Genomic DNA, 288,358 nt, shown 5'->3' with positions numbered 1-288,358 from the left:
GATATTAGGGTAATCCCTTCCACACTGAAGGTTTATTTCACTATATCTGTCCCCAGCTGTACCTAAAATTCAGCCTCGGAGGAAGTCAAAATCTGAAAAGGAAAAGCTGAGCTCTGAAATGAGCCAGACTCATGCATTGTCATGGCTTGAGGACACAGACCTGGGTCAATAGTGGTGAGAAAATGAGGGATGGGCTTTTCACAGCTGTACCTTGCTCCTACCCTGTGCAAGCCAAATAGCTAGCGGATATTTTTTCATATAGTAACATCTCTCAAGAGAGAAAAGGAAATGTGGAGCAAATACATTTGGTAGGAAATTGTAGAGCAGGTGACAGGGCAGAAAAATGATACAAGATCAGATGAACGAGCATCACCCACACTTCCCTCTAATAACAGCATTGTTCTTTTTCCAATATTTTTCTGCTGCCTAGCGCCGCATGAAAAACTCACACACCTAATGGAAACTGATAACCGACAGCAGAGGGGCAGGAGCGGAAGCTTTGCAAAATGCTTGTGCATGTGACTGATTTTAAGCACATGAATAATTCCACTGAAGTTCGAAAACTAATGCCTTATTTAAGATGAAGTTCATACTTAAATAATGTGCTGGATTAAGGTCAGGGAATTCTGTGAATTACAGACAGTCGATACTCTGATATAACTGAGATACATTATTGAATTTAAACCTTTTACTTCCAGTAAACCGAAGATTTTCTTTTAGGTGCAGTTTTGAAAAAAATGCATTGACTGGTGTACTTTAAAAGTACTTACATGTTAAATCAGTTTGGTGCCCATTTCATGCTGTCTTTTGTGGGTTTTCATAAAAATACTTCTTTTATTCCATATACATTCAGTGGACTTTTAAAGACTAACTTATGATGTCCTTTTATATGCTTTTAAAAATGTAATAGATATAGCAGATAGGACAAGATGCTGCTGTGGGACTCTGCTACTGGAGAGGAAATGCAATGAAATGGGCCACATTGATTCCTCAGATGGTTAAATCTGGCCATAGTTCAGCTCCTCACTGGATTAAAGTGGACAACTTGTAAAATTGTATTACCTTTATACTCCTCCACATGAACCTGCTGGAAGCCCTGTGAGGATGAGACGGGCGGTTTGGTGGTAGTTTGTGAACTGAATCCTTGAAGCGCACTTGGCTGGTGCTTAAGGAACTGCTGAAATTGGACACAGCATTGGTGTAGGGGTTCAGAAAGAGGTCAAGGGGCAGAGATAAAAAGGAAAAAAAAATGTCTTGGGGGATGAAGAGCTGAGTGTCCAAGAGAAGCCTGGGGAAAGCTTGTACATCTGTTGAGCAGAGGCTGCCTGTGTCCAAAATCTGCTCACTTGCCTTAAAGCAGTTGACTCATCTGGTTGCTGTCCATCTCAGGTCTGGAACCTCCTGATGACCTTGACTCCTTCACAAACAAAAGCTTAGAAATTTTCCCTGTGGCTTTAATACATCTGTTGGGATGCTGAAGGTACCTTAGGTAATTGTCTTCTTGGTATTTTTTTCTACGCTATTAAACAGTTATACCCTGAACTCCTCTGTGCAGATTGCCTTCTGAATAGGCAACAGTCAGCAACATCTATACTCAAAAAAAAATAGAAGCTTCTCTTTTCATTTACGAGTCTTAAGCCTTGAATAGCTGGGAATAAAACATCAAGGTTGAAAAGGAGGAGGAATGAATAAAATCCAACATATTAAAAGTTATAATTAGAACTGTGATCAACTTTGATACTGTCAGGCCTTCTCAACTGTAATAACTGTGTAGCTCTGAATAAAAAGCCTAACCATATTTGCAGTGAAACATGAATCTTGTTCTTCGAGAACGTTTTGGCTTATTACACAGTGGCAGTGTGCATGAATTAGCGTGTGCTGTACTGAGATCCTGTGGGTGGGTTTATCTAGTGTCCATATGCACACAATGTTTGCTTAAGACGTAGTGTATAGTTGATGTTTGTGAATAATAAGCACTAAAATTTACTTTCCTAAGAACAAAAGTTGGTTTGTCTGTATGGGAGTGACCTTGTACTAACTGTTCTTTGCTGATGTCTCTGGATGCTGCTCTGTTAGTGTGGTAGAGAGTAGGCAAGGGGCACCTGGCCAGCTGGGGACCGTCCATCCTGATGGCACCATGGCACAGGGGCTGTGCCTGAGCACCTGGCGTCTAGGAGCACTTTGGGGAATGTCTTTCACCATTACCTAAGCTTTCCTTGCCGTAGGGAAGACGAATGAGTGTCATCATGTTGGTGGTATTGGAAGGCCCTTCAGTAGTCAGCATGGACACCACCTGCAGCTCTTGGATAAAGTGGGATGTGGAAACTCCCCGCAAATGTGGCAAGTGGAGTCAATGTGTCATTGTTCGCTCTGCAAAGCTGCTTATTTGCTTTGTGCTCTGACTGTTGAACACCAAACAACAAAACATGGTGATTTAGTGAGTTTTCTTCTTTATAGTTTTGTAGGTAGAAATTTGTGACAGTGGAGGAGGGAAAATACTATCAGATCAAAAGCTCGAGTCACTACACCTCTCTTTACCTTTTTTTACTGATATAAAAGACTGGATGAGGGATAGATTCCCGGTAGTTAACAAAGCAAGTACTTAAGCTATGGATAGGATGCTTAAATATTTATAGTTAAAAAGCTGTAGCACGTTAATTCTACTTTTGATGGGTCTGCATGGGATCGTGAATATTGGCATTAAACCTGACATTTTTTCCTTAATCCTAACATCTCTGTTAATGTTTGATCTTTCAAGCTAATTGACTTCAGTATTGCAGGTTTAAGCCCTGAGAGCCTACTTCAGCAAGGTGTTTAAGGGATTCGTCTTTTTGGGTTGAGGTAAAGCTGTGCCCAGTACCACTGTGACCATGTTCTCCACCACAAACTTGCACATGCAGTGACCTGAAAACCTCTTGTCGAAAACTAGAACAAGTGAAAAATAAAAGTTATTTTTAAATACTTTTATTGAGTATTGAAATAGGGCTTCCTGCTTTGGAAGAGATAAAATCAGGAAAAGGCATTATCGTTGAAAAGGCTGAAAATAGTGGGATCCCATAACTCCTGGAAAAGCTGATTTCTTGCTGTGTGGAAGCAAGGTGATATGAGGCAGTGGGGTGAGTATTTGTAGGTTAGTGTAAAATAGTCACAAATATGCTGCCACAGATAATGGAAGTATCACTGAAGAAGTTTAGCCATGTAGCAAGTTGTGTGTGTTTTTATTAAACTTAAAATATTGTTACATGTACATTTAAATGCTTGTAGCAAGTGAGACTCTTAGAAAAATAAAATAAAAAAAACCCACAAAAAAACAACCCTTCACGGATAACCCTTAAATTTTAAGATTTTGTCATGAATAATAAAGAACAGTTGTCATGTATAGATTTGTAGTAATAAAAGTAATTCTCAGTTTGACAAACTATATTTATTTGGCTGTAAATATAAGAGGAAAATTATAAAAACTCATAGAAAGATCACTGCAGTTAGTGGAAAAAATATTCACTTTATGGAACTGGATTAAACCTGTCCAAAGATTACTGCTGGGTGACTAAAAGACTGGATAACTCTACAGTATTAGGACAACGAAGATAAATAGATTTATAAACATCCTTTACCACTATGTTCTTCACTTCAATTTTCTCTTTGACTGTTTTTGTCAGAAAATGTAGGAGATCACTGAAAAAAAAGAAGATTTCCTGATCACCCTTGTCTAAAATATTTTTGAGAAACAGTAGAGATTTACAAGTGATTTTGTTAGGTTTTGAGACTGAAGGGTTAAAAACCCCACAACCCAAACCCTGAATTTCTGGGTTGGTTCATCAGAAATGTCCTCCTGTTTTCCGGGAGAGCCTGACAGTCTGGAGGGTCATCTGGGTCGAAGCAGGGAATTCTGCACCTTTCTGCTGACAATTGCCTTGATTTAAATCTTAATTTCTGTATCAGACCTTTAAGTCTCTGTTACAGGCTGCATAGAAAACCTGAGTGTCATAGGAGAGAAACACTGAGGAGCAGGGAAGTCTTGTGTCCTCCATCCAAGCCGTGAAGCCCGTCTGTGTGGATGCGTCTCACCACAGCACTTTCTTATGTAGGCTGGACCCGGGTGTGAACATGGATGTGATGCCATGTTCACACTTGCCCTCTTTCTGGGCTCTGTTGTAACTTGCTAGTGGGAACTCTGAAGCTTTATACAGCGCGGTTCTTCAGGACGGTCTTATGTTTCATTACCTCGTTCAGCAGTCTCACATTTCTCCTGCTCTTGTGAGAAAGGGACGTGATGGCTGGGGTGAGGAAAGGGGAGTGATGTGATAACAGGAGTCATTCGGATTTTTGCTTTGGTTGTGGAGTTAACTTCAGCCTGTGTAAATGACACTGAAGAACTCCCTGAGAGGAAAGACTGGTCAGTCGAGGTGAAACCACAATGTTATGGGGTAATTAAGGTGTGAAGCAAGCTTTCAAAGCAGCATTTGAAAGGGTCAGCCACTTCTGCCTGTTCAGAATCTGACAATCAGGTTTTCTGTTAAAGAAAACCCCAGTCTGAATTAACCTGTGCAAACAGCATGTTTGTTTAGAATATGAGTGTTGAGCTTCTTTCCCTGTGTGAAATGGAGTGGGATTCATCTCTCTGAGCAGTGTGTCTCCAGTGGGCAACAGTGCCACATCTCCAACCTGCGTCTCACCCTATCCCGTACTAACTCTACCCTTGATGACCACACAAGAAGTCCCACCATGTAGATGGCTGAAGTGGATGAGATGGATCCACCCCTCTTCTGCCAGCATTCTTCCAGCAATGAGGGTGGACAGCAGCAGAGTTAGAGAGCTGGGAAGGTTGTGTCTTGGCGGTGTCTAAGGGGTGTGATGTGCAGGCACTGTGTGAATGCATTCAAGAGCATGCTTTGACTCCTGGAACGCTGAAACTGAAACTTGGTGCGGTGTGAATGAAGATGAAGCTTGCGCTCTGGCTCTGTCCTCTCACTGGGTGGTGCACCGAGTTGCCATCCCATGTTGAAGGGTTTAATATTTGCTTTCCAAGAGCCCTGGTGGCAGGGGCTTTCACTGACACACTCCTGGGAAGATAGTGGAGAAGTGAGAGGAACTTAGTCACAGTGAATTCATTTTCACAGAGGGTAATTTTCAAGAGGGAAGGCTCTGAACTCTCCTTTGGGCTCTCTTAATATTTGTAGAGCTTTATGAGGATGAAAGGCTGTGTAAGTGCTCAGTGTAACAGTTCAGAGAGACAGCGGATGACATGCCGTTACCCTGCAGTAAGCCAATGTGCCACTGACAAGTCTATTACAAGTAAGGTCTGACTGTAGCTTATTGCATTCAGCATCTTCTTACAAAGGGTAAAGTGTTTTAAAGAGTTTTCTGGGAGAGCTGTGAAAAAATGATCGCACTGATTTCTTTGCTCCACACCAAAGACAATGCTAGTGTCAAAGTAGCTGACCGCCTCCAAAGCAGTTGTTGTTTAAGGCCAGAAATGGTAAAATCTGACCTTACAATCAAATCCAGTGTGGTATTTAGACTACAAAACCCTCTGAGAAAGGTCCTCTGGATCAGGAAGAACAAGACCCCAAGTGGTTTAAGCATTATACTTGGGTGAATGTGTATCAGAAATACATAGGGTTGGTGCTGGGAATCCTGGAAGGCAAATTGACACATCTCAGGTTAGCAAAGGTTAGAAAAATATTAGATGTATTCCAGGGACTGGAAAGAACAATAAGTAAATGATGTGGTGAAACACTGACAGTTGAGAACTGGGTGCATCATGTCCTGGCAGGAGCAGGGGCTGTAGAGAAGGAGGAGGTGGGGATGGGTAACGCAGACCCTCGCAGCATTTGAACTGCCCTGGTCCTGCAGGCTGCCTGGCTGGAGGTTGGCTGGGCTAGTCTTTGTGCCAAAATTATACAAGATTATATTATAATCTAAATTTATTATATTATATAATATGTTCTCCTAATTAGGCAGTGCATTATGTTTTCCTGCTCGTAAAGTTTCTCTGTATTAATCAAATGCATGTTGCTGGATTTCAAGGCACTAGTTATTTATTGTAGAAAGGGTTGTGACAAGCTTGAGGCTTGCTAGCTGCAGCTGTACTGGCTGGAAGGGGCATCTCCATCTCTGCCAACCCCTCTACAGGCTGAGTTTAAAAATGTATGAAAACTGTGTTGGCTCACTTTCAGTGATGCAGGTGAAGGACGGATTACATGAGCTGGTCATCCTGTGGGTGGGAGAGGGGAGGAAGCGGAGGGAGCTGGTGTGAGTAGTAGGTGTGGAGAGTCTAACCCTGTACATTTACCACAGTAACATCCAAAACAGTGTGTGATTGCACTGTGTTTAGGAGCAGAAAGTCTCTGTCATTTCTGCAAAAAAGAGGGTCCATATTATTGCTGCTGACCAATATTCATTGAGTTGCAATCAAAATTAAATAAAATAATCAATGAATTTTGATGCTACCAGAGAAAAACCCAAAATTATTGTAGACTATGTCTACAGTTCTTGACTGTCTGTGGTATATACACCGGTACCCCATCCTGTAATACCTCACAGTAAGCTATAGATACTCTCTTGCAGTGGCTCTATAGCAGAGCTGCTATCTTCTAGCCTTATTTCACAGATGAAAATTAATGGCAGATATGACTGGTTTATGTGTATCCAGCTGTAGTTCAGAGAGGATTGTTCCCATTTGGTTCTGAAAAATGGCCAGTTGATCCCTCTGCATAATGCCGCCATGCTGCTGGGCCAAGCTGGTGGTAAGTGTTAGTACAGGGTTCCTGCTTGCAGCTGGGATCCCTGCCCGTGCAGCGGGGAGTGATACCAGCCGGGGCCCCTCTCCTGCTCCAGCCTGCAAAGCTACATCTTCTCAGCACATTGTCAGAACAAGGTTCAGAGTTTCCTCAGAACCTTTTATTTGGCTTGATTCTGGTAGATTTCTTAATGATGGAAAAAAATGATGTCTTGAGTCCTGGGGAGATGAAAGGGGAAAGGCGCACTCTGGGCCCTGGTGGATGGCATCTCCTCACTGCTCCCACCACCACCCTGGGTGCTGTGCCATGTTTTTTGCCTGTTCAGAGTTGTGTTGTGCCCCAGGTACCCTTGTCACCTCTGAGCTGTGGAGGAGCAGTTTTGAGCCGGTCCTGCTTGGTCCCCGAGGTTTAGGCAACCCCATCACCGCATGGGGGTGGTTAAGCAAAGCACGTGAGGGTTTGTGTGCTTCGGGGCTACCGAGATACCTTGCTTGGGTGGAAAGATGTTTGGAAAATCTACCATAAAATAATCCTAGTGTTCCCTGAGCCCTCCAGCTAAGGGGATGGGTAGTAACTTTGTACTTCGCACCTCCTCATTAGGGGATTGATTAGCTGTGCTTTTAAAGATTTGTTGACAGTCTTGAGGTCTTTGTCTCAAACTATGATGACCTCACTGTTTTATCTCAATTGTTTCACCTTTAGAATTGGACAGCATTTTCCTGCCTTTGGGCAATTTCAGTGTCAAAGCTGTTATTTTGACTCAATGTAATGGCCTGATATAATTTCTTGCTCTAATTCTACAAAAGAGGAAAACTGACATCTCAATTTATCAGCCTCCTACGCAGGGTAACACAGTATTTGCCTTTTATTCCCAGAGTAGCAGAGTTAGTTAGCAGTGGTAAAATCTGGTCCTGTTCTCTGTTACTGGAGAAATAATAAAAATAAAATGATAGAGGAAATTGTTTCCTCGTTTGTTGTTATTTTGCCTTTAGGATTAAATGATGTGCTACTGAAGCTGGAGACTTAACAATGGCTCATTCTCTTTCTGTTATTGGATGTTGCCTTTTGAAACAATCTCTAGGTCTTTGAGCTTATTATTTTGAGGAGATATGATGGTGCATAAGTGTTCCCTCCCTTCTCCCATGCTGGCATGGCCTATGAGGAGGGAAAGGACTTACACAACGTCCAACATAAATGCTGACCCTCTCTGAGTAAGTTAAGAAGGAGCTGGAATTGCTGATGGGAGTGTTGGGCTTCATAATCTGAAGAAGAATGAACATTCAAATAAGTGCTTTGGATACATAGGTGAATCCATAGTGAAATTTTATTTATGCCCTTTTGTGACTAAGCCTAAATTGCTGCCTTAACATCTTTCCAATCAGTAAGGCTAGATGAAATGATGTTAAATATTGTTAGCGTTTTATCACTAACATTTCTCAGGAGCAAGGCTACTCTGTTAATTTTCCATGAGAAGCACAATGTGTGGTTTTCTGCTTTGTGCCTGCCCCCTCTGATGCTGTCGTGAAGGTGCTCGCCCACTGGATCAGGAGCTGAATCTGCCGTGGGCAGGTGGCTGCAGCCGTGGTGGGCACATGAGCTGCTGTCGTGATTTCAAGAGTAGCAGGGTTGATGCGGACCATCGGATGTCCAGGGGAACCCACGTTCCCAACGCTGTCGGGAGAATTGGGCTCTGCATCTGAATTTTCTGATTATAGGTGCATGGTTTAGGTTTTGCAGCTATTTGTCTTCTCTGACTATATGGATGGGGATGAAACCCATCTGTCTAGAAGTTAAGCAGCCTATAAATAATTGTGCCTTGCTTCTGAGTTTTCCTCGTTTCCAACAGTGAGGCATAACACAATATGCTGCAGCCCTTAACCATTGGCATATTAGGACATTAACAAACCTATTTGTGCACATATTCTTGTACTACCTGTGTCCTGTGAAAAAGGGCTTTAAAGAGTGTGCTTTTAAGGTATTAGGGATGCAGAGATTTAAGTGGGAGGCCCAGTGGTTCTCTCAAAGCCACACAGTAGCTCAAGCTGGTGGCAGAAGAAGGATCAGGAGCTGTAAGCCCTATTCCCAGTGCTTGCTCTAAAGTCTAATGAACATGCCTTTTCCTAATGCAAAGCCAAAGTCTAAAGTCTGTGTTGTGAAATATCCAAGAGAGTAAAACTCCGGATAAGCCAGTTATCTTCAACCCTTCCAGACATTTAATACAGAGACACAGTCCTGACTCACTCTTCTATACTGTTATGAAATGATGGAACTATCTCTGATTACTTATAGCACTTTCTTGTGTTCAGGGAAAAACATTCAACTAATGCACAACTTAAGGTGACTACCAAAACTACCTACAGCCCAAAGAGCAACAGCATTCATTTTTAGATGTACATTTTCATCATACTTACTCATCACAGGACTCATCAGGAAGAAAAAGAAAACTACAATTTATTAGACGGAGTACTGGAGAAAAATGGGTGGAAAATGAGTCATTGTCTCTCTAGTTGTTACAGCACCCAGATGTGCATGTTGTGAACAGGTCTAGTATTTTTGTTTGGATACATACTCATGAGTAATTCCCTATTCCCTTCTGCCATGCGGAAAAGAGCATCTGCACTCTCATTTATTATTTATCTATGAGCAACATTTTCATTTAATTAGAAATGTCAAGGTAAAATGATCTTTTCTGGGAATAGAAATGGCTTTTGTACGTAAAGGGTAACGTGTGCTTGGAAAACATTAATACATTTTAATTAGTGAAGATCATGTCAAAACTGTACTGTACTGCACCACACTGTAGAATTAATGTTTTGGAGGAGATGATAGAATTTGATAAAAAACCCTGTTATTTTTGGTCAACTTCTTAAGCGATCATTTCTTGGTAATTAAAACTCATTCTTTTTGTGTTGTCTAATATCCTCCCTGTATGTTAGAAAGCTCTTTGATTGTGGATGCACATAAAGTGTAACACGTAGGAAGAGATGCACTGCTATATCATGCCTATGCTTTGCACTTACCCCTGTTTCACATTTGGTCACTTCTTAGTTTGATGCGCTGATTGCTATCCATAATTAAATTTTCAGCAGCAAATTCAATTTCTGAATGGGTGTGGGGTTGAACATGTTCCTCCTGCGTCTTCTTGGATGGTATTCCAGAGAAAAGCAAGGCAGCATGCAAAAAATGTCAAGTGTCTTTAGTAGGTTAGGAGGAGTCGAGGAGGGAAGCATGGAGTGGGTAAGGATTAGTCATGCCAGTCCTATAGACCTTAAGAAAAACACTCCTGAATGAATGGAAGACATCTGTCTTTTTGGGGATATGGTCTCCATTCCCTTTCTCCACACAGCGTGGCTCTGGGAGAGTGGTTGCTGCGGATGCCAAATCTTTAGTTCCATGACAGAAGTACTGGAGTAAGGCACTAACAAAAAGGATGGTATTTTTAGCGTTAAATGTCATCTGGGGACCATATCCCTTAAGTAAGGATCTGCCCATTCATATTAACTTGGGGATGCTCAGACCCACCTGTGTTATAGACAGACCTTACTATGTGGCTTCCCATTCTTTTACGTGGCCAAAGTGGGGGTCCACAGCCTTTAGGTTGTCAATCTTTGCTAGGTAATCCAGTTTCACCAGCAGTAAATCTCTTAACAATTTTTAAAAAGGAGCAGCTGTAGTAAGATTAATATGTTTGAAAGCATCAGTTGATGAGAAATGGTGTTTTTTGGCAACTCTGGCTCACATGGGTAATTTCTCTGAAGTCAGTGGGATGACTTGCTTGAGCAGAGGCCATTAGTCATTGTGCCTGGCTCTGTACATCCTTAATGAAGCGTGTGTCACTAAGGGAAGGTTGCTGCTTCTAAGAGGAAGGCACAGATTCAGACTTACTGAGTACATGGTTTTGTGAGCAATCATTGCTGCTGAGTAGTTTCATCATTTTTGGAAACATGACTCAAGAAATTGTTTCTGTCAAAAATTCCCATTATATTTTTGTTTGGATTAGCTTAAATGCTATTGGGTTGGTGGGAAGAGAGTCTCCATTAGCCCAGAAGGTATGTTTATTCTTACCATAAATAATCATCTCTGCCATTTTCGTTTGTAAGCCAGTAACCAGGTCTTTAATAGATTTGATAGCCTAATTCCACTGATTTCAGTAGTCATAATCTCTTCAGCAGGTTAAAATAATGCAGACAGGCTGGGATACAGTGAAACTCTTACCTAGAGGTGTCTAAAAAGAAAATCAGGGCTAAGAAAGCCACCCAGTTCAAGTAATATTAATGTTTTCAAATTTTCCCAGACTTGAAATGCATTTTCCATGGTGAGGTATAGGGTGGGAATGGCTGGAAAACAGCCTGCAGCCCAACTTGTGCTGCTTTTATCATTTAGCATTTTTTTCCTCTGGTGATCTAATTCAATGGACTTTTTGATATGGAGTGTTGTGACATGCAGTTGTTAGCACCAAAAGGATGCTTTCATACAAGCTCTGTATGCAGCAAGACTTGGAAATTCTTCTTAAAACAAAAATAGAAAAAGATTGACCAGAGCAAAACTGGACTGCAGAACCAGATCCACTGATGATCCTGGCCATGATTTGGTGGTACCTGAGCAAAGCCAGAGTCCTTTGCAGGGCTGGTAACAGTGCCCAGAGGTAGAGCATCAGGGATTTCTCTACAGCATGCCTGTGCTCTTATGGGGACTGAGATTACTGGGGAGAAGCTGAAAAAATACAGTGGTCGTAAAGGACGACAGGTTTTTCTTAACATATTATGGACCAATTAACCTGAGCTCTTCAGAGAAAGAAATAAAAGTGGTGGTATTATCAAAACAGTGAGGATAAAAATATCTGCACTGAGAGAGGTAAACAACCAGATGAAGATATAAAGAGGCATCTCTGACTAATATGGGAAAAATACCAAACAAAAATGAGGAATTATATGTATTATATAAAATAGGTGACGTTGGCTGGTGATGTTGGGCAAATATATCAAGGAAATGGAGAAAGCTTTTAGACTCCTAGAGAAGAGAGAATAATGTTTACTTTACACTAACTCTATTACTGATAATGTCTTAAGTATTTTATGATGAACAGATACTCATCTGTGAGATACTTTTATGAAAAATAATTAGAAAGTGGTGAAGAGCTTGTACAGCATTTGGAAGGATGATTTTAATCTAGAAAACAAATACTCAGTTAATGTATATAAAGAGTTTGGTACGATAATGAGTAATAGAAAATTCTGAGAAATAGAAAAAAATAATGCTGTACTGTTTTTCAAAAAAAAGGCAATCTTGGCTATCACTGGCTCATAAACCTGACTAAAACAGTGTAACAAATAATGGAGGAGAGAAAATCATTACGTAGCAAATAGCAAAATCATGGTTTTCACTGGAACAAATGATGTTAGACAAATTTCATTGTTTTTTTCTGATAGAGACAAATCAGTAGATGAAGGTGACTACACCTTATGTTATTTATGTTTGTCCTGTGATAAAGCACTTGCTATTGTATTGCATTGAAACCTTCTGAGAAAATAAATTCAGCCTGTGCTTTGAATCGTATCTCATAGATTGATAAGTGGATGAGGAGCTATAAACAAAGCAATGACATGTCCAGACAGAGATTCATAGCAGGGTAACTAGTTCACAGAAAAAGCACTTCTATTTGACATTTCCTCTGATAAGGGCAACTTTCAACTACCCTCAGAAACTGTGTAGGTGGTACTAAACTGGTAGGTACAGGAAATACTGAGGAAAAAGGAGTAATTCATGGCATGGAGATATTTGATTGCTAAATGTATAACTTAGTGACAGAGCATCCAATAAATAGTTTTTATATCCTCAGTGTTTGCTTTATTTTTTATTTAGGATTTTAGATGTACACAAAGGAAAACAACATGAAGCTCTCCCTTGTTTCTATGCAAGAGAAAGTGTTGGCCATATGCAGTGAGTTGACTGGATGTGTCTTAACAGCAGAATTGCATTGCTTTACTCAGAAGGAGACTGAGCCAATGTTGGCCAAATTTGCAATGGAAATCCAATTCTTTCTTACACCCCTTTCAAAGACTGTTCCTGGACATTTAGACAGCTTTTTGTCCACATGCATATTTGAGAATTTTAATTTTAAAAGCTCCATCTTTCCTATAAAGGAGCTGATACAAGACGTACGAGGGAATGCAAGTGGTAAGAGAGTATACAGATCCTAGCCCCTGATCCATCAGCGTCCTGCAGATACATGCTTAGTTCTGAGGTTGGTCTGGAGACTAGAAGAATACTCTATATTTTGAGTTTAAATGGGGGATATGGAAATGTCAACACATGCTGGAGTGCTCTACCATGTAACTGCAAGTGAGAACGCTCTCCCAAATGACTCAGCTCCTGCACACTAGCTAATACCTACTACTAATAAAATATGACTTTCTGATGACTTCTTAGAGAAGGGAGGATTATATTAACCAGGAAAAATTATTTCCAGTGAATTCAAATATCTGTAGTAAAAATAATCTAAAAGACATGTTCAGGAGAAAGCAGAAACCTGGAAATAAGGAATGTCTAAAGAGATCCAGGGATACAGGGTGGCAATATAACAGACTCAGTTTGTCAAGCAGCATAGTGAAAAAGAGTTTGGTGACAGAAAGTGCCAGTCTGTCTCCTGGTGGCTTTCCCTGAAGAAATAATAAAACCTACCAGTGATGAAGGGTGTAAATAAATAGCTCAGGGAGAAATTAAATTCAAATTCAAATTTGATTCAAACTCAATTCAAATTAAATTCAAAAATTCAATTCAAATTAAAATAGATTATAAGTGGTTGTAATGGAGAGGGAAAATGCACCATCAGTTTTATTCTGCTCTTTATGGCCCACTGAGCAGAGTTGAAGCTGAACTGCCTGAAATAACAACGGTATGTGAAGAGGACATCTCACTTCTAACAGGGTGACCGATTGGAGATGACCAGGGTGACTGGGACTGATTCCTGCACTCCTGGGTCCACCTCTGCATCCTGTGGTGGCAATGACAGATGCTTTCCAAGGCTCTTCTTTTTCCCTGGGGAGCAAAGGTGTGGCATAGAAATATTTTCTTGGGAAGCTGGCGGGGATTTAGACTTTCTACATCAAATACAAGTGTCCTGAGGATCACTGCTGATGGAACTGCTCTCTTTAGAAAACCCTTCCAAATGCAGGTGAGACAATTACCAAAACAGTGTTGACACAGCGTTTAACTCTTTTTCACATTGGCTTATCAAAGCCCCTGTATGTGCTGTGGTGGATCCAGGGAGCTGGCAGCCTGTTGTGGCTGGCATGAAGTGTGCATCCATTTAGGTCCAGCTCTGACGACACCCCATGTTGCTAAGGCTGCTTGAGGGCTGAAAGCTTTATCCCCTCCTGACATACAGCTTCTGCCAGTGTCTGAAGCTAAAAAGACTTTAATGAGTCTGCCTCTCACAACAGTGGAGATGACGGGCCAATTATAGGCGGTGTTTAGGTTTCAGGATCATTAAATTCATCAGGAAAATGCACCGTAGTTCCTGTGAGGATGTTGTGTTTTGCTGCCTTTGTCCACTGCCCATAAACAGCGAGAAAAGCTGAAAAAAGAAAAAAATCCTATTGAAGCAAAACCAACTCAATGCAGAAGCCAGTATTGTAAGATGAGGCCAGCCATGGATGGGGTCTGTTCTGTTGACTTCATATAACCATGCTGCGACATTATCTGCCTGTACCTAGTTTACTCTGTCAACGTATAACATGATAGCTAATATATTTCTCTCTAATGTATTCCTTACAGTTAAAACAACCCCCCTACCTCCTCTCTGGCAGCAATGACCTTGCCTTCTGCCTCCATCTTAGTTCTTATTTCTTCCTTCTCCTTATAATCCTTCCATTTATCTCCTTTCTCTACTAGCCTTGTACTTCTTCCCTGCTATAGCACAGTCTGGTTTAAAAATGATTTCATGAACTTCACAGAGATAAAGAACCGGCTCCTGCAAGTCATCTGTACATAAAAGACCAATTAACCTTGAGAATCAATCCTGAAGGAAGCTGGGAAAGATTTCTGCTATTCATAAGCCTGTGCATTTTTTTTTTTTTCTTCTTTTCTTTGAAAAGTTCATTGGATCAAGCTGTAAGGAAACTCCATTGACTTTAGTTGTGCAAATGAAATTTCGTTTTGATACTGAATTTGACTCAATAGTTTTCTCTGAAGAATGCCTGTGCCAGGAAAAAAGCACTGTGACAAGTTGTAGCTTCGGTAAAGATGTCGCAGGGTGACTTTGGACCAAAGAAATTTCTTTTCATCAAGAGAGTTGTAGACATCTTTGTGATTTAACATTTTTAACTGCCTGCTTTTTGGAGCAGAAATTTAGTTTTGTGAAGTTGGATGTAAATGTACCAGGGGTCATTTTACAGACCATTACTGTAGATAGGAGCTATCAAAATAGAGCAAGCCATTTGTTTAAAGAACAAGAACACAGGCAACAAAGATAGAGACAAATATTGGCAACCAGATTCTGTTCTGTTGAAGGATAGCTTGGTGATAATGGCAAAGATTTAAATGAAAAGTGGTTTCTAGGGGTAGGGTGAAAGCTTTACATATATACCCAAGCTGTGAATACATTGAAAGCTCTCATTGCTTTCTTAGAGCATTACATTTACAGAGCATTAAAATTTTTGTAATGTACAAATGTGCTATATACGCCCTTAATTTCAGTAAAGAGTTGAGTCTTGGTTTAGAGAACACTTTCACTGGTATAAGTAAGATTTCAAGTCTAACATGCTACAAGTTGGGAATTATATTGAATTTATAATTTTCTCTCTCTTTTACAAGATTTTATTAAAGTCAAGCTATAGGAACAGAATTATCCTTTACTTATTGAATCATACTTTGGAGTTAAAAAAAAAAATCACATTAGGGAAATCCAAGGAAGGAAACTCTTACTACCAACAGGAAACTGATAAGAAACCACAAATGAAGCCAAGTTGGACCAGGAGCCTGAAAATTCATAGATATTTGCAAATTGCAGTGTGGCAGTCCTGAAAATCATTGAAGTCCTTGGAATCGATAAGAAATGAGAAAGCTTCTCTCCTCAGCTGAACTCCAGGACAGTTTTGAGCTCTGAAGCAAGTATTTTTAGGTTTTTATTTTAAAGAAGTCTGAAATGCAAATCTCCCTCCACTTACACTGAAGGAGGATGGATTCAAGTGTGCTGAAGGCAGGGGAGGTTTTTGCACTGAATTCAGGGGTTTCTTGTACTGTGCTGCGTCCTCCCCTCCCTCCATCTCTCAATCTCCCACTTACAGCCTGTGCTCTCATTTCTGTAGCTGTGTCGTAGCTTTTTCATAAAGAAAACACAGAGCTGCTCTTTTTATAGCTGGCTTTGCAACAGTGTCATAAGATGCTGTAAGACTGAAACACATTAAAATTATAAGGATATATGAGCAGTTCCAGGCTATAACAAACTTTATCTTCAGTCTGTCCTTGTATGTCTAGTCATACTGTGTACTCCCAGCTAAACAAAGGAGTAAGGGTGGGTGATAGACCTGAAGACTTTACTGATTTGGATAGCATAAAAATACTGTGAAATCGATGAAGATCATGTTGCTATTAAACCTTTTCATCAGGGCATTTCAGGAACGGTGAATGGGGACAGAGCTTTCTGTCCTCTTCACCCTTCTCGCCCCAGTTGTGTGATTCCCCTTGGAGCTGGTTCCTACCCCAGAGGGATTTTTTTCTCCCAGGGGGTGAGGTGGGGAGAAATGGATCCCACTGGTCCCTTTTCTCTTGCCCTCCAGGGGTGTGGACACTGGTGTCCCAGAAACTCTAATAATAATTTCTTGGGGCTCATGTTTTTCTTGACCCTTACTAATGCCACATACACAAAGTCTTTGCTCTGTGTTGCAGTGAGAAGGAGGTTGCTGTGGGCTGTGGGAAGGAAAGGAGCCTGTGGCATGGCAGGACTTCTGGTGTCTTGGTGGGTGCAGGGCATGCTCAGCATTTCAGTTACAGGTGATGCAGCCCTTTCCCTTTCGCACTTGAAGATGGCTCCCTGTGGATGCTAGTGCTGAGGGGTTGCTATAAATATTTGGACAACCTTCCCCATACTTGTCACTTTACAGCTGATGATTGTTACAGCTACATCTTGATCCCCATATGTTCACATAAACTCCCGTTGACATTAATGGCAATATATGCCAAGGAAGGGGTTGGTAAGGAATGACATCCTCATGGTGTGTGAGTGGGCACAGTAGGTTTGAGCCCCTCCGGTGATGGGATGCTGTAACCTTCCTCTCTGGTCTGGGTTGCTGGGATACAGAGCACCAAAGTGGCAGATACAGGCAGCTGTTAATTACTGATTTCTCTCAGCAGACAGTGACTGCCACTTTTCCAGGCAATCTACTCTGCTTTCCTTCGTGGCTCCAGCTCTGTCAAAAGCCCAACTGAAATCTGGGCTGGGTGGTTTCTTCACTTCAGATCTACTTTTAAATATTTTTTCTGCATGGAGAACTTTCCTTTTAAAAGAGATTTTTTCCTTTTCTCATTTAATTTATTTGTTTGCACTAGATTTGTATGTTCACAGAGCTTGGGTACTGCTGTCAGCTTTGCTCTGCTCCCTTTGGTTTACTTAGGACTCCAGAAATGTGGCAAATGCAGTCAGAGAAAAAATAGCAAAACTGCTTCTCCAGCAAAGCAGAGGACTCTTCCAGCCACTTGAGTAACAAATAACACACGTTTTATCAAACACTTTTTTTCTGTTGAGATATTACATTTTTTTTTCTTACTAATTAATGGGAGTGCCCAAATCCCCAGTGTCAGGAGGACCCATGGAACAAACCCTAGATGCCCTTTCAGAGCTTCATCTTTTAAAGCATGCACCTTTCTTACACTGTGAAACTGAAGAGGTTAGTCTATTGTATAGTTGGTCCTGAATGAATTTTTTTTGTTGGCCTGCTTGAAATTGGTTGAAAGATAGTTACTGACTTTGTGGATTTGGATGGTGGCCCTTTTCTGAGTCAGTTAAAAGCTGAACTTCTCTGGAACCAGCTGCTTCCCTGCTCAGCAAAAGCACTGGAAGCTCAGAAGAAGTATGCTCCAGTTCAAGTCAAGCTTCATTTTTTTAACGAAAAAGTGGAAAAAAAAGTCTGGAAAAGACAAGACTAAATGTTAAGAACTTGTCTACTTGGACGTTAAAGTATTCTGTACTATTTGAGTGAAAAAGTGGATAATCTATATATAAAAAGACTAGTGAGGACATGTGAATAGTACAGATTTTCTAAAATGTTTCAGTTTGAAAAGTTTAAAAAAATGTGGTCACTTCCCACAAAATATCTCCGGGAATTTACGCTTTTCCAAACAACAATTTTTCAACCAGAAACTCCCAGCCAATTTCTGTCCATATGTACTGACCTTTTTGAGGCAGAGCTTCTGTCATAGTGTAAGGCCAGATGAGGTCCTCCTGGATAATAAACTTGCCCTGCTGTGGTCTGGAGCATCCTGGCAGCAGCAGGAGCCCTGGGGGAGCATCTTCCTGAGTCCTGCCATCACTGTATTCCTCGTTTTGGTAGGAGGACAGGAGAGGATCTGTGTATCCTGGATGTGTTTATGGAGTAAGAAGATGTTCTTTGAGGGGTGATTGTTGTCTCTGGTAAATACTAAGCACCTCCTCTCCTAAGTTTAAAACCAGTTATTTTTCATATAGTTCTCCCCCTGCTCCTATTCTCAGAACAATTTATTTTTTGCTTTTTCATGTGTAGCCTCTTAACATTAAGCTTACAAATGTGCTGTGTTTGTGCTGAATATAATCTATTTAATAGAAAATGATTGCCTGAGGCTACAGATCTTAACCAAGCGTTAGGCAGACGTAATTTAGCCATGGTGCCTATTGGCCTGCAAAAGCCAGTTGGTTTTTTTTCATTTCCTCTTTCCTGACTGCATAAATCTTCAGAGGATCCTTAGTCGTGTGTTAAACCTTGTTTGGCCTGAAGAATTAATCCTTTTTAAGACAAGTCTTTTCTTTCTCACATGCATGGGTATTCATGAAAGCACAGTCTAAACCCAGGAGAGTTTTCTTTAGAAACTCATGGTCTTCTGCTAAGGAAAGTACATTATTCACCTAAAGAAGAGACCGCCAAAGCTGCTGTCTTTAACATTTTCCTCATATATCATAACCTTAATTTAGACCCATCCCTGTCTTTGCTTTGGAAAATTAAATTGTTTAATTGCTGGAAATTTGATTCTCTCTCTAAAACAGGGAGTACAGACTCCCCTGCTTAATCTTCCTGCATCTACCCCCAACCTGAGCTCCACTAATATGCATTCCCTGACTTTTAGTGGGGTTTGATATGCCAATAAATCTGTGCCTCCCTCTCTTTGCTGCCTAAATTTCTGCTCATGAAAAATAATTTTTTAGCTGTATGGGCTCACAGTCATTTCCATGAATTCACTCTGGTTCATCAGGACTTCAAGGGGAGGCTGTGACTGAACATGCTTATAAAAGAGCACTTTTTTTTTCCTTGGGATAAAAGGATTATGGTTATGTGAACTGCAGTATTGAATAATGAGACCATTTGTAACAGGAGGAATTATATGTGAGATCCTTCTAGGTAAAAGGACAAACTTTGCTTGTGTGCAAGTACTAAAAAACCTTTGTACTTTTATGATTACCCAATTACATCAGCCATTACAGCCACCCAGTCAGGGTTCTATTAAATCCATGAGCTCCAGACACAAGTAATTACATGGCAAACACCTAAATTGTGGGAGCAAATGTGTGAGCACCCTTCTTCTAGAGAGCCTGTATAGCCCCTACAGTCCTCTTCGTGACCCCAAATCCATCTCTTTGGGCAACTTCTTCTCTTTCATCTCCACGTACAGCCTCATGGTTCACCTTCCCCAGCCCCATGTGTGTCTACCTCCAAGCCTTCAAACCATCCTACACTGATGCACAACCCACAGTATCAGTTATGTCTTTTTCCCAAGCATGTTGCTCTCTGCTTGTCGCCAAATGGCAGCAGAGATTTAGATGTTCAGCTGTTAATTCACATTCTGCACTACACGGTGTGTCTTCAGGTGGTTTATCCCTGTGGGACCCTGCTAGGCAATGACTTTCCCATGGGCAAGGAAAGACACCAAAACACTGCTTGCTGCTTCTGTCTGCCATCATCTAATATGCTACAGTTTATGATTTGGGTAGCATGTGGTTGAAGGAGAAAAAATCATTAGAACTTGATTATGCGCCTAGTAGCATCATTCACATCATATTTCCTTCCTTAAAAAACATGCTGAGTATGTAAGTGCAGTGGCCCTGTACAAACAGCTGTTAGTCATCTGTGTTATTACTATTTCAAAATATAGAGGCTTGTTCTCTGTGAGGGATGTGGGAGTGGCATTTCATGGTCCAGTTACACTCACCTCGGCCTATAAAATTTGGGTCCAGGCTCTTCAGAGTGTTTCTCCATTTGGGATTGCTTACGGTGGGAGCCAGTGTGCAGGTGAGCAGCTCCTGGCAGCCGAGGCAGGACTGAGCCACTGACACGTACAAATTGGTTCTGGGATTATGAGGATGGGGGTTGGCTCTCTGTCCGTGGTGCGCTGAGTGTCACTGCACAGCTGCGGTGAATGGAGGAGAAGAGTTGGCAGGGTGTGCACCGTTATCTGCCAGTGTGTGCTTTTCACCACCCTCAGGCAATGAAGAACATTTTCTCTGTCCTTTCTGTGAGTGTGCTGAGGACATCTCCCACTTCCCTGCAATGGTAAGGGTTGGTGAGGCACCTCCCAAACCCATGAGAGAGGTGGTTTGGTTGCACTTCCATGATGTCAGGACATGCTTCTTCACCAGGTACCTTCTGCAATATGCTTCCCTGCTTTAGACCTAAAGATAATCCTGGGATTACACCTTTTTACTTGTCTCTACAGGGCATCCATCACCCACCATTGCTATCACGTTGGTCCATGGTCTCCACAAGGAGGATGTGGCCCTTGCCATGGACAGGACCAGGCAGTTCCCAGGGGATGCTCATGCTTTACCATGCCTGAACCTATCTGCATCCCCCACTGACTCTGCTTCCTGGCCATGATTTTCACACTGAGCAAACAGCTGTGTTGCTCTACCAGTGTGGGGAAAAACATCTTAACTCCTCCTCTGCACTCTGCTGGCCTGACTTCTGCATGTGCTGTTGCTTGCTGATGGCCCTGCCATTCCTCATATGTGTTTTTATCCGTAAGGATCAATTAAATCACTAATGCCATCATCTGTCTGCCCAGAATGACTCCCAAGCACCGAACGTTTTGCTGCGTAATAACACAGAGGCACTTATTTCTCTGAGGCTGTCTGTGTGAATCACTGTAACGTATTTGCACCGTGAAAGGGATTTGGAATTAATGTGGCCCAAATCATGGCTATTGATTTAGCCCTCCTTTCTGTTTGACACTGTTTATGTTTTTTAACAGGGACACATCAGCCGTGCAGTTCATGTTGTGCTGAATCATTGTTCATAAATCACTGGGTCAGGATGGTTTTTTATTTTAATCTCCCCGTCTGGCAGAGTGGGGTTAGCAGTGCTTCATGGGCAGCTCAGTCCCAAAGGGATTGGTCACTCCTGGGTTTAATTTTGTTGTGATTTACTGCAGCATCACACAGTAAAAAAAAAACAAAAAAAACCCAACCAAAAAACAGTAAAGCCAACCCCCAAGCTCGGGCAAATGGCCAGTGCTGGTAATCCTTCCTCATAATGGCTCCTGACAGAGCAGCTGTGGTTCACTGCTAGTCAGGGTCTTCCATCAGAGACAACAGTTTTCCTGGGATATGAAACTTGGCTGTAGCAGTTTGCTTCACTTGAACATCTCTCATACAAAAGAACAACACAGAAGAGAGAATAACTCCTTTGGAAAGGGAAGATAATCTGCTGGCACATGACTTTTGCTCTCTGCCTGTGGTTATGTATTTTAAAAAGAAGTCTCAGCCTTTAAATTATGGTATTGGAAAACTTGTAGAGGCTGGAGGTGAAAGCCTACAAAAGCACAACAGCTTCAAATGGTCACAGATCTTCATGAGAGACCAAGGTGGAGGCAATGGTGAATTAAGGAGTCTGGGGTTGCTAATGGAGGATTTGATTTAGCCCTTTATTTCTTCTCTCTGTGAATCTCATGGAGGTAAAGCAGGAACCCCCCAGGAGCTTCACTGACTTTTTTATCTCTTGTGTTGGATTTTCCAGGCCTGCCTGAGGTGTAAGGCAGATAGAAAGGCTGTAATTGAGACTTGCTGCCTTCAGTTCATATGTGTGCAAAATACTCAGCCAGTGGCAGAGAATCCATAATTATTTCTCTATCTCTGTGCCGAGTGGTGCACAGTTGTATATTGATTTGCTGTCGTCAAGATGAGCAGACTAATTATTATGTTTCATTACGAACACTGAATTATGGCATTGGGCAGACAGTTTGGTGTGTGACAAATTGTGAATCAATAGGATAGGGCGTTGCACAGAGAAGGACACGTGGAAGGTAGCAGGCTGGAAAGGCATGGAGTGGCTTTGGCTGACTTGGCAGGACTGCTCCATCCCTGGAGTCTTCCTGAGTGCTGCAGGAGACCCTTAAGTCATGTGGACTGGAGTTATCTCTGCATTGGGTGTTACAATGACTTAGTGCTGACGGTGTCTCCATCTGACACAATAAAGCTTTGGCTGGGTTCTTTCTGGCTCATGTGGAAGTGGAACTGCCATATGGGTTGTACTGTGGTCATATTCTCAGTTCTGACAATATTTTCAGTCTGCAGTATTTTACATGAGTGAAATGAGAGAAAAATGTCCACTGGGTTGTTTTTGTGGTTTTTTTTTAGTTTGTTTTGTTTTGTTTTGTTTTTTTGTTTTTTGTTTTTCTTTTTCCTTAGAAGAAAATGTTTTGGTGGGTGAGATTTGAAGTCTTCCACATTAAAAGGAATGTTTCCTAACTGCATTTTGACAAGCCTGCTTTTATCTGAAAAGCAAGCCATCTCCTGTTGAATTGATGTTTCAGAATGAAATATCCTTTGCTTTTCAATTGAGAGAACCCCACAACTCAAACAATCTTCCCTCCTTCCTTCCAGCCTTCAGACTGAATGACTTTGACATCCCAAGTGGTTTCATCTTAAAGACCGTCAGGTGGCAGAGACTCCTCTGAGATGACATGTACCATCCTCTGGAGGCCCTACCTCTCTCCTTGGACAGTGAAGGGAGACATTTAGACTCATTTAAATGAGGACAGCAAACGTCCAGACTCCCAAGTTGAGGCAGATTTGATACTGTTGAAATAGGTACAGTTTTCTAGAGAAAAATGGAAATATAATCATTCTATGCATGTGCTTAAATATGATTTTCAAAGCCAATTAAGAATGCATTTGGTTGCCCACTGCAAGGTAGAAACATGTGATGCCCATATGACATCTCTTCATTTCTATGTGTCACTCCTTGAATCTTGCTTAGAACTTCAATACTTGCAAAGAGCACTATGGGCAGTGGTGGGAAGATGCTGTGGAAACCCATGCCAACGTTACTCTGAGAAATTCAGAGTTAACAGTATTTGGAAATCAGCTGCTTTATATGCACGTTGCCTTTCAGTGTAGGTTTGGGTTGGTTTTTTTTCACACCTAGACTACATTAACCTTGTGCTGGCTTCATCACACTGGCTGACATAAGATGGATGATGTCGGTGGCCTGGTATAATCGCCTGCATACCAAGTGCCTTTAAATGACACCCACTGCCTTCCAGGGGGGAAGCCTGTTTGCTCAGTGAAAGCACATTTAGCAGTGCTATCTGCCTATTGGCTGGAGAAGCCCATACCCCTGATTTTATGTGATGAGCTTTCCTTGGCAAGAAAACGGATTATCAGGAAAGCTTTGCAGAGTGACAGAAATGGGGCCAAATGCTCCTGTTTTGCTGCTTCTTGGAGCCCTGCTGAGGTGCTAGTCGGGATTACCATGATGTGGGCTGCTCCAAGGAGGTTTCCCCTGCGGTGAAAGTACCTCGCTTCCACCAGTCCCTCAGGCAGGATCAACACTCCAGATTTAGGATGCGCTTAAGGAGGAGATTAATCCAGACTTTAGACCCTCAGGAGGCCTGCATTCAATTTTCTTGTGTGCCACGTTGCCACAGTGCTTGGGGCACTCCTAAACTAGTCAGGAACCCAGCTGCTCTAGCAATAGGTGCCTGCACAGGGACAAGGCTCTTAAATATGGACCTAAATATCCTGGACCTGAGCTCCTGTGCAGAATTAAATGGGGGATAACAACATTCATCTTCTATAGAAAGGTGCTATGAGGATAAAGACACCAGATTGCCCAAGGTGTGCTTCGATGTTCTGTGTGGTAAGGAAGCAGATGTAAGCTGAACACTGAATTATAAGATTTTTCATCGACTCTCATTTCAAATCTCAGATCTAGAAGCTGGGAAGAGCAAACCCAACCAGGTATTGACATCAGAACTGTTCTCACCCATTTCGGATATTTGGGCATGATTCAACCACTACCTCAGAATTTTACATTATCCATTTAGAGTGGGAACACGAACCCCTGCAGACGGATCCTGTTTCGGACAGGAAATTGCAGCAAGCTGGGTGAATGTCAATGTGTGTGTTGTGAGCTGGTCAAGAGCTCAGATGCTGAACTTCCAACATGCTCAGAAAACTTTTACTTAATGGAGACTGAGTTAAGCATGTACTGTGGTCTCTCCTTGTCCCTGCGCCTCAGGTGATACTCCAGTTTTGGGGAGAGGCGTAGGTTTGCTCTTTTCTTTTAATTTCAGATTTGCTTTGAATTTTGCCTGTGGTGCTTTTTTGGGTTGATTTCTGTATGGTTTAGTGTTAACTGCAACTCCTTCCCCAGCTGCGTGGCAAAGACATGGAGCCTGACTGTTACTGGTAAGACAGCGAGCCTGGGCCTTCAGTTCTATAAATTCCTGTTTAATGAGGAGTTTTTTCTGCTTTTGGCTCAGAAATAATAATGCTTATTTACTTCCTTACACAGGGAAAACGCCTGATAAACTCAGAGGGAGTCGTATGCAAATTCTGCAGCCCCAGGAATAAATATTACGCCTCTTTTAGCTCTGCATGCAATCAAGCCCGTGCAGCTCTTTTTGTGCTCTGTTGTGTCAGGGCAGTCTTGTTTCTATTTCAAGCCCTGACTGATTGAACTTTTGTTTGCTGTGTTTTGGCTCAGTTCCTCCATACTACCTGAAGAGGAACTGAGGGAACGAACAGCTTTCCTGAGCTATTGTTACTGCCTGGGGCAGATCCGAGCAGCTTGGCCACCCCACACAGGCATAACCTGTGATCCTGAGGGGTGGCCAAGGGGACAAGGACGAGATGGGGCGTCTGGCGTCTGCTTTTTGTTGGTGCGATGAGGCTGGTCTTGCTTGGCAAGGATGTGAGGCTAGGAAAAGTCATCGGCATCTCCAGTGTCAAGAGGGAGGGAAGAAGGTTGTCACTGCCCCAGAAAAAAGGGTTGTAAACTGTTTTTTCTGCTCTGCTTGCTGAAGACTATCTCTGTCCAAGTCTTCTGTGACCTTTTCCCATGGGAGCTTTGCATAGAAATAGGAAATAGAAGTAATGAAAGGGGGAAAAGCGATTACGTGAAGCTTGTGGAGAAGTATTACTGCAGCTGTTTCAGCTGGAGCTTTAGGTCAAAGTCCTTAAAGGAAAGGGAAGAGCCTTTGGTCGCTCCTGGTTTACCATGTGGGTCTGAATGCCTTTCTGCTTTGTCCTGACTTATAGTTCTGCTTCCTGAATTTTTGGGGCACCTATATCCCTTTCAGATTTCCAAAGACCTGCACTTGTCTCAAGCCAGGTTAATGTGGTCTGCTGGCAACCATCTGACTTCAGAGCAACATGTGCTTCACTTGAAGCATGATTTTTTATCTTACTAGAGTCACAGGTTTGTCTCCATGTAGCTGAGGTGAAGCACACACTGAAGCAGTCAGGGTGCTACGGATGGGCAGTTGCATTGCCCCTGTGATGTGTTCCCTCTCAGTGTCCATCAGGATATTTTCCATCTGACTTTGCAGACCTTTGGAGCTCAGATACTTGTTTCCTAGCTATTGGCAATCCTTTGTCCTGCTGATCTGAATCTCTGCGTAGAGGAAATTAGAGTCAAATCTGTGTATGTGCGTGTTTGTTGGGATGTCACAGAGGCAGAGGCTCCAGGAGAAATCACAAGGCTGGAGTAGCACAGGGTGAGGAGAATAGATTTGTAATCAGCAGAAAGGAACAGTTGGCTTTGGTTGTAATGCCTATATTTATATTTAATGTTAATATCCCTCCCGGAGCACCAGCACTTCAGTGATCTGTGACACAACATAAAAGCATCTGAGGAGAGAGGGCATAAGAGAAATGGGTTGGTTGTATCCCAGGAGGAAATCCAGCCATGGACTTTGTCACGGGGTTTCAGTGGGTATTAGCAAGCAAAAAAGGCAGAAGTTTGCTACAACCCTCCTTCAGAGCACTGTGGGCATTGCCTTGACGTGCCCATACCATAGATCCTGAGGAACCGTGATGGGACCCTGGAAGGGAGCAGCGTTGTGCCCAGTGCCCCAGCAGCAGTGAGACTTTGCATTGTGAAAGGAGTGCTTTCTCAGAGCATTTGTTTTTTTTATTCCAAGATAGGGACAGACGTCAAGCTCCTGCTCTGTGGTCCTTGCTGTCCATGTCCTGGCAAGGTCATTCCCATCCTGTCTAGCTCCTTATAGAGTCTCCTCATGCTGGTCCATGGTGGGATTTACTGGCATGCTTGGAACTGCTTTCTGGTTTGTTCCGTGAATGCAATTAGTCACCACTGGCACACAGGTGGAAGATGGAAGTTAATTCTGTGGAACCTAATTAGCTGTCATTGCTGGAAGGGTTTGAAAGCAGAGACAAAAAACTGCAGTTCTGGCTGCACGATCGGGTGGTCTCATGGAGCAGCAGTGAGATATACCAGATTTCACCGGAGACCTATGTGTTACCTTTAATGACATTTTGTCTTCCCGTTAAAAGATAAACAAGAAGCTTCAGTCTCTGTGAGTGTAAATCAGTGTAGCTCTGCTGCAGACAGTGGAGCTGGACCAAATTTTATCAGCCAAGGAGAGATGGAGCCTGTGGATTAAATGATGACAGAATTATCCTTGTGTGAGTTTTTGTGTGTGCATATGAAAATGCACATGCATACCTGCCTGCACACCAGTTAAAGGTGACTGCTTTTTTTATTTGTTTGTATTTAGTGCACCTTGGAGGCCCTAACTAGACAACAGTCAGAAATGAAATGTCGGCAGATCATTAACGCATCCCCGAGTTGTTAACAAAATAATCACATGATTTGTAGTGAAAAAAAACAACTGAAAGATTCGCCGAGTAATATTCCTTCCAGTCCCCTGACATGTACATATATTAGAAATCCATCTGATACAAAGCACAGGACAAAAATGATCGATACCAGGTTATAGTGCTCTTTATTACAACAAATTAATTGATCATGTCTAGCAGATTTTCCTCCCAGCGGAAACTGAGTATTGAACATGTGTCTCTCATTTCTCTTCTATCCTTGCTGTTGGAAACATGCCAGACAGTTTCATACCATCATTTAAATTTATCTGTGACCTGAGAAAGTTGTGTCACCCTTGAGACAGTTAACTTTCAGCTGAAAAGTTTGGTGACATTGTAGGAGATACAGGGATAGATATTACTGAAAGTTTTCTGATGAGAAGGTGGAACTCCTCAATCCAGTCCTGCATCAGCAGGTCCCACCTGAGAACTGTGTTGAATATTTTCCCCCATCCTTGAACGACTCTTATTTGGCTGGCACCCTGTTCTAAAATCAACATACTCCAAAGGTATTAACCAGCGCTGTTTTTCATAGTCCTGGGCAGTGGACCCCAGAAGTAAATGATTGCAGGAGTATTCCTTCAGCCTAGACCGGAGAGTTCTGATATCAGATGATGACAGGGATGTGTTGGTGGAGAAAAAGAGTGGAAAATTTCTGCTGCTTGCTCTGACATACTGTTTGACATTATGCCCTCTTTCTGGTAGGTGTTTGGTGGCTCATATGTGGAATGACCTGCCAGACACAGCAGCAAGTTATTAACCTGCTGTTTTTACAAGCTCTGTCCTGACAGAAATGTCCTCTTTGAGGCTCCTGTCACTGGCCTATTACAGAGTCTTAAATGTAAAGAACATAAATGCTCCAAGCCTTTCATTCTTCTGAAGCTATGCAGACAGTGGGTGAAATGCTGTGGAATTACATTAGTTAGTTTAGATCTGTTTTGTGGTTTTGCTCTTCGTCTGCAGAGTAAGAAGTATTATCTGTTTAAGGACTCAGCTTCTGGATTCCACTCCTGACTTGTCTCATAATTTGACATTAGGTAAAACACTCAAAAATAGTCTGGCTCCCAAAATAATCTGCAGAGAAGTGTATCATCTCCAGGTGTGCAAAATGAGATTATACTTTTAGGGTAGGTGAGTGAAGATTTCTTTGAGACTCCACAGCGAGCCAGCAGTTGATGAAGGAGGAGAATTTATGCCTCTGGTCCATCCTAACCTGCCTATCTGTTATAAAAGAGCCCTAATCCTTCTGTTTGCTGAAGGATTTGGGGTCTACTTCCATTTTTATAAGGTACCATTTACTCCTTCCATCTCGTGTGCTTTATTTGAGATGTGTCTACAGCCTTCACTCTCACATTTCTAAATTACCCGAATCAAGCTTGGGTGGGGGGGGGGGAGGGGGCCAATGGAGCAGGGTGCAAGGATTTAACTGTACTCTCTCCTTCAGGAAAAAAGTATTTTAGGGCTTAAGGTATCATACAAGCATGTCTGAATTTCTTGCTGATGGCTTTCCTGTGAGTTGCTTTATGTAAAGAGGGGGAGTATTAAAAGAGGAGTCAGCATTTCACCAAAGATGCAGTGAAAACACAAAGTTTATTCTTTAACTCTCTAGTTTTTATGTCCTGATTGGCATTATAAAGTCTCTCTTTGATGAAGATTTGTAAGGCTTTGTTGCTATGAATGAGAATATGCATTTGGAAATTCTGTTGAGTGGCTGTGAGATGTGTATCCCTAGAGACTGTTTTAATTTCCATATTCATTATACTGTTCTGTGGTGCCTGAGAGAGACCCAAACCCTTGAATAACACAGCTGTGGAAGCTGGGAGAGGAGACATCAGGATCAAGTCACACTTTCACCTTCAGTTTAACCCAGTCTTAAGTCTGCATGGCCATTAGGTCAGTCCTGTTCCCTGCTATTCTCCCCCTCACCATCTTCCACCTCAGCCACCCGTTGCTACTTTCTCCTCTGTGTCCACAGCAGCACTTATGCAGTGTGTGATGAACCGGATCAGCGAGCTGTTCTGGCTGAAATCTAGTGAAAAACAAATTACTTTAGGATGGATCAGGTTCTTATAAGCTGTAGTGCTGACACAAGGGAAGAAATAAAACATGGTTTGGGGCAGGCAAACTGCCCAATATCCCTTATTAACTTATTAAGCCATCACTGGAGACATGTCCACACATATAGTTTGTCTGGCTGAAAATAATAATTTTGAGGGCCATTTTGCACCATCCCTTAGAATTCTGTATTTGATATCTCCACCCATGAAATTCAATGGGATGATCTTAAAAGGTAGAAAGGTCTTTGCTTTCTTTACAGTTTTACTCACAAGGATAGCAATGCCCATTGCCTGTTATTTAATATTTAGGGTGATGAGTACATGAGCTGGTTGACTGTGGTTCATGCTGTTGTCCTTTGAAGTCGATGGATATCTTTTATTGACTTAGCTGGGCAACAGATGACGCCCTGGATGAAAGAGCCACTGTTTTACTAAAGACTACTTGTCTCTATATGTTGCAAAAAAAAATAATCCCAGACACTTTCAAAGATGGCTGGGGTAGGGCTGCACATAGCTTGCTTGTGAAGTTTTATTTAAAAAAAAAAAAATTTCTCACAGTCAAAGGGCTGCTGGCTGACCTGACCTTTTCAGGCTGAAAATGGTCAATGAAAGAATAAATAAGATAATGATAATAAAAACTCTCCTACTCGTTACTGGACTGCTGCTGAAAGGGATTTGGCAAAGGCTGAAGAGATTTCAGAGTGAAAAAGCGCACCACCTCTGCTGAAAGATGACTGTGTCTGACCCCGTCCGGTGCCCAGTGAGGCTGGTGATATCTCCACTGATTTCAGCCAGAGTGAGGGTGGCTGAAGGCCAAGAGGAGACTGCTCAGAGCACAGCCCTGAAGTTTCATGCAAGTGATGTTGTGTTACATGGGAATGCAACTGTCCTTAGCAAACCATACAGTAAATTTATAGTAAATGCTGTTTCTTGGAAGGATGCAACCAGCCTTTGGTGCCAGCCAGGCTCTCTGAATCTGTTTCTATGTGGAAATGGTACCTTTTGAGTGGTGCTTTTCAACAAATAAACCCTTCACCCTCATGTATTTCTCCTAGCTCATTTGCTCAGCTTCCTCGATGATCATAACTGCTTCATTAGCTGCCTGATGAATAGTCTGTGCACATTAGCATCATTTTATCTAGTCAATAACTATGAGCTTGTAACATCCATCGCTGGGGGTATTCTAAGAGGCTAAGCAAACTTCTGTCAAGAATAGTTTAGGTGTAGGGGGCTAGAAGATGGAATTTTGAAGTACCCTTCTAGCCCTGCTATCTCTTACTTTAAAATAACACATTATTTCCATGACAAGCATCTCTGTGAGGCTCAGTTAAGAGGTGGGTACCTCTTGGACTAGGAGCTGTTCAGAGGCTGCACCAATGCTCAAAACTGAAATGGCAGCCCAGCGTGTCACGGCTGGGTGAAGATGCACAAAGGGAAGTACTTGTCCCACGTAACCTCAGATACTTGTTTGGAAACGTGTGTACAAGCTAGCCTAGCTAGCTCCTCCAGCTCTAGAGGGAGAAATGAATAGAGTTCATGTGCCCTGCTCTGAACATCTGAGATGCGCTGGAAGCATCTCTTCTCTCTGCTGACCATCATCTGCTGAAGTATGCTAACCACGGGCAAAGTCCTTTGACCTGGTTGATATGAGAGCTTAGTACCTTTCTCATTTCCACTGGGATGCAATATTAATCCAAACACTTTTCTATCAGCTGTTTGTTTCTAAACATTGATAAGGGTTGTCTCTGTCCTCCTCCTGCTGACAGAGTTGCTCATGGCTCTCTGAGCTTACCCCATCATTCTGCAGAGATCTGTCCACTGCAGGTCACTCCTCTCACTGGCCTAGGACTAGACATTTATTTTAACACCTTTGGGTTAGAATTCTGGGAATTATGTTTAAACAAGTTATATAAAAACTTACCTAAAATGTCATTCTGATTTCTCACAAATATTGATGATATATTTTTGCTGAATTTTGGCTTTCATTCAGTAAACCTCTTCAGTTCATCTTTAATTTGCAGATGGCTTTGGCAGTGTTTCAACCTCAGCTTCTGGTGATTGAAACCTGGTGCTGGAATTAGGCTCAAGATGCAAAAAGCCTGATTTCAGAAAGTCTGAATGTATGCAGCTGCTTTGTGGAGTTCTAAGTAATGCAATTAGGGCTGGGTTTCTCACTGCCAAAAAAGCCACAAATGAATTAGGAGTCCAGAAAGAGAAATGCAACAGAATACACATAAACATCTTCAGGAATTTGGGGATTTAGGAATATGGCTGGAAATAATTGAAAGCCTGGCTCAAGTTTTCAGCTGAAAAGTGCTAATATAAGTAATTTCAAAGGAGATCAAAGAGGAACGTGATCACATTTAGGAGAAATGTTGAGCTGGGCATTAGCTCTAAATGAGTGATGTGACAGAGCCCTGCTGATGGACAGGTCTGCTGCTCACTCATGGGCTGAGGATGATAGGAGCACAGAGGGGAAACAGGAGTATTTAATAAAGGGTATAATTAGAAATAATGAGTCTTATAATAATAAGAGGATGGGCTAGAAACCTGAAACTACTAAGAAGTGGGAACTTGCATCTCCTCTTTCAAAGCCTAAATTAGGAGAAGTGACTGATAGGCAGCTCTTGAAAACACTGGAGTAGTCTCAAAGTGTTGAATGCGAAGTCCCTGAGTGTGCTAATGCTACAGAGGCCAGACATGGGGAAACGTGCTGTGTTTCTACACCTGCTGGCTTTTGGGATATCACGTCTTGGTGTATCAGGGAAGTGAAAATGCTGTGGGGGGATCACAAGAGTGCTCAGTGGGGTTGGACTCCCTTCTTAGCTCTTCCTGTATTAATTCTTTCCTTAAAGACACTTTTATTTGTGTGGGGGTCTATTTTTTTTTTTCCAATAAATCACAGCTAATCCATGTTGCACATGTAAATACAGATAGCACGTGGGTCTGCAAAGATTATGGATGCCCCTTTCGGCAAGCAATATCTTTTAATAGCATTGTGTGTAGTTAATCAGGTTAAGCAAAAGTATCAGTGGAACTATCAGTGCAATTTCAGGGAAGGAATAAGTGACAGAACCCTCAAAAGTTGTTGTTTAGCAATATTGTGGCAGGTAAGGGTAGAAGCTTTTTTTCTTTTTTCTTTTTTTTTTTTTTTTTTGGCTCAGTGATGTCTGTGGTTGGAAAACAACACGAGCAAAGCAAGCTGTTAAATTGCAAGAGATTCTTGCTGTTATATTTCATAACAGATATGGTAAATGTTTATTGCTCCTTGGTTTCATCCAGTGTTTTGTGCCCGTATCAAATGTTCAGTGTATTGGGAACTGGTTGTGAGGGCTGTGCCCTCTCTGCCCCTCAGTTCTAGTTAAGTGGAAAGGGCTAACAGGTCATCTCCCATCCAGGTGAAATGAGGGAGTCAAAAGATAGGTGCAGAAAAATAGGAAAGGCATTGAAGTGGGTGTTGCTCTTTGTCATGGAGAAAGCTCAGTTCTACAGGCGGTCATTTGGGAGAAAGCTCTCCTGTCAATGGAGAGTTTCAGAAATGCCCTGAAATAGTGAGAGGACCTGTGCCCTGGAAACGCCTGTGTCTGTCAACTCGTGTGAAGGACCGTGAGGTGACTAGCTCAGATGTAGAGGTTTGCACTGGAGACATCTAACACTACGTGCACTGGGCCTGGGGACCTGGGCAAGGAGGAGCACTCGCTGCTGCTTAGAGTCAAACCAGGGACTGTATGAAAAGAGGGGCAGTGAAGTTAGAGGACACACCTCGAGGGGACATACCTTGCTGAAGTGTTGCTCAGCCAGCTCCTGGTGGGCGGGGAGCTGGAGAAGGGCTGCAGGTGCAGGTACCCCCAGGGAGCCAGGAGATGTCTGCTGGAGTTTTGCACAGGACATGTGCGAGAGTGACAGGCATTGATCCCATATCGATGCTTTTTGAACATAGGATGCTGGATAAATTCTGTTTTTCTTTCTTCCCCTGGCAGAACAGTGACGAGTGCACTATCTCTTTGGTGTCATGTGCATGCATGAGGGCTGAGCATATGTATGTCAGAGTTTCTTATAACAGCTTTGCATGGTAGTGCAGGTGTGATTTCACTAGTTATCCAAGAACAATGAAGCAAAATTCAGCACAGGGTAAAACAAAGACGCTTGACTATTTTTGGTGGCATTTTTCAGGTTACTATTAACCTTTCATTTGAAATGTAATGCTGAGGACCACACACTGATTCTGAGCAGCTTCTTGTAAGAGCATCAATTTTTCATTTAGAAAGTTGCTTTTTTTTTAAAGCTTAACCCTATATGGGGTGTTGTTCATTTTCTCCCGAGAGACACTTTCCTATGGAAACCTACTCTTTGGGTCTGAAATTCAAACCAGTTTTGCCAAAGCCTAGGATTTATGAGCAATAAAATAGGAAATGTTATAGGAAACAACAGCTGAACAGGGGGAGGGACATGTTTAAAACATTAAGGCCAAGCCCAGAAAAGTAATAAAACAGAGTCAGAATTACAGTTAAAATTAAAGCAGGCCCATGGCCAAATTTAAAGATACTATATGTCTGGTTGATAGTGGGGAAAAAACATTGAAAGCATAAACAGAGTAATAGCTGGCAACAGATAACATCTGGCAATGAATTTGCTGTGAAGTTCATTTCAGAGAACTGGTGGGTGAAGAAATTTCTCTGTCAGGAAGGAGAATAAATCCCAACATAATGCAACGGCATTTTTCAGTGAGAGGCAAAGGTGTTGTAAGTGTCCCACGGTGCTGAGAAGGCTCCTCTGTCAGCCTTCTATATTTGGAAGTTCAGATTGCTGAGGCAGATTAGAAGCCCTGAGCCTAGTAAGCCAGTGTTCCTGGGTGATTTCCAGTGCCTGCATACATCACGTGTGCTCTGAAGCTGTCGATGCTGCGGTCAAGGCTGCTTCCAGCTCATAGGGATGGGCCTGAGCTACACCAGGTGCTGAGGACAGTGTTACCATGGCTGCTAAACCACCCTGATATGCTGGATCATTTAGTTGAACCAGAGCTCTGTGCAGTTACCATCACCCACTGTAAGTAGCCAGACTGGTTAATTTAAAGCTGGCCAGTGATGCAGCCAAAGTTGAGAGCTGCTGTCATGCCTGTGATGCAGCATGGATATATTCTGATTATAAAGGAGACGGCTGGGGCCTCGGTGATTGTTTCTAAGTAAAACTGTAGTATAGGGGAGAAGAACTATAGAATAGAATAGAATAGAATAGAATAGAATAGATATTAGAATAAATATTAGAATAGAATAGATAATATAATAGAATAGAATAGAACCGTATAGCATATAGGATAGCATATAGCATAGTATAGTATAGTATAGTAAATCCAAGGCACAGCTGACGCTCAGCTTGGCTAGGGATGTAAGAAATCACAAGAAGGGTTTCTTCAAGTATATAGGACAACAAAGGAAAATGAAGGAAACTGTACCCCGACAATGAATGAAGTGGGAGACCTGAGTACCGCTGACATGGAAAAGGCTGAGGTATTCAACAAATTTTTTGCCTTAGTTTCATTGGCAAGTGAACTATCCATGCTGCCCAATTCACAGAATCCAAAGGCAGGGACTGGGAGAATGAGTAACCTCCCACTGTAGGAGAAGATCTGTTTTGAGACCATCAGAGGAACCTGAACGTGCACAAATCCATGGGACCTGATGAGATTCATCTGCGAGCCCTTAGAGAACTGGAAGATGAAGTTGCTAAGCCACCATCCATCATATTTGTAAAGATCTGGCAGCCTGGTGAAGTACCTAGTGACTGGAAAAGCGGAAACATAACCCCCATTTTTAAAAAGGGAAAAAAAGACCTGGTGAACTAGAGGCCAGTCAGTCTCATGCCTGACAAGATCATGGAGCAGATTGTCCTGGAAACTATGCTAAGGCACATGGAAAAGAGGTGATTTGTGACAGCAAATGACATGGCTTCACTAAGGACAAAATGAGCCTGCCAAATTTGGTGACCTTCTACAATCATGGATAAGGGAAGAGTAACTGATGTCATCTACCTGGACTTGTGCAAAGCTTTAGTCACTGTTCCACATAACATCATTGTCTCTAAAATAGAGAGATGTGGATCTGATGGATGGACCACTCAGTGGCTAAGGAATTGGATGGATGATCGCACTCAAAGAGTTGAGGTCAGTGGCTCGATGTCCAAGTGGAGACCAGTGACAAGTGGCATTTCTCAGGGGTCCATACTGGGATCAGTATTATTTAACATCTCTGTTAAGGATGTGGACAGTGGGATTGAGTGCACCCTCAGCAAGTCTGCAGAGGACACTGTGGAGGTTTGAACTCAGCCAGCAGCCAGACGCCATGTGGCTGGCTGTTCACCTCCCCCTCTGGTAAGATAGGGGAGCGACAAAAGAAGAGAATTTGTGGGTTGAATAAAAAGAAAAAAAATTACTAAATATAACAAGAGAACAAGAGTAACAATAGTGAGTTCAAAAGAAAATGGGTAAATGCAACAGTGACGTACTGAATGCAGCAACCACCCCCCACAGCAACAATACCCCCCCCCCCCCCCCCGCAACAATACCTCTCCCCAGCAACAATACCACTTGGCAAGCAGGCTGCTTGTCCGGAGAGCGAGAGCCCCAGAGTGAGACCACCCACCTTGGCACGACATCACATGGTATGAGAAATACTCTAATGAAAATTAATTCCATCCTGGTCAAAACCAGGACAGACACCAAGCTGTGTGGTGCGGTCAACATTCTAGAGGGAAGGGATGTGCCATCCAGAGGGACCTTGACTGGCTTGAGACGTGGGCCAGTGCAAACCTCATGAAGTTCAACAAGGCCAAGTGCAAGGTTCTGCACCAGGGTCGGGGCAATCTCAAATAAGGATAGAGGCTGAGCTGTGAGTGGATTGAGGGCAGCCCTGCAGAGAAGGACTTGAGGATACTGGTGCATGAAAAACTGACTATGAGCCAGTGATGTGTGTTTGCAGCCCAGAAAGCCAACGGTATCCTGGGCTGCATCAAGAGAAGTGTGACCAGCAGGGCGAGGAGGTGACTCTGCCCCTCTACTCCACTCTGGTGAGATTCCCCTTGCAGTGCTGTGTCCAGCTCTGGGGTCCCCAGCATAAGAAGGACCTAGACCTGTTGGAGTGGGTCCAGAGGAGGCCACAAGGATGATCAGGGTCTGGAGCACCTCCCCTGTGAGGACAGGCTGAGAGAGTTGGGGGTGTTCAGCCTGGAGAAGAGAAGGCTCCGGGGAGACCTTATAGTGGCCTTCTGGTACTTAAAGGGGCTACAGGAAAGATGGGGAGGGACTCTTGATCAGGGAGTGTAGTGGTAGGAAAAGGGCAAGGGTTTTAAACTGAGAGAGTGTAGATTTGGATTAGATACAAAGAAGTCCTTTACTGTGAGGGTGGTGAGGCCCTGGCACAGGTTGCCCAGAGCAGCTGTGGCTGCCCCCTCCCTGGCAATGTTCAAGGCCAGGTTGGACGGGGCTTTAAGCAACCTGGGCTAGTGGAAGGTGTTCCTGCCATGGCTAGGGGGTTGGAACTAGGTGATCTTTAAGGTCTCTTCCAAGCTAAACCATTCTATGATTTTATGCATCTTTGATTCTCAGATGGTAGCACTGGTAGCTGGCAGAGATTTTTGGAGCTGTATGTGTGTTGACCAAGGGCAGAAATTAATTTGAAAATTCTTCACTGCAGTCAATTATCAGAGGAACAACCAGGTCCATGGAGTGGTTTTCAGTCATAAAGTTGAGTTGAAAGTCAGTTAGAAGACAAACAAAATATTCCACTCTTCCATAAGGGAATTGAGCACACCAGAGGAAAAATTGTTGGAAAGAGACCATGTAAGCTCGAGCTGTAGTTGTACTGTACAACCTTCCTTGTGAGTCTTGGGACTTCTCTGTGGACACAGCTAGCTGTACATGAGGATGAGGTGGTCAGAGGGAAGGACATCTGTCTCTTCAGAAACCTCATCTGACTGGTTAAAGCTGGAGAGATTTCCATGGAGAGATGGAAGAGGAGACACGGAGACCTGACTCTTCTGCCTTATCTCAGAAGGAGAGGAGAAATCCTTTTTTCTTTGTATTTAGTTACTGTCCTGAGTTCTGAATCTCTGATGATACTTCACAGTCAAATAACCGTTAGAAGGGATGTTTCTGCACTGCATGGTGTGTCCCTTGCAGCTGCATCACTTCTGAGACCCACTCTGGCTGACGAAGGATTGCGTACTGGCTAAACATCCCTGAAGTGTATTTTGAGAGGATGGTTATGAGAGCAACCTGGATTGTTGACACCAAACTTCTCTCTTTTTGACCTGATAAGAAATAGAAAAGAAATCTGAATATGAGTCAGAGTCAAAGCATTTAAATGCCCTTTACTTTGCTTCACTCCAGTTGTGCATATTTAATTTTACAGATAATTTTTTTCTTATGTGATATGAAGTATGAGATGTATCTATTACTGATATGTTATTTATGTATTCTGGTTGCCTTATAGGCAGATTTCATACCAAGATGATTAAGGACTGTTTTTTCCATTCCTTCAAGATTGTATAATGAGATGAAAGGGAAAAAATGCATATTTTAATTGAGTATATTTGTTGAGTTGAGAGTATGGTATATCATATTTCATGTTTGGCTCTGGGTTTGATAGTATCTTCTTATGCCTTGATTTATTTTTGAGACAAATAGTTTTGCTTTCTGCTATGCCGTTAGTTAGGTTTCTAAACCATAAGTTGAGCCACAAAGACATTTATGGAACTATGAAAATATTAATTCCAGAGAAATATGAATATTATTTTCACTTGGACGCAAAATAGCAAAGGCTTTAATGATGTTTAAGTAGAACTTTATTAACATTTGAATATCTCTGGAGAGCTATGGTAAGAGTAAGAGAAGTATTAAACTCAGTATTGTTTGTTTTTCTGTAAGTAAATGAGGAAAATTGCAAATTTTCTCCTTGTGAGTCAGCTGAATATTTGCAGAGATTAACTAATCTATACTAGAGCCAGCATGGACCCACCCTTATCCACCTGATTCCCCTTCTTCTGCTCCATCATGTGGGATGTCAGCATTGCAAGGGGTCAGAGAAGGAACCAGAAAAGATTGGCCCCAAAATAATACTTGTGTGCACAGAGTACCTCCTCCTAGGGTATCGTATTTTAGGGACCGATCTCTGCAGTCATGGTGACACAGACCTTTAGGAAGGCAGTGTTTATGCTGCCTCATGGGTGGGTTTCGTCATAGTGAGGGTGAGTTATGTCAGCTAAGGAGCTCTTCAGCTTGTGCCTTGGGCTGCAGACATGACCACTGCCTTCCCCCTACTTGGCTCATGGACAGTCCTGCCAGGAGAAGCCGGCTAAATTGAAAGGAACCAACCAAACTTTATGGATCCACCACACCAGTCTGCCCTAAAGCTGCACAAACCTCAAGCCCGTCACTAAAACTCCGATTGTGTTTTCCTCACTCCCACAATTTTGTGTTTTATTTTTATGGGCCATGCAGTGCTACAAAGACAAAACTAAAATTGTAACTGGATGTGAGTCTAGATTGTATGTGGGATCTGATTCAATATCACTAATAAGATTAATAGCTAATATTCTTTTCTAGCTAGTGTTAGGAAGTTTCTTACTGCTTTTTGCTTAGACTGCTCAGGGCTTATCTCAGTCACAGAGACCATGGGGCTGATCTCCCCTCACACCATCATTCTGCCTTGAGGCACTCCTCAGAGCTGACCCTGGATGGTATTTTCAGAGGTATCCCAATACAGGGTTTATCTCCCCTAATTTGCCTGGGTTTCCTCTGGAATCAATGAAGAGGAAAATGCACTGGCAGGTGGTGATTTATCCCATCCATCTTAGACATCCAATCTAACATGGGATGTAGGTATAGTAGGTGCTGTAGGTATGGCTTGCTCTGTTGACCAAAGAGGAAGCCTGCTTAGCTGCTGTAGAACAGATACATGATGGCCAGAGTTTTGGGATCAATCCCACTCTAAGAGACGGGGAAAAAAATTCTAGTGGCATCTGTGTCCCATCTCTCAAGTGATTTTGCAAATCCCACCCTCTGCGTTAGCATTCGTGCTGCACAGCATCTGATGTGCTTTGTGCTTGCTCTGTGATGATACACAGTGATCATCAAAGCAGCGAGAGTGCTGCACAGTATGTTCCACGCCAGCTACTTCCTTTCTGGTTTAATTACAACTGAGTTTGCTAATCCCAGTCTTGATTAATGAGCTTAATATGCAAATGTTATGATGAAACTGAAACTCTTTGTAATTGCTTGCAGACAGATTACCACTTCGAGTACACAGAGTGTGACAGCAGTGGCTCCAGATGGAGGGTGGCTGTCCCGAATCCGTCGGTGGAGTGTTCTGGACTACCCGACCCGGTGAAAGGGAAGGAATGCAGTATGTTAGCACTTTTCATTTTACAGACCGTTACTAGCTGTTTGTGCTATTTACCCTTGTATGGCTTCTTAGCTCTGTCACTGATATCCTGAGTGTCTCTGAGTTAGTCCTTCCCCTCCCATCCTTCTTCTTGTCTCTTGGAGCTGTGGAGCAGGGATTGTCTTTGCATCATATTTGCATAGCTCAGTATCTGCTACAGGTACCCTTGGATACTAATTCACAGACAAGGCACGTCTTTTACAACACCCCTTGAGGAGACGTGGTTGCTTGTCTTGAGCTGCCATACTCTTAAATTCTGCAGCTCTCCAGTTCATTTGGCTCTATTGGCCAAAAAGGTGACCAGGAGTGGACCGATTATATTTGCATAGTGTCCACGTTCTCATTACCTGCATTATTTAGCTAATTAATAAGCTGAATGCGTAAGTAATGGTAAATATCTTATTTGCCTGAGTTATTTTCATGATGAAGCTTTTGCATTTTATTTATTTTTGTATTTACTTTTAGCAACTTGGAGTGTTCTCATATCACTTGGTCCTGTGGTTTTTTAAACGTTAAAACACTTGTTTGAGTCTGGGATGTGAACTGCTCTGCAAACATGTTTGAACTGTTTCCTCACTGTGTTGTAGCTTCCCATGCTGAATATTTTTTCTCGTAACACACTTCCTTGCTCTAGCAATTCTCTCCTCAAAAGATCCTAGCAGTGTTGTTTTTTCTCAGTAATTTGTATCAGGGAGTATAAATTATTGTGTCCGACAAACAGGATGAACAACGGTGACATGGTTTCAGTTCTACTGTAGGAGAGGTGAGATTTACTCACTTCTGACTCTCCTCCCGTAAAGGTTTATTGTTCATTTCTTTACGACATATGTGCGAGTGTGAGACACGTAAAAGTTTTCTGCAGCAGTGTTGACCTCTGGAAGATTGCTGACTGACTTCTTGTAAGCATCATTTGAGAAGCTGCCTGTGTCATTCCTAGTATTTAGGTTTAGTTTCTGGGGTTTTAAATGTGGAATGTCTGTATATCCTTAGGGTGTGTTTTTCAATTACAGAAATAGAGAGCTTGAAAGCACCTCAGTTGGTCCCGTATTTCATACCACAGTCCAAACAGCTACAGTAGCAATGACTTTGTCGTTCATGGCTGATGTTCAGCTGGACTGTTGTCAGGAACCTCTGGTGATGAAGAGCCCACAAGCTCTCCATTTATTTGCTCATCTATTTTGTTCTTTTCATTTTCCTTCCTATTACAGCTTTTTCTGTTGGTGAGTGTCCCTCGTTATACTTCAAGCCTGTTACTTTTTGCTGCCTGCACTATCAAGAAGCACATAGTGTTATCCCTTCTGCTGTAGACCCACCTTTGGTGTACTCTGGAGTACATAGGTGTAACTCCTTTTTTCTCACATACACTATTTCTTCTTAAATCTTGTGATAAATGGTTTAAGGTCCAGGAACATTACACTCTCCTTGACTTTCTGCTACAGATTTCGACAAATGGTGCACTTCCCTCTTCACCTCCTCTTATTTGTGTGTCTTTCTGGTCTTAAATCAGTTCCAATGAAAATTAAACTGTTTTATAACAATAGATGAATCTCTGGCTTCTCCATATCTGGCCCCCTGATAGACAGGGGGAAAACTTTGCCCAGTAGATTGGCTGTGATATTAGACACTAAAGTACAGGATTCTGTTAAATACACTTGAAAATTCATCTCAGTAGAGGCCTTTCCTCCTCGTAGTGTTGCTGTTAAGTCCCATGGAAATTCAGATGCTTTGAGAAACAATTGGATATTCAACTTTTTTTACTGAACCCTTCAGAACTCATCTCTTCTTTGGGCTCTTGGGAGTGCAGTGGTGTTAATGTAGTTCTGTCTTATTTTGTGTCTGTAGTAGATTATCTGGCTTCAGGAGATGTCTGGCTGTATGCTGGTGGCAAAAGTAATTTTAGGTTTCTCATTTCTTAGTCTTTCACCTTTTGCTTTAAGAACAACCAATCTTTCAGGCTGAAAACATGAATCTGTCGACAGTAGTCAATCACTGCAGGAATGTGTAGGGAACTCCCCTCCCACTTGGCTAACGTGATGGTTTTTACTGCAACGTTATCTGAACCAGCATAGAGTTTGGCTGACAGTCCATTCTTCAATGGGTGGGATATATTGGGAGAGGCAGCTTCTAAAAATTATGTGCCCTCCAGCCCCTTAGAGTTTTCACATGTGTGTCTGTTGTTGATGATGAGTTGTATGGAAAATACTGACAGATAGACACCTCCTCACTGACTTGTCATGTTCTCTGAACGGGTGGCTTCTGTCTCATCTGACAACACAGTGGCTGGACCAAGGATGTCTTATATTAAAAGCCTAAATTTATTTCTGTAGCCTGAGGAAAATATTCTGTATTTGGGGCTGCTACAACGCATGTTCTTGATGGATTGTGTACACAGTGAGATTTGTGGGCCAGGGGTTGCATATGCATACACCTCTCACCAAGTAATAAATGGCTCTTTGAGATGCCTTCCTTTTCCCCTAGGTCTAGTGTTATTTTATCCTGAGGCCTATCAAGAAATACCATAACTATGCCATTATCCTTTGAGATGAGTCTTTCTAGACATTCTACAGATTTAGTCAGAATCTCCTACATCTTGTAGGAGATCCTACCCTATGCCAGAGCATACTGACACTGGGACTCATGACATTTGGTAGAGTCTTGCACTCCCTTAGATATCTCTTTCAGTCCTTCAGCCTGCAGAACCAGGGACCACAGCACAATTACCCCAGGTTAAGATGATTTCCAGTTTTGGAGATCAGTTATCTTCAGAAGTTTTGCTTGGTATCTACTAGTCATAAGATATAGCTTAGCCAACTACGTTCTATAAAGGGTTGCAGTTGTATTAGCAGCATGAGCTCTTGGGGCTTTTTTTGTCTGGTTGGGGTTGGCAGAGCCCTCAGTGGTCCTTGGTGGCAGTTAGGTCACAATGGATATGGACGAGAGTGAGAAGGTGAGCTTTTTTGGGAACACATCTGCCACTGTTGCTGACTGCACAATGTACAGTTTGCAGTTGTTTTCATCTATTCATTAATGTCTGCCTCTTGAGAATATCTGTTATCGATCTTTACTGCTCCCTGAAAACAGAAGTGACTTGCAGGCTGTCATTAATTTTGGATCCTGAGAATACTGCGCCAACCTCTCCCGCTTCCAAATGCTCAACAGTCATTCTCTTTAAATTGTGCCTGAACTAGGAATTCAAAAGATGGTATAGCAATATGTTAAATGTCTCCAATCATCTCTGTAAATATGTCTAGACTGTGGTCTCCAGTGGAGTGGAAAGACACTTGAGATTGCTAAAAATGTATTAGCTCAGGTGCTTCACATATCTGGAGCAATCCAGCTGTGGCACCAGAGCTCAGTCGGTGTCTTGAGATGTGCTCATTTTCAGGATGTTGTGTTTTACTGCTTTTCATTCGAATGAACCCATTTAAAATTAGGTTGGGTACCTCTGTGCTCTGCTGCATTTTGAAGTGCACGCCGACCTGCAAAGCACAGCTGACTGTGACCCACTGAGAGTAACTGTCAGCATTCCCTGAAATGGCTGTAGTCTCAAAAACATGTCAGAATTCAGCTTTTTTTTTTTTTTTTTAGTCTTCAAAAACTTAATCAGCAAAGTTTACCTGCAGAGAAGATGCGGTCCTCTTGAGAAATAGTCATGGGGTTCGGTAGAAAGGACTGTTGTATTTTGACTGCTTTAAGCCCTGGTTATTAGAAAAAGGGGTTTTTTTGCCTTTATCTTGCCATTAGCGCAGAGCAGTGGGATTACCCATGTTCCCCTTCTGCTACCCTCCCCTCCACGTCTCTCTCTCCCATCCAGGTGGGAGGTGGGAAGAAAGAAGGACCCTCACATGACACATGTTTGTGATGCTGTAGGAGGTCGTGCTCTGCAGTGACCCCAGCTACAGGAGGGAAGGTGCAGGAGCAGCTCTGCGGCACAGTAGCTCACTTGCAATGCACTGGGATAACATGCCCCTTTCTATACTTCACTTCCCTCTTTTTTTCTGATCCCCTTGCCCTCTGGAGCTATGGCCATCACCAGTTTCAGACCCCACAACAGGGTGTCAGCTGCATTTTGTCATTCAGTGTAGTACATCAATGCCCCATGGGGCTGGGCTGCCTCTGGACAGGCCATGGTACAGCCACGCCAGACTGCTGGGCCACCTCTCTCAGGCTGGTGTTTGTTCAGAGATGAGTCATATTTGTGATGCCACCACATTACTGTTTCAAGGGATCCTGCAAAGAGATGCCTTAGAAGTGCAGCAAAGATCTTGGCTAGCAAAAAGACAATATTTATTATACTTAAAGCTACTCTGTGTGGCTCTCCTCTGCTTTCCATTTAAAATGTCCCTTCCAGGCATCTTCCCCTTACCGTTCTGGATGCAGGGTACATACATGGAGGCAAGGAGCATTGCACTGGGGGCTGGCAGACAGACAGCCTCCCTCAGTGAAATCCAGACCTCGGAATCACTCCATTACTTCTTGACAGTCGGGAATGAGTTTAACTAATTTGGTATCGTTCATTTTTAATTACCACAGATCTCACTCTGATCTCCTCATGAGTCTGGTAGCAGGAAGGGAATTTAGCTGATAAGGATCACAGCCATCAGGGCAGTTGCTTGGCTTTTCGAAAGGAAAATATTTATGGCAGTCAATGGGGACAGTTTTCTTTCAGGGCTAAGCCCTTGCCTGCACCCTGCTGTGGCTGGTACCTCTGAAAACCCTTTGCTTTGGTGTGGGGGCTGTATGCAGTGTCTAATGGGGACCTTTTGGGGCCTGGCAGCAGGAGCAGGACTTGGCATTGTGCTCCCACTGACATTACTCTGCAGTCAGTTGGCCACAGTCAGGCTTTTCTGCCAGCCTGACCCTATGCTGCATGTTTTACACTAAAAAGTCTGAATTTGGAGCCTTCCTTCCTTCCTTCCATGTCTCCTTCCTCTCCTCTTTGTCTCCCTTCACTCAAGTACAACCCAAATATCTGGTTCAGAGCGTGCCCTTGTTGTGACCAGGTGCACTGATATGCTCCTCTCAGCAGTTTGTCACCAAAAAGGGCTTAACAAGTTCACATTTTGACCTCAAATTCTTTTCCAATATTATCTCTTATTCCACAGAATATGAGTTATTTTTTGCCATCCTAAATAAGAATAAGTTGCACCTTATCTCATAAATATCTGTTAGTTTTAGTGTTGCTATGCGCATAATAAAGAAACTATAGTGAGAATAACAGAGCAGTTTCAAAAAGTTTTGTATTTGCCGTTGTTCAAGGCAAGAAGTGCTGGTAGAGTCACTGTTATAATCAGCATCCTGAAACGAAGAAATTAGCTCAACAGTCAGAACCCAAGATAACCGTTCAGCAGGAATTCTTTATTAGCAGCACTGGGGTTGCCCTGGGGATTCTCCACCATAAGGGCTCCCAAGAACTAGCAAGGGACATCAGTTTACATACACACAAATCATACATATTAATTAGATTTCCTGGAAAGGGGTGTCTTGTGATAATGAGTTCCCAGAATTCATTTACATAGTCCAAGCATGCTTAGTAAAAATAGAGTGAGGGTCTTCTGGGATCGAGGGAAGAAGTAGGTGGTCTTCTTCACCATGTTCGCTCTTTCCAGAGCATGGCTGTGAGGTAAAGCCCAGGTGTCTTCTTCCTAAATCGGCAAGATCATCCTCCCTAGATTGTACCTCTGTGTCCTTTTGTTCAAGTTCCCCCTTTTCTTAGTTTATCCAAGTGCCCACTGAAGGCTGATATCAGTGAGTTATATATGAAGTGTTCTATTTTTGTCTAGACAGACTCTATTTTTGTCTAGACAGACAAAGAGGCCTGGGGAAAACAGTTGAGGAGTCCTTGGGAAACAAGCAAAACTTTCATGTATCACAGATTAGTCTTAATCAGAAATTCATTGGTTTGAGCCCTTTCAATCCAATGCCAGTTATAATCAACAAGATTTCTTAAGAAAGGAGGCACAAAAATTATTGATAACATGGAAGAACTTGATCGCGTATGGTGCTGTGGAGTTATTAATGGCTCTGCTTAGCAAACTCCACCTTTACCTGGTGCCACTAAGGCAGGAGGAACTTCTTTGAAATCAGAAATGTGCTTCAGTTTTGAGGTGAGGTGTGTGAGCCAGATTGTCAGCATGTGAAAAGGTCCACTGACTTCAGAAAATATAACGGACTTTACTGGGGCCCGAGAGCAAAATTTGTCCTGATTTATTGCTACTGAACTGTGGTTGTTGAGTTTATTCTAACCCATGTAATCTGCTCCTAGGATACCACAGGAGGAGATATGGATCTTCCTAGTAATTGCAGTGCACTTCAGACACAATTAGGGCAAATGACCTTTTTAAGGCTTGTAGGTTTTATAACACTTTAAGGCAATTTAAGTGATCTGCAGGAGTTTTAACATTCTGCTTTCCTAACAGAAAACTTAAATAGAAGGGTTTGAATTTGATGTTCTCTCTGTCTCTGGTAAGATTGGATATCCCAAGCAGGTTAGAAGTAGGTCTGCTCCTAAGTCCCTTGAAGTAGGTGGTCATCTGTAAATTTTATTATATGCAGTGTATACACATACACATCTGTGTAGATGGATAATATAATATAAATGTTATATGTCTGTCAAAACCTGTGTGCTTGTGTTACAACTTTCTGTCAACTAGATATGTATTCAGGCAAATTCCATGTAGTCTTTGTGCTGAAGAATAGGTTCTGCTGAAGTTTTAAATAACAATGATAAGTTTTAGTAGTTTCTTTAATGTTTACATTATTGCAAATGTGGATGCGAACATATGTACAAATACTCCCATGAGAACGGTGCTATTTATTACCCAGTCATATTTATTTATGTTATCTCAAGATAGTTTCTTCTGTAATCAAAAAATTTTATTATCACCACAGTGTCATTGCCTTCACATGTGAATGCACATAAGAACAATTTTTCATAGGGCTTTTCTTCTGTATATGAGCAATACACTGTCTTTGAAGAAAATGTCCCATTGTTGGCTTTTTGAAGCAGATTCTTCTAGGTAAATAGTTAAAAAAGCAGAAGAGTTACAGCCTCTTGAAGTAAACATGTGAATCCTAACAAATCCTCAGGGGGATTTTTTTCCTTTTTTTACTTGACATTCATTGAGGATTATTTTGTGGTCTCATTAATGGCCTTTGAAATGATTGGGATTTCTTTGTTTCAGCTGAAGAGAGGAAATATGGTGACATCAGCCTAGCTCTGAGGCATGTATCCATTTCCACTTTTTCTCACGGCTTAAAAGCACTGGATCTTGTCTTCATTAACCTTGATGTACTAATATTTTTTCCATTGTCAGTGTCATTCAGACATTGCTTCTTTGGGTATTCACCTTGGAAGAAACAATGAGGTCAAGTTATTAATGGCTGCTGGTGTTTAACCATGACATATGCACATAGATATATAAGATGACAGATTCTGTTAGGTATCCTGAGATGTAGGAAAGTACTATTTTGAGACAATGTTCAAAACATGTATTTAGAAGATCTCCCTTTCATTCCTCCAACCTTGACATTGCTCACTCGAATGGTATATGCTGATCTCCTCCCTCATTTTGACTAACACCTTCCCTTCTCCCTTCTCTTTTGAACAGTTACGTGGCTCCCATGAAGCTGCCTGTCAACATATAAGAGTCACATATGAAAGGTTACTCTCTCACACTAAAGTACCAAAAAAGTGGATTCTTAGTGGGCATGGATTCCAGCGAAACCGAGAATTTCTTGACATGCTATACATTTGGCCCCTGGCCTGTCATGTATTATGTAGCAATAAAAGATGTCTGACGGAGAAAAACATACAGCTTTGTCTCTGGAGCCATTTCTGACATGAACAGCAAGATGTGCAAGAATTAGAGTTCACAGTCATGATCTTTATAGGGGTACTTTTGTGCGTATGACCTGCAGGACTGGACAACCCAATTTTACCTGAGTCTCTTTTGTATCCCTAGGATATAGGAAAATTTTTCTTTTCTGAAAGGGAAAGTAAAGGCTTTCCCTCTAGAGCACACTGGGGAGGGGACCAGCACACAGCAGCAGAGGCTGCTCTGAGGAGCACTGAAGCTGAGGACTTAATGCAAGGCTGTCATGCAGCAAAGATGTTTAGCCAGCAGTGGTGTGCATGGCAGTTTGAGAGTTGCTGCTAAAATGCTGTGATTTAGCAAAGCACTCAAGCAGATATTCATTCCTATTGCTCTCAGAGCATCCCTGCTAATGCATGTTCCTAACTCAAGTCATGTAGGTGAGTCCTTCTGATGACATTAAGTTTCTCACCTGGACAGAGGCTAGAGGCTACATTTTATCATGGCATTTCCATCTGATTATTTTCCTAATGTGTACTGTTACCCTGAGAGATATTGCAGTTTTACAGATATTTTTTCCGGATGTTTTCTTCTGTGTATGAGTAATACACTGTCTTTGAAGAAAATGTCCCATTGTTGTCTTTTTGAAGCAAATTCTTCTAGGTAAATAGTTTAAAAAGCAGAAGAGTTTGCACTGAAATCACAGGGTTTAATTCCTGGAGAAGAGTTACCGGAAGAGCATGCTGATGTCTGTATTGAGGCTTCCAAGGGAAAGATTGGCCTTAGTGTCTTTTGATGATTTCTTCACCATATTTGTGTACACGGTATAATTAAATAAGTTAAACACAGCTTCCTCTTGAGTCACTGATTTCTTTTTCAACAGACCTTGAGATTTGTTATGGCTTGGTAGAGGGATGAGAGGCAAGCACTGTGTGAGTGCAGAGGACATCTTAAATGGTACTGCAGCCATTTGTACCAACCACTTTTGTTGATGAGCAATCAAATAAGCCTGATGGAGTCAGTGGGACTTGGAGAGCTACTCACTCACCTCGAGATATAGATATGTTTCCTGCCATCTCCAGTGTTGAGTCACTAGGATGGTTGTTGTAACCCTGGCAGCAAATGTGTTTGCTAACCTCTTTGTGATGACTGCCTTCCTCCACATTATGCCACACTTTCATGTATTTATTCCTATTCCAAAACCACACCTTTCAGTGTCCAAATGATGAAATAAAAGTGATAATAAAACTGTGCTATTTGCCAGGCCAGCTGGGGAAAATTATAGAATCATAGAATGGTTTGGGTTGGAAGAGACATAAAGACCATCTAGTTCCAACCCCCCCTTCCATGGGCAGGGACACCTTCCACTAGCCCAGGTTGCTCAAAGCCCCGTCCAACCTGGCCTTGAGCACTGCCAGGGAGGGGGCAGCCACAGCTGCTCTGGGCAACCTGTGCCAGGGCCTCACCACCCTCACAGGAAAGGACTTCTTCCTAATCTCTAATCTAAGTCTACCCTCTCTCAGTTTAAAACTGTTACCCCTCAATACAGTCCTTTATAAAGAGTCCCTCCTCATCTTTCCTGTAGCCCCTTTAAGTACTGGAAGGCTGCTATAAGGTCTCCCCAGAGCCTTCTTTTCTCTAGGTGAAACACCCCCAACTCTCTCAGCCTGTCCTCACAGGGGAGGTGCTCCAGACCCTGATCATCCTTGTGGCCTCCTCTGGCCCCACTCCAACAGGTCCCTGTCCTTCTTATGCTGGGGATCCCAGAGCTGGACACAGCACTGCAGGGGGGGTCTTACTAGAGCAGAGCAGAGGGGGAGAATCCCCTCCCTCACCCTGCTGGCCACACTTCTCTTGATGCAGCCCAGGATACCGTTGGCTTTCTGGGCTGCAAACACACATCTCTAGCTCATAGTCAGTTTTTCATCCACCAATACCTTCAAGTCCTTCTCTGCAGGGCTGCTCTCAATCCACTCACAGCTCAGCCTCTATCCTTATTTGAGATTGCCCCGACTCTGGTGCAGGATTGCACTTGGCCTTGTTGAACTTCATGAGGTTTGCACTGGCCCACGTCTCAAGCCAGTCAAGGTCCCTCTGGATGGCACATCCCTTCCCTCTAGAATGTTGACCGCACCACACAGCTTGGTCTCCTCTGCAGACTTGCTGAGGATGCACTCAATCCCACTGTCTCAATCCCACTGTCCATGTCACCAACAAAGATGTTAAACAGTGCTGGTCCCAGTACTGACCCCTGAGGAATGCCAGTTGTCACTGGTTTCCACTTGGACATCGAGGCGTTGAACAAAACTCTGAGTGTGTCCATTCCACCAATTCTTTATCCACTGAGGGGTCCATTCATCGAATCCATGTCTCTCCAGTTTAAAGACAAGGATGTCGTGAGGGAAAAAAATGGTACTGTTCCTGTCAAAGAGGTGTAATCGAAAAAGCATTGCTCTATATTATAATTTCTTGGGTAAAAGGAAAAAAATATTTACTCTTAAAAGGAAGGGTCTCTTCCACAGAAGGTGCTCTTCCTGAAGTTACATCAGCTTTCAGTGTGATCACATTTCAAGCCTAAACAGCCTTGACAGACTTTTTTTCTTAAATTAGGATTCAGTCTAGTTCCTGGTAACACATTGAGATATAATGACTGAAGAAAACGAGCATCAATTATTCATGGTCTATTGGAGAAGCCTCATATAAATTATTCACAGAAGACATTCTGAAGCTGGCTGAGATTATAGGAAACATTAATAATGAAGCAATGATTTCCTCTTGTCCTTTGGCTTGCTATTTTTCTCCTCATCCTGTATTTTTGTTGGTCCTTGGTTCCATGTTGTGTGGACCCTGATGTCCCAGGGTATCACAGAACAGATGCTTCTATGTACTTGTCCTTGCCCACATCTTCCCCTCCAGGTCTATGGCATGTGTCTGCTGAAACCAGCAGCTGTTCAGAGGGACAACTGTGTGACGCTGCCAAACTCATCTTTCCTTTTAAGCTACAGTTTTCACCTCTGTCCATGGGAGGCTGAGATAATTCAGCCCAGACTGCCTGCAGGAGATAGTAGTATCTCACCCAAATCCCAGGCAGTGGGGTTTTGGATGAATAAAATAGGAATAGAGGGGGAAGAGATGGAAAGCCAGTGTTTGAGATTATTTTTCCTCTGTATTTTCACTGGTTTGGGTAGAATTACTCCATTGCATGTTGTTATAATCTGTCAAAATCCAGTCCTGTGTCTTTTTAAAAATTGTAATGTATTGAGAGTCGGGGGGACACAGAAGGATACACATGAATGTGCACATGCTTAGTGGCAACAGAATAAAGAGAAGAGCTGAAATAGTTTTAGGTATCATAAGTAAGAAAAGTCTGGAGGAAAATGTCTGCTGAGAAGAGTAATAGAGGTAGAAGTAGTGGGTCCAAGTGGTGTGGGGTATGAAGCCAGCCAAGGGAAGGTGTAAAACTAAGTGGCCAGGGCGACATAAAGGAGGAAAGCAATATATTATAGGTCTGGTGTTGGAGGATGCAGGGCACTGAGGCAGCTTCGATTAATCTTTTAGTGAAATCACAAATATTCTGATCCCTCTCACAGTGTGGCAATATCTGGGAGATAGTCGACATGAGAAAACACTCCAGAGGAAAGTTTCAGACCTCAGAAGAAGTTGAGTGGTCATATACATGTGAGGATCTACTCTGTTAGTGCAGGTGTGTTCATGATAAGCCTGTCCTGATCCCCAGCATCAGAAAGTTAAGCAACATGGGATTGTTAGGGTCAGTTACTAGAAGAGAAACGTGCCATCTAACATTGATCCTCGTCCACCAAAATCACTGGGAGGGCCACAGCTGTACTAAAAGGCAGAACGTGACCCTGGTGCCTTGCAGTCAAAGGGCAAATGAGGTAAGCTTGTTTATGGTCTGTTTTGCCCTCTGGGGAGCCATCTTGATGTCTGCAAAGTGATTGTAAAGTGCTATCAGATCTGCAAAGTAAACTATTGCAAGCACCCCTTGGAAGTGGTTACACAGTGGTCAGAGCTCCTGCTTCAAGATGCTCCACTTCTGTGGTGTGTCCCAGGAGGGAGGTAAGGTACCATCACTCTTGACTCACAGAGTTTTTAAGAGGAAGGGGATTAATTAGATTTGCTAGTTTGATCTCACAGGCCATTAAAATGCATCCAGTTAGGCTGATGCTGAGGCTGATAATTTGTATTTGGCGTGAGTTTTTCTTCCATATGGTGTCCGGATATGGTACGAAGGACTTGAGAGACAAAGGGTCCATCGCATGCCGTGACACATTGTTCCAGCAGTCAGTCATTCTTCCCATTAAAAATGTGTGCGTTATTTCCAGTTAGAGTTTGTCTGGGTTCAGCTTCCAGAAGGTAGTTCTTTTGCAGTTCTCTGCTTGATTACAGAGTTCAGTGGGATCCTGTGTTTTCTCCCCTTCTTTTGATAAAATAAATAGACTAAGCACTTCATATCTCTCACTGCAAGACACTACCCCTAATTTTAAAAGCATTTAAAGTCCTTTTGTTTTGCACTGACCTCTTAAAAATGCCAAATCACAACTATATTCAGTATTAGAATGATCTTCTTGCCTGTAATACACACGTTTCATCCTACACTTCTCTACCTCCACCTCTAAATATATGCAGAGATCTCACTATTGCCTTTTTGCACGTCTTGACAGTGGAAGCTCTTGATGAATTCCAAGTCCACTCTGACCCTCAGGCGTGCTGCTCTCTGGGATACATTTCAGCCTTCTGAAGGCAGGGCCAGCACTCCTTGCCTTCGTGGTTTGTCTGTACCTTTGACTCTGTTAAAGCACACTGAATTCGGGTGGGCTCAAGCTTGACAACAGTCTCTCACCCACCAATTTTAATATTGTTCCCTTTCTATTAGCCTGCAGATCATTGATAAAACTGTGGACAGTCATCAGACTCAGTCCTGGGGCAGGCAGAGCTGCCCCCTTCCTCCCTGCTCAGTGATGGTTTCCTACCGACAGTCCTGTCTGAGATCTGTTACTCAGGCTGTTCTTAATCCATTTAAAATGTGCCTTACTGGTATTGTGTGGTACTACCTTCTTCATCAGAATGACATGCAAAACTAAGTTAAGTGTATTAGAAACCCTAAGTCTATTACACCCACTCAGTCACCTTTATCAAGTGACTTGTAATCCTTTTAAAAAATGAAATGGGATCTGTTTGACAAGACTTATACAATGGTTTCGGTGGGTATTAGTACTATAGCACTTGTTAATTATTTATGAAGTGAATCCAGTTTCAGCTTTATTGCATGCATGTATGAATGTGTGTGGCTGCCTGTGGCAGTGTCTATCTAACAGTACTTTACAGCGTATTTGTTTGTATGGGCAACCAAGACTGGTTGCCTGTACAAACCACAACATTTTTTTTCTTCTTTTTTTTTTTTTTTTTTTTTTAATTTTAAGAAAGCTACAGCCACAATCCACCAATAATTGTATCAGCTTCACTGGAACTACTGAAGGCATCAGTGTATCCAGTACCACAGTATGTTGTGCTGTTCCTAACTGCCTCTGAAAATGTTCTCCCAGTTTTAAAAATGCCCATGATGGGGCAAGTCATGAAAACTTCTAATGCATTTCACAGGTTTTTTTAACAGAAAGAAATAAGCTCAAATTCAGTCTTCACAATGTGCGTTGCTCTGTGTAAGTTGGTGTGTAGCACCTAAACTGATATTTCAAAGGTGTGATAGGAAAGTTTGCAGTCAGAGAGGGAGGGGGAATACTGATGTCTAAACAATAGGATCAATAGTGTCGATTCTGGAATAGATTTTCAGAATTGCCTACGTGATTTAGTAGCCTTAATTCAGTTTTCTGAAACAGGGTAGACGTGTAAGAAGTTATCCAATAGAGATACTTTCTCCAAAAATTAAGTATCGAATGTTTAAACAAATGGGCTCTGGGGTATAAGCTACGTCTTAGTGAGTTGGATCAGCCACGAGCAAAGTGAAGTGCCAGTGCCCTGGGACAGATCATCTGTCTGTGCCCTGTCCCCCTGCAAGTGCCTCCTGTCCCATCGTGGGGGACATCTGCTCTGCAGGGTCCCTCTGGGCATGGCCCCAACCTGCCCATCTCCAGCTGGGACCAACTCCTGGATTGATGCTGCTTAGATTGAAGAAGGTTTGGCCTGACTTTTGGTCTCCCCCCTTGCTGGAGGAACAAATTGTGCCACACTAGGAGAGGAGACCATCTCCATGTTCGTCATACGCTGTGCTTCCTCCCCAGCCCCCTCCAGCTGCTCCCAACCGCCTGGAATGAGACCAAACGATGCATCTGTTCCAATGTCAAAAGTGGTTCATGTTGCCATTAGCCACATTCAGCCCCAAATTGAACCTGGCAAGCAGCTGGCATACTCAGAGCTAGTTTGCTTGCAGGCGTATGTGTTTTGACGGGAAATGCTGCTGCTTTTGAAATACGATTCTTAGAAATGAAGGCAATTCCCCACCTAAATAAGAAAAAGGCTCATCTGTCTCCTGGAAGGTGGGCGATGGATGGAGGTGTTCTGTGTGGCAGCCTGCCTGATCTCTTTTACCCTTTTTTTAACCTGAAATGATCAGGCTGCAAGGAGTTAAAAGATATTAGTTCAGTTAAAGCAATAATCTCTGCTCAACCTCACTGCAATCAAAGAGGAGGCTCTGCTGCCTTCTGCGTCTTCATTATGGCAGCGAATCGCTCACGGTTACTGACTCCTTATTTGAAATTCACAAATCTGGAACATGTGGTTAAGCAGCTCTCTCCATTTCTTGCTATTTAATGTTCTTAAAAAAAAAGTGTTGAAACTGTTAAAGGATTCGAATATGTCAGAGAGAGCTCTCTTTGTTACTTCCCCTCCTGATGGCTTCTCTTTGCACCCTTCAAAAGAAAAAAATAAAGTAGGATTTATTAATAATGCTAAAACAGTGAGTCAGAACACCTTTATGAGTTTCAGGTGAAGAGCTGTACAAGGTGTGGTCTCGGTTCAGACACAGTGGGAATTGCTCGATACTTTTCTCCAGGTCTCTGAAGAAAGCTGAGTTTCTGACCCCAACTGCAGGTCCAACTTACGACTTGAGCTGAGGTCACAGAGGTAGTCAGGTGGGATGTTAGCTGTACTGCTGTGTCATGTGCCACTGCCTACAGAAAACTGCTTGCCTCCACTGAGGGTAGATTTTTTGCCTGTCTATCAGTCTTTTACAGAAATCCACTGTGGCAGGATTTCCTTGTATACACCCACCCCAAACCCATCCTTGCTAGGCTTTCCTTCTTGGTCCATCACCAGTGAGCGATGAGATTAGAAAAACAGGTTTCTTGACTTGAAGTCCACTGGTTCAAATTCAGAATATGCTGATATGACCAAGAGGGAAAAATGACCCTTTACCATATACTTCCATCAAAACAGACCTTTTTGTCTGCATTTCAGTGCTGCCCGTCAAGGACAATTACACAAAGAAACACTGCAGGATCCAGCACAGAAATGGGAACCTGAACTGCAGTTGGATTCAGATGGAAATTGGTGTTACACGGCCACGTCTTTATCAAAGTACTCACAGTCAAACAAGTTTTTCTGCAATTAGATAAACATCAGCACATCTATAAAACTGCATATGCTGGAACTTCAACTGGCATCAGTTGTTTTTTGGCCAGTTTCATCACTTTGGTTAGCAGTCTGGCCTTGTCCTACAATTTCTCAGACTATTGAGTTATGTCTCTCGAAGTGAGCGTATGAAATACCTGTCATTGCACAACATGGCATGCATGAAACAGTAAAAAATCCCGCCATTTCTTGGAATTGTGTGCATTGCGCTGAATCCTGCTCTGGCTAGACTGACACAGTTAAGTTTAAAAATCGAGCAACGTAGAAAATGTTGTATGTTCTGCAGAAAGTGCTCATTTGTTTTTCATCCAGAATGTTCAGTTTCAGAGAGGATATGGTGCAGCATGGAGCTGGGGGAAAGTGGGATGGACTGCCACTGAAATGAGCATCTGGACAGGAGTTAATGATTCCTGGCACAGACATGGGGCTCTGTGGTCATATACAAGTTCAGCTGCTGTCTGCATTTCCTCTATCTGATGGGAATATTCTTTCCTTAGCAGATAGAGATGTGATCAGACTGGAACAAGGGACATATAGCTACTTGGAGTAAGCCATTTTGGAGACATGAGTGTAAAAAGCACTTTGTGAACATTCCTTCTAAATTATACTTACCCTAGTTACATATGTTTTAAGTACAGTCTTTGCTGTGCTGGCAACCAGTGTTTATTCTCTCAACATGCTAATATCATACCATCAAAGATCCTCATTTACAAGACACAAGCCCACTAGTGATCTTTTCCAAGACCACCTGGTTTGTCAGGCAAGACATTCAGGGCTTTGTAGGCAGCCCATGTGAGGAAAAATGTGGAGAGAGCCTTGAATTAGTTCTTCAACTCTCAGCTAAGGTTTGTAGTGTTATATTACAGTCAGCATGCTGCTGTGCTCTCTTCTTACCTACCATATGGGTGGGTGATACGAGTCTACTCTGGCTCTCAGGTGCTGGTGATTTTAATTGAGTTCAAGGTGTAACAGATGGGTGAGCAAAGGTGAGGAGTACTGTATTACAAGTTCTCATTTTTCAAATTGCTTTTGGACACAGTCTGTGGGTAGAGATTTCATTTCTAAATCTTGTTTTGCCAACGGAGACAAGCTGCAAATCAGGAACTGTCATCTGAGATTTGGTTTCAGTACTGACATGTTGGTAAAAGGCGGCACTGGTGAACATCTCAATTTTGCAACCAATGTTGGTACTTCAGCTGTTGTGTTCCTGGGGCTGGGACATTCTTGTTTGGTTCCCTTTAGTAACTGTTCACTCTTAGTTAATTAAGTGGAAAAAACCCAAAGGAAATTAGTTGGGATTAATTTCTCCATTCATATGTTGGAAACAATTGTCTCCCCAGCTTTCTCCTGTGCCTCTGGTGAGTACCTAGAGATGAAGAACCAGGTGTGCAGCAAATGTGCAGAGGGGACGTACTCTCTGGGCAGCGGGATCAAGTTTGACGAGTGGGATGAGCTGCCAGCAGGATTCTCCAACGTGGCAACTTTCATGGACACGGCAGTTGGCTCGGCAGAGAATAAAGCCGACAGCTGCAACAAGTAAGAATTTCTGTTTGCATCTGGCTTATGCAGCCATGGGTGAACCTGAGACAGAAGCACAATGCCAGCTTAATGACTTACCTAAGCTCTCCAGAGGGTAACCAGACCTACTAATGGCAAAGAAGAGTGGCTGGGAAGTGAAATTTGTAGCCATCTCTTTGGTGTCATTTTGGTCTTCTCAGGCTCATCAGCAGCTTGTTGGTCTAAGAACACCATGGAGCTGCTCTTATTTGTAGCTGGAAAGCTCCAGAGTCATGGTATAGTAAAAGAGGCCCAAAGGTGCTTTCACAGCCTATTTAGAGACCCATGGTCATTGCAGAGGGCTGTTTCTCAGTATAATTGAAAGCATACTAAACCTATAGAGAATAAACCTTTCCTGTGTAGGCTCAGTCCTAAATTTCTACCACTGAATCCCTTCCCATGCATGGTTTTAATGAAAAATATTATATTCACATGAAAAGTAAATGGAAATCCAGTAATAAAGTTATAAATTCACTGCAGTCAGCTATTGTGGGATTCTGGGTTCTTAATTAAGTAACATGTTTTTGCATAGTCGTGTAAGAAAAATCTGTGTCTGTGATCTCAGCTGAGTCTTGTTTCGTTTGTGTTCATTAGCTCTTCGTGGACTCCTCGAGGGAATTATATAGAGTCGAACAGGGATGATTGTACAGTTTCTCTCATCTACGCTGTGCACCTGAAGAAATCTGGTTCTGTCTTCTTCGAATACCAGTATATTGACAACAACATCTTCTTTGAATTTTTTGTAAGGCCTTTCATATGGTGACTCCAACCTTGTATTGTAAGAATTCAATCCAGATAAAGATCATTAGAAACAGCTTTTTCCTCCCTTTACATTCCCTATATGTCCATATCTTGTTATTGCTGAATAAGATTAAAAAAAAAAAAAATCTTCTCTTTCTGCCACTTATGCTGCCTTTTGGCATTTATTCAGCTTCAAAACTCAGACTAAACTGATCCTATCTACCATGCACTGGGATTTTTCCATTAGGGGTCATGACTGCCGGTTATGAGACAGCTATTGGTGGTAGATGCTTCAGTTTGGGGGTGTTTGACTTGAGATGCCTTTGAAAGGATGTTTCAAAAGACTTCTTCCAAGGTAGGCATCCAGAACCTGAGGTGCTCTAAGGCATTAGCATGTGGAAACCTTAGCTCTGGTAGGAATTAGGCTCTGAGGATGTCTGGACTGCCAAATGGAGGGACTGGGGATCATTGGCTCTGAAATGGGAGCAGTCTGGCTGGGCTTGCACCATGCTGTACCCAGATTACTAAAACAATCTGATCAGCAGTGACCAGAATGGGAAAGGCAATCCTGCTCTGCCCATGTAGATGGACTGATTGGGGTCCAGGGAGCCAGAGGGTTCCCAGCACCAGGCTCTGAAATGTGGTGTAGATGCCCCACGTCACTGAGATGCTTTGGAAGGTTCCACCAACACCTGCATCGCTTTCCTTGGCCTGTTGTATCTGCCATTTGGGACAGAAAAAAACATAATGAGGGGGAAACTCAGAGCAGGAGATGACTGGAAATTTTTGGTCTCCACTGTTACTGCCTCTGTATCAGTCTGTGGAGCTCTGGTTTTCATCCCAAACACACAGCTCATGGTATATCACAGGAGTGAGAAGCCTTAGCTAGTGTTGGTTAATGTTTCTTGAAGCTTAGACAAAAGTGCAAAGTATCCTTTATCCCTAGTAGAGGTGGGAAAGGAAGACAAAACCTGTTGGGGGCACCCTCTTGCTGCTACATCAGTGAAATAGATTACTATTGCACTTGGATAACAGACAGTGCAGGCAATATTATTTAGACATTTCAGGTTTCTATTAGAGTATTATGTCTCCTTCATGGGGAGAAAGCAGCAAATATGCTTTCTGGTGTCAGATGAATGTACCAGGATTATGAATCCTAGCTCCAGTTGCTTGACTGACGGACTGTTCTGTACCTGCAATGGAGCAAATACATAGTTTCTCTGAGCACTGACTTTGAAAATGGCTTTTTGATCATTACTTTTGTCCCACTCATTCCTCACCTTAAATTTATCATTCCCTGTTCAAGAAGCAGTGAGAGGTGCAGTCCTTTACAGAAATGCCCATGTAAATAATTCCTAGTCAGCTTCCGTATTTCAGGGAAACCATATTTAACACTTGTCTAAAAGTTTGACTTTTTTTCTCCAGCATGTCTTTGTGCTTATATTTATTTAATGATGACACTAGCTCTGGACAGTGCCATTTCAGTGGCAGCAGCTTGCAGGTTGCTGGGTAATGGTGAAGTTTTGGGGCTCTCCAGGTGCATGTGGCTTCACTGCCAGTTTGAGGATAAGCAAGGAGATGTCCTCAAATGTGGGAAGCAAGCATGGACATGTCTTGTTAGATACTTAGTGCTTCTGCAGCCTGCCCTTCCCAGGCTCTTTTTACATATTGAAGCCCTTTACACCTTGTGAGAAGAGACTATATACTCTTATCTCTTTTTTGCAGATGGGAACTGAGTCACAAAGATGCTGTAGCTCAGATTGTGCAAGATAATTAGGGATCCACCTTCTACTTAGGTGCTTCTTCTCACCTCTTTTCCTCAGTGCTGTTGATCTAGGTGGGAATTAAGTGCAGATATACTTTGGAGGATGTGGGGTTATGCAATTTATTTCAGACTTGACATGGAACAACCTTGAGGAGGATGCTTGACCCCAGGTCTTCTGAAAGTGTTAGACTGGCCTTTCTCCCTGGTGGAATAAAAGCTGAGTAGTTGTTGTGCCTCAAAAGGACTAGATACTTCTTCAGAGAAGACGGTTATGAGAAGAAAGTTGACCGCTGTGAGGCCACGCAGCAATCCCTGCTGCAAGGAAAGGCTGCTGAGCTGTGCTGGACCTGGGCAACGGACCATCAAGCTCACCCATCTGCCAGGGCACGCTTTCCATCTCAAGTTGCCTTTCCTTTGATAATGTTACTCTCATCCCTAGGGAGGTTGGGTGGCAGGGAGCCAAAGACATAGCAGATACTGGCTTCAGAGAGAGCAGCTTGTCTTCTAGCTTTGGCCTGTTAGAGAACTGGGTCTTAGTGGGCTCAGGAGAAGGAGGAGGCACCAAGCCAAGATGCTCAGCATATGAGTCTGACCAGACAGTGAAAGGGCAAGGATGAGATCTTCTCTTCCTGCTCTTTTTTCTGTCTGCATCAGGGGTATTCATTGGAGGCACTGTTAAGCTGCTAGCAGGTTTTGAAAGTTAGGTTTGGTTTGGTTTTTTTTTTTCCACAAACAAGGCAGCTTCTATCAGAAATATTTAGACAAGAGGAATAAAGCTGAATCTTATCAGCAGTCAATCTGCTGACAGAGAGATGAATCTGATTGTGGTCACTGTTCTTGTGTTTTTATTAACAGATACAGAATGACCAGTGCAAAGAGATGGAGTCCACAGCAGACAAGTGGGTGAAGCTAACAGACAATGGGGAATGGGGCTCTCATTCTGTAAGTATGCAAAAAATTTCCTCATGAAGCTTTTTTCCATTTATGCATGTCTGTGATTTCCTCTGAGCAGACAGAAAACAAGGGCCAGATCCTGTGAATGAATCTGAGGAAGCACAGCTTTCTTAGCACTGAGGGAAAAGCCACCAAGATCTCCAAGGGTCTGATCTCAAAGCAAATGATATAGATGCAAGACTTTGTATTGATTTCTCTGGGCTTTGAATCAAGTGCTTTAGGAGGTTAAATAGATTTATGCATATCTGCACACCACAGTCACTCTGCATGATTCTAATTGAATTCTACAACAGTCTTGAGAACAGAAGATCGTTCCTTCTTGCTCAGCAGAGTCGTGGGAGCAGTGTGTGTATGTGGAGGCAGGCAGGACAGGCATTTTATTCTCAAGTGTGTGCAGAAGATCTGGACTGCACCCAGCTTGTGCTCTGTGGTGACTTACCCTGTTGAAAAGCAAGCTGGCAGCACCAGGGTGGCTCCTGCAGCACTGATACAATCATGTCCACGTTGGGAGCCGCAGCCATTTGGCTGGCCTGTGGCCCAGCTGGACGAGTTTGCTTGATGCACAGACCACATGTAGATCAACTCATTAGCTCATGGTGATGTCTGGCTTCCCCTATACCATCTTACCGTAATTCCCAGAGCCATACCAGCAAAGGCCCAACATAGGTGATACTATGCCAGAAGGAAAAGGCTTTTTATGGACATATAGAGCAGCCTGGTCTCTGTTTTGCATGTTCTGCTTATCATTCTGGAGAAGAAACTGTATTCTCGAGCCAGCTCTGGTTGGCAGTGCCTGTTAGCTCAGGTGCAAGCCCCGCGCGAGTCACATTGGGAGTCAGGAGAAATGGGTAAGGAGGAGCTAAATCTAGGAGCTAAGGCCAGGACATTGACTTGGGTGAACTGAGAGATGTAGACAGTGTCTGCATGGGAGATGATGCCATCTGAGCTCATCATCTGGGATGTACAAGCGTCTCCACTGATTACGAAGGTTGCTTGGATGCCTGGCTGAAATGTAGACACATGAGCTAGGTGAGATGCCTATTCTGGTTCTTCTCAAGGCTTTTGTCTGAACTGCAAATTCTGTCGTGGTGGCTTCTCTGAGCCCAGTTTCTGCAGCCTTTGCTTTCAGCACGCTTGTCCTGCTGCACCGAAGCTGATGTTTGGTATCTCTGCACCACACAACGTGATGTTTGGTTCAATATGGTCCCAGCTCTGCTGTTACCTGTGGTATCTCAGCTCTCCTCTGCCCCCCTGGATAGTAGCTGGGAAGTGGGAGATAGAATATTTCCACTTTGCTGAATTTTGGGACTCTATCCTCGGTGAACAAAAGCTGTGGTCCTGCCAGGCCTGTACAGTATTGCTGTAAATCTCATTATCCTGAACCCTTATGCTGGTGGGTTTTATCCCTCTTTTTGTGTGAAAATATAGCACCTTCAGTTCAGTATCACCGTGTTGGCAGTAGGCATATTGTACTGGGATAGTAGATATCGTACAGCTTTGCAGGCCTGGCAGGGTCTTGGTAAACTTTCTGCTTTTAGTGAGTAGAATGATACTGTAGTTACACAGGTGAGTTGAAGGCAGCAGGCACCAACACTGCTGCTGAAATAAGTGGTCCTTCCTTCCTTCTGCCCCTTGTCCCAGCCATGGTGCCACCAACCTTGCCTGTGCCAGCACAGGAGTTTGTACAGCCGCTTGCTGAACCATACTGTGAAGACAAGTAGGTCAAGGCAGTTGGAAACCAGGTTGTTTTCTGCATCTCATCTGCTGTTCAGGGTCAGAAATGATCAGGAGAGGTGGGACTGCTGCTGGGGACATTCATGGTTTGTGCCTGGCTTACTGATCATGATGCTGTAGTGTTAGATGCTGCCAGAGCTTGATTTTTAAAGCCTATAAATAAAACTCACTTGTGAGCCTAGATTTTTGAACTCTGTGTTGTGTTGGATTTTTTATAAAAGTGCATCTCAAGGCTTTAAGAACAAACTGATCGACTATATCTGAACACAGAGCTAGAGATAAAAGCTCCTGAGTGCCAGGGGTAGCTGGATAAAGGCAGGAACAGCTTTTTCCCAGTTCTGCTTACAAGGTCAGAAACAGCTCTTGGTGGTTTTCCATAAATCTGGGGTGTTGAGAAGCTTTTTTATAAAGCACACTTTGGCTCTCCTCAGAGATGTCTCTACAGCATCTGCCTAGCTATCTCCCCATTACTTCTTGACTCATGAAACAGCTTAGGAAACGCCGGGATTGCTGCTAAGCTGAAAGAAATCTGAGTAACGGAAGTAAAAAATAAAACAATTTATTGGTGAGGGGATGTATGCTAACTGTCATGCATGTTCTTGCAGGTAACTCTGAAATCAGGTAGCAATATATTATACTGGAGAACAACAGGGATTCTCATGGGGTCCAAAGTAGTAAAACCAGTTCTGGTGAAAAATATCACAATTGAAGGTAAGTGATATTTGCCTTTTAGGTCTTATCTCACTCTGTTGTCACAGTGTTTGCCAAGTGCCATTTCTACGGGTGTGCCTACAGCACCGAGGTGGCTTTTTTTAGCCTCCGTTGTCCCCTGTCTCCTCCTCTGAAGTGTAGAAGCAGAACAGCAAAACTTCACACTGTCAGGGAAAGGCTGAAAAAATAATTTAGCTGGTAAATGATGCCGTCTACTGGAGAAGACTGGCTTAGCAAATAAAGAGAGAAAAAGGAATAAACAGGTTTTCTTTAATGTAGTACAGAAAGATCATGCTTATTGGTAAACCTCTCAAAAGTGATAAATGGAGATATATATCATAACACTGTCAGTTAAATTGCTATTCAAATAATTTAATTAATCTGGGATTACCCTTTTGGTCCTGTTCTAAGTGTAATCAAACTTGGAGTGTCGTATAAGGTTCTTACATGGGTCAGACTTGCATTGAGGAGCAAAGATTAAAGACCTAAATTAAGAGTCAGCAAGGCCAAAGTGTCTAAAGTGAGTGGTGGAAGTCTGTGATTTTTAAGCTGTTACGCATCTGGCTTTCTTTCCTCCATAAGCAGGTAGGCAGTAGTTACAGAGCATACCTCTCTGTATTTCAGTGCTTTACCTGTAGTTTATCTTACAGGAGTTGCATATACGTCTGAATGCTTCGCATGCAAGCCTGGTACCTTCAGTGACAAGCCAGGTTCATCTGGCTGCCAGGTGTGTCCAAGAAATACTTATTCTGAGAAAGGAGCTAAAGAGTGCACCAAGTGTAAAGAAGAAATGTATTATTCAGGTACGTAAATCAAATGGGTTAAGCCAAATCAACAGAGTCTGAGTACATAAAGTCATAAGATGTTGCTGTGTGCAGATGTGAGAATGATTTTATCCGACAATGAGGTTTAGTCTCCAGCTGATATGCAAAGGGGAAATGAAGATGGGACTTCCCGCAAGCTGCACAGGGCACGTATATACATAATGGGTGACAGTCTTGGCTAAGGTCATCTATGCTAACATGAAGGAATGGAGATCTTTATGATCCCGAAGTGAAGTTCTTCTGAAGGATAATAACAGTCATGCTGTGCCCTCTCGTGGTAATTTGTGTTATCGGTTGGCAATGACCTGAATTCGCTTCATCACTGACTTCAGACTTGTCATGTTTCAAGGAATCTCCTTGCCAAATGCTCTCCTGACCTGTCCCTGCCTCCTGTGTGGTTGGAAGATGTGGTGACCTAGTTGCAAACCCTAGTTCACAAAGACCTTTGCATTTCCAGCTGTGGTTAGTTGGTGAACATCAGTTAACATGGGCGCAATACATTCTTCATGGACAAAATGCCTTCCGTTTTCTTCCTTGTAGTTGTATTCTAAGAAAGTTTTTAAAGAATCAGTTACCAACCATAGCACCTGATATCACAGACTATGGCAGATGCATAGGGACCTGTGCCTGTGCTAGTGATGGGAATGGAAATTTCGCAAAAATATCAGGGGAGAGGAAAAATTGGGCCAGTGTTGCAAGGAAGTTTCTAATGGGTTAGAGTGTTTTCGTTCTTTATCAAGTGACAACATATTCCCATGCCTGGCAAACTACACAAATTACTGCTTGAAGGTGAAGGGGTGGGGTGAGGGTTTGAGTGACCCCTTGATTATACTGAATCAATGAATTTCAGTGTGACAGTACAAGCATAGCTGATATTTTCCTGCTTCAGTTCAGAGGAAGGTTCATGTAGACTCCACTAAGAGTTTGTTTTTCATTCTTGTTTTGTATTTTTCTGCTGACTCAGTTTAATGTCCAGATTTTAAACTTGTTATGGTTGTTTCCAGGGACCCTTTGGTAGTTTAACATCCTGTTCCTCACCCTTTCTTTTTAGATGAGGGATCAAGTGTGTGTATAGAGCGTCCTCCATGTACAAACAAAGACTTTTTCCAGATCCATACCCCATGTGATAAGGAAGGAAAGGTAAGTAGAAGGCATGATATTATTTTTAAGCTCATTGAGTTTACTGTGATCTCTTGATTTGAAAACAACGTAGGGTTTCTAGGAATCTCTTTTCCAATTGCTTTCTCAATTTTACTTACAGCACTGAATCTCTCTGAGGCTTTAGGTGTGTCCTTTAGCTGCCTTCTCTCCAGCATTTATCCATTTGTAAGAATCTGCCTGTCATGGGTCTGCTTAAGGGATCTGTCATTGTGAAATGCTAAGCTCCTTGCACTTGTGATTAGTCTGACTGGGTCACTGGTGCTACCTCCTTGCTCATATAAAAACAGGGTTGGAGCACAGGGTGAAGTACTGTCCCAGAAGAAGCCCTACTGTTTAGCTGTTAGCAATCGTTCCTGACATACTTTTGGCTTGTGACAACTTGCCCTGTCCCAGCAATGCCCAGGTCATGATTGTACCTATTTCAGGTGGGAAGAGTGTTTGGTTGCATAGATATGATGTGTATCATAGCCCTTAGTTTTAGCATCAAAGAATAGCCTGTGATCTGTTGAAGTAGTGATATATACATAGCCTGGGAATATTCATGTGCAGCAGCAGAGCTTAGCTGCTGGTAATGTGCTTGCCTCATGGGATGCCTAGAAACACCTGAACTCTTTCATTGTGAGATCTGCTGGGTCTCTCACAGAGGGACCTGCTGGTGGAGCAGTCTAGCTTTGGAGCTCTCATGCTCTTTGTCCTAGCAGTCAGGTGGGGATTTTGATGGGATTCAGAGAAGAAACTCCTGTTTACTGGGATATGGAGCCCACAGAGGTGTGGACACATGGTCAGGCCTGTTTTGTCTCTTTTCTTCCCTTTCCCATCTCTCTTAGATCTCGATGGGATTGCAGGTAGTCAAAATCCATAGCTCTTGTAGGTTTCTGCCCTAGTATTTGCTGGCACGATGGAGTGTTTTGGTTAGCCAGTTCCAAAATGTAGCGGAGAGTAGGTGTGTTTTAATAATGAAGCAGCAGTGAGTTTAACCCCAGATCTGGCAGGATCTACAATGTGGTCTTGATTCACTGATTGTTGCTCTGTTAACTGCCTGTAATGACTCGAGGAATTAGCAGCAGTGTTCATTGCTACACCCCCAGGTACTGCTTTAATTGCAGCCTCCTGTGGATTACCCTGTCACTGCTCTGTGCAGTTCAAGGCTCCCTGGCACTGAATAGGCTCCTACTGTTGACCCTCTTCCTGCCTCCTCAACAGCCTTCTCCTGCACTGATGGACATCATTAGAATACAAAGAGGGTCTTTCTGCAGACACCCTTCATCTTCCAGTTGCAACAACAAGATGTGCCATAGACGCACAGATACTGACTGGGTTTTCAGGACTGCTTTCACCATTTAGTGCTCTGCATCTCTGGAAACGGGTCCAGGTTTGCTGTACTCCCCAGCCATCTATGTGATGCAGCTCAGTGAGAGGGCCTGACGCTGCAGCCCATATTCAGGTGAACAGTGGCTGTAAAGCACCAGCCGAAATGCCTATTGATCCACAGCTCACGAAAAGCAGCCAGGTTTTTCACTGGGCATTATATTGTTGTCTCCCTCCTGTGTAGAAGGGGCCTCAGGAGATTTAGGCACTTGACTCCTATTGACTTTTTACCTACCTGCTGCTTTGAAAATGCCAGTCTGGTTGCTTCAGCCCCGGTCTTAGAAATCCTCATCTGCATGTCTGTGGGCACTCTCTGACCCTTCTCTCTGTGCTCAGGAGCAGTAGGACTGCTTTAGTGTGTACAGTGTGTCTGGGATCTGGGCAACCACGCCGGTACTTCGCCAGCTCCTGAGACTTTTTATTTTAAATGCTGTGCACTTTGATGCTGCTGAAGCATTTCTGGAGCTATACTCCAGAAAGTCATCTAAGTGTTCAGGAGCAGCAAGGGCAAGGCTGATCCATAAGGGACAGATGCTGCTCTGACAGCAGGAGCAGTCCCACAGTACCTGAGCAAAGTGAACAAAGCAGCAGCCAGATTCAGCCAAGGTTGCCAGACAAGTCCATAGTGATGAGGCACGACCAGTGTCAATCTGGGACATCCAGTCCACGGGTCAGTCAGGAGGTGGATCAGCCAGGGTACATGACCTGGCACAGGCATGGCTGCAACACGGTGCAGGGAGGGACAAAGGGTGAGAGCCTCAGCTTAATTGCAGCTCACAGGAGCTGGGGCCTAAGCCTGCACTGAGGCTTCTCCCAGCTTTTTTTCAAATAGTTTCAAAGATAATCAATACTCCCTGAAGAGCTCTGTGTTGCCAGGGGGCTAACCTTGAGTGCCAGAAGCTCAACGCCCAGGATGGCAGGGGCACATGCTCAGGACCCTGGATCAAATTCATAAGGTGAAACGTCCCCTGCCAAGCTCTGTACCTGTGCCTCTGGCCTCAAGGATCCCTGATGGCACTGCTGGGACCAAAGGGTGGAATTATCCACAGGGGGAGCTGTGGCTAGGTTAAAGTCTTGCCAGTTGGGTTTCTCAGCTCTGGAACTCAGCTAATTTCCATCTTGAGATACTGAACCCTTTCAGGAGTAGACCCAAAGTCAGATGAAATTTGAAACCCAGCTTCATGGGTGATGCATCTCACCTTAAGCCTTTTCCTGAAGACAGAAAACTTGTCTCCTCAAAGAGAGGTGATGACGGGGAGGTGATACTGTTGTATATGGTATGCCAAGGACTGACTCATGTTAGTGTTCATAAGCTGCTCCTTACGTGATGTGGAGAGAGGTTGAGAGAGCTCCTGTGTGGTTTTGGCATGTGCTCAGTAAGTGAAAATGGCTGGAGAGAAATTGAGGACTTTTCAAAGAACAAGACAGTATGGCAAAAAAATGAAAAACTTGTTGGTGTTCTCTGTTAACAAATACTTTCCCAATAAAGGGATTTTATAATGCAGAAGTTATGCTTTGGGTTACTGTTGTTAAAATACAGAGATTGCTTATGCAGTTGTTACCATTATCTGACAATCCTCAGAAACATTTTCATGGCAAAATTCACTAGATAAATGTGAATGAACAGTAGTAATTGTTTTAAGCTTCACATATTTGCTTTGCTCTTATCTGATATCTTGGAATTGCCTCTGAACAAGATCTCTTCTCTTTCCCTTCTCTACCTTTTACTAAATTGTCCTGGATGTGCAAGGTCCGTTTTTGGCCTAAGGCATTGGGAATACCCTAATTGCATTTACAAGGGGTACCTTGATTGTTGCAACTAGTCCTAAAGCTTCATAACACACCAGGTGAGCCCAGTGTCTTCTTCTTCCAGACTCAGATCATGTACAAATGGATTGAACCCAAGATTTGCAGAGAGGATCTCCCCGATGCATTGACCTTACCTCCTTCTGGAGAGAGGAAGGATTGTCCACCCTGCAATCCTGGCTTTTACAACAACGCCTCATCTTCCTGTACTCCTTGCCCACCAGGCACATTTTCAGATGGGACACAGGGTAGGAGTCCACAAAAAATCGCTTGTGTCCCCAAAAGCATTTGTCTGCTTGCATGTGACTTAGTTTAATAACACTTCATCATAAGCCAGAGTTCCTTTTGCATAAAATACTTATTAAATAACATTGGAGACCTGGATATCTATTTTCACTGTGAAGTCTTTTCTTATCAGGGATTGCTGCTCTAAGTTGATCTCCTGTGTTCTGGATGCATTTATTGGCTGATATAAACATCCTGGAGGTTATTTTATGGGATTCTGAGAAGGAAATCAAATCTACAGTCAGTAATTCCTCCTCACGCATTCTCCTGTCCATGCCAAGTTCTTCCCTGTGAAAATCTCATTTTTAGCAGTGTTAGATGAGTGCCCTGCCAACATTGTCTAACCTATACTCTGGCTTGTTGATTCTGAGATGTATTGGCCCAGTGGTCACCTGCAGCATTTTGTAGGAACTCACGTTTAGTGGTATGATCAAACCTTCAGCTGAAGCCACTAAAAAAGAAGTGTGGTGTGGGGGATCAGCTGCAGATAACTTACCGTGGGGTCATGATCTGCAGTTTATAAAATTCTGGTCTTGTTTCCACTCTTCTGGTCCTGATAAGTCTTTGACTGTTTAATTATAAAGAAATAAATTATTTTCTTTGCTCATTACTTGCCTCAGAGAGTAGAAAAGTAATATCTGTGTTCTTTAAAACACTTTTTGAGATGTGCTTTGACCTTGTGATTTCCTTTTCTCGCCCTGTAGAGTGTAGAGCCTGCCCTGCTGGGACTGAGCCAGCTCTTGGGTTTGAGTACAAGTGGTGGAACATCCTGCCAGGCAACATGAAGACATCTTGCTTTAATGTCGGGAACTCAAAGTGCGATGGGATGAACGGTGAGCCAAACTCCCTGTGCTATGTGCCTGTCTCCTTCACTGATCACTGTTGTAATGGAGCACCCATCATAATAAGCATGCTCTTTGCTATGTGAGTCGCAGCACAGTTTCCCTCCTCTTCTTTAATTGCACCGGGCTTGAAATTTCCTGTAGGAAGCAATGTCACAATATCACAAAGAAATAAAAAATCTCTTGTACACCAGAAGAGGGCAGGAGTTGCAGCATATGTGAAGGTCCCCTCAGCCAAGGGCCTATCTCACCATAGACTGATGCATCTCAACATCCCCATTGGAAAAAACCAATTTGACTTCTCTCTAGTTTTCCTCCTTACACGTTTTGTGATAACTATGCCCATCAAGGTCACACATAATTATTCTTGAAAACTTAATTAAAGCCTGTGATTTTGTTCCTTTAGCCCTCAGATCTTTCTCTCTGCACATGTGCTAAAATTGCAGCAGAGAGCAGTCACAACTCACTGGTGAAAATGATCCTGTTCAGGACATCTCCCACCTCCAGCTTTCTCAGGAAGATTTTCCTCAGCCTAAATCGCCCTGTCAGGCAGTTGTAACTCAAGCTTTGAATTATCCGTCTCGAGCAGAGGGGCACTGAAGTATGTTTAACACATAGATTCATTGATTCATCTGTTTTAAGGCTGGAAGAGATCAGATGGATCATCCCCCTTGAGCTGCACAGCACAGGTCAGGGAATTTCAATTGCTTTGCTGATTTCAAGGTGACATTTGCCTGTAAAATCAGCAGTTCATACAACTACTAGAATTTTTCATTCAAAAGCATTATTATACTGCTCTATACAAGGCATCATTAAAATGTACTAAAGTACTGAACTGCTTAAAAACGTATGGTAACATCGAAAATTTTTTTTGCCATATGACCCAGAAATCATTCATATCTTGATTTTTTTTTTTTCTTTTTTTTTGTCCTGTGAAGGTTGGGAGGTGGCTGGTGATCACATTCAGAGTGGGGCAGGAGGCTCTGACAATGATTATCTTATCTTGAACCTGCACATCCCAGGATTTAAGTAAGGAACAGGATTTTTTGTCATCTATTTCTCACTTATCTCTGTTTCTTACACCTATTTCACTTTACCCCTGGAATGAACCCAGTTTTCCTTTCTCAAGTGCAATAATGTCAGGAAGGAGAGACAAGAGGAAACTTGAATTTTATTCCTGTGTCCTTAGTCAGCCCGTTGCAGCAGACCATTCTATAAGGCCTTGTTTTCTAGCAGTGTTTGCTTTGGTCTGGGATGCCAGCTGGTTGGCTGTGTGGAAACTGAAAAAAGATTTTCCTATCCCTCTGTTTCTAAACTATCCTGAAGTAACCAGCTAAACCTGCCATAGGGTGGATGCTGGTGCCTGTCCTGAAGGTGTTTTGCAGAAACCCAAGTTACTTTGTGATGTGGCTCCAGGCAGCCTGCACAGTCTGTGCTTCCCCTGGGGCCAGCGGAGAGGCACTGAGGACAACAGGCCATCCCACCTCTCATGGACCCTCAGACAAGATGAGATAGCTCCTTGAGGTGCTTGTGTCTCTTTGTCAAAAGAGTGAGCTTAGCCTCCTAGCCCAGACCAGGTGTCAAATATTCAGACAGGTAAGGTATGGCAAAATGAGCTTCACCCTCCCTTTGTTGTATTTCAGCTGACAAGGGATTGTGACTTCTTACACCCCATGAGCAAACCCTGATTTTTATTTTACAGTATGGGTAAAGAGCAATTAAAATAAACCGAGAAGCAAGAAACATATCTGTGGAAAAGCCTGGTGTGCACCAGCTTGCTCTTTGCTGTTTAGTACTTTGCAGGGAAGCACCCTGAATAATTCTCATTTGCGTGAAACTCCTGAAAGCATCCCCCACCAGTGGAGGGTAGAGGCCATTAAATCGGTGTAAATCACTTAAAACATGTAATGCATTTAAGTCATAAGATTCCCTTCCAATATGGTCAAATTCAGGTGTTGATTATAAGGAGGGAACTCTACCATAAAGAAGTCAGACAGTTAAAAAATAACCCTACTGCGCCCGATATCTGAGGCAGAGCTGCTGTGCATACCTGGCCTCGGCAGTTCTGCAAGGGCAGGTTTTATGTGACAGGACTTTGACGGTTTCCTCGCTGTGCAAAAAGCAATTTGAGGGATTGATTGCTGCCTGTCTGGAAAGCACCTTGTAAATGTTTTGTTCCTTCTCTGTTAAACAGACCTCCGACATCGGTGACAGGAGTGACTGGGTCAGAACTAGGACGGATTACTTTTATTTTTGAGACCATCTGTTCAGCAGATTGTGTGCTGTACTTTATGGCGGTAAGTGAGACCTCTCTCTCCATGACTGAGGACTGAACCTGGTATTCCACATGTCACTTTAATACCTCTACATAGGTGTGATTAGTTGCACTTGGTTTATTATGACTAAGATTAAGTATGACATTAGTTTAATATCTGCGGTGCCCTTGCAGGAAGGATTTAATGAACGACCTAGCAGAATTCCTCCACCACACAAGTTGCAAACCATTCCTGGTTATCTGTTTATTTTAAAAGGAATCATTGTACACCAAAGAGCCAAATTTTCCTTTGTTAAGCTGACTGATAAAATTCTCAGTGTCTCTCCTTCAGCCTCTGTCTAATAGAGTCATGAATCAAAATACGGGACAGAGGGATGTGAAACAGAAAATTAGGGAATTTAGACTTGATTCTGTCAGTGATCTGGGGGATCAGTAGGGCTGCAGACCAATGTTTGTTTGTGAAAGCAAAGTGTTTTTTACTTTCCTTATCTGCTTATTGAAAGTCCATGAGCTGAGGAAGGTAACTGAATCTACGACTGCTCCCTTGCTCCTTCCATTGCAAAGGGATGCTGGTCCTTCTTTTTATTTAGTGGTACTTTAAAGGAATCTGCTCTTATTTTAAAGAGAATGAAGTGAAATTAGGTGGTAATTTAAAGGAATCTGCCTTTAGTGGTAATTTAAAGGAATCTGTTTTAAAAGAAAAGCATCTTTCTCTGGAACATTTACAGATGATGGAGAATAAGAAACACAAATATAGATTGAAGATGTTTTTCTTATGTAAACTTTGATGCTGTCTTATTGTTTCCAGTTCTGTTTCAGTAGACACCAACAAAGTGGGTATCCAAAGACTGTGGAAACTACAACTTTTCTTTGAATTTTGGCCTTCCCCTTTCTGTGCTCTGCCACCCACAAGTTTTATGCATAAACAGAATTTCAGTTCTGAAAGAACCACTGTGCGAGTCTGTCCTCATGACATTTATAACCTGCTATAGGACTTTGAATTTAAGAGTTGTGTGTACTAGAGCATATTTTGGAATAGACACCCATTCTCAATTAAAAAATTAACAGTGGTGGAAAACTGAATAAATATGTTTGCTCTCCTTTATTAAATATTAAATACAATGGTAAAGTGCTTTATATATACTAATCTCTATATTATAAAACAATGGTGTTTAGTGTAGTGTGACCACACTCTTAATCTTTAAAAAAAAAAATTCATGTCCATTTTATAGGATGTTAATCGAAAAAACACCAATGTGGTGGAATCATGGGAAAGAAGTAAAGAGAAACAATCCTACACTCACATCATCTCCAAAAACGCTTCCTTCACATTCACCTGGGCCTTTCAGAGAATAAACGAGGGCCAAGATGTAAGTACTTCTTCATGTAAAGGGCTTCACAGCACAGCTTTCCTTGGACACTCATGGCCAGAGCTCTTGCCCTCCATTAAAGTTGACAGTCTTCTTGTAAGGGGCAAGTGTCTGTCACCGTATAGCAGCCCTTGGGAGGCAGCTGTGGATAAATCATCCATGTGAAAGACAGATGCATGCATAAGTCGATCCGTGAATCAGTGCACTGGTGCACAGAGTTGTGATTAGTGCCCAAGTGCAATGGTGTGATGACACCAGGGTGGTTCCTTGGCTCTCGTTCCAGAGCAGACAGTTCATCAATGACATGGCAAAGATCTACTCCATCACGGTGACCAACGCAGTGGATGGAGTCGCCTCTTCTTGCCGGGCCTGTGCGCTGGGTTCTGAGCAGTCTGGCTCATCCTGTGTGCCCTGCCCGACAGGACACTACATTGAGAAGGAGACCAGCCAGTGCCAGGAGTGTCCAGTCAACACCTTCCTGTCCATCCACCAGGTCTATGGCAGGGAGGCCTGCATCCCGTGTGGGCCTGGCAGCAAGAGCACCAAGGTACAGAAACCAAGTGTCTCTGAGTGATGAGCAGACAGGGTTTATTGGGATACAGGCATTCAAAGGGCCAGTTTTAGTGCTTTCCTACAGGTATGTGCCTTGTGAGCATCGAGGTATAATTATAACCAGTGATCCCACTCTTCTAAATATGTCCCTAATCTAATTTCTGTTTGTAAATATGCAATAAGAAGATAAAATTGGCCACACTGTCAAAATCGGTTCATTTCAAGAAGTTGTACTAGGGACAGTGGCAAACGTGTATGTTACTTCCACTTAAAACTGTCTCAGCCTCCTGCTGCTTTAAACTCAAGAGACTTCCTCAGCTGGATGATGTTTCTGTGTCTTTAGAAACCTGTAACAAGTTCGTCTTTTATAAATTGCCCTTAAACCTAGATAAACATTTAGCATGTGCAGCATCCTTTGGCAAGGAGCTGCACAGGGACTTGAACTGCTCCAATTTGTTTGAATTCTGCCTGTCTTCAGCTGGGTTCATATCCTGTCCCTGTTTCTTGTGTTTCCTTTGCAAGATGAAAGTGTAACTGAGGCCATGCTCTCGTCTATCTACAGGGCTTTAAGCTGGGACATTTGGATCCTAAAAGCACCCACAACAAAACAAAGCAAGAAACTGCATTTTCTTGGCTAAAGCAGCAGACAGCAGAAAGGCCAGGTGTAGGGAACATTAGAGCCCTGATATGGGATTACAAGGGACTGAAACAGGAGTGCGAATTCTCCTAAGGGAAAGGTGAATTCCAGAACAGGACAAAGTTGCCCTCCATCCTTAACAAAGAAAGCAGTCCTGTCTGCACCTGCTTGCTTTAACTCCCAGGTGAATAGTTTGCTGCTGGTCCTTAACTGCTCTTTAACGGATGCCTTTTCTTCTCTGAAGGACCACTCTGCCTGCTTCAGCGACTGCTTGGTGTCATACATCAAGGATAACCAGACCCTAAATTATGATTTTAGCAACCTCAGCCAGGTGGGCTCATTGATGAGTGGACCCAGCTTCACCTCGCGAGGAACCAAGTTCTTCCACTTCTTTAACATCAGCCTGTGTGGGAATGAGGTAAGATCAGCTGGTGTTGAGGCTCAGGGGGACTGACCAATTTGCTGCCCATGTTGATGCTCTGTGGGGTCACAGAGACAAGATGAGGACAGCTGAGCTGTCACTGACACCGGGCAAACACTTCTCTCTGGATCTTGCTCAGCAGTGCAAGAGGACTTTTGAGCAGCCAAGTGATTTTCCAGAGCAGAGATGACAGTGTTTTAGGTATAAGAAACACTCAGAAGAAACTCCCTGTCACAGCCCTACCTGTTCTTAGTTCTTGTGCCTTCAACTCACTTCACAACCCTGACCTTTTTGAGCTGTCACCAAGGAACTCAAGTAAGAGTCAGAGCCTTTCAATGGCCAACTTCTTTCCGTATGTTTCGCTTGTGACTTGGCTGGAAATGTTGCAGTCAGCAGAGCCCCTGGTCACTGCTCTCTGCCAGTGGCTGAGGTGCTCACTGCTGACTTTCACTGCAGCCTTTGAAAGTGGTGGAAAAATGTGTTTAGTCCATGAGTGCAGTCTCTGCCCCAGAGTCGAGATTTTTCTGTCTGCAGCTTGGACATACATAAATTGAAGTGTCAGAGCAGTACCAGTGATGTGTATTGTCCCATGAATGCCAATGCATGTAGTTTATATTAATGTTCAGCCCTGTGAAGTTCTGAAGTCTCTTTCCCATATCCCAAAGGGTTTGCATGAGTTGAGGCAAATGTTTAGTCATATTTCTTTGCAGTGTTTTGCATACTTTTAGGCTTAAATGTGTGTTTAAGTACCACCTGGCTAGAACTGCTGGCAACTGGATCCGCAGCGGTACAGATATGCTCACTCCCCCATGGAACTGGTCTTCATTTTCCCAGAGTATTACGATGGTAATACAGTACCACCGACCAAATGATTAGGTCATGAGTGCTTGGCATTTTATCAGGACAACTGAGTCTGGTGATTTGTCTTGTATTGCTGTTGCTCTGGGATTCTAGCACCGGTCTTGACACATGACATTAATGCAGCCTTGAAGGCTGTATATCTGTTTAGGGATTTCATGTATTTGTGCTTTGAAAATATTTTATCTGTACTAAATCTCAAATAAAGAGGTATTCTACAGTATATCATTTAAGGGCAAGGGAAATAGTTTTCCTTTGCAAGCCATTTTATTATGCTCTGCAAGTAAACACTGTGCTGTCAAGATAAACAAAGAAGAGTGCTTCATAACACAGGTTTCTGATAAGACATACCAGAGGTGACATAATGTTTCTGGGTCTGTACAAGGCTTTAATCGTACCTTTCATAGTTTGTTATTGCAATTTGACCCTCTCATGACAGAAATATCAAGTTGTTACTAAGGTGCAGTAATCAAACTCATCCAGTTTGCCGTCTCTCCTTTCTCAGGCTTTTCCACATCTTATCAACAACCAACATCTTCCTCATTTTTTCTTGATTGTCCACAGGGGAAGAAGATGGCTATTTGCACTGACAATATCACAGATGTCACGCTGAAGGACATGGTTGCAGAATCAGAAGATTTTTCTAATTTTGTGGGAGCTTTCGTCTGTCAGTCCACCATCATTCCGTCGGACAGCAAGGGTTTCCGAACAGCCCTGGCTCTGCAGTCCAACAGCCTTGCTGACAGGTTCTTAGGTACATGGTTTGTCTTCTGCTTGTTGTTATCATAGATGTACCCTTGTGTATTTGGGGCTGCAGAGTATATCCTTCTCAGCTCAGCAGTACTGCATTACCTTGGGGGAAGAGTGGAAGGGCAGCCCGAGATTCAGTCTCGCTTTGTTCCGAGCTGTGAAGCAGATCTGGACAGACACCATTGGTTTTTGCTGCTGTTTCAGTTCAGCTGATGGCTGAAGGAGAAGAGTAAGGGCTGCCCCCATTCTTTGTTTTCCATGTCCATGTTACTCACTCTACCCTGTGTTTGGTCTGGTGGGTCCCATGGTGCACAGAATTTCGGGACAAAAATCTGGAGAATGTAATTAAAAAGCACTGGTTTTCTTTCATGTTTCCTACCCACCTCATGCAGGGCAAGACCAATCACTGTAGTAGTCCCATTTGTCCAAGTGTTTCTGTCCATGCCAAGTCCCCACTTGGGCAATTTCAGAAGAAGAAGCTGGTGCTGGGACATAATTAGGCGAGGAAGGAGAAGGCTTAGGGCAGCATGGGGCCGTGCACATCATTAAGTCTTGCATTGCTCTGACTCACAAGTTCCCAGAGTCTGAGGCCAGATTAGACAATATAGTCATTTAGTCTGCTCACCTATCCATTACAGGCACTGAGTGTTTGTACTTTCTCCCTGGCGCTGAGCCCAGAAACTTATGTTTGACAAAAGCACGTCTTTGGAAGAGCATTCAACCTGGACTTTTAAGACTGCCAGAAATAAAAGCTTTGCCACAGTCATTGGTATTTTTTTCCACTGGTCAAACACTGTCTCTGTATTTTGCTTTAAAGCAGACTCATTTCTTGTTTGAATTTGCCTGACTTCAGCTTTCATCTCTTGCTTCTTGTTATTCTTTATCCATTTCACACACACAATTTCCTCTTTGGAGAAATATATTGTGTGTACTGGAATCATCACATCCTCCCCAGTCTGCTCTTCTGATAAACTAACTAGACCAAGTTCTTCTAATTCACTTGTTATCATGTATTTCTCTCAAGCATCTGAATAATTTTTGGAGTTCTTTCTGAAGCATCTGTAACTTGTTATTATATTTTCTTAAAGCATAGGTTTCAGAATGGAATAGGATTCCAGTATTTAATTCACTATAATGGCAATAAAAATCACTTCTGTATTTGTACTTACATGCAAGGATGGAATCCCTGAGTCCTTCTTTCTCCAGACTCCTGGAATTTCATGATGGCTTCTTGGATCTGATGTCCATGCTACATCTTGTTTCAGAGTTAGTTTCCAAGGGGAAATCTCTCTTCCTCAGGACTGGCCTTCATCTCTTGCTGCACTTCTCTGCACTAAAATATGTTTAATACGATTGGGACCAGCTTACCAAGTGAACCAAGTTTCTCTGTATTTTATTCCTGTTCCTCTTAATCTTTGTCTCATTTATACACTTTACCAGCAGCTATTATATAGTTACTTGCAGATCCCTGATGATAATCTTCCATTTTTGGACTCCAATATCAATGCCTTGAGAAGCCTGGAGACATACCACATTTGATGACAATTTCCCATGGCCAGATAATTTTATAATTAGTTAGTGAAATAATATTTAATGCAGAGTGTCCGTTTAATTGATACTATACTGCTAACTTTTAAATCAGAATCTCATGTGGTAATTAGTGAAATTCTTGATAAATTTACATAATTCTCTTTAGCAACCAAATTCATAAGCACTCAAGGAATGAAATCAGATTGTTCAACAGGAGATGTTCCCCATAAATTCATGTTGACTATCACTCATTATGTATCTATTCATTAAGTGAAACCCATCTTCCACTTACCATTCTTGATATTTTGCCTCATTGTGTTAGCTACATTGTAATTTGGCTTACCATATCCCCTCTCCATCAGTCTTTTGACATTTTACTATCATTAAAAGCTCTGTTAAAGGTCACTCTTAAGTATGGGTTTGCTAGTTTATAAGTGTGCATGCCAAGTAGATGCCAATATTCTCTCCTGCCGCTGAAGCAATGAGGTGTTCAGTCATTGTCTTGGAAAACAAGTAGGCCTGATTTTTTCCTAATAGAGAGAATAGATATCAAGCTCTTCTGCTAACTTTTCTTTATCACAATTTTTACGTTTTAAAATGGTTGAAATTTGCCTTTCCTATCCATAAGATGTACTTTTATTTCTAGTATTTCTAAAAAATCTCCAAACTTACAATTTTTCTATTACTGCCAAACATAGGCTTTTCCCTGAAGTCTTTAGCATCCATTATCATCTTTCTGTAACTCATAACTTTTGATTTTGTTTGATTCTCTATTCTCCCTCCATTAAGCTTGTACCAATATTTTTATTTGAATTGCTCTTTTACCGCTGTTCTGATCCAATGTGGACTCTTAGTAAAAGCTATTGTCATTCTTGAGAAAGTCGTTGTGGCTTTTTAGCCTTATAATTAATATCCTCTGAAGAATTACTTTTTTTTTTTTTTTTTCCCCACACTTGGTTTTGCTTCCAGTGTTCTTATTTTTGAGAAATTGCACTTTGAGATGCCATCTGTATGGTACTGCATATTGGTGGGGAATATTCTTTCATTGCCTCTTGAATATAATAAGGTCCTAAGGAGCTATCATTTTCCAGTCTAGTGAGTAACTAACTCTGTTGCAATCCCAATTTTAGTTACCCTGTGTTTGATGCAATGTCTTTGATGAGAGGAAATGATCATCCTTGCTGACATCAGCGTATGTTCTCAGAACAGAGGCCCCTCCACAATAACCCAACACCTTTCTGCACTTGCCCTGATGGTTGCTGCACCACAGCTCATTTTGTTCTGCCTGTTGATGTGATGCTCTGTAGCTGTACCTCACCTGCAAGCCCTCCTGAGCGATGTTACTGAGCACATTGATCCGTGTGCTTTCACAGTCCCTGGCTCTGACTCGTCCTACACCAGGTTGTGGTGTCTAGTGCATACTGTCACCTTTGTCATCTACCATATGTACCTAAAAGGGTTATAACCAGACATGGATTTTCCAGCTGTGTGAATTGTCCTCTCAAATGTAATGACAGTTAATCAAAGTCAAGTCAAAGTCCTAAGAATTCAGCTAGACTGAACTGTTGCAAAACCAAGTGGAAAACTTATTTTCTTCAGTCTTTCCCATCTTCCTGCCAGTTGCTGGCTACTACCACTTTTTCTTGTTCTAGCAATTTTTCACCTCACTAGAAGAATGCAGCCTATCCCATTTGTACAGCTCCCTTTTCTTCTGAAATGTTGCAGTGCAGCAACCAATATTTTCTGTGTTCTTTGGTTCACGGGGTTGGAAGGATCTCCAAGAACTTTGCTTACTTGAATTTTCCTCTTTTTCAACTCTTCTCCAAAATCCATGCAGATCTGTGTAACCTGTGTTGTTCCATTTTTTCCAAAATGTGACATTAGGCTTGACTACGACTCCATAATCCATCTGAATATTGTCATTGCATCTTCCAGTTTTTCTCCCACAGCACTGCAGTTTTCTCAGAGTGTTGCACCGTTATGATGTGTTAGGGTTATACATTCAAGGCATATGCTTTGAACAGCTGATTGAATCAGATATCTTCAGCAATCCTTTCCCAACCAATTATTTTATGATTCTGTAATACCCTGTGATCGCTTTAAATTCATACAAAAGAGCAAAACTTACTTACACTGGTGTTGTTTTATTCATTTTTCGTTATGTCTGTATGAGGAAATCAGACTGTACGAGGAATGTTCAAATCTGCAAATTGTAGTTAGAAGAAAAGTGTATAATGTATAGTAATGCCATTAAATGCTATTGAGACCCATATATTTCAGACTGAGAAAATGTTATATGTGATCCCTTCAGAAATCCATTCTTAGCTTGTTCCTTTTTTTTTTTTTTTTTTCCCCTTCTCAAATTTTAGGAGCTACTGTTGAAACAATGCTGGAAAATATCAGTATCAAGACAGATATGTTTCCTCCCTCTCCAATCAAAATACCTGATGTGCATTTCTTTTACAAGTAGGTAAAAATTTCTTCATTTGTTTAAAGGGAAGTAAAACTGTGAGGGGAGATCTTTAATCCACCTTTAATCTTTATCATCTTAATCAGTATCTGGCTGATGTTGATTGGCATGTTGAAGAACATCTTATGAAGTCAACAAACACTGTTTACTCAAATCTAAATTACACTTGATCTGTAGAGAGTGGTACCAGAGCTTTGATTCATCCAGGTGCCACTTCCAGTGTCATGTTCCTTTCCATAATTTCTCATATATGGCTTTGATATGTCCACCTCCCATTGCATATTTTCTTTCACATGTATTTGTGTTTAATTTGATGTTACAAAACTGAACTAACAGAGGTTAAAAATAATTGTTCCAATCTGTACAGTTACTAGTGTGCTTCTCCTATTCTCCACTTTCCTCCATAAAAAGAATACCTCAGCCTGGGTAAGAATCAGCTCAAAGATCACCTCTTTTAAGAAGTTTACATGCTGGTGTCTTCATGTGAATGGGGTTTCTAAGCTTGGAATCTGGACCCTGTGGGGCTATTCAGCTTATTTTAAGGCACATACCTGTATTTGTTCTACTGATTGGCTCTCTAGTTTCTCTTGGCTTTAGTGATAGATCTTAACTGGCTATATATAGCACTTGAGATATTAGCACTTTATGCGTATGTGAATACTTAAATTACATGTTTGATTCTGCAAACTGAACCCCACACCACTGACCCTATTTTGAGGATATCATCAACTTGGCTTATAATGTTTCTCATGGAATTAGGTCCATTTTTTGAATCCCCTTTGCCTTGTGCTGTTTCAGGACAGTGTGATTCTCAGACTACTAGGCAAGGAGTGAGCCATCATAAACTCTCAGCAGACTAATACAACAACCACAACACCTGTGATTCTCTTATTTAATCATTGTATTCTGTTTTGTGGACAGGGTTTTTTCTTGACTCAGCAGAATTCAAACTAGCTAGAAAAACAGAGCAGTTCCTTGAGTAGCATCTCTGAGCACTTTGAGATTTATATGAAGGGGTGAAACTTACCCTGCTTTTGTTGCTGCTTTTTTTATTTCCATCTGACAAAGGCAAAAGTGCTGTGGTAATGGGTATTTCTTTAGCATTGCAGTTGCATGAATGGACAAAGACCTATGAAAGAGCAACAGGTATTTGCAGTAGTGGGAACATAGTACATTTCTCCTCCTGTTTGACGTTAGGTCTTCAACAGTGACAACCTCCTGTGAAAATGGCCGCGCAACTGTTGTGACAATGAGATGCAACCCCAACAAACCAGACCAAGGAGAGCTTTCTGTGCCCAGGTATACATGTATTTGTATTCTAGTAGTGACAAAAAGCCTTTTATCCTCAGGTAATCTTTACAAAACTCATTAGTAATTTTAGACAAGAGCAATGAGAAACTCTGTCTCCCTCATTAGCCACCCAGTAGGTCTCACTCCTTTTTCCCAGATGAAGTATATGTGTGTCCATCACCTCCCAGCAGACCAACTGGTGTGTATTTAGACTGTGTGGTGAGAGATGTTAGAGGTCAGGCAGGTTGTTCCAAGCTTAAAGCCAAAAGAAAATGTAGTGATGTTTTCTTGTCTCCACTTCTTTATTTCAGTTCCTTGTTTTAATCTTGGGCTTCCTGATCAAAACAGCCTAGTTATGGCTTTGAGAGGTAGTTTTTCTTCCTTGATCTATAGTGGTGGCTGTGGACAAAGTGATTTTTTTGAAAAAGAGCAATCTGTCCTAGTAACTATAAAATCTGCTATTGCAATGCTTATGTGAGCCCTGACTCTGTCTAATTCAAATTCTGTATGTATTTATTTATGTGTCTCATCACCCCAGTTTGTATCCTGGACCCCTTGTACAAGTTGTGTTTAATTTGCCTGACCTTTTCTCCCCTTCACTCTGATTCAAGTGACTTCAAAAAGCATCTTTCTTCCAAAGTCCTGTTTATGGCTGCACCTGACAAGTTGCAGGGGAAAAAAAAAAAAAAAAAAAGAAAGTAAAAGAATTCTATTACTCTGCAGCAACACCATGTGATTCTTCAGAAGTTCCCTTCAACCCTTATAACCCTCCTCTTTGCCCGTCAAGGCCCATCTTAGTCTGTTTGGACCTTGCTATAAATCTGCTGGTGACCCTTTCACTCATGCTCCTTCCCAAAAGCTAAGTCCTTTTCCCAAAAGCTAACACTGTGAGAAGTGTGGGATCCTCTTTGGTCCCTGTCCCTTGGGACAGGTGAGCCATGCTCACTTGAATGAAGGCAAAGAGACATCTTCACAGGTGATGGATGAGCAATTGACGTTTGAACAACTTTGGAGAAGCTTACCCCAGTTTCTTAGGGACCTGACACACTAGTTATGCTGGGAAAAAAAACATTATCAGCTGCTGTGTAAAAACCCTCCAGGTGTCCTCCTAGTGTTGTAGGTTAAACATGATGTGAGCTGTGTTAACTGACCAGTGGTGAGGGAGGAGAAACCGACCTTGCTTTTAAAAGTGTGAGCATGGGCAGAAATGGCACACGGCTGACGTGATGTACCTTATCTCAGTTCTTTTTGATCTCTCCCTTCCTAGCTCCCTTTGGTTAGCTCAGCAGTCAGACAGCTATTTTCAAACAGTGAGATATCTGATACATGTCAAATAATACTGCATGTAACTCCTTGATCCTCCAGACATGGTGTTTATTATCACATGAAGGGACAGTATCAAATGAAAGAGGTTGAGGAGAAAGGTCTGTCAATGCTTTTGCCATGTACATTGAAAAAATGTTCCATAATCCATAGAGGACAGTTGTCAGTTATTCAATTCAGGATATTAGGGCTGTGGATTTTTCATTCCTTCAGATCAGGATGACAGTTTTCCAGATGATATAGAAAAAAAAAATAATCAATTTTTCTCAATGGATATATTTCACATTTACATGACCTAGCTTCTTGTGTGGACTTTTGGCCACTGCTGCTATTAGACCTGATGTAATTGTCAGTAACAAAAGCTGCGTGAATGTCCTGCCATAGCCAGTACAACTTTCTTCTGCAGACTGAATGCAAAATAGGGTTATTAGTCTCTCTTAGACTAAGAAAAGCTGTTACCTCTTCATTAACTGGTGAACATCCGTCTAGTAATTAACCATGACAGGACAAGTCTATTCCATATGGATGAAATCACCCAGACAGCATTAGAACAATAGCAGGGACCAGATAGCAGCAGTCATGTGGAACAGTCACCCAGTGCAGGAGACAGTGATAGAGGTGCTTGCTGGGCTAGCCCATGCTGGGGGAATGCTGGAGTAGTTCTTTTGGTCTCCAAGGCTTAGTTCTTTCTCTCCTCTTCATCGTAGGTGCATGAGTAGCACTCACTGCCAGGAACTAAACTGTTATTTCAGACCTTTGACAGCCTAGCATCTGTTTTCACTTGAGAAAGCGTTTTATGAACTGGGAAAAATTCTTCCCCCAGATTTTTCCATCTGCTGACTTGATGGATATTTACCCATTTGTTTTATGCACCAATCTCCAGCAGCAGAATGTGGAGCGAGGATGCGAACCCTGGAGTGTTTAATAAGCAATAACTAAGCTTTGCTCTCCTCCTAGCTCATGCCCTGCAGGGACCTGCGATGGATGCACTTTCTACTTTGTATGGGAAAGTGCAGAAGCCTGCCCTCTCTGCACGGAGCAAGACTACCACGAGATTGAGGGAGCCTGCAAAAAAGGATTTCAGGTACAGGATCCATGTCTCCAAGTCAGATGGGTTCATTTGGGTACAACTTGGACTCTGTTGAACTTTGGTGTCCAACTCAATATTTAAATGCAGGTAGAGTTGGGAAATCTCAGACCAGGCTCTGAGCTGGGTGGGTGCAAGTCTTATTGGTGAGGGGCTGTGTTGAAACACAGAGATATTTGTGCCAATGGCAGTGTGGTTCCTCGAGGGGAGCTGGCTTGTGCTGACTAGCTCTGTGGATGGGGATGTGAAGTCCATATGCATTCATACATGCTAGCAAGGTATTTGTGAAGGATAGAGTGCCCAAAGGGCTTCAGTTCTTTAACAGCCGTAAACATCAGGGGCAGGCTAGGACAGGATTCCGAATTTCAGTTCAGAAATTCATCCTCCTTGCTTCCAGATTTTTTGCTGATGCCTTCTCTAGGCAAATATTAGAAAGTCCTTTCACAGGTTCAGAACTGTCCTGTTGATCAACAGCTCCAATGCAGGCACAACACATTCACAATTGCTGTCCAACCCACACTGTGCCAGGTGAAAAGCAGTGTGGGAGAGGAAATCCTTTTGCTGTGCCTGAACCCACAGGCACTGTCAAGGGGACAACTGAGTAAACAGTATAACTCCACCTAGAGTCTGAAGACATGAGGTACATGTTTTGGTTTGCCTTCATTGAAAAGATGTCTAACCTTTCTACCTCAAAACAGCTTGTTTTCTTCAACTCCAGATAGTTCTCTCTTTTCCTACAAGCGGCTCACTTTCTGGTGCTTTCGATTTTCTGTTTGAAAGGAAACCTTGTATGTATGGAATGAGCCAAAGCATTGCATTAAAGGGGTTCCCTTGCCAGAAAAAAGAACCAGCACTTGTGAAACAGTGGATTTTTGGCTAAAAGTTGGAGCTGGGGTTGGTGCTTTCACTGCTGTTCTGCTCATAGCCTTGACCTGCTATTTTTGGAAGAAGAATCAGAAGTAAGTACTGAAAATTTTTTCCTTATATAAGTAAGTCAAAAGCTTGATGTAGCGGACAGAAAGACATTTCATGGACCTGACCTTATGACAGTGTAATCCACCAAGCTGAGGTTTCTTCTGCAAGCAGTGGCTCTCAAAAATGCTAGTGAGGAAAATGTAGAAAATCCACAGTAATTTGTTATGGCTTAATTTCCCAGCAGGAACTGTCTTTTTAACCACTGAGAGTTTGAAGTTGACCTTAGGTCCTGAAGCAACATGGCTCTCTCAAGGTCTGTAGACCAAAAGGATATCTCTGCAATCTAATTAGTCCCTTTCAGCTGGGTTAAAATAGGGTTCTTGCTTAGGTCTATTTTGTCAGGACATGTCCGGTACACACCCAGAAGATCCCTGCTTCTCAGACTGAACATACAGACTCTTTCCCATCCCCATTGTCCTCTGCTTCCCAGATCTCATGCCATAAGCTTTCAAAACATGATTCCACCTTCGTGGGATTTCATCACCCTGTAGCACAGCCAGCTTCACCAAATCCAGACTCCAGTATCACGGTCCCCACCTCTTGCTGCCTCCTACCACACACTGTTACACATCTCTCTTCTTCCCCATAACCTCCTTGGACAGAAGTGTGATGCAGATTCTGATACAGGCTGAACCTGCTGTTGCCCCAACCAGCACACAGTTTGCACTTCTTCATGCAGGAAATCTTCTCGACATACTTGCGGTCTTTTTGGAAAACATGGCTCTTTTATAAGGATAGAGGACTAATCTGGAGAGCAGGAGCTCGATGTATGGTTAATACTATTTTGGTTACACATTTTTAATGATTGAAAAGTACCTAATTTCCAGTAAATACATCTGAAGTAACTATGTGGAAGGACTGCAGATAATCTAAATTGCAAACGCTTTGAATATGGACATTTATAAAAAAAATCTATGCCTGTCTGGCTTTATATCTTCAGGCTGGAGTATAAATATTCCAAATTAGTGATGACAGCAAACTCAAAAGAGTGTGAGCTACCAGCTGCTGACAGCTGTGCTATAATGGAAGGAGAAGATAATGAAGAAGAAGTAGTATATTCAAATAAGCAGTCACTGCTGGGGAAGCTCAAGTCCTTAGCAACGAAGGTGAGTAGTAACTGCTGCTATTAATACTAGAAATAATTATTACCTTTATTTATTGCTGGATGTGATGAGGCTTTGATGCCAATTTGCACAGTGCTTTGCGCAGCCTCCCATGCACGCTTCACCCGGTCCACAGTCAATCTGCTGAAATCCACAGGATGGATAATGATAAAAAATGTTGCAGGGTATTGGGTAAATGCTCTCTTTTGCAGAGAAATTTCAGTAGCATTCTTTATTGTATGGTTGATTCCTAAAAAGACCAGTTAATGGTGAGGGGAACCTATCTGCCTGGATTCCTACCAGACACCTCCATTGCTGAGGCAAACACAGTGATTATAGATACAGAAAATTAACACTGGGAACACAGCCACCAGTTGGCTGCTTGCAACTCACCTGGGCTGGCTTCATGGCTGACTTGAGAACCATAATTTTGAGGGCTATAGGATTCAGTTGTAGAGGAGGCATCAGCCACAGTCTGTTACCCAACACAACAACCTCCTCCATTTCAGCGTGAAGCAACAGCAAAAAACATTTTTTTCTGCAGCACACGTGATGTAGGCTGGTGCACGTCTGAGTTCATAGTACAAAGGTCTTTGGTGTCCTTTGAACATTTCTGAGAGGAGCAACAGAGGATCATCATGGTAGATCCGGCAAGCACTTTGGTCCTTATTCCAAATGTCTTGAAGACATTGGGAAGGGTAGTGTTGTCTTTAAGGGAGTCCAGGTGGGGCATCTATTATGATCAGGATAAAGGTGGATGACATTTTCTCTTTCAAACAGCTTTGCTGAAGTGGATTATTTGAAAATAGGAGGGTTTCTTAAAAGGTCTAATAAGAAATTATTTTAAAAAGTCACTCTCTTGTTTCTTGTCCAAATAAGATTTCAGAATGTTGAATTTTGACATTTTATTCTTGTATTCCTTTTTTGCCTTTCTGTGATTGAGTCCAGTGTAATTAAAACCCATGTGTCTTCTTTTCCCTTATTTTGCTCTTCTCTTTGTTCTTTCACTTTTTTTATTAGACTGGTCTCCTCTTTACATGCTACCTCCTCCCCAGATCTCCCTCTTAGGAGAAGTTACCATTACACAGCTAATATGCGGAACTTCCCCTTGACCCCAGCCTGACTATTTGTCTTGCAAAATCAATATTGTTCCTTGTGGAAAGGGGCAGAAACTCAATATTAATTCTTAATTCAATATTGAGAATATTGAAAATGTAAATAAAATCAAATCACATCAAATTTTGTGGTGGTGTTGCAAAAATGGAAGTTGATTCCATTTTGAATCCTATAGGGAAGGACTTCGAAATACTGCTGATTTTTTTTTTATTTTTGTCCATGAAATGGCTTGGCTGGGTGTGGCTGAGCGTGATGACCAGCGCTGCTGGTGAGAGTCATTTTTTGCTATATGAATGATAAGTGTAAAAGCTTTGCTGACTCCATTTGCAGCACAAACAACTGGCTCCTTCCTGATTAGAAGTATAGAGACGAGAGTGTGGGAGAAGTGTTTTTGGTTTTTTTTTTTTTCTTTTTTTTTTCTTTTTAAAGTAAGCTTTAGTACTTCAGTATTCAGACCACTTGAATTTGGACTCAAAAAGAGGGGTTTTTTTTGAGCAGGCTCCCTGAGTATTCTCTCCTTTTAAAACAAGCCTGTCAGATATTTCTAAGCTGGTTCCTTTTTTCCTGTTAGATAATCATAGCTGGCAAACTCAGCTTCCAGTACCTCATTAACTTACTGAAATCTGTGTCCTGTATCCTTGCAGACAAATGGAATTTAATATATATTTCTCCAAACAACTGTTATAGGCTTCGGTTTTCATTTATGCAAAAGATGAGGAAACTCATCTCCTGCTGCACATGCATATAAAATATGGAAGAAATATATGGAGAAAAACAGGGGAGAAAAAGAGAAATGTAAACTAAGAGAGAAAGAAAAATCTGAAGTATCCTAACTCTATGTTCAAGCTCCAGGCAATGGCATTTCTATGAAGCAAAACATCTCAAGCTATTAGTGGTTTTGAGTACCCAAGGAATTAAGGGCTAGGCCTGTAATACAGAAAGAAATTATTGTTATTTTTAATGAGAATATAGGAGTTGAAGAATTATGAAACTACTTCACATTAAGGCTATTCTAGTTCCATCTGTTGTCTCCAGCATAACAATGCCAGGTCTATCAGAACAAGAAATATATAGTCTGCAGCAGAGTAGTGTAGGACAATTTTCTCCTCTGCTCTTTCTCACATCTGCACTAGGCTGTCCTGATCTGAGTGAGACGGCTTTACAGATCAGATCATGAGGTTAGTTTAACATATTTTCCAAACTGTTTGGGTACATCAACAAGTATAAAAGGTAGGTACATGAAGCAAGAACCAGCATTTTCTGGTGAGTAGTTTTATTAGGGCTCCTTTATTCATTGGCTCTGCATGGACCATTGGGTTGTTCACACACGCAGTAATGCGTGTGTCCACACTTCTCACCCTGATGCCTTCTGGCCAGATGGCCTAGGCTGCCACCCAGCAAATAAAAACAGAAAGCAAACTCAATCCTCCAGCCCTGATTTTTAAGATGGCAAAGGATTTGTAGACTGCTTTTGTCCTGTGGGTCTTCCACAGGAGGAGATGGGATGGGAATCCAGCAACAAGGCAGTGGCGCTCACGTTCATACACTTTGCTCCAAACATTTTATTTGTTGTAGAAAACACATTAATAAGTAATAATAACCATAGATACGATTACCTTGCAATTCCCCAGCTCTAATCACCTGTCCTATACTATGAGTATGAAATGCAGACTTTCCCTGTGCCCTCTAATGTACCATGAACAATATATATGGCATAATTTTATCGATTTTGCAAATTTTTGCAGAATTAGTATTGTTATTAAATAATAAAGGGTCAAACCATGCACTTGATGAATGTGGTAGAAATAATGCAAAGTGTTTGACAAAGGCTGCTCTGGAGATATTAAGAGAAGAAGTGACTGTAATAATTGTTTGGAGTGGATTTGATGAATCCCAGTTGATGGGAACCTGTCTTTTCCATTGCAGGAGAAGGAAGATCATTTTGAATCTGTTCAGCTGAAATCTTCAAGATCCCAGAATATATGAAGAATTAATGCTGCCTTCAAAGAAACAAACCTAATTTCTATTTTTACAGGACCATATTTTAAACATATTCTGGCACACATTGTAGTGGTGATCTTGGTGAGAAATGGTTGGCCATTTAGGAGAAAAGAAGACAGGAAGCAAACCAGAAAATTGGATTGCCTTACCATGTGATTGAGTACCTTGCCAAAAAAGAAAGCAGAGGCTTGGATTCCATATCGGGAGTGAAATTCAACTCAGGAAGAGATATACATACTGCAAATAACATGACTTTTTTTCATTCACCTGGGAATTGCTTAGGCATGCCATATGATTTCTAGGTACCTTTCATTTCCTATCACTCCTTCTACACATATTCATAAGAAATGATTTTCAGAGAGGCTCGAAACCTGCAAAGGTTGTGTATTGTCCTTTAGTAGCGTAACAATGAGTCTCTTAAAATCGGAATGTGATTGGTACTCAGAATGAGCCTCAGGTGAGTTTTGAACTTTGTAAAATCCTTTTGATTTTAATGCTTTGAAGGGCTGGATGATCTGTGTTGGCCTCTAATACAAGAGGCGTGGTGTTGCACCTGCAAGTCGAACCCATTCTGATGCCTAAGTCATGGTCATCAGTGTTGGGGTAAAACCTGTTGCAGTTAAATTTAAATGTGTTAACTGTTGTTGTATGAATTGTAGGTCTGGGCACATGAGTTTATAGGCAATAGCAGACCCAAACTATATAAGGAGAAGGAAAGTGATACCTACAGTGCAAGTTGCACTTGTCCCTCTCTGTGGAAGCTTGTTCTTTCAAGAGAGGTCATTGGCAGTTTCAGTACCCTCCATTTGGCTGCCAATATGTCGCCTTTCCCTTGGGTTGCAGACCAACAAAGCCTGAACTCTGGAGGTAAAGCAAGAATCTCTACTTCTGGAAATCGCGGATCAGCTTTGTCAGTTGAGGGGCTTATTAGAAATACTTGGCCACCTTGATTCCTGAACCCACATGAGGAATGAAGATGGATGCCCAGCAGAGCTGCACATGGGTTATGTACTTGCACAGCTCAGTATCTAAATGCTCTCTGCTGTCAGTGCAGGTATCTGCTTTGGAAGAAAGGCACAAAATTGTGCCTTGAAAACTGGAGGATAGGTGCACTTTTTCATAAAATCAGTCACATTATAAGCATGTGATCTTCATAATAACCACTGTAATAATTTCCTGAAATTCCCATTGAGGTCAAACTCAAAGGAATCTGAAACTTAGGCAAAAAATATTTCAGTAAAATTATGCAAGACTTTTCTAGAGCCAGGAAAAAATGAGGAACGATTCTTGTATTGACCTCTGGTCAGACTCATATTTCCATTATAGCAAAATTATGTGAATTGTAGAATGCATTAAAACCAGAACAGACACATGAGCAGAAATGGTCTTTTTGCTGTAAGTAATATAGATTTTTGATTTTATATGACTGAGCTAGATCTATCAATAAAAGAGGGCCCACTTTTAAGTAAAATTTAAATTAAATGAATTTTCTGCATTCTAAATATTTTATTATACTACATATGTGGACAAAAATTTTATGAAGTTTAGATTTTTTTTTTCTTTAGGAAAAATTCAGCTCAGTTATTTTATATCTCCAGTCAAAGAACACAGGCTTTACTCTTTTGATGGGAGATACATCAGGCATCTTAACTGAAGTGGTGTACATTTTTTGTTGTTCTTGAAAAGGCACTTCACTTTCCCAACAAAGATTTTTATGGGGTATTGTTGAATGTATATTAAATACACATTCCTTTTTGTATATTTTGTACCATTGCACACTTACTGTACATTGTATTTGTTGTCATGATGTCATTTATATATGGTTGTCAAAGATGATATATGCTCACAAAGTAATTGGTTATGGCTTTGGGATTTCACTTCTTGGATCTTTTATGAAGAGGGTTTTTATGTTGTTGATTTTTATTCAACTAGTGTGCTGTAACATCAAAGATATATATCTGATGGACATTCATAAAATAAAGTCAAAATATATTTGAAATTTTGGACTTCAGATGTTTGGTGTAACTGCAGCCTTTCCTAAACATTGCAGGTCTGCAATGGCGGCCAGAGCTTTTCACTGCCATCAAATTGCACCTGTCTACATCTCCTTTAACTTTTTCTCTTCTCTCTCCATATGTTTTCCATAATTACAGTTCATTCTTCAGAACATTGTTTCTTCTTTCATCATTGGACCCATATCGCTGCAGCATCAAAATGTCTTAATTTTTATTAACTATATTTAATTTGACTTAATACCACAGAGAGTTTGTTTGATTCCCATCTCTTTCCCTTTTAATTTCCAAATAAAGTAGAGAGTGGAATTTTTTTGTCAGCTCTGACAGACTTTGCTGTATGACCCTTCTCATCTCTGCTTCCAAATGGTTTGTCATGATATCGTTGAAAATTCTTCCAGGAAATCTAATAGCATATCTGGTGCAATGCTGACATAGTGGGATACAAACCAATAGTGTAGACTTTATTTACCTTAAAACAAGAAAATTGTATTTGCCAACAATTAAGCAAGTTAAAACTGGCATATGCTAGCTAACTTCTGCTATTCTTTCTGTTAAAGAAATAGTAGAGAGGGGAAGTTTCCATTTTCCCATAAGAGGCAAATTTTGGAAGCCTTTAACACTTCATTAAGAGATCAGTTGTCTGTGACCTCTTCTAGTACTCTGCCAAAATATACTTGCAACAACCTCTCCCTTTTCTCCCACAAGGAATCACATCAGAAACTTATTTGATGCCATAAACCAATGTGAATCAGTCTGTTATGTGTTCACTTGTTTAAATGGAATGCATTTTATTGCTGCATTTGCATGCTTTTCTTTGAAATCTGGAGTCAAGCAACAAAATATCTTTGAGGATTAAGCACATTTTAGTGTTGTTTGTATAAATTATTGGCAAATTAGCACAATGTTATTGTCTCAGCTTTTGAGAGTGCTTGCTAGTGGGGAAATGTGCAAAGAATGTATTCTATCTTGGCTCTGATTATCCTGGTTGACGTTTGTAATGCGTAATATGATTGATTAAGAGTCTAGGTTTTGAAAATTAAGTGTCTTAGACCCACCATGGGAAGTTACTGGGTGGCTTCAAGGAGCTGTCATCTTTGTTCAAAGGAAGGATTTAACTATTTGCTCTTGAAAAAGAGGTTCTGGGACTCTTCATTAGTAAAGGGGAAAGTTTGCAGTTTTTGTCTTCTCAGTCCTACCAGAGCCAGTAGTACCCATAAAATCAAGATACTTGATTATAATCAGACAAGATAGCAACAGATGTTGTCATTTAGAAGCCAGTGGTCGTTGACTCATCTCCAGCAGTGGCCAACACAAATTCTTCAGTGTAAGAGTAAAAGCAGCTACAAGTGGTGCTGACACACCAATACAGATAGCATTTCTTCCTAAGCAAGGAATGCTGCTGGTTGCTCCATATCATGAAGCATGGAGGCCCTAAATATCTACTCTAGGCAATGTAACAGAATGATAACCTCAGGGGAAATCTTAGGAAATTCTGCTTATCTTTGGTGGTGTTCTCTCTTAGTGTTTCCCCTTGTATACTTCTTTCACTGAATCCCCTTGTTTTTATTTCTGGCTGCTTTTGAGTGCTTGTGAACTGTGTGTCTTTGGCAAGCACATAAGGAGATATGAACAGAAATAATAAGAGGTCAGGCTTATTCTAAAATATAAAGTGTGTGTCACAGTGTGTGGTGACACCCCCAGTCACGTGGTTGGATGTGTCCACCCCAAATGCAGCAAGAATGAGGGAGACATAAGAATTGTATTGACCATAAACTGCTACAGTGTTTTGGTTATTTCTCTGTATATATAGAGGTGGACCTCATGAGGAAGAAAACTCTAAGGTCCCATGTGCTGTGAGGCTGTTCTAACAGCACCTAAAAGCCAAAGTGAGGTTGTATGGATGTGTGTTTGCTTGAATAAAAGACATGCAAGAGTGACTTCTGAGAGTTTTGGTGTTATATGCAGCCCATTCCTGTCCTTGTCTCCTTCCATGTTTAAAATGGCAATGTACTAGAAAGTCATTCTCTTTAGGGGAAACTTTATCTGTTTTCCAGCTGGTTGTAGGCAGTGGTGAGGTTGTGATCTGGCTTGTTGTTGCCTCTAAAGGAGGGGTAGGTTTGTGTAGGAAGTGGCACTGCTAGGGAGAGAGAAACCCCTTCCTGACCCTGCCATTTCCTTAGATGTAGGAGAAGCAAGAAGACTGGCACTCCAGGTCTCTCCCCAGCCTTTGCTTTCTACCCATCCCCTTCCTCTTGCAGAAATAACCCAGCCTGGCCTTGGCCTCTTCTTGCGGTGACAAAACTCAGCTTTTCGTATGTTGCTGAGAAGCTTTGAGGTGGCTCTGGATAAACATTTTCTGCCTTTCATCTTGCAGACGGCAAGCATAGATGAATAGGCAATGACTTCATGGACATCAGACTGTGTTTGGTGGTGACTTAAAGGTTTGTTTGGGTCTCCCTTACTCTCAGTGTACTAATTGGTTGAAAGATTGCAGTGGAAACCTCTTTAACCAGAGCTGAGATTTCTGGGTGGAGCCAGGATATTTTGGACATTTTTTGCTGATTTGGGGGATTTGTTTTATTCAGGTAGAACATGGTATTTTTAAATAGGTTTTGATCATTTTTCAATTTGAAAAGACAATTCCTTTTGAAATTTCTTTGGCTATGACTGAAACCAGTTGTGTTCAATTAATTCAGGAAAAATGATTACTTGAAGACAAAATAAAATGTTTTGTTTTACCACACTAAATTTTGGTTTGGCTTTCAGACTTCACTCGAGACTTAAAAACGAAACACCTCTCCTACAAAAAAAAACAAAAACCAAAACACCATAAAGCAAGAACAAGGAACAAAAACCTCCCAAATCTTATTTAGATTGACCTGTGATGCTTTTTGAGTCTTACTCTTCTGCTCAGCAAATAAATAAAAAGTGATCAGTTTTTCAGAAACTTTTCTGCACTCTTGATTTATAGCAGAGAGCTAAGATACTCTGAAATTATGACCTCTGAATGAAAAAATAAACTTTTCTGCAGTCTCCCGTAAGGCACCATAGATGCTGCATTAAGCCTTGCTCTAGCCCCCATCATTTTCCCCTGGTTGCCTGCTTGTAGGGCTCAGAGCAGTGTGATGACTCTTCAAGCTCACAACCAAGGTACCTGGGGCTTCCCTCCACCCTGTAAGGAACCATGACAGGATCCACTGTGCTTTGAGGTGCATTACTCAAATCTTTATATATGATGGGAGCAATAAAGACACCAGAAGAGGTTTATACTCTAAAGTCAAGTTTGACACAAATGGCAACAAAAAGTATAAACTGTTTTAATTAGAGAAACCAAAATGATGATGTGAGACAACAGCAAAAAGAAAAATAAAATCCTTTTCTCAAGTGATTTTAATGCCAATATGATGTGCAAAGCCTCTGACAGACTTTGACATTTTCCTTTTTTGTTTAGCTGTGTTTTGAAACTAGATTACTTGAATCACCAGTCAATACCAGATAATCTGCATCCCTGGACACCCAACCGAAAGTTGTGAAAAGCTTTCAAGACATGCTGGGAACATTCAGTGGGGCTGGAATGCCATAGCTCCATGTGCTGGTGGTTTTTTTGTGTGAAAAACCGACATGCAAGCGGCTTTCAAGCCACCTAAGTATTCAAAGTGTGTTCAGACACAGATGTTGGGTCATTTTCTCAATAGTGCTATTGAAATGAATGAAAACTGTGGGACAGTAAGATCCTCACCTGCTATAAATTAGCTTCAGTGATGCCAATTTAGATTTAGGGTTGGAATTCATCTGACACAATGCCTTTATTTTCAGTGCAGACTTTGTGATCTGAGCAAGCTGTGCTAGCCTTTATTTGGAGAGATTCATTTTAGCCTAAATTAACAGTCTGAGATAAGCCAGGGGAATTGTGCCTACTTCCCTCCACTGAGTACAAAGGGAGAAGGGGTTGACAGTCTTATATGTAGCTATTTATACCATAGACTATGAATGTTAGGTGAGGTGGATTTGACCCTGATTGTTGCTTTCCATAGAAACTGAGAAGAAATTCTCATTGGCTTAGACATTTTTAAGAGCTGCTTAAAGATAATGTAGATGCAGGGACATAAGCATTATAGTTAGATATTCTGACATTTTGCCATACTGTGAACAGCCTCTTAATCCACACGAGAGCATACAAAAGTCACATGAATGTAGCTGCCCAACTTGAGATGCTTGAAGCTGTCTTCATTTATAAAGTAAGATTCTCAACCTGTCAAAACTTGGCCCCTTTGTTGTGCATCAAGGTCAGAACCAAGCCTGAAACATTAGGTGGTACAGAGCTTGTAGAAAGAAAGAAGCTGAATGCAGAGCTCTGCACGTAATGAAGGCTGAGCAATGCCTACTTTGGGGAAAGTCACAGGAATTTCTGTGCGAGACAGCTCCATGATGCAGAGGCTTAAATGGCTGCCAGTGGAGCCAGTCACAGAAGTGCTGACATCAAGAGGTCTTTGCTGGTGGACATGTCGCTGTCCAGAAAAATTACTCATCTCTCTGTGAGTAGGAATTTTAAGAACCTGCATCTTTAGTTTTTGTATTCAAAATAACAGCTACTTCCCCCGTCAGTTCAGCCCTAAGGACTTGCACCTTTCCAGAAATGTGTAAAAACTTCTGCAAGTGCAGAACTGGGCTCCACAGAACTTGTACATCCAAGAGTATGTATCTCTAGTGTCTGCCTTTCAAGCCTCAGTGGTGTTACCTTTGAAGTCAATGAGAATTTTGCTACTGACCTCAGCTGAGATGAGATCAACGGGAACAAGCCCTTAGGTAAATTTGCCCAGACACATTAATCAAAGGTGTGTTTGTTTCCTTAATGACTTTTTGGACCTGGCAGAAGGGAGGATTTCAGGTTGTTTCAATAGAGTGAGGGCAGCTTTAAGAGTGCAGTTATAAAAGCCAGACTTTAAAAGTATTTTGCAATTGTCTAGTAGCTGGTATGTGTGTTCTGAATCGTTTGATTTGAATGCAAAGGTCACCCCAGAGACGTGTAAATGTCTCCTGGATTTCTCTTTTTTTGGCTTTTTTTTTTTTGTCTCCATTTCTGTGGTGCTCCAATTACCTTTCACAGCGCTGTTGATGCAGGTAAACTGAACCAGCTTTGTTTTGGCTGGAGGTATAAGACAGTTTTAGCTAATTTTCTGACAGATTTTATTCCATCTCTTTGCCAACCTAATCTAAAATCTCTTTGGTTTTTATATGCTACCAATCTATTGTGTGCATGACAGCATTAAATCATGCCAAATGAGTGAACCAGCGATCAAAACTTTTTTCCAATATCTCATTGAGATGCAATTAGACATTTTCACTTTTGAAAATTACCCTACATTTTAATAAAAAGAATATTTGAGGTGCCTTAATAATATGCTTTTTTTTTTTTTTTTTTTTAAAGTAGAGGGAATTTATACTTGACCCTGACAAAGCATTCATTGTAAGCACTTATTATGTGATATGGATTTTGTAACGCAGGCACAGACCCATACACAGATATGTGTTTGTACATACTAGTACTGCAGACTTTTTATCTTTTTTTAACCTATCCTCCTGACTAGAGAGATGTAATGACCTTGAGGGAGGAAGAAACAAAAATGAAACCATGCTGAAAAACTTTTATCTTTTTATTATTGGTGCCTTTACATTAATACTGTTGTTTTGTGCTGAGAAAACCAAGCTGTTACACGTAAGGTAACTGTAATATACAACATAGAAATGCAGTCTAAGTTAATTACAACAAGGAGCTACAAAAAAATTTTGTAGGAAAGAAGTCACCTAACATTGCAACTCTGCTTGCAACAAATCACTCCCTTACTGCAGGACTATGCACATTGTGAACCATGGTTATTTACATGTCCCTTATGACCATTAACAACAGAAGGGCTAAAATCAGTCTAAAAAGTTCCAGAACATCACTATATACTGTACAATCCTCAAAAATAATTTATTACACTGTTTCTAAAAAAGGTACTAATTTTGTTGTGATTTCTTTTGCTTTCTGGTGTTTTCTGGAGTGCACAACATGTGCAAAATTTTGCCTAACAGTCTAAAAACTCAAGAACTGAACTGCAAGTCACAATCACAGAGATGAAGTGGTGGAGTCCAGAACTTCCCTTCCATTGCAGACAGTTGGTACATACATGCTAGCAGATGCTGAAAGAGAAAGAGAGGGGAAAATCAACTGACTTCAGGGTGGCAAAAAATCACAACACACAGGATTAGAATTTATGTTGATTTGGATCATCTCAACTAATTTAACCAAGATGCCCAATTAAAATCTCCTTCTACAACAGGGTGACCTGCTTATTGGATGAGGGAAAGGCTGTGGATGTTGTTTACCTTGACTTTAGTAAGGCCTTTGACACCGTTTCCCACAGCATTCTCCTGCTGAAACTGGCCGCTCGAGGCTTGGATGGGCACACGCTTTGCTGGGTAAAAAACTGTCTGGATGGCCGGGCCCAGAGAGTTGTGGTGAACGGAGTTAAATCCAGCTGGCGGCCGGTCACGAGTGGTGTCCCCCATGGCTCGGTTTTGGGGCCACTCCTGTTTAACATCTTTATTGATGATCTAGACGAGGGGATCGAGTTCCGCCTCAGTCAGTTTGCAGCTGACACCCAGTTGGGTGGGAGTGTTGATCTGCTCGAGGGTAGGGAGGCTCTGCAGAGAGACCTGGACAGGCTGGAGCCATGGGCTGAGGCCAACTGGGGGAGTTTCAATAAGGGCAAATGCCGGGGGCTGCCCTTGGGCCACAACAACCCCCAGCAGCGCTACGGGCTTGGGGAGGAGTGGCTGGAGAGCTGCCAGTCAGAGAGGGACCTGGGGGGGTTGATTGACAGCGGCTGGACAGGAGCCAGCAGTGTGCCCAGGTGGCCAAGAAAGCCAATGGCATCCTGGCTTGTGTCAGCAATAGCGTGGCCAGCAGGGACAGGGAAGGGATCTGACCCCTGGACTCGGCACTGGTGAGGCCGCCCCTCGATTCCTGTGTTCAGTTTTGGGCCCCTCACTACAAAAAGGCCATTGAATGACTCGAGCGTGTCCAGAGAAGGGCAACGGAGCTGGTGCAGGGTCTGGAGCACAGGTCGTACGAGGAGCGGCTGAGGGAACTGGGGGTGTTTAGTCTGGAGAAGAGGAGGCTGAGGGGAGACCTCATCGCCCTCTACAGCTCCCTGACAGGAGGGTGCAGAGAGCTGGGTTTGAGCCTTTTTAGCCTAGAAACAAACGAAAGGACAAGAGGGAATGGCCTCAAGTTGCACCAGGGAAGGTTTAGACTGGATATTAGGAAGCATTTCTTTCCAGAAGGGGTTGTTGGGCGTTGGAATGGGCTGCCCAGGGAGGTGGTGGAGTGCCCATCCCTGGAGGGGTTTAAGAGTCGAGTTGACATAATGCTGAGGGATCTGGTGTAGTTGGGAACTGTCAGTATTGGGTTGATGGTTGGACTGGATGATCTTCAAGGTCTTTCCCAACCTAGATGATTCTGTGAAAAGTCACTGTATGTGACACGTACTGTGTCAGCAGTGGATCTGATGGAGGTACTGCTTGCACCTCTACAAGGTGCAAGATCTGAGACTGAAGAATCTGCTGGAGGAACCTGATTTCTCTTTGCTGACTACTGAACACTTCTTCAAGAAGTGCCTGAATAATTAAATTCTTTTTGATTATTCTGTGCCACTGGGTCTCACTTTATAACACTTTGCATGGTAGTGTGAATTAATATAACTAGAGTGGTGTTAAGATATCCCCGTAGAATAAAAAGTGAATCTTTGGATTTTTCATGTTTTATTGGCAAGAAATGCTAAGGTCTGATCCTTTGAGCTTTCACATAATTGAAATGAACATTCCTGAAATATAATATATGCATTTTTAAATCTGGGAGAGAATCCACCTCTGCATATTAGGGCCTTGCGTTGATCTACTTTTTAATTAAAAAAAAAAAAAAATAATTCTAAGTACATGCTGGATGAAGAATTTTTTAAGTAACTCAATTTGAAAGCAAGATTATTTCTTGTTAGTCCCAGATTATGTTCTGGCCATAATACCCTTAATTTCTAGGAGCTCTGGATCAGGATTCAGTATGCATCCAGAGGTGAGTGGCAGATTCTGATACCTTTGTCTACATTGCCTAATATTTTATACAACAGGTTTGCATTGCTTCAGTGATACAAGATGACAATTGAATCGGAGTATCAGAATCTATGTCTAAATGTATTTGTATTTTGACTGTAGGGTATATTACTATTCTGCTAAAGACTACTGGATTTTAATTTAAAAGCAAGCTGGTTTGTCCATCTTTGTTAAAATTATCCACTGGGCATTAGGAATGTTTTTTCAGATACTTTGTGACATCTCTGCTTATGGCACCACAAAGCTGTTTTTTGAAAGATGCATTAGGTTAATGATAACAGTGACCCAGAGAAATGTGATGCCTTCATCAAAGAAAACACACTGCAAGCAATGACTTAGTAAACTCAATCATCCAGTATAAAAAGCAATTTATGCAGCTGACAAGGGCATGCTCAAACTTCCAAAACTGGTGCTGGCTACACTCTCAGTTGCAGACTAGTTCTTTAAGGATGGTCAGCATTATTTTCAGAATAAATAATTTTTTCTTCAAATCGGCTACTCTTTCTAATTCTTTCATTGACTGAATAAATATTTCATTGAAAACAGAACTGCTTTAACAAGAGAAATTTAGAGGTACCCATTGGACTGACCTAATACTTAGAGGGCAGGACATATTCCTGATTGATAAATAAGAGAGCCAAGAATGAGCCCCTGCTCTGAATTAGGAAGATGGAGTTTGATCTCTCACAACCTGGATATGTGTTCTGAGTCACATACATGAAAGCAGTCACTGTAGATAAAAGGTCATAGGGCATCATGTCTATGATTTTGTAAAAATTACCAGGTATTGTATTCAGTTTTTAACTGGATATAATATAACAGCACACTGACCTGAAATTTTCATTATTGTTGTTATTTTTATGTCTACTTATAGTTGGCAAATAGAAAAATCAGTACTGTTTGTGAGACCTGTTTCTAAACCCTGTTCTACTGCAGTATGACTACAGGCAAAAGCATTTTTAATTTTTTTTTTTTTCTGTCAACATCAGTCACCCACCCAGAACTTTTTTTAGCTTTAGGGTTTTTTTGAAGTCCAACACATTGAAGAGCATGAATAGCTCAAATACTACGGTAACTGGGTCAGGAGGATGTCAAAGTTGGACAGAGAAATACGGTGGTAGGTGAGAAATGAGTGGCCTTGCCTTTTGAGTTCTCAGGCTTCCTCCACAGCACTTACCTCTCTTGTAGTGCTGGGAGGCAGTTATTAACTCTGTTGGGTGGAGTAAAGTACTCACGCTAAGTATCCAGCTCTCTCTGAGACAGAACAAAAGATCTTGCTTTTTCTTACAGACCTCAGCAATGTTAATCGCTGGCCCTGCAGGGTTCTGAATTTCATGTTGTATCTCATAGCAGCAGCCAAGGGGTTTCCTGAAGTATTGCTGGATATGCTAGAGATACTTCACCTCAATTTTGCCTTGTATTGAGGTCAAAGACAAATGTGTGACATGACCAGAAGCCTTGATTTGGCTGCAATTCATGCTTTTGATCTCCTCTTTCCTGGCCATCCCTAATTTTGCTTAGATAATCCAAGGAAAAGAACCAGAGGTAAAGTGCAAGGGCCCAGCACTGCCATGGGCACCTTGCAGCACGCCTACATAGTCACGAACAGGCAGATTCAAACTTGCTGTCTGCATCCCACTTCCTCTACTTGTGCTCACAGCTGAACAACTGTGAGTTAATCATGTATAAAAAACATATATCAGGGATAGTTTGGAGTAAGGGCTGGGAAAATAAATTCCAAGAGAGAAAATTTAAGTCTGGCTATAAAGAGTAGCTTCACTTCTTTTTCTTACCCTTTTGAGGGACACATGGAAGAACTCAAGTCTGTGTGCAGCTGTGTGTAAAAGCTCAGCCTGAATCATGTAGGAGCTTAAATCAGACCTGAGCTCTCTGGGAAGTTTTCTAAGTGCTGACCTCCTACCTTATGGGGATACCTCTGCCAAACCAATAAAAAAGGCCACAGGAACCATGGGGAACACCTTGGTGGCAGAAACACTGAAGGCGAAGCAGAACTTACAGCATTCTGAAAAAATGTGAATTTTCAGATTCAAATAAATATGTATGGATATATAAGTTTCAAAACATGCCGTATGCCTAGGTACATATATATCCTGACTCTCTTCAGCTTAAATCTATATTCTTTTGTAGTCCAGACCTCAGCTGTCAAAATGATCAAAGCTTGGTGCCACTAAAACAAGTTTCCTTGCTTAGAAGTCAAATATTCACCTCTACTTGTTTTCTGCAGAGCATATATTAAAGACAAGTTGGTGTATTCAGATGCCTACACGAGGAGCTCTCATGACCACTACTACACTGCAGCTTATGCGGTTGACCATTGACTCAGGTGCCCCCTCCACTGTTCAGTTTAAGGATGTAGTTGAGATACAACTTTGGAACTAACACTTAACACTACCCAAGAGCACCATAATGTCCCTTACCTTTTCTCATAGTGTTTAGCCAGATTTCATAGTTCAAGGAACTCTGTTAAAAACTGTCTGTGAGTCACTTGCTGCTCATGACCATGACCATACTCATGGCATTAATGACTGATGGAGTGAAGAGCTGGTGGCAGTCCTGAGACGTAATGGAGGTGGGAATCCATGGAGAGGAAAACACTGCCCATTTGAGCAATTTGGGCAATCCTGTTCTCTAAAGCTCTGATAATGAGCAAGAAATGAATTTTTGGATGTTGCTGTTACTAGAATGCCCTGGAGCTAATTTTGATCAGTGTCATATCAAGCAGTTTCTGACTGATGAAAACACCATCAGACCAAAATAAAAACAAGATGACAGCCCCAGGATTGATGAAAGGAATATTTTAGACATGGATTACTGAATCACAGAATCATCTAGGTTGGAAAAGACCTTGAAGATCATCTACTCCAACCATTAACCTAACACTGGCCGTTGGAGACTTATAGAGAACTAAACAGTTAAAAAAAAAAAAAAAGAGAGAGAGAGAAAATTTATTTAAAATCATTTACAAATAAATGGAAGGGAGTAAGGGAAAATTTTCCTTCTTAGAAATATTGGCACTATGATAGACAGTGAATTCTCAGTATATTTTCCCAAATAATTGTCCTGGATGGAAACTGTAGGGATTTTTCCACTGTATGTGATGGACCTTTTAGTCCTACTTGCAGGTCCATGTTATGCCATGGTCTGAAAAGACCAACAAAGATAAGCAGCCCTTATTCATCTAGGTGTAAGCAGGAAAAGCAAATGACCGCAACCACCTTTCTAAAGAAAGAAGTAGCAAAAGATTGTAAGTCTGGATTTATATGCTTTCCTTAACGCCATAAAGCTATTCACAAACCTGAAGAAGTAGACTTTTAATGGAAGGATCTGCATGGAGGATGTCTTTCAGTTGCATACATGCTTGTGCACACACACATGTATTATCCAGCCATTGTAATAAAATTACCAAATTCCAAAATGCAATCCTGTACAAAAGTCTCCATGAATCAAAATGGTTTCTGACTCATTTTATTCCATAGCATGAGAGCATTAAAAAACTTAGAAAAACCACTTACATGAAATTCATAAAGGATCAAAATAATCTTATAGGACTTACCATTTCATCAAGGGGCCAAACCTCTAAAGGTTATTAGGAATCCATTGGTCTTGCAAATCCAGCCCTTTTGAGAGTGCTCACCACTTTGGTCACTTAGGGCCATCTCATCTCTCTTGGTTTAAATTTTCCAAACAGCAAGGAAATTTTGGGTTTTGGTGCCAAAGCTGGATGCAGTCCTGACTCTGATGAGATGGGGGATGAGTAGAGCCACATGCCTACTCTCTTGTTAAGGGACCCTTGACATTCATGACCCAATATGGTTTGGGGTGGGAGAACCAGAGACGGCTGGGACCCCCTCACCTCCTAATCCCCACCACAGCAGGGTCCCAAGCTGCATCTGTGTTCTGTCTGAAATCTGAAGTGCCAAAGGTTTCTAACCAATTTTGAAATTTAGGTGATACTCAAAAACCTGAGTCTAGGTTAGCGTGAACTTTCTGGCAAGCTTTGCTCTGCGTCCCTCCTTTCCTCTGTGTCGTATTCCTTGCCTCTTTACAGTCGTAGCGTGCTTTTCCAATTAGCTTTCCAGGTTAGACATGCTGTCCACATTGATCTGTGAACAAGGTGCTGTGTGCTCCTATTCTTGACTAGTTAAGCTCAACAAGGGAAAAAATCCCAACAAACATATAGGTGACCTAGTATTTTTTATTTTAAACCCAAAACAATCTTTGTGCAACTCTCCCAGAAAAGGAGCAAAAGCCTCAAAACAAAAATTACAGACATGATTCTGCTTGGGATGAAGAAACTGAAGATGAAGGACAGGAGAGAGGCAGAGCATATGAGCTGTTCTTGCAACAGAGCACTGATTGTTTCTCCTGTCTGTGGCACTTACAAAGGGTACTGCTCACACTCTGCATACAGATACAGTTTATGGCATCCCTTGTATGTGTTTGCTGCAGACTTGGAGCCTTTCCTTATAATGCAGGCGATAAGAGCCGTTGAGAGCATGCTGCAGTTTGGCCCCGGTCCTGTCGGTGTGTCATTTTGACAGGAATACTCCAGGGCAATCTGTTCCTGTCGTTGCTGCGAGAGTGACAGCGAGCGACAGGTTTCACTTGCTTTGTGCAGCAGGCTGGAGTCAGAGCCCGCTGAAAGCTTTCTGCTGACTTCAGTGAGCTTCAGAGCAGGCTCTGAGCTGATTCCCATGGGAGGGGGATGAGTTTTTCTCTCCAAACACAAATGAAGTGATGCTTCCACTGGGTACAAAGCCCAGACTATAAAGCACTTTTTGTTGCTGGTAAAAAACCTGTTTTGTCTTTACCCAAACTCACCACAACCCCACATCCTTATAAAAACATGGCGGTTTTGTTACTTACACTGGGAGTAAGTGGTCCCGGTCCCACTGACACTGAACCTGTTGAGATGGAGTCTGTGAGTGACCACGTTCTTCTGGGGCTGGAAGAGGATGATGTGCACCTTGGGCGCGAACAAGCAGCCCAGCACAACAAAGCCGCTCAGACTCACAGAGATGCACATGGTGGTGGTTTGCACCTAGGAGAGAGTGGGCGCAAAGCGCCGTGTTTCAGTATGGAAAGCTCTGAAATGCAGAATATTAGAAGCATTATCATACAACAGCAGGAACCACGGTCCTGGGAGTTTGCATTGGTACAGGCTGGTTTGAACATCTGTCGCATCCTTATCTTCCACAATCCTAGGATCATACGAGTGAGGGGCATGGTGCTCATGGTGCCCTGTGTCGCTGAGTATCAGGGAGAGGTTGACTGTGTTCTCCCTCAGTTTAGTACAGTTCTGCTTTCTTTCTCTCATCTCTCATGCCCTTGTTTTCTAAACTTATCAGGAAATCCTCTGTAATGCCTGTCATGCAATATCTAAGCAAAGCTGGCTACAGTAGGAACCAGCTTGCCCATACTTTGTGTGGGTTTACATTAGATGCCTCATGCAAAACATCCATTTGAAAATAATTTTAGTCTCCAGCCTCAATACTAATCAGAGAATTTGAACAATCCCTTGCAGTAATATAGGTGTGATTTGGAATAAACATGAAAGCTGGTGACATTTGTCAAACCGGGCCTGAAAGGTGCCCTGACTTTGAGACATAAGTTTTGGGGGTCAGAAATTAACTGTTTGTAAGACTGCAGGATTTTAGAGTAATTGCCTTGGGGATTTGTTAGTGTAACTTTGTTGGCACCTTTCTTTCTTTCCTTCTCTTTCCTTTCCCTTTCTTTCTTTCTTTCTTTCTTTCTTTCTTTCTTTCTTTCTTTCTTTCTTTCTTTCTTTCTTTCTTTCTTTCTTTCTTTCTTTCTTTCTTTCTTTCTTTCTTTCTTTCTTTCTCTCTTTCTCTCTTTCTCTCTTTCTCTCTTTCTCTCTTTCTCTCTTTCTCTCTTTCTCTCTTTCTCTCTTTCTCTCTTTCTCTCTTTCTCTCTTTCTCTCTTTCTCTCTTTCTCTCTTTCTCTCTTTCTCTCTTTCTCTCTTTCTCTCTTTCTCTCTTTCTCTCTTTCTCTCTTTTTTTGTTCAATGGTATAACTAGGTGGCGGTTTACTGCCTCATTTTCAGTTTACATTCTTTTCCTCTAAGCAGATTCCTTAATTAAGATGGTGAATTAAACTGCTTTAAACTCTACTGCTTAATTTGAATGATTATACATCCACAACTCATTTTTTCTTAGTTTCACTCCTGCAGACCTTGGAGATTAGCCTTCCATGGGAATGTTTCTTATATCTTCTTGTCAGAAATAACTGGTACAAAATGAAAAATATAATAAACTATATATATAAAACTTTGTTGTTTTATCTATCTATCTATCTATCTATCTATCTATCTATCTATCTATCTATATCAAGCAACAAGAGCTTTGTTAGCAGTGAGTATAGTTAATGTGATCATATAATAATCATTCTTTACCCAAGGTAGATATGGCAAGCACCATGAAAAGGTGCTCAGTGTTCACAGGGTGAATGAACAGGGAAGATCCTACCAGGGCAGCATGAGAAAGGGATAGATGCACTTTCTCCTTCGCTTCTCTGCGTTTCATCCACAGGACTCTGCAGTCAGTTCAGGGTGGGTATTGAACTGGGCACTGTACAGGTAAAACAGGACTAGGAGTTTTCTTATAAAAAGAATAATTTGAGGTAGTAGTTTCAAGGTAAGTTTTCTTCACTAACAAAGCCCTCCTCCCCACCCTGCTTTGCTAGGGTTTGTGCCTCCCAGAGCAGCTCAGCTGTGCTGAGATAATTGTACACTCAATCAATGAAATGATTTGGGTTAAAAATAGCCCCATCCCACAAGATTCCTTTTAACCCAGGTCACTTCAGTGGTTCGATATATAACCGGACTCAGAGATACTGGTGTGTGGGCAGAACGGAGGCAATCCTGCTACACCAGGCGGGAAAAAGTGGCAGGGAGGGCAAGCTCCCTGAAACAGAATTACCACTAAAGAAAATGAAGGGAGAAACTCTATACAGTAGGAGCTTTTGACACCTGATTTTGTGATAACCAGTTTAACACACACACTTCTCCTTTCCTGTGTTATTGCTGCATTTCTTAAGCTTTTGTCTAAGGTGATAAGGTCGAAAATTCCCTTAAATGTACTACATATTGGGGCTGCTGTGAATTTGTTATGTATGATTATTTAATCATATCAGGTGTCATTGTATCTTTCATTCTGAAATCAGTGTGGATCTCTGCATGAAAAACAGCGGCATCAGACAAATCTGTCTTTTCCAGGAGCTCTCCTTTAAATTTTTGAGAGTGCAGCTAACAGCCACCAGATGCAGCAGTTTGCAGAGAAGTTTCCAGCCTCTGCTTTGGGATCTTCTAGACCTTCTGGGAACAACCTCTGAAATCACTGGAGGACTCTTGGGACCACTTCAAGAAATGTCAGGGTGCCTTACTACTGCTGGGAGAGGACTGTTGCAGGACGCTGTGACTTCTAGCAACCTCCATCAGCTCCTAAGGATCTCTGCCAGCTGTCCTTGACCAGCTTGGAGCTTTTGTCTGAGCTGACTCTTGGTTAGGCAAGGTTAGGTGCTTTTGTTGCAGGTGTTGGGAGGAGCCCTCTGGAGGTGCTGAACCACTAACAGGTTCAGCATCATGCATGAATGTGCACAGAAGAGGGCTAAAAACTTTGCTGAAGGCTGTATTTTTGTACAGAGCAAGGGGGATGCCACAGGGCATGGTCCCCAGTGCCCGCAGGGGCAACCATCCCAGGCATGTCAGGACTGACCCAGACTGAGCTCCTGAGGGAGCTTTGGGGTTGTAGGGATGCCTGAGGCTTCTCATGGGGTCTGGGAGAGTTCTTTTCTGCAGGAGATGTGGAGGATTTCTATTGTCAAGATAAGGAGCTATGGGAGGAGGACAGCAGATTTTGCAGCATCAGATATGATTTAAAAAAGGTGGATTGGATCTTCTTTGACACTCTGCGGGTACAAGAACCTGGTCTGTACTAGAGAAGAACTAGGCAGCCTACGTTTGTTGAGTTGGGAAATGGAGACTCCCATGATGATGAAAGCTGTGACTTGTGGCTCCTGCTATACTTACAGATCTGCAATGACAACATAAATCAGTACCCTGGTAGCAGGGTGAGGAGAAGGAATTGCACTCTGTGTGAGAGAGCAATGGGAGTGAATGGAGCTCTGCTGGGCAATGGGTCTTGAGCCAGCTGATAGATTATGGGTCAGGATTAGCAGGCAGACCAAAGTGGACAACATTATGGTGAGTGTTTCCTATAGACCACATAATCAAGAAGAAGTAGAAGAGGTATTTTTCAGACAACTGGAAGAAGTCTCATGTTTGCAGGCCCTGGTCTTCTTGGGGCAGTTAACCACCCTGATACCCACTGGAGGAACAACACAGCAGGGCAGAGGCAACGCAAGAACTTGTCAGGAATGTGACAGGCAGGGAAAGCTTTGGTTGCTGCAACCAGCAAATGGTGGAATTCAGGTTTCCAAGGAAGCAAGGAAAAAAGTATGATGTCCATCCTGAAGAGCAGGTTGACTTGTTCAGGTATCTTCTTGGAAGACTACCATGGCATATGGCACTGGAGAGAAGAGGGGTCCAGGAGACTTGGTTATTTTTCAAGAATCACCTCATCCAAGCTTAAGAGTGGCCCATCCCAATGGGCAGGAAATCAAGTAAATGTGGCAGGAGGCCAATAGTCAGTGTGGATTTACACGGGAATTTAGGCTTAATCAACTGATAGACTTCTGCAGTGAAATGGCTGGCTTGGTGGATGATGGGAGAGTGGGTGATATTATTTATTTTATCTTTAGTAAGGCTTTTAACACCATCTCCTATAATATCCTCATTGACAATCTGATGAAGTGCAGGCTAGATAAATGGACAGTGAGTTGGACTAAAAGCTGGCTGGACTGCTGGTCTCAGAGTATTGAGATCAGAGACACAAAGTCCAGCCAGAGGTGAGTCACTAACTGTTCCAGGGGTTGATAATCACGACCAGTGCAGCTTAACACCTTAACAACCTGAATGCTAAGACAGAGTGAACTCTCAATAAGTTTGAAGATGATACAGATTTGGGAGGAGTTGTTGATATACTAGATAGCTGTGCTGCCATCCAGAGGTACCTCGAGAAGCTGGAGAAGTGGAATCACAGGAACCTCATGAGGTTCAACAAAGGTAAAAGCAGAGTTCTGCACCTTGGGAGGAACAATTCCAGACACTGGTACATGCTGGGAGCCACCCAGATGGAAAGCAGGTTTGCAGAGGAGATCCTAAGGTCCTGGTGGGACAAGCAGATCATGAGCTGGCAATGTGTCCTTGCAGCAAAGGTCAGTGGCCTCCTGAGCGTTGTGCAGCGTCTCCAGAAGGTAAAGGTTAGTGATCCTTCCCCTCTGCTCAGCACAGGTGAGACCCATGTTGGGTGCTGTGCCCAGCTCTGGGCTCACCATTACAAGACAGACATGAACATACTGGAGGAAGTGTGGCAAAGGGCCATGGAGATGATTAAGGGACTGGGACAACTGTCATATGAGCAGAGGCTGAGAGCTGGGACTATTTGGTCTGGACAAGAAAAGACTCAGGAGGATCTTATCAGTGTGTATAAGTACCTTACTGGGGGAGAAAAGAAAAAGGAGCCAGAATCTTCCTAGTGGTGCCCAGTGACAGGACAAGAGGCCATGGGCACAAACCAAAATTCAGGAAAAACATAAGAAAAATATGAAGATGGACAAACACTGGTACAGGTTGCCCAAAGAGGCTGTGGAGTCTCTATCCCTGTAGATATTCAAAACCTGACTGGACACAGCCCTGAGTGACCTGCTGTAGGTGACCCTGACTGGAGCAGGGGAGGCTGGACAAGACAATCCCTAGAGGTCCCTTGCCACCTTGGTGATTATGTGAAGACATGTTGTGTGTGGAAAAGACCCACATCTGAAGTCATGATGGAATCACCCTACCATAAATCCTTCCCCCAGAATTCCTTTTGCTGTTAAAATTTATTTGTTTCAGGGAGAAGAGAGTGACCATGCCAATAAAAACAAGCTTAGTCTAACAGAAAAAAAACATGTATGTACTGGAGGCATAGCTATACATTAAACCCTTCTCACAGCAAAGGCCTTAACCGAATAGCAGGGTTATTTGGTGGGTGACTCTGTAAGACATACAGTAATATGCCATCCCAGCATATCTAACATGCTGTCTGGCACCTGTCAGGGTTCATACAGGGACATTTCTGTTTCAGTATTTTTACGGATGTATACTATGTTGATCTACTTGTTGTTGTTGTTGTTTAACTACTACAGTGAGGTCAACATCAAATCTCTAATAAATTTCCAGGAGCTCTCCCTTTTTTTTTTTCAGTAGGGTGAGTCCTAAGTGATGTTTGTGTTTAATGATAAAATCTCAAGCCAGTCAACATTCATTTTTTTCATTGCTACTATTATGTTTCTAGGTTTGTTTATTGATGGTGCCACCACTATTGGTCTACATGAGGATGACACAGGTTGATTCAGAATAAACATGTAACTCTGCATGGAAATTAAATATGAGCTTTTCAAAAGAACCCTGGAAGTGTAGACATCTAGAATGGGATTTTCAAAAAGCTCCTGACATGTCATGAAAGCATCAAAAAAGGTGTTAAAAGCATTTTGTGTCAATTTGGTAGGACTAGAATTGGCTTATTTGGAACATTGTATTTAGATTAAATGCCTATGGGTGGTTTTGAAAAGCCCACTCAGGAGATAAGGCTGAAAAATGCTGCTTGAGCAATCAAGTCCTGTTTCTTTTGACCATTTAGTGTCTGTGCTGCCCACTCGTGTGACTGTCTGCACTGATATTACCCTCCTCCTCTGTCTATCCTCCTGATTACTTTGGGTGTCTGGATGTGTACCCCCGTGCCTTCCTTTACTTTCCCTTCATTAGGGTCAATTGATTACTCGCCATTCTAACTTCTCCTGAGACTAAATAATCCCTTTCTTTCTTTTTTATTTTTTTTTTCCTTGAAATTATTTATAGTCTGTGATCACGTCTCCCTGGGTTTACTCTTGTCTAGACTAAATATATTTAGCTTTTTTACTGTCACCGCGTGTCTTACTGCGTCATTTGTTATCTAGCCTTGTTTTCTTGATGTTTTCAGTACCTTTCCTAAGCTGAGAAAAATAGTACTAAATACACTGTTCCAGGGTGGTCACACCAAAAGTATGTTGAGTGAAATTATTAGCTCCACAGTTTTACAGGTTATTTCATGTACATACTACTGGTAATTATAGCACCCTAAAGTAATCTACCTTTCTTCTGGGCAGAAAGTTGAATTAATTCACCAGAGACTACTCCAAGGGCCAGCTCCAGCAGTCACTTCTCACATCATAATAACTGTGAGATTTCCAGCGGAGCAGATCTGAATCTTTTTCAGAGACAATTTCCTTCCATCCAAAAATACGATTATATTGAACTTGAAGCTTTGCAACTCTCCCGTGACAATTTAAACAGTTTAGTGTTTTTTAAGTTTGTTGGTGAAAGCTGACCAATATTTTCTGCTCAGTAACGTATGTGTTTTATCCCCTACAAAGCGGAGAAATAAAAATTTCTATATTAGAGCATAACATTTGTTGGATTCTTTTTTAAAATAATCCTGTTTCATAGCAAATTTTGAAATTCTTTCCTTATCTTTTTTCTGTGGAAGAAAATACAATGTTTGAATGGCAGATTCTTTTGCAGAAGGAGACTAGTTAGTTCAGTTTTTAATTTAAGGTCCACCTCCACCAAATATCTCATTATGACTCATTCTAGCTCATGGTCTACTAGGCTTTTCTGTTAGGACTATGATTTCACATACTGATGTACCAGTATGAAAACTTAATCTATATGCTATGTCTCTATCACAATCAGACTGATGGTACTAATCCCTTCCACCTCTAACTGCACATGCTCAGTCTGAAATGAGACCATCTTTCTTAGAAATAAGCTAAAATTTGGTAATATGTTTAGATGGACATTAACATTGAAACAGAGCTTGTTTGCAAGTGATCCGGTGGACAAAAGAAGTGAAAGAGCTTTTAGTGAATGCCAACATGGTCCCCTAAAGTGATGCACATGATTTATGGAAACAGATATCCAAAGACTTACTCTGTAGTCACTAGATGTCACATAAAATATGGGGAGAAAGGCCAGCCAAATGATGCACGTTGTGTACATTGTGAAACCGATAAACTTGGCTTCGTTGAAGTTCTCTGGACATTTCCTTGTTTTGAAGGCATATACAGTGCATAAGACTACGAGGATTACATCATATGTTAAGGAGATTAACATACTGGAATCTTTGACATTGCATTTCAATATGACAGTCTCTCTCTTCTCAGGAAGAGTGTACCGCCTGGTGCCAGGGGCCTCCAAGATAAGCCACACGGACACCATTACAATCTGTACCAAAATGAGACTCAGGCAGATGAAGACCTGAGAGCTGGGGCTGATGAATTTAGGCCTTTGAGCACCGTTCTTTACACCATCAAATATTCTGGCTATGCAGTTCGTTTTTGTCAGAAGGGCAGAGTAGCAGACAGCAAAGGAGCTTCCTAGCCCCAACCGGCGCAGGGTGCAGATAGCTGGAGAAGGCTTGGCTATGAAGAAGAAAGTCATGCTGTAAGACAGGAAGACCCCGAAGAGCAATATGTAGCACAGTTCACGGCCAGAAGCTTTGACCAGGGGGGTATTGTTGTGCTTGATGAACACTGCAATGACCATAAAAGTACAAATAAAGCCCAGGCATGCAATGGTAACAGGACCTATTGCCCAAGCATCTTCCCACTTGATGTAGTCTTCTGGTAGATCGTAACAGCCAGTCAGGTCAGCTGTGGGCCATTTTCCAGGGCCGCAGTCTGCACAAGTGAATTCATCAGCCAGATACTCATAGGTTTCACAGGGAATACAAATCCAACAGCAGACATCTCCTGGTTGCATATTCTTCATCTCGTTAGGAGCACAGGGGTCACTGCACTGGGAGACAGGGACAGAGTTCCTGGACCAGTGGATAGAGTCTACCTCAAGTGACAAGGTTTCTGCCCAGTGACCAACCTTCACATAGGAGTATCTGCCTCCAGTGTACTGGAAATTGAACACGTTGTATCGTCCTATCCCATCTCCATAGGCATCAAATTTGACCATACTATCTGCAGCATTGGGAGGGTTGAATGGAGCTGTGAAAAAAAAAAAAAAAAAGAAACAGAGAATATTATTATCAAAGCTGCAGATGACATTTTTCATTCCTTTGGCAAGCACAGACACCTGACAGCTTACAGAATCCAATTCAAGTGACAACAGGTAAGTTGAGAGGTCTGTTATCTGTCTCATTTTTGAACCTGGAAGAAGAAAAGAAGTCAGATAATAGAACATTATTTCACTTTACTGCATGAGATATATTTGTAAATGTTAGATTACCAATGTCCTTACTTTTTTTACCCTGTATACAAATGAATTCTCCAATTATTTCCCCCAGTATGCACAACTGCTACATTTCACATTTCTTCTTGAAAGAAAGAGATCTGATTCTAACTGAGAATCAGCATTATTTGGTAAAATTCAGCTGTCATGACATAAGGAAAATTAAATAGTCAGATTAATAAACACCCGTTTTGAGGCAAACAGTCTGGGATGCAGCTGAACAGAGTATTCATTCTGAAGATAATGGAGAAGTAACTATGAAATCCTCAACAATTTCTTACTATGTTTTTTCCACTTCTCCCCATGTTGTAGGAAGTTTTGAAACCCTTCTGTTTTGCTTCAGTTTTACCAGTTTCTGATATTTCTTGTCTGGTCCAAGGTTCCCAGCATGTGCTGCTTTGGTCCTATATCTTATTTGGGGATTAGATGAAAAAAACCACAAACTTGATCTGTGACCTTCTGTGAAATCAATATTGTAACACTTCCAACTGGTAAACTCTGGAGAGTTTTTGTTTTTCTTCCAGCTGAGGCTCATGCAGGGAATGAAGAAATATTAAAAATGTAGGAGGAAATTGCATTTACCATGTGATTTATTGGTCATTTGCTTTAGCATCAAAGGTGAACAGCTTTATAGGCAGGAAGCAAGTTTTGGGGTTTTTTTTGCCATTGATGAGCAATAAAGGTGATTTCATTCCCCAGTGTCTTTGGTTACAGAAGTGTTTCCACTATCATTGCTGGAATAAATCTCTTTCCTTGCATCTGCGCTCATGCTGTGTTTGAGCATGAGCAATATCATATAAGGATGTAATATCTTCCTCCACTTCAACCTCCAGATACTTTAGATTTCTTGCAGTAGATTTATTTAGCTTCTATAAAGCACTGAGGCTAAATTCTTTCACCTTTATTCCTGCAGATTGTTACCTTATTTTGCAGTAATCCCACTAAAAGCAGTAAAAGGGACAGTGGTTTTTGGCACAGAAGCCCCAGTTGGAGTGTTGATGCATAACCTGTATCCCCTCAGCTGCTAGACTTGGAGTGCATTTCTTTCCCAACTTTCTTCTTATTTTAGGGCAATGTTGGAAGATAATTTACATCCACCTACAGTCTCTTCTGGGCTTGAGCCAAGACTCAGCCTGTTCTTATCCCTTCCCTCTCCTGCACTTTACTGCCTCACTTGCATCAACCACAGTGGTAGACAGCCTTGATTTACAGGATTACAAACTAGGTCTGGGTAACCCAGGAATGCGTAAGAGGGTTATTTTCTCTTTTCCTTCCCTGTTGGCATCTAGTTGCACGGCATGTAGCCCAACAAGATGGCTGAGTGCACAAAAATTAAGGGCAGCATATTACTCCCCCAAATGGCCAGTCCTCCTGGAAATAACATGCTCTAAATTAAACAGGTATCTGAATTCAAAATATAGGTCAATAAGAAGAATGTTAAGCATCTTCCCTTCTCTCTCTCCTCCTCTTCACGCACAGGCATGTAAGCTCTCTCATCCAGGAGCAGCATCAAAACGAAATCATAACGCAGCACTTAACAGCTCTTCAATAATGTGTTGTCATTGACAGTGTCTTATTTCATTATTCATAACACTTATATAGATTGTAGAAGCTGTTAACACAGCAGCCCAGTTTTAAGAGCCAATTTATTCACTTCAGTGTTATATAGGCCAGCTCCTGAGGTGTGCTGAGCCTGTGACTTCTACTGGCACCACTGGAGCTGCAGGTAAGGGAGACAAACTGCAAACTGTTTGCATGGCTTATCTTCTGTCAAGTGCACGAGTACCCCAGCGCAAGTTATGCGAGGGTCAGAAATATCAGTGCTTTTCAGGAAAGTGTAACATGTTAAAAAACTTCCTAGTTCTAATAAAATATTTATCATTTAAATAGAACAAAGTATTTGCCTTGGACTTTGCAGGTAGGTCGAGAAGGAAAAGCAGGTAATCTCACGTACAGTTAGTTCGAAGCTTATGTGTATGTTGCCTTCCATGGGTCTGGTCCCACACTACAGATATGAAGAAAAATATTTGTAGGACAATATGTTTTAAGTCAACCACAGCTTGTAGCTTGAAACACTATTTTTTAGTGTCTGCTGATAGAGGAAAATAAATCACACTCCTTCAGATGGAGAGGATGAAATCATTTAACCAAATAATGATGTATTAAATTATAGTATAGTGAGCCAAAGACTACAAATGAGCCCACTGGGTGGCAGCAATTAATATACTGACTGATTACACATAAAATCACTAAGGCACTTTAACTGGTATTTATCAACATATTCTAGATCCTGTAGAACCACTTTCAAAAAGTCACGTTTTCAGAAAATATGATGTCATAATAATAATAAAAATGAGATGCTTATAGGCATGAATGCAATATCATAAGAAGCCAGGAGTTTATATTTTAGAGTAAAAAGAATAATTTTTGCGTATTAATAGATGTCAGGTCACATCATAAGTCACTCCGAATTTTTTTGCAGTTACATTTTAGTTTCAAGAGTAAATCTACAATATTTATAACAGGTATTTTTGGCAGATATTTTTCAAGGTTGTAGCTAAGCTGTTTTGGATCTGATCCTTTGGATATGAGAGACAAGACTCTGGGTCTACCCATGCTGTTAGTTAGAAGCCTGTTTGAATGACAATATAAGCTTTGTTTCCTTTGAGCAGTATCTTTGAATCTTCTCCTCCCCTTGCACTTCATGAAATGAATTATCCTTATGCAAAGCAGTTATCCAAGAGAAATTCTATAAAATAAGTTATTAAGGAGAATAAAGGATAATTAAAAGTGACTTAAAGATAAACCAGGGATGCTTTGTGCTCCAGCTTGCAGCAGTTCATCAATGAAGATGCAACACCAGTCGCATTAATGAGGAGAAACCCTCAGGTATATGAAGTGCAGAGAGAGAAACATATGGAGCCATGGTGCAGGCAACCCACCTCTGCCAGCTCACTGAAGAAATCCTATCGGAGGAGAGGATGCCATTGTGTAAGTGGAGCACAAACTCCTTCAGCTTCAGATAAGAAAGTCTGTAGTTTCACAGCAGTTTTTAGTGGCAGGTATGGATAAGAACGTAAAATAACATCATAGCTTCTATACAGTGAATTATGTCACTTTGTTTCTATCTTTCTACAGTGGTATCCCCTCTTCTAAGAATCACATAGTTAGCAAGTATGTGCTTATGTGCTGTTAGAAGAAGATGAGCCGCTTTCATTTGGAAATCTTTTTTTTTTTTTTTTTTTTGGTGTCAGTGGTATGTAACTCTTGGTGACATGGAAGATTTCAGAAAGTTCTGAAGGTGGGATTTATTTTCTTATTGGGCAAAAACATTGTTTTAAGAGGTGGTATCGGAAATATTCCTTAAAATGCTTCTGATTCCACACATTGGCTCAGTTGGGTGAAAAATACTCCAGGATTTTTTAACCAGGGATGAGTAGATGAGGAAAACAAAGCAGCTTTAATCCTAATTAGGCACTGGGAAACTTTCAAGAAACAGAGCAGCCTAGGAAAAGATGAGCGTCATCTGAACTGGCTTGGAATCAGACAGAATTTTGTTTGCCAGCAACATCTTTGGGCCAGGAAGGATATTTTGCATACAGTCTTGCATATGTCTGGCACAGAGCTGAGCGAGTGTATAGATGTTGCCTTATAGAAAATATAATCAGTAACACTTCCTGCTAGGAATGATGACAGGTATGCCTACATCCTTCACATCCAGTAAAACATGCATCTGTTCTTTACTTGCAGAGTGTATTCTTTCAAAACAAGGTACAGATCAGAGGCTCAGCTCACTAGCTAGGAGACCATTAATAACAAGGCTTGATGAAAGCTCTGCAGTTTTCCAGCTCGGCAGTTTGCAAAGCTGTGGTATTTCATGTAGTTCAGAAAGAAATGTAAAAAGGACTATTATGTGCACCAAAGGCAGCTTCTTCAACAGCTTGTTGGCCCCAAAGACTTTCAGCCGATAGACTATAAGGATATCGTGATTAAAAAGAAATGCAAACGTAAAGAGGAAACAGGTAGGAGTTGCTGAGAAATTGAGTAAACCCTCTTTAGTCTCACTAGATGGTGCTGCAAAAACTCTGAACTTGTGATTTAAGACTCAAAAACAAGACATTTGTTTATGTACTGGAAAAAGATAGGGTTTTTTTTAATACCCCCTACTCCTTCCCGTGCAATGCCTTTTTAAAGCACTGTAAGGAAGAGCCTTGACAATAATATAACAGGATATGGTGTGTTTGTCCAATGGACTTGACTGCATGTATGATGCCTTATCTTGAAAAGTATCGCAAAGGACCCTGAGAATGCATACGTCTTTTAATTTTATTTTATTTTTAGCTAGATATAGTTTGTTGAGGTCAAAGTGACTTATTTCTGCTTGGCCGAACGTTCAGACTGAGTAATGGAGACCTGATGCACCCACTGTTGTTTCTCAGCATAACACAACTGCTTTCACATCTGATTGACAGAAGGGAGGTTGAAATTTGGTAATTTAAAAGTCATTATGGGGAAAGATCAGAGTGAAGTGTCACTAGATTATAGTTCTTCACAATTAATAAATACCAAATAGTCTTAAAATATCAGTTTTCATAGAGACAAGTAGTCATTTTTAACCTCTGCACCATCGTTTCTGCATGCGTTTGGGTCATATGCAGTATTGCTTTTTCTCCTTCAAGAAATGAATGAGTCCAATTAGTTCTCTACAAATGTAATTTTCCTATCTATGTCTACAGATTTTCTATTCAGCTCTATGGTTTCTTTCTCAGGTTAGAAACTTGTTTATTGTAAGGAATTTTAACATGTCATAGACCACCACAGTGTTCGCGGTAGTCAAGAGACAGAAATGTTTCCCCAAGCCTAGCTGCAAAGATCTATCACACGGGTATTTGCATACGAGTTACTTATCCCAAATTTCTGCCATACAAAAGAAAATGGGCATTTCTAGGGTTCACCTTAGAGTAGGCTCATCTGAATTGTACATGGTTTTTTTCTGCTGACCATAATGAGAGTGACTAGCTAAAATACACCTACAATATATGTAACTGAAGTTAGGTGAGATGAATATCACCGATATTTGGAACAGAAAGGCTCGCAGCTGGAGTGCCAAGTGGTATCACCTTGCAGAAGCTCTCTGCAAGGTACCTGCAAAGGAAGGGGTGTCCCTTGCAAGACGCCTGCTGTCACGGCTGCAGAGGAAATCTGAGAGAAAAGTAATGTGGATGCTGGCAAAACAAACTAAGAGGGATCTCAAAGTTTAGAGGAATTAATTCAGCTTGTCATTATCCTCAGCCTGGCTGAGCACAGAACTCCCCAGCTACCTTTCTTGTGAAACGCCTTAAGCATAATGTTTTAATTTTCAGGTGTGTGGTGTCCTCTTACTTGTGTGGCCTTTGGGTACGTGTGGTCTTTAGGACTTGGGATAATGAACTAGACACTAAGTTACAAACCTTCAACAAGGAACTTATGAAATCACTCTTAAAGAAAATTTAAGAAATTAAAAGGGAATTTTTGATTTCTGAAAGGATTTGGATTTTGAGACATGAAAGGCAGAAAGCATGTAAATGTTTTGCAGTCTTTATATTTCTCCTTAAAAATAGAAAACCTTATCCCTAGAAATTAAGAAAACTTCTTGAAGTTTTTTGGTTAAGGTTGCATTAGACCAATTTTAAAATAAACCAAACATCCATGAAAAAGCATCAGAGGTGTTTTCCTTTTTTTTAATGAGTCTGCTAGGTTGATAATTGATAGGAATGATTTGTGAGATTCTAACATAGCAATGCCTTTCAATTGATACTGTTCTTTTAATTTAAGATTATTCACTTTAGGAAATGGCTGGCACAAGAGGCAAAATACATGCAGAGTAATTTATACTAGCAATCAACTTGCAATTACAAAGGAAATTAAACCATGGTTTAAACTGCCTAACTCCTCCCTCAGGCCAACTAGTTATTTTGTAAACAGAAGCAGGGGAACCCATTCCCATTATGAAGAATTATGTCCACTCTTAGGGTGACAACACAAAAGCTTGGGAGCTGGAACTGTAAATTCTATGCTGACCTTTGGTATCTCTTGAAATGTTTTGGTCTGAGGAAAAAATGAGTTGGCTGGTGAGTTATGTTATAGTTGCTGAACACGAGCATTGCTTTCAGAGCCTGAGATTTTGTTTGGGACTTTCTGCCAATCCCAAGGTTATGAGTTCTCTGGGTCTGACTTGGACTGCTGGCTGAGGGATATTCTCATTTAACCTCAGTGCTGGCACTGGTGTCATGCCTTACCACTCTCTTCTCAATACATCCGGGGTGCAGCTCAAGGAGACGGAAGCTGTGTGTTAATTTTGCTAAAATTAACTTTTGGACTAAGAGAGGGACTCAGTTATGTCACAATGACACGAATCTTTCTCTTTTTGGAGGTACCATTCCATGATGTGCTAATTCCACCTCAAGATTGTATATAGTAACTGGTGGCTAAGGAAGTGTTGAATACCTAATAATATTTTTTGTTCTCTTTGTCAGCCTGAAGGAAATATGAATACATTCGGTAATTAAGATATCGAAGGAAGGTTGTTAAAACATTTACTCCTCTGTGAGGACTTGAGGATTAGAGAGGTGTTTCCAGATACTGATGTGAAAAATTTAGATAATTTGTCCTTAGAGATCAGAACCAAATGAACCATGAAATAGACCCTCTGGCTGTTATTTCCTAATTGACTTGATATGGAGACACTCCTAAATCCGGCAGGCTGATGGAGATTTAATTACTTATAATGCAATACTATTATTTAGTATTTTATTATTAAATTATATTTAGTAAGAAAACTGTAGCTGTGGTGGTCTAAGATTCAAGAAATTTTAAGCTCCTAAGAAAAGCAGTATTTTTTATTAGTCTATAGAAGGAGGAAGTGCACAAGCTTTCAGGCACAAGGTGACTTCATTAGGTCATCAGAGAAATTGCTCAATAAATTTGACCTTCAATTATTTTGAAGAAACAGCTCTGCTTGGAGTTCAGTATATCAGGTTTTTATTTCCTCCTGGAAACACAATTTCACTTTGCAAACCAGCCTCATTATTATCCATTTTCAGAGTGATTGCTGGGAGGTTTTCATTCGCTTCTTTAAAAGTATATAGTTTAGAAACACAGGGTCTGATCAAGATGTAAGACAAGATACAGCAGAGAGATGTTGTGCCAAAAGCTTTTCTGTCCTTTCCAGATACGTGGGCTGTCTAATAAAGGTATTGCCTCTTCCTACAATTCTTATGACTCTATGCTATTATTTTTGTTAAAAAGCTACTGAAAACTCTCAGCAATCACCCTACAAATTGCTAATAATGAGATAATTTGCAAAATTAAATTGTATTTCCAGTAGGAAAATAAAACCATAAGTAGTGAATTCTAAGGAGAGCATCTTTTAGAGATAACTGAAGCTCAACTTTATTAAACATTTTGTGGAAAAAAAGGAGTTGTAGGATGCTTCATAACTAGAATAAAGAAACAATGCTGCAGTGAAACACACAGAGGAACCTTTATGCTCAGACATATTATGCAGCTCAGTTATGATACTTGGCACATCTGACATAATGTTGGTGGAAGACAAAGAACACTTGGAGTTCAGCTGGAAATATAAATATTTCACACATCTTATGGTGTAAGATTCTGGAGCGGATTAGTTTTCTCTGTAAATATAATACATGCATAAAAAAGTGACCTATATTTTTTAACCTAAACTTAATTAGAGTGTCTGTATCGGGAATGTAGTATTCTTACAGAGCTCCTATAGCCAGTGGAGAAAATCAGACATCACCAAAGTTGGGCTCTGGCTAGACTGAGTTGCCATCAGGAAGGTGGGTATCTTCCTCCATCAATAGTTCTCCAGTTATTAGACTACCAAGTGAGTTGTGTCAAAGAAAATATGAAATCTGGCTGGCTTGAATTTTGGCCACTGATGGAGAAATCATCAAACCAATGTTTTCAGTAAGGTCCACCACACACATTAAATGTGACTCATCTTCCTTTGTAAAGGTTTGAGCCTGGATTTTCTTTTTACTCCTTTCCATACAGTAATGTGATGGCTAGAAATGCACATATACTAAAATGACTGGTTAAGTGAGTATTCAATAGAGTATATCTCATATATGACCAAATGCTGAGTCAGCCAATCAAGAGGTGAAAGTGGGCTACTCGCAACAATGAATTCCAGTAAAAAGATAGTGACATGAAGGATAAGAACTTCCAGCTTTTACTGTTATTCATGTCTATCACACACCAGCTGCAATGGTAGCACATCACCTCTCCCAGCATCATCAGTGTTCACTGACGTGCATTATCCTACAACATGCAAGCTGCATGTCCTATTAGTACTTGCAAATTCTTCTGCTCTCAGGAAGAAAAGATAAACCTGAGAGCACAGAATCATTTTTGCTAATGTTTTGCTCCACTGAATCAGTTCAGCAACAGCAACAGCAATCACTGGACCTCAGGGGAAATGTAAAAAGAAAATGTTGATATATTTGCCTGTTTAATGGTGGAAGCAGAGACATATTGATAGACTTAGACTGATAGTGTTTCAGAGATCTAGAAAGGACATTAACAACACGGCCTCAAACCTTCATCTGACATGAGATATTTTCTTATCTAAAGAACCTTTAAAGATGGACTTTTTATTCTTTTAGTTACTGGACCATTAACTCGCCATTAGCTATTTATAAAAATAGATGTGCAAATGTAATAGAGGAAGTTAACAAACTTTTTCAGCACATTTTTGTCGGTTCCCAATACCAGTTTCATTGAGTGACTTATTTGCCACTGTCTGGTGGAGATCTCTCCTGACGCAGCAAGATAATCTCTGCTAGCAAGCTGGCATCAAGATCTCGGATCAGCGACCAGCTTCTCCATCCATCAGGGCCATAGATAAATATCATGGAAATGTTCTACTTTTGGAGAAACTATAGGTAAAATTTATTTATAGGGCTAGTGTATAGTTATTTATGGCAAGGGAAGGGACCACAAGAGCACAACTTTCTGCTGTTAGAGGCAACTATGTCACTGCTGCTTAGATTAGAAGAGTCAAGCAAACCCAGCCCATACACTTCTGCATATGATCAAGCATTTCCTAGTGTTTTGTAGCAAATTTAAGACCTACTGTAAAAGGTAAAGACCCAAAGAAAAAGTGTTCCTACAGTAAGAATGTGGGAGAGTTCTGTACAGAGACTCAGGAAGATGCTTGATGCTCCAGAGCTACACACAAACAGTCAGCTACTGATCACTACAGAAATTTGACCTTGGCAACAATAGATGATTCCTTTTAGGGTGTAATCAATACAAGGAAAAGCATGTATACAGCATATACAAAACATCCTGTGTATGGTGAAAAGACAGAAGAGATGACAAGAAGTTACAAGAGCGGTAACGGCTTCTGCAAGAAAAGGAAAACTGAGAAAAGAATCACTCTGGGACTGTCCTCTGGTTATGGATTGTGCAACTCATCAGTGCTACTACCGAAACACCAGGAGGTTCTTCCTCCTTTCTGGTAGAAAAAGATGTCTGTTTTTTGTTTTGCTGTTCAATTTTTGACAGTACAAACTCAACAATTGTACATCAAGTGTTATCTTCTAATGTAGAACTGGGTTGAGTAAATCTGAATTGTAAAGAACAGTGAGTGAGTGCTCTTGTGAGCGTGTGTGCGTGCATGTGTGTTCATGCAAGCCTGTGGGTGTGTTTTCTGATCTAAATCTTCCATATGACACTGTGGTTGATGCCGAGTCATGGAGTCAAAGTAACGTCAGATGCAGCCATTAGGGATCACAGTCCACCCTGAAAAACCATGTGCTCTCAGCTACAGAGTTACACGGGATTTCTGTGGCACATACTCCGTGTGAGGACTTTGTTCAAGGCTGTGCTTTGCTCATCTTTCTCACACTAGTAGTTTCCCTGTTTCCACTGAGCATGGTGCAATTCCTTCCCTGGCTAAAACTAAGGTGTTTTCTCAGCTGCGCCTTGCATTTCAGCCACAGAAGTGGTAAACACTTCATCTGTATAAAGGAATTGCTGCATCAGCTTGCTCTGTTGTCCATCAAATTGTCTGGAATCTGTGTATTCCATTGAGGAGCAATTGCACATACACATTTAGAAAGTTAATATCTCTCAGTCTTCAGAAGTACTCTTGAATTTCTTCTGTAGGAAAAGTGCTAGATATATGTGTGTCATTAGTCGAGAAGAGATGAGATGATTCACATACTGGCAAGTAGGAAGATGGGCTTGTAACAAGAAAAGCAAAACCGTAGGAGCTGAAAAGTGGATGCAAGACTGAGGGGGCTGGGGCCTTCAGAGTGTGAGGTACATTAACCTCTGCTTTCTATTTATTGGCTGTTTGCAACTGCCATTCACACCGCCACCGTTTTTGGCTCTGTGCTGTTCTTCCTATGCACTAGGGTGATAGTGAGTTTTAGCGTTGAGATCCTACAAACCAACTTAATGATCCTAGTAATTATTTTGATTTACATGCCTCAAGTTTAAGGACTTATGTTTGGAGATAGTGTCATTTCTGGCTTAGGGATGAACCCCTTTGCATCCCAATAGTGAACAGGTGAGTCGATGCTGATTTACTGCTCCATGACTGGAGCAGGGGGTGACAAAGCAAATCAAAGGATCAGTCCTGTTCCTGAGCCATGCCACAGTTAGAATTTGATGGACATTTCTATTAAAAATTTCCCTGCTTCTGATACCCCTCTGCATGAATATGCGTGTTGTTCCCTCTGTCTTGAAGAATTTTATTATTCTTTGTATTCACTTGTTATATCTTTAGACAAAATACACTTTCATGGCAGGAAGAAGGAAACAAAAGGAAATGACTCACCCAGATAAAGGCAACGAAATATCTTCTTACATTATAGTCTGTGTCTGCTATCAAAATAGCCATAAATATTGCAGTGATGCCAAAGCAGACATTCTCTGAGATGCTTTTAGAGGTGTTTAGAAACATGGCTCTAACAGATGAGTAAGTGAAAGAAACCCACCCTTTGGTGGGACAAACACATTTGTTTGCCAGGTCCATCCAGTTTGTAGATGATGTGAGTTGTATACAAGGTCAGATTGTGAAGAGTACTCATACATAAAAGGAGTTTCTGCTCCATGAAAATGCAGATCTAGTTGCTTTTTGAATTTTCTTTTAGAAGGTGTGATCTACTGGCCTGAGTAATTTCTTTGATAAAAATACTCACAAACATTTGCATGAATACGAAAGGTAAATTTGTGATATCATTTCAATCATTTCTCTGAAACTTTTGCCCTAAGTAGTTCTTTTGATTCATGAGACCATTTACACAAAGGTTGTAAATATTTGGGGAAAATGTGTCTTAGTGCAAAAAATTCACACAAGGGATGTTTTGAGGTTGGGTTGAACTTTCTTCCTTTGAGATAGAGAAGAATGACTGTCACTGAGCTCGCTTGTTCTGCACTGAATGTCAGAAACTGGCAGAGATAAGCTGGAAGGGAGTAGTTTAGTTTTTGCAGAAAGCTGAAATAAATTCACGTGCTCATCTGGGCTGCAGTTCAACAAATACAAGTACAGCAGTCAACTTGTGGCAGGTTTGCGTGGAAATATGCTGTGTGGAAGTGATGCAGGATTCAGACCAAGATCCACATCTAGATTGCAGCACCAGGCTAGGCAGAAGGTTAGGGTCACATTAATGCAGCTTTATTGGTTTGGTACCTTTGCACTGTGCTCAACTGGGTGAAACAAAAGTGTCTCTCAGAAATGTACTGATATTAAGGTCATTTCAGGAGAAAAGATTGTTTTCTACAGATTATATTTTCAGTTCCACCTTTCTAGTATAATTATTAACTGACAACAAAAATACAGCTTATAAAAGATAACATTTAGCTATCCTTGGGGCTATATGCCTGGGTTTGTGACTTTCCATAGTTTTCCTCATCACCTTTTGAAAAGACTAATTTTCTTGGGGAGTTAATGAAAGTCCAGGACACACCTGGATTACTCAAGAGAGTAATTTATTTTCCCAATGTGTCATGCTGTCTCAGTGTGTCCCTATGGAATCCTTGTCCTCATCCTCATTAACACTGCTGTGATCATGTTCTGAGGGCAACCTCTGCCTTTTCTAGCCCCTAAATAGCACCTCAGCATGCAGAGGAGACTGAGATTATTCTGAAAGTGGCAGGTAACAGAGCAGAATCTAGTCTTCCCATTGGCTTTTCAGAGACAAATTAGTGGTTAAAATGTAAGGGGTAGAAATCCTGAACTAAACTCTTTTCTCATATATCTTCTTCCAGGTCACAAGGAGAAAGAAGCAGACCTGAGCTGTCCCTCTGTTGCAGAGACCAGTTGGATTGGAAGAGAGAGCACGCATTGTTAGGGGATGAAAAGGCTGTACAAATTTTCCTGCTCCTCCAAGCGCTTTTTGCAGACCCTCAGTGTTTGGGATTCACATGATATTTGCCAGTGAAACAAAAGATGAAACAATAACTATTATAAAACAAGCAGCAGGCAAACACAGAAATCTGTGATTTAGAGAAATTAGGTTACCAAGCCTTCTGTCTCTCAAATATGTGATCCGAAAGCAAGTAATTGCTCAGTTTTTCAGTCATGTGTTTCTTCATAAACGCAAAGTGTCTAATCTCATCCTCATTTACACACTCGCATGGGCACTGCGCAATCTAGAGATTTATGAGATGCATAAAGGCCACATTATAAATATGACAAAGCAGCTGACTTTGTTACATACAAGACACAGACTATATAACTTCTTATTCAGTTTTTCATAGCTCTGATGAAGTGGTGAGTTGTATAAATATTCAAGTAGAGGAAACTGAGATGGAGAGCTATTTGCTCTTTTAGGGATGTCAAAGCAACTTCCCCCAAATATGCTGCTACAAGTTTGAGGCCATTGCTGGCCTGTGGTTTCTGCAGACTTTCCAGGAATGGCACCCAGCTGGGTAAAGGCCAAAGGCAACAGAGCCTTTCTGAGGACTATGAGAAAAGTTGTTGCTCTGTGTTTTGCTAATGCCGCATTTCCCATCATTTTGCCTATGGGAGCTCTGTGCTCAGGTCAGGCAGAGGAGCAGTGGCAGCAGGCAGTGGTGGCAGTGGTGGCAACAAGCAGAAGTGCTTTGCTCCCTAGTTAGATGGGAAGCAATGGTCCAGCACACCTTGGCTTTTGCTGCTGGATCTTATCTCAAGAGGCAGGAACATAATTTAATCTCTGCTCCTGCTCACTCAGGCCAATTACTGTTAATTAGTACCAAATGAACACATGAAGAGGCAGCATTTTATGAAAATCTCTGGCTAGATAACAGACACTATTAATAGGTAGGTCACTGACCTGCCATGCTGGCAAGAAAAGTTCTATTGAAAATTTTATTTGGAAGTTGTGCCCTAGAGATGACAATGCCTGTGTCAGGCTGCCGGCAAGTACCCATCTTACAAGGTGCAGTGTGTGACACACAATGCACCCAGGGTGCAGACTGGATTGTTTGCCATCACAATCCCTCAAACCTGAATTAGAGGATGAAAAGATTCCACAGTATTTTAGGTTCAGCCAGTTTACATCTATAAAGCCCTGAGCACCTTGGTCTGATCTTGCAGCTGACCCTGCTTTTAGCAGGAGGTTGGACTAGAGACCTTTTCAGGGCCCTTCTAACCTGATTTATTCTATAACTTATAAATCTGTATTACACAACTATATATATGAAAATATGCATGTATTTTTAAAAAGTACAAAAAAAAAAAAAAAGAATATACACACACATATTAAAAGCTTCAGGAAGGACTAAGCAGAAGGGGTAAATTTGCCCAAAGGAAAGCTGCAGATCCCCATCAGCAGCTAGGTCTGCAAAGAGGCAGCTGAAGGAAGGAGAAAGTAGAAAGGGTCATCAGGAACACCAGGCTGTCAAAATCCTGCTACAGCTCTGTGTGTATATATACCAGTGTAACTCTAATATAGAGAGAAATATGGGAAAATAGTGTGCAGGTTCCTCTGCTCTGAAATAGCAAGTCTCAAGTGTGCTTTCAGAGACTGTCCCTTAGCTGCTTTCAAGGTTTTAAATGCTATGACACATTTTTGGTCCCAGGAAAAAAACAGTAATTTTTCCTATAAATCCTAGACATCTTTTTCATGTATATTTTTAATGAATATCTTGGGGAATTTGCTCTGTATTTTCCTTGGTTTTAATGGCCACAAATCCATCATGAATTACACTTTTAAAACATTTATGATTAACAAGGTTAGATGCCTTCTGCCCATGAAAGTTTTACCTTCAGCTGAAAGCAGTGTTCTGATTTATTTTACAAATAAGCATCACAAGGAAGGCCAGCAGAATCTTACAGCTGACTCTCTGAGTGCTGGAGGCGAAGGGGATCTGACCTGATAAACAGGAGCTCATCAGGTGAGGTGTCAGAGTAGCAGGGCCATCCGCTGCAGAGCCTGGGATATGAACTCTAGCTTTAGTCTCCACATGCCCTGCCAGGGCCTTTGAAGTTTCTGCACTCATAATCTGCTTGTGATAGCAGACACATGATTTGTTGGTCTGTGCTTCATGCAAGCTTGGCAGGACAGTGAGCTTCGATGTGGACATTTATGGCTAAATCCCAGAGCAGGGACCAGGCAGTGCTGCTGTGCTCAGAAGTGAGGTGACATCAGCCTGTTGCAGAACATGGCTTTTAAGCTTTTTCCTACTTGGGTGGAAAAGCTGCTAAGGAAATGGTCCATGAATGTATATTCCCACCATGGAAGTCACCAGTGTTCAAGAGCAAGTGAGAAGGTGAGTTTGTGTTTCTGCTTCATATTATTTGTGTGTTGACTGGGGCAGAGTGGGAGGAAGAAAAGAAAGAAAATAAACCACACAGAAACTTAGGATGAGGCAGGAAAAATGTTTTGTCGTGGGTGAAAGAGGACAAATCAGATCTGACTTACAACCCTTTTTCATTCTGCGTAGTCATTCTGGTTAGCCACCTGAGAGGATTTAGCCCAGTATAAGCTAGGTTTGATGATATAGGCTTTACTGTAGAAGAGCTGGATTTCTGAATGTAATACAGGGATGGACATGACAGTGAGTCTTGTAGCTGTGGAGGAAGAAAGGGGTAAGAAAAGGCAATACTGTAAATATATGTATTATTTAAAATTTGTAATGATCTATTTTCCAGAGTTACTACTTTAACCAGAGTTCTCCTATCATTTACTGTGGAGATTCAGGAAGCTGCAGAAGACAGGTGGACATGCATACACCCCTAAGTCCAACCTCCCTCTGCCTGTACGTTCCCACACCAGACTCACGGCAGAGTTAGACCTGCGATACCACCAGCCCTGATAACTGTGCAGTGGGAAAAGCTGGAGCCCCGTCCCACGCCCTTGGGTGACAAGGCTGTTATCCTGCACAGCCAGCCCAGCAACCCTGGGCCAGATGGAGCTACTGGTGGTTCTTGAACGTCATTGCTGTCCTTCCTCAGCCCTGGCCAACCTGGAGCCCGATGCCCCAGAGGAGCAGTTACACCACGTAGCAACACGTGGGGTGCAGCTGTGCAGGACCCTGCCTCTTTATCCCAAATGATGGACACCCTTTTCATACTGCCTGTGCTAACGTTTACTGTCCTGGCACATGTCAAATAGTGCTGTGGGCAAGGATAACACTGCTTTTCTGTTTCATCCTGGTGGCCTAAAGGAGCTAAAACAGCAGAGCTGGTTGCTGCACTGGTCCCTCCACCCCTTTGAGGGAGGGACCCCCTTAGACCCGATGTTTCTGGATATGTGGAGCTCTGCCTCATGTTGGGGTTCATCTCTGGATTCACAGCCCTCCTAAGAGTCCCTCCACATACTACTCTGCACCAAGAAATGTTTGGGAGATAGTGAGAAGTTTTTACTCTGTGCTCTCTCCCATGGAGCCCTTTCCTTTTTTTCAGCACTTTGTTGTTCTGATAATACAAGCTAACAGCCTCTTGAACCAACATCTCTTTATCAGCAGAAGAGCATCACAATTCAGAACATCAAGTGCTGCACTTGTGCCCTCAGGAGGGAACACAGAGGGTGGGAAGATCAAGAAGATGAACCAGCCTATATCTCTTTGAAAGACCAAACAAGCACTGAGATGGAGTGAGTGTGTTTATCTAGGGGATGGGCTTTGCATTCTCCGATCCTGCTGCTGGAAGTGGGAATCAGGCACAGGCAACTCTTCTCTCTTACTGAAAAGATTGAGGACATCATGACATTTGTCATACATGTCTTACTGACTTGCAACAAAATTATGTGCTCAGTGTATTGCACAGACACTAAGGAATAAAATCTCACCCTGCCTTTGTGCCACACTGCAGTTCTATGGAATGATTTCAATTTAATGAAAAAGGAGAAATAAGTAGGACCGCAGAGATATTAATGAAATACTGGCCACGCAACATGTCAACATCAGTGGCAGCATGAGAGTGCACAAATCCTGGCCAGTCCTCTGCTCCAAACCTGCTGTTAGCTGGTCCCTGAGTATTTCCCTACAGATTCCATTACTGCTGTGCCTGAGTCTCACTTCAGGCTTTCAGCTAAATGGCAAGTGAGAATCTTAGTTGTTCTATGCTCTATCTGCAGTCAATAGCAAGAGATGTAGGGCCAAATCATATCTCACATGGGCTACTTCACATGGGCTGAACCACGCTCTGTAAGTGCTGATCTGCTCCATTAACTCTAATCAGATATCAGCCAAAACTAATCCAAGTGTGTAGGGTAAATGTCTAAAATTGCACAGTCCCACACCAGCCTTATCAATGCACCCTATCATTTACTCAGGCTGGTGTGTTTGAAATGCGCCATTACCTGCTCCTGGAAACTGGGAGAATACACTCAGGCCCATGTGTCAGATTTCTGTCATGGCAAACTGCAGGTTTATGCATGCAGGGATCTGTTCTGTTTCTCACCTGCATCCTTTTGGTGGGTGTGGATCACTACCTAAGCTAAAGAGAGAAAATTCACAACCTTACTTAGTTGAAGTGTACCTGATGGGCTGGTACCTTCCACACCATCCTCTCTCTGCATCTATTCTCAGATTTGGAGCTGGAAATATGAGAGCCTCACTGATCAAATGTATCATGCAGCAGGGTCCTGACATTAACAACACACCCAGAGAATTTCTTCAACCAGAAAAGAGCAAAGACAAATTCTTGGTCCCATGGAAATCAATGACAAGACTTGCATGTATTACAATTTCACACCTTTCTGAAAGGAAGAAGGCATAGGAGATTTGCTGATTCTCTCCCTACGTAAAAATCACTCATCTGTTTAAAATATCACTGACATTAAAACAGGGATTCACATTTTAATAGAAGAACTGATAACAAAGAAACAGATGAGTAAAGCATGCTGTAAGCTAGTAATAATATATACAGAACGAAACCATTGGAAAAGAACTTGACAGGTTTTTTAATGTTTTAAATTGGAAATGAAAATTAACTGAAACTAAAGCTCTTCAAAGTTTCAAAGATTTCCATGTTGATTTTAAAGTAAATTAAATTGGTTCTTAAAAGAGACTTCTGTTTTCAAAAGTTCAAAGTGATGGGCTTTGATTTTTTTTTTTTTTTTTCAACTTGAACAGTTTCAACTTCGAATTCATAAAAAGTATAAAAGATATTTCAGTCAAAATGAAAATGAAGTTTTCTGGCTGTATTTAAATTAAATTTTTCCTGGAGTTTTGGTCAAAGAAAGTTGTGGCTATTTTGACTTTCTGTCTAAATACTGAGTGAGAAAACACTTGGGTGCTTAAAAAAATCTTTTTACAGTAGAAAAATTATTAGGAATCATGTACTGGAACCAAGATTGTTTAGTGACAGACTAAAGCTGGACTCTATTAAGAGTGTATGCATTTAAGCCCATAAAAATACCTAGAGTGTCAGAAAAAGTTTCAAAATAATTGAAGTTATTGCAGTGACTACTCATTTAGGTGCCTCACTTGTTGTTACTGTCCTCAAGTGTCTCCTTGGCAGGGGCAGAAGCACATTGCACACCACTGCCATCCCTTGCCATCAGGATGCCAGGACCCAGCTTCTGCCAGAGCTCCTAAAACCTTTTGATTTCAACAGTTTGAAGGCATTCAAGTATCTCTGAGGAAAAGTGCAGGCAAATGAGAAAATAGTTTCTATGTGTTAAGTGTTGTGTGGAGGGGGAGGAGAAATGATGATTATTTTCTATAGGTCTAAAACCGAGAAGGTTGTTTCATTTTGTCTTGTGCTGCTTGTGAAATTAATAAATAAATCAAATGCAATTACAGCATGACATGTATACATTGCCTATGCACCTGTATATGTCATGGTATCTGACTATTCTTACTGATGCAGCAGTCTTTAGGAAGGAGACCAAACAGCACGATGCACACAAGCATCGTGTTGCTCAGGCCGGGCACGTGGCTTCAGCTGCATTGCATGCAACACTCAGATGCGGGTTTATGAAGCATCTCAACTTCCATCTTTCTCACATTATTTTTCCTTTGTGACTGAATCTATATTACCAGAGCATGTCCAAGATCCTGGGTCCTCCTGAATCCCCTCCTGAGAGATAAGATGCAGCAAATGACCAATTCTATCTGTCCCTTATTGATTTCCATGGTAAAGAAATCCAGGCATATGGGATGCAGGAATCCCTGATATGCTCTGAACAATTCAGCTAGTCAGCTAGCAGGATTCTGGATGACCAGGGGCCCTAAGGAGCTATGCAGTATGTGCTGGCAGGTATGCCTACAAGCACCCAAGAAAATGGAGTACTTGGCTACATCAGCCATAACCCACTGAGAGTGAGAGAAGCACTAGGGATGTGGTTGGTAATATCTAGAGATGGGAGGGAAAAGTTCAATCTCCAATTAGACAGTTTCACATAGTTTCCAGTGTTATTGAGGGTCCCTTGGGACTAAGCATGTTGTATCATACACGTATTTATCCTTCAATACCTCTTGGAGCTAGTTCCCATACACAGCACAGCATGATGTTTCCTTAAATCAACTCGGTCAGCTGAGAATATCAGTTTAATAATACATAGAAATGCAAGCTCAACCTAGATGCTTCAAAAGAAAGTTAGACACGTAACAACAAAAAGACATGATGCTCTACACTTGGTTCTTCTGTAGCTCTATTTAGTTTTGCTATGGTGTAATATTATTAAAAAACCTAAGCTCAGGCATATGTGATGGCAAAACCACAGAGAAGCCATGTGCTGTGCAGCCAGTCCCCATGAAATTTGCTCATATCATTGCCAGATCATTCACTTTCTCTCCACAAGTCTCCTTCATGTGTTTAACCTAGCTTTTTATACTTTGTCATCAAGACTAATGGCACTATCCTACATATTTAAATATTTTATATTGATCTGGTTCTAGGGCAGGAATCATTGCTTTACCATTGCAAGGACATTGGCCATTGACCATGCTCCAGATATTATGTAAATTCATAATAAAACAAGGAAGGGAAGGCCAGGTCTTGGCGTAGGCATAGCAGGCAGTTGCCGAGTGTAGCAGGTGGTGAAAAGATCATTGGCCTCCAGACATGTCCAGCTGAAGCCAAACTGTCTGTGAATGAAATGCAAGTGGTTGTGTGGAAGTTTAGAGGATGGAGGGTAACATTTCCAAAACTAGCTGTTGTCACCTCCACCTCTTGCTTCTGCTGGAAACAGGAGGAGCATTGAGTTGTTTTTTTAGAGTTCTGAACAATCTCCCTGTCCTTATTCTTTCTGCCTTCTTGTGGCAGGAGTGGCCTTGCCTGGGTACCACCCTGGTCTGAACTGTAATAATAGGTGCTACTCGGAATTCAGCTGGTTCTTACTGTGACCGATGAACATTTCATTAATTACAGTGACATTCTGTATGTACCAAGAGAGAAGTTATTACCTGTAAAGTTTACTTTCAGGAGATAATCTTTGTACAGCTTCCTGCCATCCAGATGCTTCATGGCATCACAGAGTTTCGTGGTGTTAGGACAAAGAGTCCTCTGCATTTTATGCAAGGCATGGGCCATCGCATATACGGCATTCACAACAAACATGATTTTGGATTCTTGCTCGTAGTTGGAACTGTTGATGGTGAAGTGCTTGTCACAAGCCTTTTTATGTGGTTTTCGGTTCTGGAGATTACACTGGAATTTTTGCTCCCAGAAGTCCTTGAACCAGGGGTTGCGTCTGTTACTGTAAGGGCTGAGGCTTTGGAAATACTTGTCAAACTCTTTAACTGGATGGGAAGCCAGTTCCAAGGTTATTGCCCCAGAAGCTATGTGCTCATTGCCCTTGACAATACTCTCTTGTGCTCCCCATCCATCGCTGGCAATCCAGGTAAAGGAAACATTGAAGCGGTTGGCAGCTGCAATGAGCTCCCGAGAGTCATCGCCTCGCATGAAGAGCACCACCACTCTGGCATTGGGTTTCTGGAGCAGCTCTTTGATCACGCCATCATAGGACTTCCTGATGTTGGACCGGCCTACTTTCTCGGAGGTGGCGATGCAGATGTTGCGGAGGCGAGCTTCCTGCTCAAAGGCTTCGATCCCTGTCTCCCCGTAGTCTCCTTCTGAAGCAACTGTTGACACGTAAGTCCAGTTGAAGTACCGTAAGATTTCAGCCATGGCTTTTGCTTGGTAGAAGTCAGGGGGCACTGTCCGTGCGAAATAGTCGTAGCGGGACTTGTCGCTCAGCTTGGCACTGGTGGAGGCATAGCTGATCTGGGGGATCTGGAAGAGTCTGAGCAAATTCGCCACCTAGAGATAAGGGGAGAACACAGGTTTTTCAAAGGGTGTTATTTTTAAAACTGAACAGAAAGATATAGGGAGAGGCATAAACCATGTTTTTTAATAAGAGATGTTCTGACAATCCCAGATTAAGGGTGTTGATAGAGCACGCTGATAACATACTCTGGGGAGAGCAGCACACTGTGCATATGCAGAATAGATGTTGTGTTGCCCAGTTAATTCCCAGGGTCCTACTGGGACTGTAATGGACCTTTTATTTCTGTCAAATGAGTCTGTTTATACCACCAGAGAATTTGACACAAATGGACAATGTACTTCAGTCTCAGCCTGAGCTCTTTACTACAGTCTAGGGATTTGCATGCCTTTCCTGTCCATAGCATGTTTCATCTTCTCCAAAACTCGTTGTATTTGATAACCAAAAGTACTAATAAGACATATATTTCTCTTTTATGCAAATATCACAGAAATACATGTACAAGGCGTTCACGGGACTTTCTGACTGCTCTTATGCAAGTTCTGAATCCTCACTTCTACTTTTTTCTCTTTTAACGTTTCTTCTAAACTCTTCTGACTGCAGTCCTCTTGAGATGGCATATTTGTGGCATGTTAGTACTCCTCAAGTGTTGCACAATATCATGTTGACCTACAGTTTTTCATAAATATTAAAAACTTTTAATAATATCTAATAGCCTTTTTGTATGATTTATTTTGTCCAAAGTCCTGTCTTTTGTGGTATTTTTCCTATGTTGCTATCTCCCTTGAGTAATTATTCCCAAATCTACTCTCTTACTCCCATACAAGTATAGATCCTGATAATATCTGGAAAGAAATGAAGAAAGGTTATGGAAGCTTTTTCCTGTGATTGCTTCTTACATGACAAAGGGAAGACTTCAAATTTCTGCTCTTGATGACTGGAATTTGTGTCCAGTAGATTAAATTTAAAGCTGATCTTGGAGTACAGCCTGACAAAACCATTTGAAAAGCAATAGCTGTGTAGTTGAGATTCCGAAGGGAAACATTAAAAACAGCCCAATCAATTAATTTTTCACATTTTCCCCAAATGTTTCTCTGACCACAGACTATGTCTGTGAGAATTCAAAGGCAAAGGACTGTTTTGAAAAAAATGTTGTGGAATAAGGCAAATTTTAAAGGCTCAGATGCCAATAGCAAAATAGACAGTCTTGTAAAAGCAGACTAATTTTATTTCTTTTTGGCAACCCTTATCTCTTGGGATTTTATAGATGTACATTCTCTTTTTTCTTTAATGCAGACACTGGACCAGTGTCTCTCTGTGGCTTGTCTCCCATTGTAAACTGGTGTAATTTCTTGTCTGGGCCAGACTGCTGCCTAACCATATGTCCACAGTGCCTTTCACAACCAGCTGGGCCATCTGAAACAGGGGACTTACGGAGACTCATGTCTTACTGACCTTCTGAGGCACGAGGGCTGAGCAGGCGGGATGCCCTGGCATCTCAGGGCTCTAGGTGCTTGTATCTGGGGAGCTGAAGCATGTCTTTATTAAATAAATCACTCACAGTATTTTATTTTCATTTAAACAAAAGTAAAACCTCTTCTACACTGTTTGGAAGGAGTATCCTGACAGGGAGCTTTCGCTAACGCCTTTTGGTTTTGCCTATGGGTGTAGGCACGTGGCTGGGAAGTGCTGTGGCTGAACAAGTCTCTCGGGAAACAGCTGATGCATCCTTAACCATCCTGCTAGGTGGTAACATGCATTAAAGTGCCTTATACTGGAAATGTGGAATTTAATTTCCACTGTGGTGATTTAAATGAACAGCTTTAAATAATGGAGTTGGCTGAGGGGCTTGTTTTGTCACCGAGGTGCAATGGATGCTCTGAGCATTGTTAAGACTCCGCGGCTTGGTAACTTTTGATTACATACCCACATGGTTTGGTTCACATATCCTCACTCAAAAAGAGCACTTTGGTTTGGTAATAAGAATGTCCTCCCTGTAGTTATTCTGGAACATTTCTTGCAGAACCATGTGGGCTGGAATAGCTATTCTTGTCTCGGTTTATTCTAGCATGAATTATTTTATTTGAGCTAAACCATAATGAGGATATGCACACATATCATTCTGTATTCCCCCCCCCCCCCCCAATTTGCTAAAAAAGAAGTCCATTTTCTAGCTAAAGCAGTGCTACTCAGTCAGTAGTTAAGCCTTTAGCTCACAGAAGGAAACTGTAACAAATATAGCAGCTTTTCTATTGCTTTTTATTTATTTCAGTCAGCTGCTTGGCAGGGAAACAGAACTACACCCCCATTTTACAAGGAGTCTCTGAGCCTTGGAGGTCACTGTACTTCCAGGGTCCCTACAAACTGCCTGCAGTTTTGCTTCTTGTGCTACGGGGAGAAGAAAGCTTTGCTGTGGCAGTGCTCTGTGCTGTAATGCTCTTCACTGCAAAGCTATCTATATGGTAGGTTTTTCATAGACCAAAAATTAAAAAATATTATATAAGAATGTCTGATTAATCATAGAGGATAGTGACCCAATCATCCCCGAGAACTGTGACTGATCATGGAGCTCAGTGGAGTTATTAATTCAGATCAGGACATTCTTCTGGAAATTCTGAAGTTTCTGGAATATTGTAACATCTTGATTTTAGGGACTAATTTTTTGAAAGAGCTCAGGTCTCAGGCACTTTGCTGATGCAGCCAGTTTCAGAACAGTCCCTTTTTCTGTCCATTTCCATACTGATTTGAACATATGGTTCTGAAAATCAGATCCTGATTAAACGAGTAACCAGATAAGGGCACAAGTAATAGGTTCTGGAAAGGAGCTGATATCTAAGGCTATGTCTCTTCTGCAGTATCTCAGTGTAGCAGAGGACAGTGCAATGTGAACCAGAGTTATGTGCACGGAGGCTGAACCACCTGAGATATACCTACACCATAGCTCCATGCTGCCTTGGGATGTGCACTACAGCTTCAAAACGGCAGCGTAGATCCAGCTTTTGCTAAGTGAAAGAATCTATCTTGGCAAAGCTCCAGGCAGCAATTTAGTCAAGCCATGGTGCATGCAATTAAGAGCCTGAAATCCATATGTTGGCACTTAAGTAGCAGTAGTAGCCTGTTTTTTTTGCTGTCAAACCCAGAAGATTTTGCAGATACATAGCACCTTTGAAAATAAGTCTGGATGTTCTGTATTGCATCCTAAAACAACAGCTTTGCACCACAGCTTGCTGTGAACAAAGCGTGTCGATATAGTCAACTTCCAGTGTGATGGGAAACCTTTCTTTGCCCTCACACTGCAGGGTTTATTAGTGTAGCCACTGTCCTGTCCTAGTGTCCATGTCCCAGGTAAACATGGCTCTCACCCAGCTGCTAGGATGGCGGGTGACTCCTAAGGAGCTGCCCAACATGAGCTCGGCAGGAGGTCCGGCATTAGCCCTGTCTCTCTGTAGGCACAGACTGCATGAGCAAATCCTGGAAATGGAGTGTTCAGGGCAGTGCCAGAGGACACTGAGGTCCATCTCACAACATGGGAGCCACATCTGTCACTTCTACCTCTCTGTGCATTGTGGACAGTACAAATACTTGTGGGAGATTGCCAGTCTAGTTTATAACACTGAAAATGTCTTCCTAATACTTTTCTGCAAGGAGTAGTGGATTAGGTACAGCTATCAAACATGTGAATCTGCTTTCAGAGTATATTTCTGGCTGTTCAGGAGTCCTGATGATAGATAGAGTCAGGTAAGTGACACCTATATATATCATAAACTCATATATGGATTTATTAAATCCCGTCAAGCATTTTGCCTATCCTCCATAGGACTTTCTTTGCTGGCGGTAGGATTTATTCTCATGTTTTTAGTTAAAATTTCCCTTCTTAACAGCCCAGAGGCTCTTGTATGGGTTGTTTCAATGTGTGCATGGCTGGGGAGCACAGAAAACACTCTCAAATAGAAATAAATCTCGAAAGTCCTAGAACAGATAGGGTTTCTTCAACACAATACACAAGTGTGTATCACACATCTGTTGGAGAGAGGAGGCTCCTTGTTAGGATGACAGTGCTCTCTGCACTTCTAAAATTTTACTACGCAAGAATCTCATGGCACTTAACATGGCTTAATGAATCTGATTTCATAGAGCTCCTTTGAGACAGGGAAGAACTCCCGTGGCTGTTTTGAACAGACAGTAAATCAGGCTGCTGAGCAGAACAGGATTGAGGTAAGGGAGGATTGTCTCTATTGAGAAACTGGAGAAATCCCTGTCTGTCTGAACTGCAATCTGTCCTAACAAAAATTCAGTTGCTGCCTTTGGTCACTTGAAAAAGTCTTCTTAATCATGAGGATAGATTCCTACAGTGAGACCATGGCAAAGCCATGTCCCAAGGATTTTCTAATGTCTGATGTCATTGTTATAGCACAGGAGCTGAGCTTTGACTTTGAAGAAATGTGTGCTGCCGCCAGTGTATAGTGTATCTAATTTCTAAATGATGATAATCTACAGCATGAGTTTTTTGTTATTATTTGGCCGGCTGCAGGTCAAACTGCAGCTAAAGCATTTGCTCCAATGGTGTTTTTTTGTTGTTTTCTTTTTGTTTGTTTGTTTTTGGGTTTTGGTTTTATTTGACTTTTTTTTTTTTTTTTTTCTTATTTGACTTTTTTTTTTTTTTTCTTAAATCTAAAAATATTTTAACCAAATTTTAGCAGAAAGTGTCATTTTAAAAAAGCAGGAAAGAAACAGTTCTGAATGGGCTGGAGTGTGGGTATGTGATAGGTGGTGGGCATAAAGTTAATGTAAAGAATAAATTAGGTACCTGTTTCCAGTCAACTGCCTACACTGGCTTGTATACCCTCCCCATGCTCCCAGCTCCTGGTTTGTACATTTTATGTCAAGTTAGAACCTTCCTTCAATGTATAGCCATTTTTTTCCATCCTTTTGTCATGCATCTCAGTAAAGACTTGCTCTATCTTCTTGAGAACCAACCCATACATACTGAAAAGCTGACATTCGGTTCCCACTAAACTTTCTCTCCTCCAGGCTAAACACACCCAGTTCCCTCCATCTCTTCTTGTAGGGTGTGTTCTTCAGGCTATTCTCCTCGCAATCATCTCTATATTTATTAAATCTTTCTTTTATTGGGGTGTCTAAAGCTGGACATAGCATTCCAGATGTGGTCCACTGAGAGCAGAATAAATAGAAATAAATAGAATAAATAGAAATAATAATTTCCACCTAGCTACTGGCTATATTTCTGTAGATAATGCCCAGCATGTTGTGAGCCTACAGTGCTGCCAGATTGCATCACTGGCAATAAATATGAACAATACTGAACAGACAGGCTCCACTATAATTTTCCCTGTCCTTCTGGGACTCAGTAGGCTCAAAGGCATGGCTCTCACCTTGGGGACAGTGTGACCCAGTGTGAATCAGCTTGAGCACTTCTGACATACTCACATGGTTTGGGAATATTTGGGAGGTGTAGATGCCAGTAATGTAAATGCAGCTGCTCATCTTGGACCCAAGAAAATAATGCACTCCAAACTGTGGCTTGTTTTCAAAGCAAAATTAGAAGCCCAAGTTGCTTCCTGCTTCCAGAATTGAAATGCCTCTATCAGTCTGGAATGTCCCCTCTCCATAGCCCATTTTAAAACTGTAGGTGTTTTTTCTGGGATATTGTAAAAAGCACTATGTAAGACAGTCTCTACATGGGGACTATGTCACCACCTGCAACAGAAAATGCCCATTTGGCTTCAGTTGCACTTCAAGTTCTGACCCCAGGAATGCATCAGCAATGCCAACATCCTAGTCCTTTTAATCATTAAAGATCACTTGCAAGGAACTAAGCCAGAAGCAGTGAAGTTATTTAGAAGTCCCAGCTGATCTTGTACTCCTATGTAATCTGGCACATTGCAGGACTGAAGTAGTGATTTCCATCAGCTTTCTCTCTCTTTGGTACTAAGAGGGCTGTTTACTAGTTAGTGAGTGCTGTTCCTTAACAAAATTCCTTTCAAAAGGGTAACTCAGGTAAAAACAATACCTTACCAATCAAATAAAAATGTCTGGCATTTTTTGTTAGCAGGTGGAGGGGAGAAGACAAGATTGGTTTTAGTCTTGCTCTTCTCCTGAAAATTTTGGCAATGAAGCTGGAAAAATATATTTAAACATCTGCAGAGGACTCAATAGCTGTCACATCCAGAGAAAGCAGTGTTTGAACAGTGTAATAATTGCATCTGTGAAATGAACATCAGAAAGGGGGAATACTGTCAAAATAACACCTAGGAATTCTGTGGAGGACCTGGGAATTGTTTTTTATATGTGTAATAAAAAATAAACCAAGAAGGACATGCAGAGAAACCTTGTACTCGGAGAGAATAATTTGAAAATATTTTTTTCTTTTTTCCTGCAGGGGATAATGCAGTGAGCTGGTGCATATGTACTCTGACTCCATATAGCATTAACTGTTGAAGTGAAGTAAGCTAAGCACTAAGCTGAGATCTGTGCAGAAGACTTTGCTTTGCACAAAGAATGCAACTCTTCCCTGAAACTTGATAAACCTGACTGTGAGTGACACATGATGAGAAAAGGGACTAAGACTGGGGTTGATAGTTTTAAAAGCATGAAATGGCTTCTGGAGTTAAAAGACCTATCATTGATAAATGTGGTTATTTGAGACTCATTAACTGATGCATAACTCCTAGTCAGAAGGGACAGAATGAGTGTAGGGAATGTCCAGATTTCCCTAACTAGTTCCTATTTTTGGCCACTTTCTCTTGTAGTTACATCCTTTCCCACTTACAACATGGTAGGGCTCCTTCCTTCTTACCTGTGATCTCGTGGGTTACTTACAGATCCCTGTAAAATTGTATCATTTCCCGTTGGCAAAACGAGAAAATGCTCACACCAAAGGAAAAATTTAATCCCAAATCCAATTCAAAAAGACTGCAAAGGAATAAATTACCTTGGGATTTTCAAAGAAGCCAGCAAGAGGGAGGTACTCACATGCCTTTGAAATCTCTAGGAAAGTAGTCCAGTGCTCTTTGAGTACTTTAAAAATCTCAACCTTGTGGCAATTCACTTTCTGATTGTGAACAGAAACAAAGAGAGGAACAAACAGCAAGGATCTGGCTGAGAGGTAGTGGAGAGAGAGCAAGAATAGAGATGAAAGAGGGGAAGAGTTTAAAGGAGGCACCAGGAAGTCAGCAAGTGCATGTGTAGTTTAAATGCTAGTGGTAGGTGGCCCGTCTCACAGAACAAATCTTTTTAAAAGGATCTGATTTAGTTTTACAAGCACAAAACCGCCAAAGGCTGTTGTTGCACAGCTGAATGCAAAGCTCCTCTATAAGCTTGGCACAAATGGCATATGTGGGCTGTAGTCCCTGGTGAATGCCTGAAGCCCCCTGCACATTTCTCCTGCCCATATTCTTGTTGAGTCCATGCACAGGGAGACAGAGCTCCATATGTTATGGGGAGGGGGGTTTGCATGTAGTTCTTCGAAGGATTTTGCACTATTTTCAGTGGTTATGGAAATTAAAAACTATTGTTAAGACTCTGGTTGGAAGATGGTTTATCCTTGGAGGAAGGAAATGGAGGTGATTAGCTTTCAGGCTCCATGAGCCCTTGGCAGACTTCTGTGGCTAAGGAGAAAGGAAAAGTTTGCTAGTAAATGAGTACATGTTCTGAATTTCATACCAGATGGTCACTCACTTAGAAGAAAGGCCTTAGCTTTTCTGATAACAGTAATGCACCTTTAAGCCTTCTCCAGTGGCTTTGCTACAGTTTACTTGAGACACAACAAGGAATTCAAGAGAAGACAGCTGGGTACTGGTTTCTATTCTGCCTTTTTTTCTGGATGAGGCTCTAACTTGGGAATAACTTTCACGACTGGGATCTGGAGGTCTTGTGAGTTGGCAGCATAAAGGAAACTTTACACAGGGCTAAAGCCCTCCATCAACATGAATATAGTGGATATGCAAATGCAAAGCCCAGTTTGTCTAAGGGAATGTCTTTATGTTTCTAAGAGTTGACTGCAGGGAATGGAATCCAATCTTCATTTTCAGAAGATGGGTCCAGTTTTCAGAAACAGAAGAACAAATCCAGCACTTGAATAACCATATTCCTGCTTACACATGCATATACCTGACAGAGCTGATCTAATCTAAGTGTTTTAAACATGGCATTTGAATTAGCTATGCAGGTACTTCTCTGTGTAAATGAACAGTGCTTTTTTTCTTATCCTTTTTACAATGTCATTTAACATCTCCAAGAAAAATATGTTTGCAATTTCTGTTGTTAACTAGGAGAGAGTGGACAATCTAGCTCAAATGAAAAGACATGAACCTAAAATTAAGTCCTCCAAACTTTGGAGATTTCACCTTCTGATCCAAGATTCAGCTGAGGTCAGACTTTTATTTCGAGATAACAGGGTTTTTTACATGAGCTTTTCGGTTGACTGAGAATCCTGGCTTGGGTTTTGAGGTATCAAATGTTGTGCAGATTGGGCTCACTGCTAATTTAAACACAACATCTAAAAACTAATTACCCAGATCATCATTAACGATAATAGCCTAGTCTGACCAAAAAATAATTAAGCATTCTGCATTCTCTTCTTGTTTTTAGTCTCTGCAAAAAGTGCCTATCGTGCATACTGACTCAGTGGGGAAGGTGTTCGTTGCTGATTTACCAGCAAATTCTTTTTTCCTTGGTGGAAGGATAATGAAACAAGCAGAAATCTGACAGTAGGAGCATCATGAAATAATTTGGTAGACAGCTGTCCAGACAAAAATCTGTAGAGGGAGGGTGAAAGGAGGGGAAAAAAAAGTATTGAAATACAACAGCAAATTCACAGGGGGAAGAAAAAAAATGCAGAAATAATTTCTTGTCTGAAGAGCTCAGCATGGTTTATTTTAAGTTTAAGAAACTGCATTGTGGACTTTATGATGTTTACAGCTCTCAGGTAAAAGAGGAATGTTTGACAGAGCTACATCTGGAAGCATCCAGCACCCTGGGTGCCGTTTGAAAGCAGGGGGAATGGGGATGCTCAGGCTTGGACATGCGCCTGCTGAAGTGGTTTGACGTTCAGCACTGGTGCGATTCCAGTTGATACTGGAGCTACTCTGTGCAGGTGACTATCTCTGAAATTTGGTAGTCTCTTCTGGTGTGGCACCAAATTGAGCTGCTTTAATGCTTTGAAGTCTTTACCTCTTCAGGCCTGAATCTGCTATTTCTATTATTCTTGACAAGGACTTTCTTTCAAAAAAGAACTCATGATGAGCTATCTTAACAAGATGAGTGAAAGAAGTGAATGGCTTAATTACATATGTTCTAAGTAATGTGAAATCCAGAGGAAAGCTAGAAAAGAAAGACTGAAGGAAGGCCAATCCCATCTATGTCAAGGGAAAATAATCAACTGAATACTTCTTTTCTAGATGGAAAATGCTCAATGACACACTGATTTGTGAACCTGTTTTGTTTTTTTTTTTTTGAAGAACTGTGTAAGAAAGATCTTATATTTGAACAACTATTGACAACTATAGGGAAACTGTATAGATCATAGGGTAATATTAGATATAACTATTGTTTCATCATCCCTCATAAATTGTGAAAATTAGACTACATACACATATGCATACAGCTTTATTGACATTTTTCCAATGTACTGAATGAAAAAGTCTCTTATCAGGACTTCCGATTTGTGTCTGACAGCTTCTCCAAACCTAAGATTTTGGAATATGAAGCATCTGTATATACTGCATCGAATCTACTGCTTCAGATATGGATTTAGTCTTATGTCAGTGATCACAAGAGACTAGCTTCAAAGGGACAGATTGACAGATGGTGTGCAAGACTCCCTAGGCCATTTTAGGAGTGTGGTGTGACTGTCTCAGGGTTTCTGGGAGGGAAAGAAAATATCTGTACCATTTCCTTAACTGTAACTACTGTTCTGGATGTGCCTTTTAGGCTACTTCATGTCTTAATGTCCTTTGGACACACTTGAATTTAGGGTGGACTGAGAAACAGACTGACCACAAATGACTAGACCAAAGGTAGAGAAAAATCTCTGACACCTCTCCACCAGTGGAACAAAGCAAGTATATGACTTTTCAAAATATTTTACCAGCCTTGAGATACTTGCAGATATGGGATTTGCTGAGCCAGAGACAGTATCTGTAGAGAATTTCCTGATTTTTTCCAGTCACTTCTTGAACTCATTTAGTTGTTATCATGCATAACAATCTGACATTTGCTGGTTTCATTTGATGTACCCTTTGTCTGACTGGAAGAGACAATGAATAATGATTTCCTTAATAGTTCATGTTGCCCAGAGTTTTGTAGCTATTGATTCTCCTCTTCAGACATCTCTTTTCCAGCCCTGCAACTTGCTCTTTGTGCTGCAAGTGATCAGACCTATGGAACTGGTGAAGGATACATCCTTGCCATGTTAGCTTGTCCACAGTGGGACAAACCCACCCCTGGTGTGAGAGATGGCCGAGGTTCTGCTCTGCAGAAGCTAGTCTCCTGTGGTATGGGTAACTGTTTGCCCATGTATTCCCTACTATGGATACACAGACAAGCCATACACTGGAACACAAAAGGGAATACAATGTAATTTGTTGGAATGCTTTTTCTGTGCTCATGCACGTCTGATGGAAATTGGCCATGCTCCCAAACTGATGGGATTTAATGCCTTGACAGGAGTAGTAACCAGTTCCTCAATGCAATTCTGACTGAAATGAGCATTGGATGAACTCTTGGCCTGTTTACAAAAGAGGTAAATGAAGCTCTATGGGCTTACTGTCCCTGCTGGGATGGGCTGTATGTAGTGCAGAAGAACTTTTTTCTCCTTTGACACTGATGCAGTAATTAAGGCCTGTACTAAATCTGGAAAAACATATTCCTCATAGTGGTCCAGCACTGTCCAGGGTTTGGTGTCTTTGGAAACCTACAGCTGACCATTAGGAAATACTGGATGCAGGGTTTTAGCCTACTTGAATCTGGGCTTAAGGCATCACTCACTTGTGGTTGTGAGTGATGTGGACTAGTTTATTTAATTTAACCAAAAATAATGAGATATATGTAGATTTGGCAGCTTCAGTGAAGCTAGGGACATTTTTGTTTGTGGACACTGACAGTGGCAGGGAAATTTAGAACACCTGAGGCTGCACTGCCATGGGAATACTTGGTCTGGAGAGGAGAAATAGAGGATTTTTGCTAAAAAAGAGGATATAGATGTTCTTCATGTTCATTTAATGGGAAAAAAATGCCAAGGACTTAAAGTTTTATCATGAATTTATAAAAAATGGGAAGCCAAGACCGGAAGGAATCAACATTATGTTTAGTCTCTTGTAGTTGAAACCAAGCATGGTGCACCCTAGCTGGAGATGGAGCATTTAACTCACTTCCAACTTTGCACATTTGCAAGCCATGAAATACTCTCCAGCACCCTACTGAGACCCTATTTGGGACCAATATTGTAAAACCAAAAGCTGCAGTTACAATGTACCAAAAGGAGGGAGCAAGAAATACTGAGGACATCTGAACTTAGAGTTGTAAAAGTTTCATGAAATACAGAGTTCAAAATCAATTCTTTTGGAAACTTCAGATGCCTTCAGGATACATGAAAACTAGCAGAAGTAGACAGGTGCCAGAGGTTTAAACTACAGGATGTGTTTTAAAGAGTGAATCAAACTACTATAAGTTCAGTAAAAATTGTGTATTAGATTGACCCCTAGGGTAAAGTGATTGAGCTAAGACTTGCTTTATTGACAAACTTAGGTAAGCAGTGGTTCTCTCACAGGAAATGCAGACATATTCTCACCTGATGGGCCTCCTGTGACTTACCTGTATGGAGACACTGCTATAGGAACCGCCTATGACTCCTGCAATGAGTAATGGTAAATTCTCTTGAATGGCATATGAGCCATCAGGGCACATATACTCTGTTTCATCCACTTTAGTCAAAGATGCCCTGACGAACTCCAAAGACTGTTCTAAGGCATATGTATCCCTGGAACATGTGTCCAAGATGTGAACTCCAAGTTTAATTCCTGGCAGCAAATAGTTGTCTCTGTTGATTTCATCAATGGCAAACAACATGGCCTCCAAGCGTTGGATGCCTCGATCTTCATTGATTCTCCCACATTCTTCTATCCCTGTGCCTTTTTCGTTGATTGGGAATAAGCCTCCTAAGACCAGGTCTCCTTCTATCTTAATTTCCTTCCTTACAAAGCTGTGGTCACTTAGGGAAAGGAAAACTCCTTTGGAAAACAAAGCTAGCGCAAGGACTTGGAGTCTGGTGAACATCTTCATTGGTCCTGTTTTAGCAGCTCTAAGAAACATTGGTGGGAGCAAGAGTGCTCTTCAGTCCTTCTGATCCATTGTCAAATTTCAAATGCTGTCCCACAAGCCAGTGAAGAACAAGCCAACAAGTCTTTCCACTGGACCTCTAAAGAAGAGATGGAAGGAATTAGAAAAGGCAAAAGGAGATGTGAGCTGTACAAAACTTTAATGAATAAAATATTCAAGAGCACTCTTAAGGGATCTCTGGATAGCATGGAAAGTAAGAAATACATTTATCTTGCAATCTCACAGAACACCTTATTAAATTTGCTCCATAACTTATTATGGACTAAGCATCCACTATGACAGCTATGCACAAAGACCACAGACATATGGGGTGATATATTTAATGCTGACCACTGCTCAACAATGTTTTACATTTTGCAAGAAAAGAGACCACTTTTGACATTTTTTTGTACCATCCTCTCTTATTGAATCTTCCCTCTTTTCTGGATTTGGAGTCTTATAGACTCATAAGATTCATAAGAATCTCATTCACTGTGTGTCCAGCTGCTTCCAACCTTCCCTTAACAAATTTTTTTGCTGTTAATTTTTGCTGAACTCAGCATTTGGCCTTCAGATTCAAAGCTTCTTGCTGTAGTCCACCTGCCTTGCCTTCCTTTACCAGCCTGCTCACCTGGTGCAGTCAGTGAGAGGATGGGAGAAACCACTTGGTGCTTTACCTCTATTTTTGGGCTGTGACAAATGTTTGAAACATAGGAGAAGCCCGTTTTGCTAGGTGGGAACTGGAGGCTGTGTCTGTAATAGAAAAGCAATCAAGTCCATGTCATACCATTTAACTGTTAGAAAGCTCCCTGGGACGGCTTTGACTCAGGTCAAAGAGACCATTCCCAATAAAGACTGGTCACAGTGGTCACAGTGTTTCAGCCATTTCATGTTGGTAGGCATCACCAACAGAGAGTGGTCCTTGGTCCATTTAGTTATTAGCATTGCAGTTCTGCAAGGCACTTTACTAAGTGATCTACCAGGGGTAGTTATTATGTGAAAGGCCTGGAAGTTGAACCTGGCTCTCCATCAAATGCCTCAATCACTAAGCCGTCCTTCCTTCACAAAACCATCCCTTCTTCAGGCACAAAAGATTGTCTTGCAAGCAAATTAAGTAAAAAAAAAAAAAAAAAAAAGAGAGATGAAAGAGAAAAAGAAGAGACATGACAAGGATGAGTCTTGTACTTGATGTTTGCTTAGGGCATGAAAATGCTTACGGCTGGACTTGCTCTCTTTAATGTTAATCGCAGTTCAGTGCTCAGATCAAGGGGAGAACAGAGCAGTGATGTATGTACTTAGGATATGATTTTACTCTCACTAAGGTCAAGGCAGTTTACCAATGACCTTAAAAGAAGAAAAATCAAGCCTTAGAATGAAGATACTGTTGTAACAATTCTGGAACTAAATGCACATACACAAAGTCTGTATACGCAATATAGATGCATGATTTGTCTATTGACTCCTTGTCAATATCTCTTCAAATATAACAAACTGGCTGCCTTGATCTCCAAATCCTCAGATAAATCAAGTGTGGTAATATTTAAATAAATCACTTCAACAATTCCTCTCTGTACTTACCTTTTACTTAACAGAGTATATGTTATTATTAAAGTTTCAGTGTTATTTACAATTTAGAAACACTTAACACAAATAAATTGGAATAAGCAACAATTAATATTTAACACTGAATGATGGGTGAGCATGTTTATTGCAAGGCAGTTGTTGACCCTGGTACAATTTAAATGTTGCTGTACCAAATTGTGTGAAAAGATAGTATTTTATTCATATTTTGTCCAACATTGTTCTCTCATAAATCAGCAATGTGTCAGACGCACTGTTCAAGTTCTTTCTCTGCAATCTTAGTAAACGTGTGTATAGTCTGAGCTGCAGGCTCTCTCCGCAGAATTTTCTATTCTGAAATAAGTGATATGTCAATGGAAATCAAGCTTCATCATCCCTCAGTGATCTATAAGTAAGAGAGTTTGCTGATCACAGGTGATTTATTATGCAGGCCCAGAAAATATATTTTCTGGCAATGTTAGGAAGAGTAACGAAGTAGCTGTATTCAGCAGTACTATAATTTACCAAATATTATTCAAGCATATACAGGAATATAAAATGGTGATACTCTCCCATTGCAAATAATTATCAGACAAAAATGTGGCATTTGTCACATATATGGTTTTGTGGTTAATAATTCAGTCAGACCAACTTCCATTGTTCTTATCACTGATCGACTGTTTGAATAAAAACAGGATTTGGAAATTTTTTAAAAGGCAATATCCATTTTATTTAATTCTGTAGCTTCTGTCACCACTGTATCTCAGCAAATATTCATACATTTATCCTTACAACACTGGTAAAATATTTATTTTCTCTGTCTTACACTTGGGAGAAAAGAGGCACAGAAAGATGGATTGAGATTCTCAGGAGTCTAAATTCAGTTTTTTATTTGCTTGGTACTCACAATCACTATCAAACTTTGAAAAGGTCTCTGCATACCTTCAGGAATTGAAGAACATGCTTCAGCTGTGCCCTGCATCCCCTGGTTCCCACTGAGGCACTGACTGAAAAACTTCCTAAGCAAGCTGGTCTCTCTTCCAAGCCTGTTCCTGAAAGATTTACCTAAGGTCATCAGTACAGCCAAGAATCAAACTTTGATCTTTTCCAGTGCTCCTCTGATACCTTAATGATAAACCTCCTTTGTTTCCCATTGCTCCTTCTGGCTTTTATGTGAGTCTTTTATAAGGTCATATTAAAACCAGGCTGGTTTCAACAGCCCTTCAACACTGCAAAGAACAACTAACTTTGCCAAAGAAAAGGCTTGTAAAGCGGGTCCTCTATGAGGTTTTCTAAAGCCTACCTGAGACATGTCTAGAGCTACAGTGGATTTACCCCGAACAGCAAGGAGGCCGTTCTCATCCCCCTGACTCCTTCATAGGTGCTGTGTTCTGCAAACGGCATCACACTCCACCTTGCATCACATCTGTGTACCAGAGATCTACGTGTCCGGTACGTCAGCAATAAAGGGTAGGAAGGTACTGAAAATAATTTCACCATTGCACATAAAAAGTGTATATGTAAAATGAATGATGCTACAGAGAGAACTGATTTTCCCTGCAAAGAGTGCAAAGGTTTTCGATATTTTGTCACTTAAGATGGTCACAGTGGCCCTGCTGAGGGAAACTGAAATCAGTGATGAAATCAGCAGAGGATCAGTGCCAGCAGAAGCCAAGGAATGACTGGAGAAGGTGAGGACTGGGAATAGGTATGACCATTTCTCTGTTTGTTCTGTGCCACTTTGCATTGAGGGCACCGGTCTGAAGGTGTCCAGGGATAGGAAGGGAGGAGATGGTGGGAACACAGATGACTCGACCCTGTGATCTCGCTCTATCTGGGGATGAGCTGCTTGATAAGGGGTGACCATGGGTGGGAGCCACCCACCCACATCTCTCACCTTAGCCTCCCCACTTGGCAATCCCTGTGAGGCTCTGAGCTTTGCACAGACGCTTTGACACTGCAGGGAGACACCACCCGTGCAGAGTCCTGCTTTCCAGGAAAACATGATAATTCTGTTTTAGGTCTAATCCTTTGTTATGAGAGACAGTTACCAGAAACACAGCTTTGGGTATCAAAAGTGCGTCTCTCCTTCTGTGGACTCAGTAGCCTGTGCACTGCTATCCATGTACCAGCATCCCAGTGTCCTGCCAAGGACCAAAGGTGCTGTTCACAGGTTGGTGAGCAGAGGCATTAATTCGTAGGCTGGTTTGTCATGGGAGGTTTCCCCTTCGGGCTGTGAGGGAGGGATGCTTTCAGGAGCAACGGCTTCTGGGTGGTGGGACTCCTGAAGGAAGCTGCGAGGCAGATTTGGGTGGCTGGTGAGCAGCGTCACTATGGTGACACTGAACAGACTGCTTGATGTGAAGAAGGGAGGTTATTTTAAAGCAGCTCGCAAAGATGGGCTAGCAACTCAGTTTCTCTCCTGTTCCCTCTGGCATGCACCTCCCACATGCTTTCGGTGCAGCTTGCATAACTCATGACTACATATACAAACATTTTATACCTGTTCCAGGCTGATACAGCCCATATTCCTCCCCTTAACCATGGTGAAGGTAACACCCCAGAGTCGAGACTTGCCATTTCCTACCAGAAGTGATTTTACTATGCTGACCATGGCAATTTGGCTTTGCAGTACCCTCTTCTACTAAAAACATATTTCTGGGACATTTCAGAAAGTAGTACCTGTTGATCAAGCTGCAATTCTTTCATTTTTCATTTGTATTTAATGCTTTAACTCCAGCTATGGGCAGGGTTGTATTGTTCTAGGTGTTCTGTTAGTATTAAAAATATGTACACTCCAGCCCTATAGGCTTTGGATTCCTGGTGGAAATAGATGTAGAGCCTAGCTACAGAAGTGATCCAAATATTGAAATTAAAATTAAACAGAAACATGCCGAAGGAAGAAAGGTTTCCATGTCTGCATCAGAAGGTTTCTGCCAGCACTTCCCTACGTGAACTTCATCCGGCAGCACACGGCTTGTGAAACACCTTCACTTGGCACTCTGGAGACCCTTCTCTCCACCAGCACAGATCCACAGGGGAGAGCTACATCTGCTCTTAGGAGACACTGTCAGCACTTCTTTCAGTGAAAGCAACTCACTTGTGTTAAATGGCAGCTGTGCTGCTCTTGTTGAAAATACCCTTGCCTCTTGGTCTGAATAATCAGTTTTGGCAGACTATTTCTGTGCCTGTAAAAAGTTGATTGCACAAACCCTGTATTTCTTGGTGCAAGTTTGTTTATTTACTAAGGATTGTGCACATTCTTGTTTCCGTGAAAGTAACTAGATTGAGAAAGAAAATGTCTGGGTTTTCTACGTTCAGTATCCCACCGATATCATCTCCAAACCTAAATTTGTCTTTCATGGCTTCCTTCCAGGGCTACATTCACATGACAGCTCTGGTCTTCTACAGGGTTTCTGTTTGCAGCTCACAGAGTAGCTCCACCTGAAACTGTTTCAGGGGTGAATTCTTATTAGACTAAGTGTCTTCAGTCTATTTTTCTAGGTGTCAAACTCCAAAAAGAAGTGCAGTTGAATCTTTCATTTAGCCAGATGACTTGTAAATTGAGTATGATTGTTCATACATCAATGACATTTTTGCTGATACCTTCCAGCATATCAGCACCAATGGTTGGCACTGGCAGTCTATCCAACAGCTGTAGAATTTCCAATTTTCCACTTATAAGGATGGAATGGAAAAACTTATCGAGAGCTGAGGCACCTCAGATCTCCTGGCTGTTTTTCAACACAATTAACTAGTAAATGGGACAATCTACATGACTGGGCTAAAATTCTTCAGGGTTTTCCTCTCATCCTTACCATGTGCTGTATCCTAAATTCCCCCCACATTTGTTCCCATTTGCAGTGTTTTTCAGGGCTGGTCTGTTTACCCAGCTTCCTGAGAAAAGATGCAACAAGAGCTGACGTGGGTGCTAGAGAAGATTATGTTTAGCTTTATTGTGGGTGGCTCCCTCTTGGCAGTCATGGAATTTTAGTGCATTATTCAGGACTGTAATGTGATATTGTGGTGCCTGGAGCCATATGTCAACTTGGTATCACCAACCACCCTTGGTGAACTTTCCTCGGAGGAGGACTTTTCTTAGTGGTAGGTCACAGGGGAGGTTCCCCACACCTGTGCTCTTGTGGCATGTTGCAACATTGAAGTTAATAACATCAATACACCCATTCTCCAAGGAGATCCTATCAGAGAGATACCTTTCCCTGAGCCCTTGCTGTGCCCTACAGATCTCATCCTAGGGAAGCGGATTTCTGAAACAATGCCAATTTTGGCTGAAAATTCTGGCGTATCTTTCAAGACTGACACAACAAATTAAATACCATGGTTTCTTTCTTTCAGAGATCATGGATAACTTTCACAACAGCATTGCTCATCTAACACATTTGGCACATTTATACGTGTTCTGCCACAACTTGAACTTAGTGTCTGGTGAGAACCGCTCTGAAAGATAAGATGTCTTACTTTGTCGGAAGGAAGTGATGGACAAGCTTGAGTCTTCTTATCAATTATAATTAGAGATGCCATCACCTCTGGAAGGCAAATATTTGTAAAGGAACTCAAGCCTTACGGTGACAGATATGTGCCAGGTACACAAATTGCTCACATCCTGATTCTGGCTGACTGCAATCTGATAGCTTAAATCAGGAAATAAAAGGAAGAGGAAAAAGTTGCAGAAAACATGGTGAGGAGGAGAAAACAAGTACATTTCTTCCATGTAAATGAAGAAATTTCTTTTATGAAATGTTAATCATGTGCTGACACATAAAGTTGCTGAAAATGAATCAAAGGGCTTTAAATTTCAATTGCTGGCTGTTATATCTCAGAGGGTTTTTTTTTTTAATTCCTTGTGAAAAATGACAAAAATGGCTTTACAGCTACGTGATTTTCTGCCTTTCATTTCAGCTTGGAAATCCATATATGAAAAACATTAATTAATACAATTACCACTGCCAGCAGTATAAGAGTACAAGCCAATCAAGTTCATCCCATGCCTAGCATATTGTAGAAGAGTTTGAAAAACCCTGAATGTTTAAATGGCACTTTCAATATAAAGAATGAAATATAAAGCAAGAGATAATATGTTATGTAGAATGAGAACATTCCTCTTAAAACAAAAACTTATGTTCTGTTACTTTAGAATGAGAAGAAGAAACATCAGAACACTGCATTACTGTTTGTATTTTGTTAGCATCAACAAGTGATGCTTTATATTTTTACAATGTCAACATACAACAGATGTCCAGCCCTTTCCTCAGAGATCTACGATATATTCATCCTGTTTCAAAAAGAGAATTTAAAATATTAATCAGACAGGAAAACAGATGTCTCTGACATGATACTCTTGAAGTTTCTAGATATTAAAGGACTCTACAGATTAGAACAAGACCTATTAATTTACCCTGGGGAGGAACAAGGAGCCTCTGGAGATTACCGGACAGTAGTGTGATGTGGAAATATGGCTCTTTGCTACTTGTTAAATTACATGAGTGCATTTGGCACTGTCTGAGTCCTTCTAAAGTGAGTTTGTTCTCAGGAGAAGAAGCTACAATGAGCAGACCACCAGAGTTAGAGATCTGGGTCAGGTCATGCAGTCTCCTAACTCGTTAGAGTTTCTTCCGTACTTTGATAATAAGTATATTCAAGTGTATTGAGAAGTCCAGCCATGAGCCTGAGGCTTTGTACCATCTGGACAATTTGTGGTGTAATGATCTTGATGTAATGCAGGGTTAGACCTTTGAAAGTCCCACCATCTTCCCGTCTGTCTTTTTTGGATTGAGCTGAATCCTACTGCTTTTGATCCATCTGCTTATTTCTTCCAGGCATTGGCGACAGCTGAAAGCACACCAGCAGAGACAGCACCGAACAGACAAGTGCTGTCTGCTTATTGATTGTGTGTTAGTCGACTTTAGTCTCAGTCTCCCTGTGTGGTCCCAGAAAGACATGGAAGAGGAAAAGGGATAGCATAAAGATTTTGGGTACAAAGGAGCAGCTGCCTTCTGTGACCTGTGGATGCCATAGCAATTATTCCTGCTAGGTGGTGCAGGGATGACACTGCCATTCTAAGGTCAGCAATGTCAAAGGCTGGGTGAGAGAGGTAATGGCATAAATGTAGAGTAGTCCTGCAAAAAGTGAACCATGATGTTTTCAGCATCATGTCCTGGAATGAAACTTTTTGCTAAGAGGAGCTTTAACACTTGTGCTTATTACAAGTGAAGCTTAACTAAGTGAAGTTAACATCAACCTAAGTATAGCTCCCCAGGGAGTATCTGTGCATTTAGTCTTTGGACAAGTATTTAGCCTTTCCCTCTTACTTGGTTCTTAAGCATCTATTTTTTTCTGCCCTTACAGATCTCATTTCTGTCTTGTACTCATAATCACTTTTGAGCTCTGCAACATCTGCAGAGTTTTTCTTGGGCCCAGATTTCTCCATGAGTTTCTGCCCGTGCTCCAGCCAAGGTGCTCTGTGTGTGTATTCTTGGCTCCCTCCAAATAGCATCAGTGTGAGCTGCCAGATTTAACTTTCATCACTCCTCTGCCAAGACATTGCATTTCCCTCACATTGTGGCAACACGGCCAAAGTATGGCTGAGCCTTTGCATATGTGGAGGGCAGTGAGTCCTTTCTCACTATTGTTTCTGTTGATATTCGGTCTGTTTGCCAGCACAGTCACCCTTAGAATCACACAGGCCTTACAAAGCAGCTAAGTGTGCACCCTTTCCTTTCTCTGTCTCTATGTGGGATGACTTCTGCTGCCACCCAGTCTGCTATAATGGGATCCAATCCTTGCCTGGACCCCCAGGTAGTGGCATTCAAACCTGGCCTGGTGTCCTCTGCATCACTGGTCAGGATAGAAGAAACTGCAATAGCAAAGGTGATGGACAACAGTGGGCCAAGCCCCCTCCATGGCTCCTTCCTCCATGACAGTCATAAAAACCTTCCCAGGTTGGTGCTCCCATCCCCGTCTGGGCTGAGCTGTATGTCCCAGTTTGCCGTGGCAGTACCAAACACTCAGCTGGGAATTTTCCGAGCTAAAATGATTCTTCCCATTTGTCAAATGAGGCAATATTTCTCCCTCTGACATATACACTGGAAGTGCTTCAGAGAAGGAGCTGTTGTTGCCTTGCCCTTGGCTGTTCAGTGCTGAACTCTTGTCTCATCACCACTGACCATTTACTGATGAGATTCAATCTGCCTAACTTGCATACTTAACATATGCTCACATTTTAGGCACCTTTGACCTCCCCCAAGAGAATGTCTTGCCTATTCTGACTTAAGACAGACACAAGGTGTCTCTGGAGACCTCCAAAGGCTCAAAAATCTTTCTAATGAACCCTTAGGCACTTGCTTTAGGCGAACTAGTTCACCTAGGTGCCTGATTACACAAACAGGGTCTCACCTACTGGTCCCATGTGTTATTGAGTTCTTGACAATAGCACAAAGGGATGAAAACAGGGAAAGGCTGTTCAGGTTTTTAAAGAAAGGAAAGAATTGTTTAGCAATGGATTGTAGCTTTTTGCTGCTAAGTTGTTGGGTTTGTGTTTTTTTTTTTTTTTTTTTTTTTTAACATAAAACGATTAAAAATTTAACAACAGTTACCTCTCCTGAAATGATCCTTTCCTCCCCACCAGAGCCCAGACTGATAACTCTTCCATCACATGAATGTTACCTCCAGGCTACAGCATTCAGTGGAGTGTGAAATCACAATTAACAGAGCAAGTGTTTTTTAAGTTAGCAGAGACAGCTGCAAATTACATCCTGCTATTAGCTGATTTTAGAACAACGCTGTTGAACAGCTTCATGATTACTGGGCTGTGGCGTATATCAAAAAAACATTAATAAAACATAATTGATTGTGAATTGTGCTTACTGCCTTTATAGTTCTAATCACAAATGTCACAGAAGTTTATTGGAAACAAAAGCTGCCCTCAGCTATCTACAGGAACTGTGTTTTTCTAAAAATTTTACTGAATTTGATTTGCAGCTGTTGTAAATCAGTAAACTACTGAAACCTGTGGATTTTGCTGACTTAGAGATCGTCTTTGCTTTTTTCATTTCCAGTTGGCAAAGAAGGGTGTGATACTGCCTTGCCTCTGCCAGAAAGTACAACTGGAAGCTTGATGGAAACAATATCCTCAATCTCTCAGACCTGCCATTCACTCTGCTTGCCCTTAGAAGCAGGTAATGTCACTGGTGGGGAACAGGAACTGGTGGTTTCTATTTGCTGAGAAATAACAAAACAGAGATATACTTAGAAAATACTTACATTTATTTAACTCTTTGGGGCCTAAAATTATTGTCAAACCTTAAATCATGTCCTCTTACAGGAATCTGGTAATGTTTAATTCTGATCCATGACACTGTCTGAGCTTACGGATGGAGAAAGTATGCCATAGTAAGTTTATGGCTATGTTTTTCAAATTTGGATGCCCTGCTATGAATTTATGGACTTTAAAAAAACCATTCACAACCAGTCTAATCTGGGACTTTGACAGAATTGGGGTCCCAGGCAGTGATGCAAACTGCCTGCTCTTTTCATTAGTTAGTGCTACAGGGATCTAAAACTCACTCTCAGGCTGAGAATTCCCAAAGCACTTAACTTCAGGCACTGCCTGCTTTTGCTGATCAAGATGACACCTAACTCCACTTATTAGCCAAATTTAGTCAGAGGAAGACTAAAGTCTGCCAAAGCCCTCAGGGACATGCACTCAGGTATGTCAGGAGGATGTTGCTCTAGCTGTAGGTATTTAGGCTCATACAGTTTAATCACCCTACAGAGAGGTGGCATAAAGTGAGGAATAAAACCCATAAAAATAAAGCCCTGAATCTGTCTTGCTGTGGCCATCAGAAATGCTAGTGCTGGAAATGCAGAAAAAAATCTTAGAAGTGGACCTAAAATGAGGTAAAACAATACCTGTATTATTTATTGACTTTTTGGCAGCCTGTGCCCTGGCAAATAAGCTAGTATAAACGCTGGGAGTAAATTTCTGAAAAGCATTTCCTGTTAAAGAGCTAGCAGCAAGGATTATTTTTAATAACAATAAACATGTGAAAGCAAATTTCTCCTGTTTCTGCAACGACATGTCCTACAAAGGCAGTAACAAACATGCCTTGTCCCGACGAAGGGAGTGACTTCTACTGGTATGAAATGAAATATAGGTCAGTCACCACTCAGGCTCATTTCTATTTCAGACTCAGCTCTTTGTAGGTGAAGGTGCATCCTGGAACAAACCCCTCCAACCTGCAGCAAGCTGCTCCTTTTTCCATATGATCTGTCTGTCCCTCAGATCTGGTGTAAACTGTTTATTTGGCTTCTTTCGTGCAGCTCCACAACAGTGTATGTACATGCACATATATATTTTTATGTGATGAGCCAGAACCTCACATCCCCAACATGCTCGCTGCCTTCTCTCACTCTAAATGGCCATTGCTATGGCAACAACTGCTTAACTCAAAATTTAGAGAGCACTTAGCACAAATTATGAAAGAAGAGATGCAACAGTGTGCTATGTAAAGCCATGGTTTGATGGCCTGCCTTGGCTCCAGTCGCCGATTGCTCCAGGACACCCCGAGGACCTTGCCACCTGTGGTCTGGCACCTTCTGCTCAGTGTGGTTCAGGAAACAGCTTTCTCTAATGCTGGCTTTGTCTTTATTCTTCTCTCTGCTGACAGTAAATGGCATTTCAGCCATCTGATCAGCCACAGAACAGTATTCACAGCCTGCCCAGTCTGGTCTTCAATACATCTGCCAAAATACTTTATGGTCTGATAGTGCAAGGGGGGAATTCCTTGCTAACGAAGGCAAGGAAAGACACAGGCCCTATTAAGAGTCTCTTGAACGGTACCAGTGTTTTGTATCAGCATGCCTGGCAGCAGATGAAGGACCCAGCTGAGTCGTAGAACAAAGCACACCGCATGCCTGTGACACTTCTTGCGAGAAGTTGCTCTGTGGTGCCAAATCTCAGACATGAAGAGATTCATGTCTTCCTAAACCTGTGCTAACCTTGTCCTCCATCCTCACATATGGCCACGTCTTATATAAGGAAAGACAAAGTTGTTCCTATTTGTTCTTTAATTTTTAGATGAAGCATGCTAATTGGTAAAAAATATTGAGAGAAAGATATTTTTGCCACCAAGTTCCTTCTTCATAGCAAGTCCTTGGGAAATCCTTTCCCAAAGTCCAGTCAGACAATTAAAGCACAAGGATGCCAAACCTACTAGGACCTGAAACAGGCTGGAAGAATGGGCACTTATGGACAGAAAAATAGGTTCTTTTTTTGCAGCTGAGCATCCCCGGAGTGTTTTTATTCTTGGGAAGGTGGGGGTTATATATATTTTGGATCCTGTTAGTTGTATGAGAAGATGCAATCTGCAGATGAATAAAGTAAACATGCTTCTAGAGGAAAATCAGTGAGTTGGTTCCCTAATTTAGTGTAAAAACTAGAATGACAAGGAGGCAGGCACGCAGATGTGAACCATTTATTGCTGGCTGGCAAGAGCTGTTCTGATCTGTCGATAATCTTATTTTCATAGTTGACATAAGCAGGGCATGGGTGGTGGCCATTTTCTGCCTCCTCTGCTACAGGAGGGAGGGAGCACATGGGTAGGCAGCAGGTTCCATGCTCAGAACTGATGAAAGCAGGGGGTTCTCCTGCCAAGATACTGCTGAGCTGCTCAACAGCTGCTTAACACTTGATGCTGGTCAGCGTGGATGTTAATGTCTACATAGACTCAGGGTCATTTGAAAAGTTCACGGGGGAGAAATCCACCCTGGACTAGTAAGCATGAGGACCACATGTCTTCCCAAGGTATTTCCTGCCTAGGAAAGACAGGCTGTGAATTTACTCTTGGCATAGGCTGCACTGCAGGCTTGCTCTAGCCCTATGGACTGCTGCAGGATGTGGGCAGCAATTTAAGCTCTCTGTACCTCATAGTCAGTGTTTACAAAGCACAGGGCTTGAGACTTTACTGAATTAAGACTTGCTTTGCAGTTTGTGGAAACTGGCGTCTCTTGATTGACTTCAGTGGGAAGACATGAATACATAAATTCGTGAGGCTGGCAGTTCACCTTCCTTATGTCCTCCTCTGGCAGTGGTTAAAGCTGGTGCCTACAAAAATGAGCAAAAATTGAACAAGTGCATTGTGCTACTTCCTATGATCATGCTTCCAATCTCCAACAGCTTAGAGCTCAGAGGCTTCCTACACTGGATATGATTCCTCTGAATTTATTAAACAGAAATAGATTTATCTTGTACAAACTTGTACTTTTTGCCTTTGAACCCATGAAAATGTTAGCATCCAGCAAATGAACTTCAGAGCTTTGAAATGCAGTTCTAGTACTTATCTGGGAAAAGTACTTTTTTTTAATTGTAAAAACACACCTCCCTGTTTGATCCTGCCTCCCTACAGCTTTGTCTGATGTTCTTTCATTCTTGTACTGGAAAGGTAATATACCTGAATAAAAATTAATAAAGTTCTTCACTAAAGATAAATGTTCATATCTAATTTCAGAAATCTAAAATGAGATTTCATATCTTGGGTTCCTTTACAATGTATGGATGGAGATAGGAACCTCCAAATGGCAATTCCTATACTGGGTGGGATGAAATACCCTCTGCAGGTGCTGCCTGTACTGTGGAAAGCAGGAGCTTATTGTGAAAACAACCCTAAGTTCACTGCCTCAATCAGAAACCTAAATCATGAAATAATAGAGTTCTTTATTCTTAGAGAGGCCAGGAGAGGGGGAAGCAGAACTGACATCCTGAACTTCCAAAGGGCTGACTTTGTCTGGTGTGAGCACCTGCTTGACAGAATCCCTTGGGAGATGGTCCTGAAGGCTATAGGGGTCCAGGAAGGCTGGGCACTCTTTAAGAAGGAAGTGTTAATGGCTCAGGAGCAGGCAGTCCCCAGGTGCTGTAAGAGAAGCCGGCGACAGAGAAGACCATCCCGGCTAAAGGGGGAGCTCTGGCTGCAACTCGGGGAGAAAAAGAGAGTTTACAGCCTTTGGAAGAAGAGGCTTAGCCACTCACGGTGATTACAGAGATGCTGTGAGGCTATGCAGGGTGGAAAGCCCATCTGGAAATTAATCTGGTTTCAGCAATCAAGGACAACAAGAAATGTTTCTATAAGTATGTCAGTAGTAAAAGAAAGACCAGAGAGCACCTCCGTCCCCTCATAGATGCAGGAGGGAACATGGTAACACGTGATGAGGAGAAGGCTGAGGTGCTTAATGCCTTCTTTGCCTCAGTCTCTAATAACAAGACTAGTTGTACTGAGGGAATCCAGCCTCCTCAGCCAGGAGACAAGAGACTGGGAGAACGACCCCCCTGCAATCCAGGAGGAGACAGTCAGTGACCTGCTGCATCACACGGACACACACAAGTCTATGGGACCGGATGGGATACACCTGAGGGTGCTGAAGCAGCTGGCTGGGGTGCTCGCTGAGCCGCTTTCCATCATTTCCCAGCAGTCCTGGCTGACCGGGGAGGTCCCGACAGATTGGAAATTGGCCAACGTGACGCCCATCTATAAGAAGGGTCGGAAGGATGATCCGGGAAATTATTGGCCTGTCAGCTTGACTTCGGTGCCCGGGAAGCTGATGGAGCAGCTCATCCTGAGTGCCATCACACAACACGTGCGGGACAACCAGATGCTCAGGCCCAGTCAGCATGGGTTTATGAAAGGCAGGTCCTGCCTGACAAACCTGATCTCCTTCTACGACAGGGTGACCTGCTTATTGGATGAGGGAAAGGCTGTGGATGTTGTTTACCTTGACTTTAGTAAGGCCTTTGACACCATTTCCCACAGCATTCTCCTGGTGAAACTGGCTGCCCGAGGCTTGGATGGGCACACGCTTTGCTGGGTAAAAAACTGTCTGGATGGCCGGGCCCAGAGAGCTGTGGTGAACGAAGTTAAATCCAGCTGGCGGCCGGTCACGAGTGGTGTCCCCCAGGGCTCAGTGTTGGGGCCAATCGTGTTTAACATCTTTATTGATGATCTAGACGAGAGGATCGAGGGCACCCTCAGTCAGTTTGCAGCTGACACCCAGTTGGGTGGGAGTGTTGATCTGCTCGAGGGTAGGGAGGCTCTGCAGAGAGACCTGGACAGGCTGGAGCCATGGGCTGAGCCCAACTGGGGGAGTTTCAATAAGGCCAAATGCCGGGGGCTGCCCTTGGGCCACAACAACCCCCAGCAGCGCTACAGGCCTGGGGAGGAGTGGCTGGAGAGCTGCCAGTCAGAGAGGGACCTGGGGGGGTTGATTGACAGCGGCTGAACAGGAGCCAGCAGTGTGCCCAGGTGGCCAAGAAAGCCAATGGCATCCTGGCTTGTGTCAGCAATAGCGTGGCCAGCAGGGACAGGGAAGGGATCTGACCCCTGTACTCAGCACTGGTGAGGCCGCCCCTCGATTCCTGTGTTCAGTTTTGGGCCCCTCACTACAAAAAGGACATTGAATGACTCGAGCGTGTCCAGAGAAGGGCAACGGAGCTGGTGCAGGGTCTGGAGCACAGGTCGTACGAGGAGCGGCTGAGGGAACTGGGGGGGTTTAGTCTGGAGAAGAGGAGGCTGAGGGGAGACCTCATCGCCCTCTACAGCTCCCTGAAAGGAGGGTGCAGAGAGCTGGGGACGAGTCTCTTTAACCAAGTAACAAGCGATAGAACAAGAGGGAATGGCCTCAAGTGGCACCAGGGAAGGTTTAGGCTGGATATTAGGAAGCATTTCTTTCCAGAAGGGGTTGTTGGGCGTTGGAATGGGCTGCCTAGGGAGGTGGTGGAGTCCCCATCCCTGGAGCTGTTTAAGAGTCGGGTCGACATAGCGCTGAGGGATCTGGTATAGTTGGGAACTGTTAATGTTGTGTTGATGGTTGGACTGGATGATCTTCAAGGTCTTTTCCTAGAAAATTCTGTGATTGTGTGAAAACTAGGCAGGCTGAATCTAATTCCTTTCATCCCTCACTGGAGCCAGACAAAGTTTTGGTTAAGGAAGAGTTAAAACTTTTTTGCACAGCTGTTTGTATAGAGGTTTATTATTTCTTGGAAGGTAGAGTCCACATTAGGGGTGTACTCCTTTTTCACTCCAGGAGGAGGAAGATAGATCTGATTTATTTTGGGAGGGCCAGAGCTGAATATTCTTTCTGTGTGGCCTGTGTGCCTTGTAATAACAAGCTTTCTTGTTATTACATTTCTCTTCGCAATTTAAGATTAATACTTGCATCCTAAATTTCACTGAGGCCAGCATGAATGAATAATAATCCCATTAAAGAATTCAGGAACTGGCCAAGAGTCACTACTTGTATTTGTTAACAAAACTGAACCAGAGGTGGGGATTTCATTGCTTTGCTTGCACTTTCTGGCTTTGATCAGGGAGAAGCTCCATGTCTGCCAACATTTCTGCTGACCACAGGAATGCCAGCAGAACCATCCACGCAGCAGTGGGTGTTCAACGAATGCTATTCTCTGATAATTGCCCCAAATTCTCCCGATGAACAGTGATTGAAAAACGTGAGCTGAGAAACCACAAGACCAGGTGTATGCAAAGAAAGTAGGTTAGGCATTGTACATGCCAGATTGTGATACACGCTACATTCCCCTCAGAGGCATATTCTTCCAGATTCACAGGTTGTTTCACGAGGCAGGAAGATGATGGAGCAGAGCGATCTCTGCAGATCGTCTTTTCTTCCCATCGTGAAGGTGTGTGAGGAGCGAATGGGCGGGAGGAGGCTCAGCCTGTGGTGTTACTGCTGTGCCAGGCACATGCCTCTAAGAGGAGAAGGACCCTACATCGGAGGTGATGAACTGTGGAAGTGTCTTCTGTCAAAGAGAAGGAAACACAAGACCTAGAAGTGGCTCTGTTCCAGCAGTAACTCAGTGGCAGGTCAGGCCACTGCTGAGCCTGGGGACAAACTCTGGGGGTTTGACTGATAGCGCCTGGGCAGAGGGGAATTGTGGAAGGAGAACAAGCCCATGAATGTGAAAAAATTGAAGGGAAATTTTAAAATTAATTTTCTAGGGCAGAATGGTAGCTTTAACAAAAGCTACATGATGGTTTGCAGAGGAAAAGAATGGCAGTTCACAGAGATTTAAATTAAATGACCTTATGTGCTTTTAGGACCATCACACTCAAATTGGCAACAAGTATTGAAATACCCTCCCTTTAGAGCTGAGTCCCAGCTGCCGGGCCACAGAGGGTGCTGGCACACTTTTTCTCAGAAAGGCAAAATCAGTGCGGCCAAAGTCCTCTGTCTATACACAGGAATGAAAAACATACATGCAAAGCGGTGAAGTCTTGTCAAAGCAGGTGACAATACTTAAAATGGTAAATGCTATGGTGTCTCTCCAACATAAAATTAAGACAATACTTGAGTAACAGTCTACTTTTGCTTTATCACAGGCTGTATGTTTTCAGTACATCGCAGAACAGACACCTTCATCTGCAATATGATGGTATCTCACGTAAAAGTAACAGGTGGCAGAGATGGTCAGTCATCCTGACTTATGGATTTCTTGCTGTCTTAAATAAGCTACTGAATGCTTTCAGTGTGCCCTACCTGCAGCTTTCCTCTCTAAAACAAGGCTGAAAGGTGTGAAATTTGGGTTTACTGAATTTAAAGCTGAATTTCCACTGATTTCACTGAAACCCAGCCTGTTCACAGATGACACCTGCTCAGCTTGTATATTTTCTTTCTGACATTGTATAAAGCCATGACTTTTTTTTTTTTTTTTTTTTTCCAGGGCAGATACATTGTCTAGTGGTTTCCAGCTGATGCAAGATAAGTTACAAACAGTGATATAGCCTATCTGAACAAGTGAGTTTATTGAAACTCTATTTTCCTGTGGCTATCTCCAGGGAGGATTCTCCAGTATCCTCTATTGTGGCTGAGCTCACACTTGAGCCTTTAATTTCTCAGTGGGATTTTAATCTTACTCTCCATTCTTTTGCTCAGCCAGCTTCCTCTCCTCAAAAGGAAACCTGTAACAAATTAATGTCTTTGAGGTCTGTGTTTTGTCCAGTTTTGTTGAAACTGGCTAGGATTCAAACTTTATTGGGATTGTCAGTTAATGTAACTATATAAGCCCTGTTTCCTTAGGAAACCAGCCTACAAAAGACTAGTGCATGCTATGAGCACTTCTCTATCCTTGAAATGTCCCAAGGTCTGAGGTTTAAACATTCCCTATTGTTAAGTAAGCCAACAGAACAGTTTTACTCCTGGAATTAGTCAATTACAGGATGTGATTCATCTAATATATTTTAGATATTGGGATAGGATGAAATAAATTGCACTCAACTGTATCTGTTTCCACTGACAGCAAAGAGGGCCTGCGGAGATGGACAATGGACTCTTCTGCATTGAGTGAACTCTTCAGACTCCCATTTAGTCAATGAGGTCAGCGTAGCCAAAAGAGATCTGCATGCAATAAATTTCACCAACGGAGGCATCTATTTTAGACTGAATCACACCCTATGCTCTATTGACTGTATTGATGAAATCCACATTAAGTCAGTTAGTTCACATGCAGACATCTACAACAAAGATGTCTAGATAAGAGTCATTCCCCTTCATGTACTTGTAGCTTTTGATATAGCTAAAGACCAGTTCCTCTGTCACATTACTATCAGACTCCTGTGTGCCTTAGTACCAAAAAGCCCCCCTCCGTGACTAGAAGAAATACCATATGAAATAGGAAGAACTCACATTTTTCAAATCCATTCTCTCTCTGGGTAGTGTTTCAGTTTCATTCTGGAATCATTGATTTGCTGGCTTCGAGTTGTTTTATTCATCAAGCCCAGAGGATAAGCTTTTTCTTGCACTGCATCTTTCTCTCTTCTGTGGCTAATGCTAGCTTACTCTCCTTCAAATCTTATGTAAAGCTTTTACAGGAGAATATATCTGTGATATGCTCTTTGGCTTGTGTTTTTTTTTTTTTTTTTTTTTTTTTTAAATATGAATAAACCAGAATAAACTGGAATATTGTCAGGTTTTTTTGCAGATTATCTGTGTTCCAACTCTACTCACAGGGAAATGCAAAGTTGATTAAAACCCACCAAGTGTAATAAATATGTTTTTTGATTCTGCCAGTATGGCTAAAGATGAAAGCTAATGGCAAATACATAATACAGTCATACAGATCAAATGATCTATTAATCTATAAGCTTGAATTCATGACAGATAAATATTCTTATTATCTTTACAGCATGGCCCAGTTAGTCCAGCTTGAACTTGGTGAGTTAACTTGGTACTTTGCAGTTAGGATGCTTGCATGTAGGCATTTTTTTTTTTTACAATAGGATGGCAAATGCTGAAAGTTCCATTTTTTCAGCCTGTGAACTGTTCCTTTCACAGATTACTGCTCAGCTCAGTCCCTCAGCATCTCTCAGACATATCCCACTCCTTATTCCCAGTTGCAATCTTCTTGTGTTCCTCCTCTAAGCCTTCTCCCTCTTCGTGCCAGCAGCCTCCTTCTGCCAAGTTATTTGTACACTGCAAGACATTTTGGATGGCTGTAGCATTTCAGTGGCATGGGTTTTTTTCCTTCATTCTACCTGACTGTGCTGAGAATGGAGAGGAGACTTCTGGTGGACAGCCTTACCATGGCTGGCTGCTAAGAACAGCAATTGTAATAAAATCCTGGTTTTGCCTCTGTGCTTTTGTCATTCTTTGCATGGATAAGCTGGTCCCAAGTCGACACAATGAAGTAATGCAGCCTCCTTAGCTACTGTGCTGGATTTTTCTGGATGGCACTAGAAGCACTGAGAGGCTCAAGTACCTTCAGCAAGGACAGACTCTTTAAAAGCTTCAGCTGCTGGTCTCTTAAGAAGGTTTTCCTGAGTATGTGTAAGCGGTGATTATGTTGAAGGGCTGGTAACAGCCCAGCTTCAAGTTATCCCAAGTGGTTTAGTAAAAGTCTCGACCAAATGACTCTTGTGCTCGGTCTCAGTGGACTGCTTCAAATTCAATTTCTATTGCTTTTTAAATGAATCTTTTAAATAGAATCTTTTAAATGTAATCTTTTTCAATGGCAAAGTAGCAGTGCTTCCATCTTTGTACCTCTTACACAATTCCTGGCTGAAACTTTCTCACCCTCAGCACTCTCTCAGCTCACCTTAAACTGAGGCTCAGGCAGGCCACACCCTATGTTTCCATTCAACTAGGGCTCAAGAAAGCCACATGATGGAAAATTACAGCTTTAGCAACAGGCACCAGCGAAAGGGTCTCTTCTGCTGAGAGAAAACACCAACATTTTTCCAGCTGAATTCAAGAATTTGTGTCTGCTGCTGAAATCAACACCTGTTAGAGTCAACATGAGACCTTTGACTGGCTTCACTGGTTCATTAAGTCAGGAGCATTGTAGGTTTGAACTATGAGCTCTTGTGTACCAACAGACTGTTTTGAGCTAGGACTGTAATCATGGGGAATAAAACACTGTGCAGTGTAATGGCCACATTAAGTGTTGGTGAAAGAGACTCCATTTGTGTCATCATGGTTTTCTCGCTGATGGATCTGGACCACTGTTAACATTAAAACATTTTTGTTCTCTTGTTCCAGCTGTTCAGAATTATTCATTCATCCTGAATGAATATTTGATACTTAAACAGAATTAAATATGAGTGTAATGCGGGAAAGCATAGAAATGTAACACAAAGGACCATAATTTTTCAAGTGGAAAAATTAAATTTCTCCCTTCTCTCTACTTGATGAATCAAGTATAAAATATATTGAATTTAAACAGGTGTAGTAAGAAAGTCAGAGAACTTGAAAAGATATCTGCATGTGATGTAGATCTTGACCTCAGGTATGTGGACACCCTTGCATTACCTGTCTGAACAGCAGTTTATCTGACACATATGTAAGTGCACTAATCAGTTTTGCCAGGTGCATGTTGGTGCCCCTGAGTGACTATTGCAGGTGTGGGTAGGTCCTCATCATAAACATATTGAGTAAAGGAGCTAACAGGTCTGCAAAATAAGCACAAGGACCTTATTACCATTAGTATTAAAAGTCCATATAAGTACACCAAATGATTATTTTAATTTCTGATAGAAGGTGCAAACTTTCTCCATTGATACTTAAAGGTCAACAGGACTAACTTATGAATTTGTTATTTCATCTCAGGAGCCACAGAAAAGAAACTGAAAACTCATCAGCTGGCTAGCATGAAGGCTTGGAGCTTTGATACCTTCAGCTGTTAAGCCTGCTGTTTCACAGAACCATTTCCAACTCCTAGTTTTGCTGCTCAAATCAATGCTCTGTTATTTGGTTGGAAGCAATACAGTTCCAGACAGGGTAAGCAATTTATAAAATTTCCATCAGCCTAAGGGTAGTAGTGAGCATATATATGTATGACTGCATGTGAGTTTTCTGGCTGCTTTCAACATTCAGAAAACAATTATAAGAGGGCATTAGCTGTGCTTCAGTGCATACCGTGAGTCTGAAGCAATGGCATGATCATCACTCGGGGACTGTTAGTATCCTGGATGGATCAACAAGGCAACAGGGAAGTAAACCTGCAACAGACCTCTGTTTCCTTTGGTTACTTCTCCATTTTGAACACCTAATCCTTACACTCAGAAATATTTTTTCATGGACTTGTGAACAGGTCTCTCCTTTTCACTAGCTAAACTAATAAACAAGAATATTTAGTATTTCTCCACCACATACAAATCCCTTTATTACTGGGGAATAAGTGCCACCCCTTTATTCTATCAATGAAAAGCTGTGGAGAAAACAAATTGTGTCATGAAACAATTACAGAAGAAACAAATATCACTTCTTTCCCAGTTCTAGAATCTAATTTTCAGAGATCATCCGTGTCAAAGAGCTATGAAGAGAACAAGAAGCTAGAGGCATTGGAGTATGACCTTCAATACAGCCCAGTCCACATACAAGTGGTTCCTGTTATAGGACTGAGATGGATGCAAAAAGTAGACATCATTTAGGGTACCAAAATTCTTTTTCAGGTCTTCATTATCCAAAGCTTATTTGTTTCTCCTCAAAAACTTTAATTGAATTCCTATTTCTCTTCACAAATATTGCCTGACTTAAACAAGACCACTATGGCCACAGCACTAACCCTTTACAAAGTTATCTGTCCAGAAAGGTGATGAATTTCAGCGGTGAAGTGACTGCATAGCCAGTAGCAGTATCAAGAGAAAAGAATCCTACAACATTAGATCAGAACCACTCAAAGTTCCCTGAATATTCTTTTTTTTTTTTTTGTTTATGAGAAGGAGAAAATCAGGGCATTTTTTTATGCAGGTGTCCTTCAGCACCTTTTGACTGTATGATAATCTCTAATTTAAAGACTGACTTCCCCAAATCTCTTAAGAAAACTCGAGTACATGCCATATTACCTGCAGTCAACTCATTAAAACTCATGAGAATTTTTTTATTGGCTTTGAGCTTACAGTATAATATACAAAATCCCCTTCCATTTGTTAGAAGGGCTCCAGTCTAGTAAGCAAAACAGTGCACTGAAACTTGGTTCCAGTCTCATCTCTGTCTTTGGCTCACCTCTTTGTGCCTGTATAAAATAGGGGTAATATTACTTTCTGACCTTGTGACGGCATCCTAAGAATTAATGCATGTAATGTGCTATACACTCCTCCAGTGAATGGCAGTCTAGTCAGTGAGTACACTCTGTTCTTCTCTGCACGGAGGTAAATTAAGTATGCTTCTCCTGGCAGCAGAAATTTGGCCCCATTGGATAGCAACATTAATCCCATCTTCTCCAGGCTTCAGCCAGATTTCATTCAGCTGGTGACATGCCTCAGACCAAACTTCAACATTCTGACATATCCACAGGAAAGATTTTTTTTCTGGGTTGTGAGGGGGTATGTTGGTAGGTTGAGCAAAAACTGGGAGCACACACCCTGATAAAACAGGAGATAGTCCTCAGAGAATTACGTGAAGAAGATATTAGAATATTAGAAGAACAATTAAACAAGGCATGTAGGGTCATCTCTGCTTCTAGCACGTAGAGAAAAAAACCATAAACTAGAAATTTTTCCAGGGCTCCCTCTTCTTTCTGGGCACATGCAAGATCCTTAAGAAAATTCCATGAGATTTTCAGAACACCTGCGTCTGGCTCCTGCTCTAAAGTTCTTTTTGGAGAGCCCTTCTAATGACCGTGGGGGAGGGTAGCATGGCCAGCTGAAATATGAGGGTGTCAATAACCTCTACTGAGTTGAGTCTAAATTACCCTGGGATAGAGCCACTGGCATAGATGGACAGTGTGTAGGCAGTGGCGCTTGTCAGGCTGACACTGCTTTCTGTAGCCAGCCTTCATCTTGAGCTGTAAGCAGGATGTTGCTGGGAAGTCCTCCCTGCTGTACTGAAAATAGCCAGCCTATAGATCAGGGTGTAGCCCACAATGTGCTGGGGGATCTGGACACTGAGGAAACCCTCCCCCTAGACAACTCTTAGTCTGTGGCCCCATATCATGACAGGCATCAGCTAAAACCTCAGCACACACCATTTAGACAAGCACAAGTTATTATTGATACTAGTTATTTAAATATTTCAATTTTATTTAATACTTGACTTACATCTATGTTCATTTTACTGTCCCCTTACTCCAACACTTACACACACTTAAAGGGCATACTGTAATTACGTTTAATACTTCCACAAATGCAAATGCTTTTGTTTGTTTTTCAATGTTTACTTGCTTGACTGGAGCATTCCACTTGAGCCTCATACCCCAGTTAGTTACAACAGATTGCAAAGTGGGATTCATGCCTGGGTAAAGATAGTTTGCTTGCTTTACAATACCAAGATAAATGCCGGTCTAAAGCACCGTCATGAGGTCAATCAGGTCTAAGATTTTAAATGCTGACAGATTTACAATTCCATTTTGACATCCCCTTCGCTTTTCCTCCCCTTTCCCCCAGCAGTAAGACTCATTTAAAGCTTTAAAATATGGGAAGCAGAAAAAGAGTCATTAATTTTACTTACACAACAGCATTCGCACTTGTGAGGTTTTGACAGCTTCACTAAACCCAAAGGAATTCAGATAGCTAGAGCAAATGAATGCGTACGAATACTTGTATTAAAAGAAGGTAGTTTTCAAGGCTGAACACATATTTTCTTCCTGCAGGAACCTGACAGTGATGAGAGTATGTAGGATGTTTTACTACCGCATTCACGTGATGCTACTTAATGTTGGTTGTTTTTTTTTTTTTTTTTTCCTCCTGTTCAGCATATTCTCTTTTGTGTTTCTGAAATCAATAGAACTGCAGCAAGTCAACAAATTATTTCAATATTTCTTAAGATGCTCTGCCCTTACCACTGTACTTAGTACCTATTGTTTTTGGCAAGGCATATAGACTCCTTAAATGTTATATTTGCTACTTAGAAAGTTCAGCCTCTGTCCTTTTGGGGATGAGAAATCCAATTGCAGAAAGCTAAACATATATGCGTGGAGCTGAATGCTTTTGGAAACAAATATTGTGGGATTTTATTTTTTTTATCACTGTCATGATTTTGGATGGAAAACAGAAAACTTGCAATGAATTCATAATTGGCCATTGCATTTCCATCTGAGACACAAGAAACATCCTTACTTCTTCAGAAGGGAAGACAGATGAAAGCAGGCAAGCTGCTGAATAAAAAAGAATTAAGTGGTAGCCACTTGCTGATCACTGTTCTGCTATCTGTCCATTATCTGTCTTGGTGTAGGTAGTAAATACCACATGAATTTAAATAAAAACAATTACTCACACTCACTTACAGACGTGACGATAGGAGTTGCTTGACAGATCTAACACAGGAAGGTCCGATGTAACTGAGCCCGATGCTCTGTTGATTCTCCTCCAGCAAAATCCTCTACCTGTGCAGGAATATTTTAAGACCTCACTAAATTTGAAATGATGACAGAGTATTAGGCTTTTTCACTTATTTGGGTTTTTTTGTATCATTATTGGGTCCCTACAATAACAGATGGTGAAATCTCTCCTGAGTAAGCCAAATGTCAGTGCTTTTTCTTACAGGATGTCATGCAAAAGCACTAATAGCTCTGCTCTTATTAGTACTAGAAACTGATGGGCCTGCTCCACTGCCTGTTAAAGTTCCTGGGTGTCTCTGGATCAGCTCCTTGTCACATCTGAATGAGGCAGGCATCTGCTTTAAACACTTTATTATTCCCAGAGTTTCTGTTGGACATGCTCTGAAACAAGTTAATAATATCTTTTTAAGCAACACTTTCTTTTTTTAATACACAGGCTCCTTTCTACATGAGTAGAGGGTCAGGAAAGTTTGCGGGTATGTTTAAAACACCCATGTACCTTTCCTTCTTGAATGAGGGACTGCTTCTTTATGAGATGGCCAGTGCTGGTGGTTTGCGTTTGCTGGCAGCAAACACCTACAGTGTCACAGCTGACAGAGTTTAGATGAGTGGCAATCCTCTTGACCAGGCTTGTCTTTCCCTGGTCCTTTCCCTGTGTCTCTTGTGCCATTTTGAAGGAACATGGTTTAATAGCTATAAAGGGATATTTAGAGCTATTTCATGCTCCTGGAGCTGTCCTAATTGACTATTTTCTCTCATCATGATTAACTTATGAGCTGATGATCAGGAAATCTCAACTGAATTCACAGTTTTATGTCAAGTGTGACTGTAGGCACATTTCTCCATTGCTAATAGTCCCATATTCCCCATTGGTGATATGAGACAAGTTGGAGTCCTTTCATCACACTGATGGGCTGTGAGAGTAAGTTTGGGTTTATTTATAAAGACTATAAATTCAGACTTTCTTCTATTTATATCTATCTGCATGTTAAACTTCTTATTTTCAAGAATATATATCTATTTATGATCACTTGTTTCTTTAGATAACTTTTTGATTTATGGATCAAATGGTTTTGGAAGATACATAGCTTAGAACACAACTGTGAAATGAATGAATTGAGGAATATATAGATATCTAAAATTGTAGAAATTAGTGGCATTTGGATGCTACTTGGGGTGGAGGGAAGGAAATGAGTGGATAAAGATGTTTCAGAAGCATCTGTAACAAAAGTCTTAAGCCACTGGCTTTTGGTTCACAGTGCTCAATGCATCACTGCACATGGATAGAGCAAAAATCAGGAGCCCTAGGAAAGAAGGCAGACTGGTGGCATACTGAGCAGGGGGGCCTGCAGCTGGTGGGGAGGGACAAGATGCTGGCTGGGTTAGGCCTGAGATGCCTTCCTCAGAACTATAGGGAAGTGAATGGAGGTGCCTCTGCATCCTTGTAGTCCATGGCATTGGTTCCTCCCTGTGTGTATTCTCTCCTGTCCAAAAAGCTTGCATGTACTTAACTTGCTTCTTCTCAGACACCATCAGAAGAGAAAGAACTGGGGGTGGTCCCCAGACAGAGAGGGTTTTACACTGCTGGACCTCTGGTCTGAACATGAGGCAAACTGGGGACCAGGTTTGAGCCTTTCCGTTGCACTTAAAGAAAAAGGCAGATAAGTGCTTCTCATTCCCTTCCTGGCTCCTCAGATGAGATAACTGAATTTGTGACTAATACTGTAGTTTAAGCATTGTGTAACTATAACTAGGAGTCCTGTTAGGGCAGAACACTCACTGCAGTAGGCTTTATACTCTTGCCAAGAGGGAGTCCTTCCCTCTTTATCTCTGGGTCTGTGTTGGAAAACAGTCAATAGCTGGCAATGGACACTGAGTGACACAGTAATGATCGGGACTAGATATTTGCAAACCTGATACGATCCAGTTATGTAGAGACGTTTGTGGGTTTGGGCTTTCATTACTCTAGGCTCCTTTGTTTTTCAGAGGGGTAAGCCCTGAATTTATACACTTTGGCATTTTTCTTGAGAGAGAAGACAGATAACAGAGTAACAGAGGGAAGAAGGGGATTCATATGAAATGTCTTAAAGGAGAGTGAATGAATATCTTTTGACAGCTGCCTGTGGAGTTTTCATATTTATTGGGAAGAAAATCATGCTCAGCAATTGTCATTGCCTCCCAGAGAAGTGCTGCATCCGTTTGGAGGTACATACTGTGTCAAAGCTCACTGTCTCTCAGACATGACATGTGACAGCTGAAATAATTTGGGATGTTCCAGTTAAAGGAATTGAGGACCAAATTTCTAGGAGCTGTGGACAGTTTCTGTACATAAAACTCCAAGTATAAAACGGATTTAAAAAAAGCGTTCAAAATCTATTTTACCTGCTGTCATAGCGTTAATTCTTCATTCTCTTGATCAGCCAAATAACCCTTTGCTACATCTGAATCAGTTTGGCTGCAAGTATTTTAACAAATATGATGGGTCATGGGCCACTCTCTGGTCCGGATACCATCTGGCTCAGCTGTGCTGTGTCCTTACAGATAAAATGTCTGGCACTCCAGAACTGGACAGTCACATCCCAGGGGTCTGTAGTGAATGCTGCTGGGGCTAAGACAGTCTCCAGCCTCTTCCCAGAAGTTGTCTTGGGAGAGTTATCTTGGTGAAAACTCAAGGGCCAGGGGCTGTGTTAGCAATTAAGTGATATGGATGATCATATTCTGGTGTCTGTCACTGTTTAAGAGCTGTAGTTGCAGCCTTTGAGTTCCTCTGTCACGAATACGGATGATCAGAACCGTGCACAGTCCTTCAGACAAGGAGATGTACGCTAGTGTCGATAGCTATGTGGGACTGTTCTCATGCAACGAGATCGTTAGGCCCACAGTGGTGTGCGCCCATATGGCTAACCTCTCTCAGCCTTTAAAACAGGGTGCCCACATTGAAAATAAATACGGTGAATGGTCCCCAATATGTGCTAAGTCCCAAGTCCGGCCTAGGAATTATTTGGGTCATGTCCCAAAAGAACTACAAGACTCAGGTCGGAACTATGTCAGGGACTGTTCCAGCAATTTCTCTGTATGGGCAATCAGATTATATTGTCTAAGACTTTTCACTGGCACTGTTTAGCTTATCAGCAATACACAAAGACAGTCCTCACTACTGCTAGAGAAACCTTGCCTGATGCATCCTAGCACTGAATTTGATTTGCTAATAGTTGCATCAAGATGGTTCCTGGGCATCCTCTCCTGGATGAGAAATCTCATGTGTCTCTTCCTAAGAGGTCTCCAGTATAAGCTTACAGGTGCTATCAGAAACTCCTCATACTTTCCTAAAGCTGAAAGCTTCTTTGCTGAAAACAACAGAGGAGACTGCTTAGGTGCATGTAGCACCCAACCAGTGAATACTGCTTTCAGGGTACAGACAAAAGGGTGTCTTCTGTAGATGCAAGTTGGTACTAGTGCCATTGCACAGGATACCATTTAAAACTTGTGTATAACCCATGTATTATTGTCAAAATAATAATTGAAATAGGAATGAATAGGTGTGTAAAAGGACTACTACAATAACCAAGGCACTCATGAGTCTGTTTTAAAAAAGAAGAGAAATGTAGCATCACTTACTTTGCTGAATAAAAGGAAAGCTGAAGTTTTTGACAGCTATCCGTAGACACCTCAGAGGGCTGAGTACTCGGGAGGAAGGAGACTAAAAGACATTTCTGGCATACGAACAAATTGCTATCGCCTGGTCCTGAATAGACAGACATTGGAAATTATAAAGAGGTTTCTAAACAGCAGAAGAATGAAGTTTTGGAAAAGCCTTCCACAGCAGGAATAACAGCCAAAAAATCAAAATTGAAGACAAAGCTTAAAAAAATCCACGGAAGGGATGATATGACCTGATGACTCATGACAGCAGGAACTGAACTCAGTGACCAGAGAGGTCCCTTCAAGTCCTATCTCTGAAGATCTGAAAAGAATCTACGGAGACCATGTCCCATTGATCTGCAATGACAGAGAAGGTGGAGACTAAGTCTCAGTCTCTCCAGAGCTAAATGCAGGATGATGTCCTTGAGCAACAGCCCTGCTGTACCATATAATAACAAAAGAGCCCAGGAATAGCTTCTGCAGAGACATACACAGTAACTTGATATAACACAGCTGAGGAAGAATGGACTGAAAGAACTATTTATCCTAATTTGTGTTTGTAGTATCTTTTTGTCCTGGGTATGCTATAAGCATGATAAATAAATAGGCAGATATCTAGATACAAATTTTAAAACAATCAGATCTTAAATGCAAGAGCTTTTGTATCCAAATGGCTGCTTTGTGCCCTAAATTCTCTGAGTTGTGCTTAATTCTTGCAGCACATAAGGCATGTAAAAACCACCCACCCACTATTTCAGAGCCATTTTTCTTCATCTAAATGAAATTTCTTTAGTTCCATTCATCTTTACAGCTCATTCAACAGGTCCCTCTGCAGCAGTGAAGGAAAGCATGTTTCAATGTGCTAATCCAGCTCGGAGATGGATTAATTGACTCACAGGCCCCTCTGATCACTAGCCAGATGTCTCTCCCCAGCTGGCAAGCATTACTAATTTTCTTGTTGTTGTTGTTGTTAATTCTAGGTTTCCAGCCAACAGGGGCCCTATTCCACTCAATCAAGGGCAACATGCCCTCTGCCGACATTTTGTATTCTTTGGCCTGCTTTCCCTTGGGCAAAGATATTCAGCTATAAACCTCCTCTCCTGGCTCTTTGTCATTTGGCCTGTGGCCCCTGGAGAGAGGTCTCCTGGTGCGGTTGCACTTACATGTCTGGCATGTTGGGCTACCACGGGGCGGTGCTGTGCATGCGCAGGTGGGTGATGGAGGCATACGGGCCTGCAGTGCCAGTTTCAGGAAGTGGTCCAAAATTTCAGGTCTGTGCATTGAACTTCTGGGAGAAAAAGAGGCTCATAACAAAAAGTTAGAAGCATCTCCTTCACTGAGCTGGGTGCTATGAAATGACATGGGAGCAAACTCTCAAGAGTGCTTAGAGGGACTGAGCAAGAATAGACCAGTTAGGACACTAAATCAGGAAGCGATGTAACGGAAGGGATGGTTTGAAGATGGGATGTGTGGGTGCTCCAGCCTCCACTCCTGATCCTGTCATGGATCTGATCATCATTGGCCCTGATGTCTTGAGTAAGACACTTCTTTAGTACTTCTATTTTCTCATGCCTAACAGAGGTGTAATAAAACTTTTTTTTTTAAAAAAAGATATCTGCTAATGAGCAAGTCACTGTGTGAATTAAGTATCATTTGCCTCACTGAACATACCACCATGTATTTTCAGTGTGAAGGATTCTGCAGTGACTTACAGTGATTTGGCTAAAACTGGGTTGTTGTTGAATGGAAAAGTGTCAATTCTGGCCAGACTGTGGAACACTGTTTGCTCTTTACCAATGTCTTAGTTCATTACTGTAATTGCACTGAGTAGAAACTTAATCTACATGAATTCATCTGGATGGCGCAGCCTTTATTCACCTCATCAGTGACTTCCTTACACAAGTTATGGGGGTAAGTTGTCACTGAGGGAGGACAGCTGAGCGTACTGGCAGCAGTAGGAATATTTGAAGACTTGCATAATTCAACACTAAGACCCCGAAGTCCAGCTATGCATATAACTGAACCATCCTTATGGTTACTGAATTATAAAGGTGGAATTCTGGTTTTCTAATTTCTCATTAATGGGAGTCATTTATCCCAATCTGTAAAAAAATGAATTCCTGGATTATATGAATCCTTTTCCTTTCCCTTTCCTTTCCTTTTCCCCATAATGAGCTGAGAAAGCAGTTCCCCAGAATAGAAAAAAGAAACAACAAATGCCAAACACTTCTTCTTGACTGCACAGTTGTTTTTTTTTCATTAGAGGAGAAGTTGCAAAATATTTTTCCATGACAAGATCAAGAAGAGCACAGTTTGAGGAGAGAGAAGTAAAGAAGTTCATCTATGGTGTGAACATAAGAGTTCAACTGCATTTGCAATGGACCAAACACTTCCTACTCCAACTAAAAATGGAGAGAAGGTAATTTCTTCATCATCAAAGCAATTGCTTACAATTCATAGGGATGTAAATAAGAAAATCTGACTCTTGTAATTTAGCATTTTTGGTCTTTTTTACCTTAGATACGTGCCTTGTATAAATCTCACACTAATTTCTTCTCACATTGGGCACAGCCCCAGGGAAGTTGTTTTACAGGCAACTTAAGGCTTCGACCTTTGATCACTGTAACCTGGCTTCTCACAACCCTGAAAACAAGTGTCTAAAAAAATGAAATGTGAACAACATGCACCATCAATATCAATTACTGCGTTGCTATGTGGTAAATTTTCCCCACAGGGGGTGAGCAATTCACTTGACGTGTTTGGCAAAGGGCTTGATTCTCCTCCCCACTCGCAGCATTGTGGTGCCGACATCTCTCTATACACTTTGGTGGGGTGCAGAGCAGAGTAAGGGAGTGCAGAGTCAGACCCAAAGCCTCTGCGAGCGCAGAGGAAAGCAGTCTCTGTCACGAGAGGGTTTATGCAGTCTGAACAGAGAGCTGCAATCTTTGAAGAAAAGACTTCAAAGAAAAAGGAGAAAAGAAACAATGTCTAATCTTCATACAAATGTGCTCAGGGGTCTCTGAAACTCAGAAGCTTCCACGATTTAAGAATTAATTATCACTTGCCAGAAGCAAGCTTTATTCACAGGTAATGGTTATAGCAATCTGAGTCCTTTAGGTGTAAAATTCATGGAATTATATTGAACTGATTAAAGCTCAGTAAATCACCATATTTTCCCTTTGGTGTATTTGCACACTTTCCAAATGTTTGATGATATCCTTCACATTGTTTACGCAGGTTATACGACATCAGCTGCTAAAATTGCATCTTTCAAAGGAGATACACTTGGAAATATTTCGGTACAAGAATTGTGACTTTCAGGTTTGCATTAAAACATGCAACAAAGTGGTCCAGCTTCTCAGTTCCTGTAGACCAAAGTAGACCTGTTGGGTTCTATTTACTGCAGCAATAGACAAGATTCTAAATCATTTGTCAGATCCACAGCTGTATGAATAGCGAGGAGCAGTGCGAATGACTAAGAGCAAAGCACTGCTGTTCCGATTCCTCTTAGCAGAACAGTGTGTGTAAAATGTCCCTCGGGCCAGCTGAGGTATTCAGGGTATCTCAACACCTCACAGGCTTTATTGTATTTATCCTTACAATACTCTTTTAAGTAAGCACTCCTGTTATATCCATTTTGCACTTGAAGTTTGAAACCTAAGGAGGTGATATGACCCATGGTTGCAGGGCAAGTTAGTGGTGAAATCGAGAATTAAACATTTAAGTATCTGGAGGACTCACTTATGTGATAGTTATTGTGCTCAAGAAAGTGAATGATTTATTGTGAATATCTGACCAGAGACATACTCAGGCCATGGTAACATGTAGTTTAAATCCTGCATTTACCGCAAGCTGAAGGTATGAACCCAGCTGGCTGGTGTGGCTTGGCTGCTGCACAGAAACACATTAAACTGCAATAACTTGACTGTACATCCCAACCCTCTCTTCTATAAAGCATTACCTGTCTTTCATCTTTAAGGCTTCAGTGAAAACAGGTGCTGCAGAAGCTCATGAGAGAGACGCACCACTTCAGGGAACCAGTTCCCTGACACGAGCAAGGGTCTTCAGACCCAGAGCAACTATATCTGATACAAAATTTAAAAAAAAGCCTTTCTTAAAATGTCAGTGAGCAAAGGCACCTGTACAGAAGAGAAAGGGAATGAAAGACAGAGACCAGGTCAAATGCAGCCACTTTGAAAGAATGAATTTCTCTGTCAGGATTGCAATTGCTTCATTTTGTGTTTATAGCCATATGGCTTTTGAGGTTAGACAGAATTGGTCTTGATATTTGCCCACCAGCAGTCAGGAAGCATCTGTGACTGTTGTCTCCCCATACATACGAATACTTTGCGTCCTGGTAATAAGCAGACCCAACCGCTGTGCACCACCACTCTTGCCAAAGAACTGTCAAGCATAGATTTGCTCCTGCTTGAGAGTCACTGGCCATCACAGAGGATCTGATTAACACAGTGGCATCGCATTATCCCATGTTAGCCTCCAGAAGGATGCAAAGGACAGAGCTTGACCCTGGTATTGCATTACAGTCAGGACTGTGGGCGTTTGTTTTCAATGGAAATTTTCTTCTATGAACATTCAGAAAACTCCCAGGCAGTCTCCTCCTGCTGACTATTGCAGCTCCCGAGGCAACAAAACCAAAGGTAACTGGTGCTGCCTCTCCCTCCAAATGGGAAATGTTGATATTTCAAGTATTTGTTTAACTGTGGATAGTTGACACAGCTTGTGAGAAATTATTCTGGGAGGAAAGGAAACCTCCCAAACTCCTCCGCTTCCTTTGCCCCCGGCTCCTCTCGGCTCCCACTGGGCGCTCTGAATCACGCCACCAGGAATGTCCCTGCCCCAGAGCGGAGTCCTCCACCTCTTCTGTGAGGTTAACGTTTTCCTGCAGCCATCCCCTCCTGCCAGAGCTGGGGATCCAGGGGTGCTCACTGAGTGGACTCTCGGTGGCTATAAAGGGGTTCAGCTATCCTGGCATCAGTGGGGCCAAGCTGTGACACCTCAGCCCAGATGGGGTAAATCAACGAGGCTCTGGCTCTGAGTGGCTTGGTACCAAACCAGGCAATCTGGTACTGAGTTATTTTTACCTGGTGGGGGATATTTTCTGTGTTTGTTGTAAGATTTTGGTGTCACTTATCACACGCCTGTTGCAATGCATTGCCTGAGGCATAATTAAATTCAAAGGGCATGTCTGTTTTGAAAGGCAGGGTTGCAATTTGTTGGTGTTTGGATTTTTCATTAAGAATCAAGCAGTTTTTTGGACTGGCAGGAACAATGGTTACAGAACAAAAATGCTATTAAAAAAAAGAAAAAAAAGAGAAGTCAAAGGCTTTTCTCTCTCTCTCTCTTTTTTTTTTTAACAACTACCTGCCTGACATTCCCACGCTGACTTGGAATAAAGCCCAGCATTTAAAAATAGCGGGATTGTAACAGAAAGACAAAGGAAAGAGAAGAGCCTTGATGTTGAGAAAGGTCTGGCAGGTGGTAGGTATGACTTTCATATCTACATCTATATCTGTATCTCTATGCACACAAATATCTATATCTATACAGGTGTGTGTATGTGTGTTTCACCTCCAGATGAGAAATTTGACTTTGCTGCTGAAGTTTCCCTGAAAGCTCAGCTAATTAGTTCTCATAACACCCATGGAGGCAGACATTAGTATCATCCTTATCTGCAGATGGGGAGATAAGAAAGAGCACAGAGAAGGAAACACAGAGAGATTAAAGGATTTCTACTACAGTAAATTCAGTGTAGAACTGGGAATTCAGTCCAGCAGACAAAATCCTAACCTTATTAAAAGCAATGGGAGACTAAATTAAGAGATGTCTGGATTTAGCAATTTTGCCTGCTTTGTTCAAACCTGTCATCTGATTTGTTCACAGTTACATCTGTCCTGATGATGCTTTCAGAAGGATATTGCACCTCTGACTGTCTACAGCTGTCAAATCTCAGCTGAGTCCCTCAGCCCCAAAGCTTCAAAAGAGGGGCTGAATCTTTCTTTGAGGGACTCTGTAGCATACATTTGCATATCCAGAAAAATAGCCTGATGTGATAAGTATTTTAAAATATTCTTAAATTGAATACTATATTCTTCCAGGCCACCAGGGTCATAGGAACTGAAATTTTACATGTTGAGTTACTATATTCCACAGCACAGTACTGTCAAGAAATGGCTGGAGGGCTTCAGCTAAACAGATGAGCTAAATTTAAAATAGATTGGGCAAAGACAGCTCATTAAAGAAAAAAAAAAAAAAAAAAAGAGTCCTCATTTTATAATGGCTTTCTTGCCTTTTTTCTTATATACTTGTTCCAGGGCAATATTTTCATGTTATTAGGGTGTTTTCAGCTTTTATTTTTAAGCTCACTTCATTAATGTTGCTAGAACACTTTGAAGTAGAAAAATGTAAGTGCTAAGTGGTATCACTGACACACTTTCAAGGCATTGCTTTTGCCTTCCCAGAGGTCATGTGAAGCAAAATGTGTCACACCTGCAAATGTGCATAAATTGCTGCTGGCAGCAGAGGGCCAGATTTCCCTCAAAACTGTTGCAGCAGCTGTATGTGGCTGCAAGTGCCTGGAAGACGATTCCTCCTTTCAGCAGGGAGCTGCTCTGCTGAGCACAAGTCTGCCAGGTAGAGACTGAGTCCCCAGCCTTGCTGTGAGGAGCCTGTCAGGGAAGCAGCTCCACTGTCTGCTGCTTCTTATTTGCTCGATAAAAATCCCCTAAACTCATCTGAAAGCCACTCCTTCAGTGTTTGGTACCAAATCTCCCAAGTTTCTTATTTCTCAGCTAGAGTGTAATGGTCTGAGGAGTACTGGGAGGAGTGCAAGGCAGTTTGGGCTGCGTGGGAGAGGAAAGTCTGGTGGGGTGGGTAGCAAATGCACCTGCTCTAACATCTTTGAACATAGGGACTGTTTCATGGGTCTTGTCTACTGCTGCAGTGCAGTGCTGTTGAACACTGGGCTTTACTGATCTCTTGCGTTCAGCCGGGAGGATCACAGGGCAGGGGACACGTTACCAACACCTGAGACAAGGACTTGTCTGTGGAGAGTGGTACCTCTAGAGTCCTATGGCCTGTTTGAGAAGTCTGTGGCATCCAGGTTAATTTTGAAAAATCTGTTAGTGCAACTGTGGCCCAGGTACTTGTATCCCTTCCCTATCACCCCCTGGGGTGTGGGTACACAGGAGGGATCCTGTCTGTTGGCCGCAGGGTATGGTTTGGACATACACACTGCTGCTTGTAGAGAGCAAAGCGGGAAGCTGTCACCGTACTTAATGGCAGCCTTCCTGCTAAACTGCAATAACACAGCCACCCTCCTCACCCACAGCTGTGATTTATTACCTTGTTATATTTCAAAAGCTAAAGCAGTTTGAGCTTGGTCAGTGCTTAGATGGAGAGGTCTCCAAGGAAAAGACAAGAGCTAGAGGAAATGTTCCCTGAGTCAGAGCCGGGGCAATAATCCAGCATGGTGTTAAAGATGTTGCTTTTGGACTGATTGTAAAATCAATGTATTGGCCACTGGTGGTCTGTGGGGAGGGAATGTAATACCTAACGTGACTGGACAATAGCTGCCAGGTATTTCTTTTCCTACAAGGGTCAGCTCTACAGCAGGTGTAAATTGGATGAACTGAAGATGATGAATCTAGCTGATTGCTTCCTCTGCCTGTGTCTTGTAATACGGATTTAGAGGCTTGGTTGTTTTTCTTTGTCCTCTTCCTTTGTATGTTACACAATTCCTTAAATGGCATGGAAGCACACAAAATACAAGAACAGGAAAGCATTTAGTGTTTTGTTTTGGTTTTTTTTTTTTGTTTTGTTTTGTTTGTTTTCTAATAAATTTCCCAGCTTCTGGAAATCCACCGTTTAAGGATCCCCTTAAAGTTTTTTTCTGCTTAAGACTATTATGCGAATTTGATTTTTCCCTCATCATTCCCACAGAACTATCTCAAAACTTAGGCTGCTCACCACTGTTTGCAAGGTTGGATCCATTATCTACCAGATTCTTATATAGGGCAGCAGCTCTATGGCTGGCTCTCAAAGATAACTGGCCACATCTGTTCCCACCAGCTCTTTAGATGTTGTGGTTCAGAACCTGGATTCTGCCTGCCAGAGCCCTGGGACAATGCATTTTTTCACAATAAAGTGTGCTTGCTGGTTTTTCGTTACACAGTTTGCTTGAAACTGTGCCAGTGAAAGAACATAGACATTTCCCTTTAGCAAAGCAAGATACATGCATGTAATAAAAGACATGATCCCTTTTGTAATTACAAAAAATATATTAAAAGAATATTGATCCAAATTTAAAGAGATAACGAAAATGAACAGTCTCACCCACACACCAATCTGGCCCATCTGGTTTCTACACAAGTACCTTTTCTTCATCTATCCTCCATTTGTAGCACAAAAAGAAGCATTTTTCTATGGGATGATGGAATTCAGATTCAAAGGCTGTGTTTTCATCTCCTGTTTCTGTGTTTCTGCTTTAACAAACTTCATATTTGAAGTAGAAAATGTGATAAATGATCCCATACTAAAATCTACAAAGCAACTGGAGCATCTCTACCCACTCTGTTATTTTAGGTGGTCATTTCAAGAATGAGTGAACCAGACACCTTTGAGGACAGCTGGGTGTTTAAGAACCACCGCTTCAAACACTCTGTGAGTGTAGTAATTAACTGTGGCTCTCCACTGGGAAAGCAAAGCCCTGATAAGCACATTACAAAACCATTGTCAGGAGTACAAGTGCTTTGAAGAGAGCATTGAAAGGAATTTTGCTTCAGAATATAAGAAAGTATGTAATGTGAGATTTTTTGAAGGAGAAGATTATACTTTATTTGGGCTTTTCTATACAGGTTGAGAAGCAGAATGGGAGAATACTTCACAACTTATTTAGGAACACAGATATTTGCAGTCTGGACTGCACCCAAGTCCAGTCTAGTCCAGCATCTTGTGTCAGAGAGTGGCCAGCACCAGATGCTGCAGGGGAAGGTACAAGAGAATTTGTAGAGGTTGTGTTTCAACAAGTTGGGGAAACTTCCTAATTTCCAGTTATTGTTGTTGCCTTGATTACATGTAGATTTAATTTCTATCTACACAACAAAAATTAAACAGAGGTACCTATTTCAGACTTTAGATATCATTGTTCAAAGCATAAAATGCTTCCTCCTAGTCATACACTGAATGATTACAATCGAGCCAACAAAACTGGCTTCCACACATGCAGTTAGTTATACCAGTGCATCTTTCCAGTATAGACACCCACAATGTGTCTCACCTCCCTGGCACAGAAATGACCACTTTCCTTTGGTCACACAGCAGTCAAGGCAAAAGGGAATTTACCCTGTGGTTTTGAATAAGGTGCTGGACTTTTTCTGTTGTACCAGCAGATCAACACCAAAGCCCCCCAGCCCTCTCAGAGGGGACACAGGGGAGGTATGGGCCAGACTGGGACCCTGCTGACGAGGTCCTTACTGATACTGGCTGCCGATGGGCAAGTTGTTTCCCATCTCTGTGCTGCCTCTACAGAGCAGTGATACTGACATGTGTCTTCTTTGAAAAGCAGTGTGATTGATAGCTGTGGCTAAAAAATAATCACAGAACATAATCAAAGAGATTGTTTTTTAGGATTATCAGCTCCACCACTGAAATTGCTTGAAACCACCCACAAATCTCTTCCTTAGAGAAGAACACATTCACCTCCATGCAAAGCTTTTCCTTATATTCTTCCTGCAGAATTAAGCTAAGCCTTTGACTTTTATTTCTTGGCATTGACTTTTTTTGTTATTATTATAATTTAAAAACCACAACTGTGGTCAGATCCCTCATTGAGCTGCAGTGAAGTGCATTTGCACTGGAAATTAATATGACTGGCATGTCTGCCTTGGTTTTAAGGATAGTGTTTTCATGTTCTTTCCTTTCTTCCCCAGCTTTCTTCTCTTTTGTATCTGTCTGCCTCTTTCCTGTTTCTTTCACAGTCGCTATTTTTGCTCCTAGCAAAGAACTCAGTCATGCTCTCACCCTCTCATGGGCTCTGTGTACGCTGGAGGTCAGGCTAGCAAACCTGACTTCTATGTAGCCAAATGTTGCACCCTTCCCTTGCCCTTTTCATACCCTCTGCCTCATTACAGCTTTCTGTCTCCCATTTCCTGGGTTTTCCCCTGTCTCTCTGCTGGCACATCTAGCTGGGGCAAGCCTGAGTGCTGTCAGTGGCTCTGATGCAGAGCTCCTGTTGGACACTGAGCCAGTCACTCATCTCCCCTTTGACGTATTTTATCCATTTCAGCCACATGATTATCAGGAAAAAGGACAGTCTGTTACTCTTTGTCATTACCCACTGTGGTACAACACAGGTCCCCTGTGGTTCAAGGCACCATATGCTTCTTTAATATACACAGTCATTTTGATGTGCCCTGACATTTCTGTGAACTCACTTTGCCCTTCTGTCCTTCCTGACTCCTCTCTCTACTGTTGTTTTAACACTGTCTTCCTTTTCGGCACTGTGGTCCTTCTTCCTTTTCCCCACGCTCTCCTTGCCCTCCTCCAGGGCTGTGCTGCCAAGCCTTGGGCAGTTGTCCTGGAGTGGAGATGGGGCTGGGACTGGGCGCCAGTAAGGGTCTGCCAGGAAGAGTTGAGCCACTTTGACTCTTCTTCCTTCAGAGGCAGTAGGGATTTCTATGCCTGATCCTGAGTGGGCAGGGAAATAAAGAGAAAGAAGAGGAAGAGCTGCCTAAAGAGCTCAGCAGAGATGACATAGCTTGTAGAAAAGACTGTGTGAGCAACATAGAGCAAACATTGCTGGAAGGAGTATTTAACATCTAGCTTGCAAAACCGCGTTCCTTGGAGATCTACAGTCATTTTATCACTTCTCTGGTTTTCATTTTCATATCTGCCCTAATCTGTATGTTTTCTTGCTTATTATTTTCTTCAGTTCTGTTCAACTCTTCTTCCCACCATTCCCACCAGCATGGCCCATGGGTTGCTTCACTCCAACCAACATTCCTAAAATCCCTTGATTGGGGTACTCCAATGAGGCAACAATTAATTCCTGTATCTGTAATTTGTTTATCTTCTTCTATAGAGTCTTACAACAAGCCTCGGGAGAAGGATATAAATGATGAATGCAGGTTAATAACATGGGAGTCTGTGGAAAATTACATTACGATGGCACAGCAATAATGGGTATAAAAACAACTGAAGCATGTGGTGAAGCCCCTACTATATCATAATATTTCCACCGGTAATATACATCGTAGTGTGCACTAGAAAATCTGAAACTTAAAAATGATAAAATATTAATGTCTCCAAACTGCTACTGAGAAGAAAGGTTAGGCAAATTATTCCCAGTTGTTACAATAGGTGAAAAAAAATAAGCAAAATAGGTAAATCTAATACTATTTCATTTTAATCATCCAAAGGACTGGAACCTAGCCATGTACAGAGCTCCCTCTCATCAGTCCAGAGAGTCAGAGCCCTCAAGGGAGACAGATTCACCCCAACCCAGGAAAAATGCTTAAAAAGAGAGGAGCTGAAGACACTGGCTCACCCTTAACAGGAGGAAACTAATTAATCTAGTCTTACATAGACAGGATGTCTAACCCTTCCAATAGCTACACTCGGGAGCTTCCTCCCTCTCAAAGACATTTAAAAACAATGGCCTAATGTCACTCTGTCATGACTAGGATTAGCAGAACTGTCTGTGGTTTCTGATGTTCTGGAAAAGAGGTAAGACCATTTCTTTTTGTTTAATAACACAAAGGCAGTTCATGGATTTTGCTAGATGCACTGGAAAGTCTCTGCCAGATGTGAGGTGTTGGAAACAGAGATGCACAGTTGTACCAGCTGCTCAGGATGCTCAACAACCTATATATCATCTTTGTAAACATTTTATGTTCCTGTGTGAGCCTAAGGGGAAGCTACTTGTGTGAGCTAATATCACAGAGGGGTTTGAGAATAGCTACCACAAATCTTCAAGAAGACAAAGAAACCTGAGAAGCCTTGCTCTATCATGAACAGTTTGTTTTTCTGCTTTAACAGGTTGAAAAGTGGTGACAAGAAGTCACACTGATATGAAAAGGGAAATCTGTTTCACTTTGTCCAGTAATGAACTGAAAGAATGAGAGCTGGACACCACCTCTGGAGCATCAACTGGACAAATATGTAAAACAACCCACCCAGCAATCACAAAACCAGAATACCTTATGTGTTGGGACAGAGGCATTGTGGAGATGTAGTTGCCAGGGTGACAGGAAAGCTAAGAACACAGGTAGGGTTTGTCATCATGGTGAGATATGTTTCTACCATCATATTTCAGCATAAATAGACCAATATTGTTCTTTAGAATGATAGCATAAAGATGAATTGGGTAAATCCTTGAGTTAGCGGTACGTTCCTAGGGAGCCAAGAGTGCAAAACCCCACTTCAATGGGATAGTGTAGAAGAAAGCACTTAGGTGAAGAAAGACTTAATGCATATGAATGTCTATTCTTCCAAAGCCTTAGCCAGAAATCTGTCTGAAACACTGTTTTTAAGTGTGTGATCTGGTAGCCCAGAGACTGCTTTTAAGGTAAGGATTTTGGCTTTTTTAAAATGCTATTTCCCAATAACAGTAAAATTGAAGTTTTCAACCTGTGGTTTGTGAACCTGCGTGGGTCCAGGATTATTTTCCCAACATTCATGCTTTTCTACTTTTCTGAGAAAAGGAACCCTAATAACAATACATTTACAGAAGAATCTGCATCCACAGAGAGAGATAGGAAGGGTTTAACAATGAGAAAAAGAGTGAAAACCACTGGTAAAAAGGGAATATTTTTGAACTTGACACAAGAGAAAAGGGATCAAGATTCATGTGGGCTTTTTTTAAAATGTGGTTAATAGAGGACTTACCTACGCTCGTATCAGGAAAGATTGAAATGCAGAGAATCTAGATGGCAACAGTCACTGACACTGTCAAAACCAATGACACTGTCATTGCCCAAAGAAAGTGGTACAGAAAGTGCTGAACTGAAGTCAGACTTGCTAAACCGATCACTGGGAATTGGAGATTTAGACTGTGGCCTACATCTCCAGTGTGGTAGGTGAGTCATGGCCCTTTGCTCTGAGAAATGGGAGACCTGAAATCTTATCGTCACCCTTGATGACAGGGGAGAGAAGCCAGGAGGCCAGCAAGAGGCAATTAGGAAGGGGAAAGTGCTGACTGACATTTTTACTGCCACACTATAAATGTAGCATGGCTCTCTGCAAGTTGCCAGCCAGCTGTTTTTAGATGATCATGGCATCTATTTTAGCATAATGTAAATTTGGGGGGTATTTTATTATACATCGGGATGACTGATCTCTAGAAGAAGTTCTGCTGGGTTTGTCACAGCAATCTGCCAGACACAACATTGCCAGCCAAGTGTTAAAAATATGAGCACATTAAAGGTATTGAGAATTCCAACCGATCCAGAGCTCTATGCAGATAAGACTGCAAAGTGCATTTTCTTTTACCTGACTTGAGTTTACTCAGTGGAATAACAGCCTGTGAGCTAAAAATAGCCCACAGAAATAGAAAATGCTTTCTCCTTAGCATTGTCTGTATTCCTCACTTGCTGCACGTTGAGCTGCTGTTTGTTTCTGTGGCAGGTCTGTGCAAGGAATGTATGTTGAATATCCAATGGAGAATTAGCAGGTGGCTTGGAGATCAAAGGTTGTCTGCTCTGCTTAATATCTGCGGCATTTCTCAACTCTCAGAACAGAATCAAACTAAAATAATAATAAAAAAAAAATATCCAGGAAAAAAGGCTGTTAATTGGCCAGATAAAACCCATGATCTGCAGGAACAGTTAGGTAAAATACATCTTTGAGTAAATCATGGAGGAGGGCATTGAAATCGCAGAGCTCAGATGTATGATACAAGCTACAGATAAAACTTTATAAACTTATGGTCTTTGATGCCATCTTAATAATCTTTAGCTGCTTGTTCATCTGTGTTTGTGGAAAACATGGCCTTAATTCTTTCAATTCATTATGCTCTTTTAAAAAATATCAGTAACATTCTTAATATTGTCCTAGGACTCTTTTGCTTGAATATTACATATTTATTTGTTAAAGACAGATGTCCAGTGTTATGAAATGTCTAGCCTAATACCACAGTTTAACATGACATGACATTAGAACTGAATAATTTTTAGACATGAGTTCTGTACCTCTAGTCATCCATTGACAGCTGGGATTTATTTTAAAAATATGTTAACTCTGGGCTGGAGCAGTTTAAGAACAGTTTGGACCTAGTAATATATGAGTCATAAGGAGAGTTATTTCCTTGTTCTGTATTTTTTGACCGATTTAAGCAGTAAATACACAGGCTGATGAGACACAAACAAAGGTTTATCTACAAAAACAGCCTCCTTAGTCTGTTTAGCTACATCTATAAGAGAAGAAAGTTAGTGCCGGTGGATTTGCAAATTCAAATGCTACAACAGGATAACTTGGTCTGCTGCTTGCCTGATGTTTATGGTGCTGTAACTCTAAAGTCATTCAGTGAAAATCAGTGGAGATCCTTCGATTTCATGCTGGAGAGACATTTTCAGCTGTAAAGACATTAGCAATAAATAGACATTCCTAAACACAGCAGGAGTATGTTAATGCTAAATTCCAATTTTTCTAATGCAGTCCTAGAGAAGGAAAACCAAATCATCAAAACCTCTAGTGTGACAGCATCACCCTGGTAGGTCAGTACTGGAGACCAGTACAAGTAGGGCAGGGATACGTGCAGCACCTGTGTAGGTCCAGCAAATGCCTGTAATGTAATTAGGCCTCTGCCATAATTAACAGATATCGATAGAAGGGGGTGTGTGTATGTGTGTGATTATAGAGCCTTGATAAAGGATAGAACACAAAGTGGTGAAAAGGGGAAAAATTTTCGCAAATCCATAAACTCAAAGCATAAATACAACTCAGGTTATAAAGACTGAGTGATGCAGATGGTGCATCCTCTTGAGTTTCAGCAGGCGAATGTACTTGTAATTGTTGTTACCCGGTTATGCCACTCAAAGTCAGGACCGTCTTGAACTAATAAGTAGGACAATTTGAATATGTAAAGGAATGAACCATAGTAACCCAGATCATACCAGGTTCTGTTTCTGACTATGGTGAGGACCCATCTAACAGATGATGGATATTGTAATGGCTTTGTACTGATCCTGTTAATAGTCCTGTCTTTAGGGACTTAAAGTCAGCTGACTTAGAGAGGAGAAAATCAAGCAGGTGGAGAAATCTTCGCAAGATTAGGGTACATGGGAATCTCCAGGAAGCTTTGACAGCCCCAGGAAAGACTTCCCCTAGCTCTAGCTGAGTCAACCTCAGAATGAGAGTCACTGTAAAGTGCAGCAGAGGAGGAGGAATAAAAGGAGCTTTGAGGAAGAGAAAGGAGTACATGAGGGAAATCATGAGAATCCACTCCTGGGGGCTATAAGACTCGGATTCATGCTGTTTTATGCAGAAGGGGCAAAGTCCAGCCTTTTATCAAAGAGCTTCAAATGCATGATAGCTTTTAACAGAAGACAGCAAAGGCTAGAGAAAAAAAAGAAAGAACTCAACCCACCAGTTGCTGAATTTAAACTAAACTAAACTCTGGTGAACTCTGTCAGGGAATCTGTGCTTAAAAAGGAAATCAGGGGACCTGAGGTCTCAGGAACTCTTGAGGAGGAAGAGCAGATATTTATGATTTTGCAAACGCCTCTACACAAAAACCTTGAGTCTAGCAGAAGTCACTTTCTGACAGCATCACTTGGAAGGAAGTGTATTTGCTTTAATTTGTGCAGTGTAACCTCCTCCACACTCAAACCACAGAAGCTCTGAGCCTAATTCAGCTTTATGAACAGGAAGAAGTATTTTAGTTTAAGAATGTTAAGATTTTGGCTTAGAAATTATTGGTTCAGTCTCTATTATAACTAAGATGAAAGTTATCACATACACATGGTATATAAACTGAGAAGCATTTGCATATTTGAATACTTTGATATTGGACCAGACTGTTGACACTATGAGATGACTGGAAGTATAACTTAGTATTTTCACAAAGGTCTGAAATGCAAAACTTTCAAATCAACAAGATCAAGATGAACAGTAGGCCTAGACTTAAATGCTTGCCAGATTTTCTAATAATATTTTTTTTTTCCCTCAGTTTAGAACAGTTTTAATTTGGTATTCCTGAAGATTATGAATCGTTAATTCACAGATCTACTGACTTTACAGGAGCCATAATGACCCTCCAGCTTGATCTCTCATATAAAGCAAGCAAAAGGACTTCCCTGTATTAACTCCCACTTCGAGTCTAACAGTTAAGCACTAAGAACTTAAGAACCTTTGGACTGATTTGGGCTACGCCTCTGTAGCCCATGTCTGTCACTATTCTGTCTCTGACAGAAGTCATCAGTGTACACTTAGGGAAGCATAAGAATAACAATGCATATATAAAATGATCCTTTTGGTAATGCCCTTTGATGACAAGTTTTTAAAAAAACTTTGCATCTCTTAAAGTTTCAGATGGCAAAAAAACCCCAATCAGCATAAGTAAATTGTTGCTTTTGCATTTGGTAAAAAGGTAAAATCTCAGGGGAAAGGCAAACTCTAAATTCTGGGGGATAAAATTCCCTTTGCAAGATAAACTCTCCAGATAATAAAGATGGTATCTTAGGGTCTCAGATACGTTTTGCGTTCCTCCTACTGAGGATCTTGTGTTGCAGAGAGATTTCTTTTTTGGAAGAGATGCAGAACAAACTCTCATGGAAATAAATGAGGGAGGACAACCTGGCAAAGACCAGAGAAAAAACGGCAGCACCAGGTTTTCTGCTCTTGCTGACATGGCATTTTGTTTGAGGTCAGTCACAGAGCAGGCTCTGACTAAAAATATGACTAAAATTTCAATCATGCGAGAAACACAGATAAAGCTGAGCCAGGTCTGCTGGAATCCTACCCTAGACATTTAGGTGAGATTCTTTTAACTGAACAGCCAGATTATATGTTTCTACATGTGATCTGGTTATTCAGAGGTCCCTTTATAATTAGCTTATAGAAAAAACAAAATATTTTTGGACATCATTCCTCTCTTCCTATAGGAGATGTCTAAAACAGATCAGTTGGATCACTCCTTAAAAGTGTAATTCTTCTTTTAACCAAGAAATATGATTTTCCAAAGATGTAGACCTGCACACTGTGGCTGCCTCTGCTGAGATAAGTCCTGCCTTCAGATACTTCTTTTCCTTGATTTGAACAAAGAATGGAGTTTTGGAGTAAATGATTGAAAGAAGTCCCAATTTCTGGGTAGGCACAGAAGTGAGGAAAAGCGCAACAGATCACTGCAGATACTCCCTTCCCACACCTGCCCCAAAGTCCAAAAGCTCCTCCTGACCTGGTGAAAGGGAGATTGTCTCAGAGAAGGGGCAGTGGAGAGAGACTTGTTCTTCCAGACATCTGAGTGGAAGTCCAGGCAGTTTAAATTTTACCTTCACTGTTGGTATTAATCACAAGCAGAAGGATTCAATATAAATATGTGTATTTGATCTGAAGTGGAAAGGACTACTTGCTTGCTTAGAAAAAGTTTTTATGTGATGTAAGTCTGAGTGTCTGAGATAAAATGCAACTATTTGGTTAACCGCAAGGATTTTGCAGGAAGGCTAAATGATATGAAGTTCAGACCTAAAGGCAAAACAATTAGCATAGTTGTGCAACCAGCTGAGCCTTTACAGTTGCTCTCCACACACTTGGTTGGGCTGGAGTCACACATGACCCCAAGGGCTTGGGGCACAAGGTTCCCAGCACTACAGACAGCAGGAGGCTTGGGGGCAAGAGCGAGGAGACAACTGCCTATGTGCCAGGCACAGATCCAGATCATATTGTACTTTCTACAGGCCCAAGGGTCTTCCAATGCATTGTAGTTTTACTCCAGGGGAATGTTATCTGAACTGAGAAAATAAGCCTGTTTTGTATCTTCAGGTATTCTCTGCTGTCACTCTGGAGAAGTCAGCATGGGTGTTAGAAGTTAGAGAGAACCAGCTTCTGAAGAGGCAGGAGGCGGAATGGAACTTGGTAGACAACCTGTCCATAGTCTGGAGACTTTTAGAAAATTTTGGGGAGGAAAGTGGCTTAGAAGCATCTGAAGGATGTTATTAAGCCGTGTGCCTGGGTTCTCCAGTGAAATAGGAGGATTAGACAGAGGAAGACCTTCAGGCCCTAGAGAATGGCTGATAGCAATGAGGACAACAGGCATGGAAAAGCCTGCACATATCTCTGGCCACCAGACAGTGTAAAGGTCTTTCCCTCCCTCTCATCAGAAAGGAAGCGAAGTGGCCCTGGCACCGAGTGGAGACTCAGCATGGTCCAGGAAAATACTGTAGTGAATCTCCTCAGTGAAGAAATACCCATCAGCCTGAGATTTAGCCAAGGCTGCTGCCTCCAGGTAGCTTTGCTAGAGAAGACTAAGATTTAGTGAAGAACAATGATCAAAGAGGATGAAATGTTAGCAGTAGATGTTTACTCAGGAAAGGTTTTGAACTGATTTCTTTTCAATAATCAACCTAAGAAGCACAACTTAACTGTTGAGTCAGCCTGTGAGGTTTTTGATCATAGCAGAATAGTCAACCGAGCAAAAATTATTAGAGAAAAATAGACATTTCTGCCATTCTCAATACCTTTTTCATTCACCACTTTTCACCAGCAATAGCTCTTTCTTTTACTTACACTCTATGTTCTTTTCAAATTGGTATTATTTTCTTGAGCAATCAGTGACTCCTTTAACAGAATCTAAGTATTTTCTCTAATGAGCATAAGAGATAACAATGAATCATGTTAATCTTTAGTTGGAACCATAGTGCAACAAGAAACTGATGCCATTTAAAAAACCCTTAATACATGAGTTGAAGTTTGTCATCTCACTAAGGAGCGTAAGATTATTTGGTGCTACAACTTAGAAAAGAAGCATCATTGCACTGATTATCCCACACTAATTACATAAACAGTGTAAAACATGTCTTGGTTTCTATTTCTTATGCTAAAAAACGTAACAGAATGTCCCTGTAATAGGTGACAAAATAAAAAAACCCAAAACAATATTAGGAGTCTGGTTGTTCCACGAGCATTATTTTGAGTCTTTCCAGTGGCAGTGAATGTTTCATGGCTTGATGGCCAGTTCACCAGACTGGAAGCTGTCTCAGACTGAGAAGTGGGCCAGTCTCAGAAAGCTACAGAAATCATAGACAGACCGGCTTGAGACTCACAGCTTTCCAGATACCTTCAGCGGTCTCAGGTTCATCACGGATGTGATCAGTCTGATTTTAAGCAAAGCTGCATCAAGTTCAGGAGGTGAGAAATTAATTGGAGTGAAAGGATAACTTTGGCTGTGGTCATTAGCTAAAGCAGAAATGAATTTAAAGCAAAAAAACCAAATGTTTAGGCTAGATACTAGGGAGAATGTTCTCATCATAAAGGTAATGAGACCCAGGGATGTGCTGCCTGGGAAAGTTGTGGAGGCTCCACCATAAGAAGTTTTCAAGAAAAAAAATTTTTTTCAGAAGTGACACAATACTCCTGACTCTGCTTTGGGATGGGAGATTGGCTAAATTGTCTCTCCCAATGTTATTTATGTTGCACATCCACTATATTTCCCATATTTACAAGCTGTGTCTATCTTTGGAGCGTGTAACAGTGCAGTTACGCTGACTTACACTAGTTGGGGGACTGGGATAACATGTTCATGACTCACGTTCTCATGCCATCAACTCCTCGGCAGCTTCCCACTGGTGATGTCGAAGCTCGGAGCCAGAGTGCAGTATCCAATCTCAGTTAGGCAGGCTAGTGTGCGTGTTTGAAGGTAATACTCTATTGCGATGCAAGGATTTTCCTGCAAAGCCCTCTCAAGTGCTTGAGTAAGAGTATGGGAAGCAAGCAGGCTGACATTTGAAAACCTGAAACTGCAGATCTCATTGATCTCATCAAGCTCTTAAATGCTTGAAGTGCAGTACACCTGACAAATTGAACAGCATTGCCAGCTGGTGTAACACAGAGCAGCTCTGTTGACTTTGTTGCTAATTTATCACTCTAGGATTTGACCCACTGAATCCTGAATTAGATTTTTATATATTTGTGAACTCTTTATACTATATGAAAAATCAATACCTTTTTATTGTCCACCAGATTTAGGATGGTTAAAAGGAATATTTCAGTGTTCTCCGGGGTCAATGCAGAGGGACCTTGAATGATGAAAGATACAGTAGTTTTTGAATTGAAGAAAAATTTCACGGTAGAAAAGAAAGAGTGTAATTTAGGCTAAATAGCTTTTCTATCAATGATATGAATAATACATTTTTTCACAAACTCACGACAAAACACAATGTCCTTTTAGAAGATGACATATAGTTATCTATCTCTCTTTAAGAAAAAGTTATTAATTTTGAAAAATCTTCTTTCTGAATTTTTTTGCATTTTGTATGAGCCATAAAGCCTCCAAGGAGTTATTTGAATTTCAATAATGTCTCATACTTTTATTAAAATATACTCTAAACCTGCTTCAGTCATTAACATGAAGATAGGACCCTTATTTCTAGCAACTGAAATCTCAGTTATTTCAGATTTTCCTTAAGTATACTTTTGATTAAATAATTACTGTATAACAGTATTAGCAATTTGTGTATGATAGGGAATATAGCACAAATTTCCTACTCATGTTTCTGCAGTTTATGCTTTTGTCAGTGTGTTTTATGAGTATTTATTAAAGATGATATCTTGAGTTAATAACATAAAATACCTACTAGTTTCATAATCATTACTGCAGTGCAGAAAGCATCAGAGTTACAGTAGTTCTGCATTGACGACATCAGTAGATTTACTGCATTCATTTCCTTATGCAAATATTCCAAAAACATACATTACTTTATAACCTTATATAGTGTATTGCCTACACATAAGGGTATCAAAGCCTATGAACATGCAGAGTAGACTTTAAAGTTGACAGTGCAAGTCGTGCTGTTCCTTCCTTTCTTGTTTCTCTGTTGTCCTAATATTAGAGCTCATTTAATGCTCATTTTTGTAGACCCATACACTTCTGCACAGTCCCTACAGTAAGAGGTGAGACTGCTAACAGTCTTGACATGACAGACTACACTGCTATCTGTCTCAATGATGCAGCATACTGCTACTCCTAGAGAAGACCAGGAGCTGAACAGACACCCCTAACTAGTCTGTGTGTGATTTACGCAGAGACCTGTCACGCGTTCTCTCCCTGCATACACACATGATCTGCCTCTGCGTGGCAGAACTTACTTTTTCTCTTGAAGGACAACCTTGTTTGCTTCTGAAATTTCTCCAACTTTTTCTCATTCTCCCCAAGAGAAGCATGTTGCTTTTTGCTTTTACTGCCTCTGCTTCACCTCAGAAACGGAACGGTGGAAGCTCTGCTTTGCTGGCAGGTGTCTAGGCTTCCTCCTCGGAAGGTAGATGTTTGCAATGCAGAGTGCTAAGATGTAAGATCCTGGGGTAGGAACCCTGAACGACGTTTAGGTCACTTAAAGAAGAGGGTCAAAAGGGACCTGGAAACATCTTGATCTTCCTTTGCTATTACCCAAATCAGGATCAACTTTACTTACATCTTATCTAACTCATGTCTTGACTGGCTTGTTTTTAAATACCTTTAGTGACAGGAACTTCCTAGACTTCCCAGCAATTTATTCCGTTGCATCACTCTCCTTACCATTAAAAGCTTTTCCTGAGATCTAGTTTCCTGTATGATAATTTAAGCACATTACTTACCTGTGATAAATCTATTTTTTCACACCTGTAATTCTTCTTGATATTCTCTGGACTCTCGGTGATTTATTTTTCTTCTCAAAACTTAATGCTCAAAGCTAGGCACCACATTCCAAATGTGTTCCTACTAGTGTTGAGTAGACAATAATGTTTACATTCCGTATCTTGCAAACAATATTCCTACTTATTAATCTCAGGAGGAAATTTCCTTTTTTTCACAATATGATACCACTGTAGCCATGCTCTGCTTCTGACCTTCCATAGTCTTAGATCCATTTCTGTTGAATTGCTACCTTTCCTCTTGCCCATCTTCCCATATTTGTGGTAATACCTATGTGAATAATTTTATGGCTGGTCTACTTTCCATCATGGGTTATTTTGGAAACCAGAATTTGGCAATATTAACGTGTATCTGATCTGAAAAAAACATCACTTTCTGGAACTTGGAAGACTTAATAGTCAAGCTAGCTGTCAATAACTCTCTGCCCTCTACATCTGGCAAACAGTCAGTTATGCATCAGAATAATGTAAAAATTAATATATAATAGTAGTCAGAAATCAGCAATCAATTTTAGAACAATTCTTTTCTTTCAGGTACAATCAAGACCACTTTCATAGCACATTGCATAGAACTATGTATAATTCTGCAGAATAATATGTCTTAATTAAACATGGAGAGTATCTGCAATCGATACAGATGGAGAATGCATTCACATTAATCTTATTGAAAGAGTTTAATTTTAGGAAAAGAGGAGTACAGAGAGTTCTAGTCACATCTTGAAGTCCTTCTGCTACTGCTGTCGTGGAAGTTTTACTTGAGAAAGGACTCTAGGATTTAAGACCTGCATTTCAATTGAATTCCTTTATTAAAAAATAAACATGCAAAAGAATTCTAGCAGGATAATAATGGAAACAAATAGAAAAAATATTGAATGGATTAGCACACTTAATAGGTCCTAGGTTGCCTAAAGAACAATTAGCCCAGTGTTTAATCTCCCTTGATCCATTAATTTTTGCAGCTCTTACTCTCTGAAGATAAACAGGGATGATTCCAAACGTGCTTTTGTTTTTGAAACTACTTATATTAGTATTACGTTGTAATCATTGGCATGGAAACTGTGTTATAAATGGGAATGGACAAAAATGGGATAGCCTAGATCACCTATTACTTGGTGCTTTAAAAAAAGCGTTGCAGAAAACTTGCAGCACTCTAAAATAGGACTGAGATGACTCCTGTTGATTAAACATAGGTGACTGTATATGGAAGTAGTTTTTTAAGGCCTAGGGAACACACTGTCGACCATTTAACAAGCGGCATTATAATGCTAGGCTCTGCTGACCGTGATCATACACTGTATCTTAGGTACTTAACTTACTTAGCATGATCTAGGCTCAAGAGACAACACACTGGATGAGTGTTTAGGATTGCTAAATGCTGAATGCAGGTATTACCAGTGGAAGAAAAAAGCATCGAGCTGCATCCCACTGGTTGCCTGAATGTGCTCCCCTATGTCTTTCTATCCCAGACAGTAAAAAAGTTCTCTCTTACATGCAGACCAACCTTCCCCTTCACTCAGTGCATCCAAGTAGTGTTTATTTAGTAGTCCCAGTCTGACCAAGTTAGACAGAGGGTAGAGGAAATGGGGTACTTGAGAGTACATAATGGTGACTTGTACTCTGATAGAGCCATGCCAGTTAAATCTTCAAAGCAGCTGCTTACCTGTTCAGTGGGAATTCAAGGCTTGGAAGTTAATGGTCAGGAACTAATGAATTGGACTGAAAGTGTTTTAATTTACTGAGATATATTGAAAGAACATGTTGGTTAGTTTGAAGGCTAGAGGGGACTTCTTTGTTGTGATGTTAAGGTGCTCTGTGAATTACTACAGATACTTGAGTGAATGCTTTTTAATTTTTTCTTCCTTCCTGAGGCTTTTTTTTCTGCTCTTATATACATGAACCTAAGAGCTGCAAAGGGTTCTCTAAGGAGCCTTTGGGGCAAGTACCTGTAGCATCTCCATTAGGACCCTTCTGATGTTATCCATGTCCTAGCTGGTTTGGAATATGTTCTAGGCTGGCCAGGGAAAAGTTTGAGTCTTAATAAAAGAAGAGAAATCAAACAAGAGAGGCAGAAATTCTGTCTAGGGGGCATGAAGTTCTGGATTCTTGCCTAATGCCACATTCATCAGGCTTAAGGTAGGTGAACTCGGTGTGGGTTTGCCAGGAGCAAAGTTAAACTTGTCATTTGAGACTTCCTGATGCATAGCTCTGCAGTTATGAACCTGAAAGCATGAGCAGCTTCTGCCTTTTCATGAGCTGGAATACCTGAATGAATACCAATCTCATATTTGTATCCATTACTCAGCTCTGCAACATTCATTGGTATATTTTATGCTTCGAGTTGGTCTGGAGGCTTCCCTTCAACAGATACTCCCAGGGAGCTTTTCTCTGACTTTTGGACAATCAGGCTGATAGCTGAAGTTAGTAATCATGATGGTCACTTCACACTGAATATGCTAAACATGTGTCGTGCTAAACATGATCCATGCTAGACAATGCAGCAGTTAAGCATCCCTCTGTTTAGTAATGATTGAACAGAAGCCATCAACCATGCAGATCCCTCTGGCAAAGACAAAGCAACAGGTGGTTCAAATTTCCTAAGAAATTTTCTTCTGAAATATTAATGTGGATGTGAGGGCTGACAATTGTTTGGTTGGACTTATGTGAGGTTTTGAACTAGAAATGGCCAGAAACAGTCAAGAAAAAAATGTAGCAAATTGGGAGATGGTAGGACAACAACATCACTATGCCTCTGTGGGGCTCCTGAGGGCTCTTTTGGTCAAAATGTAGGCTGGAATGACACTTGGAAGATAGAACAAAGAAATAGCACAAAAGATTTCTTTAGGGAATGTTATATTCAAGACAAGTGAAGTCAAGCCATTCATCAGCTGTACTTATCTTTTTGGTATGGGTCCAAATGGGCAACTGGAGAAGATCCAAAGGAAAACAGCAAGAATAACAATATTCTAAAAAAAGCACATGGCTAAAAGAAAAGCAGTTATTTCATTGAGTCAAGAGGAGATGACTGAGGGAGACATTACATAAATGAACGTTAAAAAGCCAAAATCTATCCCTTTGCTATATAAAAGACTGGAATGGAAATTACTAAATTGCTTCTAATTTCCATAGCAGAACAAGAGTGATAGCCTTGGTTGCAAAAAGTGGGTTTTAGTTAAATTTTCGGAGATCTTCTGTCCATAAGAACAGTGAGGCACAGATATGTGCTGTTGCAGGCTGTGAAACCTCTGTTGCTGGATATTTTAAGGGAATCATTCAACACGTATTAGTTAATAAAGACTTGGAGATAGTTTATGCTGTCTTTGGAGGGGGAGATGGATCAGATGAACTCCTTACTGGTGTCATTATATATGGAACTATAAAAGCTATATTCAGGAAAATGGAACGTTGTGTACAATCTTTGAAAATGAAGAAACTTACATAAAAGTGGTCTCTTTCTATCCATTTCCACCGTAATGGATATTTCACCTTTTCAGGATAAGTTCTAATTGGGACCTTGTGCCCTCACCAGGAAATCACAGGGACTAAGAAACCCTGTTATTCTCTGCAGCCGCTCCCTGGACCTTGATTTAAGGTATCTAGGTGTAAATGAAGCTCTTTGTCTACTTCCTTCCTTAAAATTGGTGAATGTGGAATAGACAGGCAGAAAGGAATATGTGAGACTTACTCCATCTTCTTACCTACTGGCCAAAATACCTAGATTAGTGACATTTTAGGAAGCAGGGACATCTCCCACAGACAAACAGACAACAGGGCACTGCTGGGTCACACCACTCCCTGCTGTTACAAATGGATGCTTCGATTTACATTTCACCCTTTGGCCAAGAAACCTGGACTTTGAGTCATCTGCCAGCAATCAGGAGCTGACGTTACCTCCAGACTAGATTCTTCTTCTTTTCCTCATACTGAATAATGCCACTAGGAATATGTTTATCTGAGCTTGATACTCAAAAGTATTAACATTAATCTCTAAGCTTTCAGCTGGATATCTGCTTCTGGGAAAAACTTTGGTCAGATGGACTGATATAATTGAGAAAGTCATAGTTAGAAATCTCAAAAATGTCAGTGAAACAATAAAAAGATTTCAATCTTCCCCTATTCATCAGAGGGCTCTAATGCTGTTGAAATGCCTGATATTTCTAACAGTCTTTCAAGCAGTCTCTGAAACTGTTAAAAGAAAGACACCTTTCCCACATTTTCTTTCTCTGCCTTTCACAAATGATGGTTCTTTTAACCTCCTTCTCCCCTCTTTGTTTGTTTAGAGGATCAAAGCTTTTTTATTTCTTTCTTTTTCCTCCCAAACAGTTTCTGGAGTGTTAAAAAACACCATGGGTATACTGAGTTTACATTACAAACAAGTTAAAATTCCCAGTCTGTCAGAGCTTTTCTCCTAGGATACCAAGGATAGCAAAGTTCAGCTAAGCTGCACAATTAATAGGAGATCACTTCTGAGTGAAGAAGAAAAGGTTGTTTTAAACAGAACTATTCTCTTTTTGGAAATTTAAAGTCCACTTCAGAAAGCAAAATTATTATTCTCTGAAAGTTATCTCACATTATTTGTATTCCTGGAACTACCCCATTAGGTCATCTTCCCTTTTCACTCATAAAATCATCTTAATGAATTGACTGTGGGATTAGCCACATGTAAATACATCCTTATTGACAGCCACACTGACAAGTGAATGGATGAAAAAGGGCATGGACTGCATGTTGCTTTTGCTAGAACAGCAGTCATTTTTGTTCTGCTTTCAAGACCCTGAGGCAGACAGCTTATTTCTTAGTTATGAAGAAAATGCTATTTTTCAAGGTAAATGTATTCTGTAATAATGGTAAGGTGAAAAAGCATGTGCTGGATGGTTTAAGAGTATTTGGCTGAAACAGACTTCAGTGTTGATCTACCATTCCTACATGGACAATTGCTACCCTTTCCTCAACTTTTGCGAGCAAAGACTAGCCTGGTAACTCAACCTAGTGCATCAGTATGGGCTTACACGTTTTTAAAAACATGCACTGTCAGTTGATCTCATTGCCTGATATTGTCAGGGGTCTTCTAAAGCCCTGATGGTTGCAAGGAAGAAAGTGAGAAAACACAATTAAGAGAGCGCAATGAAATACACTGAAAACAGTTGCAAGTTATATTTGACAAGTGTATTCTTACAGCATTTGGAAAAAAAAAATTGTTAAGAAGATTCCTATAAACTTTATAAATTTTCTACTGAAATGTCATTCTGTGGTAGCATTTTGTGGACAAGTATTTAGTAATGAGGAAAAGCAGATCCTTATTATCGTCTATGCAAATAATGTGCTGTACAGACCAGCATTGTAAGGTATCCTTTTCACATAATTTTGCTAAAATTTAATCCAATATTACTGCATTGATGTCCTATGTGAACTGGGAATTCCAGCTAGTAAGTCCGCTTCATTGGGGGCCCAACTTAAATGCCTCTATGCAAACACAGGTAGCACGGGGAATAAACACTAGGAACTAGATGGGCACACACCTGCACAACTACGATCTTGTTGGCATCACGAAGACATGATGGGAAAGCTCCTGTGACTGGAGAGTCGGAATGGAAGGGTACAGCGTCTTTAGGAAGGACAGGCAGGGGAAACGAGGAGGGGATGTCACCCTCTGTCAGTGACCAGCTGGAGTCATGGAGCTCTGCCTGGGGATGGATGAGGAGCTGACCGAGAGCTTATGGGTCAGGATTAAAGGGAAGGCAGGGACAGGTGACATTATAATGAGGATCTGTTCCAGGCCATCTAATCAGGAAGACCAAGGCTCTCTACAGACAGCTAGGAGCAGCCTCACATTCGTAAGTCCTGGTTCTCATGGGGCAGAGCGGGGGAGGGTTGTCCCTCCAACAGAGGGACAACACAGCAGGGCACAAGCAATCCAGAAGGTTCCTGGAATGCACTGATGATAAGTTCCTTCTCCAAGTGATAGAGGAGCCAGTGAGGAGAGGTGCTATAGTGGGCCTTGTTCTCACCAACAAAGAGGGACTGGTGGGGAGTGTGAAGCTCGAGGGAAGCCTTGTCTGCAGTGACCATGAATGGTGGAATTCAAGGTTCCTAGGGCAACTAGTAGAGTGTGCAGCAAGTTTTGATACCCTGGACTTCAGGAGAGCAGACTTTGGCCTCTTCAGGGATCTGTAGAGTACTATGGGATACAATAGTGAAGGGAAGAGTGTCCCAAGAAATCAAGTTAATACTCAAGGATCACCTCCTCCAAGCTCAGGGCAATGCATCCCGACAAAAAGGAAATCATTTAAGAACACCAGGAGACCTGCATGGATGAACAAGATGCTCCTGGACAAACTGAAACACAAAAAGGAAGCCTACAGAGAGTGGAAGCGAGGACAGATAGGATATGAGGAATGCAGAGAAACTGTCTGAGCAGCCAAGGATCAGGTAAGGAAAGCTAAAGCCACAATATAATTAAATCTGGCCAGGAACTTCAAGGGTAACAAGAAGAGCTTTTAGAGGAACATCGATGATAAAAGGAAGATTAGGGAAAATGTGGGCCCTCTCCAGAAGGAAATGGGAGACCTGGTTAGCCAGTATATGGAGAAGGCTGAGGTACTCAATGACTTTTTTGCCCCAGTCTTCACCAGGAAGTGCTCCAGACACACCACCGAAGACTCAAAAGGCGGGGACTGGGAGAATGAAGAACCACCCACTGTAGAAGAAGATCAGATTTGAGACCATCTAAGGAACATGAAGATGCACAAGTCCATGGGACCTGATGAGGTGCGTTTGTGGGTCCAGAGGGAACTGGCAGGTGAGGTGGCTAAACCACTATCCATCATGTTTAAGAAGTTGTGGCAGTCTGGTGAAGTTCCCAGTGACTGGAAAAGGGGAAACATAACCCCCATTTTTAAAAAGGGAATAAAAGAAGACCTGGGAAACAATGGGCCAGTCAGTCTCACTTCTGTGCCTGGCAAGATCAGGGAGCAGATCCTCCTGGCACCTCTGCTAGGGCACATGAAAAAGAAGGAGGTAATTTATGACAGTCAGCATGGCTTCACTAAGGACAAATTGTGCCTGACAACCTGGTCTAGTGGAAGGTGTCCCTGCCCATGACAGGGGGGTTGGAACTAGATCTGTAAGGTCTCTTCCAACACAAACCATTCTATGATTCTATGTAGGTGTTTTTGTCCCCTGCTTTTTCAAGGCAGTGTTAAATACTGGTAAAACACATCTGTTACAAGGTTAAATCAAGACCTTTCATCTACTGTATACTGAAATATCTGGAATCTTTTACTATGGAACCACATTAGATGTGAGCTGACCTATAGTGAAGATGTCTTGCTGACTGACTGAACATTAGTAAAAATGCCATTAAAAATCTATGCTAAATAAACAGAATGTTTATGGGCCATATTCTCAACTAGTGACACTCAACGCTCAAATGATTACATGATCTCACCAAAAATTATAATGAGGCTTTATAAAAACTTCATCATCATAGCAAAACCGGTTATATTTTTTCATAAAATATTAATTTTTAAATGTTCTTGCATATAAAGTAATTTTTGACGTTTCTTAGCCATGTGAGCTGATCCAAGCAATCAAACTATTTTAACAGCTCAGAACCAAACTCTACATGTCTTACTGTACAATATCTTCCTCCTTCTCTTTGCCTCCATTGTTTTCTCTGTTTATTTGTTTTCTCTTATGAAAATACACAGAAGTGAGGAAAGAATAAAAATCACTCTATGAGTTCTGGAAAATCCATAAAATTTACTTCTTGATTTTTATCCGATCTCTGGCTATGTGATTCTAACAGCAGGGCAGACAATTTCTGCTAAGCATCACAAGCATAATGTAATGTTTTCAAACACTAGCAGAACAATGTCTTCTCATGCTCTCCTAATAATTTCTTCATTGGATGGTGCAACCACTGTGAATGAAATTAATAATAATGATATAAATATATAATAACTATAAAATAATACAGAAATTGCTAGGCAGTAAGTACCGGATCAAAAAACAGCTCAGCCAAGGACCTCCTATAAAAAGTACATGTAGAAATGTTCACTTAAGCACAGTTGCAAGTCTCCCATCAGGAAGGCATAACACACACAAGCTGAAGCTGGTATGGGATCTCAGGAGCCTTAATCACAGCTACGTTGTATAAAAAAGACAAACATCCTCATGCTATGAGCTCTACATTAAAATGGTCAAGAACTGCAATGAATACCCTACATAAGACAGCCAAGGTCAACAAGGTCAAGAATGCTCTAAGAGCCTCTCCAAGAATACTCTAGCTTTCTCTAGGGCTCCATTCCTCACCAGGGAGGAGTGTATCTAGTCTGTAGCATCCGTTTATTCCCATAGCAGAGGACTGGGGTTGCATGACAGCTCCAGCACCACCTCAGCCCTGCTATTACATGTTCATGGAGCGGGGAGCCACACCACTGATGGAATAATATTTAAGGATTTTTAGGGATGAGAAATTTTAGGAATGAATTTACTGAGAAATTTTAGGAATTTAGGGAGGAAACAATATTTTGTAAGATTGTAATGTTCATTGGTTTGATCACACAGTGCTCAGCGACTATTGCAAACCACTACTGTCCCTGAGTGCTAGATCTGGCATCTGACATGCTAGTTTTGCTGGAAGAGGTTTATGGAGTCGTACCACACATTCAGGCAACCCCTTGTCACTTATTTCAGCCAGTTTCTTTGCAGGGCTAATTCCAGAGAAGAGTCCCAGTACTGCCAAATCTCAGGCTCAGTAAATTGCCTGCAGCATCCTCCTTCGCAGACTGCAAGGTATTATCTCAGTCAGCCTAACAACACGTGTCTTTGAAGACCAGCCACCACAAACGAGAGAGGCTGAGGCTTTGCAGAACCACAGATTATGCAGCTGTATAGTTACGTTAACCTCTCCAGATGCAGCATTTAGGTAACACAGAAATTGTCCCTGATTTGGTTGTTGACTCATTAGTGGAGCTTTCCATGGGAAGGGAAGCTAATATATGAGTCTTACTATATTTCTCAGCTGAGGGTGCACTCAGTCGCTACATCATGCACACTCTTTTTGCTGTTTTCCACCAGCATGTCATCTGCTAGACAAAGGTTTTTCAAAGTTTTCATGCTCCCTTCAGCTTCTTCCTTCTGGCTAGCCCAGTCTCTGCCTCCTCTGTACCAGTGGGAGGTGACTTCCCTGTACCACCCACCCCCTGTGCTCCTCTTTTCTTTCTTTTTTTCGCAGTTCCTGATTCCAGCCTTTGTCTGTGCTTTTCCTCTGATTTCATCTCAGTCCCAACCCTTTAATTTTAACTCCCTATTTTATTCTTCCCTTTGTTCTCTCCTCAAGCATCTCTCATTTTCTCAGAGCAGTCCTGTTTCTTCTCACCTGCATTATCTACCTCCCCTTCTCAGCACCCCTGCTCTCAGGCAGTACCTTAAAGTGTACTCTAAGCTAACATATTCATCTTTCTTCCCATGAATACCTTTCTTCTAACGCACTAATTCTTCTAATAAATTTCTGACCTATGAATTTGCTGACTTTATTGTCACCTACTGAGCTTTTGACTTCATTCTCCCTTGTGTGCACTTGCTTATTTTTCCTCTGGAATCTGACAATCTCTGCACTGACTTCTGAAGAGATCACATCAATCTGCTTCTACCTCCTTTGTCTCTGGATATTACCTGAAGCCCATGCATTGTTGCAAGTTTCCCCTCTCTTCTTTTCTCAAGGATATGCTCAATTTGTTGATGTGTGCTCACTGTATGCTGATACCTGATGGGACCTTCTGGTCACCATGAACTTCTCTTACATTCCACCCTACCGCCAAGTTTCTTTATCTTTCTTATTCCTTTAAATTACCATGGAAAAAATCAGCTTTATGATATTTTCTCTACTAGCTCACCCTTTGCTACATCTCTGCTGCTGTTCCCTTCCTCAGTCAGTATGCCTGAGTGCAATCCTTTGCCCGGTTAAATTTTGCAGTTACCACTTCCATAACATAAGCAATATTTTCCCCCTGCTAGCTGGATCACAGGATAATTTCTAATCTCTTTAACAAGAGTGTCTTCTTCACTACCTTCACCTGCTTTATAATCTCTCCATATTACAACTGATTTACCATTCCATTTACTTTTCTTCCAGCTTAAAAACTCATCTGAGTGTCTTTACTGCTCTTTGTTTCCTTTCCTATCAAGATATTTTCTTCATTTTTCTCATTTTATCTTCTACATATCTATTTTTCTCAAACTTTTTTTGTCTTCACAACATTTTTTCTTCTCTATTCACTTTTCTAATTCAGAGTCTAAGAATTTCACAGTCTCACAGCATCCACTAGAAGTCTGCTCCACGTTGTCACTTCATCCATGAAATGTTCATCAATGATTCCCTCCATACACACCTTGCTTGATGCATATTTGACATAGTTTGTATAGTTAGTCATCATCCTGTAACACTTTGGATGTACTGGGAAAGGGGCTTTCAAGGTCAAGGTCATCAATACTATTAAGGTCAAGCCACTCACTAGACTTTAAAGTGCTCTGAAGGAAGACTGCCTCAGTAACTGAGGTTAAGACCATGACTTTGCATCCAGATAAGTTGGGTCTTACAAGATTTGGAAAAGCTACTACTTAGGTATTTAAGGCAACCTATTGATTTTCATGAGGAGCCCATGGGTTCCTATATAAGTAGTACAATTGCTAACTATGTAAATGCTCCAATAATCTCAGCATAGCTATGAACAATAGCATGATAATAGTTTCAACTACATCATTTTATATTTGAGAGAGACAATATGAGATAAAAGCAATATAGTTCTACAGCCTTTTTTTTTGGGGTGTAATTTGCTATAGCTCTAGTAAATTCTCTTAATTTTGACTTTAATAGGTTCATAGAGATTTACCCCCTATGAAATTTTGCTACATTGCTTTGGAAAGACAGCTGGAAACAAGACACTATATTACTTGCAGTATTTTTGAAAATCTGAACATCCCTGAAATAGTATGTCCAAAACCCTCAAAAAACAATAGATAAACTAGGAAATTCATGTAGATAATACACTGGATTCTGAATTATCTGAAAAAAAGAACCAATTGCACTAATCTGCAATAGTTAAAACATTTCTAACTATGAACTGTGGTTTTGTCTCAGTGGAAATATCTGACAATTGCACTGAGGCTGTTCCCAGACATCATTGTGCCCAGGAGGAATTCCTACTTTTTTGTCATTTTACTCCTACTACTAAAATAAACACATGATTTTCAAGCCAGTCTGTATTTTTCATAAAATGAAATGTGTCCCAGATTTTTCTGCCAGTTTAAGGATAGATTATCAGAGTGAAAGTTGTCCTTATTAAGTTCATAGTCAGTAACAGTCACAGGCAGAGAATTAGGAAGATGGTGCCAGCTGAAGACTATGCTCTTTCCCTACCACCTTTGGAGCCCAGGTCCATCACCGCCATGCTACAGACATTCAGCACAGGTTGCAGGGGCAGGGTGGCTAATCATCCTTCTGGTCATCCCTTCTTGTTGGCTGCAGATACCCCTCCATTGCAAATGCAACCCACACAGGAATTAAAGAACAACCTTATTCTCCAGTGGGGAGCAAGAAGACAATATTCTCTTTAACTCCCTGACCTGGACTAAGGTCTTGATTAAGCTTTAAACCAGCTGTCAGTTTTGTATCAACAAGCAGGAAAAAAGCCAGTCAATATTACATGATCTTCTTCACAAGAGCTTCTGTAGCTTACTGTAGTTATACAGATTCACACACAAACTGTAATGCCGTCTGATCCTGGAGTGTGCCAAACATCTCTGTGGTGTTCTGTGGCACCCTGAGAGTGGTAGTATGCCTAGCATATTATCAGCCAGAAAAATTCATACTATCTGATCAAACTATAGTACAACATGTTGGAAGAAACAAGGTGCAGAAATCCTGATAAACATTTATTAGGGCTTTGGAAACAGCTTTCCAAAACTGAACAGGGTGAAGTCTCTTCTACGGGATGCTGTTGGCAAGTTCAACAGTCTCATAAACAGGATCTCACACCCTGTAAAAGCTTTAGACTGGATTCTCAAATCACACTACTAAACCAGACTCTTGGTGGGTACACACTTCATGTGACCCTACAGAATTCGTGTAGACCAACAGAGAATTTAGCTCACCAGCTTTAAAGGTAAAGTTGCAATTTGACTCCAGCATAAGTGACATTAGAACCAGGTCATTTAGGTCTTACAGTATTTTTATATGAGACTCTGTGAGCTTCAGAATAATTTACGTGCTGTAGGACACTTTCATGGAGAGTTGTGTTTGCACAAAACATCTGAATATCTCTTTCTTTAGATGCCAGTACATCTCCTTATACTTTCTTAATTTCCAAATTCAGCTCCACTTACGTAACACAGATCACAGCACTGAATGATACCAGTATTTGTAATGTATTTCTTTTCTTTTGGCTTTCCAGTCTGATTTAGTACTTTTCTTCACCACAATTTAATTAAGTATAAAACATAAAGTGAATCCAGAAAGATACTTTACCCCTGCATCTTGCTTTAGAGTCACTCTTTTAATGATAAAATTAGAATCTTACTTCTAGACAAGGTGTCATCATTTGCCTAAAAAACTTTATTTGTAGAAGCTTATAAGTAGGTCATCAGCACAAGTAACACAGACAAACATCAAGAGTGACTAGAAAAGCATCTCGGCTCTTGGACGAAAGTCTTATTTTATTGTACTTGATACCAATGCCATTTTACTTGTTTTTATGTTACAGAACAGTAAAGCAGTTGATGAATTTTCTATTTTGAAGTGTGTTTTATGTTTTATATATAATGCAGGACTCCAGAAATACCGAAAGTAACATCACAACATCATTTTTTAAAAAAAAATCAACTAGCAAAAAAGCCACAGAAATTAAAGTATGGAATATCCTAGCAGAGGACAAATTAGCTTGTGTTGCTCTTCAAGTAAACCAGTTTATTAAGAAGGATTTGCGTGGTTTGTTACTGTAAATGTCACTTGAAGAGTGAACATTACAGAGGTACAATTTTTCTATTACCCTAACTGTGAATAAAAGTAGCTTAATGTGCAATTTTCAACAATGTAGCTGGGGAAGTTACATTTTCTTGTAACATTTGCATTTATCAATATACACAACAGCAAAAGAAGTCATAATGATTTAGGTGTATTTGAAGAAAATGAAAAAAGTAATTTTCCTGAAATATGTATTTGATCAGGTGGGTTGTGCGCTTTTCAAATTGTTTTCATGCATATTTAATCAACGTGAGACATATACTTATGCAAGCTGAAATAGGTACCAGTCTGTGTCCCAGGCTGTTGTGTTTCACATTCTTCTGATTGAGATTTTTAAAAGCTGAATTATTTAAAAAAAGAACTAAAATAATCTTTGGCAGGTGGCGTAAACTGAGAAAAAGACAAAGAACTCACAAAATACCAGCAAATCCTTAGTTCAGTTCAATGGAGTATTGCTAAGGTTCCTAGTTTTTCAAGAATTGCTTGATTTTTTAATCAAGATTGCTGAAATACAGGGATGTATGCGTAAAATGATCCATGGAAACACTGCAATAACCGGGGGGGGGGGGGGGGGGGGGGAACCCCCAAATTCAACAAACGCCCCAAATCCTCCCTACACACTGGCATAGAGATACACTTTCTCACCCCCAGCATGTGTATCTCAGCAGATATGTGTGCCTGACACACACACGGATGAAAGATACGGACCCACACACCTCTAGGTCTACACAGAGTTAGATAAACATTGTCTAGGAATATAACCACAATTTATGAATCTATACATATAATACATCTATATGCATCCAATAACACACAAGTGTAGATATACACACCCAGAGGCATAGGAACAAGGCACGGCACATACATAGACACAAGCAGCTTTAGATGGACACACGTACACCTATACAGCTGGATGCATACTCACATGGACAGATAGATACACAGGCATGTATGAGGGAGAGTTTACATTGGCTCTATCATCCCTGATAATTTCTCCTTTCTTTTTGAAGACTTCCAATTTTAGGATCCTGGAGTGAGCCAGGTCCCTGCAGGGGAGATACCTCGGGAGGAGCAAAGCATTTCCAGTTCCTTTAATGTTCCCCACCTCTCTCCCCCTCTCTCCCAGCAGCAGATGCAGGGAGATGAGCTGGGTACCCAGCACGCCTCTCCCAGCTGCCGGCTTGGCACTTTCCGCCCCAGCCTAAGGAAGGGTATAGGACGGCAAGCTTAAGATCGCCTCCCCTCACCCCCACAGCCTGCCTCTGCGGGAGCAGGAACCTCTGGGCAACATCTGGACACAGCTGCTTTGTCCTGGGCGAGCCAGCCCATTTCTGCCCGTCCCCCCACCCCCAGCTGCGCACTAGAGGGGTCCCCCTGCACCCTACCTGCCCTCTGTAGGTGTGAAAGCCCTTGTGTCCCCTGTCCCCCCCCTGCACCCCCGCTTCTCCTGGCCCCTGACTTCCGTCATCAAACCCCTTCGCAAACCGCCGCTCTAAACTTTTTCCCCGGCTGCACAACCCGCAATCCCCCGGGCAGCGGCTGGATCTCCGCGGGAGGGCGGGATGGGGGGTGCTGGTTGCAGGGACCCGGGATGCAGGGATCAAGGCTGCAGGGTGTGGGATGCGAGGACTGGGATGCGGGATGCAGGGATGAGTGGACCGGGGTGCACGGGTCCGCCACGCAGGGTGCAGGGACCGGGCTGTGGGATGCAGGGGCCAGGACGCGGGGTACCAGTGCCCAGCTCCTTACCGTGCAGTGCAGGTAAGTCCCAGCGAGGGTCTCCAGCTGCTCCCGGGCATCGCGGGCCTCCCGATGTGCTCGTTAAACATCCACCGGGGAGTCTCACCCCCCAAACTTGTGTGAGCTGCTTCCTCTGGGAACAGTCACGCTTTCTCCCCCCCACCTTGGATCTGATCCCGGTGGAAACTCATCAAGGCCTCCGAAGCGGTCAGGGGTAAGGCTGGGAGGGAGGAGGAAGAGAAGGGGGCAACGGGAGGGAGAGACTGCAATCACCAGGCAGTGATCCCCGTCCCTTCCCCTCTCCTCTGGAGCACCCGCTTCCCATTCCTCTGAGCAACTTTGGCTTTCCTTGGCCAGGCAGCGCCTGGTACCAGCGCTGGAAACTGGGGTCCCTTTTTGCAGCCTGGCATCTTTCTAGATTTCCTCTCCTTGCCGGGCAAAGGGGATTGGTGCAAAGCTTTAAATTAGGAGGCGACCTAGAGTTGCAAAGACAAGGAGTGGGAGCCGGCTGGCATTTGCAGGCTGCCTCTCCCGGCACTCGGGGCGTGCGGTAGCTCCGCAGCCGGCGCTGCGCGGAGGGGCTGGCCGAGGCTTAGTCCTACCATTTATTCATTTACTGCCTTTCTAGTTCTAACTTTGAAGCTGGCCACCGCTCCTGGCACGGCCGGGAGCGGGGCTGTGGCAGGGAGCCCTCGGGCGGAGGCGAGCCGCTGTCCCCATGCTGCGGGGCTGCGCTCCCCGCGGCAGTTTAACCGCGCCGGCAGCGCGGGCAGGAGCGCAGCCCGGTCGTGGGGTGGGGGAGGACACGGAGGGAAGGGGGGGAGGGGGGGGGGGACGGGACACGGAGACGCTGCTGTCGCCTGGCAACCCCGCATCCCTGCCCCGAGCATCCCTCCCCCAGCGCCCTGATTGGACGGGGCCGGGGGGGCTGGGGGGGACGCCCCTCCGAGGATGCTGCGCTCTGGCACTGCGACTTGTCGCATCCTCAAAAAGCCGGGAGCGGGCAGAGGGGACCGAGAGCAGACGGGAGAGATGAGGCAGTTCAGGGTGTTGTATCACCGTCCTCCTGCCTTCTCTCTTCCAGCTGGCTTGATAAATTCCCTTCTGCTCTACATCTCCTAGAAAAAGAATGTGTTTGTGTGTGTGTAGATATACACACACACACACAAAATATACAAATGTATGTGTTTATACAGATGTATATAAGTAAGCGTACGTATTCTATACATGCTATCTGTATTACTTACATTCTTTGTGTTATCTCTCTATATTCTAACTCTCCCATATGGCAAGACAGAAGAAGAATAGTTACTGGGGAAAGATCACTCCAGAGTGCAGCAAAGCTGAATGCAAAAGGAAAGAGACAGCTACATTTTGGTGTTACATAGGTCTGAAAACCAAAGATTTACATCACCTGGAGTGTTATCAGGAGGTCGTGGCCCTAAAGAGAGAATTAAACACCGTGATGTGAGTGAGCTGTAGCAGTCAGTGAGGGTGGATACTTTGACTTCGGAAAGGGTGAGTTTAAGCCGTGCTGCATGGGGCACCATCGGTATTACATGTGGCTTTGTTGCTCGTTCTCTGCTACGGGAAACAGCAAGCAGCTGGTTGAGTGTAGTATGGAGAGGGTGTCTGTAAAATCCCAATATCTCCCTTTCCATCACAGCTCCAGTTGGGACACTGTGAATTTCTCACCTCTAACTCTCCAGCAGAAAGCAAGCCATCGTCCACTTCTCCCTGAATGCTCCCCTCCATCTTCAGACTCGCCCCCAGCCCAGCTCCCCACTTGCATACTGTCAGTGCTCGGGTAAAGCAAGGAAAGAGGCACTGCAGTCAGGAGCTGCAATCCAGCAACTCACATGGGGCCACTATTGTCTCAGCAGCCACGGTTCCAGTAAGGAATTAAGCCAAAGTAAAGTGAAATAAAACAAAAAAATCCGTTTCTGCTTTTTAATATTTTATGTTAAGTTATTTAACATCTGCTTGCTTTTGTGATCTACCCATTACATTTGAACTACTTGGCTAATTTTATAGGAGTTCTTTTCTTGGAAGCCAAGGACATTTGTTAAGATGTGCATGTTAAACTGTTTCATTAAGGACTTCAAAGTCAAGGAGGGAGCAAAATCAGAGTCCAGTTCCTCTCAGGTTTACTCTACTGTAAATTGGATTAAAATGTACATAAGACACTGCAGTAACATCAGGGTAAGCTGGTATGAATAGGAAATTAGCCCCATGTCTTTGAAATCACAGCACAATTTGACAAACACTGCTGGAATACTTTTTTTTTCACAGTCTTGCAGGCTGGTTGCCAGGAAAGACTAGTGGAAGAAAGAATCTGATCCTGCATTACCTTCTACACAGCAGCCATGGATCAAAATAAGTATGAAAGTAACTTTTTGGTTGGGTAGGATATAAAACCCACTGTGTATGAAATTGGTCACAACAGGCACCACGTGGAATTTGGCTGAGATGTATTTTATGATTTGCAGCAGACCACTTGGAGGCAAGGAGGGGACCTGATCATTCATGCCTTTGTTTTGAGAAGAATCCTGGTCAGTGATGGTTTGCTCTTTTTCCATGCCTCCTGTTGTGCAATATCTGATAACAGCCCGTAACATGGCTACTACTTGCATTTACACCTGATTTATTATGGCTACTGAGAAGCAGGGAAACAAACCTGACCAGCTGACCAAGCTGTAGGTGAAGGCACAAGGGTTTCAGTCCCACTGTCTGTCAGTGTGCTGCCTCAGCTAGTTCTCCTGGCACAATGGGGTCTCATTTTAGCCACAACAAAACTGACCAAGTCATCCGAAAGAAGCATTTTGGAGACCTTATTGCAGTGTATGATTCTGGAAGAACAATCTTTAATTTGTAGGGAAAACAAATGTGCCTTGATTCCCTTTTGGGGTAGCACGTACTATATCCAGAGGGTGTTGTGAAGATGCAGTCCTGTACTGAGCACGTGTTTTCAGACAGCCAGATGCTGAGACTTACAGGTATACACAATGTTACAATGCAGAGTAATCCAAAGATCTCAGTGAAGCTCTGTCTAAGCTGTGTTTGGGTGTTAGTAGGCAAATTACTCACTTGAGGCTAAATTACACACTTTACACTATGCTTGGCTGTATATATGTCTAACCAGATATACTCATGGTTAGACACAGCAATCAGGCAGTATAAATTCTGCCAGGGGACAGCTTTGAGAAAAAAATCAACAGCCCTCAACATCTTTGACCTGGATCCAAAGAAGAAGTCTTAATATGAAATTTATTTTTTTATTTTCTGTCTCTGACACAAAGTTGTTAAAGCAGCATTAAAAGTTTCTGAAATAGGAGTATTTTGCCTCTGTGAATTATCTGTTAGTGAAATGATAGTTATAGCTACTTAAAAGATAGTTTCCCTTCAAATTGAGTTCCCACATCACACCAAATTGAATTTGTAGAAAGCTTTGATGAGCAGAAGAATTTGTTTTTATAAAATTCATGAATGTGATTAATTAACAGACCTACCACCATAAATAAACAGATGCATAACTTTTCCTTACATGGAATTTTAGCAGGAGCTTCAAGATTGTACACATGGGAACTTTCCAGTTTTACATTTGATAGCAAGATACTGTTCCAGCAAAACACTTTGTAGGGTTCCCTAACTTGCTATAAGCAGCTGTTTTGAGACATGCTCAAGTTATTTGCTGATTAAAGCCTAAAGCGATGCTTTAGAAAAATTGCAAGTGTGCATGTACAGCTGGTGAGTGATCTATGGATTGGGCCCAGCCTACCTGAATAATTCATGAGGCCTGTGATCTTTCCTCCTTTCCTGGGGACCTTACAGAAATGGACAGGGAATAGGGCCATGGATCAATGAGTTTTTTTCTAGTAAATTGCTCCCTGCCACCGGATTTCCAACAGCTCTGCAGCTGTTTCATTTGTGTGTGACTGGGCATAATCCCGTTCTGCAGCAGTTGTCCTGAGCTAACAGTTGTGGTCATCACCACAGGACCAAGCCTGGCATATGTCAGTGGTTTGGGGCACACATCAGCAGCTCCTAGAGATGATATCATGTTCTCCTGGGAGTCTGACAGTTTCAGGGTACAAAATACCAGTTAGATGGAAGGCTACTGTCCCATTTTTGGGTAGACACAAGGGTCTAGATGTCTCTTCATAACACTATGACCACGGCAGTCTCCATCTTTGGCGATGCAAAGACAAAGAGTTCATAGTGGCTGATGCAGAGATCTACAAAGCCCCTACTGTCTGGCTCATTCCTACCTGTCAATTGTAGGTAATACTGGCATACTCCAAAGGAACAGCCCAATGACACGGGGCTTTCAGAGAGACACCATCTGGTAGTTCTTAGGGGAGATCCACAGCTATGAAAAGTGTAAGAGGTGTCACTCTGTCATACTCAAGGGCCTCATGCATCGCTGTGGATAATTATGCAATGTTGTGGTGGGTTGACCCTGTTCGGACACCAGGTGCCCACCAAAGCTGCTCTATCCCTTCCTCTCCTCAGCTGGACAGAGGAAAGGAAATGTAACAAAAGGCTTATGGGTTGAGATAAGGACGGGGAGAGATCATTCACCAATTACCATCATCGGCAATACAGACTTGCCTTGGGGAAAAATTAATTAATTACCAACCAAATCAGAGTAGGATAATGAGAAATAAAACCAAATTTTAAAAACACCTCCCCCCCACCCCTCCCTTCATCCCAGGCTTAACTTTACTGTCCTTCAGGCACCCCCTGCTCCAGCGCGGGGCCCTCCCCGGGCTGCAGGTGGAGATCTGCTCCTCCGTTCCCCTCCCTGGGCGCAGGGCACAGCTGCCTCCCCATGGGCTGCCCACGGGCTGCGGGGGAACCTCTGCTCCGGGCCTGGAGCACCTCCTGCCCCTCCTGCTGCACTCACCTGGCGGCTGCAGGGCTGTTTCGCTCACATATTCTCACTCCTCTCTCTGACTGAAGTTGCCATTGTGAAGATTTTTTTTCCCTTCTTAAATATGTTATCCCAGATTTGCTACCACCATCACTGAAGGGCTCAGCCTGGACCAGCGATGGGTCCATCTTGCAGCCAGCTGTCATTGGCTCTGTTTGATATAGGGAAACCTAGCAGCTTCTCACAGAAGCCAACCCTGTAGTCCCCTGGCTACCAAAACCTTGCCACACAAACCCAATACAACTCTACAAAGAAGTGCCAATCTAGTGAGTTTCTCCTGGAATAAGTATGCACTTTCTTCTCTCTTAACAACACAGATGGTTGATTAGCTTCATCATGAAGCTTATAATCAAAATGGAATGTCTTCTTGTTGTTAAGTGGTTTTGAAGAGACTGTAGGTCAATACATGCAGTGCAAAAAATCCCCATGTACATTACTACTAACAATGCTTATCCTCTTACAGCTGACTTGTGTGGCACCCAATGGGACTTCAGTGACATTGTTGTTTCTTGTCAAATGTCCATTGATGACTTCTTCAGCTGACTGAAAGGATATTGGTGCAACACCAACATGGAGAATATGCCATGATGTGCTCAGGCATTTCTTGGGCAGTCTGAGCCCAAGGGTCATTGCAGTGGGTGACTCCATTCTGAGGGGTGTCAAAGGCCCAATATACAGACTGGACCCACTTCATAGGGAAGTCTGCTGCCTCCCTGGAGTCCGGGTAAAGGACCTCACGGCAAAACTCCCCACTCTAGTGAGACCTAACGACTACTACCCTCTCCTGGTTTTTCAGGTAGATAGTGACAATATTACCAGGAGAAATCCTAAATCAATGAAGAGAGATTTCAGGGCCTTGGGGAAACTGCTTAAGGGGTCAGGGGCACAAATAGTGTTCTCCTCCATCCCTTTAGTTGCGGGGATGGATGAAGAAGATTACAGGAGAACTCAACAGATGAACTTGTGACTCCAAGACTGGTGTTACCAGCAGGGCTTTGGATTTTTCAGTCATTTATGCCAAAACTTTTGGCAACAGATGGAATGCACCTGTTCCAGAGTGAGAAAAGGATCTTGAGGCAGGAGTTAGCTGGGCTCATTGAGAGAGCTTTAAACTAAATTTGAAGAGGAAAGGGGAAAAAGCTGGAACTCCCAGTTATAAGCACCAGGGAAGATTAGCAGAGTTTGTGGGATGGTGTGCCAACGACAATCCTCCACCTGCCACCTCCGTGGAGACAAGAGAGGGAGACATGCAGCACAAAAAATATGCAAGGGATATTGATGGATCAGTAATTGTGGTAACACCTGTGAAAGGTCAGGCTGCACTTAGGACCTCTAAATGCAAAAAGGTGCTGGGGAGATCAGCCCATCCGAAGTCCATCTATACCAATGCACACAGCATGGGTAACAAACAGGAGGAGCTTGAAGACATGATGAAACAGGAAAATTATGATGTAGTGTCTATCACAGAAACATGGTGGGCTGTCTGCCATGACTGGAGTGCGCCAATTGATGGCTACAAGCAATTTAGGAGGGATAGACAAGGAAGGAGAAGTTGTGGGGTGGCTCTGTATGTTAGGGACTGTTATGATTGCTTTGAGTACAAACATAGTGAAGACAGGGTGGAGTGTGTTTGTGTTAGAAACAGGGGGAAGGCCAACAGGAGATATCGCAGTGGGAGTCTACTATAGGCCACCCAACAAAGACAGAGAGGTGGATGAAATATTCTATAGGCACTTAGGAGAGCCCTTAGGCACCACTTGCCCTTGTTAATGTGGGAGACTTTAAATTTCCAGACATCTGCTGGAAATACAACACAGCAGAGCGGGACCAGTCCCAGAGATTCCTGGAACATTTGGAAGATAAATTCCTGACATAGCTGGTGAGTGAACTGACCAGAGGTTCCCTATTGGATCTCTGTGAACAGAGAAGGGCTGGTGGATGATGTGGTGGTTGGAGGCTGACTAAGGCACAGCGATCATGAAATAATAGAGTTCTCTATTCTTAGAGAAGTCAGGAGAGGGGGAAGCAGATCTGACATCCTGGACTTCCAAAGGGCTGACTTTAATTTGTTTAGGCACCTGCTTGACAGAATCCCTTGGGAGATGGTCCTGAAGGGTATAGGGGTCCAGGAAGGCTGGGCACTCTTTAAGAAGGAAGTGTTAATGGCTCAGGAGCAGGCAGCCCCCAGGTGCTGTAAGAGAAGCCGGTGACAGACAAGACCATCCCGGCTAAAGGGGGAGCTCTGACTGCAACTCAGGGTGAAAAGGAGAGTTTACAGCCTTTGGAACAAGGGGCTAGCCACACACAGTGATTACAGAGATGCTGTGAGGCTATGCAGGGTGGAAATCAAGAGGTCTAAAGCCCAGCTGGAAATTAATCTGGTTTCAGCAATCAAGGACAACAAGAAATGTTTCTATATCAACAACAAAAGAAAGACCAGAGAGAGCCTGCATCTCCTGCTAGATGCAGGACGGAACATGGTAACAAGTGATGAGGACAAGGCTGAGGTGCTTAATGCCTTCTTTGCCTCAGTCTCTAATAACAAGACAAACTGTACTGAGGGAATCCAGCCTCCTCAGCCAGGAGACAGAGACTGGGAGAACGACCCCCCTGCAATCCAGGAGGAGACAGTCAGTGACCTGCTGCATCACACGGACACACACAAGTCTATGGGACCGGATGGGATACACCTGAGGGTGCTGAAGGAGCTGGCTGGGGTGCTCGCTGAGCCGCTTTCCATCATTTCCCAGCAGTCCTGGCTGACCGGGGAGGTCCCGACAGATTGGAAATTGGCCAATGTGACGCCCATCTATAGGAAGGGTCGGAAGGATGATCTGGGAAATTACAGGCCTGTCAGCTTGACTTCGGTGCCCGGGAAGCTGATGGAGCAGCTCATCCTGAGTGCCATCACACAACATGTGAGGGACAACCAGATGCTCAGGCCCAGTCAGCATGGGTTTATGAAAGGCAGGTCTTGCCTGACAAACCTGATCTCCATCTATGACAGGGTGACCTGCTTATTGGATGAGGGAAAGGCTGAGGATCTTGTTTACATTGACTTCAGTAAGGCCTTTGACACCGTTTCCCACAGCATTCTCCTGGTGAAACTGGCTGTTTGAGGCTTGGATGGGCACACGCTTTGCTGGGTAAAAAATTGTCTGGATGGTGATTGTGGTGAACGGAGTTAAATCCAGTTGGCGGCCGGTCACGAGTGGTGTCCCCCAGGGCTCGGTGTTGGGGCCACTCCTGTTTAACATCTTTATTGATGATCTAGACGAGGGGATCGAGTGCACCCTCAGTCAGTTTGCAGATGACACCCAGTTGGGTGGGAGTGTTGATCTGCTCGAGGGTAGGGAGGCTCTGCAGAGAGACCTGGACAGGCTGGAGCCATGGGCTGAGCCCAACTGGAGGAGTTTCAATAAGGCCAAATGCCGGGGGCTGCCCTTGGGCCACAACAACCCCCAGCAGCGCTACAGGCTTGGGGAGGAGTGGCTGGAGAGCTGCCAGTCAGAGAGGGACCTGGGGGGTTGATTGACAGCCGGCTGGACAGGAGCCAGCAGTGTGCCCAGGTGGCCAAGAAGGCCAATGGCATCCTGGCTTGTGTCAGCAATAGCGTGGCCAGCAGGGACAGGGAAGGGATCTGACCCCTGTCCTCGGCACTGGTGAGGCCGCCCCTCGATTCCTGTGTTCAGTTTTGGGCCCCTCACTACAAAAAGGACATTGAATGACTCGAGCGTGTCCAGAGAAGGGCAACGGAGCTGGTGCAGGGTCTGGAGCACAGGTCGTACGAGGAGCGGCTGAGGGAACTGGGGGGGTTTAGTCTGGAGAAGAGGAGGCTGAGGGGAGACCTCATCGCCCTGTACAGCTGCCTAAAAGGAGGGTGCAGAGAGCTGGGGATGAGTCTCTTTAACCAAGTAACAAGCGATAGGACAAGAGCTAATGGCCGCAAGTTGAACCAGGGAAGGTTTAGGCTGGATATTAGGAAGCATTTCTTTCCAGAAGGGGTTGTTGGTCGTTGGAATGGGCTGCCCAGGGAGGTGGTGGAGTCCCCATCCCTGGAGGGGTTTAAGAGTCAGGCTGACATAGCGCTGAGGTATATAGTGTAGTTGAGAGGACAGTGTTAGATTAATGTTTCGAGTGGATGATCTTCAAGGTCTTTTCCAACCTAGAGGATTCTGTGATTCTGTGATTTTCTCAGCCACAAGGACAGTGGAAACATTTACTACAAGGCTGAATACAACAAAACACGTGGAAGGAAGACTGTGTTCAACACTGTGCACATGCAGCAGCATCCTCCCTTCTGCCTCCATCTCCCATGACCATCAGCCTCTCTACCTACCCTTACTCCCCTTTCTCCAGCCAACTTTCCCATTTCCGTGAAACTGCTTCCTTCTGCCTTTCTTACTTTCTTCTCTTTTATTCTTTAGACATTTGGATTCCTGGTCATGCCTGTTGGTCATGTCTCCAGTTAACCTCAAGGTTTTCTTGTCCATTCTCAGCAGGGAGACCTCTTTCCATGGAAAAAACCCAGCAGCTGTTGTTCATCTTAATCAGCTACAACAGGGGAAAAGGTCTGGCTTCACTGTGGGAACTAGCTGCCCTCTTTCCACCTCTGCTTCCTTCTCAGAAATCAGGTTTCTCAACACACTGCCGGGGACACACATGACACCCAGCTGTCATCCAAGTGGGGCTCCTTCATAAAAATACATGAACACGCAAGGCCCCCTCCAGGTCCCTGCAAGTTACACAATTATACATCCTGCACTTGCACCCTACAACCCTTCCCTAGCCAAGATCCTACTGAAGTGGAGGTGCAGGGATGAGCATAGCCTAGGCTCTGCCTGAGGCAGGCCCGATACACGCAGCACGCTTCAATCCACCTCCAGTGTCCATTGTTCATTACTCTGGAGCCAAGGTCCCCCATCAGTCTGTGTCTTCTCACTCCATCCTCCCCTAGGGCTATTATATAGGAGGTGATATTTGTCTTCTGAGAGGATACTAGCCTTTCTCAGAAGGAGCAAGGGTCTTCATCATAAGGGGAGAGGGCACGACACAGTAGCACATTTCAGTTTCTGCCATACTCTTTAAATTAGTACGTGCAGATGACCCCATTCTACAAAATCACGACTGTTATCTCATTCTCCTACCATGTGAATAATTGGGTACCATATGCTGAAATCACCTAACACATTTTGCTTTTCATTTAGTTGAAGTCACCTTCACGTTTCTGTGCATTATTATTATCTTTATTAGTCTTTCAGCTGCTAGTACTCTGGCTTCTTCAAAATACTTCTTCCTACCCCCTGAAAATCCCCTAACAACATTTCTTCTCTTCTTAAACACTTTCCCTTCCCCATCTCTCTTCTCTGTAGGAATTACTGCATTTACATATTTTGTTTAAGGTGCTTAGGAATTATTGACAAGTTTGCTTTGCCCCTGGGGGGGTTTATGCAACACAGTCAAGCTGTGAGCCACTTAAAGCATTGACTGGCTGATAGAAGGGATTGCTTGTGACTCTGAATTAGGGCACGGGCCAAGAAATGTAGCACAGTGCTGTCAGCAGCTGTGGCACACAGATCCATTTCCTTTATAATCCTACCATATCTATGACCTACCACATACAGAGCAAGGCAAAAGAACTACATTTTCCCATTAGCTCAAGATATGGGCTTCCCGTGAAATAAATTTACTCACAGCCCCTTTGCCACTGCTTTGCAAGCCTGAAAACCCTGTTTTCATTATGTCAGTGAGTGTATTTCAGACTTTCTTCACACTGAGAATCCATCTGGATATACTACTGTCTAAATGTCCTGCTGAGATTCTGCTTTGCCACTAGTTAAAAATGAATGGCTAAATTTATAAACAGGAAGTTTATTGTGTTTGTCTGCTGAAAGATATTCTGGGTTTTATCTTGGCTGGGGTTTTTATTGGTGGTGTGTTTGGGTTTTTTTGTTTTGTTTTGGGTTTTTGTTTTGTTTTGTTTTTTTGTCTTTTTCCAGACCATTTAATTCCACTAGCACCCCTGAAAGGAACAGTGAGCCCAGAGTTAAAAAGCTGAAATAAAAGGGATAAAATTCCTGGAAATGAGACTGGAAAAAAAAAAAAACCCAAAAAAACCCAAACTCCAAGCTAGTCACAATCTAAAGATCTCGACTTTCCCTTAACAAACAAAAAACATTTTCAAAGAAGGAAGACATACCTGTGCTTGGAAAACTGGAAAAAAAACTGTGCTTGGAAAACACAAAATATAATTGAGCAGATGGTGATGGAAATAACATTTGGGCTGTTTTAAAGTCTTTTATTGAATGCCTTTTTTTTTTTTTTTTTTTTTTTTTTTTTTGGTCAGAATGCTGTTGTCCTCTCTAATTTAAGAAAAGAGAGGAAATACAGGCAAATTGAGAGAGCTGTATGTTTTTCTTCATCTTGCTCTGTTTAAATTGCACACCCGTAAATGTGGTTAGGAGACTAACTTAAGGTTGCAAAGCAATCCAGATTTAGGAAATATGAGAATTAACACTGACAGTGGAATCTTAATTCAGCTCCCTTGTGCATGAGCATGCTGATATGCTCTTTAATTGGTTTAATACTGTCTTTTTTATTTTTCAGAAAATCCTGATGCATTCAGCACCCTAAACAAATAGGATTTTGTCAATAGTTTGATTTCTCTGCACTGCCTTTTATACTGTGCACTATTCTTACCCTGCATTACAGAGAGGATGGTCCATTTCTTCTCCAGAAAAATATTCAAGTGTTTTGAAAACTTTTTTTTTTTTTTTTTTTTTCCTTTATTTAGGTTTACTACATTCCTGAGGTAAGGGATGGTACTTTGGATTTCCAGTTCACAGATGGGACAGAGGCATTAAAACCTTAAAGTATTCACGACTTCTGAGTGTCTCATTTTTCATGTTTAAGGGGTATACACTTTCTGAATAGTTGACATTATACCTTAAAAAATGGCTGTTGCTCACCTTATTTTAAGTCTGTGCTCCCAGTTGGGTTTTACTGGGTTCTAGATTTTAGCTGGGAGAACAATGTAGTTTTCTTAGACTCATTCTTGTGACTAAGTCTTTTTGTATGAAATTATTCATAGTGACAGACAATCAACATGACAACTAAATTTCAGCAAAGGTATAAGCCATTATAATCAGAGCTTCATGATAAGAAAACTCAGTAGTTCGGCTACTACTTGGTATTAATCCCGGAGTGCTAACAAACTCCAATAACATGGTATTAAATAATGAAGAGAATTTGGTTTAAAATACCAATTAACATCAGCAAGGTAATAATTGGACATTATCCAAAGCTTATTGATACCGTCACTCTGCAAAACTAATTTCATGAGTCGTGTGAGACGCCAGGGGAGCCGATGCCTTGCTCTTTTATTGGTTTCTGTCTTTTACAAGCTCTTTGCCAAATATATGTTATTTTAAAATGTCATAATGACATATCTTCACGAGTCTTTCCTCCCTCCTTCCCAAATAAGGGAAGGCTGAGATCACCTTCCTGAGATGGTGGACTTTTCTCAGACTTTCTGTTAGAGGCTGCCAGTGTTGGCTCTTATGTAGCTATAAGGCCCAACCTGCGCATCAGTACTAGACAGTGTGACTGCAGATACACAACAATAATTCTGTTTACACACTCTAATTTTCCATGCAAAGTCTTAATGAAAGAGAAAACCTTAATTTTCCAAGTAATAAATGGCCACCAACCTCAAACCCTCTCACTGTAATATGTCCTCTTGTCACCTAGCTTAACTTTACAGAATGCTCTAAAAGGTCTGGACTTTGGACTGTTGTGGAGGAAGAGTTTTGGGATGGAAAAGAAAAGAAGAGTGAGAAGATCTCTGAAGCACAAATGGATTATTCCGTGGTAGCTTTCTTATGGTGTGAAAGAAGCACCTCATGTGGTGACAGTTATCAGAGCCTGGCCTGGGAGCAGAAATAGCTTTCTAAGAAGAGTATTGTGGGATCACACCACATATCCTTCCAGGACAGTATTTTCTGTCTAATGGCCAGTAGAAGATGCTCAGGAAAACATGGAGACTGGGCAATTTTTCCTCTTATGGCTTCCAAACTTTAGTCTTCGCTTGATCCCATTATTCTGTTTGCCTTTACAAAGCCCCGCCTGTGGGGAATTCTCTCACTGAATTGGGTGGTGTGTGAAAAGCTCTTCAATTTTTCTCATTTTAATCCTGTCTCAGTGAGAATCCTGACTTACTGTATTCTGAGAAACTACAAATACTTTTTCCTTCTTCATCCTCCTCACACTGTTCATGCCTTTAGACATTCGCTGTATCCTCCTCTGCATGAAAGCTGAAAAATTCTAGACTGCTTAGTTTTCCTTTTTCATCATTTCCTTCTGGCCACATTTTTGCCCTTCTTCATTCTCTTTTTAGCTTCACAATACCTTTTTCTGAGATCAGCAGACCACCATTTGAAGCCCTCAAGGTGTGGGAGAAATACCTATTACAGTGTCTTTACCATTACAGTGGTTTTCTTTATTTTTTTTCTGTTCTTTCCTGATAATTTCTAAATTTTTCTTTGTTATTTTGACTGAGCTGGTATTTTCAGAGAATTATTACTAAGCAATAATAATTAATTTGGGGTCCACTGTATCATACGCATAGCTGGAGTAGTATTTTGTCTCTTCTGCAGTGTTCCACATTCACTGACAGAGACTTTTATCTGCGATTTCATTGTTCAGTCGGTCAATATTGTGAGATCTTTTTGTGCCTTGTAGCTGTTAGTTTTAGTTTTTATTATTCTGAATATCTATATAAGTAACAGTCTTATGTCTCATTAGCCAATCATTTTCCAGGTATTTCCAGACTATGTTAAGCAATATACATCGCAGAACAGACATTTGGGGAAGACACTGGGTGGTCTTCCTTCACAATGAATATTGAACGTGAATCCCTACCCTTTGCTTCCTCATTTTCAGGCACCTTCTACCTCCTCTTGTCTACACTAAGTTTCCTTGAGAGTATTTTATGAGGAAATTTGTCAAAAATGCTGCAAAGATACAAATACAGGTCACCCACATATATTTACTGATGGGCTCCAAAGTGCTCTTGCACCCATGTGCAACACAGTTTTCTCCACATCAAGAACGTTTTCCAAATAGATTTTTCCATACATTAGTTAAACACCATTCCTTGTATTGTTTTCTTAGAAATTTTCTGGTACGACAGACAGATTTATTCATCTGTATTTCTCCAGATCACTCAAAAAATGCTTTTGAACAACACCTGATGTATTCTATTCCTTTGGCAACAGGACTGATGTAAGAAATAGGTTACAGACCACAGGCAGTAGGTCAGCAGTTTCATATCTGAATTCCTTTATTGCTTGGGTCTGGCTATTTTTTATTGTTCATTTTATCACTTTTTTATATATCCATTCTCTTGACAACTAGATTTGAGAGAGTTCCTCAGACTTGTCACCTGTAAAGAAGGGCTATGGTAAACACTGATGCAAAAAAAATAATCTGTGTTTTCTGTTATAGCCTTAACATCCTTCAGTGCTTCTTCTATATCTAGACTATTTATTGACACCTTAACTGTAGCAGCTTTCTTCCAATGTAGTAAAATAAAAAATTGCTATTTGCTTTTATGCTTTTTTTGCACATTACACCTTAAAACCTTTTTCCATTTAACGTGTGACACTGAAGATTTTATATATCATAAAACAATTGCCTAAACCCTATCTCGAAGACCAATAGAAAATCTACTACATAAGAGGGAAAAATGTAAATAAGCTATGCTGATGTTGAGCTTCCCAACGATTTGTGAAGTTAGGGATATTTGTGGCCATTTGTATGGCATCTGAAGTGACTTGTACAAGTGTGAGGTAGATGCAGGACTCCTAAGGTCGATTTAGTGGAATCTCAAAGTACACTTCCAGTTACCTCTTCCATCGGTCCAGTGACACAGGTTTACTTCATCAATTCTTACTAGGCTGTCAAGACTTACTGTAGAAAGTCTTACAGAGAAATAAATGGGAAATACTTTACTGATCCTGCTCCAAAGAACTCTCATTCTTTGGACCAGCTATTTTGTTTCTAACTCCCTCACCTTTCTGGTCATACTTCTAAACATTAAGAGTGTCAGAAATATTACCCTAGCAGTAAAAAAGACCTTTTCTCTTCTGTCTCTGTTTCATATTTCCTGAATTGTTTTTATGAGAGCAGAAAAGGAGAATGGGAAGTGAAATGTCTAACTTATTACACCAGACTGATCAATATATGTCTTTTTTTGCAGTACAGTAGAAAGATGAAGTTGGCTTAGCTGGTTTCACAGCTTGTAACTAACTTTCTTTACTTCAGGCTAGACAGACCCGAAGGAAACCTGTGCATGCTAATGAATAAAAAGGCCTGAGGATGTCTGCAGAGAAAAGGTGTTTCCCTCTGGTTCAAAAATAAAGGGTCTTGTTGACATAACTCAAGTAGAGAAAGAGGAAAACCGGCACTAAGTGCTTGCAAAAGGCCTGGCAGATTTATTACAAACATCGAGTTACAACTACCTGTATACAACATATAAACACATAATCCTAAATACCTGAGACAGCCCTATGCTTAAAGGTGACTGTCGAAGTGACTTTGGCTTTACTAACTTGCTAGTCACAGACAAAGTAATAAAAAGCTAATCAAACATATAATTACATATGAACACAAGGAAACAAAGAAAAGGTATTTCTGAAGCACATGCTGGTGCTCTCAGGGAATCAGAATATCTCCAGGTGGAAAAGAATGATAAGGAGATGGCTTTCCCTTAGAAGGAAAGGACGTGGAAGGACAAATTTTGAATTAGAGACTCATCTGATGTAATCCTAAGGCTACAGTTTATAATAATTCTTCAAGCTTATGTTATTACAAGGATTGTTATAACTAACATTATGCATAATTAGTATCTGTTATATATATGTTACACATAAGTCATAAACATGGTGCACAGAAGCCTTAGCTGAGATGGGGTGCCACCACAATAAATGCTTTATTTGTTACTGGGACTCGTCCTTTCTGCAGTTATATTCAATCAAAACACACAAATACAATTGTTTGTATAAAGCAGTGATGCTTGTATTTCAAGTTGCATGGCTCCAAAGAGGGACAAAATGCAAACCATGTGAGTGGAACTGGTATTACAACCTCTCAGTACATGCCAGTGGTGGTTTGTACCCCTACAGTGAGTCATGTTATCATAGAATCATCATAGAATCAGAATGGTTTGGGTTGAAAGTGACTTTAAAGATCATCTAGTTCCAACCCCCCTGCCATGGCACCTTCCACTAGCCCAGGTTGCTCAAAGCCCCGCCCAACCTGGCCTTGAGCACTGCCAGGGAGGGGGCAGCCACAGCTTCTCTGGGCAACCTGTGCTAGGGCCTCACCACCCTCACAGTAAAAAATTTCTTCCTTATATCTAATCTAAATCTACCCACTTTCAGTTTAAAACAGTTACCCCTCACCCTATCACTACACTCCCTGATAAAGACTCCCTTCCATCTTTCCTGTAAGTCCACGTCAGGTACTGGAAGGCCACTATAAGGTCTGCTAGGAGCCTTCTCTTCTCCAGGCTGAACCCCCCAACTCTCTCAGCCTGTCCTCACAGGGGAGGTGTTTCAGCCCCTGATCATCTTTGTGGCCTCCTCTGGCCCCACTCCAACAGGTCCATGTCCTTCTTATGTTGGGGATCCCAGAGCTGGACACAGCACTGCAGGGAGGTCTCATGAGAGAGGAGTAGAGGGGGAGAATCCCCTCCCTCGACCTGCTGGCCACACTTCTCTTGATGCAGTCAAGGACACAGTTTGCTTTCTGGGCTGTGAGTATACCCTGTTGGTTCATGGTCAGTTTTTCATCCACTACTATTCTTAGGTCCCTCTCCACAGGGTTTCTCTCAATCCCCTCATTACCCAGTCTGTATCTCTGGGTGGGATTGCCTTGACATGTGTTTAGGATCTTGCACTTGGCCTTGTTGAACTTCATGAGGTTTGCATGGGCTCACGTCTCAAGCCTGTCAAGGTCCCTCTGGATGGCACATCCCTTCCCTCCAGTGTGTCAACCACACCACGCAGCTTGGTGTTGTCGGCAAAGTTGCTGAGTGTGTGCTCAATCCCACCATCTCAATCCCACTGTCCGTGCCACCAACAAAGTTGTTAAACAGCACCGGTCCCAATACTGACCCCCAGGAACAGCACTTGTCACTGGTCTCATTTGGATATTGAATCCTTGACCGCAAATCTTTGAGTGGTCCATCCATCAAATCCATGTCTCTCCAGTTTAGACAAGGATGTCATGCAGGACAGTGTCATATTCCCCACATGCTTTCAAAGGTTCCCTTCTCATAAGTGCACAGCATATGTCATGAACCTTACAGCAATGCTGAGGGCTACAGGTCTTGGCTTCAGAGGTGATTACTGAACACACAAGGAAGTACAGTGTGAAAACGCAGGTATCAAATCATGTGTGTCACCTCTCATCTGCATGGGGCTAAGGCAAGGTCAATGGCTGAGGTGCAGCTGCCTCAGGTTGGCGCTGCAGAGGCCGTAGGCGCAGGCAGCAATCAGAGCTGCCACTGATGAAGCAGGTGAGACAGGCAAAGGAAAGATTGGATTTGCCATGGATTACACTCCAAGTGACTGAGACAGTGAAAAAGGCCTGAAACCCAGATGTGAATTGTAGCACTGAGAATTTAGACCTCAGGAGTGTGAAACACCTGCGGCATAAATGGCTCTAGTGGATTAGCCACTTTTGGGTCACTATATAGCCAATGGAGAGAAACAATTTTTTTTTTTTTTTTTTTAAATTTAATGAGTGTAATCGATCTTACCCATTTTAGCTATATCTTTTTAGAATCAGGGTGTTAGACGATTCACATCCTTATATTGCTTGTTTCACTCTGCTAATTGTAAAATGAGTCTTGGAGGCTAACAGAGAGAGAGTTGCACCATAGACATTTGATCAGATGAACACCTTCATAAATGCTGTAGTTGAATTCTGTGTCTGAACTCTAAAATAAGCCCTGACAGACATTGGGATGTGCATGGTGAGGTGGTCAGAGGGGTCTGCAGCCTCCCTCCAGCAATGCCCATCCCTCCCTTAGAGTCACGCAGCAGCAGACCCGCAGTGCCCAGCCCTGCAGCTCACATGGCCACAGCACAGCCACAAACCCATTCCTTTCCTCTGCAGTGTGACTAAAGCTGCCACTTGCTGAAACGGAGAGGATTAATAAAAAATAAAGAAAATCCCTATTGCTTTTTTGCCCTGGGGCAGCAGAGGACCAGAGTAATGGACACACAAGGATCACCTTGATTTATAGAGTGGCTTCCCCGTCAGTCTCATGTATTTAATCCTTCTGTGCCAGCAGGAAGTTGAAAAGTCTGGACTGCAAAAAGTTTAATTACATACTTATAAGGCTAATTAAAAAAAATGAGTTGGGGAAGAAAAAAAAAAAAAGCCTGTTTAGGATTTGTAAACCTATAATTCATTTCCATGTGAGTGAAATAATTCCTTTAGCAAATGTGAGGAAATAACATTGAAAGAAGAAATAAAAACTACAGATTGTATGGATTTTATTTTTCATTTATGTCCTATTTGCCTTAGAGAAATATCAGCAAATATTTTTGTAACAGACACATATACTGGTTTGCTCTGAATGATGCCTTCATGTTCAAATGTTAATGTTGCTAACAGCTATTCTTTCAGTAAAGGTACATTTTGGTAAACAAACTCTGCTTATGCTATTTCTTCTAGTGCTAAAAATTCTGCATATATACCTATGTCATATACACACCTGTGATACAATATGAATGGAATATATTGCAAAGCCATTTGATGACTTCATATAAAATGAACTTTGCAGACTTTCATTTGCACTGTTTCCCAATCCATTTCTCTCAGACACTACTACTACTACTGTAAACCTCTGAGACACTCCTAATAAAACCACAACAAACACAGCAAAATAAAACTCAACTCAATTCAAAAGTGGCTTTAGTTTAAATAAGGATTCTTCAGGTTTTTTCTCTGTCCCCAGAATTACATTTGTCTCAAACCTAGAAAATGCAAGATCCAGCATGAAGCCACATTCTACCCTAGTTATGTTTGTTTACACACAGTCCCCTACACAAATCATTCTATTTTCATACTTAATGTCTCTTTTTAATGTGGAAGGGAAGTTTATACCATGAGAAAGAGACTTACCACATATCTCTAAGTATATTTAAGTTTTTAAGGCCTTGACTTATTCAAAGAAAATTAATTTTAGATTTTTTGGGGGGTTGGGGATGAGATTTGAAAATGGAAATTAAGGACTTGAAGATATACTAAAATGACATCTAATGCAGATTCCCCTGGTATTCTGTCTTTTTTTCTTGCTGTGTGTTTTCTGTATCACAGAATCACAGTATCATCTAGGTTGGAAAAGACCTCGAAGATCACCAAGTCAAACCATTAACCAGACACCGACAGTTCCCAACTACACCACATCTCTCAGCGCAGGAGTGGAGTCCCTCACCTCCAGGGATGGGGACTCCACCACCTCCCTGGGCAGCCCATTTCAACGCCCAACAACCCCTTCTGGAAAGAAATGCTTCCTAATATCCAGCCTAAAACTTCCCTGGTGCAACTTGCGGCCATTATCTCTTGTCCTATTGCTTGTTACTTGGTTAAAGAGACTCATCCCCAGCTCTCTGCACCCTCCTGTCAGGGAGCTGTAGAGGGCGATGAGGTCTCCCCTCAGCCTCCTCTTCTCCAGACTAAACCCCCCCAGTTCCCTCAGCCGCTCCTCCTACGACCTGTGCTCCAGACCTTGCACCAGCTCCGTTGCCCTTCTCTGGACACGCTCGAGTCATTCAATGTCCTTTTTGTAGTGAGGGGCCCAAAACTGAACACAGGAATCGAGGGGCGGCCTCACCAGTGCCGAGTACAGGGGTCAGATCCCTTCCCTGTCCCTGCTGGCCACGCCATGGCTGACACAAGCCAGGATGCCATCAGTGCTGCCTGTGGGGGTGCAACCTGCAAAGGCAGGCAGGCAGATCTGCCCCTATTTCTAGAAATGGGCTCATTTATGCTGTGTACAGGGGTGTGTTATTTACAATTTCTTCTAGAAAAGAAATATTACTTTCTCATTACAAGATATAGACTTTACATTAAGTTGGGATAGGGTACACAAAAGACAGAAAAGCAGTGTGTAATGATCATTTCAGGCCTTGTCACACTAGAAATGATTGTTTGTCTTAGATTATACAGAGGCATTAATTTAGAGGAATTATTTTTAGGCCCTGTCCTTTTCTCTTTCATAAATCCTTTTACCTCTGGGGTAGGACTTTTCTCTTCCCCCAGCCTCTGACAGGCTCCACGTCCTTCCCACTGACTGCCCTTTTAGGTTCATTGACTTTTAATTCCATGACTTTAAAGAGCCTCCAGCCTTCATACCAAAATATTTATTTCCTGAATTTATCTCTTGCTATGCATCAGTCACTTGCCTTTTCTTTTGTTTAAATTTCAATTATTTTCCCTCACTCTGTGGATTAACAATATCTTGGTAGTCTTGAGCTGCTTCAGATGGGACCTATTGATAATCAGACCAAAATACATTTCCTGCCCAAAGAATCAACAGAGAAATAGTAGAGATGGCTCCTTTGCATCTGACTGACCCTGCTGCTTGGCCATAAAGCCACCTTTTGTTGTGCCATCTCCATCTCCGAAATATTTTAGAATGGTGGAGTGTCCCATAGCCTGGGTGTGAAACTCCTGAACTGATCTCAACCCTGAATGGAGTCATTGCTGAGGGCCAGTCTTGGTCAGACATCCAACTTGCAGAAAATTATTACCTAATCATTCAGATCATGCCTTGTGAGTTTTGTTTTGGTTGATTGACTGGGTTTTGGGTGTTTTAGATTTGTTTGGGCTGTTTGGATTTGTATTTTTATTGGGTTTTTGTTTGTTTTTTTAGTGTTTTTTTCTGTTTTGTTTTTAATTGGTTAGTGGTTCTAGTCAGCTTATTTATTCTCTGGATCACTCTTCAGAGTCACCTTCCTTGCTCCGAGTGTCTGCATAGAAACCCTGGCCACCCTGTTAGAGTAGCTGCGGAATTTTCATATGCCACTATACTTCAGTGCCTGAATAGATGTCCTGGAACTTGACATCCTCTTTAGCATTTCCAAGATGAGGAGGCAACTGCAAATGAGCCCAGTATTTCTTAATCATAAAATGTCTGAGCATTGACTCCTGATTTTGGAAAACCTGAGGCTGGCAGATTTGTTATTATAACCTTTTATTAAACTTCTCTGTTCTCCACTAAGCCTTACCTCTTCATTCTTCTCTTGCCCAAGTTCCTTTGTTTCATTTTCACATAGACTATACTATAGCAATTAATTTTGTCCAAACATGTATTTAAATCAACACTCTTCTTCTGGGTACATTTACTTGTAAATAAAAAGATGTAGAAGAACAGGACTTAGTAAAAGATCTCAGAAGCTTGTTTTGATGCTGGGAAAAATCACTCATATTCTGGCATTCTTCATCACTCTGGCAGAAAAGCTTTTTACTTCCTAGCCTTTTTTCCATCCCATGCTTTTGTTTGGAGGGTGACATTAAGAGCATAAATACTTAAAAAATTGGAGTGTTCTTGAGGTGACACATCATTTCCATTTGATTAATGAGCCAGTTTAATCCATGAATCCTCAGATACTCAATGCTTTACTTAATGGAGTTTGAAAATTCTACACAACTTGTTTCTTCGTTGTTTTAGGGGTTGAGGAGACCTTCTTGTTCCCCGTCTGTTCTTTCCTCCACTGAATAGCAATATGAAGTCATACACATAGAACATTTACAAGCTGATATCTTTCAAAAAAATTATGTTTTCCCCTGAAAGAAGTACAAACAGTGTATTTTCTCTACTGTGCAAGTTCACGCTTCTAATCAGCTAGACCACTGAAAACAAGCATAGCAGACAGAGAGAACAACTGTAATTTCTTATTATGTGTGTTTTGGTATGGTGTAGAGAAGTGAAATGACAGTTCTAGTTGGGTGAGGTGTTATAATATTACCGCAGAGAAAAATAAGTGAAGATAATAATTGCCTTACAAAATTAGGGAAGGTGAGTTTTTCTTTCTTGTCTATCCCATGATGATCCAACTTGACCTAGAAGTTTGGCTTGTGCCTTCAAGCTCTAGTACTTTACATTTAAGCTTTGGATGCTTGTGGTTCAATTCCCTGTGGATCGCCTGAGAACACAGTTATCAGACTTCTATGTAAGGGAGACAAAAGGTGGAAGAAAATAAAGAAATGGCTCCTTTATGTAAACAAGTGGATCAGGCACAGAGATGGATGCATCAAAGTACTTGCATGCCCAATTTCTATTTCTCTCGGACGGAATGTAGGCACATAACTATTTTCCTAGAATTGGCCCAGAGGCTAAGCAGAAGGCTTCCAAAGTACATTAAGCACATAAGTATTTTTTAAGTAAATAGTCTTTAGGTGCTGTTGCACAGAAGCAGCCTGACTTTTAGTATTCACATGTAGGAAAAGTTCAAATCAGCCTTTTAGACACAACTGTATGTGAAAGTAAGTTTGACAAAAAGGAATCCCAAGGAGACTAAATTACCCAAATCTTTCTAGTATGAAAAGAATGTGGGAGTACGACCATGAAACCCTCCTGGTACCACAGAGAAAAAGCTCCAAAGTGACCTCAGAAGTTCATTGGTCCCTATTTCTGCCTGCAGACAGGATCTACTGTGCTTAAATCAAACCAGACAACTTAAAAATTACATCTAATCAACAAAGAAGGTAATGAGGAGTTTACTGAACTCCTTCACCCTATTTTAGGACCTATTTTTGATCCTAATGCTGGAATGGAGAGGCCACACCACCTTGACTCAAGCTGTGACCACAAACTATGCTACTTCAAATTACAAAATATTTCTACTTTGGGCTTTCTCCTGCTTCATTTATAGTTAATGACATTTAGTGGCAGCTGTTCCTCATGCTTCCCAGCAGAGAAAGGGCTGTGTGCGAAAACCAGCACACTAGTTTATCTGTAAAATAGTTTCTTGACACATTTGACTCTAAATTTTTGTGTATGAATAATCCCCTATTCAGCTGAAGAGATTTCATATGAAGTCTCTGACAGAGCCAGGACATAAAGCCTTGTTTTCTGGGTTTTATTCCAAAGCCTGAAGTATTATTTCTATAAGCACTCGCCAGTGTGAGACTACATTAACTCCTTCACTCTTGAGATGAACTGTACTACCAGAGGTCATATTTGCTATACTCACAGTCAGCAACATCCCAGGCAGGAAGGGTGGGAGCTTTCAGTGCTTACAGCACGGATGGCTACACCTGACCATGCAGTCTGTTTGTACGGAGGAGATAATCTCTTGAACAGCATTTCTGACCTTTTGAAGAACTTAACGATGGGAGGACTCATTCCTTGGACTTTACGGACCATTTTGATTTGACCTTCTTTGACTAGAACAGGAGATTAAATGTCCTGAATGGAGCCACCTGGCTGAATGTAGGTACCAGGGGTATGTCAGTCACCTAAATGCAGGCCTGGAGTGTCATTTGAGATACCCTAGAACACCCAAGCTACCTGCATGCCTGTAAGACCCAGAAACTACTGGAGGCCCGTACTTTTATGGAGCAGCAGCTAGAGGCCAGTCAAAATCCTACAGAAACCTGTGTTCAGACAGCTGTTTTGCACCCTTGTACAGCAGAGAGCCCTCATCTTGAATTTAGTCAGGTATCCTACCCTACTTCTCTACAAGATAGCACTGTGATATAAATAATTACAGAAATTAAATTTTACAGTCCTGTTAGTGATGAAAGGGGTGGATGTTTTTTCTCTGTTTCTGAAATGTTGTTCAAAAAATCCCACACCAATAAAGAAGAAAAGATCTTGCCCATCTCCTCCTATCTAAGATTTATGTCTTGACTCCGTCTTCAGCTATATAAACTATTATGCCTTTGATCAAAATCAACGAAATCATGCCAGTTGACTTGATGTGGGTATGCCCAAAGTTTGACCAGATCACTTACTAAAAATATAATAATAAGAAAAGGACTGCATCTATATCTTTCAATCTCAAGTTCCCCAAGTAATAAATTAACTCATGCAATGACTATGAAAAGTTGTGTCATTAAAAATGTTCAGATGCAGTTAAAGCCCCAACTGCTACTCATGACCCAAATTCAAAATGGCCATCAAATTTATTTTAGACTCTAGTATGATGCTTTTGATTTTTTTTTCCCACTCTTGATCTGTTGGGGAAATTAAAGTTTTTGTGGAGGAACAATGGAGTTTTTGGTGACAGGTGACCTACCTAGTGAAGTCTTTGGGGTGAGTTCCCCTCTAACTTCTACCGGTGTGAAGTCAAAAGTAACTCTTAAAATATTTACTGTAATTACAGACATGTGTTACATTTATGTGGGAGTATACCCTAGACAGAATTACTTCCTAATTTACACCTGGGCAGTGTCAATGAGGGCAAAAAAATTTTGTAATTTTAACAAAGGAGAAGCTGGTTTAATATTTCATCAATAAAATGTGCATGATATGCATGATAGTACAGGATCAAAACATAAGCAAGAATCCCTTACTTTGTTCTCAGGGAGGAAAACCGTGACACTTAATCTATATTGTTTTAAATCTACCATGTAAACATCTTTTTAAAAGCCTTGAAATGTGGAATGTAATTGTTACCAGCTTTTGATTACATACAGGGTACATAATCTATCATTGAATCAAATAATCGCTATTACTGTTGGGAAATAAAGAATTATACAAGAGCCTAAAGGAGAACACTGCGTAGCAGGCAAGAAACAAACAAATCAGGGTTGGGTAATCAATCTCTGTACCATAAAATGCTAATGTTGTCCTAATAAATAAGAATTCTCTTCCATTGTTCGATATGCTCCCTACCAAGAATGTCACTTAGCCTGTGGTATGCTTTAGTTTAGTTTAAAGTGGCACTACAATTAGTACTTTAAAAAAATAATAATAGTTGCCTTTCATTTTTATACAAGTAATTAAACTTATTATTCTTCTTGCTAATGCAACAAGCCAACCAATAAATGGGAAAAAAAAAAAAAAAGTTTAAGTCGTGGTATTTTCAGTGTAGCATCCTATGCAGCATGGATTGTTCAGATATGAGGTTCTGAATTAATGATTATTAGGGAAAAAAAAAGGAGGAAATAAGAGAATGACATCGGGGGAAAACAATTCCTGTAAAATCCTGTGTTAACAAAATGGTATTAGTTATAGGATAGCTACTTATACTTCATTGCAAGTTCACAATTTCTTCAGATAAAGCTAACCTGATGACTCCAGAATGATACAGATATTTAAATTGCACTTAAGTACACAAATACCTTACCACAGTGAGAAGTGAATTGCACATTAGGATGGACTTGGACTTTTTAAGATACATTGAACCTAGAGGATATATCAAATAGAAGGATGTGTTCTGCTCACAGAATATAAATCAAAGGGCTTTGAAAGGAACTGCACCATGAAATCTGCTCTGAGATATAGCAGTGGGTTAAGGGAGGAAATAACATTCTTGGAGAATTTATAATTTACATTGTCCAAACTTCAATCCTCTCATGAATACAAATGCTCAATATATTTAAAAACAGGTCCTAACATATTACTCGGAGACAGGGATAGATGTCTGCCTTTGATTTATGATCTCCGAGAAGGAAGAGACAGAAAGAAGGGCAGTCCCCAAGACTAGTTTGCCTAGGTGATACTTTCTGCAGTCTGACTGGTAATGTTCAGTGTGATGAGATTCCCTGTGCCTTTGAAGGTCAGTTATGCCAGAACAAAACTCCAGTAGGAACTTTCTGCTGATCTTCCAGCCATATGCTAGCACGCAGAGGGGGACATCTGCAAACTCAGCTGCTTCACTATAAGCAAAAGAAGAAAACAGAGATGTGCGTTAAACTCAATTGATTTCACCTCATCACACCATGCTGCTAGAAAGAGTTGGGGTTTGGATGTGTTATCCCTGCCCCTCAGCTGGCAGATTATGAACAGGGGCAAGGAAACTGTTAGAATGAAACCCACCAAACAGGGTATTTCTGATCCTCAGGTGCTGAGCAGGAAGGCTCATGTGGATGTTGCCAAATTTTCTGAGTAGCTTCTTTTAGACTTTCTGACCCAGGAAAGCGATCAGTGAGGATTTATGTTATAACAATAACTTTTTTTCCTTTTTCTCCATGACACTTCCATAACATCCTTTAACAAAATATTGTGCCTTATAATCATTGCTTGATAGTCCTGTGGGTAAGATGCTTGATGTAACAAAGGAGGCACATACTCCTTTTCCTGTTGCAAACCTGGCCTTGGACCAGATCTCCAAAGGTGTTTGGACCGCTAAAGGTAAGTATATGTTCCAGCACGTTTTTCAACTCTACTAGCTTAAAGTACTTTTGCCTCCTTTATTTCATTCAGTCTTACGTACTTTACGTGTGAAAGTCTCACAAGGTGCATATCTTTATCAGTCTGTTTCGTCCTTCATTTCTCAGCATAACAGCTGTATTTAGCTTAGTCTTTAGAAAATTATCAGAGTACAAACTATCTTTCTCTATTTATATACATATGCAGGCAGCACAGCATGAGCAGTGAATAGTGTTTCTGCGTTTAATTGGATGACCGTAAGATTTGGGAGCAAGAAAATTATCTCCAATCAACACAATTTCTAAACAAGTCTTTTCAACTTTATTTTCAGCCTTGAATGGGAAATTAACAGATCCCTCCCGTTTGGAGATCTGTGACCTTAGTGAATACTGGAACCAGAACACACCAGAATCTGACCGTCTGAAAACATTTATGGAGTAGGGCTTTGTTTTCACTCTCTGGCCATATCTGATGGCAAACTTGCTTTTTTATCAATTTATGTTCTTTAATATTATGGCCAGGAAGACAAATAACTCAGTATCTAAACACTTCACTAGGAATGAACAGATGAACAGATTCCAAACCCAGAAGTTTTCATCATGATCGTCTCATTTGCTTTCCTATATAAAAGAGGTTGTGGTATGTCAACTGGTAAAAGATGCTGATTTTCAAGTTCAAAGTCTGTAGTTAATTCTTAAAGAAATCTGTTGCCCTGTTTTGGAGAGATATGAGGCACAGTGAGATTAAACTTTAGATTCTCCAAAATTCCTTTAATTGCTCAGTATGTTAGAATGGCTTGACCTGTATGACTCACATGCAGTAGCACACAGAGTCAGGAATAAATTCTGGATTTTGGAGTCCTAGTACAGTGCTCTCTATGGCAGGAGTCTTGACTTCTATTAAAACCAACATCTACATTTTCCCACAAGCCTCTGACACCTACCAGACCAGCAGAGGGGTGGTAACTACTGCCTGTACACTGTACCCAGAACAACAGAGTGTGCTGTCAAAACAGCGCATTTGTTAAAGAAACTTTTTAACATTTTACAGTATTTTAAGAGAGCAAGCAAATCTTTTTTCCAACAGCTGAAGTGATTACTCGCCCCACCACAAGTTTTAATGTCTATTTAAGCGATAATCTCTGCTGCCTTGAAATACACAAAATAATGAACAGCTGCTCTGGCTGATGAAATGCAGAAGCAAAGTTGAGGTACTAATCTCTCATAAAAGCAGTTTATTGCATCTGGAATATAAAAGCAATAGGGGGTTATTGATGCAGAACAAACTATAATAGATATAAGAACAAAATAAACGTAGCTTCATCCTCTTCCTGTCTGAAATCTGTGCTGCATCTGTAACAGACATTTGGATGATGTGCACATAAACATGTTTTTTTGGGAGTATTCACTTCTTGGTCTTATATCTGGCTACGCTGCCTTTACCTGTCTACATCATTTAGTTACCTACAGGTTGTGGTTTTGAACTACAAGTAAACTACGTTTGCTTCTCTTTTACACCCAGTAATTATTGTTATTCTAGCCAAAGCTTGTGAACTTGGAAGGAGAGGAGTGTGCAAGGAACAGAAGGAAATTACTTGAAGAGGAAAGAAAAGTTTAGAAGCAGCAAAGGCCTATGAGCTTATCCCAGCTGGACACCAGACTTAAGTAACTTTAATAAACCTGGCCTTATTTTGACCTTATTCACACCATTTTTGAGCTGGGAGTAAACCAGCTCAATTGAAATGGTGGAATGAGATCTGGAGAGATAACTTTACCATTAAGGAAGGTAATATTTCATAGGACTGAGATGTGACATTTGCCAAGGGTGGGATTAAAAAGGGAGCCTTATCCTCTCCTGAATATTGTTTCTTCAAATCCTGGGTGTCTAGTCTGGCACTTTTTTCTTTCAGGGTCCTTGCTTAGGAATAGTTCATCTTGGTCTAGGCTGATAGCTAGTCCTTTTTTCTTTTTGGCTTCCTGGGTGAAGGAAGGAGAGATTCATAAATCTGCCTGAACTTGGGGACTACAATTCTCCTACAATCCTATGTGAAAAAAACAATACTATATATCCACATAAGACCCAGAGTCTGACCTGTCCTCAGCTGGGCCTTGATTCTGCTGCCCTTATTTTAAATTGACTGAAATCCCCTGCAGAACAGGGTGCTGCTCAGAGAAGAGAGGTTACGACAAACACAAGTTCTGAAATGAACACACTGGCTCATAAAGCTTTGCAGGCATTTCTTTGCTCAAATTCAGGAACAGAGATGGATTCTGATTCTTGCTTATTTACAAGGGATTATCCCTTTATTGTCAGTTTTCAGCTGGCATAGATATAATTGTTGCTTCCTGTCCTCACAATTTGATGAGAAGGGTGGAGGTAAGAGATGTGCTGTGGTGGTTTGACTTTGGCTACATGTCAGGTACCCACCAAGTTGCTCTATCACTTCCCCACCTTTCCCCTTGTTTTCTCAACTGGGCAAAGAGGGGAAAGAAAATAAGACAGACCAACCCTTGTGGGTAAAACAAAAGCAGTTTTAATATAAGCAAAGTGAAGCAAAGGTCTGCGCGTGGAAGAAAAAAAAAAAAAAAAGGAAGCAGATTTATTCTCTACTTCCCATGAAGAGGTGACCCCACCCTCTTCCTCCTTTCTCCCAGCTTTATACTTGAGCAGATGTTATATGGTCTGGAATATCCCTTTGGTCAGTTGGGGTCAGCTGTCCTGGTTGTGTCCCCTCCCAAGATCTTGCCCACCCCGTCCCACTGCGGGGGAAGGTGTTGGAAAGAGCCTTGGAGCTGTGTAAGCACCACTCAGCAGTAGCCACAACACCAGGGTGCTGTCAACACCCTGCCAGCTCCCAGCGTAAAACACAGCACCGTGAGGGCTGCTATAGGAGAAAACCAGTTCCGGCTCAGCCAGACCCAGTACATGGACACAGTCCAGATCTTCACCATACTTTTTGCTGGTTTAAGAGTGTGTTGGTGTTTCTCATTTCATGCTGGCTGAGACCAATCCATTCAGGCAGAAGTCTGTGACTACCCCAGGGTGACTTTTCCCCTTTGCTGCACTGAACAGAAACTGGGTGCAGAGAAGAACCTGTCTTCTGGGTACCCAACCAGGACAGTGGAAGTAAATTGTCAAAGGATGACTGCTTTTATCTGAGAACTTGAATGATAATCCTTTCTGTGTTATGTTGTTTTTAAGAAGATAGTTCATATTTAAATATTTAAAAAGTCATGGATGTTCAATAAATCATCTATGTACATGATGGGCTTTGTAGAGAAACAGATACTTTAAGACTAAAGTGAAAGTTTCATTTAGGAAATCTCTATGTGAATATTTTACACCCCTATATCCCTATGCCTAATGATTCTATAGAAAACAATTGAAAACATGTAAGAAATAGAACAAAAGAACACCATGGCTTCTTAGACCAGTCATTGAATATAAAAGTTCAAGCAAACACTATCACACTAGAAATTTTGTACAGGTATTCAAACACATCAGCATATAATATTTACTTAAAGATGAATGGAAGAGTCAGGTGAAACATACTGGTGGTTCAGACAGAAACAGATCCATTGCCAGAGAGTGTTCTCAGGGCAGGTGTGTGGTACATCACTTCCTAGAATGAATTAATCAAAAGTGAAGACTATGGAAAGACAAGCCCACATATCATTGTGCTAACTGGCTTAAATAGTCAGGCCAGAACCACAGGTGGTGTAAATTTGCAAAGCTCGGTGGAGATTTGCTGAGTTACAGAAACAGGGGATCTGACTATTTGTACTTTAATTTTTTTAATATATGGATGGAAATGACAGAAGTGTTAAGTGCAGAGTGCCTGATTTTCTTCTCACTTGTGTCAGTGTTAATGAGGAATAACATCACTGAATTTACTTCACACGCTTCTTCCTGCCCTCCGGCTTTCTTATAGTTAGTCCTAATTAGAATTGTGCAAATAAAATTGTGCAAATTAAAAAAAAAAAAAGATAAAAAGGTAAAAAAAAACGCACCTTAAACTGAATAAAGGAACTTAGATCCAATTTGTTGTGCCAAAGGGGGTTTCTCTTGGCTTGCAATAGAGAACATGTTTATCTAAGAAGTAAAGACTCAAATTTCTTTGAGGCTTGAGTGGTGTAAACTGAGATCCATACTCCAGGTCAGGAAAGGAGCAGTCTGGATGTGGGCTTTCCATACACTGCAGGATATTCCAGTATTTGAGGTGTATGGAGAAACTGGGGAAACAGGCTCCAGTTTTGTTATTAGTATCTATTTTTCTAAATGTTACCTCCCAGATAATAATGTGCTGTTATGGAAATGTCAAAACAAAATATTTCAATGTTCTGAAGAGTTGTTTTTTTTTTTCTTCCAAACATAGATGTTGTAAAAGTGATGCTTTGGATCCCTGCAAACCTCATTTGTGTAGGACAAATAAGTGATTTGCTAGGGTTGTCTTTATTTTTTCTTTTTTTTTTTTTTTTTCCTCTGAGTAATACTAATTTGCATCTGTGTAAACCAGAAAAAGTCAGACCAATAGGATTATGCTGACAAGTGCCTGGTGCAAGCAAGAGACGAATGGGAGCTGGCGTGTCTGATGGAACCAGGCTGTTCCCCTCAGCCCAAGTAAGTAAAGGTCCATTATTCCAGGGCTGCAGCATCAGCAAAGCAATTAAATTAAGGAATTCTACAGACTTCCTACATAGTTAAAATGAATGAAAACAGATTGAATTTAGAGCATTACACACCAGGGAAGCAGAGTAAGGAGGGTAAGGTTAGAAAATCAAAATCCCAGAGTACAAAACAAAGCGAAGTAAAATGCTCAGCCATAGGAAATTATTATGATGACAGTGAAAAAGAAACATCTTACTGCTCCAGGATTTTGGTTCTATTTTATGAATCCTGTTTGTATTTATGACCTTTTGACACCTCTTAAGAAAACTGTGCTCAATTCTCCATGTGCCATGAAGTGTTTTATTAGGCCATTCATGCTTATACGGATTGAATCTGATACTGTTTGTAAGAGTGGGGATACAGAAATATCTATCTGTTCAATAAATAAATACTGTAAGTGCTGTCTGTGAGGACTGACCAGTATGAGCTTTTCTCAGAGCTGTGAAGCTGCAAACGTATGCCTTGAAGTTGCATGGGTCCTTCTGGGACTTCTCTGAATCCAAATAATCTCCTTGAGCAATGGATTCACTTGATGGTTCACAGCGTTGCTGCCAAGAAGAGATTTGTTATGTCTTTAGACTAAGAGGAGAAATTCTGCAGTACTAGCTAACTCCTCTCCACAGGGGAAATCAGCATATTCTTCTGGTTATACTGCAGTCCTATGATCAATATATTTGTTCAGATTTAATGCTGCATGTGAAAACCAGTATTCTCATTTTGTCAAACAGCTGCAAACAAATAGTGACCTATATATGGGATTTCTCTTTTTTCTAAGTTTATTCTTAGCAGAACACATCTGCAATTAATTGTAAATAGCTGGATTTGAAGGTGTCTTGATTTTTGTGGAGTAAGGTTGTAATTTAAATTTTATTCTGCCTAGCTAGTCAATAACAATGTTCTTAGCTTCTGAAACCTGGATAGATTTATAGCTTCAGCAAACTCTTTCACACTGCCATTTTTAAATACACATCATATATTTCATAGAGATCCTTAGCAAAATTTTTAGACATACCAACATGATTTAGAAGTCTAGAGTGTATTTAAATGTGATCGAAGCATTTCTTAAACCAGTGGAAGATTGAAGTCACTGATGGCTCAACTTCCTACCAGAAGAGTGTCAAGCCCATATATTTGTGATACTCAGCATATGAAAAAACAGTGAAACACTAACAGTGCTGGGAAGAACACTGAATCTCATGGCTAAGCACCACATGGAGTGACAAGCTAAGCACCTACCTCTAACCTAGCCCAGTGTGGCAGCAGTCCTTACACGTCCCTAGTATATGGATAAGCAGCAATAAAGGAGTGTTTCTGGTTTCCAGATAAATGGATTATATTCAGCTGAGGAGTAGAAAGGTTGTTTACTCTCAAATGCCACCGCTCTCTGACAAGCTGTCATGTATGAGGAATATATACAACCACCTGGCTTCTGCTTTTGGAGGCAGAGAAGAGGAAACTACTGGGATTTCTGAAGTGCTCTTTCTGAAGGTTCCTCACTGCACATGGGACCATTAAAGGATGACTGAGATGGAAATAAAAAGTTGGGAGGAGTCTTTGACCTGGGCAGGTAAAGCAGTTCTTGACTGAAGTGCTCTCCCTACTTGCCTTGAAAGCGATGTTTAAAGCTTACTTTGATACTGGGGATGAATATCTGTTCACAAAGAAATGGGATTTATGTTGAGGTGTCTCGTATCTCCATGTACTGTTTCTAGACTACTGGGTAAAAGACCACCTCCAGAGGGGTTTAATTCAGACCCTCAGTCCCACTAATGAGTGCTGCAGCCAGTGAAATACTGCTTCTGAAGATGTAACATCTTCTTTCAATTTTCTTTTTTTCTTCTTATTTAGGACTAAGCCTACAGGCTGTCTGCCTGACATTTTTGTCAATTCCACAACAGTAGTAAGATCTGCAAGATGATCAAGAACATTAAATTTCATGCAGCCCCTGTAAAGGCTACTGGGGCTTACAGCTCTGGAGAAGTCTTTCAGGGACCTGGGATGTTGACCCTGAACAGAGCTAGGTTTTCAGACTGAACTGCCAGAAGCCTCAGTTGCTGACAACCTACTGAAACTTGAAGTTCCTTTTTTGCTGTCTGCTACAGACTCTCGGATCCTGGGAGCCTGGCTTATGGCTTCAAGCAATAACTCAGCAGTACAGTCCACCTGGACATTGTAACAAAGCTGGCTGCACAGAAGTCACAAACCCCAGGAAGGCTGGCATATTGACCCCCATAGGTTTCATCCTTTCAGCAGGATGTTTTTGGAAAAACTTCAGCTCAATGAATACTTAAAATTCTGGGCCGAGAATTTTATGGTAAATTGGGACTGCAGGTTAGTAAGTTGCAGTCACATTTAGAAATGTTACCTGATGTCTTTCAATGTGTTTGCACAGCACTTAGTCCAAAGGAAGTGAAAAGAGCAGAGTTTAAACATGTATGATGTGGGATGAAACTATTACAAACACTGTTAAGAGATCCCACTTCAGTTACCTTTATGATATATACTTAGTGCTAATTAGTTCTAAATCTCCCAACTCCCATTTTCTTAACTGTGGGATTTTTTCAGTTGTTCTTTCCTGTAGATGTTTGAATTGGATGAGTACTTGAATTACACAGCATATGTCTCTGAATTGTTATGACTTAATAGAAAAGTATGGACAGAACTGTGTACTGTTATTTTTCTGCTCAAATTTCATTTATACAGCTTTTAGCTTCCTGAGATCTTTGCTGAGTTTAGGTTTCAGGATCACAGTTAATCCTGGAAACAATTTCCAGGGACAGTAAGGATGAGAAAATCATCAGAAGTAGTAAGCATGGATTCACCAAATGGAAGTCATGTTTGACCAACTTGTTAAACTTCTATGACAAAGTGACAGGTCTGTGGATGAGAGGACAACAGTGGGTATTGTCTACCTGGACTTCAGTCAGGCCTTTGACAATGTCTTCCATAAGATCCTCAGAGAGAAGCTGTTGATGTACAGGCTGGATGAGCAGACAGTGAGGTGGTTTGGAAACTGGCTGAATGGCCAGGCCAGAGGGTGACGATCAGTGGCACAAAGTCTAGTTGGAGACCAGTGACTAGTAGTGTACCTCAGGGATCAATATGGGGTCCAGCCCTGTTGAACGTCTGGATGATGGGGCAGCGTACCCTCAGCACGTTTGCTGATGACACCAAACTGGGAGGAGTGGTTGATATGCCAGAGGCTCATGCTGCCATCCAGAGGGACCTCAACAGTCTGGAGAAATGGGTCAACAGGAACCTCATGGAGTTCAACATGGGAAAGTGCAAAGTTCTGCACGTGGGGAGGAGCAACCCCATGCACCAGTGAACACTGGGGGCCACCCAGCTGGAAAGCAGCTCTGCAGAAAAGAATCTGGGGGTCCTGGTAGATGTCAGATTGAACACAAGCCAGCAATGGACCCTTGCTGCAAAGAAGGGAAATGGTATCCTGGGCTGCATTAGGCAAAGTATTGCCAGGAGGTCAAGGGCAGTGATGCTTGCCCTCTACTCAGCACTGGTGAGGCCACACCTGGAGTGTACTGTGTCCAGTTCTGAGCTCCCCAGCATGAGAGAGACATGGACGTACTGGAGAGAGTCCAATGAAGGGCTGTGAAGGTGATTAAGGGACTGGAGCATCCCTCCTGTGAGAAAAGGCTGAGAGAGCTGGGAATGCTTAGCCTGGAGAAGAGAAGGCTGAGGGGGATCTTACCAATGTATATAAACACCTGAAGAGAGGGTTCAAAGAGGATGGAGCCAGGCTCTTTTCCATGGTGCCCACCGTGTATTCAGTTTACGTAGCAAGGTTTTGGCAGCCGCAGGGCTGCAGGGGTGGTTTCTGTGAGAAGATGACAGAAGCTTCCCCCATATCCAACACAGCCATTTCCAGACAGCTCCAAGATAGACCCACTGCTGGCCAGAGCTGAGCCCATCAGCGCCACTGATAACACCTCTGGGATAACATATTTAAGACGAGTAAAAACTGCTGTGCAACAGCAGCTGGGAGAGAGGTGTGAGAATATGTGAGAGAAACAACCTTGCAGACACCAGGGTCAGTGAAGAAGGAGGGGGAGGAGGTGCTCCAGGTGCTAGAGCAGAGATTCCCCTGCAGCCCGGGGTGAAGACCATGGTGAAGCAGGCTGCAGCCTGTGGAGGACCCCACACCAGAGCAGGAGGATGTGTGAAGCTACAGCTCATGGAGAGCTTGCACTGGAGCAGGCTCCTGGCAGCACCTGTGGCCCCGTGGAGAGAGGAGACCACACAGGAACAGGTTTTCTGGCAGAACTTGTTACCCTGTGAGGGGCCCACAATGGTGCAGTCTGTTTCTGAAGGCCTGCACCCTATGGAAAAGAACCAAAATTGGAGCAGTTTGTGAAGAACTGCAGCCTGTGGGAAGGACCCACATTGGAGAAGTTTGTGAAGGACTGCATCCTAGGAGTAGGACCCCACAGTGAGGCAGGGAAGAACAGGAGGAGCAAGGAGCAGCAGAGAAAATGGGTGATGAACTGACCACAATCCCCATTCTCCATCCCCCTGTGCTGCTCAGTGGGAGAGACAGAAGAGTCAGAAGCAAAGTTGAGCCCAGGATGAAGGGAGGGGTGAGGGAAGATGTTTTTAGATTTGTTTTTATTTGTCACTATCCTACTATGATTAATTGACAATAAATTTAATTCCCCCAATCCGTCTGTTTTACCCCTGATGGAAAATGGTAAGTGATCTCCCTGTCCTTATCTCAACCTACAAACTTTTTCATTGTGTTTTCTCCCCCTGTCCTGTTGATGGAGGAGGAGTGGTGAAGCAGCTTAGTGGGCACCTAGTGGACAGCCAAGGGTTGACCCAAAGCTAGGATGAGAGGCAATGAGTACAACTGAAACACTGGAGATTCCCTCTGAAACACTTTTTTACTGTGAAGGTGGCTGAGCACTGGAATAGGTTGCCTGGCGAGGTTGTGGAGTTTTCATTCTTGGAGATACTTAAAAACTGTCTAGACACAGTCCTGGGAAACTGACTGTGGGTGGCCCTGCTTGAACAGGGGATTGGGCCAGTTGACCTCCAGAGCTCCCTTCAAACCTCAACCATTCTGTGATTCTATTATCACAGAACTGTAATTATCTACACCAGTCCAACTGGCTGATGATTGTTCCGAGAAGCTTCAGGATAACAAAACAAATAATAGTGTTTTTCTCATCAATGCACTAGATTGTATTGAGAACAAGATACTGCAAAAGAAGTGGGATGCCTCATTGCTGATTCACTAATCACAGTCTAACTTATCTTGACTGGATTCTGGTCTCATAGTCTTATCAAACACTGAAACAACATCTGCAGTAAGTGTTGACTTACACTGATCCAAAGGAGAAGAGGATTCATTAAACTGCAAGGAGAAATATAACCACAGAAAATGTTAATTTTAATTTCAATAAATTCTTTTCAGTCATAGTTTCAATCTTTAAACAGAACATTACTTCGAATTTCATAAACTACAGACTTAAATTAAATAGCTTTCCTCAGAAATTCAAGTTCTAGATAGCTTAATGCCATGAAGGACATCAGGTGAATATCTTATCTAGTATTTCCCTATTTTCAAACTGCTAATTCCCAAATTAGTTTAAACAAAAGTGGAGTTCCATTCAGCTGTTGGAAAAGTTCAGATGTGAGTATAGGTGGGTGACATAAAGGCTGCATACTAATAATACCCGATGAGCATTTTCTCTACCCATGATACTCTGAATGTAAGCCAAAACGTCTTGCTAACATGGACTTCGTGCTAATAAATGAAACTCTCAGTGGTACTCAGAATGAATATCTACACAGATTCTGTTGGAAGTGTGGGAAAGCAAAACAGCAAAAAATTTGCAAAACACACATTTCCTTAACACATGGTGTCCAGGACAAACACAGGGCAGGATGGACATCCAGTGATTCGTGTTGCCGTGGCACCAAGGAGAAATGGGAACTGAGGTGGAGGCTACACTTTCCAATTCTTCCACGTATCTCAAGGAATATTTGACATGACTATGCAGATTTATGTCTTGCTCTTCCCCTTCTCTCAAGGATCGTTTTGCAGTACTCTGCAGATCTTATCTCTCATTCTTCCTCTTTCCCCACAAAAACTTCACCTTGGACTAAGAAATGTGCTGTGTCATTATTCAAGAAACAATGGTTTGACCACAGTCCCACCCACTCACACATCCATACTTAGATAAATATTACCTCGAGTTAGATACAAACTCAGAGGGACAATAATCCGGTACCAAATCAGAGGGACAGATCAATGGGTCTGTGCTCCTTTCCTCCCCACCCCTCAGAAGGGACACCTTTTGGGGAGATTTGGGCCCTCAACTACGTTGAGTGATTACCTGGGAATTATGTGTGTTACTGCAATTTTTTGTGTGCAGTGCTATAGAGCCAACCTGCAGTTTGTGCGTTTATCATAGGCAATCTCAAAGAATCTGTAGATGTTGCATAAGAATAAACCGTACTATTCGTGAACCAGACTGCTTCTCTTGAATGCAACCAGACCTACAGCACATGGGCTGTTCGTGTATCTGGTGTCAGGGCTACATTACAGCCCCTATTGGCATACCTGCTAAGAGATAAATTCAGCCACCCCCAGCCCCTCTAATCTCTGAGGACTGGCCAGAACGCAAGGGGATTAATCTCTTATCAAATTAATTCATTATTGTTGCATTAAATGCAACAGATTCCATTTAGATATCTATTATATATTCCACAGTTTCATGATATAGAAGCAAACTTTTGTGACTGAGGGTCATAATTCAGTCTTCAAACTTAATTAATACCGTACTCCCCCATCTGAAAATGCTTCATAATATTTTCTGGGGCAGGATAATTTCACCTAGGAGTGCACCAAAGAAACTTGTTCTGGGACAAGTTTCACTTTCTGGAGAGAAAAATTACAGTGCAAATCTCTCCCATCATCTACAATCTAAAACCCATTTACATAAGGATAATCAGAAAAAGGACAGAGTGATCAGGGTTGTAAATGTCTGAAAGTAAAGATAAGACCAGATCTGCTGTTATGAGCTTTCTGTGTGGTGCATCTTAGATGATGGAAAGCAGCTGTAAACTGGTATAAGCAGCAGTTGTGATTCTCTGCATCAGTGGAGCAATGCCAAAGAGCTCTGGTGTATCAACAAACCCAGAGCAAGTGGCAGCTGCATCTTTTTAGACAGATAAAGCTTCTACTGAAAGCAATTTGAAGAAAACATTTGCATATATACAGGAGTGTATTTGTTTGTATGTGTGCATGCATGCGTGTTTACACGTACACATGCACAACTCTGAGAGTATGTGCTGGGCCTGGTAAAACCATCTGGTATTAAATTTACCCAATCATCTCTGCTATCAAGAGCAGTTGTTTGCAGTCTTGCTAAATACCAGCCAGAAAACTGAAGTCTTCCATAGTATCATTAACCCTTTTTGGACTCAGGCAGAATAAAGGAGAAAAATTTAAAAAAAAAACCCAAATCCAGATGCACACATTAAGTCAAAAGATCTGGTGGAAATGGGCATGTGGAAGAAAAACTGGAACTGATTAACTGTATGCCAGGACTGGTAGGGAGGGTAAAATAGACAAAAAGGCATGAGGGGATGGAGATTTGGGTAGTGAGTCAGTTTGGAAAGAGTTGATGCACAACATGGAGGTAACATGAGAATCTGGAATATGGAAAATATTTGGGCAGGATGGCTAATGAGTACAGATCAAAGGGAATAAGAGTTAGCATCAAAGTACAAATAAGAAAGACCTTAGGGTGCTAGGAGAAGGGGCAATGATGACATTTGTCCAGTAAAAAAGGCTGGCCCAAGAGATCAGCAACGGGAAAGGAGTGCAGGGGTTGGTCAGTCCTGGATGCATTGGTAGTCTGAGAACAGGCTTGAGTTGGGGCTCAGACATGTGAGAAGTTAAAAAAAAAAAAAAAAAAGGAAAATCTCAAAGAAGAGTGAGGAAGAAAATGGTCAGCCAAAGAGATAGGAGCTGTTTTGGGCATACTTGTTTGTTGTATTGGAAATGATGGATGGGACACCCAAGCACTGATGGGACTTGTTGGGACAAGCATGCTCAGGTGAGAGAGAGTGCTATTGCTAATTTCAATTGTTAGGCTCAGAATAATCTCTCTTAAGCATCCCTGAACGGAGATTTTTTTTTTTCCCAAAGCTTTTAATTTGCTCATCTCCTTGTAGATTTTCTTATACACAGTGAATAGAAAAACCCAAATTTCCAATCCCTCCACAAAGCATCCTAGAGCTATCTAATCTTTCTAAGGAAAATGGTCCTCATACTTTTTTCTAACACTGAACAACAGTATTCTCAGGAAAGTCTTAACTGTTTTGATTAAAACAAAGTAGTTCTGCAACTGCCTGGATAGTGCCAGCATGGAAAATTCTTAATCGAAATGATTAGTAAAGTTATGAGCAACTAATAAAAGATCTGAAAATAGGGAGTATCGAGCAACACTAATTAAAGGAAATGATGGAATATTTATAGACGCATACACACATATTTGTGGAACAACCTCTAGGCTTTCAACTTTCCTGGATTAATCTCAGCGGAGGGACCCTTTTAAGTGATAACCTAAATATTTTAGTTCAGTATGTTTATACGCAACCCACGGATTTCCTTGAAAAAATGAATCGAGTCTGACACATAGTTGGAGTTATGGCTGACTGTATATCTTATTCACTAGAGTGTATATTTTCCTATAAATGCTTTTTATTTATTTATTTTTTTTAATTATTATTTGTTTGGAAGAAACTGCGTTTTGACTTTGTGATTTTTTGAAAGATAAGGCTGAAGCAATTGTTTACAGTCATGTTTTATTGTCTGCTAGCACTTCAGCTAGTGTGTGATCCAATGATTGCTAAATGCATCTTTGGTTCAGAAACAATTTATTTTCTCCTATTATTACCAACGATGTGACACTTTGGCGAGTTATTTTGTAGCAGAACTCAGAGAAGCCTCACTAGAAGAAAAAAAAAAATGGGCTTGCTTTATGTTTTTAAGCATAAGCATCCTTCATACTGACTTAACAATTATCCAGGATAATGCATATTGATGAACACAGTCAAAGCACATTCAAATTGGCAGTAATTTCACATTTAGACATAAAAGTTTCACCTACAGTTTTGTGTATTGTATGAAAATACACATGCTAGCTATGGAAAGCCAGCTATATTGTGGTGATATGGGGTGGTTAATAGAAAATACTTTTATAAGCAGAGATCTTATTCACAGAAATTACCTGTATTTTTCCAATTATAATGGAGCTGGAATTCTTGTTTTAAAGATTAAAGCTTATTATGCATTCCTGATACCATAGGCTACAGAGAAAAGAGCCTGCTTTCCTTTTACACTTCCTTTACCTTTTGGTATAAATGAAATGATGTTACTCACAAACACTTAAGTCTTGATGATGATGCCCAGCCTGCAAACTCCTACACAAACACAAGCAGACGGAAAGGTGCCATGTTGATTCATCTGGCTGCAGGTAAGGGCTATTATATTCCCTACTCCTGCATTATGTTATAGGGCATCCTGTTTGTTACACATCAGAGTCTGTGGCCCAAGAACAAGCAGCACTGTGTAGGCATATCTTCAGGCAAATACTCAAGAGTATGACATTTACTGAGGTGTTATCAGGAAATGACCACATAGGACATGAAATCTAAGGATAGGAAAATAATGCCCAAAAAATGCCAGCTTCTCAAATGGTCTTAACCGCTCCACTGAACTTTGTGAAAATGCTCCTTTACACCAGCTGAAATCTTGGACCATGATCTTTTAGAATAGACATTCATTTCTCTAAACTGCTTGTCAAGAGGAAACACAACACTATATTCACTGTTACTCAGCTAGCAACTATGTATTTATCATGATACTCCAACTATATCCTGCTGCTGTTAGGCATCTTCTTAATGTTTCTTTTTACCTAAGAAAAATAAGATTGGTGTCATCTTTGGGCTTTAGTTACAACTGCAGCTTTTAGGTGGAAAATACTTCTTGCAAGCAAGCTTCTTAAAAAAAACCCCAAAAAACACCCTGAAAAATTCCACAACTCTTCTAAATTGGGAGTCTCAGGAGAAATTAATTAGAAATGGTTACAAATAGTAGCAGTAAAAATATTAGATCTTGAAAATATTGCAGAACCCTCACTAGTCTTTATGTGAAAAATATCTAGGAAAGAAGCAGGCACTGGTGGTTCTTTTAGTGCTTGCATGAGCCATAAAATAAAATGTTTGGAAAATACTAATATTTAATGACACATGCTGTAATTTAGAGTACAAACGATGCTGTATTTTTCAGCAGTGAAATAATATATCTCAACAATTCCAACTTCTGTATCCATCTGCCATTTTGTTCTCTGACGATGTCTTTGGAGAAAATATAAAAATAAAATATTTCCTTAAGAATACCCAAATGATTTGTTTCAGGGCTCATAAACATATTTTATGAACAGCAGTTTGATAATATCTAATGTTAAGGAGTACCAGTGGTGGTGTAACTATTCTAGACTATGGATACCTAAGAAATAATGTTTATATTGGGGTTTTTTTAGACTAATTGAAAAATTACATCTGCTTTGAGGGACAGAAACCTTGTGAAGCTTGTCTATTTTTTCCAAACTGATGTGATGTTATTGTTACACATATTGCTTTGGAAGGCACGCAAATGCTGAGGGCAATCAAAACGTCCTTGGGCCTTTTGAGGCTTGATTTTTATCTTGCTTATGTAAGCACTCAAAGGCATGGCCACAGCAGGCTTGCTTTCTGTTCCCAGGTGCTCTGGATATTCTGGCCACCTTGACTTTGTACCGTGAAGCTGCACACTGGATGAAGTAGCCTTCAGTGGGATATGTTCCAGGCAAAGTGAGTGGGATTTCTCATTCACTGCGTATGTTCTCAGAGATCTGAGTGAGCAAGCTTGGAAGAGTGTTTAGACATATTTGGGAAGTGGTGTTTGAATAGCTGCAATGACATTTTATGATCCTTCATGAAACTAGTCTCTGTCATGATCCACACAAAGGTTGACTGTAGTTACATTGTTCATGTGCTAACATCCCAATTGTATTAATTATTCGGATCTCTCGCTACTCTACATTCTTCTGTCCATCTATGGATTCCTGCCTTACATTTTATATTGCACACTTGTGTCTTTACAGCACTTATCCTGCTGAGATCATGGTCCGTGATTATATTTTCTATCTATCTCAATAAATTAACAAAGACACCTAGCGTTATTATCAAAGCTAGTGTGGTAGTTTTGAAAATTTACTGTGCTGGAAAGTCTGAAGCAGAGAAATAGCCATGCTACCCAAGTTAGGTAGACTGTTTATGCTGGGAATAGGATTCATCTTATTCTAAGACTAAGATCTGTATTAGGAAAGATGTTTCCCTCCCAAAATGTGATTTTTGGTTTAGTTTTGATTTTTCTCTTCTGAATATGAAAATTATCTAGATGTTTAGAATTAGGGGAAATGTACGTTACCTATGTCTTGTTGTAATGTCTTGTTGACATTTATTATATAAAGAGCCAGATCTGACAGCTCCAGAAAACAAGAATAAATAAATAAATAAATAAATACAGCCGTCACTCTTCTCTGAAACATTCTGAAAAGTTAGGCACTTATGTTAGTGGTTTAAGTGTAACTGTTGTGCATTATAGTAACAGAAACTGTCAGTAACAGCAATAACGCTGGAAAGCTTTTATCAAATTAAGTGATGGGTTTGTATCAGCTCCCAGCAGCTATGACTTCACTTCTCAGAAACCAGCAACTGCTTATCTGTAGCACTTTTTCTTGCCATTCCAGCAGAATCCTCATGGCCTGAACGGCTGGCGGGAATTGCTTCCAAGCTATGATCAGCACTGTAGGTTAAGACAGTCACACAGCTGTGCATGGGTAGTGATTAGTCCTTTCATTGAAATACCGTGATTTGAAATAGGAGTTGTTAATGTTGGTTGACAGTATCTTGGCACAGAGGAGATGGGCAGATCCCTTCTCCTCCCTCAGTAGTTCTTGTATCTGCTATTTTATTGAAACAGCTCATCATATTTGTAAGCTTCAATGCGCAATTCTTAACGTACTCCCACATAAGGATCCATTGAACAACTTGCATTGTCTCAGCTACTTTTGAGGATAAACATCTCTTCGGGAGTGCTCATGAAACCTATAATCACTAAAGTTTCAAAGATAATAAATGTCAACTTCAGCCCATTACAGGAGGTAGTTTCTTTGTTACTTGTGAAGATAAAAGTTACGAGGAATAACATTGCCTTTTGAAAGAATGACAAAATCTAGGACCTTGGCTCAGGAGTATGGTAAAAACTACGAGTTCATTCTTGGAAGGGAGAAGTTGGAGCTAAATCCATGTTAGATGAAAAAAAGTTAATCAGTTGCTAATCATACTAGTAACCTTTAAAATGAAGGAATTTCCTTTCTCTGGGCTTCTTAGTGGTTATTTCTTTTCACACTCTTTAAGTACAGGCAACATTTATCTAAATCAGACAATACGATTGAATAATTTTAGTGGATAATACAGTGAGAATTTACAAAATGAAGATTGTATAGAGACCAGTTTCCTGAAGGGGCCATTTCCCTTAAGCTTATTCCTACTTTAAAATAGAATTCAGGGGTGACAGACTTTTGGGAGCCTTGCATCTTCAGTGATTTGTGGGACTAAGGCTCTTCCATCTCTTAAAGTGTATTGCATTCCAGCTGCCTTAGGTAGCTCTAAAGTAATTTGCTTGGATACAAAAGGCAGTATAGTAGGTTTGCATGGCATTTTGCCCGGACTAATATAGCTACTTCTAGCTGTGTTAATTAGTCACAGTGGATCTCCACAATAAAGCTTGTTTGTTCAGCACTTGCTCAGGTATCTTCATGCTGCACTGCTCTATGACATAGATATAGTCTTGGGTGCTTCTAAAATTGTAAACTTTTGCCAAAGAGAAAATTAACATTAAAATATCCATGTAGATTCCATGTTTTTTAGCTGCTTGTTGATTTCCAGATCTGATGCTCTCAGACTAGGCCAGACCTCTCCTGCAATACATCACTCCATCAGCAGGGAAGTTTCAACAGGATTAAGTGTGAGTTGAAGCACTTTTTAGCCCTTATCATGCTGTTAAAATGTGAGCCATAAACGCCATCTCTGTCCTACATGGCTCTGTTGATGTTGCAGAACTAACTCAAATGAAGAATAATTTAAATGTATTTAGAAGAAAGATAGTTTTGAGTAAATGATTCCCAGTAGAAGCCATAGGAAGAGGACTCACTGGGTCTCTTATATCTGTGTTATAATTTGAGGAATATCTGTAGGCTTCCTTCAGGGCTGTATTCACTGTCCAGTTTGGAAGCAGAATTGCAAATACAGTGAGGAGCTGTAGAGACCAGACTGCATCCAGCTTTATTCCAGTTCAGCTCTGTTTGGGATGGGACTATTAGGAGCTCCACTTCTCCTCTACTGGACTTATGGTCAGATACAAACTCAGAGAAATAATAAGTGACCCATACTGGTCACTCCTTTTGGCAGCTTTCTGAAACCTTCTTTGCTGTCTTTCCCCTGTTCATCAAGCTAGGATTGATAACGGAGGAAATGCTAAAGCAGTCAATATGTTGAGAAAGAGACAGCATTTTGTATTTGGCTCCTTGTTGGGTTAGAATTATAATTCCATGTTTCTTTTCGCTATAAATGTAGCACTGGTGAAGGGTGCCAGACTGACATGCCTGGAGAATGAATACCTCTTTTTACACACAGTTGGAGTCGAAGCATCTCAGACGTTCTGGGCTAGTAAATCTCCCTAATCCCAAGAGGTAAATTCCTAAAGGATGCTGTTGGTAAATGTTAACTATTTTCCCTGAGATGGAACTTAAAGTCAGAGAGAAAGAAGATGAAGAAACACAGATACATGCCCAATAATTCTGAACATATCACTTGGAAAGGCGTCTCTGCCAGGTTGATAAGGAAATGTCCTGCTCTCTCATCTTGCTTTGAACGTGCCTACCAATTTTGTATTGAATGTCAGAGCCTTCAGCCACTCTGCAGTTGACCCATACAATGCAAACACAAAGCTGCTAAAACATAAACTTTAGCTTCTGATGATGCATTATCTTGAAGACAATGCAACTGTGACAGATTTTCTTAAAAAGTGAATTTTCTACTAATGAAAAACAGCAGTTCAGATTTCTAAAAATAACTGGCATCTTTGCATGCCAAAGTTAAGAGGTCTAAAGGAATGTGTCAGCTAGGGAACTTAAAAATAGAAACTTGTTAGAGGGATGTGTCTGGACTGTAGATAGAGAGGAAAGAAAGATGGAGAGCAATGCTGGAATTTCTACCCAATTATGTAGCCTGGACTAGGCACTCTGAGCTAGATGATACTAATGGGGAAGGAGCTATTGCTCCCCATCCGCTCTCCTTTGCCAATCTTAACTGACTCATTGCTTTGGAAATTCTTGCCTAACATATTCATTCATTTCTCACAGAAACTAAGTGTTGCAGCTAGAAATAAAACAGAAGATGGCTAGTAGTGACATCTCTATGAAGAATTCATAACGCATGACTTCGCATCCCAGAAATGGTATAATTTATTCCTTCTCCCACTCTGCAATATGTCTAATACCTTTGATATAAAAACTGCATGACCCAACTGCTCATATTAACAGAAGTGTTGAAAAGTATTTTGTGGTCATGAATCCTTCATTCCAGCACGCACAATAAACAGGACATGGAGCTATGAACCTCACACCTGATGGAGGACAAACGGGTCACCCTGTTAACAGCAGGGAATGTGAAGACTAATTTTGTTTGTATCTGTGCCCTTAACATTCCCCCTGGGCAGCTCATGGGACTTGTGATTCTTCTAAAGATTTTCTGGGTGAATAGGGTGCCATGCACTGTTTTTTCAAAATTTTGGATGTTTTAACACCGGAGCAGTACCTGTGCTGCCTCTGGCTTCCCTCTCTCACAGTGACTAAGCACCTGACATTTAGGTGCCTTTTACTACAGCAGCAGAACTACTTTTAGTCTCTTACCTTTCCCGACCAACAGTTTTCATCAAATACTTGTGAACTCTATCCTTCAACCACCTGTATTTGAGTAAAGTTAAGCTACTTTTGCATATTTGGTTTAGAAGTTATTTTGAACAGGTGAAATAATTATTTTTCATTTTAAACACTTGCACAGCCTAAGACTATCTTTGGTGCTGATACACTGTCTTTCTGGCCAGGAAATCTCCAGAAAAACTGTTTTTCCTTGGAAAACCAGCTTTTTAACGGAGCATTTTACAAAATATGTCTACTTTAGATGAGTAATTTTGATATTGTTTCCAAAAAAACCTCTCTGATAAAACAAAATATTTTGAGTGCAAAAATCCTTATGGAAGTTATGGTTGATGGTGTCTGAATGTAGTGTACCCTTTTTCTCTAGGTTTATCTGCTTCCAACTGACTGCATTGCTGACTGTCAGCTCCCATAATGCATAAGCCCCAAGAGTACAGGTTTATGATGTCTCATGGGAGTCAGAGTCTGCTCTAAAGAGACTGTCTGCAGAGGACAAATGGACCATGAAGAATTACCTCCCATAAGACACCACAGAAATATTTCCAAGAAAACGTTTATTTTTGTACTTAAAAAAGTATTTTGATTTTGAGGGGGTAGACCAATGTCAGATATAAAGCCAGCATATTTTTTGAAGCTTTTCTTACAGATTATTCAGTTTTCCTGTATGTCCTTCTTGCCAATAAAACTCTTATATTGGAGAGAGATATCTGAACACTCTTGCAAGGACAGTTTGCAGTGACAGCATAGACAAGATGGTGGAGTCAGCCAACTCAACCAGCTGCAGTAGTGCTGAGCTCTCCACAAACACAGGAGAATTCCAGAGGTGGAGTAATGACCACAAGAGTCTCACAGTCAGCACATTTATTCGGCTTTGAGGAGTAATATATTTAATGCCATCCATTCTAAGTTACACTGAAACACCCAACATGGGATAATTAGCTCTGAGAGGTTACTGGTGGACATAGCAAACTATTTACTAATTTCAGCTCCAGGTTTCTATGCTATAGTCAAAAGACTCTATTACCAAAGGTGTTCTTCTGGATCTCCTCTTTGTGAACAGAGAAGGACTGGTGAATGATGTGGCTGTTGGAGGCCAACTTGGGCACAGTGATCATGAAATAATAGAGTTTTCTATTCTTAGAGAGGCCAGGAGAGGGGGAAGCAGAATTGATATGCTGGACTTCCAAAGGGCTGACTTTATCTTTCTTGGACACCTGCTTGACAGGATCCCTTGGGAGATGGTCCTGAAGGGTATAGGGGTCCAGGAAGGCTGGGCACTCTTTAAGAAGGAAGTGTTAATGGCTCAGGACCAGGCAGTCCCCAGGTGCTGTAAGAGAAGCCGGTGCCAGAGAAGACCACCCTGGATAAACAGGGAGCTTTGGCTGCAACTCAGGGAGAAAACAAGAGTTTACAGCCTTTGGAAGAAGGGGCTAGACAATCACAGTAATTAAAGAGATGCTGTGAGGCTATGCAGGGTGGAAATCAGGAGGTGTAAAGCATATCTGGAAATTAATCTGGCTTCAGAAGTCAAAGATTACAAGAAATGTTTCTATAACTCTGTGAGCAGCAAAAAAGAAAGACCAGGGAGAGCCTCCGTCCCCTCATAGATGCAGTAGGGAACATGGTAAGACGTGATGAGGAAAAGGCTGAGGTGCTTAATGCCTCCTTTGCCTCAGTATCTAATAACAAGACTAGTTGTAGTGAGGGAATCCAGCCTCCTCAGTCAGGAGACAGAGACTGGGAGAAAAACCCCCCTGCAATCCAGGAGGAGACAGTCAGTGACCTGCTGCATCACATGGACACACACAAGTCTATGGGACCGGATGGGATACACCAGAGGGTGCTGAAGCAGCTGGCTGGGGTGCTCGCTGAGCCGCTTTCCATCATTTCCCAGCAGTCCTGGCTGACCGGGGAGGTCCCGACAGATTGGAAATTGGCCAACGTGACGCCCATCTACAAGAAGGGTCGGAAGGATGATCATGGAAATTACAGGCCTGTCAGCTTGACTTTGGTCCCCGGGAAGCTGATGGAGCAGCTCATCCTGAGTGCCATCACACAACACGTGTGGGACAACCAGATGCTCAGGCCCAGTCAGCATGGGTTTAGGAAAGGCAGGTCCTGCCTGACAGACCTGATCTCCTTCTACGACAGGGTGACCTGCTTATTGGATGAGGGAAAGGCTGTGGATGTTGTTTACCTTGACTTCAGTAAGGCCTTTGACACCATTTCCCACAGCATTCTCCTGGTGAAACTGGCTGCCCGAGGCTTGGATGGGCACACGCTTTGCTGGGTAAAAAACTGTCTGGATGGCCGGGCCCAGAGAGTTGTGGTGAACGGAGTTAAATCCAGCTGGCGGCCGGTCACGAGTGGTGTCCCCCAGGGCTCAGTTTTGGGACCACTCCTGTTTAACATCTTTATTGATGATCTAGACGAGGGGATCGAGGGCACCCTCAGGGACCTGGGGTGTTGATTGACAGCCAGCTGGACAGGAGCCAGCAGTGTGCCCAGGGGGCCAAGAAGGCCAATGGCATCCTGGCTTGTGTCAGCAATAGCGTGGCCAGCAGGGACAGGGAAGGGATCTGACCCCTGTACTCAGCACTGGTGAGGCCGCCCCTCAATTCCTGGGTTCAGTTTTGGGCCCCTCACTACAAAAAGGCCATTGAATGACCCGAGCGTGTCCAGAGAAGGGCAACGGAGCTGGTGCAGGGTCTGGAGCACAGGTCATACGAGGAGCGGCTGAGGGAACTGGGGGGGTTTAGTCTGGAGAAGAGGAGGCTGAGGGGAGACCTCATCGCCCTCTACAGCTCCCTGAGAGGAGGATGCAGAGAGCTGGGGATGAGTCTCTTTAACCAAGTAACAAGCGATAGGACAAGAGGGAATGGCCTCAAGTTGTGCCAGGGAAGGTTTAGACTGGATATCAGGAAGCATTTCTTTCCAGAAGGGGTTGTTGGGCGTTGGAATGGGCTGCCCAGGGAGGTGGTGGAGTCCCCATCCCTGGAGGGGTTTAAGAGTCGGACTGACATAGCGCTGAGGGATCTGGTGTAGTTGGGAACTGTCGGTGTCTGGTTAATGGTTGGACTCGGTGATCTTCAAGGTCTTTCCCAAGCTTGATGATTGTGTGATTCTGTCTATAATGAATTTATTGACAAATCCTGAGGTACTGATACACAGTGGATCTAGTCTAATTCCTTAACAATTACAGTTTTTTTGTTCATGGCTCTGTTTTTTCAAGGTTAACACACCATCCAGTGTTTACGCTCTTTTACCTTTACCAAGAATCGTCCTTTGCCATAGCTAATGTTACTTACTACATACGTGGGCTATTTGTGTCTGCATCAATTTGATGCTCACCTCAGCCAACAGCAGGGGAGATTATTAGCCACTGACCACAGACATTGTCAGGACCACAGACATTGTCTGCGAAAGGTTCATGCCTCGAACTACTGATTGGCAAAGTAAATGCCAGACTGAATGTGGAAACAAAAGATCTTTTCTGTTAGGCTTGACAAAACTTTTAACTCACTAAATGGTCCAAATACCTCTTTGATACAGTCCTGAGTTGTCAGCAGCATATCACCCTCTGCAATTTTACTTCCATTTTTTTATTCTCATGTATTTCCAGAGGGCTAGGATTGCTCCCAGTGTAAGGTTTGCCTCTAACTCCGCTGAGAGCAGGCACTTACCTTTTGCTGTTCAGTAGCCCCTGGAAGAACATGGCAGGGTAACTGCTAGAAGAGGAATGCCAACTACCAACTAGCCCTTGTCTACTTTGTTCCAGCAGGAACTCGTGGAGACAGCAGCCAATTCACTGCTTGAACTCCTCGATTCGAATGGGTGAACTTGTACAACATCATCCTTTTCACACACCACCCTGAGTCATGTTAAGAGGACTACAAGGTGCCAGGTTTCTACTGTCTGTGAGAAGCAGAGCAGTGTTCACACTTCCCAGTGCATTAGTCATTCAAATCCACCATGTCTTTCTTCTGTCATATGTTTATTTGTGCATGAGCAGGTAAGCTCAGAATAAGTTAGAATCTCTTATTGGAAAAAAGGAGCCATGTAAGTCATTTCTGTACAAGTTTTGTACTAAAATTCCTGCAAACTCACTGATGTGTGTTTCATTTCTATCTGTGTAAATCTTTCAAAGTTATAAGATACCTGGAAGCAAAAATCATTTGCGTGCTTGGGAAATGTTTTTGAGAAGTTTCCTCCTCATTCTTCTACTACGAGAAAGCAGTTCTCCCAATTACTACCAAGAAAGAGGGATAAAGTTTAACCATCTAAACCCACCTTCTTCCTTCTGGCCTTCTTGACACCCACTTGCACCTCACTCCTGAAGCTTGGTTACATGCTGAGTATTCACTGCACACAAGACACCAGCTGGAAAAGGGAGCCTGAATAGCTGTTGGTATCTTGTGTCAGGAGAAGTTGACAGTGGGGAATGAAAACCAAGAAAAACGAAGTTGGATGAGGGAGACATACTGTTTCTCCTGCTTACAAACTGTGGTTCTTTCATGTCAAATCCCAGAGAGTGAAAACAGCAACAATTTTATCTCTGAGTGCAGTCTGAGGAACAAAAAAAGTCATCAAACCTGCCTGCTTTTCAGTCTCCACCTTCTGCACATTTTATGTACATGTATATGTATACTTATATGTATATGGCCTGAAGACAGTCAACACTTACAATAAATGTGGAGTCATCAAAGAATAAATCTCATTCTACATTGACCAGAATTAAACTGTTAAATAACAAGGAGCAAAATATCTGCATAATCCCCAATCCTCGCACCAGGTTAAGCACAGACAGTAATCTTTTCTCTGTCAGTACAGAAATGCACAGAAAATTGAAGAACTGGGATCAGTACCCTGCAGCAAGAGCGAGCGTTTTGCTGCTCAGTCTGATGTTTGGAAGGAAACAAGTTATAGAAAAGAAGATTTATTTTCTTCAAAATTATCTGTTCTCCCCAAAGACACTAACAGGAGGTATGTTGCGAACAGTATGCTCCAAACACAACAGTAAAATGAGCTACAGAAAAACAACTCCCATTATTTGGAAGTAAGCTAGAAAAGATGAAGAAGCAATTGTATCTTCAGTCTTCCCAAATTCCTCTTCAACTGTGAAGAGGCTTAACAGGCAGAGAACTCTTTGGCAATTTCTTTCCTCTCCCATTTTCAGCATTGGCCTCCTAGAAAGTAAGCAGCTACGCTGTTTCATAGACCAAGAGATTATGTTGTGCCCTTAACTTTCTCCTTCCCACCTCTAGGAGCTTTGCTGTGCTGGCTGTGCCCTTTCTCAAACTCTGAGTGTTTTCCCTGGGACATCAGTGTCTATGAATTTGAATGAATGAAAGTTTCCTCTCGTTTCCTCAGACACATGCCCTGCTGCTGGAGAGTGCTGCACTAGCTGCACCGAAGAGACATTTAGTGACCAAAGAAATGGGTGGAAGCCAAAAGATACAGTGCCAGTGAGGGATCCTTCCTTGGCTAACAGCAATGGACTGGTCTGAGGATGGGGAGAGACAACTCCCAGCACCCCGTAGACCTGCAGTTTATGCTGATTGACAATCTTTTTCCTGCTCTTGTTCAGTATTCTTACAGATTAAGCTTGTACATCAGCTGTCTCTCACCAGAAAGGAACTAATTTTCTTGACAAATTACTCCAGTGATGAACATTTTTTGTCTGTGGCTACTTGTCTCAGATCTTGGACATGGCTTTGGCAGAGGTTTTGCTGACACCATGGGTTGAACCAGCAAAGAGACACCAAGCTTCCTCCTTTTCTGGAAGTGAATATGTGTCGACATCAGTGTTTTAGTTTCAGTCAGAAAGATACTTTTTGAAGATGATCTGCTTTTGCCCGCTTACGATGTTTTACTTCACACTGGTGGTCTCAGACCATGCAAATCATGCCCATCTTATATGGAGCTAAACCAGGAAATGTGCCAGAGGAATACACTCAGTGTGCTTCAGCCACTAATAGGTGTTCAATCTGCAGGAACAAATGGAAACTAATCCCCAGTGCAGACCCCATAAATGAGTCTGCAGTAATGGAAGATCTACAGCATTAAATATTTCACCTTTCAAATCCCTTCTATAGACTATACTATTTAGAAGCATGGACAGATGTTTCCTTCCTTCCTTCCTTCCTTCCTTCCTTCCTTCCTTCCTTCCTTCCTTCCTTCCTTCCTTCCTTCCTTCCTTCCTTCCTTCCTTCCTTCCTTCCTTCCTTCCTTCCTTCCTTCCTTCCTTCCTTCCTTCCTTCCTTCCTTCCTTCCTTCCTTCCTTCCTTTCCTTCTGCCTTCCTGCCTGCCTTCTCAACAGGAAAATTAGGTAGAATTCGTGTTATGACAAAAACAGATCCCTCATAACCTTAGTGTTGTCTCAGAGAAAGCCAACCCCTGACTATTCTACTATTCAGAGGGAGCCATCTCCAAAACCACTGTCTGTTTCACCAGTTATGTATCCTACTCTCATCAGATGTGATCCCCACAATAACTCTAGTTACAAGGAGAGGCTGCTGGGGGTGTGCGCTGAGGAAATGACACAATTCTGGTTGAAGCAACATGGATCCGGTCAGTGACCAAGCACGAGAGAAACATATGACACAAGTTAATTTTATCTGTTTGTTCTGCAAATGTAATGCGAAATTAACTAACAAGGCCAAAACAAATCCACAGAAACAAAATGAAACAAAATGTAACAACTTTTCGTCAAGATGCACAAAACAAATGTTGCTGAAAGTGTTGCCAAAAATTAGGAATACCACTCCATCATCACCCCTGTCCCAGATTTGGAGAAAGACTGTAAATCTCAACTAAGAAAAGATTTACAATTACATCTAATTTTTGTGATTAAATTTCGGTGCAGATATTCATTGTAATTTAAGGAAAATTTAGGTTTGTTTAACCTTATGAACCTTAATTCTTTTATGACTAAGAGTACCCTTAGATAGTGCATCCTTAAAACTGTTTCCCACTGAGGACTAAGGACAGTAAAGTTACTTCGTAAGGGTCAAAGACAGTTTTTGTGGGTCAGGTGATATGTAACTCATCACTTAGGCCGTATCTCCAAGCTTTCGATTACCTATCAGCTAATAAGGGTTTCCTCACAGAAGTGAGCTGTTAAAGAGAAAAAGGGTTAAATAATGAGCTAAAAAGAGAACCATGTAAATAGCCTACACTGATGTGTAGATCTAATCTCTGTGGGAGCTATAAATTTCATTCTAGAACCGATAAACAAAGGGCAAAAATAGTTCCAGTTTAAATGTTTCTGAAAAACTCACGCTTAGAAGCCCCACTGAAAGAAAACTTTCATCTCCACAGATGATCAAACTGTCTGTAGGAAAGGAAAAAAACCCAGAGATTAAATGTGGGATTCACCTAACCTAACTTCATCTTCTTGAAATGTAAATGTCTAAATTAAAGTAGTCCTCTTGACTTTCCATATTGAGTAGAGTGGAAAAAATATCTCTAGAGAGTAATTAATCTTCTGTCTTTTAGTCATCTGTCTTACACAGGTATGAGTTGCCTTCTAAAGTAAACTTCTCTCCATTGATTGCTGAGCAAATCCAGATAGGCTCAGTAGAAAAGCCTTAATTATGAAGGGTCAAGTATGCTCAGTCCCATGGGTCAGCGAGCAGATGGGTTATGCTTAGGGAGAGTAAAAGGCAGTGGTTTGTTTTTACTTTGAGAATAGCCTAGGACAGGGCCCAATAATTCTGATGTGAAGGTATCAGATTCAGAATACTAAGAAATTTATATCTGCTTTCTACTTCTGTCACATTATATGACATTTTTCTATTTAAAAGACAGTAGTATGTTCTTGAAAAATAGTTGTCCTATGAGCACATAAATCTGAAGAATGGAAATACATGGACCCTGGGTTTGTTTTGATTTTTTTTTTTTTTTCCGCTTAACTAACTCATTTCATTAGTTACTGCAAGTGGTAAAGCTAAATCCAATCTTATGATGTGTTTTGGATTTCCAGTGGTGAACTCTTAGGTGTTTTGCAATTAACACAGCATGAAAGAACCATCACTTCTATGGATCTGTGAGTTCACACTTTGTTCTAATGAGACCCAAGATAAATTGTTCCTGTTTCGGTGTATTGGCTATCAAATTGACCCTGCTCCATAGCTCACTTCAGGCTTATGTAATTCAAATAAACTTGTAGTATGTGCAGATTTACCAACTGCAAATGTCTAAAACCCACTCATGATACTCCAGGAGCTAAGACTAGGAGGAAAAACATATATTATGCTCAGGTGTGGGTTTTTTTGTTTTTTTGTTTTTTTGTTTTTTTTTTTTTTTCCCCAGTGCAATATAACACTTTCATCCTTCTACACTGGTATTTTCCCCAGAGATTCAATAGGGCAGAACTTGACCTAGTGTTTTGACTATAGTGTTGGAATTATCCTTTTGACAGATGACACCATTTCTCCTTCTCAAAGTGAAAAATGCAGAGTAAAGAGGGATGAAGGGAGAGAGGCACCTCTTTATGTCCACACCATGTTTCATAAACCTTGTCCATAGAGGATTCTGACAGTGCACTTTCTATTCTGGGTCCATTTGTACGTATTCTTCATAAGAGGCAGCATATGAATGAGACTGCTGATTGTTGCTGTCAGCATCCAAAGTGGATGTTACGAAAGAATGTATGAGGATAGTTCTCTGAACATCAGCACTTCCCAAAACTCACCTTAGAGATTGCACACTGTGAAATGTTAATGTTGATGCTGGGTATGTAGCATAACGTGTGAAATTCCTGGATCAGAAATCTTCCTTAATAGGTATAGGATGGGGCTCTGACAAGTTTGGAGGAGCTGGGCCATGAATTTCACAGATCCTACAGAGTAGCTGGCTATAGCTAAGTCCTGAAATCGTGACCATGATTAAAAAAAATAGAGGCAATCCTACCTGAGTTTCTAGTTCTGATGAGGACATATGAACTGAGTGCCACTCACATGTCAAGAGGTGTGAGTAATGATTGACATAGATGTCTGCACTCCAAACTGCCCTAGGAGCTCTTTAATGGGATAGAGCGTGATCCATAACACTGGAACGGTGCTGGAGAGCTGCTTGGACATGAGCACAATGCTGTGTGAGTGATATAGCAGTGCTATACCAGTGGGTTTTCGTCACATCGGAGAAAAACTTGGCCAAATGCTGGATAAAGGGAACGGTGGGTCAGTACACAACTGATATGTGTCCTTTGGAGGTAAATGTAAGGGTGTTGAGCGTGCCCTTGTCCCTCTGGGAGGTCAGGCCTGGCTGCCAGGGCTCAGAGTGTCCCCCATGCCCCAAGGCAATAGGGAGAGGCCCCCAACAGCCTGTGGGGAGGCTACAGCAGGACCCCTCCCAGTCCAGGGTAACTCTCACCCTCAGTCCCCATCTCAGCTACAGCCCTTGCCACATCACAGTAAAATGTTGGACTGTAACAGCAGTGCAAATTAAGCAAACAATTAGTGAAGACCTGGCAGAAGAGATACATTATATAGACGATATTTGAAACTTTTTTGTCCCTTTTTTTGTTTGTTTGTTGTTTTTTTTTTTTTTTTTGTAAAGCCAGATTTTTCATTATTCATGCAAGTCTGAAGTGTTTTCATAGGAACTGTACCCAAAGCAGGACTGCCTCAGGAACTGAAATTTGAAGATCTTTAATTGATGATAAACTGCTTGAAAAAAAGCCCCAAAATTTATGCTGTATATTTTCCTGACTTTGTCTTGAAGATTTAAGGTTGTATTCATCAGATGTTGAGACATTCATATATTCTCTGCCTGGGGTGCACACATGAGCTGGAGATAATGGCCTGATCTGGGATGTAGTGCCCCATCCTCCTCTTCAGCCTGTAGGCTTCACTCAACGAAAAAAAGATCATTGCAGCAGTGACTCGATTCCGAGCCAATGCAGCAGAAATCGTTTCCTTGTCTCCCCTCTGTGAACTGCAATATACTGCAACATATTCCCAAGTACTCAGGTAGCACTGTTGGATGAAATGAGGTAGGATTCCTTCAGAACTGAATGGGCTAGGAACAATACTGTCTCAATGTGTGGCTTCCTGCTGATTTACAGTGGCATTTGACTTCTGTCAGGCTGTTGGGTCTCTGTGGGAATCTGTAAAATCTCTGTTCATGATAATGTTAATTTCCACTTAATGTTCTAGCACGTTTGTTTTTTGTGTTTCTAGGAGCTAGCCAATAGGTCATTGTCCTTTTCACGATAGACCTCCAACAGAAAGGAAGCCAAATCCAGTTGAACTGGAGTTTGAATATTGTTTCTTGGATCACAAAAAGTAAGTTTTTTGCTCAACTGTAAGGGTTGGATGCTTGTTTAATGAAAAAAAAAAAAAAAAAAAAGAGTTAAGTGTAATAATTTTTCTTATAAATCTTTAAGAAAAGAGTTATATATCACAGCCCATGATCTGATGTATCATAAATCTTCAAAAACTAAAACTGGGAAGGATCTTAATCTCCTAATCCCATACCCTGCACTGAGAAAGACAAGTAATGTGTAATGAGGCCACCTTTAACAGATATTTGCTTGGAAATCTCCAAGGCAATTCTGCAACCCATCTAGGTAATCTGTTGCGGTGCTTCCTTACACTTTTAGTTAGAAAGTTTTCCCTAGTATCTAACCTAAATCTTTGTTGCTGTAAATTAAAACAATTATTTCTGGTTTAACACCTACTGAACTCTCTGAACAATTGATCACTCTTCTTAATATTCTTTGTTATTACTGTAAAAACAAGTACTGAAAGATTATTATCATGTCTTTGCTTAATCTTTTCTAGATTAAATAAATTCAATTATTTAACCTTTTTAGGATGTGCTTCATAAACCTCCAGTCTCCTTTGAAATTCCTCTAGTTTGTCTCAATCTTTCTTACAGTATTAACAGATAAAATAAAAAGTATATAAAAGTCTTCTATAAATATTTCACATCGCTATATACCTTTTAAAAAATCTTATAAAATTTTGCTTCTTCATACATTTGTGATTTGATGTATTCCTTCAGATCTGATACTGTTTTGTGGTAGCGTAAGCATTTTTTTATATCAGTGCTGTATTTCTTTCTTTCAAATGTATCATCTTTCAATTTTTTATTAAATTTCATTTGCTGATTTCAAACCAAATCTCTAGTTTACTGAGATCAGTCTGCATTTTGACATCTGAAAGTACTATTTCACAGATGAAATGCCTTCACATACCTCTGTGAAACACCACTGACCTGAATAAGGCTTCATTTCAAGCATCTTTTTTACTGACATTCTGGATCAGGCCCAGGTATGAAGTCATTACACGGTCAATTATATGCCAGTCTGCCACAACAGTGTTTCAAGCACATGTACTGGCACTTCCTGCATGTGGGAAATAAGATGAAGAACTTAAAAATATCTAGACTGACATTTCTGCTTTTCCATAATACTCTAGAAGAGTTTCTATATTTCCACTTTTGTCGATATATATAAATGAACTTGTGCACCCAACGTTTATTTGCCCACACACTGTCTGTTTGGGTTTTTGTTCATTTCTGACATACAACAATCCTTCTGCACTGATTTTTCATATTTTTTAGGCTGCTCCAGTGGTCTCTTAAACACATAACTAATATTTTTGTGTGTGGTCTTTTTTTCTCTCCCTGCAATTATCTGTTTAGACTAACGGGCACTTGGAAGTGTACTATATATGAAACCAATGGAGCTCAACAGGAGTGACTTAGTGTTATGCTAATTTAGCTCTTGGGTCTTTTTATATGTTTTCCAGATCCATTCAGGTTTAAGAGTGAAGAACAGAAGCTTTTTTTGTTACAATGTTTACATGAGTTTTGGCTTTTTATTGAAGTCTAATGGTTGATATTTATGTTTAATGAAGGCTTAACTGGAGGTGATACCTGATGTTGGCTCCATAAAGCTTGAAAGCTACCCTAGAGGAAAATAAATATTAGCATCCTGGCTAAGGGAGAAACTAAATAACATAACAGTGATGAATTAAGAAAAAAAGGGAGAAAATATCTATCACACATCACAGGGTTTTCTCCAGATTTATGATAAAACTGAAAAGCACTTTGAAGATGGGAAATTGCAAATGCAGAAACTGTGTCTTCGTATCTCCAATATGTGTCGCCACATGCTTCAAATGGATGTGACTGATAGAAGTGTTACCAGAAAACTGCAGCCAAGAATCAAAAAGGGACTGCTGAATTTTTAAATGTGTGATTCCTTTTCATGTCATTAAGGCAAGAAATGTATTTTCTTTTTCCTCTTCTCTCTCTCTCTGGCTTTTGAAACTTTTCCATAGACATAGTGCTCTGGAGGCAAGCTTAACCTTTGGTGTGTTTTATCATTCTCAAGCATCTGACTAGGAGAGGAGAGTGATGTGTCTTGTCTCTTTAAATGTCAGAAAGTCATGAGTCGTCATCTCCATGTATCATCTCAGTTTCTGAAGACACCAGGGAGGTTTCCTTCTGAATGCTTTTCTAGAAAATCTGTGCAAAAATTATTGATTTAAAAGCAATAAGATACACTTACTCTGATAATGGAAGACAGACAGTTCTGAGAACTTTGACAATTACAAGTCTGGCAGATAGTTTTGCCTTCTAAAATATCCTGATTTTCAGAAGATTCTATATCAAAATAAATAAATCCACTTCCAGACAGCTCAAATTAAACATGTAAAATTGAAGTACTGAAACATAATCCTTCCCTTAGATAACAGTTTTCAGCCATACCCCATCTGTTCCCAAGGTCTTAAGGCCCATAATACCTCTGATCAAATTCACTGTTCGTGGGGCAAGTTTCCTTTGATGCCACACTGGTTTCTTATCAGCTGAACTATTTTTCTAAGGAATTAATCAACAGGATGACATTCAGTATAAGCTTCTTGGCAGCCTGAAATGAAGGAAATGTGTCAAATGGGAACTACATCCAAATTTGTATTTAATTTGATTTAGATTAATGAATTTGTATAAATTATTTTGATCAATATAATCTTGATTCTTTTTGTTATAGTTTTCTTATGTTTTGATGAACATGATTTTATTTATTATCTTAGTTATATTTTTATTAATTTTTAATTGTTTGATGCTAATGACAGATCCCATGTTTGTGTCAAATTGTGTATCAAATAGTAAGAAATCCTTATAGTAGAAACATAAATTATTGTTGATTAGCTAATCTATTTGCTATGAAGAAGAAGATACTATATTCATCTTTGCTGGACTACATGAGGGTAGTCTTTGTTATTGTGAGCAATCTGAGTAATCAAAGAATCAAATGCAGAAGTTATGAGTAGGAAGCTGCAGACACTAGTCATCAATGTAAAGTAGAACGACACATGTAAATTTAAGTGCATACGGTATTTTTCAAGCTCTAAATCAAATTTGTCAGGATAAAAATGGTGAGAAAAAAGATCAGACCTGCTCAAATCCTATTTTCTGAGTTGATTTGAGAATCACGAGGCTTGAATCTCATTTTAGGTCATTGAAACTTAAACTGAAGGCCAAAATCCAAATCTCTTCACCTGCTCATCCTAACACTTAGACATAAGGAATCCAGGCTCCCCTATTATGTTTCATAATGATTCAGATCAACTTTACTGATGTCAAGGCCACTGTCATGTTACTGCAGAGGGTCTTTGATGAGAGTCTGTGTTTAAGGAAAAGGTTACGAATATGAGCAGAAAGGCAGCTGACACAAGATAGCATGTCAGGTACTCCATCCAACTGGATTTCGTCACACCATGTGGGCACCTGGAATGTGTATGGTAGTAACAGTCCTCTAAACCATCAATTAAAATAGTCTTGATTTGGTTTTAAGTGATCATAGTGTTTCTAGTAGTCTTTTCAGTCATGAAATTGTCAAATGACTTTGACTCATGCTTTTTTTCAGTGGTCTGTCCAGTGTTGATTTTTGTGAAAGGTTAATAATTAATTATGATTAGGCATATTGGAATCAATTTTCTGGTGTCTCAGTCCTAGTTTCTAGTTCTAGTTTCTAGATGGTTAGTATTTGTTTTGTCTCAGTCACTAATGAGATCAAAAGCTGCTTAGCCAAAGAACTAGTGTGAGTTTTAAAAGACACTTTAAAGAACACAGTCGTAAACATATCTATTTACCCTGAAGTCTCTTTAGCCTGGCCTTAGCAGAGAGGGCATCAATAACATTTATTTTAAATCACCTTCATAATATCAATGAGATTTCAAATGATTATTAGCTCTGATGTTTCCTCCATGCAAGAAAAACATAGCAAATTTAATTTACTTTCTCAAATGTTTTTATCATGCCCATTTAGAATTATTTTGATATAACAGTCCTGGAGGCAGTCCTACTCTTAATTGCATGCCAGGGACTTTGTTACTTGATTGATTACTGGATTGTAATGATATTATGATTTTTGTTGGTGTCACTGACCTAGATAAGGCCTGTGTTATTTCTCTACCCATTAAATGAAGTGAAGGTCTTTTCATTTCTATATGGTGCTGCAATAGCTTTGAAACTTGTAGGCCTGAAGTACTCATACAACTTATCTTTACAATGGGTATTTGCTGCATGTCACAATCATTAAGTCCCTTCTTTGAATCTCCAGAATTTTGAACAAGATTTTCCATTGAGCATGTGAATGGGTTTCTGTCTGTTGGATTTATTTTAAGAACATGGCAACTGAGGGAACGACATCGTGAAGTGGCGAAGACAAGCAAGGAACAAATTACAGCAAGTTGGAGGAGTGCACAGAGAGAAAGTTTAAACCACAAAGTGGCAGCACTAATGCATCGGGAGGGGAAAGGAACCTAAGACAAATACCTTGGGTGGGTGGGAGGTGTCTGGAAGCTCTTATGAATGATGGTAGACAGCATATTGTATGTGGGTGTCTACTGTGATCTGCTTCCCCCCAGCAACACACGAAATGTACCTACTCTCAAAGTCTTATTTCCTCATAGTTATAGTTCTACGTGCTCTTTATTTTTATGTTCCATGCCCTCCTGAAATCTTAAATTTGAAATGGTTTATGGCCTGTTCTGAACATTTTATTCCTAGAAAGATATCAGCAAACTAGAGGGACTTTCAAGAGGAGTGAGAAAGAAAAGCTGTGGAGCTGATCTGTAGTAAAAGAAAATATGCATAACAGGTAACAATGGCTAACTGTGACAATAGCTGCCCATTGCCCAGCAGGAATTTCAACACATGTTCTTAGAAAATACCTTAATCATAGTTCTTTTCTGGGGGGACATTCTGATTTGTATAATAGTATGTTTGGGTAGTTGCTAAAATGTAGAAAGGGGACAGAGGAATGGCTTTAGGCTCTGACTGCCAGAGCTTAGAAAGTGGACAGAAGGGGGTAAACTGTTTTAAATGCAGATGTTCAATATTCCTCAAAAAGAAAAAAATAGGGAAGGGGTAAGAAAAAAACCCCTTAATTTTGAACGTGGAAATGGTGGATGAAAAATTACAGCCAGATTAATGAAGAAAGTCAGCTGGATAAAATAATCCTGAATGCCAACTCTGCAGCAGCAGAATTCTCACTCACATATCCTTTAGGTGAATGAATCTGATCAACATTTACCCTGGTGCCACTGAGATCACGTTCTGAGGACAATAGTAGAATTGAAGAGAAGATTAGATCACAGTTCTGCTGACAGAACCTCTGTTATCACTGGTGTTGTGTCGGAGAGAAAGGCCCACTGTCAGAAACCAAAGTGACTCTGGGCGAGTGGCTGTGAGGGGAAACTTGTTTTCCATTTGTATGATGAAAAAATCGGGCCTGGAAGTGAGTGAAGCGTAACAAGCAGAGGACAGCAAATAACAAAACTCAGTTTTTGCAGATTTACTATTTAGAGTAGGTACTAAAATCCAGCTCCTAATAGTTATAACTGTCCAAATCTTTATCGTTTTGACGTTTAGGTTCATGTACTTAGAAGTCATTGGTGAACTCCTATGCTTCAGTTTCAGAGTATTCAAACAGAAACCAAGAAAACTTCATAAAGGAGCACCTAATTTCAGAACAATAAATCACAACAAGATATTCTGATTTGGACATTCAAATTTTGAAGTGATCATAAAGCTCTTGACTGATTTGATAATATGGGCTTTAGTCTTACCCAACAGTAGGATCACACAGTTATCTTTGTGCTGTTTGTACTTACAGGGTTACCAGTATAGATTAACGTGTACTATATTGAAGGAAATCAGTTACTAACAGATTTAGGGGAAAAAAAAATAATGATGGATTAATTATTACTTCAGATGATAGAACTAACCTCAGAATATAACAAGAAATTGGCTTCATTCTTCTGAATTCATGGCTGGATGTGCCTCTAGTTTGCTGAAGGTACTTAAGTTGTACTTGCAACCGCAGAGAGCAGCAGACATTAGGTTTGCTCTACTGATTCTTCCAAACTTTCACTACCAGTCAGTTTCTAAGTGTTTCTTTAAGTATTTCTTCAAATCCTGAGTTCAAGCTCTGTTGGTGCCTCTCAAATCAAGAATGACATTTCTGGGCAAAACTTAATAAAGCGTTTAGCACTGTCATCATAAAATAGAGTGAACTTTAATTTGTCAGCAAACCTGCTTAGAAATATAATAACACAATGGATATGGAAAACAATTTATGCTAAATGATGTACCTAAACTCATGACTATACATTGCATTAGCACTGGGTGCTTTGTGCCTTTGTAGTGTTTTGACTCCCCAGTAGATGCAGCCTGTGGCAGGTTGTGCATATCAATGTGTAGGACACTTGGATGGCAAAAACAATTAGTTGTGACAATCAGCCAGTCAGCAGTCTTGAACACTTTCCAACTTTGCTCCATTTATGGTCACCAGTAAATAAAGCAGTGTTCTTAAAGCTCTGTTTTAGTTGTGGGGTTTTTTTGTTTGTTTTTTTTTTTTGTTTTTTTTTCTGCCAGCTAGTGTCAGGCAACTTAATGCAGCCTCTCAACATTGCTCCCCTATGGAAATAATTTGAATCAACATTGTATTTTTTTCCTCCCAGCATAAAATGTTCTTTCTCTGTTTCACACTCCTTTTGCTTCATGAGCAAACAGCTCCATAGTAAACAAGTACAGGGCCCTTGTAATCTTTACTATCATTTACTTAGATCTGTTTGTGCTTCTTTTTAAAGAAATACTTTTATTAGAGAGAAAAGGAGGGAGAAAGTCTGGTTCTACAGCTGCTGGTCCTCAATTCATGCTCAGAAGAAAACTACCAGTCTCCAGATAAATATTACTATTGAAGTTTGAAGTGAAGTGTTCTTCAGTCTGGTGCTTACAACCTGAATTGGGATTTTAGCATAGTAATATTTCTAATGTCAAATTAATGGGTTTTTTTGGGGGTTTTTTTTGGTTTTTTTTTTTTTTTTTTTGGTGTCATTTTTCTTCTTGTTTTACAGCTAGGTTCAGACAATGAAGATGACAACCCTCCTTCCCCCCCTTTCTTTTCTTTCCAGTTCTTTCAGGAAAAATTTTCCATCCCTAAGGATGAATGTTTTCAAAGAATCTTGACAGCCATAACAAAAAAAACCGCCCAAACAACAGCAACAAGAGAACCAACAAAAAATCCCCAATGACCTTATGGAAAAAGTGCTGGGCTGTGGGAGAGAAATCCTAAAGCTCACGTCCTGCCTTTCACATTTGCTTTCACATGTGACTTCAGGCAAATGACTTGATCTCTCCAGTTCTATCTGTATGGGCTCAGCAAATCACTTTTATTATATGGATACACGGCAACTAATATTCTTATCACTGCTGCTCTATTCTGTTACAGTTTAGGTAAAACTATCATTATAAGGTTTTAATAGTGTTTAATACAAAATCAGTTTCATGTACAAGCTACATTTAATCCATGAAAACAAATGGAAAGAGAAAATATCTGTGGATTTTCAGCTTATCTGGACAAAGACTGTTATTAGCTGTTTCCTTGGTAACTTTTTTTGCAAGAAACCTTTAAAGATAATTTTGCATTTGGGAGTAGAGAATCTTGAAATAAGACAAAAGCTACTGAGAAGTCTTAATACAAAGGCACAATGTATCTCAAGAAAGCATTCGTGATGTAGCTTTTATGTCTGAATCTCTGAGGAAAAAAATATTCTGCAGAGAAAGGCACAGCATGAGGGCAAAGATGGTCAGATGAATTAACACACAGAGATAGTAACATCAAAGCAGCTAGTTTCTGTTTTTTTTTGGGTTTGTGTTTTTTTTTTTTTTTTCCTGTTGTTTTTTGGTTTTTTTTTTGTGAGTTGTTTGGTGTGTTTTTGTTGTTGTTGTTGTTATTGTTTTGTTTTTTTTGTTTTTTTTTTTTTATTTTCTGAGATGCTGCACTAAGCTCAATAGCACTTCTCCAGCTGGGAGAAGCTGAGCCAAGAGAGAACATTTTGACTTCCTTCACAGGAGCATTCCTAAGTAGATTAGATGTGTCATGAGAGAAGATAAAGGGTAATTTGTAGAAGGAGATGATGCAATTAACAACCATGTATAGAAAGCAGAAGCAGTCAGTAAATATTTCTGTTTCATAATTGGAAACAGGCGAGAATAATGTTCTTATATAACATAAAGATGATGAAGTACCTTTCAGTCCACATATCTTCTACTGAGGATAAACAATGAAGAATTTGTGTGGCCTAGATGACTTATACATCACAGTCCAAACCGCTGATGAACATTCTGGCAAATCCTGAGGAAAAGTCAGAAGCAGCTCAGAAGAGTGGTAACAGTCTATTCAAAGGGGATATTTGGTTATCAATATTGCTGTTTTTCCAGGCCAAAGGGAAAATAATGGAATTTGATTAACAAAGATTAAAGGCTTCAAATTTAAGTAATGACAGTGTGCTTTACGGTTGTGAAAAAAAAACCAAGAAGTATTTTCAAGGAGATTAGAATTTTGGATGCCAAACGTATCTGAATTATTCAAGTCATTATTAATTATTACAATACTTAAACTTCTGTAAGGATTTAGGACCTTGTGACATTCTAATTAAAAACATCGCACTGTGCATTACCAGGAAGGAATTGATAACTGGTATAACTGACAAATGTTAAGGAGTTGTTATTCTTGGAGAATTTTCATTATAGCTTTTTCTAGTGGGAAAATTCACCATGGAAAATGTACCTGATGCTGCTCAATACTTTTATCCGTAGTCTGGTAGTAAATAAATTGTCACTGTGAATCAAATCTGTGGTTGGTGCAAAGACTAGAGTAACATCAAAAACTGGTGGAGGAGTCAGATACAATGACCAAGGCTGCCTGGTGAACTGGTTTATTCAATCAAGATGCTTTTTCAGTTCAGATAAATGTAAAGCTTTATCCATTTAAGTATAAGGAATGCCGGTAATTCCTACAACAGAGGAGTAGGACTTCAGAAGATGATATAATTTTAAAGGTTGAGGGATCATAGTAGAGCATGAAACCAATGGTTTTCTGCATCAAAAACCATTCATGCTAAGTCTTGTATATGGCAGCAGTTGAAATAAAAGATATCACCTTCTATAGTACTGATGAGATGGATATTATGATAGTTGCAGTTCTAGAGTCTACAATTTCAAAGGGATATAACAAAATTGGAAAAGAAATCTATTACAATTATTCAAGATCCGGGGAATATGAATTACAGCGAATGATACTGGGGTTTTTAGCCTTTTTTGGTCTAATAGGGAAAGGCACACTGAGAAGTCTGGACACTAATGTCATTCAGATGGAAGAGTTAATACGCTGGTTAATCAATAATTAAATGTGAATGCACTTGAGAAATTAATAAAATTTTGCTGGATTCTCCTCTCTTGATTTCTTTATACAAGAGGTCTTCTGAGAAGATGTGTTTTGGTCAGACAAGCTGTTAACTCCACAAAAGAATGATGTGATGAATCATCAATATTTGTGATACTAAAGAGTTTGGACTAGAGGATGATATAATGGTGCCTGCTATGGAAAGAGGTAGTTGTGGGAAGGAGAAGCCTGGCACTGCTGACAAAAATCCAACATCTTTAGATCAAATTTTGGCTGTGTCAGTTTTCATCTAAGTTTGAATAGCTTTAGGCTTGTGGCAAGATTTAAGTCTAAGGTAATAATTCCCAGTGGCCTATCATTGGCATTAACAAGTGATTTCCTTATCAGTATGTGTAATATCATGGAGATAATAAAGTTACACTTACAGAAAGTGTATATTACAAGTTCCTCCCTCTCTACTCATTCCATCAGGATGAGAGCTGTTGGTAGCAGTGCTTTATAGCTACAGCAGCTGATGATTTTCTCTGTAGAAGTACTGGGCTAAATCCCAGCTATATCAGCCAGCACAGCAGCTATCACAACAGCAGCTCCTATGTTGGTAACCAGACAATTTTCTTTACCACACTCCTGAGTATGTATTTTATGTATTACTGCTAAAAATATCAACTGAATTCCTTCTTTGGTAACCTCTTCCAGAGATCATTCATCAAATTAAACATTGTATTTCATAAATAATTATCTTACAAGGAAATTTAGCTTGGTGTAAAAATAAAATGTCAATCCAATTTTTCTTCTGCAGAAATATCCTTATGCCAAGACAAAATGAATCCTTCACCATATGGCCATAAATGAAACAGAAAATATGCGATCTAATGGTGCTATGTTAGCAAACTATTCTAATTGATTTATTTTTCTTAGTAATTACACTGCTAGAACATATCTATGCTTAAACTGCCACCAGCTCTGCCTAACATCTCTTACTTTAAACACTGGGCAATGAATGTGAAGAATTTTTCATATTGTTACAGTTGATGAATTAGGGCTTTATATTTCTGACACTGCTGGAAAATGATTAACTTTTAAAAAAATTTATCTTAATTCTAAAATAAACATAAATATTTGTTTGAGACTGGTTATTAACTCAAAAGGCTGGGGTGACAAAGAGCAAAGTCAAAGCACTTCCTTTCCCCACCCCACCCCTGAATTTCGGAGCATATACTAAAAAGTGTGATATTGCAAATATTCATACTATTGTTGTTTCACAGCTGTTAGGATTTTTTTTTTTTTTTCTGACATGCCCCACCACAAGGAATTGAAAAACAGAATATACTGGCAAAAATGAAAACAAAAGAAAAGGAGAAAAAAAAAAAAAAAAAAGGGAGTCAACAGTGAATTCACTAAGAAGTTTTTGCTTTCAAATCTCTGAGAAAAAATTATGAGATGGGTGGCCTCCAGGATTTGTACTACAGCTTGTCATTTCAAGTGTTCCTCAGGAAAGCAGAAAGGAAGTTCTGAATATTTTCATGTGAGCATCCATTGTTTGTAAAATCATTGAGATTACTTTTTAAAATAACAAGTATTAACAAGTTCCATCAAAACAAGCACTTATTCAGAATATAATAAATGGTGCAATTTTATGCTATCCCAGGAGTTAATCTTAAAATAGCGTGGCATGTCACTACTTCATCACCTCATCTGTGTACTGCTGTCTGCTGAAAAAGTGTCTATGATCATGGTCTTCAGAGCATAGTTACCCACTGAGCTGGAAGGGTAATTAATCAATGATGTAAACACCTAGTCAGTGCCCCAGCTTCATCATAAAACAGCTCAGGAAAAGTGTTACAAATGTGGGTTATGGCAAACATTATCTCTTTGCAAGTACACCCGTGATCCAATACCTATTCAAGTTAGTAACAGTCTCCATGGACTTTGATCAAGCACTTAAACTGTTGTCAACTTTTGCTACAGCTAGATTATGTTGCCCTTCTTTCCCATTGTGAGCTTTGCTTATCTGAAGTTTAGAAAACTCTTGATGGACTCCTGCTGGAAAGGTTAAGTCATATATTCCCATGTACCTTTTATTGATTAAGTTCTACTTGCTGAAAACAGATGAAGAATCACCTGTTGGACAGTGTTGTCTAATTCTAATGGCTGGAAAATCTACAGTCCCATTAAGAACAGATTTCCTTCATATATATTCCCTTTGTGATTTCCAGGCAGCTGTGTAATGTGACAACAGACTCCCGCTTATCAGCCAAGGTGTGTAATTCATTATTGAAAGCAACCTGTTTTAGACATCTGGGAAAACTGTTGTTGCTGTATTATATTTTGAAGTACACATTGAAGTTAGCCATGAAAATAAGTATGGCAAGAATCAAATGAGAAGAGCAGGTATTAGTTTAGCCAGCTACTGGTTGTGAATTTTCAATATTAAGCCTCCTAGAAACTCAAGTTAGGAAGGGCCTCTGGAGAACTGTAGTCCAATGTCCTGTTCAAAGCAGGGCTAATTTCAAATTTAGATCAAGTTGTTCAGAGTCTTACCCAGCTGAATGACACTGTGCCCCACTATCAACCCCTGAGAAGTATCTCTCATGTTGAGTTGGTTAGCTAGTCTTGGAATAATTTTTTTGAACCCTCTTTTGGGCCCGGCAGTCCAGTTTGCTTTCCATATACTTTGTGGTCTAGCCATCCAGCCTTCTTTTCCTCAGTTTGGTTACTGGCAGTTTATCTGATACTGTGTTTAAAGCTCTGCTTAATTTGAGGTGATCAATATCTACTAATCTCCCCTCATTCACAGAGTCAGACATTTCATTAGAGAAGACACTCAGGTTGATTAAACCTGACTGATCTTAATAAATCCATGGTAGCAGTTCACAATGACCTTCTTGTCTTTCATGTACCCTTCATGCATCATTTTTCTTTCAATGTACTAATAAAGGACTCTTACTGATTTCTTCTTTCTCCCACCTAAATTTTTATTCTAGTCTAAAATTTGACAAAATTTGTCATGAGAACAGTAACATATTCCATATTATTTCTTCATACCCTGTAGATAGTTTACCCAGTGTTTGCTCTTTACATGTGAGTGTTTTAACACATTTATATAGGACAGAATATCACTAGATATTAAACGGAATGACCTATTAGTCACTGCAGTTCATGGATTTGGAGTTTGAATTGGTTAAGCCATAAAGAAAAACTTATCAATTGGGAATCTAGCTTTAAATGTGTTCTAAGTATATTTAAAGTCTCTGTAAAATTTTTGTCTCTTGAGCATGAAACATTTAAGTCTTCCTTTCTTTTTCCATTTTTACCAAGACTTTTGAAGATATCATAAACAATCCAGATTTTTAAGCCACATTTTTCAGACTGGGATATCAAAAATTTAGCACCTCGATCCAATGTCGCTGTTCAGAAAGGAATCTGATTTTCAGGCAGTTCACTTCCGAAAACGTTGTCTTTAATTTGTCTGTCTCTCAGTCAGTTAATTCCCCTCTGATTCAGTAGGAACCAGACTGAAACTAACTGGTTTTCATATAGCTTACTGAACAGCCAGCAGACAGTAGTTACATCTTTGCACCATGAACAACCTAGGCCAGATATTTTATGTGTTACTTAGCAGTGAAAGTCTCCATGTATCATTAGCAATCTCCAGCACCCTTTGGTGTTCCCTGTGCCTTTAGCTAAATGCAAGAAATTACAAGGATGAGATGCAGTGCAGGAGAGAGGAACACTATAAAAGGCAATATTTAGAAAGTGAGAAGTGGCAGTGCTCACTTGCTAAGTATTTGTATAAAAACTCTTGAAGACGAGAGGAATAGAGGCATTCTTTTTTTTTTTTTTTTTTTTTTTTCAAATGCATTGGTGTGTTGCACATTCTAATTGAAACTTGTGGAGCAGAAAGCTGATCTTGCAGTAATGTTTGTGGATACAATTATGGAAATCCTTTGAGCATGATTAAATTATACAATGTCTGGATTTGGAAGTCATTTTGATACTTATGTCTGCAGTAGAGACAGTGGCAATGCATGAGGTGGCACCTTCCTGATTATTCTGTTTAGGAAGGACTGAAAGTGTAGAAGTTTGCCAATTAGCAAGTTTTTCCAGTGGTAAATACTAGCCATAAAAGAGTCAGTTCTGCATGGTCTATTGGACAAATTTGAACACATATGATGTGAGGCCACCTTTGAAAGATCAGTGAGAAGCAATGATCAATATAAAATGGGTCATGAAATGGAAGAGATATCATGTCTTCATATTAACTGGAATTTAAAGATTTTAGTCAAACATTCATTGTTAGTTCCAGGATTTTTAGTGTCTTTTAGGTACATAGGTTTTGGATTTTGGTACAGTTATTTTTTTGAGATACTGTAATTTATTCAACACAACAAATATATAGGTCTATTTAGTTCTTCTTGTTGTTCTCAAAGAAGTTGTTCATTTATTTTAGTAGATAAAGAGTGTCTTAATTTATTATCTGTCGTGAACACCTGGGCAACTGTCCAAAGGTCCAGAAATTGTTAATAAACAAAGCTTGAGAATAGAAGAAGGCTGTTTTTTGCACAGGAAGTATGAAAGTTGTAATTAACATAAATATATATTCTTGAAATAGTGTTACCTGTGAAGAAGTCTGCTCTATTCAGAATGTTAGCATTTAAATACTTAAAGGATTCTGGTTTTATGAAATATATAACTCCAGCACAATGTAGGTTTTTCTACAATACTCAAGCTCCTAAAATTCACCAAAAATCTTCAGACTAAATTCTGGTTTCCTGCAGCACAAATACATTCTAGCTGTTTCTTCATTAGTAGACACACGAATTTTTGAAGGCCATTACCAATTTGACCATCGCCATAACTTAGGCCTCAATTTTACCCAGAAAGTGATATGATCACCCTGACAACTTCCAGTTCGTTGTGAACTCTCTTGCTTCTCATTTTGAAAGAAAATCACCCATGGTTTAAAGATTGAATGAAGGAGTATATTCTATATCTATTAGCAAACAGTTCAAATAGTTGAGTATGCTTCTACTAAAAAACTGAATGTCATTTCCAGTTTGAAGTTTTGGCTCTCAGCCACTGGGTCTTGTTATCATGGATGAAAGAGCCCTCTGATATCAGGTACTGCTCCCTGTGTAGGTGGAATGTTCCCCATGTTGTCCATATTAATCTGATTCATTGCTGCTACTGCATTATCTTTCATCGGTTTTCCTAACTGTCAATTTTCAAAATAAATGTTAGTTTCAATATGCTGTCGGGTTTTGTAACTGAGATGCCGTGAAGTAGCTGGAGAGGACTGGAAAGAGAGCTTCATCTGGATGGATTATTACTGATGGAAAAAGTGTATATCTACATCTTGGAAGAATGTCTTATACTTTGGACTATAATTTTCTGTCAACTTTCACCACAAAGGACTCATGTTTGCTTTAATAAATGACTGAAGTACCTATAAATTTATTCCTCTGTGCCTGGCTCCTAAAAGAGAAACTCCTGAAGTAGGCACCTTGGCTCAAGCTTTTCTGGCCTAATTTCCGACAACAGCCTCGTGATTCCTACTAGCTACATGCCCTTGGCAGTGTAGAGTCAGCCAAGAGGAAACCCAAGGAAGAGGGTTTTACATGAAATTTAGGAAATTTCCCAGTGTGTGGTAAGTGTTAGTCACTTCAGAGTAACTCCATGCAGTATAGCAGATAGGCCTGAGAACTGACTGTGAGGCTGCTTAGTATAGAAGCGTGTCTGAAATTCCTGTCCTCCTTTGCAGCTTAGTCTTATGGCTCAGAGTTGATGGAAAGATGGATTTACTATCTGGCATTCAGAACCCTCTACTGTGAATAAATCTACAGAAACTCTTTCCAAGAAGTCAGAAGAGATTGCAAAAAAGACTTTCCTCTTTTCTCTAAAATGTCACAGTGGTTTCATGTATCTACTTGCCTAGCAAGTGAGAAAAGAGGCTATTCTCATCAAATTCACGTGTGCCACCTCCAGAAGGTCGGTAAGCACCAGGAGGTAAGCACAAGGATGAGTTCCATTTTGTCAAAGTGGGCAACACTGTCCAAGAATATCCCTCACAGATCTGTCAGAATCAAAGTCATCCCTTTTTCCTAAAAATCCAGCCATTTTTTATGTAGCAGGAAATTGCACAGTCACATTTATTTCCCTTTTATTTGGTTTTTTTTTTTTTGTTGTTTTGTTTTGTTTTGTTTTGTTTTAATGTGGCTACCTATGACAAGTATTTCTTTTTTCAAAATGTGAGAAGATTTTGTTGGCTTATTCAGAAGAAGAGTTTCCTAACAACTCAGAAATCAAAATAAAAGACAATATTGCTATGATACTTGTATACAAACTGATCAAATACATGCTATGTCCTTATTTTTGTGGCAAAACCTTCGCTTTTGGAAAAGTTTGTTTTAGAGAATAATGCAGAGAAGAGTGAAAAGAGTGGTGTGACAGAAGCTGTGCTTCCAAGCTGTTTGGAAAGGGGAAAAAGATTTGGCTGGTTGGTTACCCTGAAATTTTTCAAAGTGCTTTTTGCTCAGATGGAACAGCAAATAAAAGCTCAATCTGAATATACTACTGCTTGGTTGAACTTAAATTGCCTATTGCAAAATACAGAGATCTCCCCAGAGGCTGAAGTGTGGCTTCATTCCTTATGTTGCAATATAGGAAAATTGTTATTTACACTTGAAAGATGATACTGAAGAATCAGTGTCTTGTTAGCTCCACCCAGTTCAACTTATTCCCAGATTCCTTCCTCACCCTTATCCCTGTCACTGATCATACTGAATATCCTTCTGAGAGAGGATTAAGATGGAGAATGTGGTTCAGATAACACATCTGTACCTCATCTAGAGCTGGTGGATGATGAGACTTTTCCAAGAAGACTAATGTCTGGGTTTGCACCTTCATAGTGACTTCAGGGAAATGCAGGGAAGAAAAGTCCCCAAACCCACAATATTTGAATGTCCTCCAACATTAGATGATTTTATACACATCCCTGTTTACAGACTTTGAAGCTGCTCACTGAGGTAGTGAGAAACAGAAAACTTTACAAGCTAAATAATTGAAAGAGTGAAGAGTGAAAGAAGAGACCCTCTTTGACTGTCAGGATGCTAGGGCGCATAAAAAATTAAAACACGTTCCTTTAAGCAATCTTGAAAACACATGAGAATGACCAGAGAACTTAACTCCTCTTTAGGGATCAAAATAAGCAGCAACATTATCAGGATAATACAGCATTCAGAATCTGGCCTCAGACAGCGTAATGTGAACTGACAGCCTTTCTGGGGATTTTTGAGAATTTGGTTCTAGTTGAAATTGCTTCACACTTCCAAATTTGGCTCTGAACACCAATAACAGGCATTTAGCAGAACTAAATACTGGATCCGATTTTCTGAATGAATATCCATATGACCATCCTTCTTCCCAGGCTGAGACATTTTACTAATAAAGGACACACTGAAGACATCGTTGCATACCTTGATTCAGAGTCCACATCCGTTATCCTGCTGTCACAAAGAAGGGAAGAAAAATACCAGAGAAAAATAGAAGAAAAATGTCAAAGCTGCTTGCTAAAATAAACAGATGGAAAAAGGCAAATTATTAGTGAATACTTGTTTTCCAGAAAAGTGGTTGGGGGAGATAGAAGGAATATGAGCAAGTAAATATGCACAGCATCCCTGAAGGAGAAATGAATAGAGATTCTATTTTACTATTGCTTATGCACAGCTTGGAAACTTCACGATAAAAACTGCAGGGAATAGAAATACACTGCATGCATGCAGAAGTCCTTGGACTGTTTATGACACTACATGCATTAAATACCCTGAGGTTCCTATAAAAGACTTATTATTTACCATATCAAGCTGTTTGACTTAGCTGTGATTTTTGTAACATTTCCTTCCAGTGGAAGAAGAGCTGTGTTGTTGGTATAGGCTGGAGTGCTACAGCAGCATATTCTAATATTTTTCAGATCTCTAATATGTTTGCAGGCCACAGTTATGGATTCCAAGTACCTGGAAATATTGCCTATCTCAGAACTTTTCCTGTAATAGCTTGGATTAGACAAGGATCCATAATCACTAGTTATCTAGATGGTGGAAAGCTATTAATATTCTGTATAAACAAGAAAAAGTGTAGCCAAAAACTGCTTTATAAGCTCCCTATCTAGAAGACATCTTCCCCTTGTTCCAGCTAGTAATTCTAAGATTAAAAAAAAACAACCAACAAAACAAAACAAAACAAAACAAAACAAAACAAAACAAAACAAAACAAAACATATTCATGCCATGGTATGATATAATTCAAATGCTATTACATGTCTATGATCCAAGAAAGAGATTAATGTATTTTTAGTGCCATCCTGAAGCTTCACCCCAAGCTGACACTCAAAGCAGGAAGCAGTTCAACCACCCTATCTGAGAAGGCTGAACTCATAATTTACTTTTACAGTGAGCACAATGCATGCAGTCAATAAACTTTCTTATTCTGCCCTAAAAAATATTCTTTATATGTGAAGTAAGATGACAATTTTATTAAAATAGTGCTGGAACAAGATGTGTCTCTGTCTTCCCTTGAGTACTTCTTTCTTGATACCAGATTAAATACAGGAAATAAAACATGCAGTAGCTGTATTTAAACCTTAAACATAAAAAATTAAAAGCTGGTGTGTTATCCTTAGTCAGTCCTTATTTTAAACTGCAGGTGATTCTGCCTGACATGTTGATGAATTCTTTAGGTAGCGCAGGGAATCTATGTAAAAATTTCAAGTTCCTTTGCTACTCTATTTCCATGTCTGTCTATCTCATGTAACAGATTTAAGATGCATTCATTTACGTGGGCTCTGACATACATACAGAAGTCCAAGGGGATCTCTTAATTGCAGGGCAGAATATAACACTGAATAAACTCACTCACAGACTCTTACTAAGAAAAAAGCAAGTTTCTTGTTTCTTTTTTTGTTTGTTTGTTTGTTTTTTTTTTTGTTTTAAGGGGTTTTCAAGCTTAACTACTTCAATCGGGGAAAATTGTTTAAAAGGACTAAGTAGGAAAGGCAAAACAATGACAAAATTTGAACTTTTTGACAGAAGACAACGATGGTTTTGATTAGGGCATAGACAATTTGAGAATAATTTGCTTTCCTGAGGCTATACTTACAATCAAATGCGGATACTAACTATTGTAAAACCCTAAGTATAGAAAATAGAGTAGCTCTTAGTGAGTGGACTAGGAGGGAAGAAATTCCTTAGAGCATATCAGTAAAAGTTTCAAGGACTTTAATTCTTCAGCAAGCAGGGCATCCAGAGAAGCTCAGTCCCAAGGATAAATCTTACCAGTGCAGGAGCTGGAAGGGAGTATTCGAGAGACCTACTGCAGTGTGTGAGTCCACCTCTTGTGTTGAACCATGCCTTACTGCACTGCTTTGGGAAGTCATATTTTCTTCTGCAGGACTGACTTCTGCCACCATTACTTCACATGGGCCAGACTTTGGCACATGCAGAGCCCACTGAACCTTCTCCAAGTCTCAGTGGACATAAAGGTGCCTGAAGGCTCAGTCACAGAAGGGTCAGATTGGAGGGTCTCACCTTAGAGCAGTCAGGCCATCAGCTTTTTACCTTTAAGGATGTGCTCAAGGGACTCAATAGCTAAACTGCTCATGAGAGCAGAGCTCATGGGGAATTTTCCCCCAAGGGAAGGCAGTGATGAGGATTCTTCTTCTCTCTTTTTTTAGGGGGATATTAAATATTCTCTCAGAGTGAAGATAATATTTGATGAATTTCCACTGACTGATACTTAGCTCTGGAAAGGACAGGCTCATTTTGCCAAAATTGCTTCTGCATTAAGATGTGGCATACCACATTGCTGGGGACATGGCCTACTGTAGAAAACATTAAACTTTAATGATATTGGTGGCTGCAATATTATTTGTGAAATAAAATTGCCTTATTAGGATATTTAGCCTTCTTGGATCTTTAGAGAATCATTAAAAAAACTAATTCCCTATTACCTCAGTGAAAAGGAATTAATGAAAAAGCAAAGTTATCAGAAAGGTCTAAAAGCAAATGATTATGAGTTAATAATGTTTCAGAAATTAAAATGTACAACCCTGCTAACAATCAGAAGAAATAGCTATGCAGGATCAAACTATCATGCAGAGCCTCCCACAATGATTTATTCATTAAAGATGAAGAAAATTATTTTCCATTACTCCAAAGACTAACCTCACAGTGAAAAATAAATTGGCATTTATAGTGCTTCATCTCTAGCAAGAAACAAGAAAGATATCTGTGACTTGCAAACAAAAGATTGTTTTTTATTAAAAATTATTAAAAAAAAAAAAAGTAGTTCAATTTACTTTCCTGAATGCCCTTTTCTAACATTTTCATACAATTATCCAGCTGTGAGATAGCAAAATGATAATCTAATCATTTAGGATCATCTAAAATACTCTAATAGAAAACTTTGTAATAATTTCAGTGTTATGAATGGTCACTCTCAGTTGCATGTAAATTTTCCTTTCCTATTGGACTGAAAGGTCCTAGTAGATAAGCTGGGGTTTAAACTTTTGGTTTTGTCAGTACCTGGTAGCCTCAGACAGCTAATACAGCTGAAGGTAAAGGTATTTCCATTTTTCCTCCAGAAGCTCTTGGGAATTCTTGGAAGAATCACTGCATAGTCTGATGTCTGTGTATGGGAAGTCTATGAGGCTAATGCATGATAAAGCTGTCAAGAATGGAATGATACAGAACTTCCTTCAACCAGTCTGGTTAAAGTTACCAAATAAATCTCTTCCAGTGTCCTACATCACTTGATTTCAGTTGCCTATACATAGACTTTAGTGGTTTTTGAGATATCCCATATTATTCAGGCACCTATGAGAGGCTGTCAAGTGCAACATCAGACTTAAAGAACACCAGAACTGTTATATGTTCCGGCTGACTGCAAAGTAGGTATTTTTAGGCAATTAATTTTGGGCGATGGAATCCCACCTCTAAATCTTTAGATGTGAGGTAGGTATCTACGCTCCTGTTATAGGTGGAGGAACTCTAACCAGAACAACCCATGGAGCCTGCAGAGCCATTTGGCTGAACTGTTACTACATCTTTGTCTCTTCTGCCACTTCTGTACGACATGGTCACTACTCAGGACAGTCAATAATGGCACAGGTTGCTGACAAGTGGTGTAGTCTCCATTTGTGGAGTTTTTCAAGACCCGATCAGATAAATAGCCCTGAGCGGATTGATCAGACCTCATGGATGACCATATGACCTCTTAGATGACCAAAAGATTGGAGTAGAGACCTTCTGAGGTCCCTTCACACCAGGATTATCCCATGATCCTTAGATCCTGTATAACACCTCAAACAACATAAACACTAAATGCTGACCTTCTGGCAACTATATCGAGCTCTTGAATATCTCTGAACATAGGTGGAGCTTATACACACAGATCACATGTAGACATTTATATATTGACAGTTGCATGTAGGTCCTAATCAGGAGATGATGAATCCTGCTTCTCACATGACAGTTATGTATACGTAAAGAAAGGCAGGATTCATCAGATGATAAGTATTTTTTCCACCTACTTTGCAGTGTGTTTATGAATGTGTGAGTATGAGAAGGAGTATGCAGAGATACTAGAAAATACTATGCTTGTTTTTCTGTCTTTTGAAAAAATGTTCCCTCTGTGCAATCAGTTTTTCTGCTATTTGCATCTCAGAGTAGATTAAAATATGGTAGTCATTTTATTTAAAAATCAGAGAGTGAGTAAACTGCTTTGGTTAAAACAACATCAAGCAGTGCTTTATAGTGAGGATTTAAGGCTCTCAAGTTCTCATTGAAGAGAAGATGTAAAATGCTGAATATTATTATACCAATATAATTTACTCTAATTATTATGGAAAGGGGGAAAATTCTCTCCTTCTAAAGAGTTTTCCTTCAGAAAAGCTGTGATTGTTCTTTATATCAAGTTTTTAATTTGGAAAATGAGGAAGAGAGGTTATTTTAGAAGCTTTCATTTTGAATCAGTTCTCTAGTATGTACAGAAAAGAATCAGAGTGCTTTTCAAGCAGTTTGTCTGACTCATAAACCCAAGAGCTCTGAATGACGGTGCTGATGTTGAACTCTCAATACTAGTGCCCTTCCAGAGCTCAACTGCAACTTAAGGCAAATTTGGAAATTACACGGTCTGTGCAGCCAAATCTTTCTTTTGCTTTGGTTGATCAACTCTGTGACTGGGTTACTGAGTTGCAACTAATAAATAGTAAAAATTTATGTGGGTAAAATTCTTCCAACTCTGAGGAATATAAAGGAAGCATGAGAAGAGAAATGCACTTTAGAAGCTGTCTTCACAATACTATTGTAAGGCAGCCAAAAATTTTCCCTGTTGTACAGATAAAAACCGGAGGTACAGCTTCTCTCCTGTATCAGCCACTGAGCAGTCATCTAGAGCTTCACTCAGACGCCTAAATGCAGGCATGTAGTATCATTTGACATGACCTCATGTATCCCTTTTTTTTCTAGCTGTCAGTACGGAAAAGCAAAACACTCCTGTAGTTTCTATGTCGTGTGTCAGTCCTTCACAGATGTCTTGCATCCTTCAGTGCTCCTATCATGTCACCGGACACACCTATGTAGGCAGCAGAATAATTGAACATTTCATCTCTCCTTAGAGTTAAAAGAGTGTAGTAAATAGCTTCAGGGTGTAGTTCACGATTTTGCATGGACATCTAAACTGTTCTGATGCAGTACAGACATAACCTGACAAGTCTTTACTAAAGTTATGAAAGATTGATTAATATTCAATTTATATTCAGCTACAGTTATATTTATATTAGATAAGATACGGAATTCAAAGCCAGTAGGACATAAGTGTGGTCACCCAGTTGTTAAGGGATA

At 41.3% G+C, this 288,358-nt stretch overlaps 2 protein-coding genes across 7 annotated transcripts in view; one reads left to right on the top strand and one right to left on the bottom strand.

The window, feature by feature from the left end:
• Positions 1-90,456, top strand: part of ELAPOR2 (endosome-lysosome associated apoptosis and autophagy regulator family member 2) — a 102,893-nt gene extending 12,437 nt beyond the window's left edge. The window contains exons 2-22 of the mRNA XM_074903442.1: positions 39,382-39,502; positions 56,301-56,496; positions 57,112-57,259; positions 59,879-59,965; positions 62,317-62,422; positions 63,073-63,225; positions 64,298-64,386; positions 67,649-67,829; positions 68,571-68,699; positions 69,647-69,737; positions 70,903-71,005; positions 72,216-72,353; positions 72,637-72,900; positions 73,787-73,960; positions 75,386-75,575; positions 79,471-79,567; positions 80,769-80,870; positions 83,142-83,268; positions 84,052-84,230; positions 85,187-85,352; positions 88,392-90,456. Coding sequence (XP_074759543.1) covers positions 39,382-39,502; positions 56,301-56,496; positions 57,112-57,259; positions 59,879-59,965; positions 62,317-62,422; positions 63,073-63,225; positions 64,298-64,386; positions 67,649-67,829; positions 68,571-68,699; positions 69,647-69,737; positions 70,903-71,005; positions 72,216-72,353; positions 72,637-72,900; positions 73,787-73,960; positions 75,386-75,575; positions 79,471-79,567; positions 80,769-80,870; positions 83,142-83,268; positions 84,052-84,230; positions 85,187-85,352; positions 88,392-88,451 — 2,901 coding nt within the window. The 3' untranslated portion in view covers positions 88,452-90,456. The remainder of the gene's footprint in view (positions 1-39,381; positions 39,503-56,300; positions 56,497-57,111; positions 57,260-59,878; positions 59,966-62,316; positions 62,423-63,072; positions 63,226-64,297; positions 64,387-67,648; positions 67,830-68,570; positions 68,700-69,646; positions 69,738-70,902; positions 71,006-72,215; positions 72,354-72,636; positions 72,901-73,786; positions 73,961-75,385; positions 75,576-79,470; positions 79,568-80,768; positions 80,871-83,141; positions 83,269-84,051; positions 84,231-85,186; positions 85,353-88,391) is intronic.
• Positions 90,457-96,095: 5,639 nt separating this feature from the next.
• GRM3 (glutamate metabotropic receptor 3) lies at positions 96,096-210,413 on the bottom strand. Of its 6 annotated transcripts, XM_074901623.1 has the most exons (8): positions 209,689-210,413; positions 169,355-169,463; positions 144,563-145,166; positions 131,910-132,765; positions 110,742-111,808; positions 110,141-110,149; positions 103,520-103,694; positions 96,096-96,664 (listed from the first exon to the last, which is right to left on the bottom strand). In XM_074901623.1, exons 3-8 carry the CDS (start codon positions 145,058-145,060, stop codon positions 96,591-96,593), a joined length of 2,679 nt encoding a protein of 892 aa, XP_074757724.1. In that variant the 5' UTR covers positions 145,061-145,166; positions 169,355-169,463; positions 209,689-210,413; the 3' UTR covers positions 96,096-96,590. The 6 variants fall into 6 exon arrangements, with proteins under 6 accessions (XP_074757724.1, XP_074757718.1, XP_074757719.1 ...); XM_074901617.1 differs by lacking the exon at positions 110,141-110,149; XM_074901618.1 differs by lacking the exon at positions 110,141-110,149 and having other exon boundaries at positions 169,365-169,463.
• Between the last annotated feature and the right edge of the window lie 77,945 nt (positions 210,414-288,358).

This window comes from Athene noctua, chromosome 3, assembly GCF_965140245.1.
Source record: "Athene noctua chromosome 3, bAthNoc1.hap1.1, whole genome shotgun sequence".
Taxonomy (NCBI): domain Eukaryota; kingdom Metazoa; phylum Chordata; class Aves; order Strigiformes; family Strigidae; genus Athene; species Athene noctua.
Note: the sequence above shows the minus strand (reverse complement) of the source record. Positions and strands in the feature narration are given on the sequence as shown.

Bases quoted from the DNA above. Each gene is read 5' to 3' on its own strand.
- GRM3 (XM_074901623.1), bottom strand. From the start codon at position 145,060: ATGTTTCTTAGAGCTGCTAAAACAGGACCAATGAAGATGTTCACCAGA. The intron at 132,766-144,562 runs GTAAGTCACAGG...CCTTATCTCTAG, and splicing joins ATAGCAGTGTCTCCATACAG to GTGGCGAATTTGCTCAGACT. The intron at 111,809-131,909 runs GTAATAACTTCT...TTTTTTTCACAG, and splicing joins CCTGAAAGTAAACTTTACAG to CTCCATTCAACCCTCCCAAT.